The sequence below is a fragment of the Microtus oregoni genome, unplaced genomic scaffold (assembly GCF_018167655.1).
Source record: "Microtus oregoni isolate MIOR12 unplaced genomic scaffold, Mior012 000061F_ref0000440, whole genome shotgun sequence".
Lineage (NCBI taxonomy): Eukaryota > Metazoa > Chordata > Mammalia > Rodentia > Cricetidae > Microtus > Microtus oregoni.
Window position 1 is genome coordinate 3,093,388 of NW_024543871.1, and position 288,358 is coordinate 3,381,745.

Genomic DNA, 288,358 nt, shown 5'->3' on the forward strand with positions numbered 1-288,358 from the left:
ATATATTCAGAGAAATTTTAAATACATTTATGCAAGTTACTATTGCTTTGCTGATGCTATTTGCTTATTTGATGTTAAATAATGCTATTGTAAATAAAGAATCTGTTGTTACCACATCATTTAAAAAAAAGAATATATTGTATCATTACATCCACTCTCCCCATTCCTTCCTTCCAACTCCACCCATGCTCCCCTTCAATGTGTTTCTCTCCCAACTTCACATTTTTTTTTATTTCTTTTAACCATTGAGTAAAATTTGTACTATTATATGTACATGGACATGGGGTGTCCCCTGGGACATATGTAGCCTGAGCTTGACCTACTTCTAACTAATTATGGAAGTCACAAAATAATCCCACAACAGTTCAGAATTATGAATAATAAAAAGGGTTATTTATTTCGGAAAAAAAAAACTTACAGATCACTCTCCTAAATAACAGTCCTCTGCATGAACAGGAACAGAGACTTGCAGCTGCAAGCAAAAGAGTGAGCACAGGCTTTACAGCTGCTTTTAAAGTATCAGGACCACACCAAAGTGGGCTGATATCTTAAAGGCTATTGACTGAAGGAGAGGAATGTGCTCCCACAGCACCTCCCCCTTTTGTTTAAATAAGAGAGTTCCAAACCCAATACAAAACTATATACACTAGGAACAGACATCAAGTATAATTAGAATTACAACCAGCATAAACAATATTAAGCAGGGAACATATGCTAAATGTTTTGATAAATATTCTAGCCTAAGGAGTCTAAGTCTTATATAGGAAATGGCTTGGCTAGATCATAAGAGCATAGTAACTATGGTTATCTAACCTTCAAGCCTTTGAAGACCTGAGAAGGGAAATATATTACTTGAGGATGCAGGAAGTACAATCAAACAGCTTCCAAAGTGAGCAACATATGATGGATACAATTAGTTACCTAAGCAATCACCCAGGAGATCTCATTTTGCAATGTTGAAGCAATCAACTTTGGATAAAGCTTAGCATAACTGACAGACCATTTTCAGAAGCAGGAAATTTTTTAGAATCATCTTATGCTGTCTTGACAAGATTTGACAGCCTTTTTTCTCATGTCCTGTCTATCCATCCAGATACCATGTACCTTGTAGGTGGTTAAGGTTTGGGCAGTTCAGCCGGGCGGTGGTGGCAGCACTTGTGAGGCAGAGGCAGGCGGATCTCTGTGAGTTCGAGACCAGCCTGGTCTACAAGAGCTAGTTCCAGGACAGGCTCCAAAACCACAGAGAAACCCTGTCTCAAAAAACCAAAAAAAAAAAAAAAAAAAAAAAAAAGGTATGAGCAGTTCTTTGTCCAAAGGCCAATGGTGCCAAGAAGAAAACAAACTCTGAGTGGAGCATCTCAGTGCTCAACATTCTCTCTGGAATAGATTGGTGCTGTTAGGTTCAATCATGTCTCATGTCTACAGAACCTTAAGTTATTTAAATGCCATGTTTTACAGGTCCTTGAAGTGATTAAAGATTATGTATCTGTACAGAATACAATCTCCATGTATTTAAAGAACCTAGTTAATCTGACTGTGTGTACAACAAACATGAACAACTATTAACCTATAATATTTAATATCCGTATAACTTAAAGACTAAAAACTTCATGTCAGAATATCAAATAATCCAGAAACAAATGTGCAACAAATGAGGAAATTTACCTCAAAATGTAAACAATCGATAAGTATTTTGATCAGACGTAGGAATAATATCTAATGCAATATTAAAATATATCCTAAAAGTTGTATCAATATAGAAAAATGTACTTAACAGAGGTAGAAACATGCATCTATACAATCTGAGAGAATAACTTTGCATAGATGTACAAATAATATAAATAAAAATAACAAATATAATTCAAACTTGAATCAATATACAAAACCTATACTAATATAAATTATCCATAAATGATAGTTGAATAATAGTATTCACTCTATCACCCACTATTATTATCCCTTTTTTGGAAGAAACAGTTTTTACCCCAACTCTCTATCTAGGACAAGTAATAATCAACCCATAAACAGTTCCCAACCCCATGGAGAAACTTTTTTGGGATAGGGGGCTTGTTCTCTAAAACTGCTCCCTGTTGTCATGGGGGCAATGTTCTCTTAATGCAATCCTGCAAAATTAAAGTGATGGTTAAGTTTCAAAATTCCTGTCTAGTATATTTTCAAATGATTTTTGAGCAGTCGATAGGGTTTTTTTCCCCAGTTTTCGTTAGGTGTTCTGGCCAGAATGTCATGAGAAGGTGTACGATTTTAGCAGCTGGTACCCAAAAAACTGGTCTTACAATGGCGCTGTCAGCACCACAATGTCATCTCAACTAGAAGGAGTTGTTGCTGTTGGGCCTCATCTTCTTCATGGAAACTTCAAAGATTACTGCAGGAATAGGATCTGTAGGAAAATCTTTTGTTCATCATGGAAAGCTTAAACATCAGTCATATAAACATAAATTCAATGAATAATATGATATAGACAAAATAGAGATGGAGAAAGTAAAATTATTCCTCAAGTCTTCCTTCTATTCCATACCAGATGCCTCCCAATATGAGATTGAAACTGAATGTACCTTTTAACAACAAGCTTAGATTTAAAGAAGTACAGAGCCATTGTTTAAATCCAAAACCAGCTGAATATATTAATAAATAATTTTATATATATAATATATATGTATATATATATATATATATATATATGTGTGTGTGTGTGTGTGTGTGTGTGTGTGTGTGTGTGTGTGTAAGTGTATGTGTAACCAGTACCTGGCCTCATTATCCATATTTTGCTTTATAGATGACCCTTGGTGGATAGTTATTTTTCCTTATGTCAGCATTTAAACATCCAGGGTCTCTTGAATTTTTGATGATGTGTATTTTCCTGTAAAGATAAGAGCAGAACTCTGCCCCAAAACTCATAAGGTTTTCTTACCACCTGTATGATTGTCACCATTATGGATGAGCTATCATTTTTTGGAAGAGGTTTTCTTTTTAAAAGCAAATCTTTATTAATTTTGATGGCATCTATAATTTTTCTTCTCCTGTGGAAACAAGAGAGAAACCCCTTCCCCAGCGTAGAACATTTCCTGGTCTTCATTATTAATTGTTGATCTTACTGTGTGCAGAATTGGTATTCTCTTCAAAAGTTGTCTCCTGTGACAATACATTCAAGGCTATCTCTGACCTTCTCTTCTATCAGGATCATTGTTTCTGGTATTACATTGTGGTTTTTTTTAAATTTATTTATTTATTAAGGATTTCTGCCTCGTCCCCACAACCGCTTCCCATTTCCCTCCCCCTCCCCCGATCAAGTCCCCCCCCCCCCCTCATCTGCTCGAAGAGCAATCAGGGTTCCCTGACCTGTGGGAAGCCCAAGGACTGCCCACCTCTATCCAGGTCTCGTAAGGTGAGCATTCAAACTGCCTAGGCTCCCACAAAGCCAGTACGTGCAGTAGGATCAAAAACCCACTGCAATTGTTCTTGAATTCTCAGTATTCCTCATTGTCCGCTATGTTCAGCTAGTCCTGATTTATCCCATGCTTTTTCAGACCTAGGCCAGCTGGCCTTGGTGAGATCCCAATAGAACATCCCCATTGTCTTAGTGTGTGGGTGCACCCCTCATGGTCCTGAGTTCCTTGCTCGTGCTCCGTCTCCTTCTGCTCCTGATTTGGACCTTGAGATTTCTGTCCGGTGCTCCCGTGTGGGTCTCTGTCTCTGTCTCCTTTCATTGCCTGATGAAGGTTAATATTCCTGAGGATGCCTATGTGTTTGTCTTTGGATTCACCTTATTTAGCTTCTCTAGGAACATGAATTATAGGCTCAATGTCCTTTATTTATGGCTAGAAACCAAATATGAGTGAGTACATCCCATGTTCCTCTTTTTGGGTCTGGCTTACCTCACTCAGGATAGTGTTTTCTATTTCCATCCATTTGGCTGAGAAGCTTCTGTAAAGCAAAAGACACTGTCACTAAGACAAAAAGACAACCCACTGACTGGGAGAAGATCTTCACCAACCCTGCAACTGACAAAGGTTTGATCTCCAAAATATATAAAGAACTCAAGAAACTAGACCGTAAAAGGCTAATCAACCCAATTATAAAATGGGGCACTGATCTGAACAGAGAATTCTCAACAGAAGAACTTCAAATGGCCAAAAGACACTTAAGGTCATGCTCAACTTCCTTAGCGATCAGGGAAATGCAAATCAAGACAACTTTAAGATACCACCTTACACCTGTCAGAATGGCTAAATTAAAAAAAACACCAATGATAGCCTTTGCTGGAGAGGTTGTGGAGAAAGGGGTACACTCACCCATTGCTGGTGGGAATGCAAACTTGTGCAACCACTCTGGAAAGCAGTGTTTCGGTTTCTCAGGAAATTCGGGATCAACCTACCCCTGGATCCAGCAATACCACTCTTGGGAATATACCCAAGAGAGGCCCTATCATACAACAAAAGTATATGCTCAACTATGTTCATGGCAGCATTGTTTGTAATAGCCAGAACCTGGAAACAACCTAGATGCCCTTCAACGGAAGAATGGATGAAGAAAGTATGGAATATATACATATTAGAGTATTACTCAGCAGTAAAAAACAAGGACTTCTTGAATTTTGCATACAAATGGATGGAAATTACATTGAGTTTTTTGCAGGGTAATGAATATAAATCTACTTGCATTCTCCTATGCAGATATCCAGTTTGACCATCAACATACTTTGAGACCCATGCAATGAGAAGGAGCCAATGCCTATACTGTCTGGAGTTCCAGAAACCAGAGACTAGATAGTTCACAGACCTAGGCTAAAACCAAACATGGCAGGCAAAAATGAATTGATTATTCCAAGTGATATTCTGCTAGATTGTTATCTTGTCCAGTCATCATAAGAAAGGCTTCCTCTGGCAACATTGGGAGCATTTGCAGAGACCCACAGCCAGTTATTAAGTAGAGAGGGATTCTAAATTGGGAGTCTCCATCGAGTCCTTTCTCTCAGAGATCTGAACAATCCATGAAAGAGGGGGAGGAAAGGGGGAGGATTTATTGGGGATGGAGGACACCAGGAGAACATGGCCCACCAAATGAACTAAGCAGAGCTCACAGAGATTTCATGGGTCTTCATAATGTCCTCTGAGCATATGTTAAAGCTGTTAGCTTGGTGTGTTTGTGGGATTCTAACAGTGGGAACATGTGCATCTCTGACATCTGCCTACTCTAGGAACTATTTTCCTCCTGTTGGGTTGCCTTGACAAGTCTCCATATAAGGTATTGTTTTATTGTTATCTTGTTTTGTCCTGTTTGGCTGTTGTCTCTTGGAGGCCTGCTCTTTTCTGAAGAGAAAATGGAGGCAAAATGAATATGGGGTTGAAGGTATGTTTGGGGAGCTGGAAGGAGTTAAAGGAGGGAAAATTGTGGTTAGATGTATTTCATGAGAGATGAATCTATTTTCAATGAAAAGAACTTGGCAGGTTATTTAATCTATCTTTAAACTTCTTTTGCTGTGTTTATAGGCATCAATACTCTGTAATATCTCCTATTCTGTGGGCTACCCTTTTGCTTGGTTGACAGATTCCTTTGTTGCATGCAAACTTTCATTTTATAATCCCATTTGGTCTTATTTACTATGCTACCAAAGTTACAGGAAGAAAGCAATTACACATGCCTATAAGATGACATATGTTTGCTGATAATTCCTGTATCAGTTATTGTTATCTAGTGTTTAGGTCCTTGAACCATTTAGAGTTAAGTTTTGTGCAAGGTGAGACTCATATAATCCTCAACTTGCTATATCTAGCTATATTTTGATTTTTCTTCTATTTGTATCATCTATTTCTCTCTATTTTTTTAGCTAAGACTTCAAATACTATATTGAACAGGTGGTGGGAGCTTAGACAACTGTATTTCATTCCTCATTATACTAGAGACATCGTGGGTTTTTTTTTTCTCTAGTATGATATTGTCTATAAATTTGATATACAAAATATGTATAATGTTAATATATGCTGTATTCATTCCTAGCATCTCCATGACTTTTATCAAGAAGTGATATTGGATCTTGTCAAAAGCCTTTGCAGCATCTAATGGGATAATAAACTAATTTTGTTCTTTAATCTGTCTATGAGTTTCCATACGTTATACCATTCCCGCAACTCTGGAATAAAGCTAACTTGTTTGTCATGGATGATATTATCTTGTATTTGGTTTTCAAGCATTATATTGTAAACTTTTACATCTGTGCTTATGAGAAAGATCAAACTATAATTTCCTTTCTCTGTAGGTTATCTGGTTCTGGTAACAGGCTAATTCTGGCTTCATCAAAAATCATTTTGAAGCATTCCTTCCTTTTCAGTTTTACAGAATAATTTAAGTAGCATTGACAATTCTTCTTTGAAGTTCTGGAAAAATTCTACATTGAATCTTTGATCACACCCCCTCCCATTTTACCACTATGTTCTCATTGAGAATAACTTTTACACTTGTTCATCTTTAAATAATTTTACAAACTACTCAGACTGAATCTCACCCAGGCTCTAATTTAAATTAATCTTTTGTTAGCAACTGGCCATACATTATCATGTAAATATGATGTAAATGAGAGGTCGGATGCATAAGATTTTGTAAAGGATACTGTGAAGTTTTTATGCAATGATGACAACATGATAAATTAAGATGGCTATATTATAAGTAGAGGAAAAATTTTGTTAATAGACTTTGATAATTAATAAGCATTATCTCATTGGTGAATTTTTATAGACCAGTGAGTAAATATATAATGAGAACCTGGTTGAAAATATGCTGAATGATTTCAACAATTGGTGCCTGGAACTAGAACAACTTGATATGTTATACACATAATACCAATGTTTATACTTAATACTTTTTATTAAGTATGGCTCTGTCTTGCACATCAAGATTTTCTGTAATGTGACTTTATTTTTTCTGCCTATCTGTTATTGTTTTCTTTACAATAATATAATTTTGAAATTATTGGAATACATTACACTGATTTTATCCTTAATTATAAATAGTTACCACAAGACAAGAATATTGAAGAATGCCATCACAGAATTTCTGATAGGTTTTGAAGGATATAATATATTTTAAAGAACTCAATCTTGTTCAGTCTATTGTTATAATACTGTTAGATATATTGTCATTTGTGACTAAGAGGACAGGAAAATGAGATAATAATCTCAACCTTAATAGAGTACAGAATAACTTTAACAATAATTATTGATAATATTTACTGACTTATCCGCTTGTTCTAGAGGTGAGGCTCAATACTTTTAATCTCATCTAATTCATATGATTAAAGTTTTATTTCTCTTTTATAGATGTTGAAAAATGAACCTAAGTGGAATAAATAACTTGAGTGCTATTGCACAGCTATTAATTGACAAGAATTAAAATGAAGGAAATTGATGGAGAAGGACAGTTTATACTCATAACAGGAACTCCATCAAGATGTAGTCTCAATCCTGAACATCTATGCCCCTAATATAAGAGCACCCCCATATGTAAAAGAGACATTACTAAAACTTAAATTAAACATCAAACCCCATGCACTAATATTAGCAGACTTCAACACTTCACTTTCTCCAATGGACAGGTCAACCAGACAGAAACTTTACAGAGAAATAAGAGAACTAACTGATGTTATGAAACAAATGGACTTAACAGACATTCCATCCAAACACAAAAGAATATACCTTCTTCTCACACCTCATCAAATGTTTTCTAAAATTGGTCATATACTCAGTAACAAAGCAAATCTCCATAGATACAAAAGAATTGGAGTTCCCCTGTGTCTTATCAGATCACCATGAATTAAAGTGAGAATTTAACAACAATACTACTCTCATAAAGCCTACAAACTCATGGAAATTGAACAGTGAACTACTGAACCACCCCTGGGTCAAGAAAGAAATAAAGAAAGAAATTACAGACTTAAAAGAATTCAATGAAGATGAAGGCACAACATATCCAAATCTATGGGATACTATAAAGCAGTGCTAAGAGGAATGTTTGGAAATCATTATGACAGTTTTTCAGAAAATTGGGAATCAACCTACTTCAGGATCCAGCAATATCACTCTTGGGCATATACCAAGAAATGCTCAATCTTGCTACAAAAGTATTTGTTCAACTATGTACATAGCAGCATTATTTGTAATAGACAGAGTCTAGAAACAACCTAGATGCCCTTCAACCAAAGAACAGATAAAGAAAAGTTGGAACATTTACACATTGAAGTGCCACTCAGCTATAAAAGACAATGACATCTTGAATTTTGCATGCAAATTATGGAAGTAGAAAACACTGTCTTGAGTAAGGTAACCCAGACCCCAAAAGATGAATATGGTATGTACTCACTCATAAGTGGATACTAGCTGTAAGCAAAGGATATTGAGCTTATAATTTATGATCCTAGAGAAGCTAAGTAACAAGGTGAACCCTAAGAAAAACATACATAAATCCACCTGGAAAGTGGAAACAGACAAGATTGCCTGACAAAATTGGGAGCATGGGGGTGGGGGAGATGGGAGGGTGGAAGTGGAAGAGGAGGGGAGAAGGGGAGGGGTAAAGAGAACTTGAGGTAATGTGAAGGAGGAAGGACAGAGATGAGAGCAAGGAAAGAGATATCTTAATTGAGGGAGCCATTATGGGGTCAGCAAGAAACCTGTCCCTAGAGAAACTCCCAGGAATCCGCAAAGATGACCCCATCTAAGTCCCTAAGCAATAGAGGAGAGGGGGTCCAATCTTGACTTGCCCTGTGGTCAGACTGTTGAATTTCTTAAATATCACCATAGAACTTTCATCCGGCAACTGACGGGAGCAGAAGTAGAGACCCACATTGGAGCACAGGACTCCCATACTGGAGCTTCTGAAGTCCAGTTGAAGAGTGGGAGGAATGAGAATATGAGAAAAGAGCTGTAGATGATGGGTAACACCCCCCCCCCCGAAACAGTCTACCTCAGCTAATGGGAGCTTACAAACTCCATCCGGACTGAGAAGGAACAAGTGTAGGACCAAACTAGTCCCTCTGAATGTGGCTGACAGTAGCATGGCTGGAGCAGACTGAGGGGCCATGGGCAGTGGCACTAGCATTTATTCTTACTACATGTACTGGCTTTTGGGTAACCTATTATCTTTGGATGGATACCTTGCTCAGTCTAGATATTAGGGAGGGTCTTGGACCTTCCCCAAAGTAATGTGCCTTACCCTCTCTGAGGATTGGATGAGGGTGGGGGGGGGAGGGTATGTGAAAGGAATGGGAAGAAGGGAGGGATTGGGAACTTGGACTGGTATGTATGATGAAAAAAGATAGTCTGTTTTCTTTTTAAACAAATAAATAAAGGAAATAAATAAATATATAATTGAATAAAAATGAAAGAAGTTTAACTTTATAAAATATAGTTGATGTGTGTTGAGGAGAAAATCCTTTTTTGACTTAATTTTCACTGTAAAGACTTGTGAAGTCACATGTATTTGTACTTTGAAAAATGAGAAAGTATTTCCATTTTTCAAAACTCTCCAAAATGTTTTATAAAGAAAGAAAGTCCCTACTTTAGTTTCAGGCTTACATACATCCTAACATGGTGTATGACAGGCATATTATTTTTAATTTCAAATTTACAAATTTTCAGCTACTGATTACAATTTTTAAAAATCTGTTGATGGCGTTAGACAAGTGCTCAAAATGTATCCTACATGTTTACACTTAATAAATGTGTTGGTTTTCAACTCTGCCTTCCTACTCTTAAAATGTCTTAAATTATAATATATTTGTCTGTAGTAACTGCTTGTGGTAACTATAAAAATTAATAAAAATATGAATTGCAAGGAGAGAAAGGAAGGGTATGTGAGAGGATTTGGAGACAGGAAAGGAAGTAGGAAATAGTGTAGTTACATTATTATATCAAAAGCAAAGAAATGATTAACAATTGTTCTTTTAAATATTTAACTACTTTTTAAATGCTTTTGGGGGTCAAGTGTTCAGGGGCATCATTATAAGAGGATTATTTTTACAGAGGTATATATGATGCAGCTCACTTCTTTTTGGAGGACAATAAGGTAAACAATTTTAAACTTTGTCTATCATCAAGAATTTCAAAGTTATGATAATGTATCTCTGTCTCACTGTTTGCTCAACTGTAAGCTATTTTAAGGCAGAGTCAATGACACTGAAATGTTATGATTTCTGTTGAGCATGAGGTTGTATTTAGTGCACATTGCACGTATTATTTGAGAGAAGACAGTGGGATTTTATAATGGGTTTGCTTCTTTTTCCAACCACTAGCAACCTTGCAAAGGGCCAATTATCACGTGTCTGTTATGGAATATTATTTTAACTACGTAAATATGTGTTACATCTGTTTATCTTACAGAAGATTACCTTAACTATGTAAAGGTATGTTACATTTGCTTATGTTGCATTTGATTAGCTACATAAAAATGTTTTACACTTGATTTTGCTGCATTCGTTTAACCGTATTTAGATGTGTTGCATTTGTTTTACCTTGCCTTCCTAAGGCACCTGGTTAGTCTAATAAAAAGCTGAAAATCCAATAGGTAGGCTAGAGAGGCATAGTTCCAACGAGCAGGCAGGGAGAATAAATGGGAGGAGAAATCTAGGCTTGAGAGAAAGAGAGAAAACGAGAAAGGGAAATCTAGGCTTGTGAGAGAATGAGGAAGAAAAAGAGGGAGATTTCTGGGGCCAGCCAGCTAGCCTCCTACCAAACAGACAGACGTGGAAGAAGCAAGAAAATTAGAACATACAGAATGAAAGAAAGGTAAAGGTTCTGAGGCAAAATATAGATGAATTGAAACAGGTTAAAGAATTTATAAGAGCTAGTGGTGCAAGTCTAAACAAAGGATGAGCACCCATAATTAATAATCAGGCTCCACGTCATGATTTGGGGCCTGGCAATCTGAGAATCTTCATCTTTAAACATGGCATGTTTTTTTTTAAGTTATTAGACTCTGATGGCCACTAGAGGTATTGTTGGCCAGTTATGGGATAACTTCGTTTTAGCTCTATTTTACTGTATGTGTTTCCATTTGTTTTAGGAAGCTTTTGAAGTGATAGCTTCCTGTATGACTTTTTGAAAACTCATTAGTGTTACTTACACTCTCATTTGCTGTCTACTCAGCCATCCTTTTCCCCAGCAGAATGTAATTCTTTCCTGTCCCATTATTCCCTTTTAATCCTTTATACTAGTGAATTCTTTGTCTCCTCTCTTGAAAGTCTCTCTTCATGGACACTTGACAATTTACTGATCATGGTGGGAATTCTAAATGAAACATACATACCTCAAGATTCAAAATCAATATGAACAAATGAAAGAAAACATTTGATGTTTGTCTTTCTGGGTCTAGATTATCTCATTCAGAATGATTGTTTCCTGCTCCAACCATTTCAAAATTTCATTTATCTTAATATTTGAATAATGATCTGCTACATTAGTATGCCATATTTCCATTACACATTCATCAGTTTGTGGGTATTTAGGTTATTTTCATTTCCTGGATAATATGAATGGAGCAGCAGTGCACATGGATATCAAGTATCTCTCTAGTAGTCTACAGAGTCCCTTCAGTACATACCCATGAATGCTATAACCGGTTCATGTGGTAATTCTTTTTTTTTTTGTTTTTTTTATTTTAATTTATTTATTTATTAAGGATTTCTGCCTCGTCCCCACAACCGCTTCCCATTTCCCTCCCCCTCCCCCGATCAAGTCCCCCCCCCCTCATCTGCTCAAAGAGCAATCAGGGTTCCCTGACCTGTGGGAAGCCCAAGGACTGCCCACCTCTATCCAGGTCTCGTAAGGTGAGCAATTCTGTGTAGCCTTTTGAGGACACTCCATGCTGATTTTCCATAGTGGCTGTAGCAATTTGCCTACTTAAGGAATCTCATTTCCCTGAATCATACCAGCATTGTCAATCTTGTTCTCATAGTTGTGGGTATGGATTTTAGGCATTCTGACTGGGGTAGGTTGAAATCTCATTTTAATTTGTACTTCCCTAATTGTGAACACTTTGGGGTACAATAATGACTGCTGTGCAAGACATACCCAACCATGCAATCATGACCCAAATGTTTTGAGAATAACCCACCAATTTCAGACTGGATTTAAGATTCAGCTCGCAAGTTGCTACCCATAACTGACATCAATCTATTAATCCAGTAACCTGTAGACAGAGATATCATATATTCGAGGAAAGAATGTTACTATTCTACTTAATTAACATAATTATTTACAAAGCTCCCAGTGGATTATCATTACACACATGAATTAAGGCATCGTTCAAGCACCATCACAAAAACTTCTGTTTGCAGTATATGACGATCAACACAAACTCACAACTAGCCAAAGTACAGAGAAAAAGAGAGTACAGAATGTTCAGCCCTAAATAAAACAAATATACCACACTCTCTCTTCCAAAAGGTCAGGGTTCACTGTGAAAGAAAGGACAAAGGAACAGAAGATACAGAGGTGGTAGATGAGTAAAAGGCAACAGTGTCTTCAGGAAAGAGCAGGGCAGCTTGCATGAGTAATAACAGTAGTTGTGAGAGTATGCACAAGACTGGTGAATGCTGAAGCTAGACCAAATGTCAGCAAAAAAAAAAAAAAAGAGTTGATCAGAGTCTCACCTTTAGGCGTGGAGCTATTGGCATTTGTTAGATTCTGGGGAGGAATGGTTAGTTTCCCCTTTAAGTTGAACCCGCAATGCTCTAGTATAAAAGTAAACATCTAAGAGTATTTGTGCACACAAGTTGACCATAGAGAAGAAAAAGGACACAAAAGTGGGTGAGGAAGCTAGTGGAGATAGATCTAGAAAGTGCTGATGGAGAAATGGTGAATATGATCAAACATGAACAGAATTCTAAAAGAAATAATAAAAATATTTGAAGAAACAAGATGGTCATAGAGAGTCATTCTCTTGCATTCTCCCTCTAATACAGTCTTGAGTAACATGCTCTTGTTTCCTCCTACATTGTATGTATGCGTTGCCTCTTACTAAAATGAAGCATCAACCACATGATCAATTTTATAAAAGTCTAAGTCTTGCAGAAAATAAATGGAAAAGAAATATAAATCTGTTTTCAAGGAGAAGTTTTGGATTTATATCCAGAAGGACACAGAACAGTTGTTTTGCTCATGTGTATTCTATAGGATCAATTATTTTAGCATAAATTAAGTTGAAGAAAACATTGCTACTTGAAGCCATGTTGTGACTACCTTGCTTGTTAACATAAATGCATTTGTTTCCTGATCTAATGCCTAGGACTGCAATCTGCTGGATGATAAGGGAGAAGACGTGTATAATTTTTGCTAACTTCTGTGATCTTCATTATATTATTATCACTCTGGAGCCTTGTGCCACCAATATAATGATCTAGTTCAGGGCTGAAGTTCAAAATGGCATGGGAAGGAAAGAGTAAAACTTCGAAATAAAAAAGGGTAAGAAGAGTAAGAAGAAAAGGTGAGACAGAGATAGAGAAACAAAATATGAAAGGTAGCCTAGTCAAAGACTAAGTGTGTCCTACTCACAAACACAATGCTCGCTTTAAGTTTACAAGCAACCATCCCATTCCCCCAAGCTCCCCCAATCCTCCCCTTCTCACGTTTCTCACCCCAATTCCCCTTTGCACCATGCCACATCACCCCCAAGTTCCGAGTTTTTGCCCGGTAATCTTGTCTACTTCCCATAGCCAGGCAGATGACTATATGTTTTTCTTTGGGTTCAGCTTCTTATTTAGCTTCTCTAGGATCACAAATTATATGCTCAATGTCCTTTTTTTATGGCTAGAAACCAATTATGAGTGAGTACATCCCATGTTCATCTTTTTGGGTCTGGGATAAGTCACTCAGGAAGGGTGGACACGGGAGCAGAGAAATATATATCCTAATTAAGGGAGCCACCTAAGGTTTGGCAAGAGACTTGACTCTAGAGGCGCTCGCAGGTGTCCAGGGAGATGTCCCCAGATAGTGCCTTGGGCAACTGAGGATAGGGAACCTGAAATGACCCTATCCTATAGCCATACTGATGAATATCTTGCATATCACCTTAGAACCTTCATCTGGCGATGGATCAAGATAGAGACAGAGACCCAAATAGGAGCACCTGTGACTGAGCTCTTAAGATCCAAATGAGGAGCAGAAGGAGGCAGAACATGAGCAAGGAAGTCAGGACCACGAGGGGTGCACCCACCCACTGTGACAGTGGAACTGATCTATTGGGAGCTCACCAAGGCCAGCGGGACTGGGACTGAATAAGAATGGGATAAAACCGAACTTTTTGAACATGGCAGATAATGAAGGCTGATGAGAAGCCAAGGACAATGGCACTAAGTTTCGATCCTAACACATGAACTGGCTTTGTAGGAGCCTAGCCTGTTTGGATGCTCACCCTCCTGGACCTGGATAGAAGTGGGAGGACCTTGGACTTCCCGCAGAGCCGGGAATCTGGACTGCTCTTCATTCTCTAGAGGGAGGGGGAATAGAGTGGGGTGGAGGGGGGAGGAGAAGGGGAGTGGGGGGAGGGGGCAATGTGTGGGAGGAGGGGGAGGGAAATGGGAAATGGGGAGAAGGTGGAAATTTTTTTTCAACAACTAAAAAAAATAAACAAAAAAATAAAGAAAAAAAGTTTACAATCAGTTGATTGGCAGAGCAATTCCAAAAGGAGAAAAAAAAATCAGAGAAACAAAAAAACGTTTTGCTTTGACAGGGGTCTTATGACGTAGCCTAGGTTGACTCAAAACTAAGATCCTTCTGCTTCAGCTTTCTGTATGTTTTGATTTCAATCACATGCTTGATTGTATCTTTAAACCAAAATTCATAATTTTCACAATTTATTGTCACAATGTATACACTACAGATTGTAAATACACCACTATTAGTGCCTTGACCTGATAGCCATGAGTTTTGAAGCCATGGTAAAGTTTTGCTTCTTATTATTCTAGCATTTCAAAATGTTTTCAACTTAGAGTTTATTTGTTATATTTTATAAAAACTCGATTTATTTGATAACTATTCAAAGCTTATGATTTTTATACTCATTCAATTTTATGCTTCTGTACATACTGGAGATTTAAAACTACTTTTGTTTCATCAATTTTTTATATTCTGTTAATGTTTGGACTCTTTCATAATTCCATTTATTTGAAAACACATTACACAGCACTGCAAAAGATATTTTTTGTTTTGTTTTTATTCTATACATGTCCTACTTTTAAGTTTGTGTTTTTTTTAACTTTGTAAACTCTTTTGGTGAAAAACTATGACATAAATACAGAACTGAGCCCTGGGGTATGCCAAGTTGAGACACTCACTACCACTGTCCTGCTTCTCTGAGTTTCCTTACAGTAGTAGGTTACCAGGCATGTGATTCCCATAGTGACATCACTTCCTGTGATGACTAGGTTGACTTCTGAAAGCCCTTTGAAAGCCCTTCCTGATGAAGTGTCACCATGTTCAGAAACACATCCCCCATACCTTGCTTTATTTGGGTGTCATAGATTGACATGTAAGCGCTGTGAAATTTCCTCATTATTAAATGAAAACCATTTGGAGTTGGAAGGGTTTATACTTCAAAACATTTTTTTTTTTGAGACAGGGTGTCTCTGTGTAGCTTTGGTGCCTGTCCTGGAGCTAGCTTTTGTAGGCCAGGCTGACCTTGAACTCACAGAGATCCACCTGCCTCTGACTCTCAAGTGCTGTAATTAAAGGTGTGTGCCACAACAGCCTGGTTCAGACTTTTAAAGGAACTTTTTGAGGTCCACAAAAACGTGTGCTAAGACAATTACCAAGAATTTTTGTGGGATTCCCTCTACTTTCTCTAGAAGTTTCCTATTTTCTTGTTTCATTAGGAGCTGTGTGCTCTGCTCCAACAAGTCTACCTTGGTAACACCAACTTCAGAAGCCAATGCCATCCTCATTTGGCAGAAAGTTGAAAGCTGCTGTTGCCAAAATCTTGCTGATTCCTACAGCTTTTTCCTCATTAGTAAAAAAATATTGAGTATCTTCTATAGGGTGTGATTCACATACTTCTTCCTTTTTTTCTTTTGTTTTGTTTTTCAAGACAGGGTTTATCTATGTGCCATCTCTGGCTGTACTGAAATTCCCTCTGTAGACCAGGCTGACCTAGAACTCAGATCTGCCTGCCTCTGCCTCCTGAGTGCTGGGATTAAAGGCATGTGCCTTTCACATACTTCCTGGCCATTCATATACTTCTTAGTGACATTTACTTTTGAATTATTAGGATTTGAACCACCCTGAGTTGGATGTTATTTTCACATTATACTTGAATCCATTATACATTTTCACCACTTTGTGATGGAAGTTTTAAGTTTAGTCCTTTATTTCTATGTTTCAAAGCAGTTTTTTGTTTTGGCCATGATCACTGAGCTAGCATGTGGTCCTTAATTCAGGTTCTATTCACTGAGTCCCCTGGTTTTCAATGAGGCAGCTCCTTTGAGAGTTTCTATTACCTATTCTTCAAGATCACAACTATGGTGAAAATTGACATTTCTGACTGGTAAGAGATAAATGTCAATGATTTTCCTCCTTTGGACTCCTTAGTTAATTTTATTTCTTTCCATGTCAGTCACTCAACATGGCCTCTTTACAGCACAATAGGACGGGAGTTATATTAGTTGGCACCATGACAAATCACTGGACAGAGATTAAATCAAGAATAAGATAATAACCAAAGGAAATAGGTAAATACATCTTGATGAGGCTGCTGAAGTCCCATGTGTTACGCTGGCCACTATTGACAGAGCTGATAATTTGGAAAACCAGTGTGACACTTTAATAGACCAACTATGAATGCCTATACCATCCTGACTGTGGTTGCACTAATTACACCTGAAGAGTTTAAGACTCATCCTTGACCAAAGGTGAAAGAACACATATACTGTCAAAAACAGGGCATAAAAGCGAAGGCTGCTTGTGTTAGTACATCCCTGTGGGAAGCTCACTCTATGGGGAGCATCTTTTACAGAAGGCAGAGTATAAGAGCCCCACTAAAGAAAATAGCACAACAGGAATAGTTCAGGTAAACAGAGAAAGAAAGATCGTTCTCCCAAATCAACTGTTTTAAATATTAAGTAACTAAGTAATATTAAGATAACTAATCGTTATTTAAATTAAAATCTAGTGATTCTTATTTTGATTAATTCATTTTATTGCCTGTGACATTGTATCATGGATCTCATCCATGATAACATAGGTTGTTTCCAGTTCTTAGTTACTGAATTCGTGTGTCTGTTTTATATCCACGTGGCTTTGGAGAGCAGGCACACCAGGAATTCAAGTAACACCAGGTGGAAGGTGTGGGTGTCTCCTTTAGGTTCTTGTTTTAATCTGATCTACAAAATACATGGACTGGTCACAGTCACCAACTACCAGATGTGCAAGAGGGATACATGTTCACTGGTACAGTAGGAATAAAATAATTCCAGAAGTTCGATCATAGTGTCCTTGTCCAGAAGCTAGGGAAATTACTTAACTACCTTTTGTTTTTTTGTAGTTACTGTTTAAGTTAATTATATTTTCATATTTGAAAAAAACACTGATCCTAATATTGACTTTGGAAATACACTATGAATTCTATCATCATGTGGCAAGTCATCAACTTTTTACAGTGTTTCCTGTGTCCCTAAAAGGAAAGTACATCCTCTTTCAAGATGGATGAAGTTCATGAATGAACATTAGCTCCAATGTAGTTTTCCAATTGAATTTTTAAATTATCCTAACCTTTCTTAACATTTTCATTTCATGATCAATTAACTTCAGTGGAAATATCCGTTAAATGTGTTGGTTTCATCTCAATGTTCTATCTACTCTTACTTTAATGAGGAAAAAAAATTAACATATATTTAAACTTTTCATCCCCTTTGGAAGTCCTAGTGGGTGAACTTAGGACTTTATATATTCTATGGAAGTGCTCTAGTACGAAGCTATACATCAGACATTTTGTTTAATTATTTTATTTCAATACAGGTTTTATCTACATTTCTGAGGCTAGCCTTGAACTCACACTAGACCCTAGACTGTCTTGCATCTGGAATTCTTTCATCTCAGTCTCATGAGGAGCTAAGGTTATAGATCTATAGGACCAGGCTCAGCTGACTTTAATCATTTTAAAGTCTGTAATTCAGTGTAATTTTTCCTGATCACTATTTAATATAACTGTGATAAATATCAGGAACATTTTATCATGCATAGAGAAATCCTGTACCTACATACTATTGGTCTTTTAGTCACACTGCAGTCTTCTGAGTCAACTGAGATAGTATCACAGTGTTTGTATTCCTGTCTTCATTATTTTCCTTAATCTCATATGCAAATAGGGCTATAGAGATTGTTCAATGGTTATTAGCACTTGCTGCTCCTACAGAAGACTTGGGTTCATTTCCCAACATGCAAGACACATGGTGGTTTAGAATCATCAGTATTTCCAGTTCTTGGGCATATGATATTGTCTTTTGATCTCTGTGGACACCAAGCACATACAGTGAACATGCATACATGCAGATAAAGTACACACATACACAAAATAAAAAACAAAATTAACCTATAGTTTAAATATTTCCAAAATAAAAGAATGATCCTTATAATTTTACTATAGTATATGTTTAAAATTATTTTATTTTATTTTATTTTTTTATTTTTTATTTTTATTTTTTTTTTTGGTTTTTCGAGACAGGGTTTCTCTGTGGTTTTGGAGCCTGTCCTGGAGCTAGCTCTTGTAGACCAGGCTGGTCTCGAACTCACAGAGATCTGCCTGCCTCTGCCTCCCAAGTGCTGGGATTAAAGGCGTGTGCCACCACCACCCGGCTTGTTTAAAATTATTTTATCTTCTTATTGGCTATAGATGTTAAATTCTTATTGGACATTATTTATAAGTTATCACTTATTATATATTTGCATACAGAAAATCACATAATACTGCCAGTCCTTTTTATCTACAAGTTTCACATCCATAGATTCAATTAACAGCATATGAAATATTTAAATTTTAAATAATATAGCTATCAATAACTAAAGACTTATGTGGTTATTTGAATAGGAATGCCCAGTAGCATAGGCTCATATATTTAAATACTTGGTCTTAGGGAAGTATACTACTTGACAGGGATTAGGACATATGACCTTGTAGTAGGAGTGGCCTTGTTAGAAGAAGAGTGTCATTGGGAGTGAGCTTTAACTTTTCAAAAGCTCAAGCCAGGTCCTGTATCTCTTTATTCTTGGTGCCTTCCAATTCAGATGTAGGACTCTCAAGCTATTTCTATCTGCTTGTAGATAGAAGTTCCTATCCTCCTGGTCACATAGCTGTTCAGTCCTAAAGAAACCTACAGAGACTTATATTAATTATAAATGGTTTGGCCTATTAGCTCAGGCTTATTATTAATAAGCCCTTACAACTTAAATTAACACCTAATTCTTCTCTATGTTTAGCAATATGGCTTGGTAACATTTCTTAGTGAGATGTTCTCATCTTGCTTCCTTCACATCTGGCTGGTGACTGACTCTCTGCCTTTCCTCTTTCCAGAATTCTCCTAGTCTGGTTGCCCCACTTATACTTCCTGCCTGGCTACTGGCCCATTAGTGTCTTATTAAACCAATATGAGTGACAAATCTTTACAGTGTACAAGCGCATTATGCCACAGCACCTGCTCACTGCCATATTTCCTGCCATGATGATAATGGACTAACCTCTGAAAGTGTAAGCAAGCCCCAATTACAGGCATTCATTTATAAGAGTTCCTTTGGTTATGGGATATCTTCACAGCAACAGAACACTAAGACAACTTATGATTCGTTTCTTAGCAGTGCTCCCTCAATAACACAGTATAAGAACTAAAACTCTATTTGCAGGTCTTTACCAGTATTACAAGAACTCTGAAGATGAAATTAAAGTATGCGATTGTATGTAAACAAAAAGCCTTTTATATAATGGACTCTATCATTATATCTTAGTATCTGTAGGAGATCATCCTGAAAAAAATTTCCCATAATGGCAGAAATATAAATCTATTCATAATAATTATATCCTTTTAATGGGTTACTTTCTTATTATTATATTATGAAACACATCAATTTATCTTTATTTTAGCTGTCTGAACTCTATACAAAGTAGGTATACATACTCTTGTTTCATTTGGTTCAAGTTTTTCTATCCTTTAAACATTTCTTTATACTTAAAATGAAGTTAAAACTTTTGTAGACAGTACATAACGGGGTATGGATTATTTTGCCTCTGAGCTACTTATATTTTCAATTAAGAGAGCTTTCCATTTACATTGAATATAATTACTAATCTAAAGGCTACATTGCTACTATTTCCTACATTTCTTGTGTTTTGTAGATCCTGGATCCATTTTTCATCTCTTTCTATGTTCTTTCCAGAGTATAATTTCCCCTAATGCTTTCTTTCCATTTTTATTCCTTTTGTGTCGTTAACTTAGATTTTTTGTTTTGTGGTTATCAGAAGTTTACCTCTTTAGGATTATAACAAGGTATTTTACGCTAATAAAAATCTTAACATTGAAAATGTAGAACATAGTTTTCATTATGGTACAAAAGCCTATCTCTTAGAGATATCTGGCTTTATACTTTTCATCTTATATGCCCACTCCATTTCTTCTCATGAGAATATTTTTTGCAATATTAAGTAAACCTATGTATTTAAAAATTTTATTTTCCTTGTGTATATGTGTGGCATATGTTGTGGCTGTTATACCATAGCACTTTTATGGAGGTTACAAAGCATATTTTGTGGAGTCAGTCCTCTCCTTCTGTTTGTTGTGGGTTCTGAGAAACAAACTGAGGTCATTGTGCTTTCTTGGCAGGTTGCAAGCACCTTCCTTACTGGCTTAGACATCATGCCAATTCAAAACTGTATTTTTAAAATACCATTTTTGTGATCACTTTATTACATATTTACTGAAACAGATGTATATCAATTATAATATGCATTTTAAAGTTAGAGTTCCTTATTTACTTTTTACCATGTCCTTTTGTGATTTCTGTTATCATTTAACTGATGAATATCCTCATCAAGAGAAATGAGGCCTTTATTTTGATTAAAATAATAAACTTTTTTATTCTTCATCTTCATCCACCTTTCAGTAGGTTTTTAAATGTTTTATCACCCCTTCTTTCTTACAAAATTTTCCTTATTTTCTTCTACATAAACTACTTTTATAAACTCTCTGAGTACATCATTGTCTATATATATATTTATCTCCTCCTTTTCTAAATTATTTATATCATATTGGAATGTCTTAATAAATAATTCTAGGTTTTGGTTTGTTTCCTGCCTACACTGTCTTGATGCTTTCAATAATTTGTACAGCATCAGTTTCTAACTATATGGGGATTTATTTTTAATCTATTTTTTTCTGGATTCAAGATACTTAAATCCAATGTGGTACTATCTTTTTTTTGTTTTACGTATTTTTAAAATTTCATAAATATGTGCTGTATTTTCATCATTTCTCTTCACTTCAATCCTTACACATTTTCCCCTCTCAAATTCATGATCTTTCATTATTATTTTACATAGAGAGAGAGAGAAAGTGAGAGAGAGAGAGAGAGAGAGAGAGAGAGTCTATGAATGCATATGATTTTATGGCTGTGCATTTGGGAGATCATCCCTGGATAAGTCTTCCTTCAGCAATCATTAATTGCCTGTAGCTCTTCATCTATTGGTGGAGTCTTGTGAGATTTCCCTTAACCCCTTTAGCATATCAACTTGTATAGCCATTATCAAAGTTTTGGGTAGGTGACCATTTTGTTGAGAAATCATGAATGCAACTTCTCTGTCATACATAGAAGACAAATCTCATAGCTGATGTCCTGTTTTTCTGTCTCTTTACCATCTTTCTGATCCCTCTTCCATCATGTTCTCTGTATTTTTTAATGTAAGGGTTGTGTTTCAGAACTATCATTTGGGATTCAATGCCCATTGGGTCAGATATTCTCTATATTTTAACCAGGCTTGTTTTTTCTCCAATAATTATAATGGTTTAGCAAAGTGGCAGTAATGAGTACTCTTCTAGCCTTTATGGCCTCGCCATTTATCAATAGATGGTTGAGTTTACAGTACCAGGCATAAATTTCATCCTATTGAGGTGGGCCCTAAATCCAATTACACAACTAATGGTAACTCTCAAGATATATGCACTACTATTATGGCTTTGGGTATATTTTGTCATCCTGGTCTTTGCTGTGGTTCATAGGCATCACAGCTTAGTAAGACTGACAATTGCTTTTCTCCCTTAGCAGTGTGCCTAGTCCCGTTGGTTGTTACTAAAGCTAGTCCTCAGGGAAGAAGCTGCCAAGTCCATCCAGCTTGATTACTCCAAGTGTTGTTTCTGAAGTACATTTTATCTTTATCAATAAGAACTTATATTTTAATTGCAGAAGGAAACAAAGGACGACTGCATTCGCCTGTAGATACCTTAAGTGAGTTGTTATAATTAATCTTTAAACACTTGCTAACTTTCTCTAAGTCTTACTCCTTTGAGAAAAAGCAACTGTAACCATTGAATCAAGGCCAGAAAATATGAAGCAACTTGTGTTACTCTTTGCTTCAGAGTTCCCATGCATATACACAAAAATATGCATACTTCTAATCTATCATTCTGGTATTCTTACTTTGTTTTTCTCTGTATCACATGTAATACTTTATACAGACAGGTTTTTAAAAATTTATCTGGATTTCCATGATATATAGCATAGCAAAATCAATTCTTTTGGCAAGAAAACCAGAGAGACTTTTACATAGCAAAGTAAAAACAACAGTTTGTAAATGGAGAAAGCACTTTTGTTTCCTAGCCACAAAGACCAGAATGATCACACAAAAACTATATTAATTACAACACTGATCAACTCCTCAGCCATATTGCTAGCTAGCTCTTACATCTTAAATTAACACATTTCTATTATAATAATTTATCAAAATGTTCATGGCGTGTTACCTCACATCCCGCTTCTTGGGCAGCTACATGGCTTATTTCGGTCTCCATATTCTTTCTCCCTTCATTCAGTTTAGTTTTCCTGTCCACATATATTCTGCCCTGTAATAAACCAAAGCAGCCTCTTTATTAACTAATGGTAATAAAACATTCATAGCATATAGAGGGGAATACCACATCAACAGTATTTAATGTTTCCTTGTTTAAATCTTTTAAATAATTATTAAATATATTTTAAATAAAATTAAAAAAATCTTTTTCCATCAAACCTTGAGTAAACTTGTCTCCAACTCTTCAGTGTCATTGAGTGTCACTCATTCTCTCATTTATTTTTTATTTACTGTTTGAGAAATTTGTACATTAATATAATGTAATTTGACAAGATCTATACCCCACTCTCTTGCCTCTAAATTCTCTTACACATACCCCCTAAATAACAAATGAGTTTACTCACTGCTATCAATGTATTTAAGGAGTTAGGCCCTTATACTGGGACACTGATAGTTTATCAGGTTTGACATTCAAAGTAAACCAGCTTTCTTATCTCCAGACAACATTAATTCTAATAATTTCCTATAATGGGGAGGCATCATAATCTCTTCTGCTATCCATGCTGAAATTTTGGATGACTTAATATTGTACAAGTCTCTAATTTCCTATATTCTGAATGTCTGGTTTAGTTAATATTATTTACCCACTTCAGGACCTTAGTGCTTCCTCTTTAACCTTATCTGTAAGGGTATTTGCATGATTGCATCATCTTGTCATTCAAACAGCATCTTCTATGAATACCTTCTTGATCATCTTTAAAATGTTCCACAATAATTTGCTCTGAAAATTTCTTTGCTACCTTCCTAGAATGAATTGCATGTTTTATTCTTGGCTTGTTGACTTCAGTTATTAATTAATCATGGTTTCTATCATTAGAACAGCTGACACATGATTTAATTGGACAGAAAATATTAATGGCATAATATTCATAAAATGCAAAGAAATTCAAATTAATGGGCAAACATCAAACAATTCTCTAAATCCACTTTCAGAGAAAAACTATTCCTACTTTTTTGTTGGAGTTGCATTCAGATAAGAGTGCATAATCATTCTTTGTTCTAGGGGCATTGAGGTTGTTCCCAGGTTCTGGCTATGACAAACAATGCTTCTATGAACATAGTTGAGCACGTGTCCTTGTGGCACGATTGAGCATCCTTTGGATATATACCCAAAAGTGGTATTACTGGGTCTTGAGGGAGGTTGTTTCTTAATTTTTTGAGAAATTGCCACACTGACGTCCAAATAGGCTGTTCCAGCTTGCATTTCTACCAGCAATGCAGAAGTGTTCCATTTACCCCACAACCTCTCCAGCATAAATTGTCATCAGTGTTTTTGATCTTGATAATTCTTACAGGTATAGAATGGAATCTCAGAGTTGTTTTGATTTGCATTTTTCTGATGACTAAGGATGTTGAACATTTCCTTAAATGTCTTTCAACTATTTTAAATTCCTCTGTTGAGAGTTTTCTGTTTAGGTCTCTACTCCATTTTTATTAGATTATTTGTTCTTTTGATGACCAATTTCTTGAGTTCTTTGTATATTTTGGAGATCAGACCTTTGTCTGATGTGGGGTTAATGAAGATCTTTTACCATTCTGTAGGCTGTTGTTTTGTCTTGTTGACTGTGTTCTTTAAATTACAGAAGCTTTTGACAAGGAAAATGTCATGTCATACATTTACACAATGGAGTACTACACAGCAGAAAAAATAACAACATTTTGAATTTTGCAGGAAAATTAATGGAGCTAGAAAACATCATTTTTAGTGAGGTAACCCAGACACAGAAAGACAATTATCGCATGTACTCACTCATAAATGGTTTTTAAACATAAAGCAAAAAAAAAAACAGCCTACAAATCACAATCCCAGAGAACTTAGACAACAGTGAGAACAGTAGGAGATATATATATATATATATTCTACATGGGAAGTAGAAAAAGACAAGATCTCCTCAGTAAATTGGGAGCATGGGGACCTTGGGAGAGGGTTAAAGGGGAGGGGAGAAGCAGGGAGGGGAGCAGAGAAAAATGTAGAGCTCAATAAAAATCAATAAAAAAGAGTGCATAACCATTTTACATTCCTATTTTCAAAGACTAAAAAAGAAAAAAAAAACTATAAAGAAAAAACTTCTCAGACCACGAGTGGTGCATCCACTCACTGAGACGGTGGGACTGATCTAATGGGAGCTCACCAAAGCCAGCTGGACTGGAACTGATGGAGCATGTTATCAAACCGGACTCTCTGAATGTGGCTGACAATGAGGGCTGACTGAGAAGCCAAGGACAAAGACACTGTGTTTTGGTCCTACAGCATGGACTGGCTCTGTGGGTCTGTTTAGATGCTCACCGTACTGAACCTGGATGGAGAGGGGAGGACCTTGGACTTCCCACAGGGCAGGGAACCCTGACTCCTCTTAGGACTGAAGAGGGAGGGGAAGGGGAGTTGGGGGATGGGGAGGGAAATGGGAGGAGTGGAAGGAAATGGGAGGAGGGGAGGATGTGGAAATTTTTAATAAAAAAATTTCAAATGATTGAACATTAGTGTCTGTGTTAACAAATGTATCATGCATGATTGCACTCAACACTATCTACTGCACTTTGTTTGGGGAAATGCCCTCTGGACTCAAAGCTCAGTGCTTATGTAACTGCTGCTATTATACATATATTTGACATCCTCACAAACTGAATTCACTTTTCTCTTCTCCTTCTAATGGATTTTCACAAAAATTTAATGGTACTTAACCTCATGCATGACTTCCCAAATATTTGATTACTGTAGTAAAATACCTGGTTATATGGCTTGAAGGTCAGACAGTATCAGCATTTTAAATGTGCAAGGGATATGGGACAGAAATCTACATATGGGCTTTCTGATTTTAATTGTCCTTTGAATAACATTTCACTGGCAATTGAATGGTTGCAGCTGTTTGTAATCAACTTAGTAGCTAGGTCTCTTGAGAACACATGTAACTGCTGCTAAAATTTACATTCAAGTTTGTCTAAATCAAGTTAGTTTCTTTAAAAATTAGTGCATGCCATAAAAGCAAAATATGAATAATAATGTGGATTCACATTCCCTATGATTTGTGAGCAATATTGTTAGTGAATTTCTCCTGTCTTCTCTTCCTGCTCAAAACAAGCTTAGACAAAATTCCATATGGGTAAAAATGACAGTACTAAAATGCTATCTGCAATATAATCTTAGATTTTTAACTGAAGACATACATTTAAGTGTGTCACATGTATTCTATCCACTAACCATTTCTGCAACCAAGAATCTGAATTTGCCATATGGTTTGAGGTTAAGTCTAGGATAAGTAAATATCCATAGGTGAAATACTTGATAGAACATAAGGGTGTGCATGACTTCCTTAGTTCATTGAAAAAAATAAGCCAGTAGTCACTCAATAGAAGTTTCCAAATCAGTTGCTTTCAGAAGGGGGTTTCTTCACATACCCCACATCTGAAACATCTTCATGATTTAAGTACATTTGGAATCTCAGTGGTTATAATTAATCTTTATTAGACATTAAAACTGCAATAAATACTATTGTAATTCTTGTTTAGAATATTAAAAAAAGGAAAAGAGGAGAGATGATGTGGCTAATGGAGTATTTCACAGCTTGAAAATGGTAAACACTAAGCCAAAACCAGTCTATTTGATTACTATGCTGAAGAAATCTTTTTTTGTCTCTCTGTCTTTCTGTCTCTCTCTTTTGAGTAAGTGTTTGTGTGTGTGAGTGTGTGTCTGTGTGTGATATGGAAGATTTTCTGTATATGTGTTGCTTTTATTGGTTTATGAATAAAGATGCTTTGGCCTATGGCAGGGCAGAAGAGAGTAAGGCAGGAACCTTAATTAGACAGAGGAGGAAAGAAGGTGGAGTCAGGGAGACAGCATGTAGCTGCCTAAGGAGAAAGATGCCTGCTGGAGCCTGCCAGAACTTTGCCAGTAAGCCACACACCTTGTGATAAAATATAAAATAATAGGAAAGGGTTAATTTAAGATGTAATAGTTAGTTAATAATAAGCCTAAGCTATTAGCTAAGCAGTGTTGTAAATAATACAGTCTCTGTGTTTTCTGTGTGATTATTTCAGGTCTGAACAGCCAGGAATGATGGGCATCCTCCAACTACATGTCTGTACATGTACACGTGTGTTTTGGGAATGTGCTTGCATGTGGATGTGTGGAGGCAAAAAGTAATGTCAAGTGTCTTCCTCTGTTGTTCTCTAATGCATTATGAGAGTCTTATACAGAATATGGAGTTTGCCATTTTTCTAGACTGACTGGCCAATTTGCCTCCAACATCTACCTATCTCCATATCCCAAAAGGCTGCTAAAGTCACAGATCTACACTGTCTCATTTGGTTTTTGACATGCACATGAGGTTCAAAATTGTTCTGAGTCAGCATTTAAGCCCTCAGATTAAACTACGAGACAACTGATGCATCCTCCTCATAAATATCAGGGTAGCATACACGAGGAGAATTATGAAAATTCACACTAGAATGACAGTAGTGAAAATATCTGATTGAAAATGAAGACCAGTTTCTTAGTTATTTGCTATCCAGGGAAGGAATTGGATGATTTAATTTTGAATGGAGTAATGATAGCACTATAACAAAAAATAGGGAAAAGACCAAAAAATGTGTAAAACCATGTAAAAATGACTCTTAAGTATATTTAAATATGCTTACAACATCTAATTGAAGAAATGCTAATTAAAATCAATCAGGCTCTGTGTCAAGATGAATTTGAATACCTCTTTCTCAACGACACTCATTAAAGTGGATAAGGAACTCAAGTTTGTTACTTTCAATGAGAAGCACATGGCCACAGAAGTAGCTATTGATGCTCTTGGTGAAGAGTAGAAGGGCTATGTGGTCCAAATCATGATAATAACAATGAAAGTTTGCCTTGAGACAAGATGTCTTGACCCACACAGATTGTGCCTGCTGTTCATTATAGACCAAGGAGAATTATCAATAGGAAATATATATCTCTTTGGGAAAGCATTGTGAATGCCAATCTGAGTGGAGAGAGAGAGAGAGAGAGAGAGAGAGAGAGAGAGAGAGAGAGAGATATTCTTAGATGATACTTTGCCTTTGTAGTTGGGGCCCAAAAGAGATAGCAGAATCTGAAAGATTTTCAATCTCTCTAAAGAAAATGATGTTCACAAATAGGTCATCAAAAAGTCCTTAAACAAAGAAGGTGAGAGAAGCCCAAGACTAGAGCACCCAAGATTCAGTACCTTGTTACTCCAGGTGTCCTGCAATACTGATACAAACATAACTCTTTTCCTACAGAAAAGAACAGTTTCTGTAGGAAAACTAAGGACATGATTGCTAGATATGGTAAACTTTTCGCCAAGAGAATGAAAAATGAAAAGAAAAAGTGTCAGGAACAGATGTTAACAGATGTATGCTGGTCCCACTGTCAGTGACCCAGCAGTCGGCCCCAGTTATACAACTGTCACCCACATTCTGAGGACCTAGTTTGGTCTTATGCTGGTTCCTTCCCTGTCTGGCCAGAGCTGGTGAGTTCCCATTAGCTCAGGTAAGCTGTTTCACTGGATATCCCCATTGTGATCTTGATGTCTTTGCTCATATTTTCACTCCCCCCACTCTTCAATTGAACTTTGGGAGCTCAGCCAGTGCTCCATTGTGACTCTCTGCCTCTGCTTCCATCAATTGCTGGATGACAGTTCTATTATCCCTACTGCTTGTACTGGCATTTTGGAACTCATGCTCTTTAGAGGGATACTTTGCTCAGCCTAGATATGGTAGGGAGGGCCTTGGTCCTTCCACAAAGAAATGTGCCTTACCTTCTCTGAGGAGTGGATGGGGATGTGCTGGAGAGGAAGGTTGAGGGAATGGGAGGAAGGGAGGGAGTGGGAACTAGGATTGGTATGTATAATGAAAAAAGACAGTTTTTTTAAATACATAAAAAAGAGATGTATGTTGTCCTTGCTCAGACATTCTACTTTTAATTATAACTTCAATCACAAAGAATTCTTTAAAATTAACAAGTGATCAGACCTTAAAAAAACTCATGTAGGTTATATATATATATATATATATATATATATATATATATATATGTGTGTGTGTGTGTGTGTGTGTGTGTGTGTGTGTGTGTGTTTATATCTTAGTCAAAGTTCTATTGCTACAAAGAGACACTACGACCATGGAAACTCTTATCAATGAAAACATTTAATTGGGATTGGTTTACAGTTCAGAAGATGAGTCCATTACCATCATGGTGGAAAGCATGGTAGGATGCAGGAGACAGAGCTGAGAATTCGACATCCATAGGAGAAGGGAGCAGTAAGAGAAAATGAGCCACTGGGCATGACTTGAATGTGTGAAATCTCAAAGCCCACCTCAATGACACTTCTTCCAACAGTGCCACACCTCCTAATACTGCCACTCGCTATGAACCTATTGTGGGTCATAGTCATTCAAACCATCAGAACATATAGCAATTATAAATTAAGACAAGGTCATGAAATTGTGAGGGAGTAGCAATAGAAACAGAAGCTATTTGGGAAAGAGAAAGGGGTGAAAATTATATCAATCCATATACATTCTAAAAACATAATGTAAAAAAAATCAGGATGCCAACATCAGCTATGAGATGGACAATAATTAAAATATTATAAGGCTTCAAATTTCTGCTTTGACATAGAAATTATTACTTACATAAGAAGAAAATAAAACTGGTAAGCTGAATAACAATTCCTTTATTTTAAATTTTAGCAGAAAGATATAGTAGCAGTGCAAACCATTATCTGGAAGAACACATGGATTAAAGAGGATCTCACAGTTAATCTTTGTATCCTAGTAAATTTTAAATATAAATTTAATATTTTAAAAATATTAAACTGATATTGTATTTATATTCTTTCATCTTGCACTCTCTTTACCTCCAACACCTCCAATGTTTCATTCTAAAACTACATGTTCAACATCACATAAATAGTTGATTACTGTAACACTTTTGATTACTGTAACACTTTTTTGTAAATACATAGTACTCTAATTATCTTGACTGATTCCTGTTAAAAGAATGGCAGAATAACTTATGGTACATTCCTTCTGATGAGATATTAGGTAATAGTTGAAAAGAATGAAGAATAAATAAAGTTACATGGGTATATCCAAGATATATTGTTAAGTGGATTTAATTTTTATATCAATTGATAATGTGAATATCGATATGTATCTGAGTTTATAGATGGGGATTACACATGACAGCATATATGTGAAGGGCAGAAAATAACATGTTCTCTCATTCCACTGTGTGAGTTCAGAGATCAAAATCATACCATCATTCTTGATAGCAAGCATTTCTCCAAGCTACATCATTTTGGCTACCCTGAAATGAAAAACTTAAGTATGGAGAGTATCTGCAGTGTGTTACCTTATGCAATGGAAATGAACAGATAAAATAAAGTGCTTTCTATTATAGTTGGAAAAAATAAACACAGAGAGTATAAACTTCAAACGGAAGAGACTGACCACATAAAGAGAATGGATAAGCAACATGATTAAGATTAAAATGATATTGAATAGCATGATTAATATTGGATTGCACTGTGTGTAAAATAACTGTGAAACTATTTTATAAATAGTTTTAATGCTTTTGAGCCATTTTAATATTTTATTTTCCTTAAGTGCCAACCATTTCTCTTTAGATGTGTACTCTAGAAGCTAGAGCAGCAAGTACTCTTATCAGGAAAAAAATGTTGAAGTACAGCTTTTCTCTAGGCTCACAGATTTAATTCCAACCTAACAGCTGCACTGCAGTCCATGAAATATTTACATTGTTTCTTGCTAAATTATATACATTATTTACCATATCATGTATTAAATATTTACTACCTTTCCAAATATGTCATGTATCATATTCAACAGTACTTGTTTCTTTTTGCAATAAATAGAAAAGGCCAAGCCCTACAGAAACACAGAGAAAGTGGCTGAGGAAGAGAAGAGAGGAGGAGAAAAGCAGGCAATGAAACAGAAGGCAGCTTTGCACAAATGCTATCAGTGTTGCACACTCACTGTTATTTTCTTGTAAGAATATCCTTTATCTAGATGGGACAATCATTTTTCTCACTTAGAAAACAAGACAATTATTTGTGTGTTGAAAATAACTATATTATCTGTGGATGTCATGCTCTTTAGCAGGTAGATGGGTGGGATGATTTGTTAAGAAAGGGTTTAAAGTAGTAAAGCAGTTTTAAAAGGTAAGATATCAGCACATCATGTGTGTGTGTGTGTGTGTGTGTGTGTGTGTGTGTGTGTGTATCTTACAGGGGACAGAATACAATAAAATAGAACACATTCAACTTTCTACAAGTATGGTGATATTTTACATTCTGAGAAATAGTAAAACTAATAGTAAATGCCAATTGAAAATTAAAGATGCTGAACTATGAAAACCATTGGTGTGTCAAGAGTATAAGACAACAAAACAACTAATTTGTTGCTAATTGAGGAAATTTTCTTTTAATGTGTCCCTTGTCCCCCAAAAAGGCATTCTAGATATTACTAGTTACCCGTTAGACATTGTTCTCTTTTATTGAAATTAAAAGAACATTGAGTTCAAATTTAAAGGCCATTTTCCTACATTTCTGGCATTAGAAAGTAGAATACGATGGTAGCCAACATTGAGGAGTGAGTGGAAGAGTCTTAAGACTTTCAGGAATCTCTTAATAAGAGAGAGGTACATTAAACTCTGTTTTTCTCTTTCATCCTACTCTTTAAAACTTAGATATGACTACTGGAACCCTAGAAGCTAATTCAGACCATAAGAATGAATGTTCTGTTACAGGAACCAAGCTACAAGTATATCCAAATAATCTGTCTTTCTGATAATTATAGTGTTGTTAATTGGTCCTTAAAAATGTCCTTCAGCATTTATTTTACACAGGAAAGAAAAACTTCACTATATTTAATATATATATATATATATATATATATACATATACAAATATATAATTATTTATATATGCATATACAACATATTGTATACATCTATATGATATGCTACATATAACTAGACTTAAACAATACTGAACATGAGCCTCACACACTATCTCTGGCTACCACCTTTCCCTATATGCATTCACTGCCTTATGCATGCCCATTTCCTACCAAGTCTTTTACATTCATATATTAATAATATAAATATAATATTTTGGATTATTTACATAATTGCAAAGTTAGGATGAAAGACTATCTTTATTTCTGCATATTTGTAGCTTAGGGGTACATGTATAAAGTAGTTACAAATGTTTTAATATTTTTATTTGTTTTACCTGCATCTTAACTGGAATGGGTTCAAATGGGTTAGTGATCTACCAATATTCAGAAGTGTATTATTGATGCCCATGTGTTTGAAATTCTCAAAAACTTGCCATTAACCCTCATAAGTTGTTTTGAATAGTTATTTGTCACTACTGTGGTACAGGCATGAGTTAATCTCACAAATAGAAGTTTAATCTCTGAAGTAATTATTTGAAAATAGCCTTATACTGCACTTTACGCCAACAAATTTTCTTGAGTGCTTATAACATGCTAGGCAGTAAAGAAACAAACTAATCTGAGACTCAGCAAATGCAAACTTACAATTGCAAGAAGCAGAGCCATGCAGACAGTTTAGAAGGAAGCACTTAAATGGGTAGTATGATTGCATTTCGACGCAAAATGTAGCTGTCTATTGCATCAATACCTCTCTTTAAATCTAGATTTTCTATTTTGTTTTGCTGAAACCCATTGAAAGATTTCATCCTGCAGCTGGAATTTCTGGAAAACTGTACTCTCAAGCATTAAAAGCCCCACAAGTACATTACAGGTTTTTGATGAGTATCTGTTCTTTAAGGTTGTTTTTCTCCCCATCTTTATTTTTTTCCTTGAGAATTTTATACAATCTATTTAGTCATACCCCAGCCCTTCTCCGAACTCCTCCCAGATGAAGCCCCATATCCTTACACACCCAACTTTGTGTCACCTTTTATTAAAATCCATAAAGTCCAATTTGTGCTACCCATATATTCTTGGATATATTATCTTCTCGTAGAACATGATCAGCTTACCAGTGGCAACACTTTAAATAAAATTGATTTTTACCCTGAAACTATAAAAATGTTGGTATGAGTACATTATAAATCACGCAAAAAAACTCATAATTTTTTTAAAGAGTGCTTCTTTAGAGGCCACTTTAGACAATTCAGCTTGCCATTGGTCTTCATGGTTGTGCTATTTATTTTTAAAAATGTCTATATTATGTCATGACCCATTTGGATTATTACCTGAATGTTTCTCTTTATCTTTCAATATTTGACAATTACACTGTGCCAAATGTTACAATACAAAACAGAATGAGTGTCAAGAGTTTTAACATTGGATGGCATTGTTATTAGATCTTCAAAACCAACACAATTGCATTTGGTTTTGTTTAGCTCAGTTTCTCCCTTTCAATTAGATCTCAGTTCTATGCCTTCTTTGATGTGAAGTGGGTCTCTCAATTTTTATTATGCATTTGAAAGATTTACTAATGGATGCTTGATATTGCCTAAGTAGTTTGGAAAATAGCTATTAAACTACTGTATGAGGATTGTGAGAGCCCAAACCTACCACGTAAACACTTCTATTGTGGACCTACTAACTTCAAAACAGTGTGAGCTAATAATGGAAGTATAAACTTTTAATCAAGTTTAAAGCACAACCCAGAAATGAACTATATAATTTTTCATAATCCTACTCTGAGATTTTTTTAAAATTAATTGTGAAATTATAAATTATCTCATGTCTCATGATGGTCATTTTAGCAAATCTGGACGTAATCCAATATAATTTAGTTCAAGGAAAATCTGTACTGCATAGGATTTTGTTTCATCATGAGCTAAGCTGTCATGTCACTTGGTTCAAACTTATAATTGTGAGATACTTTTTATAAGGATCTGGAAAATTATCCCATTTGTAAGACATGGCACAAAACTGCACTGTCCAAAAGGTGATACTCAACAAGATGAATGCCTTTTTGTTTTCTGCCTGAGATTGTTTCTACCCATTTACCTCTTTGAATCAGTATGATTTCACTGTGTACCTATTTACGATGTTTTCTGGGGGAGCTGAAGAGAAAGACCTGAGGTCTAAAGCTTTAATTGACAGTTTGCTCAGACTTACTTTTTATTGATCTTTTAATGTTTATGATTAAAATGCATGGAATAATAAAGGCAACTATTTTTCATACTGCTATTTTTTTCTGTTATTCCATCCCACCTAGAAACTTGCTCACTTCAGTAATTCTGGCAATTTTAAATCTATTTCCGAATTTGGTATTTAGTAGTGATTTAAATACCAAAGAGTAAAAATGGTTATACAGAGTATAAGTGTAAAATTAAATAAGATCCAAGTATGCCAGTTAACCCATTAGAGACAAACATATTAGAAAAGAAATGAAATCAAATGGTATTTAAAAATATGAGAACAGTTCAATTTCACCAGAGAAATAAACCAGCTCTGGCATTTAACCAATTCTATGGGCTTCCTTGGGGGCTAAATTCTGTCTGCACATCAATGAAAAAAATCAGTATTTGAGACACGAAGTAACTTTTGGCAGACATTGAAAAAGGCACCAAATGGTCTCTGTCTTTGCTGTGATCAACTGTGAAATGAAAACCTACCACTTAAATCACTTCTGCTGCAACCTAATTCGTTTTCCCTGAGCACAATACAGAATAAATCTCAGTGCCCTCTGGCCCACGGAATTGCTCTTAAAATAAGGCTAACAATGTAGAAGTTTCTGTGGTTGAAATGTCTTCCCAATATTTACATATATTTGATATTTTGACTGTAGTTTGAAATTCAGTCTACCAGTAAAATTTCTGGTGTACAAAATGTCAAGCTCATTTAAGTGCTTGTTCTAACACAGATCATCAGTATGACCTTGAGTAAGTCATGCTTCTTTTACAGACTTCACTGTCTTTTATGAATGAAAAAAAAATCAAACCACTTTCTGTGGTCCTTTTAAGCTTTAAGAATCTTCAAATGCAGCTAAGTTTCAATATATAAAATATTTAAGGGGTAAAATCCCAGCCCTAGCTGAGGAACTAGCAAGTGATGGCTTCTGAGGGAGATTTTCTTAGAGGTGCAGTCCTGAGAATAGGTAAACTGTTGCCGCACAAAAGAGTTCCACACTGAGAGGTTATCCGAGCTCAAGTAAATAGCCCCAAATTTATACATGCACAGGCAGCAGCACTAAGTAGACTCGGAAGACTTTTAAAAAGTGAGAGATTGCATGAAGTTCAGAGTAAAATAGCTAGCTGTTTGTGGGAGGACTTAGAAGGGAAAAAGTGGAGGTGGACTTGATCAGAATGTATGAAATGCATGTATGAAACTCTCAAATACAAAATATGGTAAAATACATTTGAAAAGTATACCATATTATCAGATGTAACTATGAACTACAGAGAAAAACAATAGTCATTTAAAGTTAGCACTCTTCTAGTTTTGAAGGTGAATTTTGCTCATTGCACTTTAAGAGACAATATGTATGTTTTCACAGTGCCAGAATCTGAAAAGTACATTTGAGGCAAAAAAAAAAAAAACAAAAAAAAAACAGGAATTATTTTAACTTTTGTGGCAGAGAAATGCAACTGAGCATTTATAGGTTGATGACATTCTTTAAAAAAACAAACTTAACTGCTTTCTTCAAATATAATTTATTTTTATTTAATTAGCAGAGAATTCACATACATATGTAAATGTATATTTACTGTCGGCTTAAGATAAACTAATAATTAGTTTCATATAGATATCTGTCAGAAAATAGGATTCAATTAACAGAAATTTATTGCATTCAGCTTTCAGTGCTTCTTTTCTGTCTAGAGTAGATAAATTTATCTCAGAGGGAAAGTCTTAAATGTTCGAACTTATTTTAGGAATAAGTAGTTCTTTTAGAGAAAATTTGTCAGAATTTTCTGTGCCATTTCTTACCAAAGCATTGTTCTCAACATAACATAAAAGTATTTAATATTTACATTTACTTCTTTTGTCTATGTTTTCCCCGTGTTTGATGTGCTAGGTTCCTACACTAAGTGGGAATAAATCCTGACTCCAAGTGACAGATGCTGCCAGAAATTATTAATTCTTCATGAGAAGATGAACTTAAGCAAATATGCACCAATTGTTCTATAGCATTAGAAATTGAAAAGTAGCAGAATAAATTAAAAAATATATAGAGATTTGGGAGCAACATATACCCTCTCAGTGATCCAAAATATGTTTTTTCTTCATCTTTCCTCATTTTCTGTAAGCTTCAGTGACAGATGTTTCATAATTTCAAACATCTTGGCATTCTATACATAACTACATGAATTATTGAGGTGTGTGTGTGTATATATGTATATACATTCTGTCTCTGTATGTATATATATATGCGTGTGTGTATGTCTGTATATGTATGTGTATGTCTGTGTTTGTGTGTGTGTGTGTGTATGTGTATTTTATTTGAAGAAGTTAATCTTTATGTTCCTTGACATTAGGTCTACAAATGTAGCATCACGAACAGAAGAAAGGGCTGTTAATTGAAATCAGAAGAAATTGGGTTTATATTTATTATCAGTCCCCATCTGTGTGAACACAACTAGATTAACAGATATGATACCTCTGTACCCCATCTTTAGATGTCCCAATTTCACAAAGTTGCATGAAAACGTAAATAACCAGCACATGACTTTAGACAAAAAATATTCAGTGCTACAAGTTACCAAAGCCATTGAATGATTGTAAAGATTGATAGATATTCAAAAGTGGAAGAAAATATAATGAAATATTTATGAGACTTCAATCCATATTGAGGTTTACATTAACTGCACACTTTAACAATGAAAGACAGGAAAGTGTTAAAGAACACGATCACTAAGCACAGGTATTAATTTTGTCTTTATTGGCTGACAAATTGGACAATTCAACTCATATCTATGAGCTTTCAGGTGTATATATAGTGTATAAAACAACAGTAATTATCGGTTCCTACCTCACATATGAGCAGTAAATTAATATAAAATGAACAAGTGTGTGATAAATGATGTCCATATTCTCTGTCATTGTATCCTTCAACAAATTAGAGAATGGTAGCCATGGAAACTATAGTCATCATCTGCTCCAGAGATTGAAAATCATCCCATCAATTACAGTGAGTGAATTATACTAAAGAGAAGTGATTAAGTTAGGATCAGTCATTTAATTAGTGACAAGATTATGGAATCTAAAAGTTTGCCTCATATTTAATATTACTTCTAGACTTTTCAATACAGTTACAGAAAACATAGATCCAAAAAGATATGTTGTGGGTTCAGCCACTAAACCAAAATTAGAGGGTTTTAAAATTATCAATATCATCATTTTATATCATCTTTGAAAACATAATTATGTTATATTTTCTATTTCCTTGTTGATAACTGGATAACTTTAAAATAATGATCTGAGGATATCACTACAGCTTTTATATGTATTTATCAATTCATTTTTTCATTTATATTTTAAAGTTCATACTGTAATTCTTTAGACATATACCTGTCTTCATTTACCTTTTGAAGATTATGATTTCAGAATTGTCTTTATTAAATTATCTGTCTTTTATGATTTGTTGAATTTTGGAGGTGGTACTTACTGTCTATCTATTAGAGACCTTTGCTTTGGTGTCATCATGGGGATTATATAAAACATCTGGATTCCCAAAGTTGGAGTTTGGAATTTATTTTTAATTTCTTCTAAGAGAAAAGTGTTGATTCAATAAGGTTATTGGCTCTAAATCTCAATTAAAATCATGGGGGAAAACAAAACTCTTCTAGAATCTGAGACCTGGAAGAACTCTAAGACAGAATTCATTAGCTCATTTTTTTTTTTTTCATTCAGTACACAATCTCTTTTCATCCACATTATAAAATATTTATTGAGTTTAGGTTAAATCATATCAATAAGCATGTTTAAATGTTTTCTAATTTAACATGCTAATCTGCTCGGTGAGAAGACAAGAGGTGTAGAAGGACAAAATACAACCTTTTAAATAATTCTTCTAGATTGAAATGAGAAAGTGGGTCAAGTTGATCATCATATTGGGTTTTTTTGGGGGGGACTCACTGCATAATAAATGACTTTTTTTTTTCATTTTTGTCCACCATTAGAGACTGATTCTTTTGCAGGAATATTTGCTATTCTCCAGTTCTAGGAAATATATCACCAGGGTAGGATTGGGGTAGTCAGGTGTTGATACACTGAGGAAAACAGAAAAGAAGATTAAAGAGATCAGTTTTAAGTATTTATGATATTTTTAAAGGAAAAGAACATTATTATGATATTTTCTTCTTAATATTTTTGTTAAGAATTACCCAAGGCAATACTGTCTAATATCTCTGTGACTGCAACTCTCTATGTTCTTCTATTTTCATATGCAATTATTTTCCATAATTTTATTTTATTATTGAAAATAAATTCCTCCCTCATACATTACACCCCAATCACATTTTCCCCTCCGTCCATTCCTCTGGATCTCCCCTGCTTCCCTCTCTTTCAGATCTATTCCGTCTCTGTTTCCCTTCAGCAAAAAGCAGACTTCCAAGAGGCAACAACCAAACATGTCAAAAGAAGGTACAACAAAGAAAGGCAGAAGCCCCTTATAACAAGACTGGACAACATAACTCAATAGGAGGAGATGAGTTTCAAGTGCAAACAAAAGAATCAGAGACACAGTGGACTGCCACTGTTAGGAATCCTACAAAATCATCAAACAGCCATAACATACATGCAGAGGACCTGGTGCATATCCATACAGGTCCCATCCTCTTCTTGCCACTTCAAATCTTTATGAACCCATGTGAACAAGAACCCTGCTTAGGTTATTCATGGGGCCATGTTCTCCTGGTGTCCTCCATCCCCTCTGACTCCTACTATCTGTCCTCTCCCTCTTCTATGAGGTTCCCTATTTCTGAGGGGAAGAACCTGATGGAGACTTCCAAGTTAGTCTCTCTCTCTCTCTCTCTCTCTCTCTCTCTCTCTCTCTGTCTCTCTCTCTCTCTGTCTCTGTCTCTCTCTCTCTCTCTCTCTCTCTCTCTCTCTTTCTCTCTCGATGTCTGGCTGTAGTGCGCCTATAAGCTGCCAAAGGAAGCCTCCCTGATTGCGATAAGAACCATAGACTGGATAACCTAGAGACCTAGAGTAGAACCAAACACTTCTTCAAGACAAATTAATTAAACATATGGAGTTTAGGATCTTAATTCTATAAGTCCATATTATAAGCACTAATTAAATCTAATCACTTTTTAAAAATACTTGGTTTTCACACACGCTTCCCAATCTTTTTCAATCCCTACCTGAGATCTACTTTCAGATCAAATCAGCTTTAGCTTTGAGAGAGAATCTATGAGAGAGAATGTGGCATCTTTTTTTCTATGACTGGTTTATTTCCCATAATATATTATTCTCCAATTTCACCTATCTTTCTACAAATAACAGAATTTTTATTCCTTTTCACTGAATATTTTCATTTACCCGGATATATACATACAACACTCACACACAAGTTTCCATTTGCATATTATTCTTTTTCCATTCATCTGATGATACGTACTGTATTAGTTACTTGTCTCATTGTTACAACAAAGTATCTGATAATATTAATTTAAGACAAAGCTTATTTTTTATATACTTCCAATGATATTATCCATCGTGTCTGAGAAGGTAGAGCAACAAGATCGGTAATGGCTGATTACACTCTGTACAATTCTAAGCAGCAGTGAATGCCTGTGCTAAGCACATTTTCAACTTTTTATTTGCTTTGGGACACCATCCCTTGAAATGGTTCCACCCATATTGAGAATATGTCTCCCCACCTCAAATAACTTTTCACTGGATTCGCTAGGATTTGTTTTCATGATGATTCCCAATTCCACTTAATTGACAATCAGAATTAAACATCACACCTTGTCAACTTGACACCCAAAGACATAACTTCTAAGTCATAACATTCCACCCCATTTTCATGGACATAGCAATACAAAATATAGTCACTACAACTTCAAAAGTCTTCATGTGTTGAAGGAGCTGCGGGTTGCATTCCTGCCACCCTGCTTCCAGCTGCCTGGCTAGCTTATGCTCCGAAATAACAACACACAAACTGTATTCATTTAAACATTGCCTGGCCCATTTCTATTAATGTGTGTAGCACCGAGGTGCGCTTACTGGGAAGATTCTAGCCTATGTCCATCCTGGGTCCGAGCGTCATCGCGTATGCCCAAGAGAGCAGAGCTGAGGCATCTGAGCTCACTTCCTCTTCCTCCCAGCATTCCGTTCTGTTTACTCCACCCACCTAAAGGCTGGCCTATCAAATGGGCCAAGGTAGTTTTTTTTATTAGCCAATGACCTTCCTCGATCATTCATGGTCATTAAAATTCCCAATAAAGGTTAGAAGGCTGGTACACAAATTTTATCTGAGTCTCAAGGTAATTTATTAACAATGTGTACTGATAAAAATTTCTATATATTTCTAATATATAAGTATACAGAATAAACATTCCTATTCCAAAAGGGAAGAATACAGGCCATAGCAAGGAATAATCAAATCAACTTATGACTGAAACATAACAGAGCTCTATTAGTTTCTTTCCTCAAGGTAATGGTCACTTAAGGAAAACAAGGTTTATTTTTGCTCAAAGTTTAAGTTTCAATACCATGGCAACAGAAGTAGGAGGTGGTTAGACACATGGAATCCATTGCCAGGAAGGAGAGAGTGATGAATGCCTTTGTTCATCTAACTTTATCTTTTTTTATTTAGATTTTTAAAATTTATGCATCGATGTGTTTGCCAATGCATTTATGTGTCAATGTGTATGCCCATGTGTGTTCAGGTGTCCAGGGACTTCAGAAGAGGGCATCAAATCTACTCCATGGGGAATGACATATGCTTACGGGTCTTCTGACATGGGTGCAGGGGAACAAACTCGGGTCCTCTTCAATAGCAAGAAGTGTTATTAGCCCCTAAGTCATTTCTCCATCTCACAAACTTTCTATACTGTTTAGGATCCCAACTCATAAAATAGTGTTGTTGATCGTTAGGTATGGTTTTTCCACCTCAACTAATCTAATTTAATTCCTCACAGACATGCTTAAAGGCTTGATTTTGGCATTATAAATCCCATAAAGATGGCAAGATTACTTTTATAAGAGAAAATATCAAATTACAGGTCCATACCCATGATTTGATGCTCCTGATATCCTCACCTGGGATCAAGAGGCTTGGGTAGGCACATTCATCTAGCTCTGCTGCCAGCAAAACACATGCCTAAAAATATATATAGAGTTTATATTGGGCTAGACCCATATTTACAGCTTCCCTCAACAGATACTCCAGAATCTTGGCATGACCAACATTTTGAGATCTTCATGGAATCTTAAGTTTTGTTGTCACAGCTTGAGAGAGTGGCCTCTCATGGCCAGTTTACAATGATTCTGTCTTTGCCTATCATTATCTAGCCACTATAGTTCTCTGAAGCCATGAAGCAACACCCCACATTTCTCTGAAACCTGTATCATTCATGCCTGTAAAATCAATCCCCTGTGGAAGATGCTGCTGAGTTCTGCTCTCAACCCTGAATGGAACCCCCCTCCTTGGGACTACAGATGCATCAGCCACTGTGGGCCTTCCCTGTTTATCCAAGGGAAACACTATTATTCTCCAGTAATTTGAAGACCCTAGGTAATTTTTTTGCCTGTAATAATTTCTTGAATTTCTCCTATTTCACTCTAGTATTTTCAGGATGTCATATCAAAAATTAATGTCTTTGGTGCACCTTCATTTAACATTTTCATGAAGTAAAGGGAATTGATCAAGTTTGCCTTGATGTGTATACATAGTTTTCTAAGCATCATTTGCTGTTTGTATCTTTACTGAAAACTAGTTGGATAGTATATATAATTTTTAATCTCTATTCTACTCCATTGCTATATGTTTCTTTTTACACACATGGCATAATGTTTTGCTACTATGGGTTTGTAATTATCTTAAAAATCAGTTAATGTGATGCCTCCAGTTTCTTTCTTTTAATTTGAGATTGCTTTAGCTATTCTGGCTTTATGTTCTTCAGTGTGAATTTAGGCCTTCTCTAACTGTGTGAAGAACAATGATGATTGATATGCATTGTTTTTCTGTATACCAATAATTTGATAAAAATATATTAGGAGCTGGACAATGGAGGTGCACACCTTTCATCCTAGAACTTAGGAGGCAAAGGGAGGTGTATCTCTGACTTTGACCACAGACTGGTCTACAGAGAGCTAGTTCCAGGGCAGCCAGAATTACACAAAGAAATCCTGTCTCAAATATATATGTGTGTGTGTGTATAATGTATATGCATATATTAGGAAAATAATCCCATTCACAATAACTATAAAATGATATTTCAGAATAAGTTTCCCAACAATCCTCCACATTGACATCATCTGCAAACTCACATGTCTAGTTCCAGAGCCAACCCTCAGTCTGGGAAATTGAGCCATCTTTCCAGTATAAGTGTTTTCATCATCTTCCCTATGCTTTGCCAATCCACCTGCATTTGCAAATCTGAAATACTTGTTCAAAACCAGTGGCCAGAGTGTCTTCATTTTGGAAACATACTGGTTTAGCCAAACATGTTTTCCTTGTCCAATTAAACATATCATCCACCAGCTTTACCAGTCCAGGTCACGCATGTCCTATACCAGACCAATTTAAGGAAGACCAAATTATCACAACCAAAGAAACACATACTCACATGCTCAGGTCATTAAAAGCAATGTCAGTATATACCATATTTTTCATCAAACTCACTGGCACTATAGAGGTATTCTCTAATGAAAACTAACTAGATGAACACTAAGACAAAATATTTAAGGAGCACTGCACTGAAATCTCAAGGTCCAAATCAGGAGCAGATGGAGAGAGAGCACAAGCAAGGAACTCAGGACCGCGAGGGATACTCCCACACACTGAGACAATGGGGATGTTCTACTGGGAACTCACCAAGGCCAGCTGGCCCGGGTCTGAAAAAGCATGGGATAAAACCGGACTCGCTGAATATAGCAGACAATGAGGACTACTGAGAACTCAAGAACAATGGCAATGGGTTTTTTATCCTACTGCACGTACTGGCTTTGTGGGAGCCTAGGCAGTTTGGCTGCTCGCCATACTAGACCTGGATGGAGGTGGGTGGTCTTTGGACTTTCCACAGGGCAGGGAACCCTGATTGCTCTTTGGGCTGACGAGGGAGGGGGACTTGATCAGGGGAGGGGGAGGGAAATGGGAGGTGTTGTCGGGGAGGAGGCAGAAATCTTTAATAAATAAATAAATAAATGAATAAAAAATAAATAAATAAAAATGCTGACAGAAAAAAGAATAAAGAATCTTTATCAAACAATTTAAGAAATTAAAGAACACATGAGAAAAACACTTCATTGAACTTCATGAATATAAAAAGAAATGCTTGAGTGATGACCAAGAAAATATAAATGTACATCTGGCCCGTTGGTGGTGGTACACACCTTTAACCCCAGCACTCGGGAAGCAGAGGCAGGTGGATCTCTGTGAATTCGAGGCCAGTCTGCTCTATAAGAGCAACCTGGAAACAACCTAAATGACCCTCGACCAAGGAATGGATAAGGAAAATGTGGTACATTTACACAATTACATTTGCACAGCAGAAAAAAATAACAAGAAAATGGATAGAACTAGAAAACATATTTTGAGTGTGGTAACCCAGACACAGAAAGACAATTATCACATGTACTCACTCATAGGTGGTTTTTAAAACAAAGGAAACCAACCTACAAACCACAATCCCAGAGAATTTAGAAAACAATGAGGACACCAAGGGAGTCTTAAATAGATCTAATCTACATGGGAAGTAGAAAAAGAGATCTTATTAAATTGGGAGGGAGCATGGAGACCTTGTGGGAGGGTTGAAGGAGGGAAGGGAGAGGCAGGGAGGGGAGCAGGGAAAATGTAGAGCTCAATAGAAATAAAAAAAGAGCTCATTTCAGGACAGACACCAAAGCTACAGAAAAACCCTGTCTCAAAACAAACAAACAAACAAATAATGTACATCTGAATGAAATGACAATGGGAATTCAGTTTGGTAACTTAATTTAATAAAGAGATAGAAGCATGGAAATGCTGTCTGAAATGAATAGGGAATAAAAAAAAAAAACTCAAGATACCAACTAGAAAATCCAGGGGAAAACCTAATGAATCAAATGAATCAAGAAGAAGGTAGAATATCAGAATTTGAAGTTAATGTATACTATATATTATATATTGTATAGAATCTAGACAAAATATGTAAAGAAAATGACTAAATAATTGAATAAAAATATATAGGAAATGTAAGACACTGTCAAAAAACACAAGTCTCCAGATTATAGGCCTGGAAAAGGAAGAAGAATAATAGGTCAATGACATATAACAGATCTTCAACAAGATCATAGTAGGAAACATCCCCAAACTAAGGAAAATCATATCCATGCATATACAAGGAGCACAAAAAATATTCCCACTAATATAATAATCAAAACACTGAATATTCAGAAAGAAGAAAATTTGTTGAACACTGCATAAGAATAAAGCACCTCACATGCAGAAGATGAGTTGTGAGAACTACACTTATTTGTGGATATAAGGATAAGTATTATGCTGGCTTTGAAAGTGTCAGTGGTGTGTTCTCTAAGATTCATGACCTCACTAGGAACATATTTGGTTAGGTATAAAATATAGAGTATAACTTCTCTCTTTTTAGATGGGTCTTCTGTGTAATTAGGCAGTTGGTTAGTTATCATCAAAATCTAGGTGCCACTTTTATAACGTTAGAGATATTTGCCTTGTCAATAGAATATTTTCTTTAACTTTAATTAACCTAAATTTAAGTCTGTTTATATACTTGGCTGTGACCATGTTAGACTGAATATTTCTAGAGTCTAATAACTATAGCATTCATTTAGGCCAAGTTACCTTCCTTGGTTTTGCTCAAAAATAATGCTTCCCCAAGTACAGCCTGTGGTTTACCTCAATAACGGAAGTAAGATACTTCTTTCATAGTAGTTCACCTATCCTCATGTCAAAGATTTGAATTTTATTTCATTTTGCTGGTAGCTATGTTTAGTTGTAAGTAAATACAAGAGTTAGATGAAACATATAATGTCTTTTCTTTCAATGCCTTCCCTTTATCTAGCCCATCTCATAGAACCATTGCAAACATCTACAAATTTATTAAATGAAACTTATTTAAAATAATATGTGGAAAGATAAAACATAAATTATCCATACTATGTACATTGGAAAACTGATATAAAAGAAATAAAGTAATCAAAACACACTGATCTGGTTTCTTTGGGGGTGAAGAGGGTTGAAACAATATTTCCCTCATAGAATCAATACATTATGCACATTATGGAGTTTGTGTCAGCCAGATTCCCTCCCCATTTCCACCACTACCATTTTGATAACCAACTTTAAACTTTGCAAAGCTTCCAGATGCACTACTCAGTCATTTTCCTTACTCCATAAACTTTGCTAAGTGGTCTGGAACAAACAATTTCAATCCATATGGAATACTTTAGAAGAGAGGGAATGTTTAGTTGGTCTTTTATCTCATAGTGCTTTGTTTTAGCATCAACATAAGGACTACTGACTATCTTAATGGATTTCCTCAAATATATGTATCAGATAATTGTGTTCTGCTGCTTGAAAAGTTATCTTGACCATATAACAAGACTGCAGATATCCTGTCTCTTATATATTTTAACATGCATTCACTAAAATTAATTTTTGTAACTTTTATCACAGTTTAAGTGTATGTAACAGTTCTATATAGATAGTGTGATTTATTACTACACAGTGATGGCAAAATTTCAGAACCATTGTACTAGGCTCAAAATCAGACAGAGTTTCATACACAGAAATTATAAACTTCATAAATTAAACATATATCATCACAAACTCATTATATAGGACATAGCACTGAAATTTTATTTAAAAGCACACAAGTATACCTGTATTAAAATTAGACATCTAAAGGTTCAATTACATGTTAGTAAAAACTTATATCATGCCTTTCTTACCTTTGTTAATGATAAAAATCATAGTATTCACATGAATCATATAAATTTGTCAAATTGTCCTCCTTATCTCATCAGTAAGATATCAAATTGTATGGTAATGTCTCCTAAAAAAGAGATTTCACAGTCCATCATCACCAAAAGCACTGGGGAAATAATTCATGGTGTATAAATTCTTGAATAAAACTCATGCTCAGTAAAGTGTGGAGTCTACCACGAAAGCAAAAATATGATTTTTGCAACAGTTGTCTGGGGTTAGGATAGATGAAGTGTTGCAAGGTGAGGGGGGCCCTTTGTTTGTCCCAGCTGCCCAGCTAGCTTATACCTGAAATAACCACATAGAAACTATATTCATTAAAACACTGCTTGGCCCATTAGCTCTAGTTTCTTAGTGGCTAATTCTTATAATTTAATTAAATCCATTTCTATTAATCTGTGTATCACTACGTCACAGTGGCTGTCACGTCGTCTGTCTCATGCAGGAGATCCATGATGTCTCTCACTCTGCCCTTCTTCCCAGCATTCAGTTCTGTCTTCTCCACATACCTAAGTTCTGCCCTATTAGGCCCAAAGCAGTTTATTCATTAATCAATGAAGGCAACACATGAACAGAAGAACCTCCTACATCAATGAAGGTAACAGCACAGAAATAAAACATAATTCCTATGGTATTTAAAGTTGTAGTAATTTGACCTAAATGGACATATTTTGACATATTTTATGTTCAAATTTAGTAAGTATAGTAGTTATCAAATAAGCAAAAGTGAATCAAAGAAACTGTGGGAAAACAAGCACCATTTTAATAAATAACCATATTTTTATTTATATATATTTCTACATAAAAAGTATGATTTGTCACACAAATGGTCATTAAAATATCTAGTGTTTGATACTAACAGTAGATTATTTTTATAGTCAGCATTGCATTACTAACTTCACAAATCCAAAACACATTATATAAAAATAACCACTTCTGGCACTGCAAATCTAGTCCCAGAGGTATGATGCTTATGGATGTATAGATGAGAGAGATTCATATATTATACTTAATATTTACCACAATGCAAAAATATTAGTAACCTAAATATTTGATAATAAATTTCATAATATATTTTTCAAGAGCTACTATTACAATAGAGCCAGAAAACAGGGAAAGAGTAATGATGAAAGTATGTGTGTATGTTTGATTGTATTTAAATTAACAACTGTTTAAATCTTGATAAGATATTCAATGAATTTTTAAATAACCCTCTATGGGATGTGTACAAATAGTCTGATTTCTGTTCCTACTGAACCAAATAAGCCCAATAATTACAATATCCTATGTGGTTTTGAAGCAATGCATGTAAAATTAATTTACCTCTCATCATTTCAAGTGATCATGAAAAGTGATAATTTTGAAAGAGGGTTGGTTATGCCTACATATATCTGTGATGAATAAAATTATAGTTACTTTCTTAACATTTACTAACTGTGCCTTATAATTCAAATGTTTGATGTTTACTGATATGGGAAAGTTATCACTTTTATTTCTGTACAGAAGAGTAAGCATAGCTTGGACTAAAGAGAATGACTATGCCTATAATGGAAAATGTCCTTGTTTCTGTGTATCTCACCACACCACAATTAATTATCTTACAGCAAGGCAATAGCCAAGGTGAGTGATTTCAAAGAATTATACTTTATTTTACCTATCAGTGAGCATTTGGGTAGGAAGAAAAAAAAAAACATTATTTTTAGCAAAAAAAACCTGAGCCATCTGTGGCGATGAGACAACTATGAACAAGTTTTTATAAATTGCCTACCATACATAAATTGTGTAGAAAGACTTGCTACCACTGCTAATTATCAGGACTAATAAATCTGCAAGACTTTCTGAAATCTCAACAAAAACTTAGTAAGCTCAATAATAATCAATTAGAATACAGAGGCTATTATCAAAGGAGTTACATGTTAAGTACTAAGCTCATGGATTTTAGGGTAGTGGTGAATATAGGAGAAAGGAAAGCAGATGCAAAGTTCTAGCCATAACAAAGAATCTATGTGCAAATGATCCCTGCTGTGAAATGAAAAATCAGTTGTCTCCAATGGAATGACAACTGGTAATATAAATCATGCTCGAGATCACACCTAGTGACTGGAATAATTGGCCAAGACAAAACTAACTCTGTGTATTTTGAGTGCCTCGTATTTTGTTTTGTTTTGGTTATTTAGTCATAGTTGGATTTTTTGTTGAGGTTTGATTGTTCTGATTTTCTTGTTGTTTGGATTTTGTTTTGAGAGAGAGAGAGAGAGAGAGAGAGAGAGAGAGAGAATAATATGATTTTGGGTAATAGGGAGAAATGCAATCCAGGGATTGAATGTAGCCTCTTATTCAGTGACCTAGAATTAACTGCAGATGTCAATATTTTCCCTGTATCCTGTTCCATTATAAAAGGTCATCTATGCTAGAGACATTGGTCTTCAGTGATGCATCAAAAGACTAAATGAAACAATATTTCATATGAATTGAATGCTATAATAATATCTATTTAAATTTAAGCAAGATTTTAACCTGTTTTGAAACCCAAGTTATCACAGGTTCTCTCAGACTGTGAGGAGATATGTTATAATCATACTCTCAATTTAAAAGTTTTCAACTTTGCAGATTGTGGTATAAATGAAGTATTTTTAAATGTAATTAATAAATACCAGTGTCTCAAGATTTTTTCTATGTAAATGAGTGGATCTTCAAAATATGTAGGGCATTATTCAGTAGTTTAAAGCTAGAGATACTCTACAAAAAGCATAAACACTGAGCTAGAAATATTCCTAATTTCTGACTCATGACACCTGACAGAAGACTTTCAGAAGAAGAAACTTTGAGTACTATTTCAGAAGATAAGTCAACATAAAGGTATCTTGACTTTAAAATTTAGACCTAAAGATATGTTGCTTTGGTTTTTCCATATAAAGTTGATTATTGTCCTCTCCAGATCTGTGAAGAATTTTGATGGGATCTTGATGGGGATTGCATTGAATCTATAAATAGCCTTTGGTAGAATTGCCATTTTTACTATGTTGATCCTTCCAATCCAAGAGCAAGGGAGGTCCATCCATTTTTTGGTATCCTCTTCAATTTCTTTCTTCAATGCCTTAATGTTCTTGTCAAATAGATCTTTCACTTCCTTGGTTAGATGTACCCCAAGATATTTTATGCTGTTTTTGGCTATTGTGAATGGTGAAGCTTCTCTGATTTCCCTCTCTGCTTCCATATCCTTTGTGTATAAGAGGGCGACTGATTTTTTGGAGTTGATCTTGTATCCTGCCACATTACTAAAGCTGTTTATCAGCTGTAGGAGTTCTTTGGTGGAGTTTTTGGGGTCGCTTATGTACACTATCAGATCATCTGCAAATCACGAAAGTTTCACTTCTTCCTTTCCAATTCGAATCCCCTTGATTCCATTATGTTTTCTTATTGCTATTGCTAGAACTTCAAGCACTATATTGAAGAGGTATGGGGAGAGTGGACAGCCTTGTCGTGTTCCTGAGTTAAGTGGGATGGCTTTGAGTTTTTCTCCGTTTAATTTGATGTTAGCTGTCGGCTTGCTGTATATAGCTTTTATTATATTTAGGTATGACCCTTGTATCCCTAATCTCTCCAAGACTTTTAACATAAATGGATGTTGAATTTTGTCAAATGCTTTTTCAGCATCTAATGAAATGACCATATGGTTTTTTTCTTTCAGTTTATTTATATGCTGGATTACATTGATAGATTTTCGTATGTTGAACCAGCCCTGCATCTCAGGAATGAAGCCTACTTGATTATAATGGATAATTTTTCGGATGTGTTCTTGGATTCGATTTGCCAGTATTTTGTTGAGGATTTTTGCGTCGATATTCATGAGTGAGATTGGCCTGTAGTTCTCTTTCCTGGTTGAGTCTTTGAGTGGTTTTGGTATCAGAGTAATTGTGGCTTCAAAAAAGGAGTTTGGTAATGACCCTTCTGTTTCTATCTTGTGGAATACATTAAGGAGTACAGGTATTAGATCTTCTTGGAAGATCTGGTAGAATTCCGCATTGAAACCATCTGGTTCTGGGCTTTTTTTGGTAGGGAGGTTTTTGATAACCTCTTCTAATTCTTCGCGACTAACAGGTCTATTTAGATTGTTCACCAGGTCCTGATTTAACTTTGGTATATGATATTTATCTAAAAAAGTATCCATTTCCTTTACATTTTCCAATTTTGTGGCATATAGGCTTTTGTAGTAAGATCTAATGATTCTCTGAATTTCCTCTGTGTCTGTGGTTATGTCCCCCTTTTCATTTCTGATCTTATTAATTTGCAAATTCTCTCTCTGCCGTTTGATTAGCTTGGATAGTGGTTTGTCAATCTTGTTGATTTTCTCCAGGAACCAGCTTTTTGTTTCATTGATTTTTTGTATTGTTTTCTGTGTTTCAATTTTGTTGATTTCAGCCCTCATTTTGATTATTTCCAGTCTTCTACTCCTCCTAGGTGAGTCTGCTTCTTTTTTTTCTAGAGCTTTCAGGTGGGCTGCTAAGTCTCCAATGTGAGCTTTCTCTGTTTTCTTTAAGTGGGCACTTAGTGCTATGAACTTTCCTCTTAGGACTGCTTTCATAGTGTCCCATATGTTGCTTTGGAAAAGAGGTTCTTCTTTTGTTTCCACAGAGAATGAGAACCTGTGGAATCTTCCAGACTAATGTGGTTTTATGGAACAAGACCACCTGAAAAGTCACTGTGAAAATCCCCAAAAAGAAAATACTTTGCTAAAAAAAAAAAAAAGCAGGAAGCAGTTTGGAGAGAACTACAACCTACAACCAAATTCCCTAAATGATTATATATAAATGTTTGTTTACATTTAAAGGTGGATATGCTATAGTGATTTGCATTGGCATCGATCTTGATTTAATGATATAAATTTAAGGTCAATTTGTTATTGTATATTTCTGCTCTTGATCAAGGTATTATGGTTTATGCAGCTCATTTAAAAATGTACTCCCTCCTTCTGCTCTTCATCTGGGCCTTGGGAGCTCAGTCCAGTGCTCCAATGTGGGTTTCTGTCTGTATCTCGATCCATCACCAGATGAAGGTTCTATGGTGATATGCAAGATTTTCATCAATGTGGCTATGGGAGAAGGCCAGTTCAGGCACCCTCTCCTCTGCTGCCCAAGGACATAGCTGGGGAAATCCCCTTGGACACCTGGGAACCCCTCTAGAGCCAAGTCTCTTGCCAATGCTAAAATGGCTCCCTTAGTTAATATATCTTATTCCCTGCTCCCATATTCACCCTTACTCCATCTCAACCATCCCATTCCCCCAAGCTCTCCCCAATCCTCCCCTTCTCCCTTCTCTCTCCCCATCTCCCCAATCCATGCTCCCAACTTTTGCCTGGCAATCTTGTCTACTTCCAATATCCAGTAGGATAAATACATGGTTTTCTTTGGGTTCACCTTCTTATTTAGTTTCTCTAGGATCATGAATCATAGGCTCAATGTCCTTTGCTTATGGCTAGAATTCACTTATGAGTGAGTACATACCATATTCCTCTTTTTGGGTCTGTGTCATCTCACTCAATAAAGTGTTTTCTATTTCCATCCATTTGCATGAAAAATTCAAGATGTCATTGTTTTTTACCATGGAATAGAACTCTAAAATGTATATGTGCCACACCTTCTTTATCCATTCTTCTATTGAGGGGCACCTAGGTTTTTTTTAAGGTTCTGGCTATTACAAATAGTGCTGCTATGAACATAGTTGAACAAATGCTTTTGTAGTATGATTGGGCATGTCTTGGGTATATTCCCAAGAGTAGAACTGCGGGATCCTGAGGTAGATTGACTCCCAGTTTCCTGAGAAACCATGACACTGATTTCCAAAGTGGTTGCACAAGTTTGCATTCTCACCAATAATGGATGAGTGTTTACCTTACTCCACAACCTCTCCAGCATAGGCTATTACTGGTGTTTTTGATTTTAGCCATTCTGACAGGTGTAAGATGATATCTCAGAGTTGTTTTGATTTGCATTTCCCTGATCCCTAGCTAATGAGGTTGACCATGACCTTCAGTGACTTTTTGGCCATTTGAACTTCTTCTGTTGAGAATTCTCTGTTCAGTTAAGTACCCCACTTTTTAATTGGGTTAATTAGAGTTTTAATGTCTAGTTTCTTGAGTTCTTTATATATTTTGAATATCAGACCTTTGTCTGATGTGGGGTTGGTGAAGATCTTCTCCGCCATTCCATAGGTTGCCTTTTTTTCTTAATGACTGTGTCCTTTGCATTACAGAAGCTTCTCAGTTTCAGGAGGTTGCATTTATTCATTGTTACTCTTACTGTCTGTGCTACTGAGGTCATACGTAGGAAGTGGTCTCTTGTGCCCATGTGTTGCAGAATGAGAAAGGAAGTCAGGACCGTGAGGTGTGCGTCCACCCACGGAGATGGTGGGACTGATATAATGGGAGCTCACCAAGGCCAGCTGGACTGGGACTGAATGAGCATGTGATCAATCCAGACTCTCTGAATGTGGCTAACAATAAGGGCTGACTGAGAAGCCAATGATAATGACACTGGATTTTGATTCCACTGCATGTACTGGCTTTTTGGGAGCCTAGTCTCTTTGGATGCACCCCTTCATAGACCTGAATGGAGGGGGGGGGCTTGGACTTTCCAAAGGACAGGGAACCCTGAGTTCTCTTAGGACTGGAGAAGGAGGGGGAGTGGGGGGAGTGGGAGAGAAATGGGAAGATGGGAGGAAGTGGAAATCTTTAATAAATAAATTTTAAAAAACGATTTAAAAAATGTAATGTAGGAGGCAGAAATCCTTAAATAAATAAATTAATTAAAAAATAAAATAAAAAAGAAACAAAAAAAAGAAATATAAGGCGATAGATAATCATCTATAATTGTCAAGCTTGAGGTCATGCTAGTTAGGTTTTCTAGATATATAGAGATATATTTCAGTTAGATAGGTATTCTTCAAATCTTTCAGAGACCTTAAGAATATGGTATTTAAGACTACAGGATAAGGCATTAAAATGTTTAAGAACTTAGGACTTTCATGACAATGAGACACATCTGCTTCTGGCAGCACCAGTCTACTTCGAGAGGATGATAGGCATTGAAGAGGCTCCTTGGGGAGTTTGCTAGCCATTTTGGGCAAGAAATTACTCTTGCTTGGACTGCTTGATATTATGCTATGTAAATTGGACATGCAGAACCCAGAGAAAAATGACTGCTGAAGTTGCCTAAAAAAAGTGAGACTGTCCCTTGGGGTTCCTGCTTCATGAAGGAGACTGCCAGTCATTCCACAGGACACAGAAGAAAGTGAGTGATAAACTGCTAATATAGGTGGAACTGTCTTTGAAATTTTCTACTTCATGGAAAAGTCTGCCAGATACCATTGTCCAGTAGGCTGAAGATGGTTGCTCCAAAGTTACAGAAGAACTTTGTGTGACTGTCCAGGTAGCAATATGTCTCTGTTAAGTCTAAAGTTTTAGAAGTTGCGTACAATGCACTTCTGGTTAACTTAGGTAATATTATATCCTTTTGGAGTCTTTGATGGTGTTGAAGAATAGATAGTTATAGTTTTCCTTAGTTATGATAAAAGATAAAGTAGATACAAATATTGTCATTGTAATTCTTGCTTGATACCTGTTTTGTTATATGTAATTTTACTATGTTAATGTTAAACCCTTCCTTTTTATTTATACAGAAAAGGGGAGGTGATGTTGTATTCCCCTCTGTATGCTGTGCCTATCTTGGTTAATAAAAAAACTGTCTTGGGGCTGTGCATTGCAGAATAGAGGTATGTGGAGAAATATAAAATGAATGCTGAGAGAAAGAAGATGAATTCAGGGAGAGGCCACATAGCCGCCAGAGGGGATAGATGCTAGTTTCCAGCTGGATCCTTGCTGGTTGGCCAAAAGCCGCATGGTAAAATATAAAATGATAGAAATGGGTTAATTCAATATGTAAGAGCTTTCTAGGAATATGCTATAGTGATTGGCCAAGCAGTAATATAAATAATATAGTTTCTGTGTGATTATTTTGGGAGTCTGGGTGGCCAGGAAATGAACAAGCAGCCTTCTTACAACAGATTTATGTTAGAAAATGATTAATGAATCCATCAAACAATCAAGTCATTTTTCCTTTGTACCTTGATTTAGCCATATATCACAGAACTCCTGTGGTCATTGTCATACCTCAGCTCAAAACACTTTCTAATATTCTTTTACACTAGTACAATTTCAAAATTTAAGACTCATTTAAAAATGCCATTTTCTCTGTGAATCCCTTTGGGTAGACTTAATCATACTGTCTTCTTTGTACTTTTAAAATTTCTTCATGTAGACTGAATTCTTTAAAGGTTGAAATAATTTCTTCCTTTCCTTATTCCTCAATATTTACCATAGTGTTTGGCTCATTAGTATTTATAACTGAAGTACAATAATACAGTCTCTAAGTCATAAATTGTTGTAAAAAACTTTACATTAATTCATTGAATTTCATAAATAACTGTATTATACAGTAACTCAATATAAATAAGGAAAATAAAGCTTAGACAAGTTAGACTTTACTCAGGGTCACACAGCTAATAAATTTCAGTCAAGATTCAAAATCAGGTAGTATAGTTGCAGGATTAATATTCAAATAACATATATATTTTGTAAGAAAAAGAATATAATAATAATATGGAAATATAAAATTATCTTAGAACTTTTCCTTGCATATAGATGGAAAAAACAAGGTGTATAAAGGCACAAAAGTGAAGACTAGCTTGCTTGTTCATGGGTAAAAGGAAATTAGCCATTAGTATTGCCCAAGTTCTAATTGGTCTTATTAATAAAAACACAGAGCCAGATACTGGGGCAAGTGCTGAAAGATCAGAGGAAAAAAGAACAAATCACAGCTACTTCTTACCTCTATGAAATATTCAGACTGTAAAAAAAGGCTGAGCACCTGTCTCCTCCCATCTTATAATCTTCTCTCTGCCCAGCCATATCAAATCCTGTCTGTCTGTACAGTCTTCTAGACCTCTGTAGTTAACTAGTGGCTACCTCTGCCTTCTGATCTTCAGGCCAGCTTTATTTGTTAGAGTACAAACAAGATATTACCACAAGTTGGATTGCATAGTTTTCTGTGTTTTACTGTTCTATGTTGTTCTCTTCAAAACATATCTTTAAGAAAAAAATCATAAAGGGATGTTGGATTTTGTCAAATGCTTTTTCAGCATCTAATGAAATGATCATATGTTTTTTTTTCTTTCAGTTTATTTATATGATGGATTACATTGCAAGATTTTCGTATGTTGAACCAGCCCTGCATCTCTGGGATGAAGCCTACTTGATCATAATGGGTAATTTTCCTAATCTGTTCTTGGATACGATTTGCCAGTATTTTGTTGAGGATTTTTGAGTCGATATTCATGAGAGAGATTGGCCTGTAATTCTCTTTCTTGGTTGAGTCTTTGTGTGGTTTTGGTATCAGAGTGACTATAGCTTCATAAAAGGAATTTGGCAATGACTCTTCTGTTTCTATATTGTGAAATACATTAAGGAGTATAGGTATTAGGTCTTCGTGGAAGTACTGGTAGAATTCCGCATTGAAACCATCTGGTCCTGGGCTTTTTTTGGTAGGCTTTTTTCTAATTTTCGTGACTAACAGATCTATTTAGATTATTCACCTGGTCCTGGTTTAACTTTGGTATATGGTATTTATCTAAAAAAGTGTCCATTTCTTTTACATTTTCCAGTATTGTGGTATACAGGCTTTTGTAGTAAGATCTAATGATTCTCTGAATTTCCTCTGTGTCTGTGGTTATGTCCACCTTTTCATTTCTGATCTTATTAATTTGAATATTCTCTCTCTGCCGTTTGATTAGTTTGGATAGGGGTTTATCAATCTTGTTGATTTTCTCCAGGAACCAACTTTTTGTTTCATTGATTCTTTGGATTCTTTTCTGTGTATCTATTTTGTTGTTTTCAGCCCTCAGTTTGATTATTTCCAGTCTTCTACTCCTCCTTGGTGAGTCTGCTTCTTTTTTTTTCTAGAGCTTTGAGGTGGGCTATTAAGTCTCCAATGTTTGCTTTCTCTGTTTTCTTTACGTGGGCACTTAGTTCTATGAACTTTCCTCTTAGGACTACTTTCATAGTGTCCCATAAGTTTGAGTAGGTTGTTTCTTTATTTTCATTGAATTCAAGGAATTCTTTAATTTCTGTCTTTATTTCTTCCTTGATCGAGGTATAATTCAGTAGTTGACTGTTCAGTTCCCATGAGTTTGTAGGCTTTCTGGGGGTAGCATTGTTGTTGAATTCTAACTTTAATCCATGGTGATCTGATAAGACACAGGAGGATACGAATATTTTTTTGTAACTGTTGAAATTTGCTTTGTTACCAAGTATGTGGTCAATTTTCGAGAAGGTTCCATGAGCTGCAGAGAAGAAGGTATATTTTTTCCTATCTGGGTGGAATGTTCTATATATGTCTGTTAAGTCCTTTTGATTCATTACCTCCATTAACTCTCTAATTTCTCTGTTAGGTTTCTGTCTGATTGACCTGTCCATTGGTGAGAGAGGAGTGTTGAAGTCTCCTACTATTAGTGTGTGCGGTTTGATGGCAGGCTTGAGTTTTAGCAATGTTTCTTTTACGTACGTGAGTGTTTTTATATTAGGGGCATAGGTATTCAGGATTGAGACTTCTTGCTAATTCTTATAAGGATAAAGGGGGGGCAGGAAGGGGAGCAGAGAAAAATGTAGAGCTTAATAAAAATCAATCAAAATATACAGAAAAAATTAACCCATTTCTATTAATCTGTGTATCACTGTGTGGCATGAAGTTCTAGCAATAGCAATAAGACAACATAATGGGATCAAGAGGATTCGAATTGGAAAGGAAGAAGTTAAACTTTCGTTATTTGCAGATGATATGATAGTCTACATAGGCGACCCCCAAAACTCCACCAAAGAACTTTTACAGCTGATAAAGAGCTTTAGTAATATGGCAGGATACAAGATAAACTCCAAAAATCAGTCACCCTCTTGTACACAAAGGATATGGAAGCAGAGAGGGGAATCAGAGAAGCTTCACTTTTCACTATAACCACAAACAGCATAAAATATCTTGGGGTACCTCTAACCAAGGAAGTAAAAGATCCATTTGACAAGAACTTTAAGGCATTGAAGAAAGAAATTGAAGAGGATACCAGAAAATGGAAGGACCTCTGAAACTGAGAAGCTTTTGTAAATCAAAGGACACTGTCACTAAGACAAAAAGGCAACCCACTGACTGAGAGAAGATCTTTACCAATCCCACAATAGACAATGGTCTGATCTCCAAAATATATAAAGAGCACAAGAAACTAGACTTTAAAATGCTAATTAACCCAATTAAAAAATGGCGCACTGAACTGAACAGAGAATTCTCAGCAGAGGAAGTTCAAATGGCCAAAGGACACTTAAGGTCATGCTCAACCTCCTTAGTGATCAGGGAAATGAAAATCAAAACAACTTTGAGATATCATCTTACATCTGTCAGAATGGCTAAAATAAAAAACTCCAGTGATAGCCTTTGCTGGAGAGGCTGTGGAGGAAGGGGTACTCTCATCCATTGCTGGTGGGAATGCAATCTTGTGCAACCACTTTGGAAATCAGTGTTTTGGTTTCTCAGAATATTCGGGATCAACCTACCCCTGGACCCAGACATACCACTCTTGGGAATATACCCAAGAGATGCCCGATTATATGACAAAGCATTTGTTAAACTATGTTCATAGCAGTATTATTTGTAATAGCCAGAACCTGGAAACAACCTAGATGGCCTTCAATGGAAGAATGGATGAAGAAAGTGTGGAATATATACAGAGTAGAGTACTACGTTGCGGTAAAAACAATGACTTCTCAAAATTGGCATGCAAATGGATGGAAATAGAAAACACTATACTGAGTGAGGTAACCCAGACCCAAAAATGAACATGGGACGTACTCACTCATAATTGGTTTCTAGCCATAAATAAGGGTCACGGAGTCTACAATTGGTGAACCTGAAGAAGCTAAGTAAGAAGGTGAACCCAAGGAAAAACATATAGTTATCCTCTTGGCTATGGGAAGTAGACAAAATTGCCGGGGAGAATATTGGGATCTTGGAGGTGGGGTGGGATGGGGGTTAGGGGAGATGGGGAGAGAAAAGTAAGAAGGGGAGGATGGGGGGAACTTGGGGAAACAGGAGGATTGGGATAAAGGAACGCTGGATAGGGGAGCACGGAAGCAGAATTCTTAGTTAACGGAGCCACCTTAGGGTTGGCAAGAGACTTGAACATAGAGTGGCTCCCAGGTTCCCAAGGCGATGTCCCCAGTTAGTTCCTTGGGCAGCTGAGGATAGGGAACCTGAAACAACCCTATCCTATAGCAATACTGACGAATATCTTGCATATCTCCATAGAACCTTCATCTGGTGATGGATGGAGATAGAGACAGAGACCCACACTGGAGCACTGGACTGAGGTCCCAAAGGCCCAATGAGGAGCAGAAGGAGGGAGAAGATGAGCAAGGAATTCAGGACCATTAGGGGTGTACCCACCCACTGAGACAGTGGGGCTGATCTATTGGGAGTTCACCAAGGCCAGCTGGACTATGACTGAAAAAGCATGGGATAAAACCGGACTCTCTGAACATGGGCACGGGGTTTTGATCCTACTTTATGTTCTGGCTTTGTGGGAGCCTAGCCAGTTTGGATGTTCACCTTCCTAGACATGGACGGAGGGGGGAGGACCTTGGACTTTCCACAGGGCAGGGAACCCTGACTGCTCATTGGACTGGAGAGGGAGGGGGAGAGGAGTGGGGGGATGGGTAGAAGTGTGGGAGGAGGGGGAGGGAAATGGGAGGCTGGGATGAGGGGGAAACTTTTTTTTTCTTTTCTCAATAAAAAAGAAAGAAAGAAATCAAAAATACGATTTTCAAGAGCCCATTAAAATGATCTTGCATTTCTTAACAGAATTCAGTTTTCTTTCCTTAAATTGAACTTGTCAGGAAAGGATAAGGAAGAGATCACCTCTACAACAGATAGGATGGAGGTCTTTCTGTCCTTGATCTAGAATTTATTATTCATGTTTTATTCATATGCAAATAAGCTTGCTTTCTAAATCACAAATCCAGTTTTAGTGGATCATTAAACAAATTCCCACGCATCCATTATGATGAATGATGTCCACATCCCTAATTTGCCCCCAAAACAAAAATTGCTCTTTTTTCTGTCCCTTTATTTTCAATGAATTTTTCTTTATTATTTTCATGTATATTCTTCAACTGTTTCTTTTGTGTTTCTTTTTGTCTACATCCTTTTACCAATAGACTGACACATTGCACTAAAATGGTACTAGGGACCTTAATGTTGAAGTCAGTTTCTTCAGAATTTGACATTTGTCACCCAAGGATAACAAGAGTTATTTCTCATGCTGGAGTGATTGGATTGGCAGGAAGTTTTCTCCTATGTGTGCAAAACTGACAAAGTGACTTATTGTTTTTGCAGCTTCAAAAAAATGTTGAGAATAAGTGAACATCCCTGTCTTGAAATACCCAGTAGGTTGTTCTAAAGGTCATCTATTTCTTAAGTTCTGGCCGATGCTCAGGGCCTAAATGTGTTTACGTAGTGATGTTTTCCTTATTTTGAAAGTAGAAGCAAAATAGTAGAAAATTATTGTGTTCTAGGAAAAACTAAAAACCCTACTTCACACTTAATAACATACTACAGCAAAAGAAGCATGCCAGCAGGACATCGCCCCTTCAACATAACAAGGCAAGACACAAAATAAACTTAAACATATGAACAGTGAAAGGAATGGTGATATTTCAAAGTGAATCCCAAACATATATTACTTTAAAAAATTAAGGATTTATCAACTGATTTACTCCTACTCCTTCAGAGTTTCAAATAGAAAGCAAGAGAAAACACAGTGATAAACTCATGTGAACACTGTTCTAATGCAAATATAAGCTCTTTTTATCAGCTACTTAAAAATTGCATGCTTATTTACTTATTTGTATGCTTTTCTCAACTGGGAGGTGTAATTATTTACCCAAGGACTCCAAATCTAGTAGCAGAGAAAGGAAGGAAGTATAGACTTGTTGAAGCAGGTTAAAGGCCATTTTGGAATGATAGAAATTTATCATTGAGTCCTCATAGCCTTTGGCTATCAAAATATATCTATCACACAGAATTTCTTGCCACAATATGTTGAAATAGTCCCTATTCTAGAATAGGAATCACAATAGTGTCACTTCTTGACAATGTATTGAGATGATTTTTAATATGTTTCCCATAGGAGACCTCTTGAAAGAAACTGACATGATGATATAGCTATTACAAATAGGGTGGAGAGAAAGATACTAGGCTAAGTGCAAGAGTCCTTTCAATATTTACTCTCTGGGACAAAAGAAAGAGAGAAGAAAGAAGGAGGGATATAAAAGATGGAGTGAAGGAAGGGGAGAAAAGGAAGGGGAAAGGAAGAAAGAAGGAATAAAAAGGAAGAAATAGAATGGAAGGGAGGGAGGAAGCAAGGAAATATTGACGGAAAGAAAAAAGAAATACAGAAGAAAGAAAAGAAAGACAGAAACAAAGAAAGAAAAAGGAAAGATTCACTAGTGAACCTTTTCATTTTATGTATCTGCTTACTCCATAGAAATTTCATAGATTGTAAGACATTAAAATGCATCCATAGCATCAGTTTTCAAAAGCTAAACTTGCTATTCAACCTCAGGGGGAAGGAACTGTAAGTGGGATGCCCTTGTGTATATGTGTTGCTTTATTAGTTGATGAATAAAGCTATTTTGGCCAATAGCTTAGCAGAGCAAAACCAGCCTGGAAATCCAAACACAGATAAAGAGATATAGTAGATGGAGTCAAAGAGATGACGTGTAACTGCCAAAGGAGAAGTACACACCAGAAACTTACTGGTAGGCTATAGATTAAGAGAAATGGATTAATTTAAGATATAAGGGCTAGCTAGAAATATGCCTAAGCTATTGTGTGAAACAGCTTCGTTTATCAACTAATAAAGCAACACATATGCAGATGGACATCCAAATCAGAACCATGTCAATTATATTTTCTCTATAAAACTGTTTTATAAATCTGTACAAAAATATTACTTAAGATTACCTGATGTATCACTCAACATTTCTCTTCTGTATTCTAATTCATTTTTTACCCTCATTTCATTTCTTAGCCTTATACTTATAATCCATTAAACATGCTAGAATAAAATCTCTTTTTAAAACATCACATTTTATAATATTTTATTATTCTCAGCCTACATAAATGTTGATCAAATGATAATGTGAGCCCATAATTTTCAAAGCTACCTACCTTTTAGAGTTTTTTGGTGAGGGAAAAAAAGTGGTTAATACGTTACAAAGGATGTAGACAGTATAGAAAACTTCAATTTAGACAGTCAGCATTGTATATATGTATAAAAATGTGAGAATATAAGTGAAAAATATTTAAAATGTACTACATCTAACAATGTTTTTCATTAATGCACAGACATAACATTTGAAACAAGTTTTGTTGTATCAGTCCTATAAACTTAAGTATATCTCAAGAACAATATTTAGACTGTGCACCACAAAGAAAATTCATTCAAAAAGATTTTAGAATTCAGAATTATTAAAACTATAAAATTCATAAACAAAAACATGAAAGTATTTATGACCTTGATTTAAACAATGATGCTTAAATATACCACTCAAGAAATTAGCTTTAAAATAGTTGATGAATTGAATTTTATCAAAATAATAAATTATGTTCCCAGAAAAATAAATAACAAGCATTTAATTTGGAGATTTTTTCCATTAATATAATTGTAATGAATTGAACCTAAAATGTAAAAATAATCTTCAATTTTTATTATGAATAATCAAATTAAAACTTAATGGATAAAAAACTTTTAGCAGATACATTGCTCAAGATTTTTTAGTATGTACATGAAAAACTGTTCAATACCTATTTTGTCACTGAGGAAATATGCAATTCTTTTTCATAAGAGATTTGAGTGTACACAAATTGAATAGCATAAAGTTAAATACATGATCTTAAAGTTTGTGGTGGTTAGGAGAACCTAGATATTCCATATACTTATGATTAGAATATGAAAAGATTGTGTTCTGGACAATCACATATCATAGATTCCTGAAAAATTAAACTCAACACCTTCCATCTGATTTAACCTTTCTATTTATGTTTTTACCAAAGAAAAATAAATAATATATATCTACATAAACACTAGACATAAATTTTAAGTACCTTTTTATACAATTGACCAAAATTAAACAGTCATTAATAGGTGATTAGATAACTAGCTTCTGGTAAATTCATAATTGGAATACTACCCATCAGAAAAAAATTAATTATTAGTAAATAATCCTGAGTAGAATCTGAACATAATATTTTTGTGGTTTTGAGACTCAAACTCAAGGCTTTGCACATAGAAGATAAGTGCTAGTCTAGTAACCAACATTCTAAAATTTCAATCCTTCTCAATGTATTTTACTGAGAAAAATCAGAAGCATTTTAGAAGAGGGTATACTTTGAAACCACTCACATAAATCTCTTTGAAACACAAATAATCTACAGTAACAGAAGAAGTCCTTTTTTTTAACATTATAGCTTAGGGAAATTAAATACTCTAGTGGACTTTCATGGGCATGGAAGAAGAAGGAATGAAAAGCATTTCTGTTACTCTGGATGTTACATAATATAAACAAATTTGTTTTAGCTATGTGCAAAAGATGATCTTAGTTTTGCAAATACCTCACACCTAAGAACCTGCTTCTAGGCTTCCCTGCAAACACATAAATGTTCTATTGCAATAAAGTTGAACTCCAATTTCATTACCATTTATTGCTCTTGGATATTAATTACTCTTTTAATTTAATAATATTACATTTAATAAAATAAAGTAAATTTAATAAAGTAAAATTGACATACTAATTATACTCTAAAGAATTGTTTTCCTGAAGCCCAATGTTCACTTTCCTGGCACATACTGGTAATCTAATTGTTAAGAGCTTGTTATTTGCTTTATTTTTAACTTTCTTTAGAGAGTAAATGAAGAAAATAATTTTTCCTACTCACCAGCAAGTTCAGAAGATAATGTAGTATATCCTGAAAGGTTCTAAGGGAATAGCTAGAAAAGACTAAATAAAACAATCCTTAATTACTGTTATAATCACAAAATGTTGTTTTAAGTTGAATGCTTATAAATTAACCACATGTTTATTGAACATTTACTATTTACTATTTTAAGAATGTTACAGGTAGCAATTACACTGTATTCTAGTACTAGAAATTTCTGGATTATGAATTGCTATAATTTCCATCTAAAAGACAAGAAAATAGAAATAAAGGTTCAAAATGTTAAGTCCTGACATGGTGACACAGACCTGCATTCTAGGAAGTCAGATATTTTAGGCAGGAAGATTTTTATAAATTTCAGGTCAGCCTAGAATGCACAGCAAGTTTCAGGCAAGCAAGCCAGAACTACATAGTGATAACTGTCTTAAGATAGAAAATAAAATAAAAATAAAACAAAAGGTGTTAAATTATAATAAATCATATTGCTAGGATGAAGAAGGGCAAGGGAAGGAATTGGACCTTTTAAAAATCTATAACTAAAGATAATCTCTCTCTCTCTGTCTCTCTCTCTGTCTCTCTCTGTCTCTCTCTCTCTCTCTGTGTGTGTGTGTGTGTGAGAGAGAGAGAGAGAGAGAGAGAAAGAGAGAGAGAGAGAGTCTGTCTGTCTGTCTTTCTGTCTCTATGACATGTATGTATGTGTGGAATTCACAGATCAGTGTTGAGCATTATTTCTCTATCATTCTCCATCTTATTATGTTTTTAAAGTAGGGTCTCCTACTAAGCTGGTAAACACTAGATTTCTGTCTGGAATGAATTAATGATTCTCATGTTTCTGTCCCTATCCTAACACTGGGATTATAAGTGTACACCATTACTGTTTTTTTTTTTACTTAAGTGTTGTTAGTCCATGCTCAGCCCTTCATGCTTACACTAAAGGCACTTAAGCCATTGGGCTATCTCTCTAGCTCTGAATGGAAGCTTAAAACTTAAAATTGAATAATATGTATAATTACAGTTAATTATAATTACAGCTATTCCAAAATAAATCTTTAGATCAACATCTCTCTTGATAGAAAAAATGATAACAATGTAAACTTTAAAGTCCTTTTATAAAATCCTTTTATGCAAAATTATAAGAAAATATACCGTTACTCCTATATATTCTCTAGTTTAAAACGGCTTAGTGGTCTCATGATTTTATCTATGAATGGCATAAATAGATATTGAGACTTTGGGAAAAAAAGATAGTGACAGAAATTTAAAACAAACACAATTTTTCTGTTGTTTTTAATCCCTAGGTAATCAAAATACTAAATTCTTTAAATTTCCTTTTATAGGTTTTCTATTGAACGGAGGTTTTCTAGTATATTCACGTTTGTACATATACGAAGTTAGACATCAAGCATGTAACAACTGTCATCATTAGATAGGACTACTATCGTTGTAATGAAACACCATGACCAAAAGCAACTTGAGGAGAAAAGTGTTTATTTCAACTTACACTTCCAGATAAAATCTGTTACTGAGGGAACTCAGGGTAGAAACTCAAACAGCGCAGGGTCTTGGAGGCAGGAGCTAATACAGACGTCATAGCAGAGTGCTGCTTACCTTATGGCTCCCCATAGATTACTCAGTCTGCTTTCTAATATGGTCCAGTACTACCAGACCAGGGTGGTTCCATACACAATGGCCTGTCCTGTGCACCATGAATCACTAACTGAAAAAAAAATTTCCTACAGGCTTTTCTACAGCCCAATCCTATGGAGGCATTTTCATTACTAAGATTCCTTCCTTTCAGTTAACTTTAGCTGTGTCAAGTAGGCATAAAACTAACTAACCAGCACAATTGACCCCCTGTCAGCTTGACACAGAAACACATCACCATTAAGCCAATATCTTTCCTTCTCACTCTTCCGAAGACCTCACTGCACCTTGAAACATAAATAACTTTTAAAAGTCCATATTCTTTACAAATTAAAACTCATTAAAAGTTCACATATTTTAAAATAATCAATCTCTTTAAAAATTCAAAATCTCCCCCTTAAAAGTTTGAAATCTTTCAGCTGTGGACTTCTGTAAAATTCAAATATAAGTTAAAGACTCTCTTACTTCAAGAAGAAAGAACCAGGGCATAGTCACAATCAAATCAAAGCAAAATCAAATTCTCAGCAGTATAAATAATGCAATGTCCAATGCCTGGGAGTCACTCATGACCTTCTAGTCTTCTCCCAAGGGTTTGGGTTACTCTGCCTTCTACAGCATATTCTGTTTGTCTTCTTTGCTCTGGCTGGCTCCACTCCTCTACTGTTGTTGTTCTTAGTGGCCACCCCATGGGTCTGGCATCTCCAAAATTCTGGGGTCTTCTGGTAAAACTGGGCTGCACCTTCACCAACAGTCTCTCCTGTGCTCTCTTCAGGGACTTCAACCCTGCTATACAGCACCAAGCCTCACCTAATTGCCACAGCTCCTTCATGCTTTTAAAACCAGCACTACCTACGGGACCTATATATTACCAAGTTCAGCTGCCAGCACAAGAACAACCTTGGCCATGTCTGGAACACAGCTTCTGTTTGCTGACTCTCAGGAAACACTTTCTAGAAGATTTCACCTGAATGATGGTCTCTTCTTAGTCACCATGAATGTATCAACTCTAGCTGACCAGCATAGAATATCCCAGCAAAGTGAAGGTTTTACTTTAGTAGTTCTGGTATGTTGTCAACCACAGCTGATTACTCGGCTCCAGCTAACCAGAACCATATAATCTTAATTCAAAATAAAAATGACCCCAATACACTCTTTAAACTTTCTTCTGAAGCTTCACAAGCCAGGCCTCCATCATCTACATTACCCCCAAAATTTTTATATTCCAAGTTCCTACAGAACAGCCCACTGAGGTCTTAACTCCCAGTGGGTTTTCTAGTCCAAAGTTCTAAAGTTCTTCCACAATCCTTCCTCAAAACACATGTTCAGGTCTCTCAAAGCAATACCCTGCTCCTGGTACCAATTTATCTGACTTAGGGTTACTCTTACTATCATGAAACACCGTGAAAAAAGCAACTTGGGGAAGAAAGAGAGCTTATTTTGCTTACGCTTCCATGTCACAGTTCATCATCAAAGGAAGTCAGGACAGGATTTCCAACAGGGTAGGAACCTGGAGTCAGGAGGTGATAGAGAGACCATGGACGGATACTGCTTACTGACTTTCTCCCCATGGCTTGCTCAACATGCTTCTTATAAAACCCAGCACTACCTACCCATGGGTGGCCCCACCCACAAGGGACTGGTTCCTCCCTCATGAATCACTAATTTAAAAAATGCCCAACAAGATTATCTACAATCTGATTTTATGTAGGCATTTTTCTTAATTGAGGTTCCCTCCTCTCAGACGACTTTCGCTTGTGCCGAGTTATCATAATACCATCCACAACACTGAGTATTTTATAGTATGTAGCAGCATGAAAAGTACAGAAAATGTTATCCCTTAAAGAATATTATAAAAGTATTGTATACATTATAATGAACTATCCATTTTTGTTCATATGGAAGCAATTTATACATGTGTATAAAAAGAAAAAAGCATATGCACAGATAATTATGTAATGGTCACTACCAAGTAGACTGAAAGTATCTATTACATCCTACCATTTTTGTAATAGTTTCATAAACAGGAAAGAGAAGCTATTGTTTTTCTATACATTCAAATTCTATACCACAAACAAAATTTTAGAAAATTTCAGAAGTTACTATGAGAGAATTACTTGATGTGAAAGCTACTTTAATATAATATTCAATGTATTACTACTGCTGTTGACATTTGGTTACTGAACTGTTCAGAAGCAGCAAAATTGGGTTGTAAAAAGTCAAAAGACTTGATGAGGAGATTCTTCAGGTGCCAGTAGAACTAACGATTGGAGAAAGGTAGCATTATCAACTTGAAATGCATTTCCATGCCACATTTTTTTATATTAAATATTTGAAGTAAATCTAGTTTGGTGACAAAATACCTAGTATGTGATAAAGAAAAGTGATTTGGCAAAGGTTCAGGAAATTTTTTAAATAAAATGCACACATGAACATACACACAGCTAATCTATAAAATAACTACATAAAATAAAAATGCTTCATATAGTAACCATTAAACAAATTTTTATCAGATTAATATGTCATACCTGGGAAATTCCCATAGACATTCAAATCTTCATATAGGTTAGTTTTACTTGTAAAACCAATAGTCACATTTCTCTTTACAGAAATTAAATGATTCGATTGGTCAACTTCTCTGTTTTTATGCCAGTACCACACTGTTTTCATCACTGTAGCTCTGTAATAGAGTTTGAAGTCAGGGATGGTAATGCCTCCAGACAATCCTTTATTGTATAGGATTGTTTTGGCTATCCTGGGTTTTTTGTTTTTCCATATGAAGTTGATTATTGTCCTCTCAAGATCTGTGAAGAATTTTGATGGGACCCTGATGGGGATTGCATTGAATCTCTAAATTGCCTTTGGTAGAATTGCCATTTTTACTATGTTGATCCTCCCAATCCAAGAGCAAGGAAGGTCCTTCCATTTTCTGGTATACTCCTCAATTTCTTTCTTCAATGCCTTAAAGTTCTTGTCAAATAGATCTTTCACTTCCTTGGTTAGAGTTACCCCAAGATATTTTATGCTGTTTGTGGCTATTGTGAAAGGTGAAGCTTCTCTGATTTCCCTCTCTGCTTCCATATCCTTTGTGTATAAGAGGGCCAACAATGAGGGCTGATGAGAACCCAAGGACAATGGCACGGGGTTTTGAACCTACGTAATGTGCTGGCTTTGTGGGAGCCTAGCCAGTTTGGATGTTCACCTTCCTAGAAATGCACGGAGGGGGGAGGACCTAGGACTTACCACAGGGCAGGGAAATCTGACTACTCTTTGGGCTGGAGAGGGAGGGTGAGAGGAGTGGGGGGAGGGGGAGAAGGGTGGGAGGAGGGGGAGGGAAATGGGAGGCTGGGAGGAGGAGGAAATTTGTTTTTTTTTTCTCTTTTCTCAAAAAAAGAAATTAAATGATATGAATTTTTATGATTTTCCTTTTTTAATTTATTTTCCATGCCACGTTTGTTTCACCCAAATAAACTGAGTTGCAAAATAACTTTAGGTAGCAAACCATTCAGTTTCTCATTTCCCAAAACCTGAAAATCACTGAAAGTAGATACAATTCACAACATAAATAGAAATTTGTCTTTTGTACAATCTCTCCCCCCCCTCTGTATTTGTGTATGTAAGGAAGCCACCAATTTACATATATACCCATGATGTAAAAACATCTACTAATTTTGCTAGCAGTTACTTCTCTGTATTCAATTTAGATATATTACTTTCGATGAGACACATTTAAGTGACATAATTTTCAAAAATAACGACAAAAATTAACTTATTCGGTCATAGAAATTTTCACAACTGATGTGGGATTCCCCTCTGTACACTGTGAATACCATTGGTTAATAAAGAATCCAGCTTGGCCTATAGCACGGTAGAACTTAAGTGGGGAAAACTAAACTGAATGCTGGGAGAAAGGAGGCAGAGGAGAGAAAAGCCATAGAGTCGCTACTAGAGACAGACATGCTGAAACTTTGCTGGTAGGCCACGATCTGGTGGTGATGCACAGATTAATGGAGATGGGTTAAATTAAGTTGTAAAAATTAGCAAATAAGAAGCTAGAGCTAATGGGACAAGCGGTGATTTAAATAAGATAGTTTCTGTGCAGTTATATTGGGTCTAAGGTGCCGGGTGGCTGAGAAACAAACAAGTAGCCTCCCACAGCACACAACCTAATTAAATCTAGCAGTAATTGGGATCATACTTTGCATGACCACTAGACAGTTACTTATTTAATACTTCAATAATATTTAACACATTGTAATTTCCTTCAATAATTTCTTTCTCCCTCCATATTGTCTTCTTAATGTCAGCCATGGTTAACTGTCATCTGAATCATTGTGGTAGTCTTGAAGTAATATCATTGGTTCATTCACATCATATCACAGAAGTCACTGTTAATTTTTCAGCTTATGATATTGTACTCATGATTAAAATTATTGGAATACATGTTATTATTAAAATAAATATAGATCCTTATCCTAAAGACTTGTTATAGTCCACACACCTTATATTTTGATCAAATTTAATGTCATACTTATGATGTTTCCATAATCTGCTGCAGCCATCCTGAAACTCTCTCTCCTCTTATAGTAAATACAATATGCTTGATGTTTATCTTAACATGCTGTTTGTAGCACTCACTTTTATTTATCCACATATATGACTTCTCATATATTTCCCCAAATATTTTAACTAACATTTTTTTTACCAGTTGAACAAGGTTTTTTTTTTTGGGGGGGGGCACCAACCAAGTTGTTAAATCATTACATAGGAATTTATTATTAGTTATGAATGCTCAGGCTAGCTTAGGCTCTTTTCTGGTTAGTACTTTTAACTTATATTAATCTATTTTTCTTTATCTACCTTTTACCTCTAATCTTTTTAATTTTTTCCTTCTGTATATCTTATTTTCACTGTTTCTCTCATGTCTGGCTGGCAGGCAGCTGCCTGGCTTTTTTCCCTGGGCATGTCCCTCTCTTTCTCCCTTGTTCTCTTCTCCTTGTTCTCTTTTTATTGTTGTTCTCTCAAGTCTAGTTTTCTACTCCTATTTATTCTCTCGGCCTGCCAACCCCACCTATCCCTTTTCTACCTAGATACTGTCCATTTAGTTCTTTATTAGACCAGTTGGGTACCTTAGACAGGCAAGATGAAACAAATACAACACATTTACATAATTAAACATACATCCTTATATCGTTAAACCAATATAACACACCTTGACCCAAAGTAATATTTTGTAGCATAAACAAATGTGTAAAGTGTGTTACATTTGTTTATACATCTATACATGGTTAAAGCACATTCCACCACAAGCAGTGACAGTTTTTTTTTAAGTGCATGCAACATTTTACTGTCAAAGACAATTGTTTGGAGGCCTGAAGGGATGGCTCAGTAACTATGAGCAGTGATTGCTTTTTGAGAAGGTCTAAGTTTGATTCCTAGAACCATGGTGGCTCACAACCGCCTGTAACATTTGTTCTAAGGGATCAGATGTTTTCTTCTGGCCTCCATGGGCACTAGGCATGCATATGGCACACGCACACACACACACACATAAAATAACAATATACATAAAATAATAAATAAATAATATCAGCTGTTTGCATTTGATTTACTTCTGTTCTCCGCACTTTCATTTTCTCCAAGCAGTAGACTCCAACTCAGTTTGATTACTAGCATTACTATCACTCTGGTTCACCATTTTATCCTCAGGCTTTAGCTAAGAACCTAGAAAAAGTATATCATCAATTCATTTGCTTTTTTCTTGCCTACCACAGGAATAATGTACCATAGGAAAGCTTGGAGAAAGAGAAAGGGGAAGCAGAAGGCCAAGCAAAACAATTTTTGCAAAATCATCTGGCCAAGCTCCCAGAAATTTTTCTCATATAAGAAGACTCAGTCCTATTCATCAGTCTAGTAATTGTCTATGCCTTGTGAATTCTGTTTTATAAGGAATATATACGTAAGTACGTGCAACAAGATCTTCATAAGAAAACATAATCAATATTTACCTTGTTTTGCTTTGTGTGTTTGTGTGGTTCTAGGGATAAACCTGTGGCCTTGTGCACAGCAAGCAAGCTGCTCTACAGCCCTAGCACTTTTATATGTATTTCGTTTTATTTTGAGACAGGGCCACAGTAAGCTGCCCAATTTGATCTTGAACTTGGTTTGTAGACCAAACTGACCTTGAGCTTGAGATACCCTTGGTGCAGGATTTTAACTATACCCATGTTCCAAGTAGCTTCAATTAGAGGTTTTTATATGAGATCCAGATCTAATCTATATTCTCACAATGCTTATTTATCTCTAATTTGTTCTTATTCTTCTTAGGCACTTTAAGTAAAAACAAAATGTAAGAAATAGCAAGGCTAAAGCACAGAAACGACCGAGGGTATAGGCCTGTTTTTGTGAAGCAAAATTTCAAATCCTTAAGAGTTCCTGGCAACGAACCCCTTGGTAGACATTACTGATTCAAGTTCTATCACCATTTATCCAAAGACATAGAATAAGCAAAATTAAGTAATTTGGGATTGAAAGACTATCTGCGTCACTAAAATTATCCAGTTATAGACTACTTTCAAAAATATTTTGCTACTTTAAATATCTATGCCAGATCACAGTGTGCCTTCTTTATCTGCCTCACTCAAAACCTACTTTTATCCTGAAACCTAAAGGGCATTACTGAAGAGTTTAAGCAGAGGAAAGATGAGCCGAATCTTTGGATCATGTTATCATTATAGTTCAGTTTTAGAGTGATGAAATGGTCAGACTACAGAGGGAAGAACAATAGCAAGTAATTTAGAGAGCATTATTACCTTGTTGTTTAGAAATAATACCTGAAACTTTTTTGTAGGGATGGGGTGGGTAGGAGATTTGAGTTGTAATTAGATGGAACAATCAGCTGCATCTTGGAAATGAAGGAATTGGGTACGGACGTGAGAAGATGGACAAATTCACAAGTCCCTTCTCGGTTTCTTGTCTGTGGCAGGAAGGTGAGTAGTTGGGCCACTTTTACACATTTGCAAGCCACAGCAGATGGGCAAAATTTGAGAAGGAAAGTTAGTTTGGAGGGGACAGGTGTGTGTGTTTGTGTATGTGTGTGATATCTGTAAAAATTAAAAGAAAAAAACATTGCAGCTGATACTGCATTGTATTCTATTCTTCCTTCTCACATTCCTCCATGGAATTAGAAGATCATAGAATTCCCATAAAATCGAATACATAGACAGGCACTGAGCAGTGGCTTAAATATAGTTGTTGCTTTGATTTGCATACACCCTACCTCAGACCACCCACAACAGCCACCTGGGGAAGAAGAATAGGAAGGAAGTGTTCATCTAGCATGACAGAGCAGAGCTGTATTCTGCAAATTATCCCTGCTGTCAGCTAAGTTCCTTGAGTGGCTGAGCAGATGCCTGGAGAGAAGGTGGGCCTATGCCATCTACAGAGGCGGCTTGGTTGTCATGGCTGCGAATTGTGCTGCAGCAGAGCAGCCTCTCCCAGACTCACTTGTTTCCTTCTCTGCAGCTATGCTATGGCCAAGACACATCTGAGGCCCTGAAAGAAAAGTAAGTTGAGTAGAGATGAAGGAACTAGCTATTTCTTCCGTGGAAATTTAAATAATAGGCAAAGCAGCTCTTCAATGTTGTACCCAATTACAGCACAGCCCAATCAACTGGCATTTGTTGCAGTAAATGGACTATTTAGGGTGTATTTTAAAATAGGGCTCTCATCTCTTACTAAGATGATTTTTACTGTACAATAGTGCCAGATTGTTGCTGTATTTAAAGTACTCATTTTGAGAGTGCAGAGACTGTGACAGCAACTTAGACAAAACTTTTCCACTTGCCTTTAGAAAGATGCAAATCATTGTGGTCTTTGGAGGTGCAATACGTTCACCCATGCACCATTGAAACTCAACTTTTCATACTTTACAACACACAAAGCCTACTTTGACTAGGTCAGATTCACTACCACAGTTATTTCACAACCGTTAGCATAGAAAGCCATCTCTCTATAAATAATGTGTTAACTTACCAGTTTAAGTAACTAGTAATCAGCTAATTAAGCAAATAGTTAAGGTTTCAACAACTAGAAGATATGCCACAATGAAAAAGTATAAAGAATGAGATAAATAGCAGAAGATGGGTAACATTTATATTGAAATGGACACACAAGTTTTAATTCTCAGGAGGTATATTTTGACCTCAGCAGGACTTAATCCTACAAACAGCTCCCTCAAAAGTCGTATATCAGTATATGAGCCTTGAAAGGTGAGATGCAACACATAATTGCGGTGTTGGGTCTGGTTGTCACCACCTGGACAGTATACCTCTGGATCTTGGTTTTCCCACATGAAAACTGATGAGACAAAGGATGATAGAAGTAAATTCCTAATTCTATACCCAGTCAAATTCTGATATAATGGAAGTCTATCAAAAGCCTAATTTGATATTGGCTAATTTTCACATCAGTTTCCCACTGTCCCTCTAATTACCTTTACTAGAATAAACTCCCCATTGAAAATGGTCTCTATAAGATTTCCAGCTTCACACACACACAGAAGCACACAAATGTGCACGCACGCACACACCACAGTTTACTCATCTATGAGGAAATGAATCTCATGAAAAAAACTAGTGTGCTGATACACATGTCAGGATGACTATGAGTAGCAAGCCAACCTAGTCTCCATAGTGAGATCTTGTCTCCAAATAAAAAACTGTAAAAAATTAATAATGTAGTTATGGTCAGGGAAATTGCTATGCATCAATAGAAAATGCAAACTCTGATGGTTCCTTTTATGTTACTTTCTGGGAGCAGGAGTGGGGTTAAACTTAGGATCAGACGAATGCTAGGCAAGTGTTGAGGTGATTCTTTTTAGAAAGGTAATTATGTCCCTGTGTGTCTGAGGCTCTTCATTTATAAAATAAGTTAATGGTAGTAAACTGCTTCATTTGATTGTTGTGGTCCAAAGAGATAATGTTCACGAAACACTTTCCACTTGGTACAATGCCTTCACATAGGAACCACTTAGCAAATATTATCTTTAAGGGCTTTCAGCATAATTAAGGAATCACATTATGCCCAGGCTTGTATCAGTGTAAAATACATTAGCTTACATTTATAATAATGTCTCTGAAAGCCATGTATGAAATGCTCCATTGGATGCAATATTTATCATTTCAATTTCCAACCTTACAAAAGAGCACATTTTAGTTCTCACCAACTTGGAAGCCCTTTTTATAAAACATACGACAAACTTCATGCATTGACTTTCTCTTTCAGTTAGTAAAGACCCTCTACCTTAGCTATATCTCATTCTATCCTTAAACCCCAGGCTGACTGACAGCTCCACCTCTCCCTTACTGAACATGTTTCTCTATAATCCATGTTCAGCAAAGACTATTGTAGTAAAGCAGAAATATAGTCTCTAATGCTTTCTAATGTCACCCTCTATAAAGGGTAATAAAAGTGCAGTCTATAATTGTAGATAAGAACCCTACTGTATATATTTCATTATTTTTATTGTATGCTTTTTAAGTTTTATTTTTAAAATAGTTTAGTAATTCTTTGAGAATTTCAAACAGCACATTTCAGTCATATTTACCTCTCTACTTTTTCCTCTAACTCCTCCCAGATCCATCAAGTTCATATCCTCTTTGTTTTAATAACCCACCAGAGTACAATTTGTACTGTCCATATTGTCATTGGTTTGGGGTCATCTGCTCTCATGTGGTCGATTTACCAGAAGCTAAACCCTTAAAGAAAACTTACCATATTTACCCTAGAAGCTATCAACTGTCCCTAGAGTTCAAAAACTTCTTCCCACTCCACGCTAGAATGTTGACTGCCTTGATATAGTGTCGGCCATCTGGAAGCAAACACAGTTGGTGTGAGTTCTTGAGACCAATGGTCCTGACATGTCCAGAAAGCACTGGACTCCTATCATCTCAGCTTTCATCTCTTACAACCTGTATGCCTTCTTTTTCATGATGCCACCTGAGTCTTAGGTATGAATGTGATATCTATGTCTCAATTGTGGACAAAAAAATCTACTGATACTGATTCTCTAGATTTTGACCAGTTGTAAATTTCTATACTAACCATTATCCAGTGCACAAAGAAATGTCTCTGATAAGGTCTGAGAATTGCACTGATCAATGGGTTGAGAAATACAAATTTTGAGAGCAGTTTGATGTTATTCCCATTTAACAAAATAATAGTAATAGATTCTTTCATGGGCCTCGAAGTCCCCAATCATATCAAAGATTTTGGGCAAAATTACAGTACCAGGCATGTATTTATTCCTGTGGAATAAGCCTTAAATCCAATCAGTATATGGTTGGTTGTCAAAATAATTTCAGCACTATTTCACCTATGGATATGTATTTCCATGGCAGTCATTATTGTAGCTAACAAGGGACCCAGATGGTGCTGACTTTTTCACTCAGCAGTCTTTACAGTTTGTTCTCATATAATAAAATCTATCCAGCAGGGAGGAAGCTTCCAAATGAGGACTGTTTCATGTCATGTGGCGAATATGTACGGTTTCTACCACAACAGGGTAATACATTGACTCTTGGAGAGCATCCTTGAACAATGGCAATAGCTTTTATTGCTTTAGAAGTCTCTAGGCCACCTCTGTCCAACAATTCACATCTGACATGGATTTTTATTTGTATTTCTCTATCTAACCTATGGCTTCTAAGATGAACATTCCCTATGAACAGTAAGTTCAATTAAACTCATATATGTATACACACACACACATAAACGCAAACACACATACCTATGAATGCTTATAAAATAGTAAAAAATCAACAGGTTCACATAGTTTTAAGATTAGTGGAACAGAATTTGTCTTAAACTTAAGTTCAGGTATTCACAAACTGAAAACAAGAGAATCTTGAGTTCTTAACTAACCCAGTTACATAATGAGAATCTTTTTCATAAAACCTATGTCTGGGAACATTATGGAGTGGTGAAGAACTTACCTGGCATGTACAAGGTCTTGGGTTTGATCACCAGCACTGGAAATTGCATATGAAACATATGTAATAAAATACACATATGTATAACAGAATTCACATTCATTTTGATATTCTAAGACATTAACATATTTACAATATACATTTCAATAATTTACACACTGCTTTGAAATGTATTTTGTTAAAATATGCATTCTTTTAATTTTACATTGTAAATCTTGCACCATTTCAGAAATAATAGATATTTAATCTATTGTAAAGGTGAATTTACAATCTTTTTCATATATTTCAGTTACTGACACAAGAACATTAACTTAGAATGCTCTAGTTGCAGAGATTCTAGCAGCCAATTAACATTTTGTTGCAAGAAAGGTAAGTGTTCTTAACTCACTTCAAAGTCTGTTTCAGGTTTTGTGATGGTGCAATTTAAAGATTTATTTTTTCTTCATGTTAGTTTAGATAATAATTTGATTTAAATAATATTTTATGCTGTGGATTGTTGTATAGATTCTGGCCACCAGTCTGCTAGACTCGGGAATAATTCTCTCATTTTGGGGTAACCCATTTGTTGTCTCTGCAGCTAGCATTTTTAAATATCTTCATTGGACTTTTGTTGAAGAGTAGAAGGGATGAACAACAAGTTCAGAAAAAGAGAGTTTCTTAACAAAGAAAGATTGTTGGAGGTAAGAAGGTAGTGAGAAGATTTAAGCTACAATATGAAATGGAGGTGTTCAGGAAATAAGAAGCAAAGCATTTCAATCTTCTGCTCTATAGAAAATTGAACAAAACATAAAATGATATTATTTGAGTCTGGGCAGGAAGGAAGATTATCAAAAGTACTGCTTGTAAGTGCACATTTATTAGCAAGAAATTGACCTGATAGATTCTGGGAAAATCTTGCAGGTGCTCTGAGGAAGGAAGTTCGAACACATGATAATTGTTTGTCCAAGCTCTTCAAAGAATTCCCAGAATACCTCTTCTTCAGGGTTAGAATTTGTCTACCATACTCTATATTTTGAAACAAGAACCATATTCTTTCCAGTGTGTAAATGCAGTAAGTAGCCAACTGCTTAATTTTAACTTTAGCGCCTGGCTACAAATTGATATCATCTATCTATCTATCTATCTATCTATCTATCTATCTATCTATCTATAGTGTGTGTGTGTGTGTGTGTGTAAAACACAAATACGAAATACTGTTTAGAAGACTGAATATGGAAGCTTCATTAATATAAAAAAATATTAGCTTAGGACCATTGGGAGTAGGAAAGTGATGATAGGACTTCTGGCTGGAGATGTCTGCACTCTAGAAATCAATTGGTTTACATAAATTATTACATTAAAAGATACAACTTTTGTCAACAAAAAGTAGTAAAAATGACAAGATGATTTACAGTAATTTAAAAAACAGAAAGTAGTTAGAGATAAAATCATGAATAAAGATATATGACATATATTAATAAAAGCAATACAAATCATTACCAAGAGAAATTAAAATGCTACATTAAAATAATTATTTTTTTCTTTCATTTCCATCATTCTTTCTTACTGATGAGCATACTCAAAGTACTTAATTAATTTTAAATGTCACATGCATAAATCCCTTATATTATCTTATGTGATAGATAATATTCTATAAGTTTGCCAATATTTCTGAAGGTTCTCTCTGCTTTTCTGTGCCTCTTCCTTAGGTAGTTAATGGCTAATACACTTATATGCAGTGAAATTATTCCTACTAGAGGACATCCCAAGCTTAAACTATAACAGATTGTATGAAATCTGATCCCCCAAGTTATTTATCTTGCCAGCTTCACCTTTGTTGTTTAGATTTTTATAAATGAGATTCTCTGGCATTATCTGCAAAGAAATATCTCTAACCATCTCTTGGTATTTCAAACTAGGAAGCAAGAGAAAGAGCAAATATCTTGGAAGGATAGTGAATGGGTGTGTAATAAAGGAGGACTAAGAGCTAAAGTATCTTCCTGAAAAAAAAATAAACAGAAGTATCTACCACTTCCTTGGTCTATTCTCTCAACAGAAAAATGCCTTTACAGGCTATGGGGAAAGTGCCCTAATACTTGTGATGGAGGAAGGTCATTGGTTAAGTAATAAAGAAACTGCTTGGCCTCATAGGTTAAAACATAGGTGGGAGGAGTAAACAGAACAGAATGCTAGGAAGAAGGGGAAGTGAGCCCAGACTCGACAGCTCTGCTCTCTGGAGCAGAGACGCCATGTTCCCCTCTCCCGGGCAGATGCAATAGCTCTGCTCTCTGAGGCAGACGGCGATGCAGCCAGGCATGCTGAATCTTTCTGGTAAGCGCACCTTGTGGTGCTACATAGATTATTAAAAATGGGTTATAAGGCTGAAAAAAATGGGCCAGGCAGTGTTTAAAAGAATACAGTTCGTGTGTTGTTATTTCAGAGCATAAGCTAGCCAGTATTTCCATCCTTTCTTCTTCTATCAGACTTAACAATATTGAATATGGATTTCTCTAGGTCCAAATTTCTTTTCAACTAAACCTTTGTTTTATGTACAAAAGGGAAACTACCTAGTATCACCAATTATTTAGAAATAATCACATTATTCATAAATTAAAACATAAATCATACATGTACAAATCTCCAAATGTGGCATTTCTCCTTTATGGAAGTACAGATTGGAAAAATTGAGAGGATTACAGGAGAAATGTATTGTCTTACTTTATTTTCTGTTCTCATTCTGTCTAGAAGTGATAGCAACTTTGTTGCAGGCCAAATAACTTCTGAAAATGACAAGTTCACAATAAATTCTACTTGCCAAGTTTAAATATAAACTCTACATTGAAGGTATATGATGGGTCTATGTCTTTGATTGATTTTCCACTATACAGACTATTTCTACTTGATTTCTTTTCCTTAGAATTTATAAAATGGAAAGATCCCAGCTGCCTTTGCTTTTCCTCTATTCAACTGTCTATTTTGGGTTCGGAACAGAAACAAATAGCTCTAGGATATAGGCAGAAAAAGTATTTAATTTGAATCTTCCATGCCCCAAACGGAAAGACCATGATCACAGTATATTAAAACGTATCAAATTTAAGTTTTAAAATGGTTTCTTTGTGATAAAGCACTAGCATACTAAATTCAACACGGTGATAACAATATGCGGCTTTGGTTGGAAGTGAGAGAAAATCCACACGGCTTTCTATTTTTGGTTCTACTACTCAGAAAGAATGTGACAAGATGGAGTAAATTATATTAATGCAAGGAGGAAAGGGCATGATAAAAACATACTTTTGAACCATCAGTTATTTCAGGATTTCAAGTATATAAACAACCATTTTTTTTATTTTACACTTTACAGCATTTTCTCATGTGTACCAAATTGCTGCTTCACATTTGACTCATAGTCTGTCTGTAGGTTCATTTCCCCCATAGAGTTTCAACTGCTACCAAAGATTTGAAATAGGTTTTCCTCTTATCTAAATAGAGTCCATAGTTTAAATCTGGTATTGGCTTAATATTTTTTTCTCCTCTTGGAAATCTGATGCCCTGCCATTGGAAGCAGAATTGTCCAGGTAGGATTTTGTAGCATAGAAGAAATTCAAAATTCTCATATGTTTCTTTGATCTCCAAAATAAATAAAACTGTTTCTACTAAATAATGAAAAATATAACTTTCTGATGTACCTCATTTTAAAAGTACAATTTGAAAACTTTGTGCCATGCTTCTAAGAGAAGTAACATTAAAGGAAATTAGAGGGAGACAGTCTGTGGTTCATTCTTTCCTGGACAATTACGCTGGTGAATCAGAATTTCTGGAGAGAAGCTATTTCTGCAGAGGCTAAATTGACTGATTAGAACTGCAGTCATGTGAAGTTGGAAAGTTACCAGTACAGAGCCTAATTGCACATTACCTTGTGTTAGCTTTAACGTCTAAACAGCCATTCTCTGCCCACCTCTGGGTCAGAACTAATATCCTATGACTAATAAATAAAAAGCTTTTGAACTCTAATAACTTAGAGTTCTAATAACTAAACCTCCATCAACTGAACAGCTAAGAATGTCATCAGTGTGCTTTTGTGGACGATAGGACAAACTGTTCTATCTTGTGGTCCTTGATTCTCTGGTATGTTAAAAAAATAAAAATAAATGGCTTAATTTGTGAATAAGCTCCACGGTCACTCAAATCTGGCTCTCTACTAATATCTCTTATTCTGTTTAAGGTAAAACTTCAGTCGTTTCTTAGGTGATTTCTTGTTTTATGTTCTGGTACGTGAACAGGGCTTGAATTTCTCAGTCAAAAGGGTTCACTGGATTGACACTAACTCCAATAATAGCCCCACAGAGTCTTCCTATAGATAAGGCCAATTGGTATATCTTTTTCTTCTAAAAAGAATAGTTTTGGCTCAGAGATGTGTATGAAAAAATTCATTTATATTTGAAGAAACATTTTCTAAGTGTTTCTAAGAAACATGTATCTTTTGCATTTCAATGGAAGATCCATAAAAAGATGTTCCCTCACACACTAAATATGAAAAAGAAGCTAATAAACCTAAGAGAAACAAGCAAGTCAGATTTAGAATAAAGCTGACTTCATAGTAGAAAAAGAGTCAGAAACAAAAGGGGAAAAGGAAATTAAAAAATTATTTGTCATAGACTTTCTGGATGAATTATTTCATGAAGAAATCCTATTAGAAATAATGTTATTTGACAATAACATATTTTAATTTTATGAATTATACTGTGAAATATTTGTTGTTTCGCTACTGCTACTTCTAAGTATAAAGAAAAGATTAAACTATGCACTAAGATGAATGCAGAAAATCATTTTATCCAAAAACATAGCAACTGTGATCCTTGAATCTATAAAATCACATTAATAGAGATTCACATTAAAACAACAAGAAAAAAAGAGAAAATACAGATAATACTTAATATTCTTCAAGGGAAGCAAAATGGAGGATTGTAGCTTCTATGTGAGCCTATGAATGCAAAGTGATGTAAGTGCAAAGAGCAGCCCATACGCAATGTAGAAGGAAAGCAATTAGTAACATGAGACGTATGGTAAGGCATTTATTAGTCATGGGGAAACAGAAAATGTACAAAACAGCATAAAACTAACTTCAGTTTCCCATTGGTGAGGAAGGGAAATCAAAGCTGAATCCTCAAGTGGTCCTGAAATTGAGCCTTACAGAGAAAGGTGTTCTGGCTACAGTTAGGGTTAGAGTAAGGCTTGAGTTACTTTATAAATTCAATAGATTAGTTCTTACCTTACTCTAACTCTAACTGTAACTTGACACCTAGATGAAAACCTAAGTTTAATTTTAGAATTTCTAAAACACACTACTTTCATAATCATTAAAGTATTATATGTTCCCATAAACATGCCAGTTAAACCATGGTTTAAGCCACAAAACAAGACTACAAATTTGAAAAAGGAAAAACTTATACAATCTACCTTCTCTACCTACAGTGGTATAAAATTAGAAAGCAGCAGCAGAAGTACAACTAGAATTGGACCAGAAAATGGAAATTACCGTACACTTAAAACCAATGAGCAGAGAATGAAATAGAAATGAAGTTAGACATTTTTTGAGATAAACAAAACTCATCATATAAAAACAATGAGATGCAGAAATTCAGTTTTCACTGTGAAATGAATAGTTTTAAAGGCTTACTCTAAAACAAAGAAATAGTGGGAACCATTTCCCCCACTTTATGTTTGAAGAGCCTGTAAAAAGAGGAAAACAAAAGTCAAGATGAAGCCAAAAAGCAAATAATAAAGATCAAAGCAGAGAAAATTGATACACGGAGTAGAGAAACAGCCCAATTAACTTTAAAAAGATGGTGTAATTGACACACGGCTAGAGTTAATAACAAAAGAAAAAAGGGAAATAAGTAGACCCAGAAATGTTTGAAGACATTGCTTCTGATTGAAGAGATTTTCTCAATAAATAAAAGCCTCAGAATAGTTGCCTTCAGTTAATTCTACCAAACTTCAATAAAATTATATGGATTCTTTGGGACAATTATATGAAAACCAGATGAAGACACTAAGCAAACTTTATAATAGCAGAACAGCATCCTTAATAAATCAAATGCAAATTCCCTAACAGTTATTAAATGAAACTCAAGTGAATCTTTAAAAGTTATACAACAGGGAACAATGAAATAGTTTCTATAAATGCATAGGAGTTTCAAAACAAAGAAGTCAATGTAATACACCAAATATACAGAATTAAGAAAAGAACATATCATTTCAACTAATGCAATAAAAAAGCTAGACAAAATTGCACCAAATTTCTTGACAAATATACTCAGAAATCTATCAACAGAAAGGAATATTTTCAAAGGTTTGTGACAAATGTACAACATAAGAACATGCTCAATGGGAAGATGCTAAAATCTTCTCTTCTGCCTTCAAGTATAAAAGAATTCTTGTTACAGAAATGAGACAAAAAATAGGACAAGGTCTCAAGATGGAATGAAAGAAGTAAAACTGGTTTTTGGATGAAATAATATTTATTATATAAAACAAAAACCATCTTCCTAAGAATGATTATTACTATTAATACTTTCAAGTAGTACCAGGGCCTAAAAGCAGTCTGTGACTATCCTATATTCCCACATCTCAGTTCTTCATTTTCTGACGTGATTTTAGAAAGTTGTTCAGTGTGCCCAATCAGACATTCACATACTATCCCCTTGCCTCCACATCCTACATCACTTTATTCTAGGCCTGCTTCACCAGCTCATAACTTCATTTTCTTTAGTTGAAGCTTCCAAAACTATCATTTAAGAATGTGTTTTGTTCCTATGTATTATAAATAACCAATTCAGAAGGGAACTTGGAAAAACAATAGCATCTGTAATGCCAACATATCTAGAAGTAAAAAGAAGAGGTCAGGAAATAACAAACAACTGCAAAACATGCCTGAAATTCAAAAAGACCTAATTAAATATAAAGAGTGTTTGAGTTCATGAATTGGAAAATTCAAGACTTCTAAGATTATTATTCAAAGGTGTCTACAAATAAAATGCATTCCATATCAAAATTCTTAATGATTTGTATATATCTGGAAGAGTATAAAAAGAAACTAATTCTTTTTATAAAATGTGAGGAAATGTAATAAGGAAAGCAATTTATGAAAAGGACAAAGTAGGAGAATTCATATTACCTAATTTTAAATGTAGTATTAGTTGGGCATAATGGTATTTGCATGAGCTTCCAGAACTTGGGAGGTAGAAGCAGGAAGATTATCAAGTTTAAAAGCACCCTAAACTATGTAGCAAGACTCTCAGAGAATCAGGGGTTGGGGTAAAGTTCTGAGGTAGAGTGCCAGTGTAGCATGTACAAGGCTATGGGTTCAAGTGTCAGTTCTGAAAAACATTTTTTAAAAAATTGAAGGCAAAACCCCATTGCTAAAAATACCACACAGTTTGAAAAATGGGCTTGGAAGAGTCAAGCCAAAACCTGGAAGCCTCATTGTGGAGAATAAGATCTCCCAATATCTAAAGTTGCTATACAAGCTGTTGAGGGAGAAAGGCAATTCAGTGGGCCTACTCAGCTGTCAATTACATGAACAACAATTATTGTCACATAAAGATAGCAATGATGGTGCAATAACAGCACTTCTGCCTGCATAAAACCATCAGTTTTCTAGTTTGAATTAAATTCTACTTCATACAAGAGAATCCATTTTCAGTGTTGTAAACCTAGTTGACTACCTGAGGTTAGAAAGATTGTAGACCCCAGAGAAAAACCTACTATTGCCACTTTTCTAAACCAGTATAATTTATAACTTTATTCTTAATACTTATACTCACAGGTAAGTCTAGCTTTTTCCCTTCATTAAAAAGTTTCTTTTATAAGCAGATGGGTACTATTACAGAAATCCACAATTGATCAAAATGCATATAATAAATTATCATGGGGAATCCAACCCCAATTGGTATATTTACAATTCAATACTCATATCTAAGGTACCTAAAACATCACAGAAGAGCAGGCAGAAAGATCATAAAAGGCAGAAGACCAGAATGTGGGCTACTAGATAGTCTTTCTAGACATGTCAAGAAAGCTACATATAAAGACCAGCATAATGACAATACCAGTCAACATGTCAATGTAGATGGGGTGTATTTCACAAGGCTGCGCCCCTAGATGAAGAGTTAAAGGCAAATAATAGCTGCTAAGAGAAAGAGAATCAATTTTCTCCAATAAACAGCCTCATGAGAGATTATGCAATTTCAAATAGTTAACTGAAAACACACAAGCATATGAGCAACACTAAGTGACTGAGTAAGTTGTGTACATATGTATTTGCGTGTGTGTGTGTCTGTCTGTCTGTCTGAATAACAATAATAAGTAAAGAAGAATAGGTCATGAATTTTCAGAGAACATAGGAGGAGTCAGGGTAGGGACATATAGCAACAATATAAATCCAATACTCATTTATGAAATTCCCCAAAATGAAAAAGTTTAAGTAAATAAAAAAGTATATGATTCAGCTTTTCCACTCTAAAGAACGCACTATGAAAAATTGAACACAAAGAAGAAATCTGATATTTATGTGCATTATTCGCAATAGTTGCAAAGTAGGAAAAATAATTCCAGTAATAAGTAAATTAATAAGTAATTATATGATATGTACAGAGAATGGAATACTATTCTACCATAAACAGAAATTAATCCTTAAAATATTATGCTAGTGAAATATGGCATACATAAATATTAAAAATACTGTACAATTTCATTTTGTGAAATATACAGAATCATGAAAACAGGGAGCAGATTAGATAGTACCAGTCTTTTCAAAAACTTCTATTAGAAATATTTAATACATATGGACAAAACTGTGTATCACATATAATTTCATGCCTTAGAGAAATTATCTGAAAATTGACCATAAAAACAAATGAGACATACAAATCTATAAAACTCTTTTAAGTAGCAAAAAATCTTCAAATGTACAAGAATGCAAAGATATATTTCATAACTTCAATCCTGAAACAATAGTTGACTCAGAGACAATGTTTCTATTTAAAAAGATAAAAATATACAAAAACTTAACTGTATAAAAATTGTATGAATTGTACTTCATTAAAATTTAAGACTTTTAGGCCTTAGAAGATTTAGACAAGAGGATAAAAAACAGGCTACAAATTGGAAAAAAATATTTTAATGCAGCCTGTCTAACCACAGATTTGCATCTACAATGTATAAGAACTTCTAAAATTTAGAAGAAATCAATCAATTCAATTAGAGAAAAATCAAACCACAAAACACAAAGAAATGAAGAGATAGTATACAGAAGAATATTTACATGTATAAAATAAGCATATGAATATATGTATTCAACATCGTTAAGCATTAGGAAAATTAAAAAACAATAAATCACAAAGATCTGCCAAAGCAAACCACAAAGTTATGACAATGCTAAATTCTGATAGTAATGGAGAACTGGATAAGTGATACAGTATTAATACAAATGTAAAATATTGCAGACAATCAAAATCTCTTCTGCTATTCTATAAAATGACATTTGAGATACTATCTCACTCAAGTCAGAATGGTTCTTATCAGGAAATAAAATGAAATCAAATGCTGGTGAGGATGTGAAGGGAAAGAGGCCCTTGTTCACTGATGATAAACTAATATAACCACTTTAGAAATCAGTGTGGTGATAGAGATAGAATTACTTTAGGGCCCACCTTTGGCCACAAGCCCAGTTAACTTTATATCACTCTATATAGAGACACATGAACACAGATGCTTGCTCAGTGCCAGTGAAATTGCAAAATCATGCAGCCATTCCAAAAATCAGCGTTGAGAATTCTCAAAAGGCTAAAATTATATCTACCATATGACTCAGCGAGCTATACTCCTTGGCAAATGATCAAAGGATTTAAAATCCAGATGCATGCTCAGTCTTGTTCATTGCTTCTCTGTTCACAATAGAAACAACCTAAATCCTTATCAACTAATAAATGGATAATGAAATCTGATATATATACACATTGGAATACTACTCAACTATAAGGAAAAAGTAAATTGAAGGTAAGTGGAAAGAATCCTGAATTAGACCCAGAACCAGAAGAAAATCTCTGGAGGTTTTCTTTCATATGTAGGTCATAGTGTCAATTTCAAGGTATGGAAAAAATATGAGTTTTTGGTCATGAAAGCTTCAGGGGTCTCCAAAATAAAATTTCTTCTTTTTTTGTCTGCTTGGTTGTACACAAGAAGTAGATTATGAAAAACTTGTCTGTAAAATATATAGAAATAAAGCTGGAGCTGACAATAGAAGCTTCCTGCCTTCTGATTATATTCAAAATCTCAGAAGATGCCCCAGACTGCTGAGGGACAAAAGGAACCTGTACTCTTATCCAGTTATGTGTACTATGAGCTAGGATACCATCCAGACAGACAAGATGTGTCCACTTCTACAATCGTGGCATGACTGTTATGAGGGCATACAGTTGATATCTCCTTGGACTGAGATCTACAAGAAGGACTTGTACTGCAAGCTCAAGTAAAATCCCATAGTTTCAGAGACTACAAAACAGAATGTTACTCAGGCCTCATGAACCATAGGGGGAACATCCTACTGTTATTGAGTTAAATTAATACTTTATCCAACCACCTTCTAAATACTTATATTTATATATACATACATACATTTATATATACATGTATATATATATATGTATATATATGTCAAAGGAAAATGTATATATGTAAATTAAATATTGTGTTGCATTAAAAACTATGGTTCTAAGCCTTAATCACAGAAGTATCTCTTTACAATGAATGGGGGTAAATGCAGACACTCCAGGCTTTTCATGAAGCCAAGATTAAGGGATGGGCAAGTAAAATAGTCAATGCAAAACAGAAAATTCATACCACCCCTTCATAAATGTATAATAAACAGAAAGAGAAGAATTAACTCCAATAATATCAGAACCTTTTCTAGAAAATGAGAGGGTAAAATTCCAAAATCATTTTATAAGGTCAAAATTTTCCTGATATCAAATAGGACAGATATTACAAAGCAAGAAAACTGGAGACATATCCCTCATGAGTACTGACAACCCTGAATACTATATTGTTAAATAAATTTCAGTAATATATATGAAGAATCATAAAGCATAATGATAAAATAGATTAATACTAACACTATCTAGAAGTTTCAATATTAGAAAATTAATCTATATAAATCACAATATTAGAAATCAAAAATTATGTGACCTTAATATGTTAAGAAAAATATTGAACAGTATCTATTCCAAAATTCTCAAGTAAATGGGAATATAAAGAAATATCTTCAACCTGATAAAACACATATTTGAGGTAGGTATGGCTAACATAAATTGAGTTGATACTAAATGTTTACCCATTCTGGATGAAAAAGGATATTGACCCCTGGCAAATGCATTCATCATAATCTATAGGTCCTATGCAGTGTGAGTAAATACAAAATGAATTAAATAATCTAGCTTATAAAGAGAAATATTAAATGGTTTTCATTTTGAAAAGGTAGGATATTTGTTCATAAATTCAACAATACTTCAGATAATATATTTAAGAAATTATTTATAATCAGTATTAAATCACTAGATGAAAGTTGTATATACAAGAGTTGACTGAGCCAGGCATTTGTGATGCATACCTTAAATCCCAGAACTCAGGAAGTAGAAGTAGATGGATCTCTGTAGGTTTAAGGTCAGCCTGATATACAGAGTAAGTTTAGGAGAGCCAGCACTACACTCAGAAACCCTATCATGAACATGCAAAAGAAGAAAACAGATTTACTGAAATTAATTTACCAACACTGAAATACTGAAAATTAAAATAAAGAAAACATTATTTTATTAATAGTGTATATTATTGGTATATATTAATTGTACAGATAAGTATTTATAAACAATTATTATAAGAGTAGTGTATGTATATTCTAAAATTTATAAAACATTTTATAAAGTGCATGTATAAAGAGATATTTAGTCCATAGACTAGAAAATAATACCTGTGAGTATATCAACTCTTCCTAAATGGATCTACAGAAAAATTTATTCTCAATCACAATTCCAGCAGGATATTATAACTATATGAATATTATCAAGAGAATCATGTGTTTTGTTTGTAAAACCAAAGAAAATTTTCAATCTAAAAGAACAATGGAAAAGTGCAAAACTCAATATCTCTTACTACTCAGTTTCTAAATGTCTGCACTAGTCCTATAAGCCAGGTTTTGGTATCATGTTACGCTCATAGAAAATGAAAACGGAAAAGTAGCCAGTAAAAACTGAGGCATGAAGAAGGGAAAAGGAATAGAAAGAGAGATAAATTCATTATTTATTGCACAGTAGGAAAACTGGTTGCAAAATTTATGATTATTTTATCAGTAGAAAGGAACCATAAAAGGTAGTAGAAATTCATAGAATACATTTTAGAAACAAAATGAAAGGGTTTATTACCCTGTTTTAATCATTAAGCACTTGTAGATAGAAGAATCGATGATAGATAGACGATAGTTGCAATGAACATAAACTCAATATATAGTGAGAAGAATAAATAACATAAAAGCAAATTCGCTTTCATATATGTTCATATTTAACAAATTTCCAATTCACTAGAGAAAGAGTAAAAATGTTAGTGGGAAATTCATTTATATGTATGGTTAAAAATGAACATCTGTTTATACATCATAACATGTGAAAATATGTTGTAACTTAAATATAAAATTTATATTCATAAAATTTCTAAATAAAAAATAGACTACCACAAAATTATTGATCACGTTAAAGAATACAACAATGAATAAAAGTTTCACATGTTACACATCATTAATATTAGAAACTGGAATTCTACAAGGTCTTATAAATTATTTGAAAGCACTGCATCACTGATTTATATCACAGATCTTATCATCATAACAACTTATTATCATGATTTATATCTACATCCACATATAAATTTATTAATACAACTTGCTGAATAGAATTGTTCTTGCTTGTCTGTGTATGTCTTTAGGCCTGGCCATTTGGGATTAGATCGCCTATCAGGTGATCTCAAGTAAAAGAAGAAAGCAAATATAACTTTCATGTGTTGCTAGCAAAAATCCAAATTGTACAGACATATTACAAAATATTGCTACAGCCTCTTTGAAATATACAGTTTTTTTATGGCTCAGCCACTTCAATACTGATATTTTAACCAAGAAAGATGAAAATGTGTTCAGACAAAAAATTTTACACATATGTTCATAACAGTATCATTCATAATAATCCCAAATAAAAAAGAACCTAAATGTCTATCAACTGGTGAATGGCTAATGCATGCATGAAATAAACATGTACATATATATATATATATATAGTCAGATAGACTATTCCTATTTCCTCACACAGTTCATCTGAGTCACGCTAGCTTCCTTACTACTCCTCAAAAACTGCACAGTACCATTTTAGGGCTTTTGTACAGCTATTTTATCTGTATGTAACATTGTTTTTCTAGATACCCAATGGTTTTGCCTTGGGAGAAAAGTTCTGAGACTAACACAGTGATGAACACTGACATAGCAAATCATTAATTGATCATTTTAGAAAATTTATCTTCAAAGTTATCTCCTACAAAAGATATCCTTGAGATAGTCTCATCCCATCATGACCATAAAGATTTATGTGTGTGTGTGTGTGTGTGTATTATATTTTATCACTCCCATGTTATTTGATTTTTAACTTTTCTACTTCAATGATTCCCAAACATAGCTCATCAACAAAGTGAATGAAAGGGCTTTTAAAATAAAGATAACTAAACTTTGATAAAGACATACTGGATAATTATCATTACACATATAAATATGGGTGTCTATGCTTTCTAGAGGTGATCCACATTATTCAGATCATTAATTGTCTTTAGCACAAAAGTATCTAAGTAATTCCTTTACATATGTCATACCTCCACAGCTAACTTCTGAGTTCCTGAAGTTGCATTTCAATTCTTAGTAATTTAAAATACTGATCAGATAATAGGAAATTTTATTAGTATATTTTGGTTATGAAAAGAACTAGTTAGTATTGCATATTTCATTTTAGTGGCATAATTAATTTTTCGCAACAGGCATGCATACTTCAGCCCTGAAATTAAATACTCATTCTCTAAACTATTCTGGTCAAACTTTCCTCTTGAAAAAAAATCACATGATTGTGTTAAGTTTTAGTTCAATGTTGAGAAAAGGTACCTGTGATCCAAAAATATAATATTATTGTGGGAAATGCTCTTGTACACTATAAAGATTTGTCACTCATAATGGTTAAATAAAATGCTAATTGGCCGCCGGGCAGTGGTGGTGCATGCCTTTAATCCCAGCACTCGGGAGGCAGAGGAGGGGGATCTCTGTGAGTTCGAGACCAGCCTGGTCTACAGAGCGAGTTCCAGGACAGGCTCCAAAGCCACAGAGAAACACTGTCTATAAAAACCAAATAAATAAATAAATAAATAAAGCTAGGCGCCAGGAGACCCAGCGTTGGGGTGAGTTTCTGACCCTGCTGCGCCAGCCCGGGAAGGGGAGTTCAGAGCTTCCTTGGCCCCCTATCCTTCTTGAGCTCTCGGCAGGGCCCCCACTCCCTGCATACCCCCTCTTTCTTCCTAGCCCACCCAGCTTCCATCCAGAACCCTCCCCAATTTGCCCCACAGCCCTCTTTCTGCACATAACATCACCCAGCCCAGCCTGTCTGGGCACTGGGTCCGAATCCTCGGGGCACCTAAGCAGGCGGGAGTTCCTTTGTTTCTTTGGCCTGCCTGCACCAAGCAGGGTAGGTGCTTTGTTTGCCACCTGCCCATCAGCACGGAGGCCTGATCTCTTGGCGCCAGGAGACCCAGCCTTGGGGAGACCCAGCATTGGGGAGAGACAACATTGGGGAGATCCAGCATTGGGTAGGCAAGGAGACCTGATCCGGTAAAGAAGATCCATAAGGGAGCATTTGGAAGAAGAGATGGGTAGACGCCAAGGCAAGAATTCGCCCAACAAGCTGAAAAGCAACATGAAGCCACCAGAAACCAGTGACCTCACAACGGGAGGACATGGACACCTAAATCAAGAAGAAGTAGAAAAGGTTGACTTCATGAAAGTGATTGACGCCCTTAAACAGCATGTAAAAAATGCCCTTATAGAAATGGATGAGAAATACAACAGAAAGTTTGAAGAACTGAATAAATCAGTGAATGATACCCTAGAAAACCAAGGAAAAACAATCAAACAGATAATGGAAACGGTGCAAGACGTGAAAACTGAAATGGAGGCAAAGAAGAAAACACAAACAGAGGGCCGGCTGGACACGGAAAATTTAAGTAAACAAACAGAGTCTACAGAAACAAGCATAACCAACAGAATACAAGAGATAGAAGAAAGAATCTCAGATTCTGAAGATACCATAGAGAAAATAAACACTCTGATCAAAGAAAACAGCAAGTCCAACAAACTCTCATCACAAAATATTCAGGAAATATGGGACACAATAAAAAGACCAAACCTAAGAATAATAGGAGTAGAAGAAGGAGAAGAAGTGCAGCTCAATGGTCCAGAAAATATACTTAATAAAATTATAGAAGAAAACTTTCCCAACCTAAAGAAAGAAATACATATGAAGGTTCAAGAAGCATACAGAACACCGAATAGGCTGGATCAAAAAAGAACATCCCCTCGCCATATAATTATCAAAACACAAAGCATACAGAATAAGGAAAGAATACTAAGAGCTGCAAAGGAAAAAGGCCAAATTACTTATAAAGGTAAACCTATCAGACTTACACCTGACTTCTCCATGGAAACCATGAAAGCCAGAAGGTCCTGGATAGATGTACTTCAGAAACTAAGAGACCATGGATGCAAGCCCAGATTACTATACCCAGCCAAGCTTTCGTTCACTATAAATGGAGAAAATAAAATTTTCCAGGATAAAAACAAATTTAAACAATACGTAGCCACAAATCCAGCCTTACAGAAAGTAATAGAAGGAAAATCACTAAACAAGGAGTCCAACAATGACCACAATAACTCAGACATCTAGAGACCCTTCACCAGCACAACTCAAAGAAGGGAAACACACAAACTCTACAACTAAAAAAAATGACCAGAGTAAACATCCACTGGTCATTAATATCACTTAATGTCAATGGACTCAACTCACCTATTAAAAGGCACAGGCTAAGAGATTAGATACGAAATCAGGATCCAACATTCTGCTGTTTACAAGAAACCCACCTCAACCACAAAGACAGGCACCTACTCAGAGTAAAGGGCTGGGAAAAGGCTTATCAAGCAAATGGACCTAAGAAACAAGCAGGTGTGGCCATACTAATCTCTAACAAAGTTGACTTCAAACTTAAATCAATCAGAAGAGATGGAGAGGGGCATTTTATACTCATAACAGGAACAGTTCAGCAGGATGAGGTCTCAATTCTGAACATCTATGTCCCTAATTTAAAAGCACCCACTTACGTCAAAGAAACATTGCTAAAACTCAAGGCAGCCATCAAACCGCACACACTAATAGTAGGAGACTTCAACACTCCTCTCTCACCAATGGACAGGTCAAACAGACAGAAACCTAACAGAGAAATAAGAGAATTAATGGAGGTAATGAATCAAATGGACTTAACAGACATATATAGAACATTCCACCAAAATAGGAAAGAATATACCTTCTTCTCTGAGGCTCATGGAACCTCCTCAAAAATCGACCACATAGTCGGTAACAAAGCAAACATCCACAGTTACAAAAAAATATTAGTAACCACCTGTGTCTTATCAGATCACCATGGATTAAAGTTAGAATTCAACAACAATGCTACCCCCAAAAAGCCTACAAACTCATGGAAACTGAACAGTCAACTACTGAACCATACCTGGATTAAGGAAGAAATTAAGAAAGAAATTAAAGTCTTCCTGGAATTCAATGAAAATAAAGAAACAACATACTTAAACTTATGGGACAATATGAAAGCAGTCCTAAGAGGAAAGTTCATAGCACTAAGTGCCCACTTAAAGAAAACAGAGAAAGCTCACATTGAAGACTTAACAGCCCACCTCAAAGCTCTAGAAAAAAAAGAAGCAGACTCACCTAGGAGGAGTAGAATACTGGAAATAATCAAACTGAGGGCTGAAATCAACAAGATAGAAACTCAGAAAACAATCCAAAGAATCAATGAAACAAAAAGCTGGTTTATGGAGAAAATCAACAAGATTGACAAACCCCTATCCAAACTAATCAAACGGCAGAGAGAGAATTTGCAAATTAATAAGATCAGAAATGAAAAGGGGGACATAACCACAGACACAGAGGAAATTCGGAGAATCATTAGATCTTACTACAAAAGCCTATATGCCACAAAATTGGAAAATGTAAAGGAAATGGACACTTTTTTAGATAAATACCATATACCAAAGTTAAACCAGGACCAGGTGAACAATCTAAATAGACCTGTTAGTCGCGAAGAATTAGAAGAGGTTAACAAAAACCTCCATACCAAAAAAAAGCCCAGGACCAGATGGTTTCAATACGGAATTCTACCAGAACTTCCAAGAAGACCTAATACCTATACTCCTTAATGTAATTCACAATATAGAAACAGAAGAGTCATTGCCAAATTCCTTTTATGAAGCTACAGTTACTCTGATACCAAAACCGCACAAAGACTCAACCAAGAAAGAAAATTATAGACCAATCTCACTCATGAACATTGATGCAAAAATCCTCAACAAAATACTGGCAAACCGTATCCAAGAACACATTAGGAAAATTATCCATTATGATCAAGTAGGCTTCATCCCAGGGATGCAGGGCTGGTTCAACATACGAAAATCTATCAATGTAATCCAGCATATAAATAAACTGAAAGAAAAAACCATATGATCACTTCATTAGATGCTGAAAAGGCATTTGAAAAAATTCAACACCCCTTTATGATAAAAGTATTGGAGAGATTAGGGATAAAATGGTCATACCTAAATATAATAAAAGCTATATACAGCAAGCCGACAGCTAACATTAAATTAAATGGAGAGAAACTTAAAGCCATTCCACTAAACTCAGGAAAAGACAAGGCTGTCCACTCTCGCCATACCTCTTCAATATAGTACTTGAAGTTATAGCAATAGCAATGAGACAATATAAGGGGATCAAAGGGATTCGAATTGGAAAGGAACAAATTAAACTTCCGTTATTTGCAGATGATATGATAGTGTACATAAGCGACCCCAAAAACTCCACCAAAGAACTTTTACAGCTGATAAACACCTTTAGTAATGTGGCAGGATACAAGATCAACTCCAAAAAATCAGTCGCCCTCTTATACACAAAGGATATGGAAGCAGAGAGGGAAATCAGAGAAGCTTCACCTTTCACAATAGCCACAAACAGCATAAAATATCTTGGGGTAACTCTAACCAAGGAAGTGATAGATCTATTTGACAAGAACTTTAAGGCATTGAAGAAAGAAATTGAGGAGTATACCAGAAAATGGAAGGACCTTCCTTGCTCTTGGATTGGGAGGATCAACATAGTAAAAATGGCAATTCTACCTAAGGCAATTTAGAGATTCAATGCAATCCCCATCAGGGTCCCATCAAAATTCTTCACAGATCTTGAGAGGACAATAATCAACTTTATATGGAAAAACAAAAAACCCAGGATACCCAAAACAATCTTATACAACAAAGGAGCGTCTGGAGGCATTACCATCCCTGACTTCAAACTCTATTACAGAGCTACAGTGATGAAAACAGTGTGGTACTGGCATAAAAACAGAGAAGTTGACGAATGGAATCGTATAGAAGACCCGAATTTTAACCCACAAACCTATGAACACCTCATTTTTGATAAAGGAGCCAAAAGTATACAACGGAAGAAAGAAAGCATTTTTAACAAATGGTGCTGGCATAACTGCATGTCAACCTGTAGAAGAATGAAAATAGACCCATATCTATCACCATGCACAAAACTCAAGTCCAAATGGATTAAAGACCTCACTATCAGTCAGAACACAGTGAACGTGATAGAAGAGATAGTGGGAAGTACCCTACAGGAGATAGGGACAGGAGATCGCTTCCTATGTGTAACCCCAACAGCACAGACTTTAAGGGCAACATTGAATAAATGGGACCTACTAAAACTGAGAAGCTTCTGTAAAGCAAAGAACACTGTCACCAAGACAAATAGGCAACCTACGGACTGGGAGAAGATCTTCACCAACCCCGCAACAGACAAAGGTCTGATCTCCAAAATATATAGAGAACTCAGGAAACTAGACTTTAAAATGCTAATTAACCCAATTAAAAAATGGGGCACTGAACTGAACAGAGAATTCTCAGCAGAGGAAGTTCAAATGACCAAAAGACACTTAAGGTCATGCTCAACCTCCTTAGCAATCAGGGAAATGCAAATCAAAACAACTGTGAGATATCATCTTACACCTGTCAGAATGGCTAAAATAAAAAACTCCAATGATAGCCTTTGCTGGAGAGGCTGTGGAGGAAGGGGAACACTCATCCATTGCTGGTGTGAATGCAATCTTGTGCAACCACTTTGGAAATCGGTGTTTCGGTTTCTCAGGAAATTCGGGATCAACTTACCCCTGGACCCAGCAATACCACTCCTGGGAATATACCCAAGAGATGCCCTATCACATGACAAGAGCATTTGTTCAACTATGTTCATAGCAGTATTATTTGTAATAGCCAGAACCTGGAAACAACCTAGATGCCCTTCAATGGAAGAATGAATGAAGAAATTGTGGAATATCTACACATTAGAGTACTATGCTGCGGTAAAAAACAATGACTTCTCAAATTTTGCATGCAAATGGATGGAAATAGAAAACACTATCCTGAGTGAGGTATCCCAGAGCCAAAAAGATGAACATGGGATGTACTCACTCATAATTGGTTTCTAGCCATAAACAAGGGTCACGGTGTCTACACTTGGTGATCCCAAAGAAGCTAAGTAAGAAGGTGAACCAAAGGAAAAGCATATAGTTGTCCTCTTGGCTATGGGAAGTACCCAAAATAGCCGGGGAGAAAATTGAGATCTTGGGGGTGGGGTGGGATGGGGGTAAGGGGAGATGGGGAGAGAGGGGGGAGAGGGGGAGAATGGCGGGGGAGCTTGGGATAGGGGGAGGATTGGGATGAAGGAAGGTTGGATGGGGGAGCACAGAAGCACGGTTCTTAGTTAAGGGAGCCACCTTAGGGTTGGCAAGAGACTTGAACCTAGAGTGGCTCCCAGATACCCAAGCCAAGGTCCCCAGTTAGTTCCTTGGGCAGCTGAGGATGGGGAGCCTGAAATGACCCTATCCTATAGCAATACTGACAAATATCTTGCATATCATCATAGAACCTTCATCTGGTGATGGATGGAAATAGAGACAGAGACCCACACTGGAGCACTAGACTGAGCTCCCAAGGTCCCGATGAGGAGCAGAAGGAGGGAGAACATGAGCAAAGAAGTAGGGACCACGAGTGGAGCACCCACCCACTGAGACAGTGGAGCTGATCTATTGGGAGCTCACCAAGGCCAGCTGGACTGTGACTGAAAAAGCATGGGATAAAACTGGACTCTCTGAGCATGGCCAACAATGAGGGCTGATGAGAACCCAAGGACAATGGCACGGGGTTTTGAACCTACGTAATGTGCTGGCTTTGTGGGAGCCTAGCCAGTTTGGATGTTCACCTTCCTAGAAATGCACGGAGGGGGGAGGACCTAGGACTTACCACAGGGCAGGGAAATCTGACTGCTCTTTGGGCTGGAGAGGGAGGGGGAGAGGAGTTTGGGGAGGGGGAGAAGGGTGGGCGGAGGGGGAGGGAAATGGGAGGCTGGGAGGAGGAAATTTGTTTTTTTTTCTCTTTTCTCAATAAAAAAAAGTAAAAAAAAATAAAATCTCATTATGTAAAAATAAATAAATAAATGCTGATTGGCCAGTAGCCAGGTAGGAAGTATAGGCAAGGCAATCAGAGTAGGAGAATTCTGGGAAGAAGAAAAGCAGAAAAGCAGTCACCAGCCAGACACAGAGGAAGCAAGATGAAAATGCCTCACTAAGAAAAGGTGCCAAGCCACATGGCTAAACATAGACAAAAATTATGCGTTACTTTAATTTATAACAGTTAGTTAATAATAAGTCTGACTTAATAGGCCAAGCAGTTTATAATTAATATAAGCCTCTGTGTGTTTCTAAGGGACTGAACAGCTGCAGGACTAGATGGGACAGAAACTTCCTTCTACATATTATCATGATTTGAATGACACTAGAGATTCAAATTTTCCAAACATTCTGAAATTTTCTATAATAACAAAACAATTTAATTTGGCAGACACTGACAAGCTAATAAGAAATTTGATTTCATATTTATAATATGCAATGTACTTTTAAAGTATTTCTTAACCTTAATCAGAATTAGGCAAAGACTTATATTCCAAGATGATTATTATAATGATTTCAAATATGAAAATAATTATATTAATTTTATGGTTAAGTTTATGTTTGTTTACTTATTTATTTTGTGGTACTTGCATTTGAATCCAGGGCTCATACAAGCTTAGCAAGTGTAATAGTACTGAGCTACATCTTCCAGACCATCATTATAAGTTTTTAAACATGTTTAGAAATATTGAAGGTATAAATGAACTATTAAATATACATATATATTTCACATAGAAAACATTTTTTCACCAGAATTATATTTCCTTTGATTTTTATTATTATAAATTTTGGCACAAAATTGTAATCAAATGCATAGTATCTTATTCTCGGTTAATCTCAAGCACCATTGTTAATATTTTCTTAGTACAATACCAAGCACATTGAAATACTGCCTTGAATACACATAACATATCCTATAAAGATTTTTATGCATTTCTATGTTACGCATTTAGGTTAGGCAGAAATATCCCTAAGATTTATCTTAGGATATGTACTTAGAAAAAAACAACTGTTATGTTAGAAGATATGCTTTGATCTGAGACATTTTACAAAAATTGCGCAGTAAGTTCTTAGAGATGTTTGCACAAGTTTATAAATAATAAAATACTAATTATTTTGGGTAATGCATTTGCATATATGTGTTCACATATATGTGTATGCATGTGTGTGAGTGTTTAAGTATGTGCTTGCATGTAGATACCAGAGGTTGATGTGAGCTGTCTCTTTGTTACTTTTTGACATAGAGTTTTCTTACTGAACATAGAGATTATTAAGTTGGCTAGCCTACATTTATGATGAAGTCTGTCATCATTTTCCAAACACTGGATTACTGCCACTGCTCCTGGATTTTCAAATAGGTACTGGCAATGTAAACTCTCATCTTCATGCTTTTTGCATGGCAAGACTTTATTGATGAGCTATCTTTCCAATCCTTGATGTTTCTTTTAATAGTGTTTTTTAGATTGCTGAGGGAACTACATATTTTGCAAAATATGTCTTTTTAAATAGATAATATGGTGCTCCAACATATTACCAGTGGTAATTGCAAACTACTAAAGCATAGAGAGTATAAATTCCTACTTTTTAGGTGTCTTCAGGACATGGAAATAGTCCTTGACTTAATTTCAGCTAAAAAAATTGAATATAAATCGTCTGAAGATGGACCTCAGTGATAAAAACATTTTCTTAGCACACATGAGGCCTTGGGAACAATGTCCTGTACAGATTAAAAACTGAAAATATAAGGACACTCATATAGTAAAGTTCCATTTTAATATAAAATGATAAAATAAATTAACCATAAAATTTACAATTATTATCTATAAATTATTCTAACATGTGTTCTTTTATAAATAGCCCATAGTTCATAAAGCAAAATTCACAAATGCATTTTTATCGTGTTTTATGTATCTTTTAAACTGTCTTTTGTAGTAAAAATCCAAATAAAATAACACGAACATGCTCAATGATGATACGATTTTACAAATTTTAATGTATCATAAGGTTAATATCATTAATCAATGCTGGCTACAGAGAAATCTACATTAACAAAAAATAGAATAATATTCAATTTATGTATATTCATATTACCACACATTTTAATGTCTAGTCAACACCCATTGTATTCCATTTTGTTCTCAGGTCTTTATTTGAAAAGAATTTTGAAAAGCTAGCAAACATCTGTTCCTGATAAACCAAAGATGTCAATCAGAGCATGTCAGAGAAATAAGTTCATCTTCAAATATTTGAAAATTATAGAAGAGATTTTTCAGTGTCCTTCCAAAACATAAAACAAAAATCAGTTAGATAAAGCAGAATAAACTACAACAATTTTGATAGAAATTTCATGATCACATGTCAACACAAATAAAGAAGCATCCTTGTTTTTAGGCAGATTTGTTACTCTAAAATGTTTATTTCGTGTTCTTTGACGCTGAGAGGGACCAACCACCTCACTTAGGAAACACAACTTTGTACCAGTTAAGAGTATACAGATGTGACAGATTTTGGTTTGATTTGCTTCTTCATATAGCTATCCCAGTTTTTAAGCTAAGAATTTTAAGATTCATAGGAACAGAACATGTGTTTATTATTATTAGAATTTTCTAAATAGCAAAAATTAATTTTCTACTTCTTTTATTATTGGTGTTGGGTTGAGACTGGGTCTCACTAATGTAAACTTGGCTGTGTTAAAACTCATTATGTAGATTAAGTTAGCCTCAAACTAATAGATATCTACCTGCTTCTGCTTCCCAAGTTCTGGGATTAAACATGTGTGCCACCATGCCCAACACGTTTCTCTATTTCTTTCTTTTTTTTAACATAGATATGTTTTTATTTTTCTAAAAATTTGAATTTACACTATGTAATGAATTAAATTACAATTTCTGGGATCCAACTCCAGCTGTTCTCATTCGGTTGATATGCATTTGAAGACCCACATATGGATTTGAACATGCATCGTGCCCAATCAGACTTAGGTTTCATCTCAGGGAAAGTGAATTTTCAAACAGTGGTGCCAAAGACTAGCTGGCGAAGCCAATCATTCGGTGTAGGACAAGGGCTTTAAGAAATCTCCAAGCTTAGAGGAATGTGTGACAATGGAAAAGGCAGGTCAATTGGAAGTAATGCCAATCAAGGTTGAAGGAGTGCAGGGTGGATATAGAGATCAAATAAGGTAAGGAAGTGTAAGTCACAGGTTTAGTCAGACAACTTCCCAATTAGGAGAAATCAGTGAGTTCTGTAAATGTTGATGGTTTCAAATACAGTCAGCTATCTCTGCTTTGCTTCCTATTTTCTGCTGTGTGCGGGTGGAGCTGAGCTCATAGGTTATGATTGGCAAAAGGATTTCAAAAGCCTGTAGATGTGCTGTGTCTTTGCAGAAAGGGAGGTTGTCAATGTTAAGTTTTACCTTATCAATTGCTCCAACCGATCAATAGAAGAACCTACATATTGTTGGCTGAGGAAACAGGTAGCAAAGTGATACAATCCGCTTCTATTTCCAACTCAGATGATGGTAATGAGCTTCACTACATTCTAATTACTGATTTCTGCCTAGAGGAACGTCTTGACTTTTCCAATTAACATTAATTGAATATGTTATTGTTTATTCTTTGTTCTTTTTTATTTTTCTATGATTATAATTTTTTTTATTAAGAAAAGAAGAAAAAAAACATAAACAAAAAACAAGTTTCCACCTCCTCCCAGCCTCCCATTTCCCTCCCCCTCCTCCCACCCTTCTCCCCCTCCTCCCACCCTTCTCCCCCTCCCCCCACTCCTCTCCCCCTCCCTCTCCAGTCCACAGAGCAGTCCGGGTTCCCTGCCCTGTGGTAAGTCCTAGGTCCTCCCCCCTCCGTCCATATCTAGGAAGGTGAACATCCAAACTGGCTAGGCTTCCACAAAGCCAGCACATTAAGTAGGATCAAAACCCTGTGCCATTGTCCTTGGCGTCTCATCAGCCCTCATTGTTCGCCATGTTCAGAGAGTCCGGATTTATCCCATGCTTTTTCGGTCACAGTCCAGCTGGCCTTGGTGAGCTCCCAGTAGATCAGCTCCACTGTCTCAGTGGGTGGGTGCATGCCTCGTGGTCCCGACTTCTTTGCTCATGTTCTCCCTCCTTCTGCTCCTCATTGGGACCTTGGGAGTTCAGTCCAGTGCTCATGTGTGGGTCTCTGTCTCTATCTCTATCCATCACCAGATGAAGGTTCTATGATGATATGCAAGATATTCGTCAGTATTGCTCTAGGATAGGGTCATTTCAGGTTCCCAATCCTCAGCTGCCCAAGGAACTAACTGGGAAACTCATGTTGGGCACTTGGGAGCCCCTCTAGGGTCAAATCTCTTGCTCACCCTCTATTTCTTAATGATATGCTTTAGAACATCATCCAGATAAGATAGCAGTATTTCAGTTAGTATATGATATATCTGTTATAATACTATTTATAAGGCTCTCATAATGTAACAAAAATACAAATTATAACCAAAATTCATAGAACCATAGCATCACCAGATATCACAAGCCATCAATAAGATCATAACTAAAAGAGGGAAAATATTATTATAATATTACTATAATTTAAAAGTTAGGTGACATTCATTTTATTATGATGATATATATGTAATTACTTATTTTTCAATTATTTCTTTTACTTTTTACATCTTAATTTAATTACATCATTTATTTCTTACCTTTCCTTCATCTAAACCCTCTCATACATAAAACCTTAATTTTTTTCAATTCTTGGTCTCTTTTCCATTAATTGTTTTAACATACACACACACATAGGTGCTTACAGTGTATTTAGCATTATAATATATTTGTATAGGTAAGTATATAAAGGAACAAGGTAAGAGAACAGTAAAAGAAAACAAATTAATTAAGGTACAATAGAAGTTTAGAGGAAATTTACACTGTTTTGGGATTAGAAGAATACAAAAAAATGGTATTTCAGTTAAATTGTGAAGACATTTTTAGAATGTGGAGTCAAAGAGAAACAGGGATAAGATTGGATGATATTATAATATTGGTACCATGAAAGATATAGTATTTGTGAACTCAGAGAAAGAAAAATACTATCAATATCACACTAATCCAATTATCAGACAAAAGACTCTTCAGCCCAAGTAGAGAAGCTGTTGCATAGTTTTGAGTTCTGTATTTTGTTACATTATTTATACTTCTTTCCCTTCATGAATATAAGTAGTTGACAGCTGCCCATATTTTGATTGAGAAATGAAAGCAAGTCTTGCTCTCACGCATGTAGTCAATTTCTGCTTAAACCAATTTCTTCATTTGACATATGTCAATAATGTTCTTCAACAGAGAGTCTGAAATTGAGATAGTAATATCTAAAGGCTATGACACATTATCCATAGAGATAACGCAGGCAATAACTAATATAATCTCAAGGCAAGAAATAGCTTGATTACATTTAATAAAAACATATCAAGGTCTCAACTTTGTGCCTTGTGTAATACTAGGGGATTGAGCAATAAAAGCGATCTTGATAAACTGACTGTATAACTTACTGATAAACCTGAACGGTTTTTGTGGAAAGAAAAGGAGTCACTGTGAAACTATAAGGGAATATAGAGTGGTAAACGGGAGTCATCTCTGGAATAGTGAGGTGTCTGATCATCGGGTTTTCGAAGTTGTCATCCCCGTCTTGATAGAATTAGCATGTCAAACCTCTATGTATACACAATCATCAGTGTCCAAATTCAAGAATATGAATTGGAAACAACAATAAAAGGTGAGAAGAAAACAATGATTTTCTAAAAAAAAAATGCTTTTAAAATTTAAATAGTAGAAACTACTGACTTCTTAGAGATCAATATAGAGAGACACAACTACTGACTGGATAGAAATCAAAACACAAGCACAACTACTGACTGGATAGAGATCAATATACAGGCACAACTACTAACTGCATAGAGATCAATATACAGGCACAACTACTGACAGCGTAGAGAACAATATACAGGTACAACTACTGACTGCATAGAGATCAAAACACAAGCACTACTGACTGCATAGACATCAATATACAGGCATAACTACTGACTGCATAGAGATCAATATACAGGCACAACTACTAAGTGCATAGAGAGATACAAGTACAAGTAGAAGCTGGAAGAAGACTGAGTAAATATGGGGAAGTTGAAAATAGTGGATATGAACGAAAGCATTGAGAAAAGCAGGACCTGAGTTGGCATTTATTTTCCAGTGGACATCTGGATAGAATAGTAAATAAATGATTCAATTGACTTCCTTCACGTCTCTTTATATACATATATGCATGCAATAACCATTAATGAAAAGTGTCATGAATCTGAAGGATAGTAGGGAGGGGCAGATGGGAAATTTTGAAGAAAGAAAATCGAAGAGATAAAGTTATAATTGTAGCAAAACCTCAAAAACAAAAGAAATAGTCTAACAAGATAGGATCTCTTATTTCCCTTGTAAAAAGTGATAGCCCTCTTTTGGATTTCATGCATGTGGGTCTCAATCGGCAGGGATATGATTACATCAGAAAGTGGTATGCAGTGTGTGCATTTTAAAATTACTTAGAGAATAATAGTTTACAATCTTTATGTAAATCAGGAAGCCTTTCCACCTCTATCACTCCCTACCAGCATGGCAGGAAAAGTGCAAACCTCATCCTTTTGGATAGAAAATGACTGATGAAATATTAATAAAGATTACTGACAAAGTAAGCACTATGAATCAGGTTGTATAAGGCTGTGGGATCTAGAGGATAGGCAAATGTATTCAGCATTAGGGCAGGCTATGCAGATGTTTTAAGACAAATTCCACTCCATAACCTTCAGAAAGTGTTTAGGAGAAGGGAAGCATAGGAACACTGGGATATACATATTTGAAAGAAAGGGATGGTTTTCAAGAATTAAATATCAGTTACATAGGAAAGGAAGGTTGAATAAAATGTCATGGTATTTTCACTAGTAATGTGGAAGTCTTTATTTCTTTCTAAAATTATTCATTCCCTATAATCTTGTCTGTGTGGCTATCAGAAGAATGGATATAAGACAAAACTGTTCTTCAGCACAAAACTACTGTACTTAGATTTTCAAATCAAATTCACATATGACTGCTTGGCTAATATGAATATTTCTAGTTGGTAAAAATCAAACATTGGGCTGGATAGAAGACTCCACAGAACCACTGCTTAGTACTGAAATGTGAAGAATGGCATTATGATGTACACAATCCATGTAAAATACAAGCATGTTGTGTGGTTAGCTATAACCACATCACAGGAGATAGGGTTTCCTTGGGCAAAGTGGCTAACCATCTGGAATTTATGAGTTCCAGGTTTTGGGAGGGTCTCCATTTAAATAAATAAAATTGAGAACAATTGAGGAAAATGTTGGCAGTGGCCACTAGTTCGCTTCCATCCCAACTCAAAATAATTACAGTGAAACTATATTATTTGCAATACTGTTTGACCAATAGCTTAAGCATATTTTTAGCTAGCTCGTATATCTGGAACTAACCCATCTCCATTATTCTGTTTATCACCACATGGCTATGGCTTACTGGTAAAGTTCCATCAAGTGTCCCCTGGGGCTACATGGCTTCTGACTGATTCCATCCTCTTTCTCCCAGCATTCAGTTTAGTTTTTTAGCCTAGCTCTACATTACCATATCACAGGCCAAAGCAGTTTCTTTATTCGTTAACCAATAAAAGCAACACACCTAGAGACGGACTTCCCACGTTAGGAAAATAAGTGACACCCAAACTTTTCTCCTCACACACATATACAAACATGCATGATGTCATAGCACACATATATACTAGGAAAATACGTCAAATGGCATTTCTACTGTGTGGTTGCAGAAAATAGAAAAAAAAAGAAAAGCAAGAGAGCAAGAAGGGAGGAAGGGAAGGGAGAGAAAGAGAGAGGAAGAGAGAGAGAGAGAGAGAGAGAGAGAGAGAGAGAGATTGGAGTGAAGAAGGAGGAAGCAGAAAAGAGGAGAAAAATGAATAATTGGAAAAGAGAGAAAGATAAAATAGCTGAGGGATTTATACTCAATACGATATTTAAAGCAGTCACCACATATCATGCCTGTTCACTCTTTTTTACTTTTTTATTATATTTATTTATTTTTTATTGAGAAAAGGAAAAAAAAAGTTCCCGCCTCATCTCAGCCTCCCATTTTCCTCCACCTCCTCCCACCCTTCTCCCCCTCCTCCCAACCTTCTCCCCATCCCATAAAACCTCTCCCATCCCACTCCAGTCCAATGAGCAGTCAGGGTTCCTTGCCCTGTGGAAAGTCCTAGGTCCTCCCCCCTCAGTCCATATCTAGAAAGGTGAACATCCAAACTGGCTAGGATCCCAGAAAGCCAGAACATGAAGTAGGATCAAAACCCCTTGCCATTGTCCTTGGCTTCTCATAAGCCCTCATTGTTCGCCATGTTCAGAGAGTCCAGTTTTATCCCATGCTTTTTCAGTCACAGTCCAGCTGGCCTTGGTGAGCTCCCAATAGATCAGCTCCACTGTCTCACTGGGTGGGTGCACCCCTCGTGGTCCCGACTTCTTTGCTCATGTTCTCCCTCCTTCTACTGCTCATTGGGACCTTGGGAGCTCAATCCAGTGCTCCAATGTGGGTCTCTGTCTCTATCTCCATCCATCACCAGATGAAGGTTCTATGGAGATATGCAAGATATTCGTCAGTATTGCTATAGGATAGGGTCATTTCAGGTTCCCTATCCTCAGCTGCCCAAGGAACTAACTGGGGACATCGCCTTGGGCTCCTGGGAGCCCCTCTAGGATCAAGTCTCTTGCCAACCCTAAGGTGGCTCCCATAACTAAGAATTGTGCTTCCGTGCTCCCCTATCCAACCTTCCTTTATCCCAATCCTCCTTTTTCCCCAAGTTCCCCCCATCCTCCCCTTCTCACTTTTCTCTCCCCATTTCCCCTTACCCCCATCCCACCCCACCCCCAAGATCCCAATTTTCTCCCCGGCAATTTTGTTTACTTCCCATAGCCAAGAGGATAACTACATGTTTTTCCTTGGGTTCACCTTCTTACTTAGCTTCTTTAGGTTCACCAATTGAAGACTCCATGATCCTTATTTATGGCTAGAAACCAATTATGAGTGAGTACATCCCATGTTCATCTTTTTGGGTCTGTCATACCTCACTCAGGATAGTGTTTTCTATTTCCATCCATTTGCATGAAAAATTCGAGAAGTCATTGTTTTTTACCGCAGAGTAGTACGCTAATGTGTAGATATTCCACACTTTCTTCATCCATTCTTCCATTGAAGGGCATCTAGGTTGTTTCCAGGTTCTGGCTATTACAAATAATACTGCTATGAACATAGTTGAACAAATGCTCTTGTCATTTGATAGGGCATCTCTTGGGTATATTCCCAGGAGTGGTATTGCTGGGTCCAGGGGTAGGTTGATCCCGAATTTCCTGAGAAACTGAAATACTGACTTCCAAAGTGGTTGCACAAGATTGCATTCCCACCAGCAATGGATGAGGGTACCCCTTCCTCCACAGCCTCTCCAGCAAAGACTATCATTGGTGTTTTTGATTTTAGCCATTCTGACAGGTGTAAGATGATATCTCAAAGTTGTTTTGATTTGCATTTCCCTGATTGCTAAGGAGGTTGAGCATGACCTTAAGTGTCTTTTGGCCATTTGAACTTCTTCTGTTGAGAAAGGTAAAGCTTCTCTGATTTTCCTCTCTGCTTCCATATCTTTTGTGTATAAGAGAGCGATTGATTTTTTGGAGGTGAACTTATATCCTGCCACATTACTAAAGGTGTTTATCAGCTGTAAAATTCTTTGTTGGAGTTTTGGGGGTCGCTTATGTACACCATCATATCATCTGCAAATAATGAAAGTTTAACTTCTTCCTTTCCAATTCAAACCCCCTTGATCCCCTTATGTTGTCTTATTGCTATTGCTAGAACTTCAAGCACTATATTGAAGAGGTATGGAGAGAGTGGACAGCCTGTTCACTCTTGAAGCTTTGCAAGCATGGCAAAGCAGTGGAGTGGTCTCTACATGCAGGTGTGTTCTGGTTGCATTCTTTCTCACCCTCCAGATGGTCAACTCATTACCATTTTTCTAAACACAACACACAAGAAGACCATAATCCAAAGTAAAAGAGGTTTACCTAAATACATTTGACCACCACAGCTTTGGTGAAATGAGGCCATAAACATTAATTACTAGATATGCCCATTTTGATAAGTGGGGGAATTTGTAACCTCAAGAGGCCGTCAGTGACTGTTTCAAGGTCAAGTAATGAGTTAATAAGGAAACACAAAGAATAATCGAGGTCTACTGAATCCTAGTAGAGTTCCTCTCTTCAAAAGCATGATGCTCACTTGAAAGCTTGGAGAACTCTTTTGATAGGTATTTCCTATGGGCTAGTGAGGAAACTAAGGTCATTTTTATAACGATAAAGTAATAACAGTGAAAGTAGACTGTAATTCTTTCTCAAAGATTGTAGTTCAGCTGTGCCTGTAACAATAGGTATCTCCCAGAACAAGGAGCACCAGTGAAAGCCCAGAGGGTAAAGCAAGGCCATCCTACCTTCAAAGAAATAAAAAAGTACATTATTCTTATAGAAAAAAAAACGGATCTTTAAATATATGGTTTTACAGTACCAGTAGATTTTAAAGGCAACACAATAACATGTTATTAATGTGCGATTTCAATAAGATAGGAGACCCAGACTATCAAAGTATAGAATTAGACTACAAAACATCTATGCAACTTTGGAATGAATAACTATCTGCAGTTAGTAAATACATGAAATAGATATCTTTAAAATCTGTTACTTTTACAAAATCTTTAATTCACTTGGGATGTCTCTCTAGTACAGAATTCATACAGTGACATAATTTGATTACTATTTTTATTTGTATACTTTAAAAACTAATAAACTAAGATGATTCTCAGTTCAAATTATGTAAAATGTCAACATTATAATTATAAACATGCCCTTAAATAATAATTTCCCTATGGCTTAGGACATAATGTCAAATCTAATATTCTTAAAATAAAGTGAGTACAAATGAAGAAAATACAATCAACACACAAATGTAAATTTAAGTGCACATAAAAATTCCCGATATCTGAAATCCTTAATTTTGAACTGAGAAACAAACAAATAAACAAAAAAGATTACCTCCACACAGAATGACAAGCTTGCCTTTGCTATCTTGAATCAAGTTCATCTAACAGGACACTAAAGATTTCAAAGGTAAATTCAATAGCCTGGACTAGAAAACTGGTTTTTCTTTTCCTTTAACCATTGCTGTCTACCTCTAATTAAACTTATCTTCTTTCTCCTGAGCAGAGGTAAGGAACAGAAAGTCCTTGTGACATTTTTGATAGCTTTATACAGTTATTCCAACTAGAAAGTGAATCATTTTTACTGCTTTTTACATCATACAGTACTTGTTAAACAAAAATTCATGGAATAACTGTGTGTTATCATGTGGAAGTGAGGGAATGGGGGCAAAGAACGAGAGGGTGAAGTCAGAGTCACCCAGTCAGAGTCGACCAATTCACACCCTCAAGATTCTCTCAGTTCATCTTCACTCATAGGCCTCGCTGCTGCGTCTGTAAGTAACCTCATAGCTCCGGCCCTTTTAACTCTCCAGAACACTTCCGAATGTTTCTTTTGAACTTAGAATTTATAAATTTGAATTTAAAATTTTACAGCAAGTCGTCCAAATATTTTTAAAATCCAGATTATAAGAAATCCACATATTTCTCCAGTGGTTTCCATAGGCACAATTTCTAGGCATACACATATGTCTAAGAGAGTGAAGGTAGGCTCTAAGGAAAATTTTGCTTCATCATCATGGTGGTGGATGCAGAACCATTGGGCAGATTATATTCTCTTAACTTTGTTATTAATCCTTGGCTTACATTCATGGTGCACACACTTATTCTCTTCACTGAACCAAAAAGTACAAAATGAGTTAAAAGAAAGCAGCCAGGGTTGACAAGACAAATTCTGTGGATACAGGCACTTGACACCAAACCTAATGACTTGTATTTGTGCCCCAGAAATCACATGGTAGAAGGAGAGAACTAAATCCCACAAATTTTCTTCAGACATGTAGACACATGTTCAGAAAGTTGTATGCATGGCGAGCAAGATGGTTCAGTGGGTAAAACCACTTGCTTCAGTGAGTCCAATCTCCAGAACCCACAGAAAAGAGGGTGAGAACTACCTTCTGAAAGTTATTATTTGGATTCCACTGTGGGATGTAAACATTCAGACAGCAATAATAATGATGGTGATAACAATATTGATCATACAACAATAAAAGTTATATACAAAGTTACCATATGATGCAGCAACTTCACTTCTGAATATCTAGCCCAAAGTATTCAAATCAAGGACATAAACAGATTCTTGTTTACACAGTCTTACAGCAGCACTCACGGTAGCTCAAAAGTATAAGCAGTTCAAGTGTTCATTGGCAGATGAGTAAATAAAATGTGGTGCACAGGTACACACATACACAAAGAAAGAGATGCCCTCCTCCAGATCTATAACACAAACCTACAAAGGATGTAAAGCGATGCTGAGTGTCAAAAGTGAGGAGCATACCAGATAAATGTTCACACGTATAGTTAAACATCAAATAGCTAAGGCAAATGGTTGGCAGAGTCTAGCACTCACCCTGTATCCAACACGAAGGGAACCTCTGATCTGCATGTTAGCATGATACATGTTCTGTGTTTTGCAATCCTGTATAATAATAATAATAATAATAATAATAATAAATAATAATAATAACAATAATGATGATACAGTATAATAATACAGTCATAGAGCTATATGGAAGATGACTCTAATGGTAGAAATTTAGAATATAATCAGGTTTGTTATTTAGTAACCTCTGCATGTAAATAGAAAAACTGATAAAATATTAAGGGGGGAAGTCAAGAGTGAAGGTCCTCTTCAGTTATAGCCTAGATTCAGTACATGGCCCAAATGTTAATAATGTTGGATATGGTTAATACTGGGTACCAGAGAAACATTTTGATAAATATAAAAAGTCCATTTAAATTGACTGAGATTTGTCAATCTTGATGTGTTCAGCCAAAAAGTTTATTTCTTCTTACTTGGACTCATTACTTGAGAATGACATTAAAAGATTAATAAACTTGTTCCAAAATGCTGAGTACCTTGAGGCTTTGGGGTGTGTGGTAGGATCCACTCTAGCATATATCTAAAGGAAGTATTGTATAGAAACATCCAAGGGCCAAATGGGACAGATAAAGTCATTGACAAACATCAAATGGTGAGTATATTTATTTTTACCTTATCTTTTTTATTATTTATATCAATGGAAAAAAGAGACTTCATTTATTAAACATTTATACTCAACTTTTTAGAAGGACATTTTATAAATTTGTGCTCTAATTATGCCAAATCAAGCTGTTCACATTTGAGTTTTTCTTAAATGAGATTTTATCAATCTCCTAAAAGCCTAAGGACGGTGTACTGCAGGATTTTTAGAGTCTTCCTAGAAATTCCACCAGTTCAAACACAAAGTTCTATATGATTTGTTGCTAACTTTATCCATGATCACTCTCTTGAACTCTAGAAATAAACATATAATTTTTCTGTGATTTCTTGTACTTGTTAGTGTCTCAAGAATATATCAAACTAAAATGCTTGACTACCACAAAATTAGTATGTGCTAAAAACCCTGTATCAATAAATTTTTTTAGTATTTATTTAGCTGCTCAAACCAGATATTCAGATGCTGTCCTTCATTGCTTTCCATCATTATCACAAAGAAAATCCATCAAAAAAAATCCTAAAACCCCAACATATATCTAAACACTGACCACTCCTCTGTGTTCTAAGCTCTATAATCCTGACCCAAGTGACAGTCACTTCTCATCCAGAATGCTAAAACTCAGTACACATAATAGTATTCCTACTCTGTTACTCTTTATTCACATTTTCATACCACAGCCCAAGTAATATTCCTGAATCCTGAAGCACATCAAGCAAAGTCATCTTAGTTATTTTTCTTGTTACTCTAATAAGATAAGCCGATTTAAAAAAAATAAGATCACTGATTAAGAGAGAAAAGCACTTATTTTGGCTCACAGTTTGATGTACATTCATCATGGTAAGGAAGTCCTTGTAGAAGAAGCCAGAAGTTGCTCACATTGTATGCACAGTCAGGAAGCAGAAAACCATGGCTGCCAGTGCTCACCTAGTTTTATCCTATGTATTCATGACCCAGTCCCAGGAAATGGTGTCACCTACTTTTTTGTATTGGTCTTCTCACTTCAACTAACCCAATCAAGATAATTCTTTGGAGGCATGACAGGGACCCCAATATAATATAAATAATTCCTCAAAGGAATGCATACACACTTGACTCCTAGGTTATTCTAGACCTCATAAAGTTAATAATATTAACCATCACATAAACCATTGTTGAAAATTTTCTATGGCCTTTCTATGAAATTGGGTTGAAATCTAATTCTAGCTAATTTACAAAAATATTTTTTGTATATTCCCCTTGCCTATATTTCTTCCTATTTTCTTAGACTGTTGTTATACAGTGTACTAATCCATATTTATTGTATCACTATGGGCTCTTTATTCTCTCTATACCATGTTTGTCATTCTACAAGTCCATCACTATAATAATGTTTTTTATGTTCCTGTAAGAATTCACCATGTACAATTAGCTTGCTCATTAAATTGCTTGCCTCTTTATTTTCTTTCATTTTTGCTTGATGAAAAGTACATGAAAACAGGGATTTGTCTATCCTACCCACAATGGTAACAGCATAATTACTTATGCTAGTGGTAAAATTGGGGTGAAAATTCAAATCTGAAGACTCAGGGTAGCTCTTTCTCTGATACTCACTCAGCAGAAGGGGAACTTTGTCAGATACTGGAAATCCAGCCAGCTTTGCAGGAGAGTTTAGGGAATAGACCTTAGATTTTTCTATTAATATCACTTTTATAAACCATCATAACTCCTTATTATGTTCTAAATTTTATCCTTATACCACTAGCAAATGTAGCTACCACCCCTCATCATGGAAGCCTCTCTTTACAGAAAATAAAGGCCATCTATCCTAGTTATGGAATCTATTTCTGTAAATAGACACAATGACCATGGTGATTCTTATAAAGAAAAACATTTAATTGGCTTGGCTTACGATTCAGAGGTTTAGTCCATTATTATGGTGGGACATGGATGCATACAGGTAGACACGGAGCTGGAGAAGGAGCTGAGAATTTTACATCTTGATCCAAAGGCAACAGGAAGTAAACTGAGACACTGGGTCTATCTTGAGCATATATGAAACCTCAAAGCCCACCCCCATAGTGACCCACTTCTTCCAAGAAGGCCTTATTTATTCCAACAAAGCCATACCTCCAAATAGTGCCACTCCCTATGAGTTAATGGGGACAATTGCATTCAAACTATCACACTGTCACAAACAACAACAACAAAATCCAACAACTCAACACAAGGTAGAGATCAAAGGATCATGGTGAACCCAGCTGCAGTTGATACATCTACATTCACACATCTATATCTCCTGCATTGATGGCTGAGGGAGCATCATAAAAAGAGGGGGTTGGAAAGAATCTAAGAATCAATATACCGGGAAGTCTTTGGTAGAACAGTATTGCCTATAAATGGTTGAATAAATAGAACAGAACATTGGTAATATCTATGGACATGTTAACATGGAAAGGGGAAATGCCATGGTTTCCTAGCCCTAGCCAACGAACTACAGATAACTAATGACTACTGGCAGAAGGAAAATGAGCCTCTTCCAGAAATGAGTCCCCTGACCAGTTTTCCAGTGCAGAGTTGTCATCCCTGAAACTATATAAACACAAATAAAAAATGGACTAAAAATTGTGCGTGTGTACACAAACACACACACATATATATATAATCAAAGAAAAAGAGACTATCAACTTAAGAATATGAGGGAGACATGGGAAGTATTCAACAACAGGATACACGAGGAACACTGGTATAAGAAAAGGGAGGAGGGAAGGATATGTGATCCTATTTTATTTAAAAACATATTTCATAAATACTTTGAAATATAAGTATAGCTACGAATATTGTATTTATGAACAAATATATTTTGTTAAAATAATTTATAAAAATTCCTAATTTGATTATTTCCATATACCAAAACTCTTGGGAAGGGTATTTGTTTATTCTTTTCTGGTATTGTTAGCAAAAAGAATCTTTTCCATTCAAGCACTTATGTTCTGAGGTTTTATCAATGTGCAAATAGAATCACTTCAAACATAGATTTTCATGGCATGGTTCTGAGGCTCGGCCAGTTTGTGCTTAGCCACTTCCACAATCTCTGTGCCAGACTTACCCCCCAAGGGGGATCAAAGACATCACAAGAAACCCACAGAAACAACTAACCTGGGCTCATAGGAACTTGAAGTTTGAGCTGACACTGGGTAGCCTGCAAGGGACTAACCTAGACCCTCTTCATATATGTGACAGTTGTGTAGCTTGGTCTGATTGTAGGACTCTTAACGATGAGAGCAAGAGCTGACTTTGACTGTTTTGCTGGCTTTGGGGACTGTATTCCTTTTATTGGGTTGCCTTGTCCAGCCCTAATACAAGGGCAGGTGCTTAGTCCAATTGCAACTTGATATGCCATGCTTTGTTGATACACAGAAGAGGCCAGGCCCTTCCTGAACAGAAACAGAGGAGGAGTGGATGGAGTGTGGGGGGGTGCGTGGAAGGAAGGGAGAAATGAAAGAAGAAAATGGAAGGGAAATTGCAGTGAGGATGTAAAATAAACAAATATATATAATTTTCAAAAGTAGATTTTCTTCTTTGCACAGGGCCCTCAAATGTGAACATGAACTAGAGAATGTTTCTAGAAAACTACAGTTTCTAATATGTTACAATTAAAATGTATTTTTAAATACATTCAAGTTTTTAAGAAAGCCATTCAATTTACAGGGAGAAAAACAGTTTTATCACTAGCATGCAACCCAGTCTTCTTGTGAATTCATGAACAAGACGTATTCTACCATTGCATAGGAGATGAGATATCAGTCGGATTACAAGAGCTGCTTGCAACAGGGTACAGAGAGAAAATATCAGGTAAGAGAACAAATAGAAGCAACTGGATATGTCTTTCTAGAGTTTATGCCTGCAGGAACACAGACAAGAGTTAGAAAGATGAGACGATCCCTAAGCTCAGATTTTGACAGGGGTAGTGATCTTAGAAAAGGCTATATATACTATGATTATAGTAAAAGAAAAGAACATTATGACATTTTCTTGAGATTTCATTCAAAATATATCAAAGTGTCTTATCCCATGCATATTTGTGATAGTAACTTCAAAAGAATTACATGGGTTGAAAATTTCAAATCTTAGGTGATAATGACTGAGTTTGTGGTATTTTAACAAGAGAAGAAACTTTGTCTCCAAACCTTAGGGGAATTACTGTGTTATGAAGTATAGAATGATTTTGTCTACCTTTCCAAACAAAGCAGCATGTGTACTGAGGTGCTTTAAAACAAATATTTTGGAATGATTTGCTTATATATAAAAATAAATTATTAAACATTTATAATTCTACCACTTAGTATTGATATTTTTAGATATATTTTTTTTAATTTCTGGGTACATAAGTTATTGATAACTGCAAATTTTTTGAAAAAAATAAAATTTATTTTTCAATATTCAAGGTGATATATATCTGGATTTCATATAATCCATTTAAACAGCCTCTTCATTCACTTTAATATTGTTTGTTTGCCTCAGTATACCTAAGAATTCTTATGGTGGGGACAGTATACTTCTCAACCCAGAGTGTAGACAATGAAAGGCGGATTATTTTATAAATGGAAACCAATTTGCTTTTAAAAGGGTCAAAAAATAGATTAGAATAGACTAAATGGTTGTAGGACAAGACACTGGCCAGTGAACAAAGCCAATGTCTTCAAGATTTCTATGTGATCCCACATTAAGATAATTCTGAGTTCAGAATATATTTGAGGCATGTGTATTGTAGATACAGTGGATTTCATCTGGAACACTGAACTGCTCAGTAGAAATTTAGAAAATACTTTGTGCATTTTTGTTTAACCCTTGATCTCTTTTAGAATTAAATTCTTTGAAGTATAATTGTACCCAAATTGTAGCTATTTTCTTAAACAACAATTTAAAATAAACTAGAGTTCACACTATTTTGTTTCAGATGCCTTTTCTGAATTGGTAACCATTTGAGTTTGCATTTTGTTTTGACTACTATTTCATTTCCATGGTGATTTGGAAGAACAGTTTAAAGCAGGTAGAAAATGATAACAAGATCTGTTAGCTTCTGTCAAGTGAAGGTCAGGACAGAAAGAATTAAATAGGCGTTATTCAGGATATGTGACCCAGTAAACGAAGGCATTCAGGGCACTTTGGCTGCCACTTCTGATTATGCTAATATTGCCACTTTACTGAAGGGATTGATATGGAAAATTTAGGAATAGTGATAAAGCCTTAATTTTTACAATGCATTGATCATGTGGTGTGTTGACAGGATTTAAAGGTTGTACACATACAGGTGGTGACTTTCTCATACCGTATTAGTAATATGTACCTTAAAATAACAACATGCATAGCAACAAATTTGTAAATTCGGTAAAATGTAAATTCAAAGTGCATCATTTTTGCTTCAGTGTATCCATCTACTCCTGTGGTATACCCATCCGTAATATTTTTTTTTATTGAGAAAAGGAGAAAAAAAAACAAGTTTCCACTTCCTCCCTGCCTCCCATTTCCCTCCCCTTCCTCCCACCCTTCTCCCCCTTCTCCCAACCTTCTCCCCCTCCCATAAAACCTCTCCCCATCCCACTCCAGTCCAATGAGCAGTCAGGGTTCCTTGCCCTGTGGAAAGTCCTAGGTCCTCCCCCCTCAGTCCATATCTAGAAAGGTGAACATCCAAACTGGCTAGGCTCCCAGAAAGCCATAACATGAAGTAGGATCAAAACCCCTTGCCATTGTCCTTGGCTTCTCATAAGCCCTCATTGTTCGCCATGTTCAGAGAGTCCAGTTTTATCCCATGCTTTTTCAGTCACAGTCCAGCTGGCCTTGGTGAGCTCCCAATAGATCAGCTCCACTGTCTCACTGGGTGGGTGACCCCTCATGGTCCGACTTCTTTGCGCATGTTCTCCCTCCTTATGCTCCTCATTGGGACCTTGGGAGCTCAGTCCAGTGCTCCAGTATGGGTCTCTGTCTCTATCTCCATTCATTACCAGATGAAGGTTCTATGATGATATGCAAGATATTTGTCAGTATTGCTATAGGATAGGGTCATTTCAGGTTCCCTATCCTCAGCTGCCCAAGGAACTAACTTGGGACCTCGGCTTGAGCACATGGGAGCCAATCTAGGTTCAAGTCTCTTGCCAACCCTAAGGTGGCTCCCTTAACTAAGAATTGTGCTTCCGTGCTCCCCTATCCAACCTTCCTTTATCCCAATCCTCCTTTTTCCCCAAGTTCCCCCCATCCTCCCCTTCTCACTTTTCTCTCCCCATTTCCCCATACCCTCATCCCACCCCACCCCCAAGATCCCAATTTTCTCCCCGGCAATTTTGTCTACTTCCCATAGCCAAGAGGACAGCTATATGTTTTTTCTTGGGTTCACCTTCTTACTTAGCTTCTTTAGGATCACCAATTGTAGACTCCGTGACCCTTATTTATGGCTAGAAACCAATTATGAGTGAGTACATCCCATATTCATCTTTTTGGGTCTGGGTTACCTCACTCAGGATAGTGTTTTCTATTTTCATCCATTTGCATGCAAAATTTGAGAAGTCATTGTTTTTTACCCCAGAGTAGTACGCTAATGTGTATATATTTCACACTTTCTTCAACCATTCTTCCATTGAAGGGCATCTAGGTTGTTTCCAGGTTCTGGTTATTACAAATAATACTGCTATGAACATAGTTTAACAAATGCTCTTGTCATATGATAGGGCATCTCTTGGGTATATTCCCAGGAGTGGTATTGCTGGGTCCAGGGGTAGGTTGATCCCGAATTTCCTGAGAAACCGAAACACAGATTTCCAAAGTGGTTGCACAAGATTGCAATCCCACCAGCAATGGATGAGGGTACCCCTTCCTCCACAGCCTCTCCAGCAAAGGCTATCATTGGAGTTTTTTATTTTAGCCATTCTGACAGGTGTAAGATGATATCTCAAAGTTGTTTTGATTTGCATTTCCCTGATTGCTAAGGAGGTTGAGCATGACCTTAAGTCCTCAACTTAAGCCATTTGAACTTCCTCTGCTGAGAATTCTCTGTTCAGTTCAGTGCCCCATTTTTTAATTGGGTTAATTAGCATTTTAAAGTCTAGTTTCCTGAGTTCTCTATATATTTTGGAGATCAGACCCATCAAGGTCCCTTCAGAATTCTTCACAGACCTTGAGAGGACAATAATCAACTTTATATGGAAAAACAAAAAACCCAGGATAGCCAAAACAATCCTATACAATAAAGGATTGTTTGGAGGCATTACCATCCCTGACTTCAAACTCTATTACAGAGCTACAGTAATGAAAACAGTGTGGTACTGGCATAAAAACAGAGAAGTCGACCAATGGAATCGTATAGAAGACCCGAATTTTAACCCACAAACCTATGAACACCTCATTTTTGATAAAGGAACCAAAAGTATACAATGGAAGAAAGAAAGCATCTTCAACAAATGGTGCTGGCATAACTGGATGTCAACCTGTAGAAGAATGAAAATAGATCCATATCTGTCACCATGCACAAAACTCAAGTCCAAATGGAGTAAAGACCTCGGTATCAGTCAGAACACATTGAACCTGATAGAAGAGAAATTGGGAAGTACCCTACAACAGATGGGCACAGGAGATAGCTTCCTATGTGTAACCCCAACAGCACAGACATTAAGGGCAACATTGAATAAATGGGACCTACTAAAACTGAGAAGCTTCTGTAAAGCAAAGGACACTGTCACCAAGACGAAAAGGCAACCTACTGACTGGGAGAAGATCTTCACCAACCCATCCGTAATATTAACTAGGACTCCTTATTTTGGCTTGTTGTTGTTCTACTTTTCTGAATTTTCTTCCTTTACCTATATTTCTACTTAGTGATTTTTCCTTAAGATCGTCAAAGAGAAGAAAAGGCTTTTCCAAGTGACTAAAGGGCTTTCAAAAGACTGGTAAAATGTTGCTATGGTAATATTTTGATAGTGATGTTTAATAGCACATGCAAGTATTTGTTAACCTGTGAATACTCTACTCAATGCTTTAAAATTTTCCCATTATTTTAGGATTACAATTCAATAGAAAGAACACAGGCTTTGAAGTCAGAAAGACCTGGGTACAAATGTGGACCAATCATGTATAAATAGGAAATTTAAATTAATTTTTATACACTTGGAAATTTTCCTGGTTCTAATGCTAACACAATCATTATGAAAAAAATTTAAAACTGCTGGGTGGGATGCATAAAATAGACTGAATACAGTAAAGATCATTCATATCCTATTACTTGTATGTAACTATTTCTATCAAATTTGTAAATGTTCATCAGTGTATATAGCTTGTTTGAAGATGACGAAGTTCAAACTTATATGGACACTATGAACAATTAATAATTTAAATAATGGAAGCACGTAACCTGATTCCTAGCACACAGCAAGTCTGCAATAAATGTAAGTGTATCATTTGCATTTTATTTTATGTATATTTATACATGTGCCTGCGTGCCAATGTATCTCTGTGTGTTGTGTTTGCTACAGAGATCGACTTCAGGTTTTCCCCCTCAGGAGCCATTTAACTTGTTTTTAGAGACACTCTCTCAATGGAATCTAAGACTGACTAATTAGTGTAGACAGGCTGGCCAAGAAGCCCCAGATCTGTCTGTCTGAACCTCTTCAGCAGTGGAATCAGAAGAATGCTACACCGTGCCTGGATTTTATGTAGATATTAATAGGCAGAGGCAAGTCTTCTCTGATAAAAAAGGCTTGAAAGTTTTTACTGTGTTTCTTTTAGTCCCAGGCTATGCCTTTGTATACATTCAAATATCTTCTCCCCATAAGTTTTTACCAGTTCATACTCTGTATTAGGAGTTCAGGAGAGTAAACCTTCATTCCTGGTATCTTAACATAGCGTCACTTTATTTGGTAAAATGTGTTACACCAAGCTTCAGATCAATCAATATTATTGATTCACCAAAGGTTGAATTTAAAGCAACTATTCAATGCTGAACTAGCCCTATAGGAATAGCATGTATAATGTAGTTGTTTTCAACAAATTCCTTTTGCCCAGTGCATTCCCCTCTAGGCAAAGTGAGAAATGGCTTCTTCCAATATCTCTGAGTATCTTCCCTCTCCAGACGCTCATAATTGGATTACACAAGTTTTCAGTGCACATTTTTCCTTAATTAATATAGTGAAAACCATTTCAGGAATTCAGAGAAGTATAACTAAAAATTAATATAGTTTCTGCCTAGTACTCCTCTAGCTAACTCCCATACAAAAGTTCTTTTATTATTCTAATCTAGCTATGAAATGATGAAATATCTATTTCTTCCCTTACTTTGCAGTTATTATACTACATTTGTTAGACCTATATTTTCTAAAATCAGACTTCTTAGAGCTGAAACCATGCTGTGAGACTATTTGTCCTTAAAATCACAGTTCTTTCTTTTTCTACAATCTCTTGCCTTATCTGTAAACAAGAATAATGATGTATAATATCAGTATATATCCCAGAGTTTGGTGAAGATTAAATTTCATAAGTCATAAAGAATTTAATACTTTGATTGACATATTTGAAATGTTCTACATGTGTTGGGAAATGGTAATATTATACTTAACACAGACAGATAAATTAAAATTGGTTAATGTCAGAATGACTAGGGCTCATCAAATGTGTTTGTCCTGACAGATATGGGTCAGAACATCTAGTGAATATAGTGAATCTGGGACATGAGCTATCCAAATACTGAAGGGCCAACATGATAAAGAAATGATGTCTGGCTTAGCTATGACTTACATATGTTCAAAAAGTACTGACTGGAGCAACTATAAAAATAATTAAACTGGAAATAAGAAAGCAAGAAGTATGAAGTCTCAGTATTTATCTCTCAAAATGTAGACAATTCTAGATCATTAATATTTACCAGACTAAAATCATAGTACTTGAATTTATGTTTATATACAAAATATGAAAGTGGTACATTATATAGTAAATTAGCTCTCTCCATGTTTGGTAGTAAGAGGAGACCAGGACATTGAAAACCCATAGAGCTTTCTGCAGCTGCAGGAATAGTCAGCTCCACAAGTATTCAGAATTAGCACCACTATGCAGCATTTCTGGTGGCAACAGTTTCAGTTAATACCAAATGTGACACCACTTGGTTGCATCCCAATATTTTCTATAATAAAAATGAACCTTTACTGCGTTACACACCTCCTTGAAAAGCCTTGAAAGCTAGATTGTAGGCACTCAGTGGGACCCTCAGCTTCAGAAACCATCTATCCTTCTGCCTGAACTAGAACCTAATTCTGGGTGACAATTTGAATGGTATATGTTCTCCATTTACACATGAAGAAAACCCATTGAATTCTATTGTAAATTTTGCAAACCACAGTTCTCAAGTTTTTTTTTTTTAATTCACAACTATTTTATGCAATCCTGACTCTCATTATTGTTTAGGCTACAGCACTAAAATTAATTGTGGACCAGGAAGAGTCCTGGCCAACATGCTATTTTACTAGTTAGACTATATTAATCCTTGTCTTTCTTCCTGCCCTAATAATGTGGGTTACATTAGACTGTATTCACATCTCCTCAGGTAAAGTCACTGGAAATCATGCATCTCCATTAATAATTCATGCTCATCCTACTTCTCTCCCACTACTTTCCTCACTGCTGCCAATGTACACTATAAATTCTTTTCTCCGTGATGTTACTCATGCTATTGCCTCCCCCGAAATGCAATCCCTCCTCCTCCTGCCTCTTCAAGTTCTATACATCTTTCAGCACCTAGTATAATTTCTTCCTCACTAATTAAACCTCCAATGTTGAATCCAACACACAAATACTTATTCCCTTTTGACTTGATATTACTGTTGGTTTTCATCTTTTTCTGAGCAGATATAATTATATAAGTCACCACTAACTAAGAGTTTTGACTCAGAAAATGGCTGCTATATGACAATATAAGTATATATGCATTATAAATGTAAATACATGTGTTGAGATAAAGTTTCTGGTGGGTAAGTACACACTGGATACTTCTTTTGTATTTTTTTACAACATCTAGCTGAAATCAGCTCTAAAAATCCACTTGTAATTTGTTGGTTCTGAGATTATTTATTTCTCTTTAATGTCTCTCCAATACCTAATTTGTAACTCAACTTCTTCCTGTAACAAATATCCCATACACATTTTAATTTTTAAGAAGAGAGAAAAATACAACCACAGGTAGAGGAAATATGACATCAAAGATAGTTTAAATTAAAACTAACCAGGCACAGGAAAGAAAAGTCTATTTGTCTACACTTCCTATTATCACTTCTTATGGCAGTAAAATTAACTCTAGCTATTCTTAGTCCTCTGTTGGTTAAAATCAAGTGTACATGCTTCTTTATATTCATTTGTCACAAACGCTAAAATAAAACGATGTTTTTATTTTAATAAATAAATCTCTAAAAGTCACTAAAAATAAATCTCTTAGGCATTTTTCAAATTCCAATTATTATATATATAGATTCATTTCCAAATATCCTGTAGATAGAATTTTGCTCCCATTTTCCTGATAAGGAAACTAAGTCCAAAAAGTTTAAGCCATTTGTTTTTATTTGCAGGAATGACTTTGCAGTGTGCCAGATTGAACCCCATTCTATCTTTTCTCCAATATTTACATCCAATATTTACTACATGATCTTTCCCTCTGGGACTCCTGAGCCCCAAAGTGGTGGGATTTATTTTAACTATTCAATCAGGGGTATAAAGTCAAGACCTTACAGGGTTATATGACATCAATTTATTCAGTACTGTGGGTAAAGTTTACTATAGATGAAACATCACTGTGTAGTATAAAAAATATGGATGTTGAAAGCAAACATGCTGTTTTATAGTTCCTGATTCTGCCTCTAACTAGCTGTGTGACCGTGGGTAACTTGTTTAACCTCTTTTGGCTTCAGTCGTTTTACTCTCTTCTGAAAAACGAAGCATTGAACTAGCAGATCTCTGGGGGTCCTTCTAACACTAATGGTCTATGAATTAAATGTCAAAATTATTACTCTGAAAAAGACATCTGTTTAAGAATCTTCAATTAAATCAACCAAAAGAAAATCTGGCTCAATGAATTTAAATGTAAGTGTTAAGTTAAATTTAGTGTTTTGGCACTCACAAATTTGCCTTGCAAGTTAATGCAAAAATCAGTGTGAATGGTAAGATTTTTCCTAACCCAAGGAGGAAAGTATCTCATTACAATGTCATCAAAACTAATTCAACAGTTGAAAAGGCCAGAAATGTTATAGGAATCGACATTTACACATTGAATAAATGAGGTTATGGTATAGAAAGTAGAATATCTCTACTTGTCTCAGAGGTATGAGCTGAGAACTTTTCATAAATAAACCATTAGAATGTAATGTACATGCTCGACATTTACCCTTCCCTAGATTCCCAATTTAAGGAAAGCATTTCTTCTAAACCTATGTGTTGATTCTGGCTATTTTCTGCACTTATATTGTCTGGGCATTTAAAATCTAAATCTTCTGAGAACAAAAGCTCTTCAGAAAGGCAAAGAAATTACAGCCATATGCCTTAAAATATGATATAACATTACTTCTTTTGTAGTTTGATACCTGTAGTAAACCTAAATCACATTTTCTCATTTGTAAAATGATCATAAAGTTATGCCTTCTTAACCACTGACCAAATATTCAATGGGAATAAAATGAGAATAGAGGCTCCAGGAATGATAAGAATAACTTCATCTGTCTGTATTTGATTCATGATCATGAGAATTTGCTACCACCACTCAATATCTTTCATTTCAAGGGATGTCAATTTGAAATTACACAATGTGAATATTATCTCTTATACAAGGTCACGTGGAAGTGAGCCAGACTCAAAAGAAAAACAGGTTCTTCCACCGAGTTTTTTTTTTTTTCCTTTAAGTCCAAGTTTACAATGTTCTTACTATGCCTTTAAGGCTGTTGAACAAGTGAATATATATAATATGAAGAAAAAAATATAGAGAGTGAGAGACAGGTTTAAAAAAGACATGAAAAAGAACAGAAGGAACAAAAGAATATAATGCATTAGATTTTGCTGCTAAGAATCTGCACATTCACTACTAAGTTCAGATTTGCAGACTGTCTCACAATGTGTTTTGACTAAATCCACAATCATTTAATTCTTTTTATCATATAATATATATATATATATATATATATATATATATAAAACACACACATACATGCTTAAGCATGGGAGATAAGTCATAATAGGAATAAGGCAGTTACAGAAATTCAGTTCCTGTTTTCCAGTGATTGAAATAGTGTGATACATGTGATGCAAATTTTACCAATAAATCTGAAAAGTCTGCTGGGGACTTCTGGAAAAGCTATTATCTGTCCTTGAATCTCCCAGCAAGCTCAGATCTATCATGAGTCATCTCCTGTTATGGAGCATATTTTAGCTTTAACAAAATGCAGACATTTGTTTTGCTGTGTTCCTTCCTGCTTTGCACATTCTCGTATAAGGACATAATGTTTGGAGCTATTTCAGCTACTTAGTGACCGCAAGGGGAAAGCAAAAATAATTCCAGAGAACCCCACTCAGTGTCCTGACATCATTTGTTTGAATTAATCCTAGCATCAACTACCTCCAGATTTCTCTTTTAAAGAACGTTAAATATGATTTAATTTGCTGTCAGTCCTGTTCTCTATTGCTTGTAGATGTAAAGATCATCCAGGATAGAGAAAAACTGCCCCAAAAGGCTTTAACTCCCTTTGAAGTAACTACCGTAGAAGAGTTGATATATATTATGACATACAGCACATCACTTTCCAAATACAAATGATTTAGCTCATTGCTATTGGTGATGTTATCCTTTTGTCTTTTCAAGACACTTTCAATGTAATGATAAATTTGGGCACCAAGATTTAAGTATATTTTATTCCTAAATTATATTTTTTCCTCTTTTAAGGTTTATTTTTCATTATGTGTATTGTGTGCCTGCATGGTAGTATGTACACATGAATGTAGATACCCAAAAAGGCTAAAAGACAGTGTCAAATTCCTTGGAGCTGGAGTTACAGGCAGTAGTAAATCACCTGATATGGGCCTGGGAACCAATCTTAAGTCTTCTATCAGAGTAGTACTTGTTATTAACTCATCAACCATCTCTCCAGCCCCTTACTTGTATATTTTAAATTCTTGTCATAATTTCAAAAATATTGTAACCTCCATGGTGGTAATGTCTGGGTAATAGAACACCAACATGGTACTGAAAAAGGACACCTTCTACTTGCTACATTAAACTATAGTTCTGCATCCTATTAAGTTTATCACTGAGTTTCAAAAATGCATTTTGGCAAACAAGATGGATGCTTCTTATTAGGTTCAAGATGCACTTTTCTATTCTTCATCCCATGTGCAATTCCATTGAATAATTTTTTATTGGTAAATAATTTCCAGAAAGGAAAAAAAAAACTCAGCTTCTTCCAATGAAACTTCATTTTAGGACAGGCCTCATTCTCAGGAATAGCTAGAGTTGTTGGTCAACACAAACAGACTCTGTGATTTTGTTTTTGTTTTTTTTTCTCCTTTATCTGTGTCTCTTTTGTTGTTTTGTTTTGGCTTATATTTTTTTAACGGAGAAAAAGAACATGAAATAGGGTGGATAGGAAATTGTGAGGCTACTGGAGGAGTTGGTAGAGGGAAATAACAGTGAGCAAAGTATACTGTATAAAATTTAGAAAAAAAACTTTAAACTATTTTTATTTGAATAAATTGTAGTAACATATGCTTTATGAGGGATTTCCCTCTGTATGCTGTGAATGCCATTGGATAATAAAGAAGCTGCTTTGGGCCTATAGACAGGGCAGAATAGAACTTGGTGGGAAAATTAAAATGAATGCTAGGAGAAATAAGGCAGAGTCAGAGAGAAAGTAGCCCCACCAGAGACAGACGCCAGCACCAGAAACTTTACCCAGTAAGCCACAGGCACACAGTGATACACAGATTAATAGAAATGGGTTAATTTTTTCTGTATATTTTTATTGATTTATATTAAGCTCTACATTTTTCTCTGCTCCCCTTCCTGCCCCTCCGTTCTCCTTATAAGGGTTAGCAAGAAGTCTCAATCCTGAATATCCATGCCCCTAATATAAAAGCACCCACGTACGTAAAAGAAACATTTCTAAAACTCAAGGCTGCCATCAAACCGCACACACTAATAACAGGAGACTTCAACACTCCTCTCTCTCCAATGGACAGGTCAATCAGACAGACCTAACAGAGAAATTAGAGAGTTAATGGAGGTAATGAATCAAATGGACTTAACAGACATCTATAGAACATTCCACCCAAATAGGAAAAAATATACCTTCTTCTCTGCAGCTCATGGAACCTTCTCGAAAATTGACCACATACTCAGTAACAAAGCAAACTTCAACAGTTACAAAAAAATATTTGTAACCTCCTGTGTCTTATCAGATCACCATGTATTAAAGTTAGAATTCAACAACAATGCTACACCCAGAAAGCCTACAAACTCATGGGAACTGAACAGTCAACTACTGAACCATATCTCGATCAAGGAAGAAATAAAGAAAGAAATTAAAGTCTTCCTTGAATTCAATGAAAATAAACAACCTACTCAAACTTATGGAACACTATGAAAGCAGCCCTAAGAGGAAAGATCATAGAACTAAGTGCCCACTATAAGAAAACAGAGAAAGCACATATTGGAGACTTAACAGCCCACCTCAAAGCCCTAGAAAAAAAAAAAACAGAAGCAGACTCACCTAGGAGGAGTGGAAGACGGGAAATAATCAAACTGACGGCTGAAAACAACAAAATAGAAACACAGAAAAGAATCCAAAGAATCAATGAAACAAAAAGCTGGTTCCTGGAGAAAATCAACAAGATTGATAAACCCCTATCCAAATTAATCAAACGGCACAGAGAGAATATGCAAATTAATAAGATCAGAAATGAAAAGGGGGACATAACCACAGACACAGAGGAAATTCAAAGAATCATTAGATCTTACTACAAAAGCCTGTATGCCACAAAACTGGAAAATGTAAAAGAAATGGACACTTTTTTTAGATAAGTATCATATACCAAAGTTAAACCAGGACCAGGTGAACAATCTAAATAGACCTGTTAGTCACGAAAATTAGAAGATGTTATCAAAAACCTCCATACCAAAAAAATCCCAGGACCAGATGGTTTCAATGCGGAATTCTACCAGAACTTCTAAGAAGACCTAATACCTATACTCCTTAATGAATTTCACAATATAGAAACAGAAGAGTCATTGCCAAATTCCTTTTATGAAGCTACAGTCGCTCTGATACCAAAACCACACAAAGACTCAACCAACAAAGAGAATTACAGGCCAATCTCACTCATGAACATCGACACAAAAATCCTCAACAAAATACTAGCAAACTGCATCCAAGAAAAAATTAGGAAAATTATCCATGATGATCAAGTAGGCTTCATCCCAGAGATGCAGGGCTGGCTCAACATATGAAAATCTATCAATGTAATCCATCATATAAATAAACTGAAAGAAAAAAAAACCATATGATCATTTCATTAGATGCTGAAAAAGCTTTTGACAAAATTTAACATCCCTTTATGATAAAAGTCTTGGAATGATTGGGGACTAGGGGTCATACCTAAATATAATAAAAGCTATTTACAGCAAGCAGACAGCTAACATCAAACTAAACGGAGAGAAACTCAAAGCCATCCCACTAAAATCAGGAACACGACAAGGCTGTCCACTTTCTCGATACCTCTTCAATATAGTGCTTGAAGTTCTAGCAATAGCAATAAGACAACATAAGGGGATCAAAAGGATTCAAATTGGAAAGGAAGAGGTTAAACTTTCATTATTTGCAGATGATATGATAGTGTACATAAGCGACCCCAAAAACTCCACCAAAGAACTCCTACAGCTGATAAACACCTTTAGTAATGTGCCAGGATACAAGATCAACTTCAAAAAATTAGTCTCCCTCCTATACACAAAGGATATGGAAACAGAGAAGGAAATCAGAGAAACATCACCTTTCACGATAGCCACAAACAGCATAAAATATCTTGGGGTAACTCTAACCAAGGAAGTGAAAGATCTATTTGAAAAGAACTTAAAGGTATCAAAGAAAGATATTGAAGAGGACACCAGAAAATGGAAGGACCCCTTTTGCTCTTGGATTGGGAGGATCAACAAAGTAAAAATGACAATTCTACCAAAGGCAATTTATAGATTCAATGCAATCCCCATCAAGGTCCCATCAAAATTCTTCACAGATCTTGAGAGGAGAATAATCAACTTTATATGGAAAAACAAAAAACCCAGGAGAGCCAAAACAATCCTATACAATAAAGGATTTTTGGGAGGCATTACCATACCTGACTTCAAACTCTATTACAGAAGTACAGTAATGAAAACAGTGTGGTATTGGCATAAAAACAGAGAAGTCGACCAATGGAATCGTATAGAAGACCCGGATTTTATCCCACAAACCTATGAACACCTCATTTTCGATCAAGGAGCTAAAAGTATACAGTGGAAGAAAGAAAACATCTTCAACAAATGGTGCTGGCACAACTGGATGTCAGCCTGTAAAAGAATCAAAACAGACCCATATCTATCACCATGCACAAAACTCAAGTCCAAATGGATCAAAGACCTCAATATGAATCTGAACACACTGAACCTGATAGAAGAGAAAGTGGGAAGAACCCTACAACATATCGGCAAAGGCGATCGTTTCCTAGGTATAACCCCAGCAGCACAGTCATTAAGGGTACCATTGAATAAATGGGACCTACTTAAACTGAGAAGCTTCTGTAAAGCAAAGGACACTGTCACTAAGACAAAAAGGCAACCCACTGACAAGTAGAAGATCTTCACCAACCCTGCAACAAAGGTCTGGTCTCCAAAATATATAAAGAACTCAAGAAACTAGACCTTAAAATGCTAATTAACACAATTAAAAAATGGGGCACTTAACTGAACAGAGAATTTTCCGCAGAAGAAGTTCAAGTGGCCAAAAGACACTTAAGGTCATGTTCCTCCTCCTTTGCGATCAGGGAAATGCAAATCAAAACAACTTTGAGATATCATCTTACACCTGTCAGAATGGCTAAAATCAAAAACACCAATGATAGCCTTTGCTGGAGAGGTTGTGGAGGAAGGGGTACCCTCATCCATTGCTGGTGGGAATGCAAACTTGTGCAACCACTTTCGAAATCCGTGTGGTAGTTTATCAGGAAATTCGGGATCAACCTACCCCTGGACTCAGCAATACCACTCCTGGGAATATACCCAAGTGATGCCCTATCATATGAAAAAATCATTTGTTCAACTATGTTCATAGCAGTATTATTTGTAATAGCCTGAACCTGGAAACAACCTAGATGTCCTTCAATGGAAGAATGGATGAAGAGAGTGTGGAATATATACACATTAGAGTACTATGCTGCGGTAAAAAACCATGACTTCTCGAATTTTGCATGCAAATGGATGGATATAAAAAACACTATCCTGAGTGAGGTAACCCAGACCCAAAAAGATGAACATGGGATGCACTCACTCATAATTGGTTTATAGCCATAAATAAAGGTCAGTGAGTCTATAATTTGATATCCAAAAGAAGCTAAATAAGAAGGTGAACCCAAAGAAAAACATACAGCTATCTTCCTGCTTATGGGAAGTAGACAAGATTGCCGGGCAAAAAATTGGGATCTTGGGGGTGGGGTGGGATGGGGGTAAGGGGAGATGGGGAGAGAAAAGTGAGAAGAGGAGGATAAGGGAAATTTGGGGAAACGGGATGATTGGGATAAAGGAAGGTTGGATAGGGGACCAGGGAAGCACATATCTTAATTAAGGGAGCCATCCTAGGGTTGGCAAAAGACTTCGACCTAGAGGGGCTCCCAGATGTCCACGGATATGTCCCCAGTTAGTTCCTGTGGCAGATGAGGATAGAGAACCTGAAATGACCCTATCCTATAGCCATACTGATGTATATCTTGCATATTACCATAGAACCTTCATCTGGTGATGGATAGAGATAGAGACAGAGACCCACACTGGAGCACTGGACTGAGATCCCAATGTCCCAATGAGGAGCAGAAGGAGGGAGAACAGGATCAAAGAAGTCAGGACCACAGGGGTGCACCCATCCACAAAGACAATGGGGCTGCTCTATTGGGAGCTCACCAAGGCCAGCTGGACTGTGACTGAAAAAGCATGGGATACAACCGGACTCTCTGAATATGGCAGACAATGAGGGCTGCTGAGAAGTCAAGGACAATGGCACTAGGTTTTGATCCTACTTCATGTTCTGGCTTTGTGCGAGCCTAGCCAGTTTGGATGTTCACCTTCCTAGACCAGGATGGAGTGGGGAGGACTTTGGACTTTCCACAGGGTAGGGATCCCTGACTGTTCTTCAGACTGGAGAGGGAGGGAGAGAGGAGTGGGGGGAGTGGGAGATTAGTGGGAGGAGGGGGAGGGAAATGGGAGGCTGGGAGAAGGCAGAAATTTTTTTTCAATAAAAAAATAAAAAGAAAAAAGAAAAAAAAGTGGAAAACAAAGAGTTTGCAGGAAATACCCTTAAGGTATTGGCCAAACAGTATTGCAAATAATATGGTTTCTGTGTGATTATTTGTTGGACTGGGCAGCCAGAAATGAATATGTGGCCTCCTGCTACAAATTAACATGACAACATGGTCGACTATATCCATGTAAAACCCGAGAAAGCTTTGAAAATAATTCTAGACACAAAAGAACAGCTTAAGCGTGTCTTTTTGGTAGCAGCATTTTTTTAGGTGGACTCTGTTTGTTAGAAGCAAGCAAAGGCATGATTCCTTTAAGAGAGATCTTCCTTACTCAGCAGTAGCAGAAAAAAATGAAACCATGTGATTTCAAAACTGTAGCTTCCTGGCAGCATCAATCTACTTCAAGAGGAAGATGGGCTTGAAGAGGTTGTTTATGAAGTTTGTTAACCATTTGGGCAAGAAACTGCTCTTGACTGAATTGCTTGATTACTAGACACACAGGACCCACAGAAAAATGACTGCTGAAGTTGCCTAAAAGTGGTGAGACAGTCCTTTGGGCTTTCTGCTTCATGAAAATGTCTGCAAGACATTCTGCATAACACAGAAGAAAGTTACTGACACACTGCCAATATAGATGGATGTGTCTTAGAAATTTCTTGCTTCACGGGAAAGTCTGCCAGATACTATGGGCCAGTAGATTGAAGATGGGTTGCCAGAACAGGACAGAAGAACTTTGGGTAACTGTCTTCTAGGCAGCAAGATGCCTCTGTCAATTCTAGAGTTTTGGAAGTTACTTACAATGCACTTCCTGTTTTCTTAGGTATTATATCCTTCTTGGGTCTTTGATGGAGTAAAAGAATAGATAGCTATAGTTATAGTTTTCCTTAGTTATAATAAACGATAAAATAGTTATAAATATTGTAACTGTGATTCCTGTTTGATACCCTTTTTGATATATATAATTTTACTATGTTAAAGTTAAAACTTTCTTTTTTATTAAACAGAAAAGGAGACGTGATGTGGGATTCCCCTCTGTATGCTGTGAATACCATTGGATAATAAAGAAGCTGTTTTGGGCCTATAGACAGGGAAGAATAGAGCTAGGTGGGAAAACTAAACTGAATGCTGGAAGACAGAAGGCAGAGTTAGAGAGACTGTAGCCCCACCAGAGATATATGCCAGGGACAGAACTTTACCCAGTAAGCCACAGCCACATGGTGATACACAGATTGATAGAAATAGGTTAATTTAACATAAAAGAGTAAGCTTAAGCTATTGGCCAATCAGTATTACAAATACTATAGTTTCTTTGTGATTATTTGTTGGACTGGATAGCTGGCAATGAATGAGTGGCCTCCTTGTACAGATGCTCATCAGCATTGGATAGTCTGAGTTTAAAGTTTTCAGGTTTATTATAGTCTGAGAGTAATATATATTCAGTAGAAATCATAAGTCTCATTTTGAATTTTGACCCTTCTGGTTAGCAACATCTAGTTTGTACTTCTCTATAATTGCTGGACAGAAGCACTCAGCCATAGCTTCCAGTCATTGACCATGGGGGTAAACAGCTAATACTCTGCATTATGTCAGCTAGAATGCTCTGTAGTACATTTTATACTTATTCAACTTTTAATTGATGAAAAGTTTCGTGGATTGTAATACCATCATAATTTGAGAAGTATCCCTACCTTCATGAGTCAATAAAAAAGCTACATCTTGAAAAAGAAATTCTTGGGTGTTTTTAATATACAGTATGTTAACAGAAACTTAGATGTTACAGCATACTATGTGTTAGTGAACATTCACTATGTTACTTTAAAGTGGTCTTGCCCCATCCCATATCTCTTTCTTTCTCTGTTTGTCTGTCCACCCCCCCCACATGAACACTGTTGCATGGCATCTTTATCTCACACTCCATTTTTTCTAAGTTACAACACTATGTACCTAAACAACTTTACCATCTATCACAGTTTTGTTTAATTCTGCAAGCTGATGATAAGTGGCAAATTCTTTGAAGATGCAATTCATAAACTTTTTGATAATACAGTACATGCCCAAGTAATGTTTTAAAAATAGTCACATATGTTTTAATTCTTCCATAATATCAGTATCCCCTTTGATTTTCACAATAAAGGAAACTAAGATTTGCTTTTATTAAGCTATGCATTTTTTTTTGCCCAAGGAAAGAAGGGAAGTGGACAAAAATTAATGTTTTGAATTTTAAAATTATGTATTTGTGTGTGTGTGTGTGTGTGTGTGTGTGTGTGTGTGTGTGTGCATGCACATGTACGCATGCTGGCAGAGGTCAGAAGAGTGTTTTTGAACCCCTAAACTTCAAGGCAGTTGTGAGCTGCTCATCATGAGTGCTGGGACACAAACTCCCGTTTTTGCAAAAGCAACAAGCATTTGTTTCCATTGAGTATCTCTCTAGCTATTGATACATTTAGCTGTGTTTTCAAATTAAACACTTAATGTGGACTCCTACTGGCAATAGTTTGGGTGACTTTAGTGTACATAGAGGCTATGATAAGCCAAACATGAGATTAAACCAAGAACAAAATAATATAATACTATGGAAGGATGAAATGAACATGAATTCTAAGTACTTCAGTATAGTATATTGTTTATGTGAAACATGTTTAATCTGAAATGTACATGGAATACATGAAGTAATCATAAAATTTTAGTACAGGAAAAGTATATACCAATAACTGTCATTTATTATTATTATTATGAAGTCTTGCATACTATACATAATTGTATGTGCTCTACCTTTAAGTGATTCCTAGTATGGTAAGTTTGTTTATAAGCCTCATCACAGGTAAGGGAGGAATGCATTTTGAAGTACTATGACATGAAAACAGCTATAGCACCACTAGATGAAGGGAATTGGTCAACTCTATTATGCTTTTATGGCCACTTCATTGTGCATGCAGCCCATTGTCAACTAAAATGTTATTATGCAGCACATAATTACATTTTGATTACCTCAGACCTCTGCTTTGCCCACGTAAATCTGGTAGGTTTATGACCTATGGAGTGTTTTACAAAATAGTCTAAGCAGCTCAAGTATGTAATCAAATAAGTACTCTATTTGTTTATATCTTAATGATCAAAGCAAAGGGATGGATTGTTCAGCAGATCAATTTGAAGCTTTGACTATGCCAATGTTGTTATTATTTTAATTAGCAGTATGATTTAAGGATTTTTGAATACACTCACTTTTTGAGTATTTGCTAGTGCTTTTATCCTTACTCTTTAGTCATATTTTAAGCCTAAATCTATCTTTATATATCTGTCTCTCTGTCCCCTCTCTTTCTCTCTCTCTCTCTTTCTCTTTCTCTCTGACACATACACACACATGTACCCTATATTCTTTAAAAGTCAAATTTATGACATCTTCATTGAGTTATGAAAATTAATTTATTTCCTAAAAAATTCAGTACCAATGGTCCAAAAAATCCTTGTGTTTTAGTCAAAGTAGTAGCTTTTGTATATCACTAAAGTAAATGATATTATATAAATGATAAATGATTTGCTTTACTTCTTCTTACTAACCAGGCATATGTACTCCTAATCGTCACTCCAAATAATCAATAATAAAAGGTAGATTAATTTATAAATGCTATATCATAATAATCCATGGATATCTTGAGTCTGTGATTTCTAAAGCGCATTCATTTTACTTTTCCATTATTCCTGTCCACTCTCTTTCACTCTGATCATTATATTTTATGGGAAGAAGTCAAGGATGATATCTTTCTTTGAGCAACTCTAAGATGAATGTCACAGGCAATTAGAATTTTAACACCTACTCAATTCAATTCCAAAGTACTTTAAACAACAGCACTAAATTTACTAGAGAAATACTAGAGAAAAGCAAATGTTTTTGGTAAATATGGTTTAATCCTTTTTCCGCAAAGTTTATATAACAAAAAATAAAGATGGAGGCTATAGTTCCCCATTTATACCCATACTTGGGTTTGTTACCAGGAAACCTATCAAAATCAGTTTAGATTGTTTTAATGGCTTGTTCTACCTCTCTGTCATTCTTTTTTTTTAAATATTTTTTTATTGAGAAAATGAGAAAAAAAAACAAGTTTCCACCTCCTCCCAGCCTCCCATTTCCCTCCCCCTCCTCCCACCCTTCTCCCCCTCCTCCCACCCTTCTCCCCCTCCCCCCACTCCTTTCCCCCTCCCTCTCCAATCCAAAGAGCAGTCAGGGTTCCCTGCCCTGTGGTAAGTCCCAGGTCCTCCCTCCTCCGACCATATCTAGGAAGGTGAATATACAAACTGGCTAGGCTCCCGCAAAGCCAGCACATTACATAGGATCAAAACCCCTTGCCATTGTCCTTGGCGTCTCATCAGCTCTCATTGTTCGCCATGTTCAGAGAGTCCAGTTTTATCCCATGCATTTTCAGTGGAGTTAGAGACAGAGATCCACACTGGAGCACTGGACTGAGCTCCCAAGGTCCTAATGAGGAGCAGAAGGAGGGAGAACATGAGCAAAGAAGTCGGGACCACGAGGGGGTGCACCCACCCAATGAGACAGTGGAGCTGATCTATTGGGAGCTCACCAAGGCCAGCTGGACTGTGACTGAAAAAGCATCGGATAAAACTCTCTGTCATTCTTCTCATTTGATTTTAGAAGTTCAAACTGGGTTAATGATACCAGAGAGGGGAAAGAGTTTTCTTTCAGTTTGCCAACTGGGCAGAACTGGAATAAATGGAAAAGTAGGCTTACCATATGGTATCATTTATGACGGGGCTCTTTATTTATCTCCATTTCTTCCAAGTTTTCTCGTTATTGTGACTGCTTTGGATTTCCTCCTCAGAGTCATTACCTTGGAACAAAACACAACCTGCAGCAAGCTATATATGGCATGTAAATATATCTCCCTCTTGGGAAATAAGTCAATATGTTAGACTGATTATGCTTCACTGCAGGAAGTAATAAAAGGTAAGTTATTGTGAGAGACTCAAATATTAGCACTTAACCAAATTTTAAGCAGTCATATTTTCTTTTGTATGTCTCATACAAATCATATGCTTTTGTCAGATGAGGCACACATCTAAAAGCGAGGGGTCACTTATGTTGTAGGCAGAACTCAGTTCCATCTGAATGTAGGACGACATCTTTCACTTTGAATTTTATTAGACAGTGTAACAACACTTTCTTGGCCTTTTTATATCAGCCCTTCTATCTTTAAAACCAGCAGAATATATTTGTAAACTCTTTGATTTTCCTTTCTCCTACTAGTTTAGAAAAAACTCAGCTTTTAAAGATATCATATTACTAAACTCAGCCTTTTGATAAATCTTTTCTTTCTTCTATAATATTATGTAACCATGGGGTTAACATCAGGAAACTAAAATATAGGGTCTGGAACATTATGCTTGCAGCATCTTAACTTCTCTCTTAAATTTTCTTTTGTATTTCTTCTGGCTAAAGTTTTTTACTTAATTGTAACCCATCTGTATATTGAAAGGGGGTATACTCCTTTCTCTTTGTTACCAAAAGCATGATACTACCAAAAGATGAATACTTCTTTGCTATTCACAGTCATATGCTGTGAGTTGCAATACACAAAACCCACAATGAAAAAGAATATTGACAGACATAAAGTAAGACATGCTTCATGTAGGATTGGTTCTCAGCTTTTTTTTTTCCAAGTCTTGTTTCAGGTACTGATATGGTAATATATTTGGGATATGAACCAAAAGGACACTAAAAACTGTTCTGTTACAGTTTTTTTTTTTAAATTTATGAAAGCTTTGAATTGTATGAACTCCTGTTAGTCTGATAATAGGGCTTTACTGGAGTCTGGAGTAACATGATTAGTTCAGTATATTTCCCTGAGATCCTGAAAACCAAATGAGACGTGTGACTAGTACAATCTAGTTTTGGACATTCCCCAAGAGACAGAGGCCACCGGAGTTTTCAAGTCAACCTGAGAACCTGCATGTTCACCAGTAAATTCAGTCTTAGTTGCTCAAGGAGGTCATTTAAGTGATAGTACAAGGAAGTAAAAACAGGATCCTATGTTGCTAAATTATAAAGAATTGCTTTTATCTTAACTTTTATCACTACTAAAAGAGGCAAAAAAAAGTCTGCTACTGTGGTGAGAAGATGCCAACACTATGTACATACTGGGGTCATGAGTACAAAGTCAATGGAAAAAGTTCTGAATAGGTGATAAAACAGATTGATGGGAATTCTGGTGAATAGGAAATCACATGCTACATTTTTTTTTGTTTTTATTTATTTTATTTATTTATTTATTAAAGATTTCTGCTTCCTCCCCGCCACCACCTCCCATTTCCCTCCCCCTCCCCCGATCAAGTCCCCCTCCCTCATCCACTGGAAGAGCAATCAGGGTTCCCTGCCCAGTGGGAAGTCCAAGGACCACCCACCTTTGTCCAGGTTTAGTAAGGTGAGCATCCAAACTGCCTAGGCTCCCACAAAGCCAGTATGTGCAGTAGGATCAAAAACCCATTGCCATTGTTCTTGAGTTCTCAGTAGTCCTCATTGTCCGCTATGTTCAGCAAGTCAGGTTTCATCCCAGGCTTTTTCAGACCCAGGCCAGCTGGCCTTAGTGGGTTACCGGATAGAACATCACATGCTACATTTAAAACCACTACACATCTCCAGCCAATTATTGGCTCATGGAAATTCAGAACAGATACGGAAAGCTAAAAGAATGGCAGTCAAGATAAACACAAATGAACAAAAAATAAATAAATTGAGGATAATATCCAAACTATAGAAAACAAAGGATATGACTTACCTGACTTGCAGAACCTCTCTATATGAGCAACTCAAAACTACCATAGTAGGATGACACTCTGGTAGGAGATCTTCATCTTCCTTTCTGTTCTCCATCCTGGTTTCTCCAAATTTATCCTTAGTCCTGATACATTCTACCAGCAGGAGCCCCACTTTCCCTCCCATCTTTATTCCCTAGGAACCCTGTCTCTTGATGTGCACCCAGAATCACCCTAGTCCATCACCACCATTTTTCTTGATCTTTCCTTTGAGGCCCACTCCAGTCCTCTGTGACTCACCACCAACCTGCAGATACCAGGATCTCCACACCAGGACACTTCACTGCGAATCAGGCACTGACAGCTGACGCACTTAACTAGGACTCAGATTGGACAACAGTAACCAAAGAACACATCAATTTAGTCAAAGTATCTTCATTTGCAGATATTATGATTTTATAACACAAAAGGCCCTAAGACTCCACTAGGAAACTTCTACAGCTAACACACACCTCCAGCAAAGTAACAGAGAATATAAAACTAACATCCAAAACTCAATAGCTTTCATAATCCAAATTATAAATATGAGAAAGAAGTCAGAAAAACTATAACTTTCACACTTTCACAACTGCCTCAAAAATATATTGGGATAACTTTAACCAATCATTTGTAAAACTTGTATAGTAAAAACTTTATGATATTGAAGAATGAAATGTAGATACCTAAAGGTAGAAATATCTCCCATGCTTTATTCAGTATTCAATATTATTCAGTAGGAATAATATTTTGAAAGTTGCTATCCAAGCAAAAGCTATCTACAGATTCAATGCAATCACCATCAAAATCCCAACACAATTCTTTACAGAAATTCAACAACAATAACCACAACAAAATCAGTCTTGAATTTCATACAGAAACAACAAAAACTGGTTAACTAAAACACTGAATAGTGAAAGAACTACTGGCGGTATAATTGTCTCAAATTTCACGTTGTCTTAAAGAACAGTAGGAAGAAAACCACTGCTCTTGGTTACCCTCCAGAACTTGAGAGTAATGCCATATGTCTAAACACACTACATATTTGAATCATGGAACATGTGAAATGAAGCTTTCATGGACCTGAGACTTTAACCCTACTGTCTAGCTGCCATAGTGCTGTAAGGTGCTAAACAAATTACAGGAGAAAATCAGTCATAAATTAGACTCAGCTATAAACCCTGATAGCTACGCATGCCTGCCAAGACATAAGCACTGGCATAGTAATGCCAGGTACATCATGTAAGTAATCAACCAATTTCTGACTGAATTTTAAGTCTCACTCCACAAGATGAAGCCCACGCCATGGACAGACAGATTGCACACCCTAGAGAAGAACCCACTACTATGACTAAGAGGCTGTGATCTAGTAGTAATAGATTCCAGGTGGAAATGTATGAATCGCTGTCGTTTAGGGTAATACAAATATATAGAACTGTATAAAGTAATACTTAGACTTCTGTGTATATTCATGGGGTAGTATACACACATTTATTTTCTAATTCAGTTCACTAAAAAAATCTACAAATGATTAACATTAGTAGCAAAGAGCATATCTACCAAGCATCATCCCAATCTCAGTTTTCCAATCTACCACTTAAATGAGAAGTAAATGCTATTTGTTTAAAGACACTTGCTTTAGAAAGATATTTAGTCCCTATTACTTGTATTTTTGGCAGAGACCCAAAGGAACTGGAACGATTCACAGAGGACTAAAGAAAGGAATCAGACATGTCTTTTGTTATTGGAAGATCTTGCTGTAGGGGAACAAACATTTGATTAGTTAAAAGTGAATGCGTGTTTCTCCAGTGACCTTACATTGTAGTGTGAATGGCCACAGTCAAGATGATCATAAAATGAATCAAAACAACTATCAAATGTAAAGTAGACTCTTAGATTGGATCCTGTAATGGAGAAACAAAGATTACATAAAAGCTGAACATTTTTTTAATAAAATAAGTGTGATAATAAGTAAAAAACTTTCCAGTTTTGGTTGATTAGCCATATTGCCATACTAATGTAAGATAGAAACAGTGAAGATTGGGTATAGTAATATGTAATTCTATACGATTTTCATAAGATTTTTATGTTTAAAACTGTCCTAAAATTAATTAACCATGAAATGTTAAACTATATCATAGACTCTAAGAATAAACAAAGCCTCTTTCTAGACTCAAGATTTCTACCTTGAACATGACCAGACAACAAAAAGGAGAAAATCTCTACTTTATAAAAGGACTTACATGAACTTAGCCATAATGTATTCCCTGTTGAGTGTCTGACACAGAAGAAAGAAGTGAAATCTTTTCAGAATGGTATTTCCTCTTCTAGTTACATCAATCAGTATGCAATGACCATAAGGTGGATTTGATGATACAAAGTATGTTTTGGTATAATGGTACGTATAACTTCAACAAAATACTACAGTATCTCAGATGTGAGATGTTCTCCCAAATACCTATGGAAGAAACAGATACAGTAAGTAGAAGGAGAGTCTTCGCACAGAATAATTAATCACCCTCAACTTCGGGGGATTAAGGTATCCTCTGAGAAATCAATCTGGTCTTTTTGTAACTGTTCTGAGATGATAGCAGATTATTTTAAATAATATGACTATGGATTCAAGGGGAATTGTGTTTGTGGGTAGTTTCAGACTGATAGAAAGTACTTTATTAAATTGTAATTTAAGGTACATGTACATGGAGCTGAGTCTATACTTTGTCACCATAAAAGATTCTATTTCATGTATTTCAATTCACTTTCCATTTGATTTGTACAACTCATAAGAGGTAAAGCAAAGTTGAATTTGATGATGTTCACTTCAACAAAACTCAGAAGAGGAATCAGTAATTAGTTATGAACATTGACATCAACATCACTATGTTGACTTTAATCCTTGTGTTATTTTACTTCTGCAAATACTGCCTCCTACACATGGCCTAAATCTTAAGCCTGACTAGCGTGGCATAGGGCCCAAGATGTCCTAATGTTCTAGAGAAAAGAACTCATCTGAACAAACAGTAAAGTCAGCAGTGATCCTTTATGTAATTGGAACCAAAATAGGGGAGAAATCATCTGTGTTATAGGCATGCAATGGCACCTGATTGTTTCCTTTTCTCTGAACTACCTGTTATGTAAAATAGCTCATGGACTGTTGAAATTGCTATGGAAACAATTAGCTGATGATTTGTCATAAGAACCTGTAGAGGATGTACTTTGAACTAAATTGTCAGTAACACAAGTTAATTTTTGTTCTATCATTTTCATGACTGATACGAGTGCAGATCAGTTTAAAACTAAACTGTTTATCAGAATCTTAATAAAAAGGTATCTGCTTCTGGAAGATGGAATCAAACCAAGATATCTGGTTCAACATTTTGTTTGCTAATCAATTTATAACACACCAATGATATGTTTCTCAGAATATTAGAGGGAGATGTTTAATTTATTCCTACATTTGTAATGGACATTTGCTATCACAGGGTCAAAAAAGGAAAGACTCTATAACTAGGGGCTGAATATTTTAATAATCACATGACTCCAAACTTTTTCTTTCCTGTTCTGAAGAAGAAAAGCAACCCAAACAACCAAGTTAGTAATCCCATGGGAAGAGTTGCTGAATACAGTATAAAGGAGAAATAAATCTTGCTGATTTATTTACAATGTTGAAAAAAAGCCCTGGGCAACTCCAGTCTCAAATCTTACATCATTGGGAATCCACTGCCCATAGAAAGACAGAGGGATCAAAATTCATTTTTCTACTGTAGATATCCCAGAACTGTGTATTGAAAAGACTATGTTCATTTCAATGTATCTTTTTAACTCTTTTGAAAAAAAAAGATGGTGCTAACCATGTAAGTTTATGTCTAGAACATATATTCTCTCTGACTGACTTACATATTTTTTGTTTTTGTGCCAATATTAAGTAGTTTTGATTATTGTCACTCTATGGTACAAGTTGAAACCAAGCATTGTGATATCTCCAGGATTGTTGTTTTTGCTCAGAATCACTGCATCAGTTACTTTTCAGATGTTGTGATTCTTTTTTTAAAAAAAAGAAAACATGAAATATGGAATAAAGTTTATTTTGGCTTACAGAGTGATGAAAGTTCATCATTGGCTGGTCAGGATTTCACATGCTTTTAATTCTAGCATTCAGGAGGCAGAGACAGGTGGATCTCTGTGAATTCAAGACCAGCCTGGTCTGCAGAGTAACTTACAGAACAACCTGGGTGTTACACAAAGAAACCCTATCAAAACTAACAACAACAACAAAAAAAACAAAACAAAAACCTATTGCTAAAAGCTCACCATGGAGGGAAGTATAGCAGGACTGAGAACTCCTTTCTTCAAATGCAAGCACAAAACAAAGTGAATGAACTGGAAGAAGGACTCAGCTATATACTCTCAAAGCCTCCTCCCAGTGATGTACTTCATCTAACAAGGATGTACCATGTAAACCTTCATAATCAGTAGTGTAGTAAGGAGGCCACTTGTTAGTTCCTGGCCACTCAGACCAAAAATAAACACGTAGAAGCTGTATTCTTTAAATCACTGATTGGCCCATTAGTTTTAGCTTCTTATTGGCTAAGTCTTAGATTAATTTAACCTGTTTATATTAATCTGTATATCACCACGTGGCTGTGGCTTATAGGGTAAAGTTCCTAGCATCTGTCTCAGACAGCTCCATGTCTTCTCTCTGACTCCGCCCTCTTTCTCCCAGCATACAGCCTAGTTTTTCCTGCCTAGTTTTGTTCTGCCCTTGCCATAGGCTCAAAGCAGTTCTTTATTCATTAACCAATAAAAGTCACACATAGATATATAGACCTCCCATATCATAGCAATACCAACTGGGATCCAAGTGTTCAAATGCTATAGCCTATGGAGGACCTTTCTCATTTAAACTACCATAATTGCCTAAACTATTAGGGGCCGCTTTCATATGAAACACAGAATGTTTTGTTTCCTGTTTGTCTGCCTTTTCTATGTAACTCTGTAAAATCTTTGAAATTTTGTGTGTATGGGATTGCATTTGTATCATACTTGAAAACAGCTATTTCTACCTAACTGCTAGAAAAAAAACAAGGGGAACACTTCAAGACACAGGCATAGGCAAAGGCTTTCTGGAAAGTTCTCCAGCAGTTCAAGAATTAATTCCAAAAACAAACAAGCAGGATTTCATGAAAAAAGTCTCTTTGCAGCAAAGAAAATGATAGTGAATGAAGAGACAATTGAAAGAATAGGAGAAAAATTTCTGCCAAATATACATATATAGAATACAAAATAAAATTTAAAATTCAAGTGAAATGAAATGTGTCAATCAGTGTATTCATTTTCTGGCCACCCAGACTCAAATAATCACATAGAAACTATATTAATTACAACACTGTTCAGCATACCAATGTAGGTTCTTATTAACTAACTCTTACATCTTAAATTGACCCATTTCTATTAATCTGTGTATTGCCATGAACCTGGGGCTTACTGGCAAGGTCTCAGGTCTTTCTCCTTTGGCAGCTACATGACATCCCTGATTCTACCTTTCTCCCTGCATTCAGTTTAGTTTTTCCTCTTAGCTTTATTCTGCCCTGCCATAGGCCAAAGCAGCTTTTTTTATTTATCCATGTTAATAAAACATATTCACAGCATACAGAAGGGAATCCCACATCAGAAATGAACAGATTATTTCCTGAAAGATTAAGTAAAAATGACTAATGAATACAAGAAATAATGTTCAACATCCTTAGGCATCTGAAAGATGCAATTAAAACTTCACTGAGATTCTGTAGGAATGGCTATCATTAGGAATAGAAGAAGGAAGAAAAATCTGTGCTCACCATCCCTGCTCCCCTCAATTTAGGTAGCCCAAGCACTAAGTCTGCTTGTCCAAGAACTCGCGCCCTCCTAGACCCTTTTCGTCTCTTCCCTTTGAGACTCATATCCCAGTCCAATACCTACCAGAGACTTTCTAGCCATCATATGTGGCCCAGAGATTCAGATAGGGTACCCACATTTCCTTTCATTATCATCCCCATTCAACCCATCTAAGCACCACAGCTGCTCGCCAAGGATTGCCAACTCCAAATCAGAAAAAGATAAAGATATTCATTCTCCCTGTTCCTATTCAGTATGGTACTTGCAGTCTTAGTTACAGCAATTAGGTAAGTGAAGGGGATAAAGGGCATTCAACTAGGAAAAGAATTCAAATATCCTTGTTTGAAGATTGCATACACATGAAACTAAAGACTGTACCAGGAAATTCCTAGAACTAATAAACATATTCAAGACATAAAAGTAATATACAAATCAGTAGTTTTTTTTATACTCAAGTGATAAACATACTAAATAGGAAATCAAGGAAACATTCTTTCACAATATCATAAAAGAAAAAAAGAAAATCTTTAAATGAATCTATCCAAGGAAGTGAAAATGTTGTATGATAAATACTTTAAGACAATAACAAAATGAAATTGAAGAAAATACCGGAAGATTGGAAGACCATCCAAACTCATGGATTTTTAGGACAGATATTGTGAAAATAACCATAATGCAAATGCAATGTACAGATTCAATATGATGACCATAAAATACAACATAGTTATTCACAAAAACATGTGCAAAACAATTTTAAATTTCACAAAAAACACAAAAATGATATCTAAAATAACTTAGACTAATAAAGGACCTGCTGGGAGTATTAGTAGTCTAGATTTGAGATTATACAAAAGAGCTATAGTACCAAAACATCATGGTAGTGCTATAAAACAAGATACACTATTCATTGGAAGATAAATGGTGCCATTCAATAAGCTGACACTCCTATCTGATTTTTTTTTTAAAAAATGAGGCTAATAGCATATTGGAAAAAATACAACATTTTCAACAATTAATGTTTGTTAAACTGGACAGCTACATGTAAAAGACGGATAATCTATAACCCTACACAAAAATCAACTCCAAATGGATTAAAGACCTCAGTATAAGATCTGATACCTTAAATTTTATAAGCAATAAAATAAGATTGGTCAGTAGCAAATCCTCATGCACACAGGACTTTGGAATATACTCGCTCTGGTTTTCTGAGCAGGAACTATCACAATATTCAGGAGCAACTAAGAACTAGTGATCACTCTCAACAATATATCTTCTTTCCCTATTATTATTATTAACTTACTTGAAATTGGATAGTAAGAAAATGGGTCCTCTTACATGAGTAGTAGCAAACATATACACTGTGACAATGACCATAAAGTTTTAAATTAAAAAAGAATTTATTCCAAATGTCAGGATTGGTGCAGGACAAATCTATATTCTGTTAATTATATTTTAAATAAATGCTGATTGGCCGGTAGCCAGTCAGGAAGTATAGGCAGGAAAACCAGACAGGAAGTAGAGGTGGGAGAACAGGAGTATTCTCGGAAGAAGGAAGCTCTTTCTCCAGTCCTGCCCAGACCACGAAGAAGCAGGATGTGACCTACCCCACTGAAAAAAGTACTGAGCTATGTGGCTATCATAGATAAGGATAATGGGTTAATAAAAGTTATAAGAGCTAATATGAATCTTGAACTAATGGGCCAATCAGTTTATAACTTATGTAGACCTCTGTGTGATTTCCTTTGGGATTTACTGGCTGTGAGAACAGGAACCCCAATGAGCAGGCCCACATGTTACACAGCATATCTCTGCATTACAATTCACTCTGCCCCCCTCAGCTAAATTTTTAGTTGAAGATAGGATTAATTACCTAGAAAGTCAGATACTTTTAGCAAATAGGGTAATAATCTCTTATATAGACAGCTTAACTTTTTCCAAGGAGACAAAGTGGAGCCTTTTTAGACATGAAATCATCAAAATGTATTTATATTGCAAATTTTATAACTAATTAACAATTTGCAGAGTAGAACCAACTCAAGAACCTTTACTAGTTTCCTCTCAGCCATCGATACAGCCTTTTGGAAGCAGTCATGTTGCACACAATGTCAACTGTATCAATATTTAATTAATTTTTGCTTCTGGAAGAACTTTAAAAAGTGCTGAGTGTTAGTAAGTATGAGGAAGAAGAAAAGCACTAGACTGTTAAATACAGTAAAGGTGCCCCTCACTTGAAAGAAATGATCCAGGAAGACGGGACCATACAGTGGAATAATTTTAGGGAAGATGTTTTCTACTTTCATTAACTAGCAAAGGCTACAACATAATCACAACGTCTTATGACATTGTTGTGGCATGGTGCTGCTCATTCATGTGTAATGCATTTAAGGAAAAGATATCCAACTTCTAACACCATACTTTAAAAATCCAACAAATGGCAACTGAGTACTAGACAGTTGCTACAAAAAAATTCCCATATTGTTTTAAGTGTCGTGGAACAAATGGTCCCAAACAATCTTTGTTTAGTAATTTACTAGGTGACCTTGGGAATGCTCTTTAGAATCTCACCAATCTTGTATTCCTTTGATTATTAAAGGCTTGAAATTATTTTAAAAAGTGAGTTTATAAATACTCTAATGTATATATATATATATATATATATATATATATATATAGTGTTGATGAGGGTCTGGAAGTGAATGAATCATTGAATGAATCATGGAATTTTATATCTGGAAAGAGCTTAATATTCATCAACTCAACCCACTCTTTTTACAGGTGAGAAATATGAAACTATAGAGAAAGAACTTGCCCAATTTTAACTTTCTACTGAAAAGTATCTCCCACTCAATTTAACTCCTACTCCCACTAACCAGTTTCCTCCATGTTGATGGGTTTAGAAAATGTATAAGTCAAAGTCCCTTCCTATTTATTCATATTGATCTGTTTGTTTATGTATGTATTTATTTATTTATTCATTTATTTCTATGCATTTAGCCTTTTGAAGATAACCAAATGACTTCTTTTGCATAAATGTAACCAGTTGACATTGGTATCTTGGGAAACCTTAAAGGAAAGAATGCTGTGCAATGTTTTCTCCAAGACTAAAACCTTCCATCTGATGTGGAAGGGCTTTAAGAGAGAAGGTGAATAACTCAAGATAACATCAGGTCCCTGAAACTGACCAGAGTCAGTAGACCTCTTCCTCTCAAAAAAAAAAAACAATAAATGTAGCTGAAAGTCACTTTTTAGACAAGACAAGCTACAAAGAGGACTCTCAGACAATCTAAGCTGCAAAAAAGACTCTGAGACAAAAACATCTGTCTAGAAGAAACAGAAATCAGCATAGCTGTTTGATAGAGATTTAGATGAACTGAGTCACTTGAAAGGGACTTTCTCAAAGCTGTTGAACTTTTTGCAGGCCTTCCAATGTGCTTCAGCTTTTCAGCTTTTGTGAGATGTCACCTATGTTGTGATGGGTTTTTGTGGTACGGATGTTCTTGATCCATTTCTTCTCCTTTAAGTAACCTCTCCCTCATATTCCTGTAAATAATCCAATAAAATTCACTGGTTCACTAAGTTTCACAAAGATTAACTTTGGTGTTATCTTTGGTCTGCCAATAGGCTTCTCATCTTGGTTAATTAGATGTGTGTTGTGTTACTGTACTCAACTGATTGACACAGAAGCACCATTTCTCTGTGAAGAGGAGGCAAAGGCCACAGTTCTCTGCTGTTAGTAGGTCTATTAATCACCGATTTTCCCTAATGGTTTTCAAGTGGTTTGCATAGAAACAAGGCTTTTTTTCTTAAAGGTTGCACAATAACCCCCTTGTCCTACATAAAGTGTATCAAATGCCACATCATGTTGTAGAACCATTTTAACTAATGAACATACCTATTGACAGATTTGTATATATTTAATTTTAGTAGGTACAATTCCTTGTCCCCTATGCCAGGAAGATTCCTTTTGACTAAAAATTCTAGTATTATGTAAATGATAAAAGGCAATGTAATTTCTTCTGTAAATTACTTCATGCTATTATTAGGACATTGTCATCACGGCCTAGGAAGACTGGAATGCTGGTCAGAAATGTTTGGGTCACTGACCCAGATGAAGAGACAGGGAACAATCACATTGCTGGACTGGTCCCCATAAGCTTTCAGCAAGTCCTTTTGGAGAAGATTGTAGTCCTCAGCTGATTCCTGGATAGTGCCTGTCTGCCAAGGAAATCTCATGAAACAGATAAAGACTAGGGACAGAAGTTAAAGTTTAGGAACTTAAAGGAAAATCATGTATTTGGAAATTTCAGGTCCATAGTCCTGGAAGTTGGGAGAAAAGAATCCCAGTACCAGTGGAGAGAGAGATCAGACCCTTAGGAATAAGATAGGTGAAACTTAGTTGTACTTATCTAAAGTCCATTTGAGCTGTGAAAGATGGACTCAACTATTATGACTCTTATGATAGAGACTTTGGAGGAAACATTTAAACATGCTTAGTTCTAGAAAAGGTGGAGCTATAACTCAACTCTGGAATCAGCTTTCCAATAAGGTAGACTAGCATAAAACAACTTCAATATTATCTACACTCAAAAGACATTTGAATTCCTGCTAAAGTGAATCTGGTGACCAGAAATTCTAAAGATGAATGCAATGTCCTGTCCATCAAAGCAGCTATGGTAAATGGCATTAGCAGTGGTGACTGACAGCTGGCAGTGGCAGAGAAAGAAAAAAAAACCAATAAACACAGAATACAGAATGCTCACATGCTTATAAAAGACAGTCTGAAATAACATACAGAGGCAACCACCATTCATAAATACAACTGAGCCTGACCCACTTCTGTCATTTCTGTCATGGCTCCACGTTTGCCATAAGACTTCTGGACACAACAGAAAATGGAGAATCATTGGTACATACAGACAAAACTTTTCAAACAACCAGAACCAGGTGGGTGGGTCACAGTTCTCTTTTTGTGCTGGGCATGAGTTAAAGGGTTTTGTAGTTGGATTATGGGAGGGGGATAATATTTGGCTATAGAGGAGTTTTGGATATTCCATACTCAGATTTGTATGTGGGAGACTGGCAATTGAAAGGAAAGTCAGTATCTTAGGGTTTTATTGCTGTGAAGAGTCGCCATGATCACTGAACGTTTATAATGAAAATCATTTTATAGGCACAATGTCCTTTATTTATGGCTAGAATCCACTTATGAGTAAGTACATACCATATTCATCTTTTTGGGTCTGGGTTACCTCACTCAGTATAGTGTTTTCAATTTCCATCCATTTGCATGCAAAATTCAAGATGTCAATGTTTTTTTACCACTGAGTAGTACTCTAATGCATTCATATTCCACACTTTCTTTATCCACTCTTCCGTTGAGGGGCATCTATGTTGTTTCCAGGTTCTGGCTATTACAACTAATGCTGCTACGAATATAGTTGAACAAATGCTGTTGTAGTATGATAAAGCATCTCTTGGGTATATTCCCAACTAGCCATAAATAAAGGACATTGAGCCTATAATATGAGATTTTAGAGAAGCTAAATAAGAAGGTGATCCCAAAGAAAAACATATAGTTATCCTCCTGATATTGGAAGGAGACAAGATTGCCAGGCAAAAATTGGGAACTTGGGGGTGGGGTGGGATGTGGGTAAGGGGAGATGGGGAGAGAAAAGTGATAAGGGGAGAATGGGGAGAGCTTGGGGGAATGGGATGGTTGGGATGGAGGCAGGGTGGATATGGGTGTAGGGAAGTATATATCTTAATTAAGGGAGTCATTTTAGGGTTGGCAAGAGACTTGACTCTAGAGGTATTCCCAGGTGTCCATGGAGATGTCCCCAGCTAGATCCTTGGGCAGCTGAGGAGAGGGAGCCTGAAATGATCCTATCCTATAGCCATACTGATGAATATCTTGCATATCACCATAGAACCTTCATCTGGCGATGGATGAAGCTAGATACAGAGATCCACATTGGAACACTGGACTGAGCTCCTAAGGTCCAAATGAGGAGCAGAAGGAGGGAGAACATGAGCATGGAAGTTAGGACCACGAGGGATATGCCTACCCACTGAGATGGTGGGGCTGATCTAATGGGAGCTCACCAAGGCCAGCTGGATGATGGAGCATATGATCAAACCGGACTCCCTGAACGTGGCTGACAAGGAGGGCTGACTGAGAATCCAAGGACAATGGCACTGGGTTTTGATCCTACTGCACGTAATGACTTTGTGGGAGCCTAGTCTGTTTGGATGTTCACTTTCCTAGTCCTGGATGGAGGGGGGAGGACCTTGGACTTCCCACAGGGCAGGGAATCCTGACTGCTCTTTGGACTGGAGAGGGAGGGGAAGAGGAGTTGGGGGAGTGGGAGATTAGTGGGAGGAGGTGGAAATTTTTAATTAAATAATAAAAATAAATAAAAAAGAAAAAAGAAAATCATTTAATTCGGACTGGCCTACTGTTTCAGAGATTTAATCCATTATTATCATGTCAAGAAACATGGCAGCATGAAGGTATGCATGGTGATACATCTTGATATGCAGGCAAAAAAGAAGACTGGCTTGAGACTCTCAGACCTCAAAGCCCACCCCCACACTGACACACTTCTCCCAACAAGGCCACACCTACTCTAACAAGGCCATTCCTCCTACTAGTGCTGATCTCTATGTGCCAATCATTGAAACACGTGAGTCTATGGTGGGTCATTCCTACTTAAACCATCACAGTCAGATTGTATGTCTTGGAGGAGTAGAGAGAGGGGGAATGGTCAACAATTTCAGAATGAGACTGTGGTTTGAGAGCTGTTTTCTCCCATTTTATAATCCTCTCTAGGGATGGGATTAAAGTTGTGCACCATCGTGATTAAAGGCACGCATCATCCTATTTCTATGGCAAGTAGTTTAGCTACTGGGATTAAAAGTGCATGTCATTGTGGTTACTGGGATCAAAGGTGTGTGTTACCATAACATGGTCTGTAATGCTGACCAGTGGGACTGTTCTACTCTCAGATCTAAAGGCTGTCTTTATTTATTGAAATACAATTGAAATGCCGCTACATTTCCCCATTTTGTCTGAAATAAAAAGAAGACTATAAATAATATAAGAAAGCTATATACAATAAGTACAATGACTATACGCAATATATACAGGCAAAAAAATACATCAACAGTGTCTAGTCCATTTGCATTTGACAAATTCAGAAAAAATATTTCATACCTATCTTATCTTAGTGAGTCCAAAGTCTTATACCTAATTTACTTTCTACCATATGTTGCTTTCTTTATTTGGTAAACTATAGCTATCTAGTCTTCAAACCCCTCAGAGATCCAAGAAGGAAATAATATTAACTGAGTAAGCAGGAAGGGCAAGTAAGCAACTTCCAAAAATGAGTAATGACAGAAACAGCTAGCAGCCTGGACAGTCACCCAAAGTTCCGCTGCAACTTTGGGGCATCCATTTTCAGCCTACAGGCCTAGCTTATTCTATAAACTTTTCTGTAAAGCAGGATATTGTGTGTCCTGCTTGTCTAATTAGGACAACATAATGTCAGCAGTCAAGGCAGGAGCATTTTCTTGCCCAGTGGCTTAATTTTCCCAAAGAGAAAGTAAACTCCATGTGGAATTTCTTCAACTCCCATTATCTTCTCTGAAGTCCAACAGGAGCAGACATGAATCATTGTCACAAAAAAAAAAGAACCAGCTAACATTAAATTAAATGGAGAAAAAACTCAAAGCCACCCCACTAAAATCAGGAACATGACAAGGATGTCCCTTCTCTCCATACCTCTTCAATATAGTGCTTGAAGTTCTAGCAATAGCAATAAGACAACATAGGGGATCAAGGGGATTCGTATTGGAAAGGAAGAAGTTAAGCTTTCTTTATTTGCAGATGATATGATAGTATACAGAAGTGATCCCAAACCCTCTACCAAAGAACTCCTACAGCTGCTAAACACCTTTAGTAATGTGCCAGGATACAAGATCAACTCCAAAAAATTAGTCTCCCTCCTATACACAAAGGATATGGAAGCAGAGAGGGAAATCAGAGAAGCATCACCTTTCACAATAGCCTCAAATAGCATAAAATATCATGGGGTAACTCTGACAAAGGAAGTGAAAGATCTATTTGACAAGAATTTAAGTCTTTGAAGAAAGAAATTGAAGAGGACACCAGAAAATGGAAGGACCTCCCTTGCTCTTGGATTGGAAGGATCAACATAGTAAAAATGGCAATTCTACCAAAAGCAATCTATAGATTCAATGCAATCCCCATCAAAATTCTTCACAGATCTGGAGAAGAAAATAATCAACTTTATATGGAAAAACAAAAAACCCAGGATAGCCAAAACAATCTTATACAATAAAGGATTGTTGGAGGCATTACCATCCCTGACTTCAAACTCTACTACAGAGCTACAGTATTGAAAACAGCTTGGTATTGGCATCAAAACAGAGAAGTTGACCAATGGAATCGAATAGAAGACCCTGACTTTAACCCACAAACCTATGAACACCTGATTTTCGATAAAGGAGCTAAAAGTATACAATGGAAAAAAGAGAGCATCTTCAACAAATTGTGCTGGCAAAACTGGATGTCAATCTGTAGAAGAATGAAAATAGATCCATATCTATCACCATGCACAAAACTCAAATCCAAATGGATCAAAGACCTCAATATCAGTCCGAACACACTGAACCTGATAGAAGAGAAATTGGGAAGTACTCTACAACACATGGGCACAGGAGACCACTTCCTACGTATAACCCCAGCAGCACAGACATTAAGGGCCTCATTGAATAAATGGGACCTCCTGAGACTGAGAAGCTTCTGTAAAGCAAAGGACACTGTCACTAAGACAAAATGGCAACCCACTTACTGGGAGAAGGTCTTCACCAACCCCGCAACTAACAAAGTTCTGATCTCCAAAATATATAAAGAACTCAAGAAACTAGACCATAAAAGGCTAATCAACCCAATTATAAAATGGGGCACTGAGCTGAACAGAGAATATTCAACAGAAGAACGTCAAATGGCCAAAAGACACTTAAGGTCATGCTCAACTTCCTTAGCGATCAAGGAAATGCAAATCAAGACAACTTTAAGATACCATCTTACACCTGTCAGAATGCCTAAAATAAAAAACACCAATGATAGCCTTTGCTGGAGAGGTTGTGGAGAAAGGGGTATACTCATCCATTGCTGTTGGGAATGCAAACTTGTGCCACCATTCTGGCAAGCAATGTGACGGTTTCTCAGGAAATTCGGGATCAACCTACCCTTGGACCCAGCAATGCCACTCTTGGGAATATACCCAAGAGATGCCTGATCATATGACAAGTAAATTTGTTCAACTATGTTCATAGAAGCATTATTTATAATAGCCAGAACCTGGAAACAACCTAGATGTCCTTCAATGGAAGAATGGATGAAGAAAGTATGGAATATATACATATTAGACTATTACTCAGCAGTAAAATACAAGGACTTCTTGAATTTTGCATACAAATAATGGAAATAGAAAACACTATCATGAGTGAGGTAAGCCAGACCCAAAAAGAGGAACATGGGATATACTCACTCATATTTGGTTTCTAGCCATAAAAAAAGGACATTGAGCTTATAATTCGCGATCTTAGAGTAGCTAAATAAGAAGGTGAATCCAAAGACAAACTTATAGGCATCCTCCTGATTATTAACCTTCATCAGGCGATGAAAGGACACAGAGACAGAGACCCACATTGGAGCACCGGACTGAAATCTCAAGGTCCATATCAGGAGCAGAAGGAGAGGGAGCAGGAGCAAGAAACTTAGAACCACGAGGGGCATACCCACACACTGAGACAATGGGGATGTTCTATTGGGAACTCACCAAGGCCAGCTGGCCTGGGTCTGAAAAAGCATGGGATAAAACCAGACTCGCTGAACATAGTGAACAATGAGGACTACTGAGAACTCAAGAACAATGGCAATGGGTTTTTGATCCTACTGCACATACTGGCTTTGTGGGAGCCTAGGCAGTTTGGATGCTCACCTTACTAGACCTGGATGGAGGTGTGTGGTCCTTGGACTTCCCACAGGGCAGGGAACCCTGATTGCTCTGTGGGCTGACAAGGGAGGGGAACTTGATTGGGGGAGGGGGAGGGAAATGGGAGGAGGTGTCGGGGAAGAGGCAGAAATCTTCAATAAATAAATAAACGGAAAAAAAGAAAAAAAAAGAAAACTGCTTTAACAAAAAAAATAAATAAAATAAAAAAGGAAGATCCTAGGTAATAAAGCATCTTACATGCCATATTCTGTATATCTCTGAAGTGTTTGAAGATGACATATATAGCTAAATTATATCTTTATTTGACCTTGAAAACATACCTAATGTGACACAAATTTGATTATACTAGGTGATTAACTACTATCTTATATTTCTTTACTATCCTAAACAGTTGATAATTTTCGAGGACTAGAAATTTGCATTACATTGTTACATGAGCTGTATAGATACAATATCTTGAACAAGATTAGAAATTTGTGTATATGTTTTAACAAGATGCCATCCTCTAGAGTTCTCTACCATAGTTTTTTAGACAGGTCCTGAAAGTTGCCATTTCAGCTAGATCTGATGACCCTCAATACACCCAAGGCCACCTTGTCTCCATGTCCTGATGCTAAGATTAAAGATGACACCATCCTTAACTTCTTTTCTTGGCATTAATTACACAAATTCAGCTCACTATAATTGTGTGGCAAGCATTTTACCACTGAGTGATCTCCCTGCCCACTCAAGAGACGTTTTGGTCATCTTCAACCTAGTGAATAAAATTTGAGTAACCGCTTGCGGATAGTAGGGTTGATTTGAGTATTTGAGTCTACTCTCTGAGTCACTTTAGGCATGTATAAGTGAAATATATCAAAGAAAATTCATTGACTTATTGTGTCAAAATGTAAAATATTTATACATACTCTTGTATGCATGTCCATATGGAGGCCAAATACAGAGGTCAGGTACATCCTCTACAACTTTCCACCCACACTGCTATTTGAAACAGGATTTCTCAATGCACCTGAACTTGCAATTTTACTTAGATGAATAGTTGACTTGATGAATGCCAACCTTCCAGGGACATTCCCATCTCCTTATTCCCGTGCTAGAATTACAGATACCAGACACATACTTTTGTTTGGATATTTTGTCATTCTTATAGGCTAATATAAACAGGCTTCTGGGCCTAATCATACTTATTGTAGCCCAAGCAAACAATTTATAACGTTCATGTCAATGTTCTGTCTCCACTATCTTCTCCTATAAATATTAATTAAGAACTCTGTAGCTTGCCACATTTCTTCTTCTGGCATTAGATGTTTTTCTTTCATTATTGAATTTTTGGTAGAATTTCAAAGCAATTAATCTAGTATTCTCTCTTCTGTAGTGTTCCCATTTTTCAGATTGAGAAAAAAACAAGGATAGAGATCATCACACTGACAACCCCGATCCAAGTCCGTATCAGGATTTCTAATGTCCTATAATTCTTATTTGCCACTAAAACTATTACTGAGGAAAGAAAATGATTTATATAATTTATTTTCTACCTATTCATTCCCAACTAACCTACTTCTTTAATTTCTTCCACATACTGTCTTGTCAAATGATGCTCAATCTATAAGTCGAATCTATTTTCGCTAAATAGTACTTTCCCAATCTCCCTTTCTGTTAATCGTCAAATTATTCCTAAAAGAGTATTAATATTTTTATTTTTGGTAACACTTTCAGGAAAAATTTTCAGTACATTATATACACAGTGTCTTATCATGATATATTTTCTTATCAGTCTAAGTGTAGTTAGCATGAAGAAATTAAGTCTCCTTTTCAATAACCACTTGAAATGACCTGTTTTGTCCTTGATGGACTCCTTATAAGCATCCTGAAAATACACAAAGCCAAGTATCCTGACTTCAAACACATATTACTGCTATGTACCATATTAAATGTTTCATATGCTACATACTTTTCTGGGGGGCAACAATATTATATATAATTTTAGCATCTTGGAATGCTAATAAAATTAATACTTTATTATTTGTGCTTATCGGTCAATAATTTATTTCCAAGCCCCTTAAAATAAACCATATAGTAAAAAGTTCTCATTGGACCCTGCACTATTAGGAGTCAATGAGTGTTTGAACTTGTTCATCCAAAGAGGCATTGAATTAAGTTCCCTTTCTTTAAGGTAAATATTCATATATTTCACAACCAGGTTGATTATTCGGGGCCTTTCTTTTCCCCAAGAGACAATGCCTTCATAGCCAAAGCTGAGGAATATTCTGAGAGCACACTGTTTCCAGACTATTGGGAAAAATTAAAACCCAATCTTCAAACTATTTCTCTATAAGTAAAATATATACATTCAGAATGTTAAAGAAAAGTGATGATTTAAAATGTCTTACAATTATTGAAAAACTGCTGCTGTTCTATCTTTGTTTTTTTTTTTTAATTAACAAAAGGCGTGTTGAAATAGGCACTACCAAGCAGATTTCAAGGCTAGTGTGAGAGATGTTTTATAGTTTACAAATAGCTAATGTGGAAGTTCTTTTAAACTATTCTTTTTATAAAGTCAGTTAATTCAACTTGAGTTTTTCAATATTTTTTAATTGCACTGAAATTTATAGGAAATAACTATGACCAGGAATGAAGGGAATTTTTATATTTACTGTGTCCACTTGAGATACTTAAGTATCACTATTGATTATATTATAGAGCATCTCTATTCTTTGGACTTTAATTGTATCACAAAGGCACATACATTGCCAGGCTATGGCATAACTTTGAGGGTATTTAATCTTTAAAGGTGGTACCTATTGGGAGAAATACAAGTCACTTGTATATGTTCTTGATGGGCGTATTGACACTGAGCAATGTCCTTTTCCTCACTTAATGAGAGTGAATAAGCTTCCTCTACTATTTCCAACTCCAATAATGAACGATTGTTCCACAGATTAAAATCAGCAGAGACAAATAATCATTGATTGTGATCACGGAACCTGTGAGCCAAAATAACTCTTCTTCATGATAAGTTGAAAATCTTAAGCATTTTGCTGGAGTAACAGAAAATGAATAGGCATAATCTTTAAAAAGTGATGCTATTCTTGGCTGAATAGAAACCTTGGCCTAAAAATTAGAGCTCCTATATTAAAATCCTTTCATTTATTGGTGATCATATTTATCATTTCTTGGTTACATATAATTTCAGCTCTCGGGAATTGAATATCTGAATAAATAAGAAAAGGTATTATTCAATGTTGCTCTTAAACATATTTTTTATTTTTCAGTTGAACTCAGATTTATAGAATTAGTTTAATAATTAACTTTGGTTCAAGTCATACCCATAAATATGAAGATGAGATGGAACTTTTATGATTTACAATCAGATGGTTTTCTTGAGCTATTTTAAGAATATATTCATCGTTGTCAGAAGGTAACCTATAATCTGGAAATCTTTTATATATTCCTAAGCCATTATGGCAGTAGTATTAATTCAGATTTGAAAGTCTGAATGGGTACAATGTTGTCTATTTAAAGCTAAGAAAAGTACATATATAATTTTATCTGCAAGGCTCTGGAATATATTTTCTATGGTAAATCTATTTATAAGAAATTTCAGAAGGCAAGCAGGCTTGCTTAGTTGAAAATGCTAATGAAATTCAGGAAATAAATGTTCAAATATACTATCTTCAATGCCCAACTTTGGAATGATCTATTTCTATTGGACTTATCTCTCTGCTCTTGAATAGATTCCTAGTTGCTTATGCCTTGCCAGATCCACTGGCTAATGGCGATGGATCATTGTACTTAATCCATCACTCTCTCTTTCAGATTCAGCTACTACATTTCCCTGTTTCACTGTCCAGTCACCTTCTGTGCTTAGGCAATTTCTCCTTGGGCAGAAAGTAGTCAAATATTTGGCTACAAACAAAGAAAAACCCTGTTTTCTTAGGAAGTTTGGTAGTATACACCTGTAAAGATTGAAGAGGCAAAGTCAGGAGGATCACAAATTCAAGGTCAACCTAAGCTACATATTTCAAAAGGAAAAGGGAGAGAAAGATAATAGGAGAGAGAGGGAGAGAGAGAGAGAAATAGGTATACATATAAGTAATATTACACCTACTGAGAAAGTTGTGTTTATGTGGATAAGAATATTTGTACATATATGTATGTAAATGTAATAAAAAAGCAGGACATGCATTTGAAATATAGCAAGGGGTTATATCGGACAACTTAGTTGGAAGAAAGGGACAGAGAAAATTATGTGATTATATTCTCAAAAATAAAAAAAAAATAAAAACACTTTCCTTGGCATATAGTTTGTCCACATTTCCCAGGGTGTCCTGCAACTTATTGCAGGCAATGAATTTTAATTGAAAATATTAGTAACATGTAGTAATTTGGAAATTCATCAGTAAAATATGTCCACTCATAATCCTTCAAAATAATTTTTTCTACCAGCATGATATGATATGATGAATATTAATGCTGTGATCCATCAAGCCACATATTATGGACTAGAGAGACATAAATCTTAAGCAAAAAATCTTGCCTAATCAGAAACACTAATTTTAGAACTTAAATAAGCAAGGCATAAATATTTTGTTTCTAAAATATATTAAACATTTGCTCATTAGGGAAACTAATGTTTACCTAATGTGTAATATAGGATTCCCCTCTGTATTCTGTGAATATCATTGGTTAATAAAGGAACTGCTTTGGGCCCATAGCAGAGCTAAAAGGGAACAGAGCTAGGCAGGGAAAATTTAACTGAATGCTGGGAGGAGGTAGAGTCATGTAGAAACCATGGAGCCCCACTGGAGACAGATGCCAGAACTTTAGCTAGTAAGCCACAGCCATGTGGTGATACACAGATGAATAGAAATGGGTTAAATTAATAGGTAACAGTTAGCCAATAAGAAGCTAGAGCTAATGGGCCAAGCAGTGTTTTAAATAATATAGTTTCTGTGTGATTATTAAGTGAGTCTTGGTTGCCAAGAAACCAACAAGCTGCCTCCCTGCAACAAATTGGTGCCAATGTGATTGACTAATATCCACTTAAAACCTGAGAAGACTTGAAAAGCAATTCTAGACAAAAAATACAGAATTTAACACAGTTCTTGCTGTTTGCTGGGAGTGTGCTGCAGCTCCTATAAGAGAGGTTTTCCTGACTCATCAATAGCAGAGAAATAGCCACATCATTTTGAAATGCTGACTTTCTGGGCCATACTGCCAGAGCAACCTCTGTCTCTTTCAAAAGACCAAGCATTTAAATGTGGTTTTGTGAGCAGAGTGCTATGACTTACTTAGTGACAACATAGACTGGCTGTGTGCCTAACAATGGGTCTGTGAGCATGGCTCTCAGAGGCATAAAACAGCTCCCCCATCATGGACTGTGTGGGTCAAGCAAGCACGTCCATGTATGTCCTAGTAATGTCGAAGTTTAGGTTTTTAAGAAGTGCTTAGTTCGGCAAGCTTGTCCACTTCCCATAACAAGGAGGATAGCTATATGTTTTTCTTTGGGTTCACTTTCTCATTTAGCTTATTTAGGATATCAAATTATAGACTCAATGACCTTTATTTATGGCTAGAAACCAAATATGAGTGAGTACATCCCATGTTCCTCTTTTTGGGTCTGGCTTACCTCACTCATGATAGTGTTTTCTTTTTTTCATCCATTTGTATGCAAAATTCAAGAAGTCCTTGTTTTTTACTGCTGAATAATACTCTAATATGTATTACTTATTAATATTAATAAGAGTATACTTTCTTCATCCATTCTTCCATTGAAGGACATCTAGGTTGTTTCCAGTTTCTGGCTATTACAAATAATGCTGCTATGAACATAGTTAAACAAATTCCCTTTTCATATGATCGGGCATCTCTTGGGTATATTCCCAAGAGTGGCATTGCTGGGTCCAGGGGTAGGGTGGGAGGGGGGTAAGGGGACATGGGGAGAGAAAAGTGAGAAGGGGAGGATGGGGGGAACTTGGGGAAACGGGATGATTGGGATAAAGGAAGGTTAGATAGGGGAGCAGGGACGCACATATCTTAATTAAGGGAGCCATCTTAGGGTTGGCAAGAGACTTGACTCTAGAGGGGCTCCCAGGTGTCCAGGGAGATGTCCCCAGTTAGTTCCTTGGGCAGCTGGGGAGAGGGAACCTGAAATGGCCCTATACTATAGCCATACTGATGAATATCTTGCATATCACCATAGAACCTTCATCTGGCAATGGATGGAGATAGAGACAGAGACCCACACTGGAGCACCGAACTGAGCTCCCAATGTCCCAATGAGGAGCAGAAGGAGGGAGAACATGAGCAAAGAAGTCACGACCACAAGGGGTGCACCCACTCACGGAGACAATGGAGCTAATCTATTGGGAGCTCACCAAGGCCAGCTGGACTGGGACTGAAAAAGCATGGGATAAAACTGGCCTTTAAATATGGCAGACAATGAGGGCTGCTGAGAAGCCATGGACAATGGCACTGGGTTTTGATCCTACTTCATGTTCTGGCTTTGTGGGAGCCTAGGCAGTTTGGATGTTCACCTTCCTAGACCAGGATGGAGTGGGGGTGACTTTGGACTTTCCACAGGGCAGGGAACCCTGACTGCTCTTCAGACTGGAGAGGGAGGGGGAGAGGAGTGGGAGGAGGGGGAGGGAAATGGGAGGCTGGGAGGAGGCGGAAATTTTTTTTCAATAAAATAAAAAATAATAAAAAGAGAAGTGCTTAGTTTTTTAAGATGTCCTAGTCAGAAAAGGCTTACAGATCCAAGGACAAATACAGATGTAAAAGACCTCTAAACGGGTCACAATAGTGGATAAATATACTTAGGCTTGAGAGAGAGAAGAAAAAGAATATGGAGAGTTGGAAAAGAAGCAAATGGTTTTAAAAAAATGAAACAAAGTCTTTAAAGAGACAGAGTATAGTCAATCATAGATTAAAGGAGTAAAGATAAAAAATATTAAACTTGTATAAAAAGTAATAGAGTAAGAAAAATAAGCCATGAAAAGATGGACTATACACAGAGAGTCTGGATTATGTATATCAATATAGTTTCTTTGAAGTTTTTGACTGTGAAGGAGATAAGTAACTAACATATATACTTTAAAGGTATCTTGTCTTCAAAATATGGATCTAAGGATATGTTGCTTTGGAAAGAGGTTCTTTTGGGCCTACAAAAGAAGAGAACTTGTGGATTGCTGCCAGACTAATGTAGTTTGTTGGGCTAAGACCCGCTGAAAGGTCGCTATAAACACCCCCAAAATATTTCGCCCAACAAAAATCAGGAAGCAGTTTGGAGGAAAACTATGCTCATATTCCCAAATATTGTTTATAAATGTTTGTTTACACTTAAAGGGGGACATTCTATAGAGATTTACATTGGTATGAATCTTGGTTTATTGAGAAAAATTTAAGGTTAATTCTATTATATGTGTATTTCTGCTCTTGATTAAGGTATTGTGTTTGGGCAGCTCATTTAAAATTGTAATGTATAATTAAGAAATATGGCTTAATAGAGAGTCATCTATAATAGTCATGTTTCTAGTCATGCTAGTTAAATTTTCTAGATGTACAGAGATGTATTTCAGATGGATAGGCATTCTTCAAACCTTTCAAAGACTACAGGATAAGGCATTAAAATGTTTAAGAACTTAGGACCTTTCATGACAATGAGATACATCTGCTCCTGGCAGCACCAATTTACTTCAAGAGGATGAAAGACATTGAAGAGTATTCTTATGGAGTTGGTTAGCCATTTGGGCAAGAAACTGCTCTTGATGATTGATGTACTGGACAAACAGGAACCACAAAAACTGACTGGTGAACTTGCTTAAAGGTGAGACAATCCTTCAGGGTTACTGTCTCATAACGTTTTGCAGGACAAAGAAAAAAATGACTGACAAACTGTTAATATAGGCAAACTATTCTTGAAATATTTTGCTTCATGGAAAAATCTGCTGTATATACTATGAGCCAATAGGCTGAAGATAGATGCCCCAATGGTACAGAAGAACTTTGTGTGACTGTCCAGGCAGTGAGATGTCTCTGTCAATTCTAGAGTTTTGGACTTAGGTAATATTGTATGTTTCTGGAGTCTTTAATGGAGTTAAAGGATAGTTATGATTATATTTTTCCTTAGTTTTGATAAAAGATAAAGTATATTTAAGAATTGTAACTACAATTCTTATTGATACCTGTTTTGTTATATGTAATTTGACTATGTTAAAGTTAAAACCTTCCTTTTTATTTAAACAGAAAAGGGGAGGTGATATGGGAGTACCCTCTGTATGCTGTAAATATCATTGGTTAATAAAGGAACTGCTTTGGACCTATAGCAAAACTATAGCGGAACAAAGATAAGTAGGGAAAACTAAACTGAACACTAGAAGAAAGAAGGCAGAGTCAGAGGGGAGCCATGTAGCCCCGCCAGAGACAGATGCCAGAAATTTAGCCAGTAACCCACAGTCAAGTGGCAATATGCAGATTAATAAAAATGGATTAAATTAAGATGTAAGAGTTAGCCAATAAGAAGCTAGAGCTAATGGGCTAATAGAACTAATAGTTAAATTAATATGTAAGAGTTAGCCAATAAGAAGCTAGAGCTAATGGGCTAATAGAACTAATAGTTTCTGTGTGATTATTTCTGGGCTAAGCAGCTGTTAATGAAACAAGTGACATCCTCCAACAAATGTGTGCTGTACCAAATCTTAAATGTGACAACTCCTTAAATATTTACTCATGTGTTCCTAATTTTTTTAGAAATATACACATGAATATATACAAAATATACACACATACATATATACATACATAAAAAGCAACTTTCTCAATATCATGCATATGATAAACTGATGACTCTCAAATGCATTTCTAACTTCAATGTCCAACTGAAAATCAAAATGATGTAATTAAATATTTACCTGGTTTCTCTATTTGAATTAAAACCTACTATATCTAACACTGATTTTCTAACTATCCCCATAAATATCCCTGACACTACTTTTACCAACTCATTTATTGCTAAACATCTTATAAGAAGTCCAAAGCATTTCCTGTTTTAGTATTCTATTCAATGTTTGTACATGTATACAATGTATTTGAATAAAATGCACCACCATTTCTTCCTCTCCAATTCAACACTTTCTATTTTTAATGTCCTCATATTAAACTTATTGTTAAACCTTAGTGTCTTTTCTTTCAAATAATGTACAAAATTTAACCACTTCCCACTTTGATCATTGCTGTCTTAGTGTCCTAATCATTAGCTACTATCTGGATTACTTCAGTAGCATTTGAATTTCATATACAACTTCCTTGTTTGAAACCATTAAGTATATTCATCTTAAAGCAATGCTATTCTTTTCAAATGTGAAATAAATATCGATATTTTGCATAGAAACATCTAGAATCCACAATATCATGTATATTTAAGGAAGCAGTTTCTATTAATAGCATATGAGACTACATAGCCTGAATGTGAATCGCTCCCTTACTTGCTTGCTTTTTTAAATTTTTACAACTGTATTGACTTCAGTTTTTAAAATGCATTTTGTGTCATACAGTTTTTTTTCAAGCAGAGCCAAGCAGAAGTTTCCTCCACTATCCACAGGATCATGGGCAAATGCTAGGGCAAGAAGGCATCCTAGTCAGTGCCAGGTTCCTGTTTCCATGGCATAGCTAAATCACCCAGCAATTCACAAAGATGATTGTAACCAGATAATTCCTACACCACTAGAGATTATATTCATTACACGGATATAGGCAATACATGTGATGACTGAGGTCTGTCAGCAGGTCCCTTGGCCTGGCAGAATCTATCACCCCTAACTTCTATTCAATATTCTCCCATTCGATATGTAATAGAGGCCAATGAATAACAACTATCTTCACAGCACTTATAGGCCACTTTCCATTCCTTTCTGGGATACGCCTGATCAGTTTTTACAGCAAACACTTAAGAAGCAAAAGCTTCTGTTTTGCTTGGTGGTTTTGCTTGTTCATTTGCTTGTTCTTGGATGTATTACTTCTACCCCTTTGGGCTTCAATACAGAAGTCAATTGTTTTCATCTTCTTCACCTTTTCTTTTTTTTCAAATATGATTAAACATTCCTACTCCTGATCTACTTTCCCCTAAAGCATTAGACCACCATCTCATATTATCACTTTCCTGTATACTCCATTTTGAGGCAAAATAGTTTCAGTGTATCTTTTTTATAGAAAAAATAGCCATATGATATTTAGGATGATTTCATTTTGAGTTCTATTTTCAGAAATCATATTTTCCAATATATTTATTTTCCAGATCAAGAAACTGTTTCACAGCTGCTTTCAGAAATATCACCATATTTGAATAACCCCAGAGTGCAATACCCATTATTCTGTTTTATATATAAAGACACTGGAAATTGTGGCTCCATAAGGCGAGTGGCTTACGAGTATCACACTGAGAAAAAGCAGGACTGGATGTGACACTTTTTCTATCATACTTTGCCACTTCCTACATATGAATCAGAAAAAGACAAGTGTTAAGCTCTTCAGTTTATGTGATGTAAAGGAGGAGGAAAAGGGGAAGTGCAGGGAACAAGCTGAATTGATGATTTCTCCTGAACAGCTTACTTCTATATCTTTGTCATGGCTCTTCTGCCATCTGGTACAGTGCTGATAATTTGCCTAGGACAGAGACACAAAGATTAGATTCAACATAGAGCAGCATGGGTAATTATACTGGTCTTAAAGGAGACCTTGTCCCTATGCAGGCTTAAACATGGCTAGAAAAAAAGTAGTGGGTATAAACCATTCTTTGCAACTTTTTCCTGATAAGTAAGAAATCAAGTGGTCTTCTGTGCTATATGGGAGTGCTTACTCTGAATTCTAAGTTTGGTCAATGTACATTATACACATTCATGAGCTCCTTCTTTTGTTCAGATGTATTACAGTAAAAAATGCAGCATGTTTTAATTATAAAGTGTGCATAACTATATATACCAAAATATTCCATTAATGATAAACTCTGGGCTTAGACATCTATCAACTGATTAACAGATTAATATATTAGAATATTACTCTCCTATAATGACAATTGAAATTATTAAATTTCCAGGTAAGTGAATGGAGCTGGAAATAACCACCCCATGTGAGGTAATTGAGACCCAGAAAGACAATCCATGCAGTTTCTTTCTCATATGTAGATAAGATTTGAAACTTTGTATGTGAGTATCTAAATTGGGGCACCCATAGAAATCAGAAAAGTAGTAAGAGACCATTGGGTGGGGCATTTCAAAGGTAAAAGGCTATAACATAGGAAATAGGAAAAGGGAGTGAGAATAATGGAACAAGAGGTTTAAATTGAATGAGAGAAAGAGTGGGAGGGAAGCATAGAGAAATTATGGGGAAGGTTTATTTGCAGTAAAGACCTTTAAAAATGCCATTTGGAAACCAAAAAAGAAAAGAAAGGCCAGGTGGTGGTGGTGCATGCCTTTAATCCCAGCACTTGAGAGGCAGAGGCAGGTGGAACTCTGTGGGTTCAAGGACAGTCAGGTCTACAAGAGCTAGTTCCAGGATAGCCAGGTCTGTTTCACAGAGAAATCTTGTCTCCAAAAACCAGAAAATGCCATTTGGAAGCCTATTACTATAGATACTTCCTAAAATATATAACGCAGAGTCATCTCTCCAGCTCCATGATTCCATTCTTCACATTATTGCTAGAACAATCATCTACAAATGTAAACACAGGAAAGTGTTTATAGCCTCTAGCTTATATTAGCCCACTCAGTGCATTCGTATGATGATTTGGATCAAGTAAAAATTACTTGATATGGCATCAAGCACATTGCATGCTCTAAAACCTGACTAACTCTGTATCCTCACCCAACATAATCTACCCCAAATCTCAATATGCAAGTCATAAGAAATTACTTTCAGTTGGCATTTGTTGTTCTTATTACTTGAGGCACCCTCCCTGATATGTCTCTTAGCCCTCCCTACCCATACACTCCCTCTATTATCCCTTTTCTTGATACCATATTAATCCTTCTGGTCTCTGATTATATGTCTACTTTGGAAGTACTACGTATGATAGCCCTATGATTACAGATATTAATCATAGAACATAAATCATTTCAACATCTCCTTGACTTAAATTCATAGTCTAATTTTACTACATTATGAGCTCACTAAAGATTGGAACTGTTTATTTTCACTTTCCTTAGCAGGGTCATTCAATAGCTAATACTGCCAGCTCTGAAAATGTCCATTTGGCTTCAAAAGCCTCTCTATCACCTTATATTAGTGCCACTATTGCACCCTTTGAGATACCTTGCAGTGCCTATTTTTGTTGTAGTTGATAGGTATCACAACTGGGAAGACTTTTGATTATGTTCCTCCTTTGGTGCCATGAATAGCACCTTCCAGCTTTATGAAAGGAAGACAAATGGTGGATGTTCTCTGCGGTTCTTATATTCAAATATTGGTGATGTGAGTGCACAACATGTGAAATTTAAGAAACCAAGAAAATAAATGGGGTACATGAGGAAGGGGGTAAAATTGCTAGGAATGAGGTTATATGAAGGGAGAAATGGGAAAAAGTTGGAAGGGGCTTTAATTGAGGAAGCATGAAGCAAGTCAATACAGAGTGAGAAGAAGGGAAGATATGGATAAATAGCAGTAAGGGTGTTCAAAAAAATCTATAAGTAATCCTATTTTATATGTACCTAAAATTTCATATAATACACATAACTGCATCTTATAAACAGTATGCAATTTAAATGAAGTTATGCCACTTGGTGTGATAACACTTCCTAAAGAGTCATAGACTAGCTAACAATAATCCCAGTACCAGGCATGAAAAACCTCCTTTATTGTTGTTTGTCACGGGGTTCAAGAATCACTCAAAACAATATAGAATATGGCCATTGAACTTGTTTGCCTCCCAGAGGTTGATGTAAATTTCCTATTATTAACATCACCACACACTTTGGTCACAAGACTTGGAGGAATCAATCTGGATCTAAATTAAAAGTGTCTATCATGAAGACTATTTCTCTAATTTTTATCTCAGCAAGTTTGTTATTGGTAAATAGAAAAGCTGCTCATCTTGTATTTTGACTTTATATCTCAGAACTTTGTTGAAAATCCTTAACAGATATTTAAAAAATAAACCTCTAGCGTAGTCTGTAGCAACTTCTAAGCATAGATTCATGCCATATGAAATTAGAGAGGATTTGATTTTCCCCCTTCCAACAAAGGTTTTATGTCTCCTTCTTGTCTATTGCTCTTCCTGAGGCTTTGAGTACAAGTGGAATACATGGCTTCTCTTATACCATTTCACATTATAGAGAAAATGTTCAGTTTTTCCTCGTTCCTCATTTCCGCATGTATGTTATATGGACTTTATTATGTTGAAATGTGGCTCATCCATTCCTAAGTTCTTCAGGATTTTATGAAGGCAGGTACAATGTTGTCAAATGTGCTCTACATATCAATATGAAGTTACTTCTGTTCTCAAATCTATTTAAATTATGTATTACTTTTATTGATCCAGATGTCAAGTTATACCTCAGAGCTAAAGTAACAAAATGAAAATGATACAGGCACATTAAACTACCCTTGCATGCCTTGGATGAAACCATTTTATCCATAATGTAGAATATTCTAAATACATCATTTAGTAGATTTTTCAAGTATTTTGTTGAGAATTTTTGAAATATTTATCCAACATATCAGTTTGGTTTATATTTATGTTTATTATGAGTTTAATCAGTTGGATATCAGAGTAATAGTGGTTTCATAGAATGAGTTCAGTATATTCCTTCACTTTATATTTTGTGGAACAGTTTATGAAACATTGGTATTAAATTTTTCCTGAAAGTATGGTTAACTTAAGCAGTGATCCCATATATCTCTAGTCTGGCATTTCTTTCTGAAGTAAATTTTAATCACTGCTTCTATCTCATTTCTTTTTCTGGTTCTTTCAAATTCCCTTTATCTTCTTGATTTAATTCTAGTAGCTCATAAGCATTTAGAAATTTATCCATCTCCTCTGTGGCTTTTATCTTTTCACAATATTCCTTAATGATCTTCTGAATTTTTTGGAGTGTCTTATAACATCCCTCTTTTAATTTTATTATGTGATCTCTCTTCCCTTGGTCATTATCTAGCAATATGTCAATCATGTTAAGCTTTTACAGAAAGCTAAATAATTTTATGTGTTGTCTTCTAGTTTGTGTTTCACTATTTTTTCAGCCAAATTTTATTATTATAGATATCTTTTTCAATTGAATTTAGTATCAATTTGCTTCTCTAGAACATAAAAGTTTTTTTTTTATTTGAGAATTTTCTAATTTTTTAAATGTGAGAATTTATAGCTATAACTTTTCCTCTTAGGATAGCTTTGACCATGTTCCAAACGTTCTGATAAGTATTGTCACTCAAGGTCCAAATCAGGAGCAGAAGGAGAGAGAGCACGAGCAAGGAACTTAGGACTGCAAGGGGTGCACCCACACACTGAGACAATGGGGATGTTCTATCGGGAACTCACCAAGGCCAGCTGGCCTGGGTCTCAAAAAGCATGGGATAAAACCAGACTCGCTGAACATAGTGGACAATGAGGACTACTGAGAATTCAAGAATAATGGCAATGGGTTTTTGATCCTACTACACGTACTGGCTTTGTGGGAGCCTAGGCAGTTTGGATGCTCACCATACTAGACCTGGATGGAGGTGGGTGGTCCTTGGACTTCCCACAGGGAAGGGAACCCTGATTGCTCTTTGGGCTGACGAGGGAGGGGGACTTGATCGGGGGAGGGGGAGGGAAATGGGAGGCGTTGGCGGGGAGGAGGCAGAAATCATAAATAATCTCCAGCTATAAAGCAAAAAAAAATAGTATTGTCGCTTTCATTCATTTTGGAGTATTTGTTCATTTCTTCTTGGATTAGTTAATTATCTACTTCATTTAAGTATGTTTTTTTCAGTATCGTTGAATAATTTTGGGTTTTTTTTTCTTGAGGTTGTTTTATAATTTTATTCACTGATTTGCTCATCTATTTATTTAAGTCCTCCATATGCCATTTGTTCTTTTTCGAAAATAATTTCTTCCCTTTTCTGACTCAACCTGAAGGACTACCATTACAATGTATTATCCTTCTTGCTTCTATGTGGTGGGTAGATGGCTGCAATTATCCCTAATCATTTACCAGAAGTCCCACTAATGAGTGGCAATAAGGATGCATATACACTTCACTTCTGTGCTCAAGAAGTCCAGTGACCACTGCCTTGGAAAACTGGTTGGTGGGAAATGCAGTTTGTAGATATTTTTAGATCTAGTGAAATCAATATATAAGTAGTGGAATGAGGAAGGAATGAAGAAAGGGGAAAGGAGAGGGAAAGTATTAGGTAGGAGCCAAAATATATAGACTAGAGGCATGAGAGAGAGTAAAAATACTACTGTAGTTGTGAATATGTTAAAAGAAGATTTTTGTTAAGTGCAGGAAAACAAGGGACAGCGATAGAGAAATTTTCTTGTGATATAGAAACTAAAATACACTCATAACAGGTTTCTAGCCATAAATAAAGGTCAGTGACTCTATAATTAGATATCCTAAAGAAGCTAAATAAGAAGGTGAACCCAAAGAAAAGCATATTGCTATCCTCCTGGTGAACGGAAGTAGACAAGATTGCCGGGCAAAAAATTGGGATCTTGGGGGTGGAATGGGAGGGGGGTAAGGGGACATGGGGAGAGAAAAGTGAGAAGGGGAGGATGGGGGGAACTTGGGGAAACGGGATGATTGGGATAAAGGAAGGTTGGATAGGGGAGGTGGGAAGCACAAATCTTAGTTAAGGGAGCCATCTTAGGGTTGGCCAAAGACTTGGACCTAGAGTGGCTCCTAGGTGCCCAGGGCGATGTCCCCAGTTAGTTCCTGGGGCAGCTGAATATAGGGAACCTGAAATGACCCTATCCTATAGCCATACTGATGAATATCTTGCATATCACCATAGAACCTTCATCTGGCGATGGATAGAGATAGAGACAGAGACCCACACTGGAGCACCGGACTGAGCTCCCAATGTCCCAATGAGGAGCAGAAGGAGGGAGAACATGGGCAAAGAAGTCAGGACCACAAGGGGTTGCACCCACCCACGGAGACAGTGGGACTGATCTATTGGGAGCTCACCAAGGCCAGCTGGACTGGGACTGAAAAGGCATGGGATAAAATTGGACTCTCTGAATATGGCCGACAATGAGGGCTGCTGAGAAGACAAGGACAATGGCACTGGGTTTTGATCCTACTTCATGTTCTGGCTTTGTGGGAGCCTAGCCAGTTTGGGTGTTCACCTTACTAGGCCAGGATGGAGGGGGGAGGACTTTGGACTTTCCACAGGGCAGGGAACCCTGACTGCTCTGCAGACTGGCGAGGGAGGGGAAGAGGAGTGGGGGGAGGGGAAGAGGAGTGGGAGGAGGGGGGGGAAATGGGAGGCTGGGAGGAGGCAGAAATATTTTTTTTCAACAAAAAAAGAAACTAAAATACAGTAGAAACTTAACAACTAAAGTTCAAAGTTATAAATTTAATCAAAATAAATATGAAAAAAAGAAAACACCAAAAATATTAAAAATGAAGATAAGAAATATCATGAAAAGGAAGATGTTGTGTACTTATTATTCCTTCTTCACCATGATGTAATAATTTGTGCCCTGGATTGTCATTGGCACCAGTCTCCATAGGTGACTAAGAAGACTCTTGTGTCAGTTTATCTCAGAAAAGGAACATGAAGGGAACAATCCAGATAAGATTTGTCCTCAGGAATATTAACCTTCATCAGGCGATGAAAGGAGACAGAGACAGAGACCCACACGGGAGCACCGGACAGAAATCTCAAGGTCCAAATCAGGAGCAGAAGGAGACGGAGCACGAGCAAGGAACTCAGGACCACGAGGGGTGCACCCACACACTAAGACAATGGGGATGTTCTATTGGGATCTCACCAAGGCCAGCTGGCCTAGGTCTGAAAAAGCATGGGATAAATCCGGACTAGCTGAACATAGCGGACAATGAGGAATACTGAGAATTCAAGAACAATTGCAGTGGGTTTTTGATCCTACTGCACGTACTGGCTTTGTGGGAGCCTAGGCAGTTTGGATGCTCACCTTTCGAGACCTGGATAGAGGTGGGCAGTCCTTGGGCTTCCCACAGGTCAGGGAACCCTGATTGCTCTTCGAGCAGATGAGGGAGGGGGACTTGATCGGGGGAGGGGGAGGGAAATGGGAAGCGGTTGTGGGGACGAGGCAGAAATCCTTAATAAATAAATAAATTTAAAAAAAAAAGATTTGTCTTCCACAGAATTCTTTATCCTAAATACCCTACCTCCCAGCCAGTTAAATTTTTCTCCTAGTGAAAGAGAGATTGACATTCAGGAAGGTTGTGGAAGATCTATCCACCTGATAACTTTGTGTACTGTTGGAATACTCAGTAAAGTTGCAGTACACAATTCTCATTATTCCAGGTAGAATTACCCAGCAATGGCAAGTGAGATAGAGTCATTTTCCACAGCTGGTTATCTCAGGAGCAATTTTCATGGCCACAGTTCTACCATACAATACCATGTTTATCTTTTTCCAGTGTTCTCTCTTTGTTTTTCAACAGTTCAGATTTTCCTCTGACTCTTCCAGTTCTAGTACTAAGCATCTTATTGGTGGCAGCAGTTAACACAGGTTAATAGCCATAGTAACTTTGGTGGCAGCAGTGACTTCCTAAGTTGGCACTGTCATCTGGCAGCCTGGTTTATCAGTGGAAGGCATTTACTGACATGTACACCTAGTTCTAGTTGGTGTGTAGGAAAGTCCACAGGACAATCCTGACACAGTGGTGGACACTCCAACTCTTCTTTCCGTAACTTTATCCCTCCACTGACTCAGATGCTGCTTTGAATTAAAGATCTTAGACAAAATTCTCTACTTTCTCTTGAATACATACTATTATTCTCCTTTAAGCCCCTTGACCCCCTTCCCCCGAAACCTTAAATCTATATTAAACTCTTGTCTTAATGAAATATGCTATTGCTTCATAAAATCAAATAAATATCTTATGAGTAAATTAGTTAATGCAGAGTAGAATTACTGTTAACGTGCAATATCTGTGAGAGTGTAAATGTAACATATACTCATCATTCCTGACTTTAACATATGATGCTTTCAGACCTTGGGTCATTCTTTAATCCTTATTCATCACAAGAGCTCATTAAAGAAAGAGTTGTGATTGAGTTTATTACAGAGAATTTTAGTCAATACTTCAATAAGAAAACTACTAAATCATTTAAAATTGTAGAGCCCAAGTAGTTCTATGTAACCCATTCTACAATTAGGTATTTTCAGATCCCCAAGGGTAGTGTCATAGGATACTTGATTTTCAGTGAAACTAAAAGACAAAAGGAAAATAAGTCATCACAAAATTCCTATTGACTTTTTGGTGAGATTTTTTTTAATTATTTATTAAAGATTTCTGTCTCCTCCCCGCCACCGCCTCTCATTTCCCTCCTCCTCCCCTCTTTGATGAGGTTTTCATTTAATTATTTCTCTTATTTTTTGAGAGTATAGTATAATTACATCATTTCCTCCTTCCCTTTCCTCTCTGCCATACTACTATAAGAGGTAATACTTCCAAAGCGCTACTTTCAAATGAGCACCTTCAATGAATAGTGCAAGTTAACAATGTAAAATGGTTTTCAGAGTTGGATTTTGGCTTCTCAATTATGCAAATATTCTTTCCTTTGCACAGGTATGCATGGTAAATATACCTAATCATTGGCATGACATGACTAAGGGCTTACATCCTAGTACTGCACCTTTTTAATCTTGTAATGCTGAGTAAGCTTCTGTGTTTTCATTTGTAAAATGTAGATGAAATCAACTGAATGCTGAAGAATTTTTGTAAGAATTATAGTTCCACACATAGAATTCATGACATATTGTCTGACACATGTCACTAAAAAAAATAGGTACCTGTTTTAGTTATTGTGAGTTATAACACTTGGCATCTTAAATTGTTAACATATCCATATGTGAGTATATCTGCACTTGATGAATATATCCCTTAGCACATTGGCGACTTTTTTGTAGGAGAGTGATTTTTCATAAGTAGTTTTGAAAGGCTTTTACATGATCCTATTTAGTAACAAGAGCCTTGATTACTCAACTTTATAGCTCTGTGGCCCAGACTCTTTGTGATTTAGCTTCAAATTTGATAAAATGCTATCACCATCTCATCATCATCTCATAGGGTTGATATAAGGTTAAATGAAACTGTTCATTATAGGTCTTAATCTGAACCTGAAACAATGTATAAACTTATAAAAAGGCAACAGTAACAGGGGCACAACGGACTTGGATCTTGAGATCTTCATGATACTCCCTATGTGTAATGAATTGAAAACTGATACAAAATGAATGAGAACATACAAAGAATGAACAAAAAAACTTTATCCATCAAGCACTTTCCTAGATGCTTTAAAGACTTAAATAATCATAGCATTGTGGCATAGGGAATATCATTATCCTTTTTTCAAAAGCATACAAAATATGCTATTTCAAAACAGCTACCCAGCACATTACACAATGTAGAAATTAACTAAATAAAAGCCAGAATTGAACCTAAGCCGGAGATCATATGACACTAAAATCTGTCTTCTTTTTATGACCTATTTCCTCCATAAGTGTTAACTTGTTTACTGAATTAGCTAGTTGATATTGGCTATAGGGAAGTGTCCTAAGGATGCTGTAGAAGACAAGTGAATTCAAGAAGGAAACAAAATAAATCAAACACACTTAGCCCTTAAATCAGTCCTGTTTCAAAACCTCTAGTGGAGCACTTTCATGACTTGCTTCTTGTAGATTGCCTTGTACAGTTAACTGAGGTGTGTATTACTTTCAGGATCTATGACTATAGTTTAAAAATGTTAACATTTTTGTTTCTTTAACAGTATATGGAATTCTATAACTTCTTTTGTTTCTTTATTTGTTTAATTCATGTGCCTTCCTTTCTAAGTTTTCACTACTCTATCAACCAGACCTGCTTACTTCAATCTATTTTAATGCATGCACTTCTAGTGTTAACAACATATCACTTATGAGGCACATAGTAGGGAACAAAAACAGCAGCATATAAGGCCAGAACTTACAATTTAAACGCAACATATAAGCAATCTGCTTTTGGATATTTTTTTCGGTCTTTCAAGGCAGGTTTTCTCTATAGCTTTGGGGTCTATCCTGGACCAGGCTGGCCTCAAACTCACAGAGATCTGCCTGCCTCTGCCTCCTGAGTGATGTGGGATTTTCCTCTGTATGCTATGATTACCATTAATGAATAAAGAAACTGCTTTGGACTATAGCAGGGCAGAGCTTAGCTAGGTGGGGAAAACTAAACTGAATGGTGGGAGAGAGAAGGCAAGTCAGAAAGAAGCCATGGAGCCCCACCAGAGACAGATGCTGGGAACTTTACCCGGTAAGCCACAGCCATGTGATGTTACACAGATACTAGAAATGAATTAAATTAAGATATAAGAGTTACCCAATAAGAAGCTAGAGCTAATAGACTAAGCAGTGTTTTAAATAATATATTTTCTGTGTGATTATTTTGGAGCTGAGCAGCTGGGAACCAACAAGTGGCCTCTTCACTACACTTGGGTGCTGGGATTAAAAGCCTGTGGTATCACTGACCGGCTTGTTTACTTTTTTCCAGCATAATATTTTTATTTATTGCTTGAAAATTACATACATGTTTATGAAGTATGTAGATCATAAATACCCCCTTTTCTCCCCAACATTTGCCACCAGGAAACCCTATGACATTCCCCTCTCAACTTCTTGTCCTTTTGGGTTTTTTTTTTTCAGCCCACTGAGTCCAGTTGTTACTGCCCATGTTTGCATGGGTTATACACTTTGGTATACGCAACCCACAAATGGTCAACTGCAAAAGCAAAGTTATTCTCCCAACTCTTCCTTTTTCACTATTTTGTTGTTTTTTCCATCAATTTCCTTACAAAGGAGGAAGATATTTTGTTTGCATTTTTTATTGTTCATTAGATTTCAAGGTCCATTTGTCCCTTCTTACATTCTAGTCATGTAAGCTAATACATTACACCATGCAAATAGTGAGACACAAAATAGCAATGTTATTCATTCTAAGTAAATCTAAAATGAACAAAGTGCCCGAACAAGGAAGTGACTCAGGAATGTAATTTTGATCAAATGAAAACATTTAGGAACATTCTTGAATTCCAGAGATTGGAAAGAGGACTTTTGGGTGTACTTTTAAAGCACATTTCTAGCACACCTATAAATACCTGAAAATTCAAAATAAACAATGATATGTTGTCAATATCCCTTTTCAGGACAAAAGCTAACAAGGCAGTTCAATATTGCATGGTTCAATTGAAGCTCTTATTGTATAACTCAATTTCCTGAGTTGAACTACCTATGCAACTGTCCCTGTAGACCCAATACACTTGTATTTAAGGTACAATTTAAGGAAATAATGAATAAACATTTCTTTCTGCCTAGAAGAAAGGAATTTGTCAAACTTCTTCCTCCATTATCAGTGGGTCACATTTGTTTAAACTGAATAACAAGTAGAGAGGCCAAGTGACAAGGTGGGGAAACAAGCTTCAAATCACCAGGGAAATAACAGATGAAATTGAACATTTGCGATCTGCTGTTTATGGATGCATAGTTATCTGAGATCAAGGGAAGACCAGATAAGATCAATAAAAGAACTATTAAGAGATGTATTCATGTGTCTGGGAAGGTATCTCAACAGTTAAGAGCACTGATTCCTATGCTCTTCTAGACATCCTGAGTTCAATTCCCAGCAACATGGTGGCTTATAACCATCTATAATGCTATCTGATGCCCTATTTTGGTGTGCATGTATCTAAGAAGACAGAACAATCATATCTAAAAATACATGAACAAATAAACCTAAATAAAATTAAAAGGATACATTAAGAGAGAGAAAGATCTGATTTATTGGAGTTCTGTTTACATTTTTATTCCTTAGCTTAATGATGTGTTTGAATTTATGACCTTTCACAATTTATGACCATTATATAGCCCATCATTTTCAAAAGCCTTGATTAAACTAAATAAAGGCTATTGCGTACTTCCATTTCTTCAGGAACATCTAGCCTTAGTATATTCATAGAATTATAGGTCTTAAGAAGTAAGAATATATGCTAGGCAGTGGTGGTTCTTGCCTTTAATCACAGAACTAGGAGGCAGAGATAAGCAGATCTTTGTAAATTTGAGCCAGCAGCCTGGCCTACAGAGAGAGTTCCAGGAAAGCCAAGACTACAACTACTCTGTCTCAAAAACCAAACGAGAAGGTAGGAGTATAGTTTCTGAGTCACTTTAGAAAAATAGTGATCTTTCCTTAAAAGAACTACATATATAAAATATTAACAGATCATAAATTTATTAATACTAATCCTCTATTCTTAGACAATATTCAAGTTCATCCTGTAGATAGAACATTTTTTCAATGAAAGCAATGGATCACAAATAATACAATAGATCTTTCTTGTTAACTTAGCAGAAAAATTTCTTATCCTGGACACAGCCTATAAATCCCTCTCCTCGTACAAGTTGGAAATTCAGTGTCTGTGTTCCTTCATCACCCTTCCATCTTTATAACCTGAGTTTCTCTTTCTTTTCCATTCCCCATGCTCAAGTCAAAAACCACCTCTTCACCAGAATCTCATTCTTGCTATGATTGTGAGGATGAGAAGAAAGTCTGTCTCTGAGAGAGCAGAACTAACTCCCTCTTACTTCTGCCTGCAAGGAAGGTATCAGAGGCAGTAGTGCCATTCTTTAGGTTAAAAATGACCAGGATAATTGCTGTTATTAAAGCATCTAAAGGTAGTCTGCTTTTCTGCATTCTATTTTAGCATCTCTCCATCTCAACAAATGGAATTTCATGGATTTCAGTGTGCGCAGATGATAGAACCTCATATATTATGAATGGCAGTTTGAAAATAATTACAGAAACAAAGACTTCTTTCCATCCACTTAAGAGAGTTAAATCTGTGTGCTTAGGTGTCTTATCTGCTTTTCCTTTTTAATTTACATTTTAAGCAACCTGAGGTTGCTTTGTTTTCCCTTCCTAATCTTGTCTTTAATGCTCTGTTGCACGGGATAACAGTGTGCAAGTGAGGGTAATTCTGTTAGTGCTGTGGAAACAGCTTACAGAAGTGAAATAGCATACCCTTCTGTTCATCCACTCTAGGTCAGCTAATGGTTTATTAGTAGCAGGAGTCAGTTGATTTTGTGATCTGAGTCCAACTGATCAGCTGACACTTAAATGCTTAATCAGTCTTCAAAATCCATTTCTAAATGATTCACTAATGATACCATCTTTATAGCTTTTCTAAAAAGTCTAAAGATATTTCAGGATAAAATTCTTAAATTAAAAACAAAACTGAGATAATACTTTTTAAAAATAAATTCTGAGCTTTTCTTTAAATATCATGGAGAAGTAATTTTATTTGTTGTATACTAAGCTAATGGTCATAAAGAGAGACTGGGAACAGATGTGGTAATGAATGTAATACATTTACATCATCTACTACATCATGAGAAAGTGGTGCAGCTAGGTAAGAAGTATCCATATAAAAAAATACCAAGTATGATGGAGAAGCAGAAACCCAGATTCATTGCATAAGTTTACCCTTATCAGAAAAAGCCTTAGGGGGGTAGACCCTCTGGCTTATTACTGATAACAAGTCTATATGGAACTAATGTCAATATGGTCTTTCAAAATTTTGCTTTCATGGATGTAACAAATAGCAGTTACGTTTTTATAGATTAAATTTCCATGACCATTTCAAAGATGCACATAATACATAATGACCGCAGATAATGTACATAATATATACTCACAAAGAGGTAATTTAATATATAGAATATAGCAGTTAGGCTCTTTTTAAATACAGAGAAGTAAAACAGGCATTATTAGACATTTAGAAAGGGACAAATTAAGGAGAACGGAGCAGGGTAATGGAGGAGATGAATATGAAAACAATATATTAGATGTGTACATAGATATGTCATAATGAAACCTCTTACTTTGTTCAACTAACAGCTACAGCCAAGTCTATGTTGTCTAGTTGTGAAAGGTATGAGTATAAGTTACAAACAACAGTTCTAGGAATTGAGGAAAATCTTGGAAGCAAGAGTTCTGCCTACAGTAAGCTTTCAATTTAGATGCATCCTAACACCATGCATTGGGCAGCCTCTACCAGGGTATCTGCTGCCCTTTGTTCTTACTGCTTTCTTATATGCTTGAAGATCTTAATGCATGAGAAGGGAAAGTAAACAGGACCTTGTAAGTCTCCATTTCCCATAATGGAACTCAACATAGGAAGCAAATACTGAATGCCAATTAAGTATCAAATTATCCTAAAATACTCAAATTATTAAAGAGTATTAGTGCTAAACTGTAAATGACTATGCTAATACTTTCTTATTTCATTCAATTCCGGTAACAGTGTTTGGTTAGGCATGTGATAATTTCATCTTCCAGCAATGGTGCTGTAGAAGTCCTCAGAATGGTTCAGCATTTGATATACTGTCATAGGCATTCCTACAGTTCAGCCTCTAACAAAATTAGGCTGTCTTAAACCCCTGGCGACAGGATTGTTTACCTTTATATCAAGAATGTTGGGAAAGCATCTAAATTGGCATGTAGTGCATGCCCTGGCAGACTTTAGGAGTTCATGTTATAGGACAGAAAGTCTTTATGAGATTATCTAAGACAAAGAAGCATGACAGCAGGGCATATGGTGGTTCCATGTGTGCCAAGTGTGTCCATGGCAGGATCAAAAGGGCTAACCTTATTGAGGAACATAAAATTGTTGTGAAAGTGTTGAAGGCACAAGTACAGAGTCAGAAAGCAAAATAAATATGCAACTTTTTTAAATAAAAAGAGAAAAGGGACAATGTCAAATAAATCCTGTGATTCTCCTTGAGCTCAACACACTAGTAAGACAAGTAACTGTTGTAAGCTGAACACCTGTGCCACTGAAGGTGAGTGGAAAAGAGATATTTATGTTTAACATTTCCTGTAATCCTGACCACAAGTGATCACCTCCTTTAATAACAAATTCACATGCCAGGTCCTGCTGTGGAAGAGGGTAGTGAGGGCACTATAGAGCTCTTTGTAAGGCCATCTGTTAATGAAGAAACTACTTAAAAGCTCCAATTTATCTCTTTTGATATACCTCTATAATTTATTTATTTTCTACATTTTTATGAACTGCCTACAGAACATAAATATGAAGCTAGTCTGCTCACAGACTAACAAATCTCATATAGCATACACAAAACATAGGAACTTACTATCTCCTCCGGAGACATTCCAAAGCACTAATCTTGCAGCTATCTGATCCAAGTAGCTCAGCCGTATAATTTCTACATTTTAAAGGTAAGTGGATTTGCTGAATCACTTAAATTTACTTTATCTGATTAGTATTAATACTGCAATAAAAGGATTAAGAATATGAAAAATTTATATTCCTTTAACTCTGTCAGAACAGCAATGTGTCAACTTGCAAAGCTTTGTCTATCAACAGCTTCAATTGGCCTGACTATCGTATTTGTAGGAATCTTTTACTTCATGATAAAATGACAGGATTTGCCACGGAAGGGGGCTTCATTGCTGTCACAAATCACCCACTTGCAAAGAACCATCCACCCTTCCATTAGCATAGTTGCTTGTTTCATACACTTACACATTAATAATGTGTGCATCAGCAGGCATATTTACTGAACTCAAGAGAAGCTTTGTTTTCAAGAAATATGGAGTGTTTTGTGTCTTTCATTGAAATGCTATGCATTTTTTTCTGACTGTGTTATTTTCTGTTTCCCTCTCATGTTGCCATCCTCAATACTGAATTTAGACATACCTCTTTATATGTCAAATTCCATTGTACTCTGTGAATATTTTATCTTCCTCTAATGCTTTCTAAACCTTCGCATTTAAAGACAATAAATTTGCAATGCTCATACTCTATAAATAGAGATGGTAAATCTTAATTATACTTTCAGATTGCAGTATCTGTTTCCAGCTGTGCATATGAATGTTTCTGTTCTGGATGTATGTTCCAGTATGTTTATTTTTAATCCAAAATTACATCCTTCACAAGCCAAGCCCAAATGTGAAATGCTCAACGTTTATTTACAGACATGTGGCAATTGCTTGTTAATAATTCCATTCTTGGAAAGGAAAAATGACTCAAGAATATAAAGGTGCTTGCTGTTAAGCCTGACAACCTGAGTTCAATCCCTAAAACTCATGCGGTGAAAGAGATTAGTAACTGTTCTTTGACTTCTACATACCCCTCCGTGCATTCACACGCATGCTCATGAATGCATGTATGCTTGAACATACACACATATACACATAAACACACATTAAAATAATATTGTGAACTTTTGCACCATAATAAAATTGCATATAATCAAAGAGATGAATATTTTCAAGCTATTTAAATATAATAAAATAGACATATACATTGAAATATCCTAGAGTAGTCTATAAGAATGTATTATTTTTATATTTATGTATTAAATAAAACTAGTGTAATTTAATATTTTAAACATCATATTAGTTTCACTCCATAAATAGAATAAATAGACTTAAAATGAAGTTGAGGAGATTATTTAGTTTTTATTCATTTAATCACCCAAATGAGAAATGAATATGGCTTGGATTAGACAGTGGAGATCAAGATAAACAGTCAGACTGAATGTATATTACTGACTTTTGATGGAGGAGGGTCATCTGTCTATGTGTTACTTTCATTGTTTAATAAAGAAACTGCCTCAGCCCTTTGATAGGACAGGAAATTAGGTAGGCAGAGTAAACAGAACAGGATTCTGGGTAGAAGGCAGTGAGGTCAGATGCCGTGGAGCCAGCCACCAGGTCAGACATGCTGAATCTTTCCTGGTAAGTCACCACCTTGTGGTGCTATACAAATTATTAGAAATGGGTTAATCAAGATGTGAGAATTAGCCAATAAGAGGCTAGAACTAATGGGCCAAGCAGTATTTAAAAGAACACAATTTGTGTGTTGTTATTTCGGGTGTAAAGCTAACCATGTGGGAGCCAGCGGGTGGGACGAAAAGCAGGCCTGCTCGCTGCTCCATCTACATCTTGGATAAAAAGGACCTGTTGGTAGATTATGTATTAAGGGACTTCTCATCTAGGGTTTATTTAATTAAGAAGTGTTTTATTCTTTTTGTACTATGTGTGTGCATGAGTATGTGCATGCATGTGTTTGTACATGTGTGTGTGTATGTATGTGTGTAATGTTTGCCACAGAATGAATGCAAAGGTCAAAGAAAAAGTTTGTAAAAATGTTTCTCTCTATTACCCTTTACACATGATTGGGGGATGGAACTCAGGCTGTTAAACCTTGACAACAAGAATTTATACTCACTTAGCCATCTCACTAGACTCAATATTCAGGATTTTAATGACATAATGATGGTGTTTTCTTACATGGGGAAGTATAGGGAGGAGATCTTGCTTCAAAGAACAGGAAAATATTCAATTATCTTGCATTTCTTTGTGTTCAGTTAAAGATAGGTGCCAATTACAAAACTATATAGTTGGATTTAAGCATGAAACCTTGTCTAAATTTTTCTTTTACCCAGATACACTGAAACACAGTTACAGTGAAATGTTTTACTTTCCAAAGCATTCATCTTATATATTCAAAGGTTAAGTGAAAAGTTAGCATGCTTCCTGATAATATAACCTTGAATTGATAAAGTTAAATTCTCATATCATGGAAGACCAGAGTTTATTATATGGAGCAGAGACTTGTCATTATAAACATAAGAACTACTATATACTTCACTTTGGCTTCTGACAATGGTACCATATACTTTCCTTTAACTTCTGGGAATGGTTAGTTGTCTTTGTACATGAAATGGTATCATAAAATAATATCAATTTACAGCTAGCACTATTTTATTAATATTGCCTTAGCAAACAAACAACAAAACCCTTAGTATCTTAGTATACCTCATAAACATTCATTATAGCCACAAATTAGGTGTAGTAGATTTAGATAAATTAGGTAGTCATTAAGTTCATATACTGTATTGATATAAATACATCTATTATTTCCTTGCTAGTTATAACTCAAACCTTCTTCATTTCATTTTCCCATTCGACAAATCAATTGATGTGTTCTCCAATTACCACATTATTTACTTAACCTAAAAGAATATATAAAGCTTTGAATTAACATATTATCCCAATACTATTTATTCATACAACAGTATATAATGTGAAGAAAAAAATCAGAGTTAACTTTTGCACCTGACTAATGAGAGTATAAGAATGAGATAATAGGTTCAAGGAAGTTTTAAGCACTATCTTCAGTTGGACATATTTTCTAATCTCTACCTCTCCCTCACTCCTTTCACTGTTTAACTTTAAGTCACATTAGAAACTGGTTGAAACCCACATTGTTTTATCAATCTTTTGAGTAACAAAAGGGAGTCCATTTACTTTAGCATTTGGATTTGAATTCTTCATGCAGTAGGATCAAAACTCAGTGCCATTGTTCTTGAGTTCTCAGTAGTCCTCATTGTCCTCCATGTTCAGAGTCCAGTTTTTTCCCATGCTTTCTTAGACCCAGTCCAGCTGGCCTTGGTGAGTTCCCAATAGATCAGTCCCATTGTCTCAGTGTGTGGGTGCACACCTCGCGGTCCTGACTTTTTGTTCATGTTTTCCCTCCTTCTGTTCCTCATTTGGATGGAGGAAGAGTAGATATGGTAGCAGGGAAGTATATATCTTAATTAAGGGAGCCAATTTTAGAGTTGGCAAGAGAATTGACCCTAGAGGTGTTCCCAGGTGTCCAGGGAGATGTCCCCAGCTAGTTCCTTGGGCAGTTGAGGAGAAGGAGCGTGAAATGGCCCTACCCTATAGTCATACTGATGAATATGTTGCAGATCATCATAGAACCTTCATCTGTCGATCGAAAATCTATCGTGAATAGTTAGAAAGATCACACAAAAGCATTGGAAATACCAATACCAACCTAGCCTAAGATGCCTCTCTTTAAAAGTATTGAAAGTATTGCAGACACATGCACCTTTTGGGGAGAAACCTTTCAGGCTTACCTCCCCTCATATTTAAGCAAAGAAAACTATATCATGGAAAGTACAAGAATGGAACTATTCTTAAATTTTTATAACATCCATTTGGGGTGTGTGCGTGTGTGTGTGTGTGTGTGTGTGTGTGTGTGTGTTAGGAGGGATATTCATTTGTTTTGTAGGTGTTTGTACTTGGTGTGTGTGAATCTGTATCAGTTTGTGTGGAAGTCACAGGTAGATATCATGAGATATCATGTGGTCTTCCTAAATAGATCTCCACATTATTTATTTGAGGAAGGGTCTCTCCATAAACATGGAGCATATATTCAACTAGACTTGTGGGCTAATGATCTCTAGGAGTCTTGTCTCCACCTTTTCCACACACTGGAGTGATAGATGCATGCTCTTACACATAACTTTTGTGGGTACTAGGGATCCAAACTCAAGTCCTCAAACTTATATATGCATAGGGCACTGTACCAGGTATTTTCTTTCAGGTCACAACCCAGCTCTCAAATGATGAGGTGAAGACTTCTTATTAGTTATGAATGCTAGGCCTAGCATAGGCTCATGTCTGGCTATTTCTTTTAACTTAAATTAACCTATTTATCTTTATCTACTTTTCGCCTCGAGTAGTTTTACCTTTTATTTTTGTATAACTTTCTTTAACTACTTCTCATGTCTGGCTGGCTTCTTGCTTGGCTTCTTGTTCTTGGTGAATCACTCATTCTCTCATTCTTCTATAGGGTCCTAGATTTCTCCTCTTAGTTATTCTCTCTCCCTGATAGCCCCACCTACCCTTTCTCTACCTAGCTGTTGGCCATTCAGATTTTTATTAGAACAATCAGATGCCTTAGGCAGGAAAGATGAAACAAATGCAATGCACAGCTTACATCATTAAACAAATGCAGTATTAATAAACATAACACATCTTTATACAGTTAAAGAAATACTCCACAACATAAACAAATGTAACATATCTTTGCCCAGTTAAAACAATAGTCTACAAGAGGGTACTTCACCATTTATACTATCTCTATCTCTGTTTGATTTCTATTGTTATAACAAATATCAAAACCAAAGACAAGTTGGGGATAAAGGGGATTTATTTGGCTTACACATCCCTTGAGGGAACTCAAGGCAAAAATATCAAGCAGGTACCTGGAGGCAGGAACTGATAAGAAGACATGAAAAAAAACTTCTTACATGACTTGATCAACATGCTTTATTATATATACAATTTGGAATTACCTCTCCAGGGTTAGAACCTTTCACAGTGGGCTGGATCATGTGATATCAATTGTTAATCAAGAAAATGCTCTACAGAGTTGTCTATAGGCCAATCTGATGGAGGCACTTTTTCAGTGGAGATTTCTTGGTTCAGATGGCTCTAACTTGCATCAAGTTGACATACAACTAAGCATCTCCATAGTCATTATCGGCTTGTTTTTCAATTAATGGTACAATATAGTCATCACTAGTCAATCACATTAATCTGCAATAGCGTACCAGAGTTTATTGCCTAATCTAACTAACTTGGTATCCATTAATAAATTTTCTCTGTTCCATACTGTTCTGTCTCTAGTAATCACCATTCTACTCTCAAGTTTTATTAAAGAAATCTTTTTATAGCCCATATAAAAGTAAGATTATGTAATACTTTCTGTGCTTGTATACATGTCTATTAGGACTTAATATGATGGCCTACATCTTGCTTCCCTCTATATTTTAAGTCAAAAGGGGGTACAAAGTAGGAATAACCTCTATTATGGAAATACAGATTAAACGACTCAGAATGTTCACTGTGACCTAATTAGAATTGCTAAGATCAGAAAAACAATTAACAATATATGTTTCTTGGGAAGGTTGTGAGACAAAGGGAACTTTAATTCATTGTTGGTAGGATTGCAAGCTGATGCTTGTATTAAAATTAGAATTGGGATTTGTCAAAAACCTAAAAGTAAATCTACCATATGGCCCAACTATATGATTGTTTGGCATTTGCTCAAAGAACTCAACATTTTACTTTATACGTATTTGTTCATCCATGTTCATTACTGCTCTATTCACAATCGTTTGGAAATGTAAACAACTTAAATGCTCACCCAGTGATTTATGGATAATGAAAATATGATGCCTATACACAGTGGTAATTTTGTGCATCTGTAAAAAAAGAAAAGAAAAATGAAATGACCAAATTTGAAGGTAAATGAATGGATCTAGAACATATTGTCTGAAGTACAATAACATAGACTCAGAAAGACAAATGCTCCATGTTCTATTCTGTTGTGGTTCTCAATTCCAAATCTTTAGGTGGAAGTATATTGCCTGGAGAACCATAGAAAGCAGGAGAGTAAAAAGGGACAAAGGATAGAGGAGTTCAAAGGTAGCTAACAGAAGGACACAGGTGCTATGAAGTAGGAAATGGGAAACATGGATGCAAGTATTATCTGTTGAAAGGAAATAGAGGGTAACACTGAGAGATAAGGAATGAGGAATAAATAATAATACTGGAAAGTTTGAAAATATATAAGGAGTCATGTTATTTTATGCTTAAAATTCCATATAATATGTATTGTTTGTTTGTTTATTTATTTATTTGTATAGAAAGACACATGTATAGCGTATAGAAGTTAAATCACTTTGGATAATAATTTTCCCTACAAGAGTAAAAACCCTGATATCATGCATAAAAAGCCTACTCTTGAGTGTTTGGAAAAGGAAGTTCATAGCTTTTGCCTGCTAGAATGAATGTAAAGCTCTGTCATTGACAACACCATATAGTGATCTCATTTTCATTCTCAGTCTCATTCTGAAGATTCTTGGAAGCAAGATCACCCATTTTAATTCTCAGGTAGAGCTAAGATCCAGGGACTGGCTGCTTTACTTTCTGATATTTAGGTTGAAACCCAATATCTATGTCTAAGTTTTTATTGTTCATTCTATATTTGGTGCCCAACATTTGAGGTACAAATTCACACACACAAAAAAAGACATTTGCCTGTAGCTTTACAGGAACTGCCAAATGATAGAGTAAGAGCTGAATGGACCCCTGTGCCAATGTTAGATTTAAGAATATTCAAGAAATCAATAGTCTCATATGGCATGCATTCATCTTTTGTGAAGCAAATGTTAAACTCATGGTCAGTTTGTAATAGAGTTATTCCCAATAAATAGATAGAGTTGGTTAAAGTTTTTTTAAAGTTTGGTCCACAGTTACAGTGGAGTACCTGTTTTAGAGAAGAGGGAAAGACTATTGAACAATGAAGTAAAGCTTGATGTAGGGAAAAATCCCAAGATCAAATTCTTGAAAAGGAAACTATGCTACTGCAGAAAGGCAGTCTCTAAATGATGGTCACATCCTGGCTTTATTGCCATGCCACAGCAATGAATGCTTAAGACAGAACTGAAGAAGTAGAAAAGAAGATTGATTCATTTACAAAAGTCATAAAGGGCCCAAAAGAAACCTGCATGGATTTCTTACAGAGATTGATAATCAGCAGTAAAAGAATGATAACAAATTCAGAAGTGAGACAAACAGTAATTGAATCTCTGACTTTTGAAAATGAGAAATCTCTATGGAAAAGGATAATCAGAACATTAAAGGCAAGATCAGCACCTTTGGAGGAATGGATTTGAGATACAATTAATATTGAATCTCAAGACCATGATGGTGCCTGGATAGGAGATTTGATTTCCAGAGGTTTGAAGAAAAATTGAAATATCAAGTGTTTCAATTGTGGCAAACAAGGTCACCTTCAAGGGATTGTAATGTAAACAGAGCGTTCCTAGAAATAGTTTTTCCTAAATATAATCCATTCAGAATGCTCCTCCCTTCTGGATTATGCAGAAGGTGTAACAAAATCAGGCGTTGGTGTAAAGAATGTAGGTCAACAGGGTTATTCAATGCAATCTTTTGCTGTCAAGAAACTCTGTGAAGGTCTTCTTGCAGGCCCTTATGTCAAATCTAGTTCAATCATTTCCTGACATCGTTGAGGAAACTCCTTCCCAGAGTAATTAAAGAGCCTAATGCTTATTATGAGAAGCCATACTACTCTGGATAATAGAACATTTACAAGAGAGAACAAAAAATTTAGGAGAAATCATTGATCAAGTATTTTGGCAAACTTCTATAAATGAACAAAAACCAAAATTAAAAACACAAATAAATGACACTGTCATTGAAGTTCTGGTAGACACAGGTGTGAATATAACAATAATTTTGTCATAATCTTGGCATCCAAATTAGTCTCTTCAGGATGTAAATGTTCAGTTTTCAGGGATTATAACTTTACCTCAGGTAAAGCAGACTGTGAGATGGGTCAAATGTATGGAGCCAGAAGGACAGAGTGGAATATTAAAACTATATGTGGATAACATAGCAATGAATGTGTGGGGATATGATTTGTTACAGCAATGGAATACTCAAATTAACAATCTTCCAATCTTAGAAGCAAACCATAAATTAACATACATTTCTGAGAAAAATATTACAAGATATTATAAAGAACAGTCACCGACCATTTAGGTTGTACAAGAGCAGGGCACAATGGCTACTGATCTTACAAAGGCACCAACATCCCTAACTTTAATATGGTTGAATGACAAACCTGTATGGGTTGTACAATGGCTTCTAACAACAGAGAAATGGCGAGCTTTAGAACAGCTGGTACAGAAGCAACTAAATTCTTATCATATTGATGAATTAAGCACCTCTTGGAATTCTCCTGTATTTGTTGTTTAAAAGAAATATGGGAAGTTCAGAATGGTAAAAGATCTGAGCTGTTAACAAGGTTAATTCAGCCAATGGACTTTCTACAGTCTGACATTCTGTTTCCTGCTCTATTGCCTAAAGGATAGCCTCTTATAGGTAGGAGAGATGGATTACAGACTCTTAATGACTTCCAAGCATTCCTAGGAAAAGAAACATTTCTCATCTATGTCACACTATTTTGATAGATCCTGATGAGCTGATTAATTTAAAAAAAGCCTTAGATGGTGACAAAGGACTTAAGTAGTACTGGAGAATTATCAATTGAAGCTGAGAGAAAAATTAGAGAAAGCATATGTGGATCATGTGGATCCAAATCTTAACTGCACTCTGGTCATATTATACTCCAAGCATTCTCCTATAGGAATTTTAATGCAGAAAGAAGTCATTAACTTAGAATGCACATTTTAATGACATAAACCAAGTAAAAACTTAAAAACTTATCTGGAAAAGATCTCTGAGTTAATTCTAAAAGGAAAATTGAGACTTTGTAATTTAGCTGGAATAGACCCAGCAGAAATTATAGTACCTTTTTATAACGATAAAATTGACAAATTATGAGAAGAAAGTGAACCCTGACAAAGAGTTTACAGTAATTTTAGAGAAGATATTAACAACAACTATACCAAAAGCTAGAAAATTTAACTTATAAAGAGAACTAACTGGATCCTTACTCGCATTATATGGGACACACCAATAAATGGAGCCCCAACATCCTGTACTGATGCAAACAAATCAGGAAAGGCAAGTTACAAATCAGAAAATTTATGTAAAGTGTATCAAAGCCCTTCTTATGATAAAAATAAATCAGAAAGACAAATTACAAATCAGAAAACTTAGGCAAAGTACATCAAAGCCTTTATGATTCTGTCAAAAAGTCATAATGCTATTCTCATGATACTAAGAAATTTTAAAGAACCTTTCAACATAGTTACCAATTCACAATATGAAGACAGAGTAGTTTTCCATATTGAAACACCAGAATTTATACCAGATGATACTCTGAAGTGAACGAATGTTTTTCATTTGATAAGTTATAACTTGCCAAAGGAGAATCTTCCCAAAATTAGGGTTGAGGAAGGGTTTGTTTCTGTCTTTTCAGAAAGATAAAAATATCCAGCTAAGGAATCGGAAGACCACTAGAAAAATGATACATCTGAAGGAAAAGGACAAATCATCCAGAAAATATGTCTCAAGAAAAATAGTAAATTTGCATATTGATATATCACATTTTCAGCAGGATAATATTTCATAAATCTTTTTTTTATTGAGAAAAGGAGAAAAAAAACAAGTTTCCACCTCCTCCCAGCCTCCCATTTCCCTCCCCCTCCTCCCAACCTTCTCCCCCTCCCCCCACTCCTTTCCCCCTCCCTCTCCAGTCCAAAGAGCAGTCAGGGTTTTCTGCCCTATGGTAAGACCTAGGACCTCCCCCCTCCGTCCATATCTAGGAAGGTGAACATCCAAACTGGCTAGGCTCCCACAAAGCCATCACATAACGTAGGATCAAACCCCCGTGCCATTGTCCTTTGCGTCTCATCAGCCCTCATTGTTCGCCATGTTCAGAGGATCCAGTTTTATCCCATGCTTTTTCAGTCACAGTCCAGCTGGTCTTGGTAACAATTCTTAGTTAAGGGAGCCACTTTAGGGTTGGCAAGAGACCTGACCCTAGAGGGGCTCCCAGGTGCCCAAGCCGAGGTCCCCAGTTAGTTCCTTGGGCAGTTGAGGATAGGGAACCTGAAATGACCCTATCCTAGAGCAATACTGACGAATATCTTGCATATCATCATAGAACCTTCATAAATCTTTCCAAATGTTTGTTTCTTATGTCCTCTATAGATATATAATGCAAGTAGCCTTGTTTTATTTCCAGTCTAATTAAAAATCAAAGCTGGCTTTGAATTTGGAGTATGGCTCTCTCCTTTTCTAAACCCAAGAGTGCTTATTAAAGTAAAATCCGAAATCTTTGTCTCATGTTAGAAGAGCCACCTGATATGAAACAGAAAAGAAGCAAATATTTATGGACTATTTTATTGCCACTAATCTCATAATCTTTTGGTTTTATATTGACTCTTTAACAGCTTTGCTTAAGGAGTAATTTTTATAAGATTAATACAAACACAAAACACACACATATATATATATATATTTAATTTTTTGTTATGATATATGATATTTATGGCCACAAAAAGTACTAACTAATTCTAGAAAAATATTTCATCTTCCTTCATGTACATTATTTCAGGTTTGAGTATTAGTTTTCTGCAGTGAACTATGATGATGCCTACCAGTGACATCTGAGGTCTCCAAAAGGAAGATGGGTTCTCACAAAGATGATTCCTCAACTGCTATAATAATACCACTAAGTTGAAAAACACTATCTAAAGATCAACTTTGAATTACTAACAATTTCAAGGTGGCTAGCTGAGATGATACAGCCTAACAGACCACTCGAGTCAGGACTTGAGGCAAACACTGAACTTTCCCCATACACAGAGACTGGACAACAAATGAAATACCTACTTGTAGCAGGACTTAACAATTAACTCAACTTCTCTTTTCAGGATACCATAAAGATGCCTTCACCCCAGACAATAGGAAGTAATTTAAGAATATAATGCCCACATTTTCAAGACATGAGGTGGGGGTTTTTGGTCTTTCATTAGATTATGGATATTTGTCATTGTTTAGGGATCAAACTGGTTACAAGTTACTATTGGTAATGGTCAGGAAATTAGCTAAACAAAGGAAATAAGATTCAATGTTCTTGCTTTGAAAATAAAAATGGGGGCTACAGATATGATAGGATAAAAGGGAAGACTAATGAATCTACTCTGAAAAGAAATAAGGGAGTATATAGATATGATAAGATAGAAATGTAGATTATTGAACCTACTTTTTAAAAGCAACTGCTAATTTTAAATGTTTTACATTGTATTGGACTTTTGTATACTGTATGAAAATTTTGTATATTGATACAAAATTGAGATTAAGTTTGTTCGAACATTATATATATATATATATATATATATATATATTCTAATCTTATTCAAGATATTATACCTATACAACTCAGTTAACAACATAAATCAAATTTCTAGTCCTTCTGAATTATTATTACCTACTGTTTTGGATAATAAAAAATTGCAGATTAGAAGTTAATTGTGTATTATAATTTAACTTGTAGTCACATTAGTTATGCTTTCAAGGTCAAACAAAGATACAGTTTAAACAGGTCATCTTCCAACACTTCAGAGATCTATAGAACATGGCATTAAAATGTTTTAATAACATAGACCTTTTTGTGACCATGAGACATATTTGCTCCTGAAAGCACCAATATACTTCAGAGAAGATACTGGGCATCAAAGAAACTCCATATAGAGTTTACTTTCTTTATAACAAAAGTAAGCCACTGGGCAAGAAAATGCACTTGCCTTGACTGTTGGCAGTATGCTGTCCTAATACAAGCAGGACACAAAAGAAAGTGATTGCCAAACATTGTCAAGACTAAGAGGAACAGCCATTCAGAACATCCTGCTTCACAGAAAAGTCTTTCAGATATGCTGGGCCTGTGACATAAGATGGATGCTCCAACATTGCAGAGGAACTTTGGGTGACTGTCCAGGCAGCCATCAGTTTTGTCATTTATCACAGTTTTGGAATACTTGTGCTCTCCCTTCCTGCTAACTCAGTTAATAATATTTCCTTCTTGGTTCTCTGATGAAGTTGAAGACTAAACAGTTACAGTTTTACTTGTTTATCAGATATAGAAAACAAGTTATGATAGAAAACAAATTATACACAAGACTTTGGACTCACCAAGATTGGATAGATATGGTGTATTTTCTCTGAATTGGTCAAATAAAAATTTACAAGATATTGTTGATATATTTATTGCCTGTTTATAGTGTGTGTGTATGGTGTGTGTGTGTGTGTGTGTGTGTGTGTGTATTTCTGTATGGTTTTTGCTATGTTAATTATAGCCTTCTTTTTATTTTAGATAAAATGGGGAAATATAGTGGTATATTATTTGTGTCTTTTTTTTTTTTTTTTTTTTTTTTTTTTTTTTTTTTTTGGTTTTTCGAGACAGGGTTTCTCTGTGGTTTTGGAGCCTGTCCTGGAACTAGCTTTTGTAGACCAGGCTGGTCTCGAACTCACAGAGATCCACCTGCCTCTGCCTCCCAAGTGCTGGGATTAAAGGCGTGCGCCACCACCGCCCGGCTTATTTGTGTCTTAATAAAGAAATCTTGCCCAATAATTAGTGCAGGGAGTAGTTATACACACCTTTAATCTTAACACTAGAAAGAAATATAAAACAGGAGGTCTCAGGCTCACTTTCATTCGGAGGATTCATGGAAGCAGAATCACCCATTTTGAGTCTGAAGTAGAGGTAAGAGCCAGTGACTAGTTGCTTTGCTTTCCTGATCTTCAGGTTGAGCCCCACTATCAGTCTGTGTGTTTTTTTTTATTTGTGTTACAACACCATACTCTTGTAGGGAGGCTGTTTGCTCATTTCCCAGTGGACTAGACTCCCAAAATAATCACAGAGAAGCTATATTATTTAAATCACTGCTTGTACAATCACTTAAACATATTGCTAGATATCTCTTACATCTAGAATTAACCCATCTCTATTAATCTGTGTATTGCCACATGTCTATGGCTTACCAGCAAGGTTACTTCTGGCAGCAAGGTTCCATCCAGTGTCTGTCTCTGTTGGGGCTACATGGCATCCCTTGAGTCTGCCTTCTTCCTCCCATCATTCAGTTTAGTTTTCCTGCCTACCTCTGTTCTGCCCTGCTATAGTTCCAAAGCAGTTTCTTTATTAATCATTGATAATCACAGCATACAGAGGGGAATCCCACATTACCTTCCCTTCTCTGTTTAAATAAACAGGAAGGTTTTTAATTTAACATAGTAAAATTACATATAACAAGACAGGTGTCCAGCAAGAATTACAGTTACAATATTTATATCTACTTAATCATTTAACATGACTAAGGAAATATATAATTATAACTATCTTGTCTTTAACTCTATCAAAGACCCTAGAAGGATATAATATTACCTAAGTAAACAGGAAGTGCATTGTAGGCAACTTCCAAACTCTAGAATTGACAGAGACATCTCATTTCCTGGACAGTCACCTAAAGTTCTTCTGTATCGTTGGAGCATCCATCTTCAGCCTACTGACCCATAATATCCAACAAACTTTTCTACAAAGCAGGAAATTTCAAAGACAGTTCAACCTATATTGGCAGTTTTTCAATCATTTTCTTCTGTGTCCTGCAGAATGTCTTTCAGACTCTTTCATGAAGCAGGAACCATAAAGGACTGTCTCATCTTCTTTAAGAAACTTCAGCAATAATTTTTTCATGGGTCCTGCAAGTCCAGTTTATACAGTATAACATCAAGCAGTCCAGGAAAAAGCAGTTTCTTACCCAAATGGCTAACCAATGCCATAAGAAGCCTCTTCAGTGCCCATCTTCCTCTTGAAGTAATTGGTGCTGCCAGAAGCAGATATATCTCATTATCATGAAAAGTCATAAGTTATTAAAATGTTTTAAATGCCATATTCTGAAGGTCTCTGTAAGATTTGAAGAATGCCTACCTAACTGAAATATATCTTTGTATATCTAGAAAATCTTAACTAACATGACTAAAAGCTTGACTATTATGACTATTAACCTGTATTTCTTAATTCTACATTACATTTTCAAATGAGCTACACATATACAATACCTTAATAAAGAGCATAAGTATATATATAACAAAATTCACCTAAAATTTGTATGAAAAAACCAAGATCCATACCAATGCAAATCTCTATAGCATATCCCCGTTTATGCAAACACACATTTATAGACAATATTTGGGAATATGGGCATAGCTCTCTCCAAACTGCTTCCTGCTTTTTGTTGGACAAAGTATTTTGAGGGTTATTCATGGTGACCTTTCAGTGGGTCTTGGTCCATAAAACCACATTAGTCTGAAAGAGATCCACAGGTTATCATCCTCTGTGAAAACAAAAGAATCTTTTTTCCAAAGCAACATATCCGTAAACCCACATTTTGAAGTCAAGATATCTTTTTTGTTGTTTTAGATTAGGAGCTCCCAGAATCAAATATTTCTCTGCAGTCAAAAAAATTAAAAAAAAAACATTATATATATTATATATATATATATATATAATATAATGCCATTATATGCCATTATATATATAATATATATATATATATATATATATATATATATATATATATATATTCCAAACTCTCTGTGTATATTCCATCTTTACATGACTTATTTGGTTTTACTCTATTACTTTTTAATATTTATTTTATTGTCTTTACTCCTTTCATTTGACTGTCTTACTCTGTATTTAAATACTTTGTTTTATTTTTTAAACGATTTACTTCTTTTTATAATTCTCTATATTATTTCTCTCTCTCTTTCTAGCCTTGAATGCAGTGTGACTTATTTAGAGTTCTTTTATGTCTGAATCTGTCCTATTGTGTATCTGAAATACTTTTCTTTCCAAGATTACTTCTTAAAATGTTAAGCAGGTAAGCATCCTTGCTGAGACTAAGGCTGCTTTCCTTTATCAGCTCTTCCCAGTCTAAAATGGCAGGGAGGAGGTCTGTTTAGTGTGAGCCATGCTCACAGCCCCATTTTCTGGCACACAGCAGATCTATGTTGCCATTAAGAAAGTCGCAGCACTCTGCTCACAAAACTCATTTAAATGCTCTGTAGCTGAACCTCTCAAAAGAGTCAGAGCCCTTTGTGGTGGTGAACAAGGAAACTGCTGTTCTGTATCTGCTTCAGCATTTTTTTTTCTGTTTTTGCTATCACTGAATCAGGAAGACTGCTCTTAAAGGAGCTGCAACATACCACCAGCAGCCAGCAAAATGCTGGCTACCAAGAAGCTGTGCCTAACTCTGTTCTTTTGTGTCTAGAATTCCTTTTTAAGCTTTCTAAAGTTTTGTATGGATATAGGCAGCCACCTTGGCCCACCAATTTGTTGTAGGATGCTGCTTATTCATTTCCCCCTGCCCAGACTACCAAAATAGTTACTCAGAAACTATATTATTTAAATCACTACTTGGCCAATAACTTAAGCATATTGCTAGCTAGCTTTTACATCTAGAATTAACCCATCTCTCTTAATCTGTGTATTGCCACATAGCTATGGCTTACTGGCAAGGTTCTATCTGGTGTCTGTCTCTGGCAGGGCTACATGGCATCCACTGACTCTGCCTTCTTCCTCCCAGCATTCAGTTTAGCTTTCTCACCTACCTCTGTTCTGCCCTGCTATAGGTCCAAAGCAGTTTATTTATTAATCATTGATAATCACAGCATACAGAGGGGAATCCCACATCACCATACTCTTTAGACATACGACTTCCAGGTGGCAAGCTCAAACTGATCTGAAAGTCTCTTTCCTAAGCAATTATTTTCATAGTGTCAGAAAATATGATACAAAAATCGGTCATCAATTGTCCTATCTAGCTGTAAAGCCTACAAACCAAAATGAGCAGCACGCCAAGATAGTTCCAAGTGTGGAACAGGGGTTCTTATATTGTGGGTAAATAACATCCCTCTAATGAGACTTACAGCTCATTCAGTTGAAAGGAATTTATATGTATCACTGTAAATCCAGACAACTGCTGTGGCTGATGAGGTCACTGAGAAGAGAATCTACTACTGCTACTTTTTAAAGCAATGTAATTTCTTTTCTAAATATTTATCCTCATACTCACAGATAAATATACCTCTCACCCCTCATCAGAGAAGCTTCTTTTTCAACAGATTGAGGTTACTAAAGAGATACACAGGTAGTCAAAATGCAAAGAGCTTGTAACTGTGTGGTGTTGACCTCCATCTATAATGTAATCCCAAAATCAAATGCCCTGAGAAAATCATGAAAGATGAGGTGTAAAGATTCTAAAATCCATGCCAGGCAGTGATGTTGCATGCCTTTAATCCCAACACTTGGGAAGCAGAGGAAGGAGGATCTCTGTGATTTGAGGCCAGCCTGGTTTAAAAGAGCTAGCTAGTTCCAGGACAGCTAGGGCTATTATACAGAGAAACCTTGTCTTCAAAACAAAACAAAACAAAAACAAACAAACAAAAAAGAAATCTAAAATCCAGAGGGCCATGGCACTTGTAGATAAATCATGTTCCCTAAACTTAACAGAGAACATGCACCCATAAACTCTCAGCAATATGAACAAGACCAGCACAACCAGCACAATGGTAACTAACACAGAGACTCAAAATTGGCCAAAGTGCAGAGAATAGGGACCACAGAATGCTTAGCCATAAAGAGAACATATATAGCACACACAGACACACACCTTTCCCATGGCGCGGTGATCGATCATTGCAGGACAGAGGCCAGAAAGAGTGTTAAGAGGCAGACTTGCTGATTACAAGGAAACATTTTCCGGACACAACAGGGCAGCTGCACATATAAACTCACAGCAATTCTTAAAGCATGCACTAAAGCTGTGTAAGTCTGAGCCTGACCAAATCCTAGCATAGAGAGGGGAACTAAGCACAAAAATCTTACCCTAGCTGTGAAGTTACCAACAATTGTTACCTACTGAGAGAAGAAGGGACAGTTTCCTCCAAGAATCTCCCTTGATAAGTTAGCAGTGTGCCAAAGGAAGCCTGTGCATCCAACAATATTTGGGCAGCACGAAATGAGTCTTGAAGGGCTTGGAGGTAATGGTCAGAAATTTGGGTAAGGAGGGAATAGGAGTAAACTGGGGAAGATTTGGGAAAGTGGAGATTGTTATTAAAAGATTTCAAAAGAAAGAAAAGGACATAAAAATGTGGGTGTGTAAGAAAGGTGGACGGATCTGGGAAGACTTTGTGGAAATGGTAAATATGATCGAACTGCATTGCCCAAAACTCTCAAAGAACTAATGAAAAGGAATTCAAATAAACTAATAAATAATAAAGCAACAAAGAAATCATTTTATGAGAGATCAAAAGATTTGACATAAAAGAAGAGGTTGGAAATGCGCATGCTGCTTAGAAAGGAAATGCAAGAAACAATAGCAGCACTTGCCACTTTAGGGAACTGTTACAGTGAGCTGAGATCTGTCTAAATCCTCTGCACAGTAGGCAGGAAAACAACTCACAATACTAATCACAGCCTTTTTACTGCTTCCCCAAGCTTCTCCAACAGTTCCTATACATTCTTCGATCATTGCCTTTGTTGTAGTGGAACAACAATGATCCCTTCTTTCCCCTCCCTATTACCAGCTACATAAGCAAGATATTGTTCTCATAAATATGCTTCAAAATATTTCAGAGATTAAATGTATTTTAACCTTCCAGACATGATACAAAAGACCTGGAATGTACTATTTCTAAATCTACAAAATATTAGCCCTTCCCTTACATTATTCTTTCATCTGCAAATAGAAAATTATTTTCTTTTTCTATTTAAATATTATACCCTTCTCGTGTGTCAAACCAGATCTATTGCATTCTGCCATTAGCTATAAAAATGGGTCATTTCCCAATAGACAATCATAATAAAAAAATAGTCCATCCTTAAATAGTAAGTGCCTTGAGAAACCCAGATAATATTGGCTTTTAAGAGAAATCCATTAAATCCTTTATGATTATAAAATTTGTGACTGTTTTATATTTTTCTGTAGTTATGGTTGTTTAAACTGCCACAGTAAACATTGTTAATAATATAAACCTGCTACTGTTGCCTTGTCGCTGACTTAGTTTGAAAACATGCATCATTCCCTAGACTTCAAGGAAGATGTTTAATAAGATATGAACCACAATGGCTTTACCCTGGTGAAAGGATGGGCTGTTTGTTTATCAGCAAGATTCATGTGCAGTTGGCGTCCTGGTTATCCATTAGCAGCAGCTTGGATTTTATTCACAGCCTCCGTATGAACACGAAGGATATTATTCATTAATTCAGACGTAATTGTAAAGTTCCTTTAGTTACTAACAAATGTGCTAATTAGGCCCGCTCTAAATTACAGGGATTACATTTACTCCACTGGTGACTTGTTCTTGAGATGTAAATGAACTCTGACACCCATGTTTGGCTCCCTTTGTGAAAAGAATGCAAATCCAGCTCCTCTGGCATTTTGCCTCAGTTCATTGGACACAGACCTTCTCAGTATGGGGCCGGGATTTGGTGGAAGTACAAACTGACAGAAAGAACTCTTCTTGCTTTAGTGCCCATAAAATATTGCCTATCAGTCAGTTCAACTTGGGTGATTACCATCCGGGGGCTGTCCACTTTTTGTGAACATACTCCCTAAAAGATTCTCTGCCAAGCTACTCAATGACCCAAGACGATATGGACAGATGAACACAGGAAGAAGCTTTGTTTTAAGTATGTGTGATGTGTGTAAGCATATTTAAATATGTATGGGCTCACCTGTGGGCATGGGTATGTGTTCAGGTGTGTATATCTAATTGTGTGCATACATAGAATGCCCAAAGCTGATGTCAGGTACCCTTTTCCATTGTTTTCCACCATGTTATTTGACTGGGCATCTCTGACTTTAATCCAAATTTCTCTATTATGTAAAAAGTACTTGGCTGTCTTTCTCTAGGGATCACTTCTCTCCACATTCTAAACAATGGAAACTACTGGCAGGCAGCTACATGCATCCAGCATTTACATGGGTGCTGTGGATTCAAAATTTGATCTTGACAGTTATATGATAAGGTCTTTGAGTACTGAGCCATTGCTTAAGCTCAAAAGGTTATTTTTATTAAGGCTACCTCCCTGGTTGTGCTTGCTTACTTGAACCAAACCTACTCGCAATAAAATGTGACTGACTTCACAAGTCTTCCCTTCCTAATAACCTCATATTCTAGATAATATATTCTCTTTTCATTCTCTTCTTTCTGTTATTGAGCTCATCGTATGAGCAATGCCAATGACCCTTTCCTTGTTTCCAGATATATTTCTATTTTCCTAAGGTCCTCTGTGTCTAACGAAATGATGAAATGTGGTTATCAGATTAGAAACACCTTACATAAGAAGCAGTGTACTAGTCATGTACGAAGGCTGTACAATACTACTGATGAAACTGAACTCAGACTTGCTTCCTGGCATGCGTAGAGGCTAAGATTGTAACCAGCATCTTTGGCTGGACTTGTGGACAAGTTGCTACCAGAATTTTAGGTCATAGTCCACACTCTTGGCACCCTTACAGCATCTCTACACCACATTCTACTACCTGCCACCTTGTGAGTTCTGTCAGATAGATAGTTCATGGTAAAGTAAGAAAAGACTGTATTCATTGTGACTATACTGCAGAACAGGTTGACCAGCATTTTACATTCTGTTCTAGAGCCACTTATGGCAGCTTCTGTATTATACAGGGGAAAGATAATAGCAAGGATGGAGAAGGATGAAGGGGGAACAAAGAGTCTTTAGAATACTGTTTCAGTTGATCATTATCATAGTCTGGTACTATAAGGGTACCCCAATGGCATCCAGGAAATTTTTATTACTTTAAGGGAGCCATTTAGTTTCCATCATGGAGACCTACTTACAAGGTTCTCTGTTCCTAGCAGCTAAGATAGCTGGAAAAATGTGACTCATAGACTGAGTAGGCCTGAAGAGCACAATGACGTCATTTGGGCAGTGATTGGGTTACTCCTTTAAGTCTCAATTTTAAAAGTACCATTTCTTACATGATGAGCCAGATTTTATAGGAAGAAAGAGCTTTATTTTATTATGCTCAGCATCGAAGCCAGAGTCTAATTGAAGAAAAACTGCTATGATACCGACTAGTTTGTTTTATAAAAAATTTATAGGAAGAAAAGGGGAAAGCTGCTTGTTGATTGAATAACGGAAGGCAGAACTTTGGGGTTCATTTTTGAACATATAGATAGATGGTCCTTTGGAGAAGAGAAATTCAGCATATACACTGCAATAGATCCTGACTTTTTGGTACCATAAGATTAGAAGCTGTTTTTAGAAGGTCTTTTACTAGGTTCTATGGGCTTTTCCTGAAAAATAAGTGTTTTCATGTACAAAATTTATGTGTAAGTGCATTCATGGCTTAGCTGATTTTACTGGCTCTCTCTCTCTCATTCATTTTATCTTTATTCTGGAACAGGGCTTTCCTCTTTTTCAGATCTTTTCCTTCTGTACTTGTAAAAAGACATTTATGTAAACTACCATTAGGAAGAACTAAAAGAGTTTTCAGATACATTGCATACAAATAGTTGGTTTTGATTTGCATTTACCTCATAGCTAAGGACATCGAATACTTTTTCAGTGTTTCCTCTACCGAGAAAACTCTGTTTGGATCTTTATTCCATTTTTAAATGAATTATTTGTGGGATTTTTGATATCTAGCTTTTTGAGTTCTTTAGATATTTGTATTAGTACTCTATCAGGTGTACACTTGGTAAAAATTCTTTTCCTATACTGTTGGCTGCTGATCTGTCCTAACAACATTGTATTTTGACTTGCAGAAGCTTTTGAGTTTCATGTGGTTCCATTTATTAATTGTTTATCTAAGTGCCTGAACTAATGGAATTCTGTTCAGGGAGTATTCTTCTGTGCCAAATTTATACCTGTCAGAATGACTAAGGTCAATAAAACATGTGACAGCTCATGCTAGCCAGGTTGTGGAGCAAGGGGAACACTCCTTCACTGCTGGTGGGAGTACAAACTTGTACAACCAGTTTGGAAATCTTTGGCAGTTCCTCAGAAAGATGTGACTGGACCTACCTCAAGACCCATCCATACCACTCTTGGGCATATACCCAAAGGACACTTCTCCTCACTACAAGGACACTTGATTAACATGTTCATTGCTGCTCTATTCAAAGAAGCCAGAAACTAAAAACAACCTAGATGTTCCTAAACAGAAACAGAGAGAATGAGGTACATTTACACAATGAAGGATGGCACAGTTGTTGAAAAAAAAGGACATTATGAAATTTTCAGGCTAATGGACAGAACTGGAAAAAAAATCACCCTGAGTGAGCTAACCCATAAACTGAAAGATAGATATGGTATGTATTCACTTATTTGTGGATACTATCTGTGAAGGCAATGATAACTATTTAGCTATAACCCATAGACCCTAAAAGGTTAGTTAAAAAAAAACAGGCTGGATATCCATGGAGGGATAAACAGAATAGTACGTTCACCCCTATGTTCTATTGTCTTTTCTATGAGAAGATACTCTGCAGGCTCCCATAAAAGAAACATAAACATCAACTCAGCCACAAAACCTTTGAACCACAATTTATCCTGCCTGCAAAATATGGTAGGATGGTGGTGGCACAAAGCCCGTGAGAGTAACCAGCCAAAGTCTGATTTAACTTAAAGACCACTCTATGAGATAGAATCCATACCTAACATTACTTGGGTAACCAAGAACCTGAGACTAGATACCCAGAGACCTGGTGTAAAACCAAACACAACTGCATTTTTAAAAATGAAAATAGTGATAAAATGATTCTTAATGACACCCTCTGCTCTACTCATATTTCAGTGTCTTATTCAGACATCATCATAGATGCTTCCTCCTGAAGCAGATGGGGACAAATACCAATATCCACATCTAGATTTTACACACACACAGAGAGAGAGAGAGAGAGAGAGAGAGAGAGAGAGAGAGAGAGAGAGAGAGAAGAGAGAGAGAGAGAGGCAGAGACAGAGATAGAGAGACAGAAACAGGGAGACAGAGAGACAGGGAGATAGATAGACAAAGACAGCCACAGAGACAGAGATCTATCTCGGAACTCAGTTTTAAACGGGATGTTTCCATCAAATCCCTCCTCTCAGAGTTCAGAGAACCCTGTGGAAGTGGAGGCTGAGGGAATGAAAGAGCCAGAGAGGATGGAGGACACCGAGAAACAAGGCCCTCTGAATCACCTAAGCAATATGAACTCACAGTGACTGAAGCAGCAAGAATGGGACTGACATGTGTCAGCACCAGGTCCTCTGTGTGTGTATTATTGGTTCCAGTTTAGTATTTCTATAGGACTCCTGAATATGTGACTGAAGCAGATCTCTGATTCTTCTGACTTCTCCTAGAACTCTCTTCCGTTGTGTTGTCTTGTCCAAATTTGATGTAATTTTTTGATTTATATTATTATATTTTACTTTATAACATTTTATTATCTTATTAAAACCTTTTTCTTTTTTAATTAGAGACAAAAAAAATAAAGTGAATCCAGATGGGAGGGGAGGAACTATGATGAGCAGAGGGAGGGGGAACTGTAATCAGGATATAGTACAGGAGAAAAGAGTCTATTTTCGATGAAAGAAGAAAAAAGAATATTTGGTCTTATCTCAAGGGTCAATTTTGTTCTATTGATACTTATTGCCTGGCTTGGGGTGCTAAACAGAATTCTGTGACCTTGTCTTCCTCAGTAAAAAAGGACATCTTGATTGTTAAGTATTGTCCACAAACGGTGTAAAAACAGGATGTGGCAGCTAGGATGACAATAATATTTTGTGACTTTCCATTTCTACCAGAGATCTCTCAATTAACCTTCCATCTATGTGACAAAGCACAGCCATGACTGGGTACTCTGTATTGAATGATGGTACCAGCAATCGAGTAATATGTTCTACCTCTCTCTTCTTAAAAATGATATGATCACATACTTTGCATGCTTTCTGCTTAGTTATGCAAAATTTCAGGCAGTGATGGAGGTGGTTTTATTTATAAGCAAGTAGTTTGCACTCAGGAGGCAGAGGCAGGCAGATCTCTGTGAGTTCAAGCCAGACTGGTCTACAAGAGCTAGTTCCAAGGACAGCCTCCAAAGCTACAGAGAAGCCTTGTCAAAAAACATAAAAACAAAAACAAAAAAAAATAAGCAAGTAAGTAAAATCCCTATTCATGTGCCTGATGCTACTAAAGACTCTTATTTCAAGTCAGGACAGTATGTATACTGATATGTAGTTAAGTTTCCAGAGCAACAGAATGGGGGATAGTCTCATTCCCTCATTCTATTAACAATGATGATGGTGTCAATTAGCTTTCATCATCTAGTGGTAGATAAGTACAGATCAGCATAATTTTCTATATAATTACAATTTGGGGTAGTCCAGGAAATTCTTTTCCTAATATATAAGAGAGAGATCGAGATTTGCATGCACCAGAGATATTGGAGCAGTACGATTTAATGTGAGATATCCCCATGTCAAAAACTCTTCATTTGAAAGCCTAATAGTTGGGGAAAGTTAACATTGCAGTTAGTTTAAATGTCAGTTCTATGTGTAAGTGTTTCTTTAAAAAAAAACTGTGTGTCAAGATAAAAGTGATTTATGATGCCCCACAAAACAGTCCAAGCTTATATTCTACCAGATCTACACAAAGCTAAAGACAGGTGCCTAGAAATAAGAAGATCAATAAGAATTCAGAGATGACAGGCAATCCTAACAGCCAAGATAGCAAAACCTGAAAGAGAAAAATGAAGTTATTAAGAAGAAACCAAAAGTCAATTCCATATAGAGCAAGACCAAAAGCATTGGAATGAAGTCGGAGGGTCCCAAGGGCCTGAAGATAATGACAGCATCCTAAACTATTTGCCCACTGAAAACACAAACAGAAAATACTTAAACATGACTCTGAAGAAAGTAACATTTAGGGAATGATCAGGTGACAACTGATGACCCAGTTCATTTAAGGAGAATGTCCCCAGGGACAAATCACTTCACTGAAGAAGGGTCTGTTTAAGATTTTCTCTCCTTCCTACTTCTTTGTAAAAGTGAAGTTAGTCTTTGACATACCTGAGCACTGAAAAACCATTGTTGTTTTATCCATGATTGAATTTAAATTCAAAACAACACTAGATCATTAAGTATAAAATCAATACTTTTTATTATTTTATGGTTACAACAAAATAAAACTTTGATATGTCTTGATAATGTATAAAATATTAAAACTATTTTTATAAGATTTTTAATTAATTAATTAATTTATTAAAGATTTCTGCCTCCTCCCTGCCACCACCTCCCATTTCCCTCCCCAATCAAGTCCCCCTCCCTCATCAGCCCAAGGAGCAGTGAGGGTTCCCTGCCCTGTGGGAAGTCCAAGGACCTCCCACCTCCTTCCAGGTCTAGTAAGGTGAGCATCCAAACTGCCTAGGCTCCCACAAAGCCAGTACGTGCAGTAGGATCAAAACCCAGTGCCATTGTTCTTGACTTCTCAGCAGTCCTAAATGAACTACACAATCACAATATCTTCAGAAATACATATACATATAGCAAAATTGACCTTAAAATCCATACCAATGCAAATTATTCATATCTATATCATATCCCCCTTTAAATGTAAAAGAACATTTATAAACAATATTTGGGAATATGGGCGCAGTTTTTTCTCTCTAAACTGCTTCCTGCTGAATGGGGGCGCTGTTATTTAGGTCTTTCATGGTATAACCTGTGTGCTAGTCTCATCTCAGTTGGCAGTTGAGTGAAGCAATTTTTTGAAGGTGTTCACAGCAACCTTTCAGGAGGGCTTGGTCTATCATACCATATTGGGATAGAAGCAATCCATAGAGTCTCATCCTCTGTGAAAACAAAAGAAGACCCTCTCCAAAGCATCATATACTTAGACCTAAATTCTGAAGTCATAATACCCTTATGATATCCACTCTGGTTCCATTTAATGAAATGTCTCTCTGTACTTAGCTCCTTCACAGTCAAAAATTTTAAAGAAAGCACAATAATACCAAGAATCCAGACTCTGTGAATTTTCCATTTTTACGTGGCTTATTTTTACTCTATCACTTCACTTTATTCTCGTTAAAGACTTTACCCTTTTTTGTAAAGGCATAAACTTTATTCTTTATATTTTTTTCTTCTCTCTCCCATGCCTATGTCTGAATCTGTCCTATTGTGAATCTGTAATTTTTTTTACTATCCAGGAGCAGTTCTTAAAATGCTAAGCACTTCTTAAAAACTTAGTTGCACAATGTAGGGGTAATATGGTACTCCCTGTTTACTGCCAGTCTAAACCTTAACTGTGCTGTTATTATGGTAATTGTGGTAGTTACTGCCTGAGGTCAGCACAGTTCAGCAAGGAGCAGCAGCTCCTGCCTCAGATCCATTTGGTGCCCCTGAGCAACACACAGTTCCAGGAACATAGCAAGTCCACATTGGAGCCACACTCAGCAGTTTAACTCTGAGACTGAGTGTGCAGCACAGAAACTCTTTTCATCCAAATTACAGCCAAATCTGACACGCAGATGTACTCGTTTGCCTTACTGCGTAATTCAGGGATCTTTTATTTCATCTCAATTATTTTCCTCTCATTCTTGCTCTTTACCATTGCGGGGCAGGAGGGAGAAATGAGGGAAGGAGGAAGGGAAAGAAGGCGAGAGAATGCAGAAAACAGGTTAAATAATTTAACATTGGTTAGTTACAATATGCTAAATCTTAAGCAATGAGAAGGCAGATCCCTAGTTCTTCTATGGAAAACAGTCAAGTTTGCTTCTGAGATATGTGTCTGAAGCCAGGAAAGTCCTGGTTCCATTTTTTTTTAGTGCAGTAATAATAAAGGATGTGGTATTTATTTATCCAGATTTTCTTTTTTTTTAATTTTTTTCCTTTCATAATTTTTTTTATTTTTCTTTCCAACCATGGTTCTTCCTTCTGTCCCTCCTCCCACTCTTCCCTGCCTCCCCTCCAGCTCAACCCTATCTATTCCTCCAAATGGGTAATGGCTCCCATGGGGAGTCAACAAAGTCTGGCACATTAAGTTGGGTCAAGACCAAGCCCCTCTCCCCTGCATTAAGGCTGAGCATGGCATCCCACCATAGGGAATGGGTTACAATAGGCCAGCTCATGCACCAGGGATAAACCCTCGTCCTATGGCCAGGAGTCCCTCAATTAGTACAAGCTTCACCACTGTCTCCTACATATAGAGGACCTAGTTGGATCCCATGAAGATTTCATAGCTGTAGGTCTAGAGTTCATAAATTGTTACAAGCTTTGTTCAATTGTCTTTGTAGATTTCTTCATCACGATCTTGAACTCCTTTGCTCATTATATTCCCTTCTCCCTCTCTTTGATTGGATTCCTAGAGGTTGGCCTGGCGCTTGGTTGTGAATCTCTGCATCTAGTTCCATCAGTTACTGGATGAAGACTCTGTGATGGGGTATTCATCAGTCTGGTTACAGGAAAAGGCCAATTCAGCCACCATCTCCACCATTGCTAGGAGTCTTAGCTAGGGTTTTTCTTGTGGATTATTGGGAATTTCCTTAATATCAGATTTCTTTCTAATCCCACAGTGGCTCTCTCTATCACGATCTCTCTTTCATTGTTCTCCCACTCTGCCCTTCCACATTACTTTTCTTTTACATTATATGATTAAACTGGGCACTTGCCCTTGAAAATGCAAATCATTATTTCACTCAAAGGCCTACAATAGTCTCATTTTCTTTCTTTACTATTACCCTGTCCTAAAATGCCAATTAATAATTTAGGGTTCAGAATCATCCAGATGTCAGTTTGTGAACACTTATGAGTGATTGTAAAGTTTTCTCAATTTCTTCATCTTTTGCTATGAACCTGGAACTTTTTCTGATATGTTTATTCTTCACTGCTGCCACCATCATAGCTAACCAGTTGTTCAAACATGAAATCTCAGAATGTGTACTAGCTTCAGTGATGACAAGAAAATACTACAGAAAGGGTGACTTAAGTCATTAGAAATTTATTTTTCTCAGTTATGAATGTCTGGATGCCTCAGATTAAGTTGTCTTAAACATGACCTTTTTCTAAAAATAAAACAAAATAAAAATCTCAGCATGCCTAATTCATCTTCTTTGTTTTTATCTGTGTGTGATACATATCACATGCATATGTCTGTACACTCATGTACATATTTCTGAACATGGACACATGCATGATACGTCCAGAGGACAACTTCAGGTATAGTCCTTACCGACTTGGCTTGAGACAGGAATTCTGGTTCACAACTTCATTCACCAGACTAGGTAGCCAAGAAAGTTCTGGGAACTCACTTGCCTCAACATGCCCTCCTGTTGTAAGAGTACTAGAACCACAGATGCAACTACAACTAGCTTTAGTTAGGCATGAAAACTCATGCCCTCCTGCTTACAAGATAAACAATGTATCCACTGAGCCAAATCACCTACCTTTTGCTTTTTCTCTGAAGCACATTGTACCTATTGTATTAGAGCCTCAGGATATGACCTTATTAAAACTTAATTATCTCTTTAAAAATTAAATGAAATCAAACTAGGAGTTAGTGTATCAGTCTATGAATTTTGACAGATAAAATTAACAACAAGGACTATTAGTAGCATAGTCCCAGAGTAGCATATATCACCAAGACTGATTCCATACAGACATCTAAAAGCTTCATCAGCCTTCCCTCTTCAGGGCGCTGGGGCCAAATCCTGAGAGCAACCTAGCAGGTGGGAGTTCCTTGGTTTCAAAAGCCTGCCTGCAGCAAGCAAGGTAGGGGCTTTGTTTACGAGCTACCCAACCAGCACAGAGATCTGATCTCGGCACCAGGAGAGCCATCACTGGGGAGTGGATCACTGGGAAGGTACATAAGTAGGCAAGGAGACCTGATCCTGTAAAAGAAGATCCATAGGGAAGCATTCGGAGGAAGAGATGGGCAAGCGCCAATGCAAGAATTCACCCAAATATCTGAAAAACAACATGAAACCACCAGAACCCAGCGACCTCACAACAGGAGGACATGAACACCTTAATCAAGAAGAAGTAGAAAAAACTGACTTCATGAAAGTGATTGACGCCCTTAAACAGCATGTAAAAAATGCCTTTATAGAAATGGATGAGAAGTATAACAGAAAGTTTGAAGAATTGAATAAATCAGTGAATGATAACCTAGGAAACCAAGGAAAAACAATCAAACAGATAATGGAAACAGTTCAAAACTTGAAAACTAAAATGGAGGCAAAGAAGAAAACACAAACAGAGGGGTGGCTAGACATGGAAAATCTAGGAAAATGAATAGAGACTACAGAAACAAGCATAACCAGCAGAATACAAGAGATAGAAGATGGAATCTCAGATTCTGAAAATAACATAGAGAAAATAAAGGCACTGATCAAAGAAAACAGCAAGTCCAACAAAATCTCATCACAAAACATTCAGGAAATATGGGACACAATAAAAAGACCAAACCTAAGAATAATAGGAGTAGAAGAAGGAGAAGTGCAGCTCAACAATCCAGAAAACATATTTAATAAAATTATAGAAGAAAACTTTCCCAACCTAAAGAAAGTTGTACCTATGAGGGTTCAAGAAGCATACAGAACAACGAATAGGCTGGATCAAACAAAAACATCCCCTTATCATATAATAATCAAAACACAAAGCATATAGAATAAAGAAAGAATATTAAGAGCTGCAAAGGAAAAGGGCCAAGTTGCTTATAAAGGTAAAGCTATCAGACTTACACCTGACTTCTCTATGGAAATGATGAAAACCAGAAGGTCCTGGATAGATGTACTGCAGAAACTAAGAAACCATGGATACAAGCCCAGACTACTATACTCAGTCAAGCTTCTGTTCACTATAGATGGAGAAAACAAAATTTTCCAGGATAAAAACAAATTTAAACAATACGTAGCCACAAACCAGCCTTACAGAAAGTAATAGAAGGAAAATCACAAACAATGACCACAATAACTCAAACATCTAGAGACCCTTCACCAGCACAAATCAAAGAAGGGAAACACACAAACTCTACTACTAAAAAAGTGACCGGAGTTAACAACAACTGGTCATTAATATCACTTAATGTCAATGGACTCAACTCACCTATAAAAAGGCACAGGCTAAGAGATTGGATATGAAAACAGGATCAAACATTCTGCTGTTTACAAGAAACACACCTTAACCACAAAGACAGGGACCTACTCAGAGTAAAGGGATGGGAAAAGGTTTATCAAGCAAATGGACCTAAGAAACAAGCAGGTGTGGCCATACTAATTTCTAACAAAGTTGTCATCAAACTTAAATCAATCAGAAGAGATGGAACAGGACATTTTATACTCATAACAGGAACAATTCATCAGGATGAAGTCTCAATCCTGAATATCTATGCCCCTAATATAAAAGCATCCATGTATGTAAAAGAAACATTACTAAATGTCAAGGCAGCCATCAAACCGCACACACTAATAGTAGGAGACTTCAACACTCCTCTCTCACCAATGAACAGGTCAATCAGACAGAAACCTAACAGAGAAATTAGAGAATTAATGGAGGTAATGAATCAATTGAACTTACCAGACATCTATAGAATATTCCATCCAAGTAGGAAAGAATATACCTTCTTCTCTGCAGCTCATGGAACCTTTTCGAAAACTGACCACATACTCAGTAACAAAGGAAACGTCCACAGTTACAAAAAAATATTAGTAACCACCTGTGTCTTATCAGATCACCATGGATTAAAGTTAGAATTCAACAACAATGCTACCCCCAAAAAGCCTACAAACTCATGGAAACTGAACAGTCAACTACTGAACCATACCTGGATTAAGGAAGAAATGAAAAACAAAATTAAATTCTTCCTTGAATTCAATGAAAATAAAGAAACAACATACTCAAACTTATGGGTCACTATGAAAGCAGTCCTAAGAGGAAATTTCATAGCACTAAATGCCCACTTAAAGAAAACAGAGAAAGCACATGTTGGAGACTTAACAGCCCACCTCAAAGCTCTAGAAAAAATGAAGCAGACTCACCTAGGAGGAGTAGAAGACAGGAAATAATCAAACTGAGGGCAGAAATCAACAAAATAGATACACAGAAAAGAATCCAAAGAATCAATGAAACAAGATGCTGGTTCCTGAAGAAAATCAACAAGATTGATAAACCCCTATCCAAACTAATCAAATGGCAGAGAGAGAATATTCAAATTAATAAGATCAGAAATGAAAAGGGGGACATAAGCACAGACACAGAGGAAATTCAAAGAATCATTAGATCTTACTACAAAAGCCTGTATGCCACAAAACTGGAAAATGTAAAAGAAATGGACACTTTTTTAGATAAATACCATATACCAAAGTTAAACCAGGACCAGGTGAACAATCTAAATAGATCTGTTAATCACAAAGAATTAGAAGATGTTATCAAAAACCTCCCTACATAAAAAAGCCCAGGACCAGATGATTTCAATGCGGAATTCTACCAGAACTTCCAAAAAGACCTAATACCTATACTCCTTAATGTATTTCACAATATAGAAACAGAAGACTCATTACCAAATTCCTTTTATCCAGCTACAGTTACTCTGATACAAAAACCACACAAAGACTCAACCAAGAAAGAGAATTACAGGCCAATCTCACTCATGAACATCGAAGCAAAAATTCTCAACATAATACTGGCAAACCAAATAAAAGAAGACATTAGAAAAATTATCCATTATGATCAAGTAAGTTTCATCCTAGAGATGCAGGGCTGGTTCAACATACGAAAATCTATCAATGTAATCCATCATATAAATAAACTGAAAGAAAAAAAACATATGATTATTTCATTAGATGCTGAAAAAGCATTTGACTAAATTCAACATCCCTTTATGATAAAAGTCTTGGAGAGATTAGGGATACAAGGGTCATTCCTAAATATAATAAAAGCTATTTACATCAAGCTGACAGTTAACACCAAATTAAAAGGAGAGAAAATCAAACCATCCCACTAAAATCAGGAACACGACAAGGCTGTCCACTCTCTCCAAACCTCTTCAATATAGAGCTTGAAGTTCTAGTTATAGTAATAAGACAAGATAAGGGAATCATGGGGATTCGAATTGGAATGGAAGAAGTTAAACTTTCGTTATTTTCAGATGATATGATAGTGTACATAAGCGACCCCAAAACTCCACCAAAGAACTATTAAAGCAAATAAACACCTTTAGTAATGTGGCGGGATAAAAGATCAACTCCAAAAAATCAGTCGCCCTCCTATACACAAAGGATATGGAAGCAGAGAGGGAAATCAGAGAAGCTTCTCCTTTCACGATAGCCACAAACAGCATAAAATATCTTGGGGTAACTCTAACCAAGGAAGTGAAAGATCTATTTGACAAGAACTTTAAGGCATTGAAGAAAGAAAGGATACCAGAAAATGAAAGGACCTCCCTTGCTCTTGGATTGGGAGGATCAACATAGTAAAAATGGCAATTCAATCAAAGGCAATTTATAGATTCAATGCAATCCAAATCATGATCCCATGAAAATTATTCACAGATCTTGAGAGGACAATGAACAACTTTATATGGAAAAACAAAAAATCCAGGATAGCCAAAGCAATCTTATACAATAAAGGATTGTCTGGAGGCATTACCATCCCTGACTTCAAACTCTTTTACAGAGCTACAGTAATGAAAACAGTGTGGTACTGGCATAAAAACAGATAAAGTAGCTAAAAGTATACAATGGAAGAAAGACAGAATCTTCAACAAATGGTGCTGGCACAACTGGATGTCAACCTGTAGAAGAATGAAGTAGACCCATATCTATCACACAAAACTCAAGTTCAAATGGATCAAAGACCTCAATATCAGTCCTATATTGCCCTTAATGTCTGTGCTGCTGGGGTTATACATTGGAAGCGATCTCCTGTGCCCATCTGTATCGAAAATGAGATATTCATAGGTTTGTGGGTTAAAATCTGGGTCTTCTATACGATTCCATTGGTCGACTTCTCTGTTTTTATGCCAGTACCACACTGTTATCTTTACTGTAGCTCTGTAAAAGAGTTTGAAGTCAGACCCTGATAGAAGAGAAAGTGGGAAGTACTCTACAACAGATGGGCACAGGAGATCGCTTCCTATGTATAACCCCAGCAGCAGAGACATTAAGGGCAACATTTAATAAATGGGACCTACTAAAACTGAGAAGCTTCTGTAAAGCAAAGGACACTGTCACTAAAACAAAAAGGCAATCTACTGACTGGGAGAAGATCTTCACCAACACCGCAACAGACAAAGGTCTGATCTCCAAAATATATGGAGAACTCAAGAAACTAGACTTTAAAATGCTAATTAACCCAATTAAAAAATGGGGCACTGAACTGAACAGAGAATTCTCAACAGAAGCAGTTCAAATGGCTAAAAGACACTTAAGGTCATGTTCAACCTCCTTAGCGATCAGGGAAATGCAAATCAAAACAACTTTGAGATATCATCTTACACCTGTCAGAATGGCTAAAATCAAAAACACCAATGATAGCCTTTGCTGGAAAGGTTGTGGAGGAAGGGATACACTCATCCATTGCTGGTGGGAATGCAAACTTCTGTAACCACTTTGGAAATCAGTGTGGCGGTTTCTTAGAAAATTTGGGATCAACCTACCACTGGACCAGCAATACCACTATTGGGAATATACCCAAGAGATGCCCTATCATATGACAAAAGCATTTGTTCAACTATGTTCATAGCAGTATAATTTGTAATAGCCAGAACCTGGAAACAACCTAGATGTCCTTCAATGGAAGAATGGATGAAGAAAGTATGGAATATATAAACATTAGAGTACTACTCAGCGGTAAAAAACAATGACTTCTCAAATTTTGCATGCAAATGGATGGAAATAGAAAACACTATCCTGTGTGAGGTAACCCAGACCCAAAAAGATGAACATTGGATGTACTCACTAATAATTGGTTTTAGCCATAAATAAAGGTCACGGAGTCTATAATTTGTGATTCTAAAAAGCCAAATAAGAAGGTGAACCCAAGGGAAAACATATAGGTATCCTACTGGCTATGGGAAGTAGACAAAATTGCCAGGCAAAAAATTGGGATCTTGAGGGTGGGGTGGGATGGGGGTAAGGGGAGATGGGGAGAGAAAAGTGAGAAGGGGAGGATGGGGGGAACTTGGGGAAACAGGATGATTGGGATAAAGGAAGGTTGGATAGGGGAGCAGGGAAGCACAATTCTTAGTTAAGAGAGCCACCTTAGGGTTGGAAAGAGACTTGAACCTAGAGTGGCTACCAGGTGCCCCAGGTAATGTCCCGAGTTAGTTCCTTGGGCAGCTGAGGATATGGAACCTGAAATGACCCTATCCTATAGCAATACTGACGAATATCTTGCATATCACCATAGAACCTTCATCTGGCGATGGATGGAGATAGAGTTAGAGACCCACGCTGGAGCACCAGACTGAGCTCCCAATGTCCCAATGAGGAGCAGAAGGACGGAGAACATGAGCAAGGAATTCAGGACCACGCGGGGTGCACCCACCCACTGAGACAGTGGGGCTGATCTATTGGGAACTCACCAAGGCCATCTGGACTGCGACTGAAAAAGCATGGCATAGAACCGGACTCTCTGAACATGGCGTACAATGAGGGCTGATGAGAAGCCAAGGACAATGGCAAGGGGTTTTGATCCTACTTAATGTGCTGGCTTTGTGGGAGCCTAGCCAGTTTGGATGTTCACCTTCCAAGACATGGATGGATGGGGAAGGACCTTGAACTTTCCACAGGGCAGGGAACCCTGAGTGCTCCTCACTGCTCTTTGGACTGGAGAAGGAGAGAGAGAGAAGTGGTGGTAGGAGGAGAAGGGCGGGAGGAGGGGAGGGAAATGGGAGGCTGGGAGGAGGCAGAAACTTTTTTTTTCTTTTTCTCAATAAAAAATTTAAAAAAAAAGCTTCTTCAAGTTCATTCCAGTTCTATCACAGGTACCTGGTTCAAGATATTGTCACCTTCTCTCTGAATAAATATAACTATTGCCTAACTTGTATCTTTTCATCTATTCTCTCCTAATGTTCTTTTTATTTATAATTTTGTTTTTGAAAATTTCATAGATGTATACATTGGCATAGGAACATATCTCATATGTTTTTTGATCAACCAGAGTAACCACTTTGATACTCCTACCCCCTTGATATAACATCATTTCCTCTTATAGCTTGATAGCCTTCTGTACTTACCACAGGATCCTACTTTTTCTTAGCTCTCCATCCTTCACATACTCCAGGCTCATGCTTATTATGCTTTCCCTTTCACACTGGCCTGGATTCCAAAAGCCCTATTCTTCCTCCCCTTTTACCTTTTACACAGGCATTTCCCTACTCCTACTCCTCCCTAGAGGGAACCTTTCTTGATCTTCATGACTAAAGCAATCCCCTTAATTATACATTCATATAGCAACTCTTAAAACTTATCACAGTTGCAATTTTAATTTATTTATGAAACTATTTGATTATTTTCTGCTTTCTTCCCTAGACTTTAGCTGGAAGGGTTGAATGAGATGATGATTGTAAAATACTTTATCCAGAGCATAGCCCTTAGTAAGTGTTAAACTGATTTTAGATTTTATCCTTGTTAGGGTGCAAGAATTTTCAGCCATTATTTATATTCTATTAGTTGAGTTGAGTTTTCAATCAAAAGTACATCATTTTTTTAAAAAAAAAACATTTCTTTTGAAATGTTGCTTATATCTATTATGGTGAACTCTTAATAATTGTTGGCTACTACAATAGTGTTATTATGCAGTCTTAGATTCTCTTAAATGGGTGCCCAACATTTTGTCAATACAACATAACATTATTTTCTACAGACCACATTCACAGCTATCTTTGGACAGATGTGGGCCACAGGACACAGGGTGAACATGTCTGATAGTTTTCCATTGTCAGTTAGAGTCATCTATGACCTAAGGCAATTTGCATGCCTTCTCCCACAATAATGAGATTGATGTTAACCACTTGCTTCCAAAAGCTGGCCTCGATCTGAAAAAGCCTGGGATAAAACCGGACTAACTGAACATAGTAGACAACGAGGACTACCGAGAACTCAAGAACAACGGCAATGGGTTTTTGATCCTACTGCACGTACTGGCTTTGTGGGAGCCTAGGCAGTTTAGATGCTCACCTTACTAGACCTGGATGGAGGTGGGTGGTCCTTGGACTTCCCACAGGGCAGGGAACCCTGATTGCTTTTTGGGCTAACAAGGGAGGGGGACTTGATCGGGGGAGGGAAATAGGAGGCGGTGGCGAGGAAGAGACAGAAATCTTTAATAAATAAATAAATTAAAAAAAAAACAAAATTGGTTAAATACATTGCTATGGCTAGCATAGTGGTGGTAAATACTATTTCCCTTCATGTTCTATGCAGAATATTCATGATTACCTGCTTTACAAATCCAGGAAGCAAGTGGCATCTTAGAAAAAGGTATTTTATACTCTAAACTCAAATCTTGCCTTTACTAGAGGGAGCTGATTTCACATTCACTTTGGGAGTCAACACTATGCTCTCTCCTCAGTTGTCTCCTAAACAAACTTATCCTTCAGTGATGTTACTGAATACCTTTATCCTGCTGGCAATGTTGAAACCTGATGCACTCACCTCCATTTCTGGCTTGCCTTTGTCTTTCCTATGCTTGGCAGATGGGTCTCAATACTAACTCCAGATGGAGCAGCTTTAGGACAACGATATAAGAAACATCCAAATTTCAAAAACATCAATTTGGGAGTGATTATTCTCATTACTGGATTCTATCTTGACAAAAATGGTAAAGCACGGGATTACTTTAAACTGTGATCTCCCCCTAGTGAATTCAATGTTCTTAAGTAAAAGAAAGGATGTGGGGAAGAGGAGTGCCAGCTGAAAAACAGAAGCAAAATCACTGAAGCTGCAGCTTGAGAAACCCTGTCCTGATAAAACAATGGTAAGTTAACAGTAAGCAACTTTGAAATGATGAGTCTGTGGAGCAATAGGAAACCGACAAAACCTCCATTCATGTACATCTTTGCAGAGGCTGCTTGGCTTCCTAAAGTCAGAGGATGCCGACAACAAACACCACAGGAACACTGGACATTCCCCTGACTGTCACAACAAACACCACAGGAACACTGGACATTCCCCTGACTGTCACACCGAAAGGGCCGGAAAAGTGAATGAATTTAGCCCCCAAAGAAGGGAAAGATAGATTATGGAGTCTATCACCAATCAGTTACAAGCCTGTTCTTTGATTTTTTTTTGTTTGTTTCTTTGCTTTTAGGCAGTATCTGACACTGGAAAATAGTTAACACCAGAAATTTCTTATATCTCAATCCTTATTCTTACACTTTACTTAGTGGCTCTGTGACTTGAGAAAATTATTTAATTTTATGATTTCTGTTTCCTCGTAAGTAAAGAAATAAGTATATTTTGGAAGGTAGCAAGAATAAATTCTTACGTACTACTTAGTTTTCTACCTAGCACATAATAGGTACCTAAGTAGCAATTCTATTATTTTTAAATGTTCTATTACCTTTAAATATTATATATTTGCTTCAGAAGACTAGCCATAAACAGTCTAATCTTTTAAGTCCATAAAATTTATTTTGTCTACATACAGTATCTCTATTTCCAATAGCTGATATTAAAAAAAGGACATGGTTGCATGTATGTGGTGATATTTTGTTTGTGCTTTAACAAATAAAGCTTACTGAGAATGATAGTGTAGAGTGAGCCACTAGGCCAGGCAATAGGGGCACGCACCATTAATCTCAGCAATCAGGAGACAGAGGCAGATGGATCTCTGTGAGTTCAACGGTACCCTGGGCTACACAAGATTGATTCAGTCTAAAAGAAAATCAAAGCCAGGCAGTGGTAGCTCACACCTTTATTCCTGGTACTTGGGAGTCACACATTTTTAATCCCAGCACTACAGAGATTGAGACAGGAAAGGATATGGCGGGCAAAGAGAGGAATATAAGGTGGGAGAAGACAGGAGCTTATTGCATTCAGTCTGAGATTTCAGAGAGACGACCTTCAATCTGAGCATTCATAGAGACAGAATCTTACCTACTTTGGTCTGAGGATTTGGTAGAGGTAAAAAATCCCTCTAGGGATTGGCTTCTCTGTTTCTCTGACCTTTCTGCTTTGACCCCCAGATATCTGACTCTAGGTTTTTATTATTAAAACCAATTAGAAATAGGATTACATGGTTGCAATAGAGTATACTTTCTTAAACACACACATACACAAAAACAGTTTTTAGAAACAATAGCAAAGTAATTGCAGTTTACATGAAGATTATGTTAAAAATGAAAAACATAACTATAAATTTCACTGACATTTTTCTATTGTGAAGATTAAAGACAATATCTTAGCATTATTTAGAACAAATTATTTGGCCTCAGTCTCCCAGAAACAAACAACCACATCTTCTTAGATGTGTGTAAAATTAAAATCACTTCTTAGTATTTACATAGTGATTTTTTGACAGCTCCAATTCATACTATGAAGGCAGACTGTGATTGTCAATTTGGCTAAATCATTGTCAAAATGCAAATCCTTTTAATACAATAAATGATCTCTCTGTGGTTGTGGTATCATGAACCATCTTTTTAAACAGAATTGATCATAATAAATCCAGTAAAGCAGATGGACATTTCACTCTTCCAGCCAGAAAAATAAAAAAAAAATCTAGATCTCCCACATAGTTTGCCATAGATAGAATCAAATCTACTACCTAGGGAGTCATGACTCTGAAATATAATTTTCCCACATAAAAGCCTGACCATGATTCTCCCAGCAGCCAACCAATATGGGTATCCATTCATTCAGACTACTCTGCTTGGGCATATGAAGTAAGAAAAATACAGTTTTTCTGCTTTGGGGGAACATTCTTAGTAACAGATTTTAATGTTAGCATTTGCTGTTATCTGTGAAAGTCAAACTCTTTACAATGCTTCTCTGTATTTGAATCTTGTCCCCTTTTCACAGTCCTAAGAATGCCATAACATTTAAATATACCTCACTGTATATGTAGCTTATCATGTTCATGTCTTATACATTTTTTCTTCCCAGACAAAGTTTCTCTTTCTCTGTAGCTTTGGAGGCTGTCCCGGAACTAGCTCTTGTAGACCAGGCTAGCCTCGAACTCATAGAGATCCGCCTGCCTCTGCCTCCCGAGTGCTGAGATTAAAGGCATGAGCACCACCACCCAGATCATGTCTTATACTCTTTTGGGAAGCAAGTGTAAGTATAATTTCCTCATTTCCTTTTAAATTATGAAAATGTAAATTTAGATTATAGAAGATAATGGAACAAATGCTCATGAACACAAAGTCAGGCAAATATTTTCTCATTAATGTTTAAGTTCCTTTATATCATTTCTCACATGACAGAAACAATCATTTATGCAAATTCTAGGTTTATTACTTATCCAAATATTTATATATGTATTTTATATTCTTATACCCAAAAAATTAGTTCTAGAATTATTTTATGTGCTTGAAAGACATATGCAGTGATAGTAATTTATAAAACCAAGCAACAAACTTCATTGGTTTAGTAAGTATATTTTTTTACTTCTATTCCTGAGACATTATACTTGGTTCCCGAGCATTCCATGATTCATCTAATTCTCTGTCAAAGGACATTTTAAACAATTTCTAATTTCCATCTGTGTTATTCTAAGCATCATTCTACTAATATCCATATGTATATATATATATATATATATATATATATATATTCAAGAGATTTATATTAGTATGCGTAATTGTTCCCCCTTTTGTGTCCTCTCTCTCACATTATATATTTCCAGATATATCTTTTATTTATCAAATAAAATTTAGCCAATAGTTGTAATGCACACCTAGATCCAAGAAATAAAATAACAGAGAAGAGAGGAATGCAATATCAAGGCCTGTCCAGACTATATAGCAAGACTCTCTCTCAAAAAGTTTTGAATAAAATAAATATATCAGTATTTATTTATTACTTCACAAATTGATGTGTATTTGGAGTTTTATCTTTTATGAATAGAGCATTATACCATCCAGTAGGGGATATAACAGCCTATCAAGGATGGAAGCATGTCCATTTCTGCTACATTTTTTTTTTCTTGTGAGCATCTGTTTTCCAAACCTATTTAATTTTCGATGGTGATATGCTTCACTCAACATTTCTATTTTTAGAGACGAATATGGAAAAGACTTCCATCATATCATAAGCATTTCTGGTTCCCTTCTCCTTCTACTTGGGTGTTAACCTACCTGTTGTTGTTCAAATTTGTATGGTCCAGAGAGCCTTCACTGTACTTCAAGGATGAGTGTAATGCCTCTCTATTGGACTACTAGGTATCATTATGCCAGCCTTGGTCAGAACACTTGTTCCATTGTTTCACCTCCTGCCTAAATTAAAGAGAAATAGAAAAATTAAGTAAAGTTCTGTTTCCTGGTATACATAAAGAATCAGCACACATTCTTTCTGATTACAGTTACAAACTATAAAGAATGGTGACAATTCAAAGCTTAAAGATAATATAGAAAAAGTAAACTTTATTTTAAAACCAAGTGACAGAAAGAAATGATTTTGTCCTTTTCAGTATCCTATAATCACCATCTATGCTGGTTTACTCTAATTACATTACATTTTTTGTTTGAAAAATTAGTTACCAAAGCAGAATGACAAAATTACTCTTCAAAAACTTTCAACTGGATAACACAATGAACAAGTATATTTAACATGAATAGATGTAATTTTCTGTAATTAGACTTAAAAATGAGCATGATACAGAAGACCTGGAATAATATCAGTGCACATGAAAAGACCTCAGTGCTTTCTTTGAATATAATACTCAACACAAATCAATAATGATGCATGACCATCAAAATTCAAATGCTTTTTCGGGGTTACACACTAACGTTTCAATTACAATTGAATGGGATTATGAAACACTGACTTCATTTCAAGGCACTGCATTTCAAGAAGACCATATAAAAGTTACATTAAAAACTATGTTCCAATGTAGTATAGGAGGACAAGGAGGATTGGAATGTTGTGTTAAAATTAGGACAGTGGAAGGAACTAATATTTTTACATACAAATATGGAATACATAAAAAGGTAAATTTTAATAATACAGGAAAATCTCAGATAGTAGCTTCTTTATCCATAAGTGATCTTCGAGAAATGTTTGTCTGAAGAGTATATCTGATCCATTTATATATCTAGCTTTAGCTTCCAACAACAACCCACTAATTACTGTATGGAGGCCTTGACTGTCTATGCTGCTGGTGTAACAGTTCTCTCAAGCAACTCCTAAGAGGTCCGTTAAGTGACAGTTATAAAGACAATTCTGATCTTTTATTATTATTCACTAATACTTCACTCATCTTCTCATTAGCAAAAATATTTTATTTTGTCCTGGCATTCAACTATATTCTTTATTTATGTAAAGTATTATCTTTCCATTAAAATATAAGTACTATTACTAATAAACATTAAAATAAAAAAAGGTAAATTTTAAAGTATTCAATTTTTCAGGATTAGAAAACACAGGTTTGTTTTCATTTGAAAGTAAAAATGGACTCACAATTTTCACAAGAGTCAGCCTGTTGGGACCAAATTTTCAAAAACTTGCTAAGCTATAATTGAGAACAGCTATCATGGATCCTAGCAATCCACCTGCCAAATCAATAAGGCATGAAATCCTCTGTTTCAATGGCAAAAAGAAAGATTTCTTAGTGTAGGATTTGGACTATAACATAGTCTGGCCCCCACTTTTACATAACATAATTTAATTGATAATACCATTCAATTTAAGAAACAGGGAGTTGTAAAACTCTGTACATAATTTGAATAAACAATAAAGTTTAAAAACCATTGTTTTGTGGTATTATGTTCATATAAACCCTCCAGTCCTAATAATAATGAATGAAAGTGAAACCACTTAACTCACACTAAGATGACTTTCCCAAGGTCATAGCCTCAGTAAGTAATATTAGATTTAGTATATGGAATCAAGTAGATTTAATATGGTAGTGCACTGTACATAACACTTTACCCACTATATTATGTAGTAACAACCTCAGTAGGCAGCTATTACAAACTTGTCGTGAAATCATCTCTTAGTACATCGGCTGATATTTTAAATGCACCTGGGAAATGGTTATTTATTCCAAACATGTAGCAAATAGACATTCATCTTCTCCATTGCTCTCAGGAATAAAGCTGGCCACTGTAGCTCTTATAAAGGAGCTTTCAGAATTCAAGAGTAAGCTCTGATTCAGTAATTTTATTACAAGCAACCAGTCAATGTGATTAATCTGAGGTTGCAGAAATGAAACTATGATAATTATAATGAAAGAAGTAATTAGACAACCTTAGTGTTTTAGTCAGAACATACAAAATTGTTATGTACCTCTTTTAGTTCTACTACTCAATTTAATCCTACAGTGAAATACTGTTTTCCATGCGATTTATTTTGATCATGCTTTTTCCCTCCCCCAACTCTTCCTAGATTCTCCCTACCTTCCTACCCACCCAACTTTATGTTCTCTCTCTGTTTCAAAAAAAAAAAAGAAATGAATAAAAACAATAAAACTACAAAACCAAAAACCAACAAGCAAGTAAAAGACCAGTAAGACAAAAACAATGCCAAAATGAAACAAAAGAGTACACGCGCGTGAGTGTGTGCAAGCAAGCGCAAGCATACACACACACACACACACACGCACAATACAAATAAATAAAAAAAAAACTTCAGAGCTCCCTTTGTGCTCACCAACTCTACTCCTGGACACGGGGACTACTCTGCAATGTGGTTGAGACATCTGCTGACATTCCATTGGTCAACACTGATTTTCCCCTAGCCAGCAGGTAGCAATTCCAAATAGTTTCTTTGTTAGGGGTGAGATCCCATAGTGAAGCATTGCAAGCACACAATAAAATCTCTAAAGCTCTTAAGGGCAGTCATCTTTCAAAACTTTGGCACTTGAGAGATGATTCAGTAGTTATAAATAATGACTTTTGTTACATAGAACCCAGGTTTCATTCCTAGCTCCCATATTGTGGCTCCTAACTATCTGTTAATCCCAGTTCCAGGGGATCAAATGCCCTCTTCTGACCTTAAAGGCCAAAAGACATGAAGGTTGTTCACAAATATATATGCAGGAAAAATACTCATACACACAAAATAATAAAATAAATGAATCAAAAATTACACACTTAAAAAAATAAAAATTAAATTTTTAATTATTTTTTTAAAATTTAGTCCAGTGCACACAACACCTACTGAGGTTCAAGCCAGATGTGGTCCCACCTCTAGGCAAGAAGTTATTTACAATTGATCCCTTCCAGGAAAGAGAAAATTGATTTTACCAGTAGAATGTCACTGGATATATCAACACTACTCCAAGCCAGGCTCCATGATCATGAGCTCAACCAAAAAATGGACTCCATGTTCTCGTGGTTTCGTTTGCTTGTTTTTGTTTGTTGTTTTTTTTTCTTTCTGTATGCGTGTGTGTGTGTGTGTGTGTGTGTGTGTGTGTGTGTTTAGACTTTTTATTTCATTTTCGTTTGTTTGGGCATTTATTTTGTCTCACTGATCTATTTTAGTTTGTTTTGATTTTCACTTTTGTGTTTTTATGAGAGAAAGAAGACAATGTTGGATGGGTAGGGAGCTGGGGAAAAATCTGCGAGGAGATGGGAAGAAAAGAAACAAGATTAAACTTTATTGATACACTGTGTGAAGTTATTTAATTAAAAGAACCGTTTTTATAAGAATTTAGAAAACTAATACAGTGCTGTACACCGTATATTACAGAGTACACTCGGTGGGATGTAGGACAGCATGTCATAATCAAGCAATAACAGCTTTTTAAAAATATAGCTATATATACTACATTGCAATAATAAAATTAATTCAATTTCCCATAAATATTCATAAGTATACATGTATTATTTAGTACTTTTCATCATTTAGCTTTTACTGCCAAATAATTCAGGTTAAGTCAAATTTAATAGCCAATTGATATAAGAAAATAGTTCTATGTTTTACAGATTTTGAAGTGTTTCTGAGTTGGATGTAAGACATTTTTGAACTGTAAATGCTCACAGTAATAAAGACTGACTCCATAGAGCCCTCAGCTCTCCCAGCAGGCCCATATTCATAACTGATAATACTCTTAAACATTTCTTCATGGGATTTGTGTGTTCATGTGTATCTTTTCTTATCTAGGCATTTTTTTTATTTTAGCCATTCTACTTTTATTGTCTTTTAAAAAACAGAATCTTTATTTTTTCTGTGACCTTCTTTTTTATTGATATTATTGAGCTATACATTTTTCTCTGCTCCCCTCCCTTCCTCTCTCCTGAACTTCAACTCTCTCCCATGATCCCCATGCTCCCAATTTACTTAGGAGATCTTGTTTTTTCTGCTTTCCATGTAGATTAGATCCACGTATGTATCTCTTAGGGTCCTCATTATTGTCTAGTTTCCCTGGGATTGTGAGTTGTAGGCTGGTTTTCTTTGTTTTATGTTTAAAAACCACTTATGAAAAAATACATATAATAATTATCTTTCTGAGTCTGGGTTAAGTCACTCAATATGATATTTTCTAGCTCCATCCATTTGCATGCAAAATTTAAGATGTCACTATTTTTTTCTCCTGTGTAGTACTCTATTGTGTAAATGTACCTATAGTCTTTATTCATTCTACGGTCAAGGGGCATTTAGGTTGTCTACAGGTTCTGACTATGACAAACAAAGCTGCTATGAACATAGTTGACCACATGTTTTTGTGGAATGATTGAGCATCCTTTGGATATATACCCAAAAGTGTTATTGCTGGGTCTTGAGAAAGGTTGTTTCCTAATTTTCTAAGAAATTGCCATACTGATATCCAAAGGATCTGTACCCATTTTCACTCCTACCAGCAATGCAGGAGTGTTCTTTTTACCCCACAACCTCTCCAGCATAAGTTGTCATCAGGTTTTTTTCTTTTTTTATCTTGGCAGCTCTTACAGGTATAAAATGGGATCCTAGAGTTGTTTTGATTTGTATTTCTCTGATGGCAAAGGATATTGATCATTTCCTTAAGTGACTTTCATCTGTTTTAAATTCCTCTGTTGAGAGTTCTCTGTTTAGGTTTGTACTCCATTTTTATTGGATTATTTGTTCTTTTGATGGCCAACTTCTGAATCGAAGTCCTGAATATTAATCCACACACTTACAAACACGTAATTTTTGACAAAGAAGCAAAAAATATAAAATGGATAAAAGAAAGCATATTTAACAAATGGTGCTGGTATAACTGAATGTCAACATGTAGAAGAATGAAAATAGATGCCTATCTATTGCCATACACAAAACTCAAGTCCAAATGGATCAAAGACCTAAACATAAAACCAACCATACTGAACCTCATAAAAGAAAAAGTGGGACGTGCACTTGAATGCATTGGTACAGGGACCACTTCTTAAATATAACCCCAGTAGCACACACACTGAGAGAAAAAATAAATAAATGGGACTCCCTGAAACTGAAAAACTTCTGTAAAGCAAAGGACATGGTCAACAAGACAAAATGACAGTCTACAGAATGGGAAAAGATCTTCACTAACCCCACATCAGACAGAGGTCTGATCTCCAAAATATACAAAGAACCCAAGAAATAGTTTAGGAACTTTTCAGATGTCATATCAACTTTTTGCCAATATACATTCTGTTTCCTTATTTCTCCCTCCACTCCCACACCACATAAATTATTCTAACCATGTTCTATTTTTAGGTAAAGCTGCACACAATGTACTTCAGCATTGTTTCTTAAACTTTTAATTTTAGATGGCAAAATTTCCTTTAAGTTGAGACATTAAAGGACAAAACCAACTTTATTTTGTGCTAGGCTTCAAGGCGGCTATCAGCAGAGAGGGAAGTTCCCTAGACTGGAGCCCAGTGGCTGAAGGTGGATATCAGCAGAGCAGGAAGTTCCCTAGACTGGAGTCCAGCTCCTCGAGGCTGATATCAGCAGAGTGGAAAATCCCCTACACTGGAGCCAATCAGAGAGTCACCCATATACCTTATGCCCATAACAATAGATTTGTGATTTTTTTTTGCCCTTATAAACCCTGCCTAAGAATGCTAGGTCACATCTTCTGGCCCCCGCTGTGCCAGTGTACAAGACGAGGTCTGTATAGCGATTTGCAGAATTAAAACTTGATTTTGCATTTCAGTGAATCTGTGCCTGTGGTGGTCTTCTTGGGGTCCCCACACTTGGACACTACAACAGCATCTCACATTATAGTCCTGGCTGGCCTGGAACTTACTCTGTAACCTCAGCTGCAATCTTGATTCAGCATGGCAAATGCCGGGATGGGCATGGGCCACCATATTCAACTAAAATATTATTTTTTCCTATCTTTCTTTCTTTGAAGTACTGGGGATTGAACTCAAAACACTATACATGATAGATGAACACTCTGCCACTGAAAAAAAGTTATATATAGATATAGATACGGACCACGAGGGGGCACCCACCCACTGAGACAGTGAGCTGATCTATTGGGAGTTCACTAAGGCCAGATGGACTGGGACTGAAAAAGCATGGGATAAAAATGGGCTCTCTGAATATGGTGGACAATGAGGGCTGCTGAGAAGCCAAGGACAATGGCACTGAGTTTTGACCCTACTGCATGTACTGGCTTTGTGGGAGCCTAGCCGGTTTGGATGCTCACCTTCATAGACCTGGATGGAGACGGGAGGACCTTGGACTGCCCACAGGGCAGGGAACCCTGACTGCTCTTTGGACTGGAGAGGGAGGGGAGGGGAGGGAAAAAGCGAAGCGGGGAGGAGGCAGAAATTTTCAATAAAAAGATTAATAAAAAAAGTAACAATTTTCTTTACATCCTCAAGAGTATACTGGAAATTACACGGGACCTACAGAACCAATTTTGATCATTATAAGCAGAATTCTCCAAGGTGAAGCAAGGGATATCCACAAAAGGTATAGACATGTTTAAGCGGTAGTATGTTTCCTATAAGTAAAAAATTATTAAACCAGAGCTTAACTACCCTTTGAGTGGGAAATTATAAGGAAATTCAAACATTGATCCTTTGGGATAGACTAGATTACATTTATAGCATTTATACTTCTATGCCACAGCAAAGGTCTGTGACAGGTGTTTTTTGTTCGTTTGTTGTTCTAGTATCATTTATATTTAAGAAAAAATATGAACTCTCTAATATTAGCTTCAGTAGCATTCTGGATAAAATTTCAACAACTTTTTTTTTTAAAGTCTGACACATACGGAATCTGGATCTTAAATTAGAATTCTGGGTTATTCTACTAGGAAGTTTGCACCTAGATTCTTCCTGAAATGGTTTTAGCCCCAAACAAAACTTTCTTTGGACTATCAAAAAACTAAAATGTGTTTGTTGATAAACACTTCTTTTATACACTGTAATAATGGAAAATAGAACAGGAAGTAAAAGAAAGACAACCAAGTCAATAAAGAGAGATAAGTATGTCTGAAAGTTAGAGTCTTAGGTAGAAAGAAGGGTAAACTGTCAAGGGCACCTGATGGTGGTGGGTCTTGTATCTTATCTGTTGCTTTCATTGGTTAACTAATAAAGAAAACTGCTTGGCCTGATAGGAGAGAAAATTAGGTAGGCTGAGTAGACAGAACAGAATGCTGGGAGAAAGAAGCTGAGTCAGGCAGTTGCCATAATTCTCCCACTCCAGACAGACACAGGTTAAGATCTTCTCTGGTAAGCCACCTTGTGGTGCTACACAGATTATTAGAAATGGGTTAGATCAATATGTAAGAGCTAGCCAATAAGAGGCTAGAGCTAATGGGCCAAGCAGTGTTTAAAAGAATACAGTTTCCGTGTAATTATTTCGGGGCATAAGCTAGCCAGGCAGTGGTGAGCTAAGGTGACAGGAATGCAGCCTGCCACTCCGCTCCTTTCAACAAGCACCAAAGAAATCCTATTTGAAGCATCACTTTCAAATTTAACATCCCTACCCTAAAAGATTTAAACCTCAGGTCTTCAACTTATTCATTGCATACTTGGTATGAACGGAATATTCAAGGAATCTCTTATCTCTTACATATTCATATATGAAAACCATTGAAGTGGATGGGATTATCTCTGGAATGCTTTTCAAGTAAGGGAAATCACAGGACAACTGAAAACTAGGGAAAAAAACCTGACTACCACCACCATAAGTTAATTACTCTTTTCATTTCTTTCTTTTACATTTTCTTGAAAACATTTTAAACAAAGTCCACTCAAATCCCAACAAAATCACACAAAAATGATTGCCTTGTGCTATATTTTGCAGGAAAGTGTATGGTAAAATTCAAAAGTACTCTTTTGCATATTCTTGCTTCATCTCCTAAGCATTGACTATTATAGAAACACAGGAGGAAATGCATCCCACTAAATGATTGGCACACCCAAGTAACATGTATATATTTCTGAATTAGCAATTAATGTGACTATATACACATTCACAAATATGAATGAAAATCAAATTTACAAACTGAAAACTTTTTAAGTGTTTGGATAATTCCAATAAAATAATGCATTTTCCAGCAAATTAGCAATAAACTAAAATCATTTCCCTTGTCACATTTTTTTTCTATTTTCTAAAGGAATTAGCATAGTTTCTAACATGCTGGCAACTAAAAGAAGTCCCTATAACATCATAATCAATGCACACATGTATATATGTACAGAACAAATGCAAAGTCATTCTCATATTCAGAAAAATTCCTGCACTAACATTTGAGGCAAGGAGTATATGTATCCATTTATTTATGGATGCTGGTATTACCATAAATTGTTTAGAGTAAATCTAGAGAAATACATCTAAGTTGACTGAGAAAAAAACCCTACTTTAATCTACACAAGCAAGACTGAGAAAGAAGATATGACTTGTCAGAAATTCACCACACTGTATGATACAAAATTTTTGCAGAGATGCACAAATATAAAATAAGAAGATGTTTGAAGAAATTTGAAAAATGCGTTATTATCAAGCAAAAGATTTTTGGAGAATACAGCTATGAAAGGAGAAAGGTAGTAAGATTTTCTACTTTTAAGAGCCTATATCTTCCCATTTCAAAAAATTATTTCAGCTATATAATAATAGTTACAATGACATGTAAGCCACTCATATATTGTGTAAGTGAAATTTTCATTGAATAACTTTATCTTAGTCTATTTTGTGCTAAGAGATAGATCCCGAGGCTAGATAATGTATAAAGCACAAAATTGATTTCTTATATTTATAGAGGCCAGAAAGTATAAGAACATGTCATCAACATAATTGATGTCCTTTTAAGAACATAATGTAGGCTTCCAAGATGGAACCTTAAACACTGCATCATTCAAATGGTATAAATGGTGTTCTTCACATGGCAGAAGAATGGAGGAGTTAAGAAAAGGTGACAGGGTGATTTACTCATGCTCTTTCACCAGCAGTAATAACTCATGACCTAATATCATCTCCTAATACTATTCCAATGATACTTAAATTTCAGCATGAGTTTTGTGTGGATAAGTATTTAAACAAAAGCAATAGTCAATTTTCAAAATTTCAACTCTCAGGATATTTCTCACATCTTATTTATATGTTCTATCTACTGCTATCTTCTTAGGAATGAAGAACATATGATGACTCAAAGATATATGATATGTAGTGACTAGTGTGAATAAACTTTAAACAATTATTTATATACCAATATTATGATGTCCTCTATAAAATAAATGTGTCCATATGTTCCTTGCCAGATATGATGGGGAAATAAGACAGTCAGAGACTATGTATTAAATAAATGTGCTTAACACAACAGCCAAAATCAATCCAGGGCTGGGAGAGCCTGAGTGAAAGGCACATGTAAGCTTTCTGCACTATTTTTACAAATTCTTGTGAATCTAGAATTAGCTTAAAATTTAAAAACTTTCAGTTTGATAAATGTTCTTATTCTCTCGCCCAGGCTAGCTCAAGCTTTGGCTGTAATTTTTTAAAGTCTACCTATAATGATAAAACCTAGAGAAAATAATAAGAAACAAAATAATAAGAATATTTCTTGGTGGCTAACAGAATTTATATATAACTAAAATGGAATTCTCTTGATCTCTTCATGACTTAGTAGTAGAGGAATGGCTAAATATCCCTTTTTTTCTCAAACATTAAAAGAGGGTTTCACTATGCTGCTTTGGCTGGATTGGAACTCCTTATACAGATCAGGCTAGTCTTAAACACTCATATAGCTACCCCCATTGTGCAAAAACTGAAGGCATGAACCACCACACCTATATCACTTATCAAATTCTTAAGGAACAAGAAAGTATAGAAATAATTTTTATCGTCATAGAGATAATTCATAGACTGAATGTTCCTTAATCTTTATTTCTACGAAGATGGGCTCTTCTATGGAGATCATGATATAAATAGAACAACAACAGTAATAATAATAATAATAATAATAATAATAATAATAATAATAATAATAATAATTTGTCCTCACTGAAGAGCTCATCTTCTATCAGTCACCAAAACTCAGGAAAGTGCTTTGCTCTAGTGCATAGTAATGACATGCCCTTTCAGTATAGCCAGGGTATATGTGAGGAGAGAATTTCTTTTTTTTTTAATTGAGAAAAGGAGAAAAAAAAAAACAAGTTTCCACCTCCTCCCAGCCTCCCATTTCCCTCCCCCTCCTAAGGGTGAGAGAATTTCTTATAACCACCTTCTTTCAGGTAAAATTAATCTAGAAAACTTTTCCCAAATTCTTCGTGTATTATATATAATTGCATCAGACCACCTAAAACCTCCTTCTGAAATATATTATCTTCTCTAAAATAGGAAGACACTGTATATTTTTTTTTCTCCAAGTCAGCAGGTCTTGCATTGGTTAGATCTAAGAAGGATAATTCATTGCCAGTCCTCATGGCATCTTTTTGAATGCCAGTTCTTTGAACCCATACTGCTCTTTCTTGCAAACACAAATGCCTAATTGTATGTAGGCCACAAAGACGCTGATTGACCAGGCAGAAAGTATAGGCGGGTCAACCAGAGAGGAAGTAGAGGCAGAGCGAGGAGAAAAGGAGAATTCTGGGAAGAAGGAAGCCCATTCCTCCAACTCCTACCCAGATCATGGAAAAAGCAGGATGTGACCTGCCTGGCTGAAAAAGGTACTGAGCCATGTGGCTAACAAAGATAGGAGCAATGGGTTAATATAAGCTATAAGTGCTAACAAGAAGCCTGAGCTAATGGGCCAGTTTATAATTTTATTGAGACCTCTGTGTGATTTTCTTTAGGGCTTTCTGGCTGTGAGATATTGGGCAGGACAGAAACCCCAACAAGCTGGCTTCACATGTTACAATGTCTGTATATGTAAATCCTCAACATGAGCCTTGTCACTAATATGCTTTTATACTAAATGTTTCTAGTAGGTGTTTTGTACTAATTTTTGTTTGCTAAGGAAAATAACAGCTGTCAGAGAGTAAGAGTAGGGGTAAAGAAATGGAGCTAGAAGAGGGACAAAGTCCTCACTGTATCGTTTTGGACTATATTGGAATTCAGATTGGGGAATGACAAAAAGTTCTATGCAGGCACCAGTGATTCAGCTGACAAACTGGCAGCCATTCCCACAACCTTTTAAAGGTTATTTTAAATAAAATATTCTTTAAACCCCACATCCCTTTATTCTGTGCCAACTGCAGTAGATAAACTTTAGGTTAGATCTAATTATGTCCTTTTGATTAAACAGGATTGGGAGGATATTGGCATAATTTGAATGTGGGCATTTTATTTTTAAAAAATTGATGAAACTGTACAACTTAATTCTATGGTGTCTAATGAAGAGACTGAGTCATTAACCAGGTAAATAGAGAGGGTATCAATGGGCCCCATCCCCTCCATTCTTTTTTTATTTCAGTTGGTCTTATTGCAGGGAATAATTCTGCCACTGACAGCACATTTCCCATTCATCCTGCCTGAGTCACCAACCTAGAAGGCTAACGTTTGCCAAGTCACAGTGAATATTTATACAAATTACTTGTCGTGGGTCTAGAATTTGGCTATCTATGACATCAAAAGAAGGTTGCAGAAAGGTCAATTATAAAAGGAAATTGGATTCCAAAAACGAGCCAAGGAGATAGAAAATTTAATGAACAATATCCACATGGTGTTGGGTTTTCAGAGTGTATGGCTTGAAAGGGCAGGAAGCAATGATGCATTTACCCAAGCATTAGAATAGAATGTTCTTTCATGGAAGCAACAGACAGATTCTGAGATGAAATTTTTAAAGCATGCATTTTAAAATGCCTACTGCTTTCTCTTCCATAGGCACCAATCATAAAATATCCTTTTCTCCTACGGAAGATACCAAACTTGGGGAACTCCAAGTGATGCAGCACATTACTGTAAATTATTAAGATATGTTTACAATGTCTTAGTAATTCTTAATTGAGAATCTTCCTACAAATAATGTAATGATGGCCAAAAGCAGGTTGTATATAGCTGACTTGCTAAGGGTTTAAGAGATATATTTCTTAGTTTATTCTAGACATTAATCATCTGTCAAGTACAGAGCTGATATAGATTTTCTCCAGTTCACTGCATGGACATTTCGTTTTCTGTATAGATCCCTCTTGCCAATTTATTGTGTTACTAGAGTTCTATTTGGAAAGTTCTTACCCATGTCTATAAGTTAAAGCATGCTTTCTATCTTTTAATCTAACAATTTCAGGGTATCAGATCTTCTATTTGAAATCTTTGATACATTTGGAGTTGAGTATTTTGCAAGGTGAGAAGTAGGGATCTAGTCTTGCTTTTTCAAATGTTGATGTCTAGGTTTCCCAGCATCATTTGTTGAAGATGGTATTGTTTTCCCATGATAGACCCACAATGAATAAAACATACTTAAACATTAATAAAATCCCATCTGGCTATATCCCAAACCCAAATGGATCACAGTAAAATTCTATCAGACTTTCAAATGATATCTTCAACCAATACTTACTAGATAATTTTTAAAGAATGCAATAGAAATGGAAAAATAGAATCGGAAGGAACTCTTCTAAACCACGTTTATGGAGTAAGTGTTATTCTAATATGAAATCCAAATAAAGGCACAATGACAACAACAAACTATAGGCTAATATCCCTGATAAACATAGGCATAAATACATGTAATAAAGTATTAGCAAACCAAATACTGACACATATCAAGAAGATCACCTTACCATGATCAAATTGGCTTTACAACAGACAAATGGATAGTCCAAGATACACAAGTCAATAAATGTAGTGAATCATATAAATTAAATTAAAGACAAAAAAAATACTGATCATCTCAGTAGATGAAGAAAAAGCCTTTGACAAAATCTTGCATGCTTTCTTTCATCATAAGCAAAAAAAGTCTTAGAGAATGTAGGATTAATACATGAGAAACCCACAAACAATGAATGTTGTCCTAAATTGAGAAAAAAATGTCAAAGTAATCTCATTAAAATCAGGAATGACAAGATTGTCAACTATCTACATTCTTTTTAAAATATATTTGTGGAAAGCATGGTCTGTGGCCTGTGAGGCACTCGACAGTTAGAATGTTCACACATTATTTGTCTTTCAAAAATGTTCAGTTTCTTCACACTAATGTTCCTTATAATATGCTAGTATAAAAGTTAAACATCTCACCAAGCAGGAAACAGTCTATTGGGCAGAAAACACTGCTACAGGATTCCACCAGGGAATCATCTCCATTTCTGAAGCTTGCAGGTTCACCACATGACTGCTGTAAAGTCCTTGAGTTGTGGCAAGCTGGGAAGATGGTACTAACGGAGGTTCAGACAGTCTCTGAGAGACTTGGCCAGTGCATAGCACTGATGGCACGTGGGAGGGCAGCAACCATGGTAGAGGTTCAACAGACACCAAAGCCAGAGCTACACATAGTGCTCAATCTCAAATCTTCTCCCTGATGAGTATCAAAGCAGAAGCTAGAGAAGCCATGTCTTTGGGAGCAAGGCAGCATGCTCCAACAGACCATTGCCAATATTCAATTGTTTTTATCAGTTCATTGGGCAGGAGTTTTGTGCTACCAGAGTTCACAGCTTGGGGCTGATTCACGATCACATCATGACCATCTTGGGATTAGTTTACTGTGTATCAAGGCCTGCCTTGGGCTTCTATGTGGGCTACACAGTAGCCTGCCTGTGACCAGGCCATCAGACCTTGTTTCTAAGACTTAGCTTTTATCAGAGCTTCCTTGTAGCAAACTCTTGTTTCATAGGCATTGAATCATTCCAAGTCACACAAAAGTGATATTAAAGATACACAAAACCGTTTCACTTATGTTCCTAACAATAGTTCTTGAAGCACTAGTTGGAGCCACCAGGCAAGAGAAGAGAAATAAAGTGATACAAATAGGAAATTAAGTCAAATTATCTTTATTGGCAGATAATACATTATACACAGAACTCTCCTCCAAACTCCACCAGAAAACTTCTAGAAACAATGAACAATTTCAGTCAAGTAGGTGGATACAGAAGCAAGTTATAAAAATCAATAGCCATTTTGTAAACCAACAGCAAACCTATAGAGAAAGATCATGGTAACAGTTCCATTTGTAAAACCTCAGAGAAAATAAATCAACAGCACAGTCTCCAAAAAACGATATAAAGACATTGAAACACTGGCAAGTTGACAAACAAGGTAAAGTAATTTAGGAAGAGAGAACTACATTAAGAAAGTGACCTCTGTTGGAGCAGATATTAAGAGATCACAGATGCTATCCCAGACGACTATACCCAGCAAAACTTTCAATGACCATAGACAGAAAAAGCGAGATATTCCATGACAGAACCAGATTTAAACAATACCTAGCCACAAGTCCAACCTACATAATACAACAGAAACAAAACTCCAACCCAAGGAAGTTAGTTACACCCACAAAAACACAGGCAATAGATGATCTCATAGTATCAAATCCCAAAGAAGGGAAAAGCATAGACAATAACATCACTAACAACAAAAACTAAAATAATAGGAACTATCAATCACTGATTAATAATATCCCTTAATATAAATGGACTCAACAGACACAGGCTAACAGATTGAATATGAAAACAGAATCTATCCTTCTGCTGCATACAAGAAACACACTGCAACCTCAAAGACAGATATCTCCTCAGAATGTCTGAGGCTGGGAAAAAGTTTTCCAATCAAAAGACCCTAAGGAACAAGTTGGTGTAGTTGTCCTACTCTCTAACAAAATAGACTTCACACTAAAATTAATCAAAAAAGATGAGAAAGGTCATTTAATATTTGTCGCAGGAAAAAAATCTACTAAGAGGAAATCCCAATCCTGAATATTTTTGCCCCAAATACCAGGATACCCTCATAGGTAAAATAAACATTACTAAAGCTTAAACCACACATTAAGACCCACCACTAATAGTGGGAGACTTCAACATCCCACTCTCACCACAGGACAGGTCTGCCAGACCAAAACTTAACAGAGAAATAAAGAAACCAAAAGATGATATGACTAAAAGGGACTTAACAGACATTTATAGACATTCCATTAAAACATAAAAGAATATATCTTTTCTCAGCACTTGATGGAACCTTCTCAAAAATTGACCACATACTCCGTAACAAAGCGAACAGATACAAAAAAATGGAATAGCCACTTGTACCTTATTGGGGCATAATGGGTTAGAATTCAACAGGAACATTAATTTCAGAAAGCAGACAAACACATGGGAATTGACCATGTTCACCTAAATCACAGCAGGGTCAATGAAGATATAAAGAAAGAAATTAAAGACTTATTAAAATCCAACAAAAATGAACAAAAAACATACCGAAAGTTATGAGACACAATGAAAGCAGTGTTAAGAGGAAAGTTCATAGCACTAAATGCCTACAAAAAGAAGCTGCAAAAATCTCACACTAGTGAGTTAACAGAACACCTGAAAGTTCTAGAACAAAAGGAAGCAAACTCAACCAGGAGGACTAGATGACAGGAAATAATCAAATTGAGAGCTAAAATCAACCAAATAGAAACAAAGAAAACAGTAAAAAGAATCAATGAGACAGAGTTGGTTCTTCAAGAAAATCACCAAAATAGACAAACCTTTATCCAAATAGCCAAAAGGCAGAGAGAGAGAATATCCAAATTAACAAAATTAGAAATGGAAGGGGGAAATAACAACAGACACAAAGGAAATCCAGAGAATCATCAGATCATACTTCAAAAACCTGTACTCTACAAAAATGGAAAACAAAGGAAATGGATAATTTTCTGGATAAATATCACTTACCAAAATTAAATCAAGACCAGTTAAGCAAATTAAATAGACCTGTAACTACTAAGGAAACAAAAATAGTCATCATAAATCTCTCAACCAAAAACAGCCAAGGACCAGATGGTTCCAGCACAGAATTTTACAAAATTCTCAAAGAAAAACTAATACCAATACTCCTCAAATTGTTACACATTATAGAAACAGAGGGAACATTGCCAAACTTTTTTATGAGGCTACATTTACCCTTATACAAAACCACACAAAGACACTACTAAGAGAGATAATTACAGGCCAATCTCACTCATGATTATCGATGCAAAAACACTCAGTAAAATACAGGTAAACTGAATCCAAGAACACATCAGAAAATTCATTCAACATGACCAACAAGGTTTTGTCCCAGAGATAAATCTGTCAATGCAATACACCATATAAACAAATTGAAAGAAAAAAAATCACATGATCATCTCATTAGATGCTGAAAAAGTCTTTTTACACAGGTGATGAACGGGCTGATAAATAAATCAGAGAAACATCACCCTTTATGATAGACATAAATAACATAAAATATGTTGGGGTAACTCTAACCAAACAAATGAAAGACCTATATGGCAAGAACTTCAAATCTTTCAAAAATTTAAAAAGGCACCAGAAAAATGGAAAGATTTCCCATGCTTTTTAGTAAGTAGAATTAACATAGTAAAAAAACAGAAATCTAATCAAGAGCAATATACAGTTTCAATGCAATGCCCAGCAAAATTCTTCACAGACTGCAAAAGAATGGTACTCAACTTCATATGGAAAAAGGATAGCCAAAAGAATCAAGTACAATGAAGGAACTTTTGGAGGAACCACAATCCCAGACTTCAAACTTCCATCATAGAGCTACAGTACTAAAAACAGATAGGAGGACTAATGGGATAGAATAGAAGACCCGGGTATCAAACCACACACCTACAAACACCTGATTTTTGACAAAGAAGCAAAATATAAAGCAAAAAAAAAACTAAATAAAACAAAATAAAATGTCAAAAGAAAGCACATTTAACAAATGGTACTAGCATAACTGGATATCAACATGTAGAAGAATGCAAATATCATTATTTATCAATATCTATCACCATGCACAAAACTCAAGTCCAAATGGATCAAAGGCCTCAACATAAAACCACCCTATGGATCCAAACAGAGTTCTCAAAAGAAGAAATAAAAATAACTAAGAAATACCGAAAAAAGTATTCAGTTCATTTATCAATCAGGAAAATGCAAGTTAAAACAACTTTGAGATTCTATCTCATTGGTATCACAACTAACATCAAATTCTGGTGAAGATTTGGGTAAAACGGAAACCTAGTTTACTACTGGTGGATTTTCAAACTGGAAGAGCCACTTTGGAAATCAGCATGCAAAATTCTCCAAAAACTAATAATGAATTCACAATATGGCCTAGCTATACCACTCCTGGCTTATATCCAAAGGACTTGACATACTACCACAGAGACACTTACCTAGCCATGTTTACTACCACTCTGTTGACAATAGATAGGAAATTCAAACAAACTAAATGCCCTTCAAATGATGAATGTATAGTAAAAATGTGGTGTATATATACAACAGAATAAGGAAAATGCAATTATGAAATTTGCAAATAAATCAATGGAACTGGAAAAGATGATATCTTGCATGAGATAACCTAGACCCAAAGAGACAAATGTTGCATGTTCTATCTCTCTCATTTGTGGCTCTTAACTAAAAATCTTCAGATATAAGTGTATAATCTCAAGTATCCCCAGAACTTCAGAATCCAGTGAAAGTACAAGGAGACCGTGGCAGGGCACTGGAAAAGGGAACAGCAAGATACAATGATGTAAAGGAGGAAATGGAAAAATGAGGTCTCTAATCGGGCAAGGAGTTGGGAATCAAAACAGTAAGAGAGAAAGGGAGGAGGGACAAATAATACAAACAATGTTTGATATAGCATCAAGGAATAATATTGCCTCATAGTTACCTAGAATTATGCACAATTCATATAAGTATATGAATGTAATATGTATTGTAGATTGTACATATACATACCACATATGTATATATAATATATTACATATATTGTATAAATTTGTATATGTCCTATAAATATATATTTTATACACACACACATGGACTAACAATGTTCTCCAGAGGAGCTATAGATTTTCTAACAAAAATCCCATTGTAAGGTTTGAAACTTTTCCCTTTACTATAGAAATTATTCAAGTATCATAGCACAGCAGCTCAAATAGAAAATGCAGAATTCATCTAGTTGTCTAACTATGACCCTACCAACAGCAAAGTTCCACTTGCTAAAAATTGTATTGAATGCATTTCTTCAAGTTACTTATACAGGCGTTTTTTTTTGTTTTTTTTTTGCCTTGAATATTTTTAAAGGGTGATCTATTACTCTGGTTGGGAGTGAGAAATCAATTATTGCTAGATAATACAATCAGGCATACAGTTTGAATGTCCAATTGCACAATTAAAATGTGTAGCTCTTATTAAAATTTTGAAGATGTCTATTCAGTAGTAGGAGAAACTTAAGTCCCAAAGAAGACACTTCTGTGAATCCCCATAGAAAAAAAAAATATTTAGTTTCTGAGAATATATCTCTAAATAGTAAATGTATCAGCTCTCTATTCTGTGATAGAAAATCTGCTTCCAAGGAATATGCAAGGGGGAAAAATAGTAAGGAAGTAAAATAAAATGAAATTTATGTTGTCATTGTTTGATTTTTTATTGTTGCTGTTGTTTTCTTTGAGAAAGGGCCTTGCTGGATCAGCACTTACTACATGTAGGTGACCTCTAACTTTTAATAGTCCTCCAACTTTTACCAGAGCCCCTAAGTGCTGGGATTAATAATGTGTACCACAACTGGCTTGTCACTTGGGTTTTAAAATTTGGTTAAGTTGTTCTTGTTGTCTGTTTGTGAAATGATTGTTCTGAAAAGAATAGAAATAAGATGAAAAAGTTTTGAGAAGGGTAATTTTGAACTTAGTACATGGATCAGAAGCCCTCTCGACAGCAAGGGACAAACCTCCAATTTATGCACCAGTAGGCTTATTCACTGTTTTGCTTTAGTAATTCTAGATTCAGCTATAGGTAAACTATACAATGTTCAAATAATTTATGGTCTTCTTGTGACACACTGAATAATTCATACCATTATTTCTTCCAGGAAAATCAATGGCCTTAAGGTACTGAGCTTTCTTCTGTTTCCTGTGAATACTTAGTAGAAACAATACTTGATCATCTTTTTTAGAGGAGGATGCCTAGCCCAAACAGAATCCTATAAGAACATGAAGTGTTCTAGAATTGATATAAAGATAGTTGATTCTGTATTACTAAGAGAAAGAAGCTGTTACTTAAAAGGAGGGTACAAATACAACCCTAGCTGTGGTACATAGCTTTGTTTTTATACAATTACAGAATAATGAAAACATTAACTTGGTTTCAGAATAGACTAAAATTTGGTGAGATATTATATAGCTCTACCACATGGAGTGTAGATTGCTCAGTAGAATGTGCCCCACTGTTTCTACAAGCTAGACATCTTTCCTGCTTGAGACTCATCTACTTGCTGCAGAATCCTCAAACACAGCATTTCCAGCATGAAAATTCTCTCCTATTCCCATAGTCACCCAATATCTCCACCAGCTTTAAACCTTTTGTTGCTTTACTAGCATCTAGTTAAATAAGCAAGTCCTTAGAAATGTCCTTGATTCTTTTATTTAATTGTCAGTTGTTCAAGGCTGAGGTAAGAATAGAAAGAGAATTTAGCACAACTGAAATTATATCATTTCTCAAAGTGTCACCAGCAGCAGGAAAAGCAGCTCAATGTTGACAGCAGTGCAACCTGAAGAATCTCGTGCAGAGTCTCTGGGGATCTCTGCTTAAGTCTATTCAAGTCTCTGGTGTCTAGCACAGCAGAGAATTTTCAGCAAAATCACAATAAAGCAAGGTCAGTATTTGTTGATTAAGCAGAAAGACAAGACACACATGAACAGAATCAAGCTGAAAGAGCAGAGAGATGCCCATGTAAGTAGTAGCCAAACATGTTATTTAGAGACTTGAACATTGTTTAGGCTGAAACTACTTGTAGATTGTATGGGATGCATGTTCTTATTTTTGTTCTCCACTTATTTCTACCTTTGAAGAGGAAACTTATTCAGGCACATTGTTCAGGCTTAAAGTAGAAAATAAAGTGCTACTAGCAACAAAATATTCACCAAATGGACGCCTACTTATACATAGGCCACAATGAAATTGTACTGAAGGTATACTTTATTGAATATTTTTATGATCTCAATTGAGATGTTTCTCAAAAGGGGGTTGTAACTATTTGCAAGTATGAAATAATAAAAAAGATATTAATTTAAAAATTTACACCTGTATTTCTCAGCTCACTGTTTCACATAATGTCTTTTACTAATATTATTTTAAATCTTCCACTGTATTTTCTGATCTTGACTTTAGCTTTAATTATACAAATTTAAACCAAACCTCAAAAAGGGAAGACCTGAAGATATCCATGTCAAGACACATTCCAATTAGTGTTCTGAAGAATATTAAGAGAGCATTGATTTCAAATGGCAAGTGATATTCTGTGTGGACCATATAAAAGGGCAAAATCTGTTACTCAGTGTGTGTCATATATATATATATATATATATATATATATATATATATATATATGAAAGAGTTCAGATAAGATTTATTTGTATTCAAGGTCTAATATTTAATGTAAGCAACTAAGCCTTTGCCTGCCAAGTCAGACTGTGAACTTATAAACTCTGTTTTTTTTTTTTTTACAATAAACAGTGCATGAAAAATTGACTGGATTTGGATCCTTGCTTTATCAAATCATAGTGGGAAAATGTATAATTACTGGTAGACAAGCACTCTCACCTCTAAAATTTTATGATACTTTCTGACTCTGTTCCAAACATGTGTATGTGCATGTCTTTATGGCACATGTATGTATGTGTGCATAAGTGCTAATTAGAATTAACTGTCAACTTGACACAATCTGTAATCATCTGGTCAGGGAGCATTAATGAGAAATTATCTAGATTATGGTCACATCTCTAGGGACTGACTTCACTGTTAATTTATATATGAAGACCCAGTCCATTATGGGTAGTATCATTCCCAAGACAGGGATTTTAAAACTATAAAAGGAGAAAACTAGCTGAAAGCAAGCAAGTGTGAAAATAGTCCAGTGCACATTTATTATTCAGTACTGTTGACTGTTGGTATGGTGTGGCTTGCTGCTTGATTTTCTGCTTTGACTCCCCCACAATGATGGAGAGTAACCTAGAACGATAATCTAAAAATAACTTTCTCCCTCAAGTTGTTGTGTTTTTTACTATCTTAGTAGCAGAAATGAAACTAGGATAGTATGTTTGCACGTATGTGGAAACATGTACATGGATTTCAGGGGTTGTCATTGTGTGTCTTTCATACATGTGTGCAGAGTTCATAGTTTGGCTTTGTGTGTCTTCCTTAATCACTTTCTATTTTATTTATTAAGGCAGGATATTTCAGTGAACTTGATGCTTTGATAAAGGATTTGTTGAACTAGGAGCTTGTTACAAAGAGCTTTCATCACTGTCTCTCAATCACCACCATTACAAGTGTCTCACTTATGCTAGCCTTTATATGGGTTCTGAGGATGCCAGTTTTGGTCCTTATGCTGGGGCGGCAAAGACTTTCTGCACTGAGCCATCTTCCCATAATTTTTTTCCTTCTGGTTGTTATTTTTCACAGCCACAGATAATTTGTTACTGAGATATAACTGTCCAGTCATGATTATCTGTTGAAAGTATTTCCTTTCTTGGAGACGTCCCTCTAGTTTCTTTCCTCCATTTTTAACTTTTGTAATTATAGATTTTCAACTGATCAGCATAGGAGTTTTGACCTGATGCATTTCCAGCCTGGAATGGTTCACCCCTCCTTAGGCAACCTAGTGGTCCTCTGCTTCCAGGTGGTCACCTTATTGATGCAGAACTTAGTGTCAAAGTGCATTACAGCCCAGAATTCTTGGACTCAAGAGATTCTCCTGTTTCAGCCTCCCAAGTAGCTGGGACTACAAGGCTGGTGTCAAACACAGAGATCCACCTGCCTCTGCCTTCTAAGTGATGGGATTAAATGTGTTTACACCAATGCCTGGCAAATATTTTTTATTAGTGCTCAAGATCTGCTGTGGGAATGCCTTCAGCCAATAACCTTTAAGATACCAGCTCACTTTTGACGTGGTCTCATGTACTATAAATGCAGATGTAAAGCATGGACAAGTGATGTGGGATTCCCGTCTGTATGTTGTAAATACCAATGGTTAATAAAGAAACTGCTTTGAGCATATAGAAGAGCAAGGTAGAGTAGAGCTAAATGGGAAAACTAAACTGAATACTGGGAGAAAGGAGGCAAAGTCAGGAGAAGCCTTGGAGCTGCTGGACACAGATGCAAGCTGCCAGCCAGAACCTTGCCAGTAGGCCACAAACCTCATGGTAAAATTTAAAATAATGGAGATGGGTTAATTCTAGATTTAAGAGCTAGCTAGCAACATGCTCAATCTATTGGTCAAACAGTATTGAAATAATATACTTTCTGAGTGATTATTTTGGTTCTGGGAGGTATGGAAAAGCAAGCAGACTCCTACAACAAATTGGCACTCTAACGTGTGCTAGCTAAATCCACTTAAAACCTGAGAGAGCTTGAAAAGGAATTCTAGACACAAAATAACAGACTTATGCACCACTTAATGCCGTGGCTCCTTTAAGAGAGTTTTCCTGAATCAGCAGTAGCAGAAAAAGCCACATGGTTTTGAATAGGCAGCTTCCTCTGCCATGCTGCCAGCATGAACTCTTTTGAAAGATCTGGCTAAGGAGCATTTAAATGTGGTTTGTGGGGGCTGGAGAGATGGCTCAGTGGTTAAGAGCACTGGCTGCTCTTCCAGAGGTCCTGAGTTTAATTCCCAGCAACCACATGGTGACTCAACCACCTGTTATGAGATCTGATGCCCTCTTCTGGCCTGAGGGCATACATGCAGGCTGAACACTGTATACATAATAAAAAAATCTTTTAAAAAAATAAATAAATGTGGTTTGTGAACAGAGTGCTACAACTTGTGTAATGGCAACACAGACATGCTGCTCCCAACCATGGATCTGGGGCTGAGAGAATGGCTCTCAGAGGCAATGAACAGACCTCTTACATGTTGTACTAGGTGGAGCCCAAAGGCAAAGCAGTCTTAGTCATACTATTGTTGCTTAGCTTTTTAAAATGTGATTCTGGTCAGAAAAGGATTAAAGATATGCAATAAGGAGAAATGCAGAAGATAAAGACCTTTAAATGGGTCACAGTGTTGGAAAAATGTATGTAGGCTTGGGAGAGAGAAGAAAAGGAATATAGAGAATTAGAAAAAGAAATAAATCATTTAAAAAATAAAAAAGTCTTTAAAGAGACAGGTTATAGACAGTCATAGATTAAAGGAGTAAAGATAATAAAATAAATATTAAAAAGTAAATGAGTAAAAGAGCCATGTAAAGATGGAAAATACACAGAAAGTCTGGATTATTGTGCTTTCTTTGAATTTTTTCACTGTGAAGGAGCTAAGTAACATATGTTTTAAAGGTCTCTTGACTTTAGAATTTGAGTTCAAGGATTTGTTGCTTTGGAAAAGAGGTTCTTCTTGTTTCCACAGAGGATGAGAACCTGTGGAATCCTTCCAGACTAATGTGGTTTAATGGAACAAGAGCCCCTGAAAGGTCATGATGAACACCCCTAAAATTACATTGCCCAACAAAAGCAGGAATCAGTTTGGTGAGAATTATACCCATATTCCCAAATATTGTTTATACATGTTTCTTTACATTTAAAGGGGGATAGGCTATAGAGATCTACATTGGTATGTATCTTGGTTTATTGATACAAATTTCAGGTCAATTTAGTTTTATATGTATTATTCTGCTCTTGATTATGATACTGTGTTTGGACAGCTCATTTAAAAATGTAATGTATAATTAAGAAATAAAGGTTAATAGATAATCATCTATAATTGACAAGTTTGTTGTCATGTTAGTTAGGTTTTATAGATATATAGAGATATATTTCATTTAGATAGGTATTCTCCAAATGTTTCAGAGACCTTCAGAATATGGCATTTAAAATATTTTATGAGCTTAAAACTTTTTATAACAATGAGACACATCTGCTCCTGGCACCATTAATCTACTTCAAGAGGATGATGGGCATTGTAGAGGCACCTAATGGAGTTTGTTAGCCATTTGGACAAGAAACTGCTCTTGCCTAGACTGCTTGATGCAATGGACATGCAGGACCCACAGAAAAATGACTGTTCAACTTGCCTAAAGGTGAGATGATCCTTCAGAGTTCCTGCTTCATGAAGGAGACTGCCAGACATTCTGCAGGATACAGAAGTACATGACTGACAAACTGCCAATATAGGCATAACTGTCTTTGAAATTTCCTACTTCGTGGAAAATCCTTCTGGATACAATGGGACTGTAGGCTGAAGGTGGATGCCCCAACAATACAGAAGAACTTTGGGTGACTCTCCAGGAAGCAAGATGTCTCTGTCATTTCTAGAGTTTTGGAAGTTGTTTACAATGTACTTCCTGTTTACTTAGGTAATATTATATCCTTCTTGAGTCTTTGATGGAGTTGAAGAATAGATAGTTATAGTTTTCCTTAGTTAAGATAAAAGATAAAATAGATATAAATAGTATAACTATATTTTTTGCTTGATACCTGTTTTGTTATATGTAATTTTAGTATGTTAAAGTTTAAAAAAAAAAAAAAACCTTCCTTTTTATTCTAGCCAGAACCTTGTCAGTAGGCCACGAGCCTCATGGTAAAATACAAAATAATGGAGATGGGTTAATTCTAGGTATAAGAGCTAGCTAGCAACATGATTAAGCTATTGGCCAAAGAGTATTTACAAATAATATAGTTTCTGAGTGATTATTTCGGTTCTGGGTGGCCAGGCGAACAAAAGCTTCCTACAACAGATGAGCATCTTGGCTGCTGGATTTGGTTCCAGTTCCCAGAAATGCAGAGGACTGTGGATTGCTACTATTTCTTTGAGTTTATCTTATAATAAAGAAACCTTTGCTATATTCCATTCCAGTCTATTTTGGAAGTCTTTTGCGTGTCAATAAAGATCAGAAAATCTGATTAGAAAGCAAATGACACCTTTCTTTATTTAGTAGTGGATAAATAAACTTGAACGTTTTGTCTAAATGTGAGCATTATCCTCCAACCATAGCAAAAATTCTAAACTAGTCTTCTTTCACCTCTCTTTCAAACTATTTTCACACCAGCTAAGCAAGCCTGTCCGGCTATTCTCAGAAACCTTTATTATACAACTAATAAAGATTTTCATAATCTCTTAGTGTGTGTGTGTGTGTGTGTGTGTATGTGTGTGCTATGTATGTGATAAGTAACCTCTATGCCTAGAAAAAATGTGATAAGGGTTTACCATGAGTCTATAGAGTGATGAAACAAATAGGCATTATTACATTTATTCCATGAATTTTTATGAGGAATAAATAAGATCTGAAAGATCCTCTGAACATAGTAACTACTTAACAAGTAGCAATTATTATGGGAGTGAGTACTAGTAATTAGAACTTTCCACAAGACCTCTTTTCCCTTTCCAAAAATATGTTCTTTCCTTTCTTACAAGGACAAATGCATGTTTCAGTAAGTTCCCAAACTTTTGCAATGAACAGAGAAGCAAAACCATCTACTGGGGATTAGAACTAGCATGGCTTGCTTCCAGTTCTTCTGATGTGTTCCTAACTCGTGCCCTCAAAATGGCTATGGCTTACTCACTCAGCGTGTCTAAGAAAAACTTGAAACCAAACTGACCCACAGATGGTTTCTATTGGGCCCACACAATGTTTTAAAAATATTGTTGTATCAGTTGCCAATATTTTTAAATCAGAAGCTATCATACAAAATACTGTTTCTAGTTGCCTTGAAATTTTAAATCTAGCATCAACTGCACTCATACTCTTTCTTAACAGAATAGTAGCTGCCACCTTTAGATGGAATGTGAGCTTACTGTTCCTCATCATTTACATCCTATATCAAATGACATTTGTAACATTATTGATGATTTTTTCTAATAATTGTGAAAAATATTTTTATACTAGCATAAACCATCTGAAGCTGGAGACTTTGTAAAGAGAGATGTTTATTAAGTCACATTTTTGGAGACTGAAATTTCACAATAGATTCCCCTACCTGCTCAGCCTATGGATAGCATCACAATGATAAAAGCATTCATGGACGATATCACATATTGAGGCAGGAAGCCAGAGAGAGATTAAGGCATAGGTCTCTATCTTCAGGAACTAGTCAGTCTCATGAAAGATAAATTAATCCTTTTCAAGATGACACAGCTAAAGACCTAACCAACTCTTCCTAGTCCCCAGATCTTAATAGTGTCACCATCTCAACACTGCAGCTCTGAGTTTTACAGGAATATATTTTTCTGGTAAAATGGGCAATTACAACTAACCATGACACTCATTGGCAGGCTTTTCCCAGCCCTCACAGTCATTATGAAGAAAGTCTTTTGTACATAAAAGATTCAATGGAAAACTGCAAAATAAGGATATTAGACATGGCAAAACTGAACTGAAAAAAATAACCAAAATGAAGAATTTGTCACTATGACACTTGCTTTAGAAGTAGTGTTAAAAACAGTGCTTTAAGTTTAATCAAAAGATACTCAATAATAATAGAAAAGTATATTGAAGAATAAAAGTCACTGAGAAAACTAAAAAAAAACACAAAACCTTATACAATATGGCAAAGCGCTAATGGTATCACAGAAGTCACTTCAAAACCTAGTGTAGAAGTCAAAAAACTAAAAATAAACATATCTATAAAATCATTATTACATATTTTAAATGTTATTAAAATAATTAAAATATATTATACAGTATAATACATGATTAATAGTACTATATTGTATTATTGAAATTTATTGACAAATTATGTCTTATGTTAGACAGTCTGATCATAAGATAATAAAGGGACAAAAAGGTGATAAATGTGTTTATAAACTTGCTTTTGATAATACAATTTCTTTTTTTTTCACAGTCTATAAAGGCTCTTTATTTATGTTTTACATCTCTAGAAAAAGAATCCCAGGATTTTCCCTCCTGTGTGCTTTCGTCTTGCCTCTTCATGGTCCATGATGCCAGCTGAGGTGGTCAGTACAATGAAGCCAAACTGACGGGATGGGAGCAGATTGTTCTGCCATTTTTCTAGGTCTTTGAGTTGCACATCAAATCTAGGGCTTATTACTCCACACTTGTTCGACCTGCCGGTGAGGTTCACGACGATCTTCCCAGCTCTGTGGTCGTCAATGATTTCAAATTCACAGATATAACCATGCTTCATCATCACGGTTAGGAACCGAACGATGACTTTGGAGCAGGGCCTGATGAGGACCTGGCGTTTGCCTCTCTTCTCTGCATTGTTGATGCTCTTGAGAGCATCGACCAGGACGTTCATGCGCACCATGGTGGCTTAGAAACAGCGGGACTTATCGGCTGACCAAACGGAAGGTACGGAGAGGCTGTCAATACAGCCCAAGTTTGAAAGTTCTGGCAAACATCTGCCAAGGTTCTCCAAGTCAGCAGTGTTGGCGGTTAGCGCGACTCGATAATACAATTTCTAATTACAATTTATGCATATAACTCAGTACATCAAAATATTTCAATAAAATGAGCTCTTCTAACATGGATACTCAACACCATCTTATGGCCTTCTGACATGGGCATAGGCGCACAAACCTGCAAACACAGGTGCCCATACACTTGCTGGTATAATTATAACAATTTGCCCATCCATGTTCCAGTAAATAACCACCCACCAGCGCCCACAGAAGCAGTCCTATGTAAGTGCAGTGGGCCAGATACATAGAAAAGATCACAAAAGTAGGAGGAAAACTTGTAGGAAAGAAAAAGTAACTCAGTGGGAAAGGGAGTAGAAAAGAGAATGGAGGCTGAAAACGACTCAAATTCTTTATATGCATGTATGAAACTGGAAGAGACAAAAATGAATAGGTAGATTTCTAAAGTTTAAAAATATTAGCCTATCCCTTTGTTGTCAGCTCGAATCATCAGATTTTTAAAAATTCTCTATTGAATCAAACTACATCTCTCTCTCTCTCTCTCTCTCTCTCTCTCTCTCTCTCAATTCTATTTCAAGTCTTTGGAGCAACAAAACACAAACTTCATTTTCAAAATCATATGATAAATTATTCCCATTTTTATATGATTTTTAACTAAACATTGCAACAACCCAACTACAAATAGCAGACAAAAACCACTGCAATAAACTGATTAGGAATTTACAGACCAGAGCAACGAGGTGGAGGCGGGAGTGATCTGCAAGCGAAACATTCACCATGAGTCTTCTCAATAAACCCAAGAGTGAGATGACCCCAGGGGAGCTGCAGAGGCGGGAGGAAGAGGAATTCAACACATGCCCCCTCTCGGTGCTAACACAGTCAGTCAAGAACAGCACACACATGCTCATTAATTGTTGCAACAACAAGAAGCTCCTGGGACTGGTGAAGGCCTTTAACAGGCACTGCAACATGGTGCTGGAGAAGGAGATGTGGACTGAGGTCCCCAAGAGAGGCCTGGGCAAGAAGAAATCCAAGCCTGTCAACAAGGACCTCTACATCTCCAATATATTCCTGCGCAAGGACTCAGTCATCTTAGTGCTATGGAACCTGAACCATTCATTGCCTGCAAGTAGAGTAGTGGCCTCTTCCCTCTATAAGAGTCTGCTCCCTGCCGAGCACTGCCCAGTGGGATGGAAATAAAACCCTATGATTTTGTTTAAAAAAAAGTCACACTTTAGGAGAGAATACTCTCCTCCAATCTTGACTTTCTCTGTGATGAATCTGCAAACTATAAAAGGCTATCTTTTCTCAATGAGCTTCTTAAAGAAATGAATGAGTGCTACTCAAGTGAAAATCAAACAATCAGGCAATCAAAGGAAGGAAATACCCAATAGTTTGAAATACAAAACTATTCTGTGGTTTCTGATTCTTCAGTGGCTTGTGAGTGGTGATAATTTTTCCTTCATGGACAAATCTGAGGAATGAGCAATTCTGCTAAGATTCAAAAACGGGAAGTTGCTTATAGCAATCATTATTTCATCACAATTAACCAAAAACTAATGGGTTTGGATTTTTAAATATTACCTCTCTTTTTTCTATCATAATTTCCAACTTAATTATAAAAAATCACTATGGAAGCCTACCTGTAAGTTGTGGTTTCAATCTCTTGGAAATGCTTAGCCACATCAGTATTATAAGAAACTTAAACTTCTCAGCCGGGCGGTGGTGGCGCACGCCTTTAATCCCAGCACTCGGGAGGCAGAGGCAGGCGGATTTCTGTGAGTTCGAGACCAGCCTGGTCTACAAGAGCTAGTTCCAGGACAGGCTCCAAAACCACAGAGAAACCCTGTCTCGAAAAACCAAAAAAAAAAAAAAAAAAAAAAAAAGAAACTTAAACTTCTCATAAAGTATCCTGTTAACTGCTGCTAACAGGATTTTCCAAAAAACCTCTGTGGGAACTTCCACTGCATAAATATCACATTGCTTAAACTTTCCAGATAGCAAAATAAAATAACAAATCTATTTCCATTTCATTAAATGTTCCTAAAATCTGCATTAGGAGTGCATTATGCATTTTCTCTTTCTCTTGCACAATGTGCAACAAGGTAACGATATTAAAGGGAGGAGATTAAGATGTGATTATGAATTTCCCCACTGAGTGATTTTAAATAAATCAATCTTAGAATCTCTTTTCATTTAATTCTAGAACAGGTTATTATTGGCAAAAGGAGATAAATGACAATCACAGCCACACCTCCAGCCTACATTCAGTGATTAAATTTTCAAAATTTGTCAATGAGTATTATAAATAATTTCTATTCCTATCTATGCAACAGTTGGTGAAAACATTAATGTCTGATTTCTCTAGAAAGATTTATTAAGAATGACTCATTAGTGAGAAATAACCAAAGCAATCAGGATTCAATGAGAAAGATAGTTTATTGCCAAACATGAAATTTAAAATATTTTGTCATTTATGAGAAAACTTCAACATTGGTAAAATCTCTTCAGTTCTGATATTATTTGTAGAGAGAAGTTTTTGTCTTGTCTAGTTCCACAACTGTTCAGTCCCAAAGAAACACACAGAGGTTTATATTAATTATAAACTGTTTGACTTATTAGCTCATGTTTATTATTAACTATCTCTTACAACTTAAATTAACTCATAATTCTTGTCTATGATCGGCCATATGACTTTGTACCTTTTCTCAGTGAGGCATTCTCATCTTGTTTCCTCTGCATCTGGCTAATGACTGACTCTTTCTGCTTTTCCTCTTCCCAGAATTCTCTTAGTCTGGTTACCCCACCTATACTTTTCCCATGTGGTTACTGGACAATCAGCATTTTATTAAACCAGTATGAGTGACAAATCTTTACAGTGTACAAATAAATTATTCCTCAGTATTTTTCAGATAAAAGCTTTTTTTGTGGACTTAGGAACCTAAGCTTATGAAATGAATATATTCTGACTTTCTATCCTTTCCCTAAAATATCTCATATGTATGTGTGTATGTATATATGTGTGTCTGTGTGTATGTATGTGTATATATATATATATATATATATATATATATATATATATTTACATTAGTTCAGGAAAAGCTACATGTTATTTGTGACCAAATGGTTACCAGGCAGAGAGCTATTAGTTTCTAGATATAGCTGGTGAGTGATATCGAGCAGATCAATCAGTTTCTCTAGAATTCTGTTTCTCCAATTCACCATCTGAAACGTAAGTGTAGTTTTTAAGGGCCCTTTCAAGGTCAATAGTCATCAAAACTTTTCCCGTGTGTATTGATTATGTGATAGTCACTATTTAATGTCTATTCCATCGAGATTAGAAAATCAGCTTTGATTGCATGACTTATCTTGCATGTAAAGTGCTTTCCATTACTGTTATAAGTAGCCAAGATAAATCAACTGATGAAATAAAAAATGATTTTCCCTTCTAGTTTTTATGCTATAATCCATCACTGATTGTATATTATCAAAAGCAGCACATGTTAAAAAAAAAAACTGTGTACCCCATGCCCAGAAAGTAAAAAGATAGAAAGTCATCAGTATCATACACTTACTTGGGAGTATCATATCTCCCAATGAATGGCAATGACTGGAAGGTCTCATAATGGACTCTGCTTTATAATATTGTTGCAACCTCCCAATAGTTTCAAGCAATGGAATAATACTTTAATATATGATACTTTGGGAGACAATCCAGATGCAAATTATAGTGTTCTCTTCTTAGGTAGAAAAGGCCTGAGCCCATTTCATGATACAAAGTATATCGATTTTACAGTCATCAAAGTCTAAACTGTTTCATCATTGCAAAAAAAAAAAGCCCATATCCAAAATCTTCTCTGAGAATCAACCTGTCATAAATTCCAGTAAAAGTTAGAAAAAGAATCACATACCTGCAAGATAAAGTGGTGTAGGGGAAACTGCCTGCTTTCCTAAGGAAAGAAATTAGGAAGTAATGAAGGAGCAGAATAAAGGACCACTAAAATTCATCAAGGCATATATTAAATCCAAGATCTATACATTTGGCGTTTGCAACACATTTTCGTGGGATGTGTGCTTCAAAATGATCAGGCCGTCAGTTCAACTCCCATTTCTTTGCTAACTGGAGCCAACGTGCTTTCTTTTCTTGGACATTTTTTCACACTATTCAGAGCTATTCTTTGCAGGTGTTGCACATCCCTGCATCTCTGACTTTCTAGAATCTCCACTGCAGTTTCAGCTTCATTTTCACAGCTCCATCTATTGCTCTGTCAGGTGTTGTTTGTTAGAATTATGACCCTAGATCTCATTGCCTGGTCTCCCAAACTTTCCTTTGCAAACTCGGTAGATATCTTCATGACCTTGTCATTCTTGTAGTGTGCATGTATTCATAACTGTTAACAGTGATTCAAATAAGTGGGGTGTCCTTGAAGACAATAAAGACTGTCTAGCCTCCAATAGGCTGTAGTACATAGGTCTAGATTCCTGGAAAATTAGTAGACACTGAGGCCACCCCTTGACAATGACTTCCAAGTTCTTATTCTAAAAATTTGAAAAGTGGAATGGGATTAACAGACAATGGAAAGACATATTTCTACTTTTCCTTAGAGGCTTTTTATAAGACTCATGTCAGAAATTATTTTAATAGGTAGCCCATCCACAAGGAGTCCAGGTGCCTCTAAGTTTTGATCATATCCTTGTGTGTAGTTTCCAGGCAGGGTACTAATTTAAGGAAAGAGAATTAGGACAAAATCAAGGACATGTCCAGTTTCCAGCCAAGAGCAACAGTCAAAACTCTTCTCTTTTAGGGTCCTCAACCTTAAAGCTTCACAATCAGTTGCTATTTCCTGTGCTCATCAGTAGTATTAGGTAGGCAATCCTAATGTATAGTAATAGTATGTGCTGGACCTGGACCTTCTTGAACGATAGATAAAGGGGTCTCAATCCCTAGCTAGCAACAGATCATCAGCTTTACATACACAGAGAATTTCAAATCATTCCAGATGACTGCAACTTGTAAATGTCTTTTCTAAACTTTCCTCTTATGTACCTTTGAGCCTATCATAAGTAAAGCAACATCAACTCCTAAGATGCCTTCAATTGCCATAGTATAAAGCAGTTGGCATTCATTTTCTAAGACAGAGTCTCAATACAGAGGGGATAATAGTGTCAGACTTGCCATGTAATCCAGACTGGTTTAGAATTTATGAACCCCCTTGCTCAGTGTACACTACCATGCCCAACTTACACTTTACTATGAAAGAAATTCTCCTCGGCAAATGTGCCTTTCTTGTCTGCCTCATTGGTCCCATTTCCTTTTTAGTCAAACAATAAAAGGTTAGCTGCTCTGTTTTTAACTCCTCACTTGCATTTGAAATTTGGCTAATAGCAGCCCATAATACCTTTTCAGCTTCCTGAATGCTGTGTTGGGCTGAAGCTTCCTGTACCAGATTTACTTGTTTGCCATCTTGAAGTTCAACCTCAAATCTTGGGGCTTGGACAAAGTACTTGCATATTCTGTGCCATGGTGTAAAAGCCATGACCTCAAGTCTAATTTCTCATGCAGCTCTCTTTTCTGAGAGAGCTTTTATTAATAGCACTTGTTGTATCCATTCCTATCACAGTTCTTAATAACAGGGGCCTTGCCATACTTGCCTGTTAACTATCTTCCAATATTCTAGGCTTTCTTGATCTTCTCCTTTAACTTTAATGTATTCCTTCCTATAAGGCAACTTTACATTATTGCAACAAATACTAAAGATAAATAGATTTACAAAGACACAAGTTTATTTTAGTCTGTCAGTGGTGGTGCATGCCTTTGAACCCAAAACTATGGAGGCAAAAGCAGGCAGATCTCTGTGAGTTTGAGGCCATCCTAGTCTACAGAGGGAGTTCCAAGATGGCTAGGGCTGTTCCACAGAGAAAGCCTGCCTCAAAAACAAACAAACAAAAGGACAGGTTTTAGCTTAAAGTTTTAGAAATTTCAGCCATTTTAAATCAACCCCATTGCTTTGGTGACCATGGTAAAGAAGAAAGCCATGGTAAAAACCATTGATGGACCACAAATGCTCACACCTTATAGCTGGGAGACAACCAGAGAAAGAAAAAGACATTTATCCAGAACTCAAAAATCTCTTTTGGTTACAATTACTAGAAGGCATTTCACTATTTCCTACCTTACCTCTCAATATTTTCAAAAAAATTGAACAAGACCAAACTGGAACTATTTCTACAACACAGTGATAACTGAAGACATTGTTGAGTCAAACTACAACACCTTTAAAATGCCTAACCAAGTGATCAAGTTTTTGAACTCAGAAAGAAGTCTCTACAAGGCACTGAGTTGATTTTATTATTTTTCTTTTTTAATTTTTATTGCTTTATAAATAATACCATTCAAAATTTCCACTTCCTCCCCTCCTCCTATTTCTCTCCCACTCCCCCTTCCCCCTCCTCCCTCCTCCCTCCAGTCATACGAGATCAGAGCACTGGACTGAGCTCCCAAGGTCCAGTTGAAGAGCAGAAGGAGGGAGAAGATGACCAAGGAAGTCAGGACCGTTAGGGGTTGGTTCAACCACTGAGACAGTGTGACTGATCTAATGGGAGCTCACCAAAGCCAGCTGGACTGGGAATGAATGGGCATGTGATCAGACCGGACTCTCTGAATGTGGCTGACAATGGGGCTGACTGGCTTTATTATTTTTAAATATTATTGGTTTCAAGGCTCTTAGAAAAAGTCATGTGTGGAGTTTCTTCTATAAAACAAAACTAAATCCACATGAATGGTAAACTAAAAAAAGACAAATTTCTTTAAAGATTACTATTTGAAAATTATCTCAAGGGCTAATACAGTCTACTTCATCCACAAATCTACTTAGAGTTGGGTTCCTGAATTTGCCATCCCTTTGGCTAGTGGCTAGAACTGACTGATAGGTATGGCAATTCCCACAGTGGGGAGCTTTTATGAAAGGAATTACTAGCTTTGAAAACATAGCTATTAACCTTGAGCATCTTTAATCGCCCACCAATTAAGCATAAGCACCCTTAAGCTCCCAGTGATTAACCTTTATTACCCCTTGTTGCTCCCACAGGCTCTCATACTTACTTAAAAACAAAACAGCAGAATGACAAACTGTAATACTGTTAACCTTTTCATAGTGTTATTTTGGTTGCACTGATATAAAAATAAATACTTTGTTGACTTTGAAAACATGTTGGTTGTCACAATGAAAAAAAAAACTATCCTAAATTGTCTAAAGTATTTAAGTCAAAGACTCTGAACAAAACTAGATTTAGGTAAATCAGTCACCTGGCTGAAGTATTGGAAAAGTAATATTCTAAGAATGAGAACATCTGGATCTTATATCCAATTCAACACAAATAGAACAACTTAAAAAGTCATCAGAATTCTCTGATCCTTAATCTCCTCAGTTAGAAACTGAAGATAGTTGGTTTTATTCTGGTTTTGTTTTTTTTTTCTTTCTTAACTTTTCATTTATTTTGTTCTCTGTTTTTGTTTGTTTTGTTTAGTTTTAGCTGGTTCCCACTATATAGCTCATGCTTGATCCCTATTCAGGGCTCTCTTTTTTGAGTTCTCAAAATCACTGATTAATAATGTTAAATGGATTAAGAAGGAAGACCAAAGACCATTTTATTAGACTTTGAGAGAAAAGCAATAGAGCAAATAAGCTATAAGCCTTTCCAGCTGCTAGAAGTAGGTTAGATGGATAATAGGATGGGAGCAAGTCGTGTCTTTTGAGTTAGTGCTGTGGGGTAATGCTCTTATATACTGGAAAGATTTGTCACTTGCATGCTTTAATAAAACACTGATTGGCCCGTGGGGCAACAAGACTAGGAGAATTTTGGGAAGAGAAAAGGCAAAGTCACAACCCAGACACAGAAGAAAGGTATCAAGCCACATGGCTAAACATAGACAAGAATTATGGTTTAATTTAAGTTATAAGAACTAGTTAATAATAAGCCTGAGCTAATAGGTCCAACAGTTTATATAATTAGTATAAGCCTCTGTGTGTTCCTTTGGGACTGAATGGCTGCAGGACTCGGCAGGACAAAAACTTTGTCTGCAAATTTAGGTGGGACAGAAACTTCTGTCTATAAGTCAGGGTTCAAATAATAGGCTCGTTCAACAAAGGAGGTCAGCAAACAACTGCCTAGTGCTGGGGGTGGGGCTGAGACAATTCTTCAGAGATAAAGTGATAATGCCCAATATCAGGGCAAGAATACTTAAGATTTGTGCCTGTATCCAAAAGAGAGATAGAGAAATAGAAAGGGGAGTGGTTTCTTGGTGGGAAGGTGTAAATTTTTTATCTCAGCAAGGAGTACATATTCCTTCCATATCCTTAGCATGTCTTAAGGTGAACCAGCAGATCTAAGGGGTGTTCTTCTGGCCAAATTACTGAAAAACATCTTGAAATTAACTCTTAAGGGAAGGGGCAATAGCATAGAATGTTTGGAGCAGTTCAGAATTGCATGTCTATATCTACAGCCGGACAAAGGACTCAGAATCTATTCTTTTCATCAAGAGAAAGTAGCTTTCTCTTGCTAGACTCAGATGCATCTACCTCTTTATGCAGTATTGAAATACTAAGAAAGGACAATTATGTTGTTCCCCTTTCTAATGCTACTGGAGAAGGAGCAGGTGGGGTTCAAAGCTGTTTATAAGAGATCTGTCCATCCTCAGTGGCTTTGAAGCCTGGTAATGACTTTCTGGTTTCTTAAGAGGTTGATTTGAAACTCACCCAGACTAGCACTGAAATCCCAATCATCCATCCTCAGCCTCCTTGATATATGTTATAGTAATGTGACATCATGCCTAGCAATTGACAGCAACTGTGGTAGATAATCATAACATTCATTATAACTGTAATACTCTATGAGTGCAAACTATTATTTTCTATAGTGAACTAATAGAAAATAATTCAAACAAGCCATTTTATTTCATAACAGAATTTGAAGTCAGGTATGCCTAATTACCCTCCTGATTACATTTGGACTTTAGCTATTTACCAGCAAAAAAAAAACTGGTAAATAAATCCCAAGAAGCTAAAGCACACATATTATGAAAACATAGTAGTAGCTGAGATTGTGAGCCGTTTAGACGCACTCGTGAGATTTTTAATAGACGTTATGCTTTTGCAGATTTTGGTTCACATATTTAGAACTTTTGAGGTAATTTTCAATTACTCAGACATTTGGGAAAGTGCTACTAATAGTAAAAATTAGTAACAGAAAAGACGGTTGTAAACCTAAAATTGAGATGTCTTATGGCTTTGGTAAAGACAAATGCTACATGAAAAATACAATTTTTATCGAATAATCCTTGTTTACAAATAATAGACAAGATGTATTTCATACTAAGGAACAGTGTTTACCATATTGTTAAGAATAACAGATTTTTAAACTATTGAAAGCTATAGGCAAAATCATGGAAAGGCCATATGTGAATGAAAGAATAAGTCTAAGATAAAATTTGCATCTCTTAATAGCTCTTAACAATATAAAGAGAATGAGAAATTATTCTAAAAAAAGAAGTGTTGCTTTCTATAATCAATCTTGAAATAAAATCATAAATAGTATGTAGAAAGAAAAGCACTGGTACAATGAGAGACAGATAAACCAATAAAGGAACCTTAAATAAACACTTGCATGTATATTCAGTTTATCTTCAATAAAGCTTCCAAGTTTACTGAGTACAGAAAGAGCATCCTCATGTACAAGAATGAAGTTGGGCATTTATATTATACAGAAAAAAAAACTCAAAATGTAATCAAGACTAAAACATACGACAAAAATTATAAAACTATTGGAAGAGAATTGAGCAGTTTTAATGAGCTTGAACTTGGTAATGATTGCATGGACCTAACAGCAAACACATAGGCAACAAAAGCAAAAACTAAAATAAAATTTAAAAAATAAATAGGATTAAATCAAACTAAAACATTTATATAAAGGAAGGAAAGCAATCTACAGAGTGAAAATGCATTCTATAGAATGAGGTAAACTATATTTAAAATATAAATTTGATAAAATGTTTATATTCAGCATATATAAAAAATCATTACAACTCAAACAAACACAACACAATTGAGATGATGAAGTACTTGAATGAAGTACATTCTTTAAAGAAATATCCACAAATATTGAAAATATAACATTGTGATCCAACAAATGCAAATCAAATCAATAATAAGAGTATCTCATTTAGTATAAGGAAATTAAAGATGTTTACCACATTTACTAACTAGAATTACTTTCTTTAGAAACATTACTGCCCCTTTCTTTCTTATACCTCAATACAAAATAGTAAATTGAATTTGTGAATTGTGTTTTTATTTATAAAGTGCTTCTCTTACCCTAACACAGAAAGAGAGACCGATAGACAGATAAGCTTCACTATACACAGGTATAGGAGGCAATTTTTAGTCAAACATTATTTCAATGGCATTTCTCATAAATTACATTTTGTAAGTCTATCATTTTTTAAAAAAAAAAAAATTCTTTTGGGCCGGGCGGTGGTGGCGCACGCCTTTAATCCCAGCACTCAGGAGGCAGAGGCAGGCGGATCTCTGTGAGTTCGAAGCCAGCCTGGTCTACAAAAGCTAGTTCCAGGACAGGAACCAAAAGAAAGCTACAGAGAAACCCTGTCTCAAAAAAAATAAAAAATAATAAATAAAAAAAATTCTTTTGGGGAAGAGTTAAAATTAACTTTCATTGAATGGCATGAAATGTGTCAGAAAAATTTTATTTTCTATGAAAATTAGAGATAAAAGTAAACTAATTACAGAGTAAAAAGAGCAATTGACCTAGATATTAGCTCTAGTTACACTAGTAACTAGGCATATAGCCTTAAGTTATTCAGTTATTCTCTGGGGTCTAACTTATCACTGTTATATAAAGAGTTTTTAATTTATTTTTAATTAGCATACAAAGTAATGTGTTTCATTACAGCATTTTCGGATCTACTTTGTTCTTACTCATTTCTTCTCTGTTCCTGTCACCCTTTCATGTATTGTATTAACCCTCTCTCTGTCTGCCTCTATTTATCTGTCTCTCTGTCTTTGTATGTCTCTGTCTCTCTTTCATTCACAATCTATGTGGGCTTTAGAACAAGAAAAAGTTTATGGGGCAGTGATAATTGAGAAAAATGAATGAGTAGAGCTGCTTCTATAGGAGCCATCATTTTTGTCCAGGTTCTCTTATCAAGCACTGGATCAAGCACCATATTTATGTGAATACAAAGACATTTCCTTTTACCTGTTTCTAGACATTGACTATACACAGTAGGAACCCTCAGTGTGGCATCATTCTGATAAAAGATGAAACTTTTGTGATGACAGGCAGTGTTGCTTCAAGATCTTCCTAAAACCCTACCAAACACTTCTTAGAAGTTTGTGATACCCTAACTCTTTTCTCTCCTTTCCCTCTCATTCCGCAGTTGTCACTCATGAAAATAAAATAATATAAATGTTCATTCCATTTCTTCCAACTCATCTTCTGTCAAAAATGCATGACAAATTCTTTCTGAATATGTATTTCTAGGTAGATCCAACATATATTTGAAAAGAAGTAAGACAACATTTTTTTTTGCAGTTTTATGATTTGGCAGTTTCTCTGCCTAAAACCATCTAATTACTTTAGTGTGACAAAATGTTTCAATGAATTAAGTTATTTGGAATGTGGAAAAACATCATGTCTTGAAAGATATGTTTTATTAGATTGGTTTTGTTTTAATGAATTGATTTACAGAAAGACCCCATAGATCAAACATTATCTGTCTAGGTTCACTCCATTTCCTAACTCTTGTGAATGGCACAGCAATGAGTATGAATGTGTAAGTTTCTCTGTGGTGCCGTATCGGGTACTTTGAGTATATACCAAGGACTGTTATACATAGGGCATGTGTTAATTCTATTTCTAGTGTTGAGGAACCTTAAGACTGACTTTTCAAAGTGGCTATACTAGTATACATTCCGCCCATACTATAAAGGTTCCCCTTCTACCAAACACATACCAGCCTTTTTTCATTTGTATTCCTGATTATGAACATTATGATTGATATAAAATAGAATCTTAAAACAGTTTTGACCTGAATTTACCTGATGACCTAAACTACGTTTCAAAATTTTAATATATTGTACTTTTTTGTGAATATGTGTGTTCATGGTTTATAGTAAAAGCATGTGAGTATGAGTGTGTGTGTGTGTGTGTGTGTGTGTGTGTGTGCGTGTGTGTGTGTGTGTGTGCATCTGTCTGTCTCTCTGTCTGTCTGTCAGTGTACACATGTATGCATGTGGAGGAGGCCAAAGAAAAACCTGAGATGTTTTGCTTCTGGTACTTTCCACCATTTACTTTTTGAGACAGAATCTCCCATTTATCTAGACTAATTCACAAAATAGTCCAGTCTGACTGACGCCTGAGTCCCAGTAATCCCCGTGTCTGATTACTCAGCACTAGGGTTAAAAGTATGCCTCACAGCTGGGCATCAGTGATGCACACCTTTAACTCCAGCTCTCTGGAGACAGAGAGACAAGGATGGCTGTGAGTTCTAGGCCACCCTGGTCTACAGATTGTTAGAGGACAGGCTCAAAAGCTATATAGAAAAACCCTGTCTCAAAACAAACAACCAAAAATAAGGTGTGCCTCACCATATCTGGAACTCTCTTTTTCTCCCAGGGTCACACAAATCAAATTCAGCTCTTCATGCTTGCAAGGCAAACATTTTACTGGCTAAACTCTATCCAGCCCAAATATTACTTTAAAATTTGTTTAATTTTCTTGTGATTTTCTCAAACATATGCTTTAGGAATACAATTTTCTTAAATTTAAACTTATTTTGAATTCATCAAAAATCTATTATGATTTCTACTTTCATTACATTTTTATAGAAAAGCACACTTTTTATTATTCCCATCCATTTAAATACATTGAGACTTATTGTATGGCTTAACTTTTATCAACATTTAAGAATGTTCTATATGCACTTAAGAAAATGTGTTATTCATGTTGGGCACAGAAGCTGAGAGGTTCCTTGGGTGCTGGGGGTTACAGTTTTGACTGTGCTTTTCAATTGTATTTGTTTCACCTTTGGTTTATTTCTTCTGTCCAATATTAAAGGTAGGTTTATGATGTCCCAACTATTACCATTGATGTGTTTATTTTGTCCTGTAGTTTTATATACTTTTGTTTCATGCTATTGTTTCAAACACAACAAATTCCATCTTTTACCATGCAGTGCAATCCTTTGTCTTAGTAGCATTTTACTTTTCTAATTTTATTTATTTATTTATTTATTTATTTTTTGGCTTTTCAATTTCAACATTCCCTCCTTTCCTTTCTAATTAGAGGGCTCCCTCTCTCAACAGTCCTGAATTTCCTATTTATCTTTGCATAAGAATGAGGCTCTGTGAGGTTTCCTGCTTCCCATTAGGATATATATATATATATATATATATATATATATATATATATATATATACAGGGCTGGATGCTTTCAGTGCAGAATTCTACCAGAACTTTATAGAAGAGCTAATACCTATACTCATCAAAGTTTCCTACATAATGGAAACAAACTCTTTTTATGAGTCTGCAGTTACCCTGACACCAAAACCACATGAAGACTCAACCAAGAAAGAGAATTACAGATCAGTCTCACTCATGAACATAGATGCAAAAATACTCAATAAAATACTGGCAAACTGAATCCAAGAACACATCAAAAAAAAAAATCATCCACCATGATTAAGTCAACTTTATCCCAGATATGCAATGATGATTCAACATATGGAAAACTACCATGTAATACACCATATAAGTAAACTGAAAGAAAAAAATAATATGATCATCTCATTAGATTCCAAAAAAGCTTTGACAAAATCTATCACCCCTTCATGATAAAGAACTTGGAGAAATCAGGGATACAAAGAACATATCTAAGCATAATAAACAATATATAGTGAGTAAATAGCCAACATCAAATTAAATGGAGAGAAACTCAAAGTGATTCCACTAAAATCAGGAACAAGACAAGGCTGTCCACTCTCTCCATATCTCTTCAACATAGTTCTTAAAGTTCTGGCTAGAGCAATAATACCAAAAAAAAGAGATCAGGAGATATAAAACTCTTAACTCTTAACTTGCTGCCTACTTAGAAAGAGTAGTAGGAAGGGAACAAAAAAAATAATGCATTTTAATAATCAGAATTTAAGTATGTCTGCATATAGAGATTCTACAGGCTTAATATATATAACAGGAAATAATTGATAGTTTCATTCCAGATTGTCCTTAGTAGAAAGAGTAGTTTTAACAATCATTTGTGTGTGTTACATAAAATATCAGTAATTATCCATACCCTTTGAAAACATGAATAAGTGATAATGCCATATATCAACACATACCAAAAATAATTTTACTTACTCGAATAAAATACATTATCCTCTTATATATAGAACAAAGAGAATTTATACTCAAGTATTTTCCAATTGATTTTTCTTTACTGGGAAATACTGCATGATGTTCAGTTTATTATTAACTTAAATAGTAAACCCACTACTTTTCAGTGTGCTTAATTTGTGGGGTGCAGAAACAGGAAAGAGAATGGTAGCAACTTAAGAGAGTCATTGATTTAATAAACACCAGGATCACCCTATAGGAAAACTATCGGGAAATGTACTTGAGATGTCCTTATAGAAACCCTCTGTTTTGAATAGCTCTTCATTTTCTCTTTAAACAAGAAACAATTCAAGAAAGAGCTCTAGGAGCTTGAAAGAAAAATGGGTGTTGACAGATGGGTGAGCCTTCCAGTGCTCGCCTGCCAGGTAAAATGAGTCCACTAGAGTTGCAATCCATTTCTTCCACAGCTGTGAGGCGGCTGGAGGCACATTTCAGTACTTGTTAGTCTAGAAACAGTCCATTTGGAAACTGTCACAGGAAAGAACAATTTGACATTTAATAATTCATTTGTTGCTAAAGCCAATATTTGGGAATGGTATGTGAGGCATCCTACATTTAATAGCAAGAACTTGAGCTGCAGTTGGCAAGGTCATGACATTTTACTGTTTTTTTTTAATAGTACAGAAAAGAATAGCTCTTTATATACACATGAAACTCATAGAAGTTTTTGTTGTTTTAGTTCTTTAAAAAGGATACGTATTCATTTTAAAATTAATAATGTGTAAGAATAAACATACAGGTTCTATGTATTATTCCTTTCCAGTTATGTATATATAATATATATCACACACATGTATATGTGATATATACATGTCTATATATACACATGTGTATGTGATATATATTATATATACATAACCGGATATATATTATATATACATAATATGTATATATACACACATATTATACACACATATGTTTTTCAAGGCAGGATTTCTCTGTATAGCTTTGGAGTCTGCCCTGGAACTTGCTCTGTATACCAGGCTGATCTCAGATTCACGGAGATCCACTTGCCTCTGCCTCCTGAGTACTGGGATAAAAAGGCATGAGCCACCACTGTCTGACTAGAGTAAATAAATAAACATATATGCTAATCTTACTGAGAAATAAAGTGGAATGTTAGAAAGAAAGTGTATCAAAGTATTATATACATTGTCTGATAGAATTTTCAAAATAAACCTGTGACATTTGCATTACCTCCCTTTTAAAATCAAAGAAAATGAAATCATAATAGTATTAATTCAGTTGTAAAACAATAATAAAATAATGCAACTAATAAAAGGATTTAAAGACATGTCTTTTCAACTCTAAAATCTATATGCCTTTTAGTAGCTATTGCTAGCTCCTAAACATTGTGGACTTACAAAAATCCAGAGTAAGTTCGCTGGGAAATTAACAATAGTTCAAAAAGAAGAAAGGGTGTAAAGAAAGAAAGAAAACAACATTTGAAAGCCTAAATGAGTGATGAATTTCTGCCTTTATAATATATACCTTTATTTCATGCTTTATGCCAGTCCAAAAGTGCAACAAACTGAAGAAGGACATGTCCTCGGGACAAAGCTCTTTGAAAGTTGTTTCATAGAGCATTAACCTGGAACTGTTTTTAAAATGTTGCCCGCTTACTGAAGGGATGAGTTACCTTAGAAACATACTAGGTTAAACAAAGTTAAAGACACTTCAGTGTTGTTTTTTTCCAAGCTTTTATTATAATAACATGCACTACAAATTTTCAAGCGATATTACTGAAACACGATCTCTTAATTGCATATTTTTACAAGAAACTGCTTTATCAAATTTGGTTCACAGAACATCAGCTTGAAAACTTGTTTTCTGTGCTGTTTCACTGACTGACATGTACCACAAAGAAAAGAAAGAAAATCTTGCTTGCTAAGGAAGAGTAGGAATTAAGAGTCTGAAAATCAAGGAGTTATCTCCAAAGATGGGAAGTTGGCTGGAACTCCATGTTCCCAAAGCTGGCCTTGCAATCTTGCCTTCTATTGACTCATCTTCAAGAAAAAAAAGAAAGAAAAGCAACACTTTTGAGGACTGATCACAGTAAATACTACTTTCCTATGATAAGAAATGGTGGCATATTGCAAATTGAATAACATTGTGGAATATTAGTTTAAGATGTATTACATTTGTTTATGCTGTAGAATATTTAAGGATGCAAAGATATGTTGTATTTTTTATGTTGCATTTAACTCTGTAAAGCTGTATGTATTACATTGCCTGTCTAAAACATCTGACTGGTCTAATAAAGAGCTGAACGGTCAATAGCTGGATAGGGGAGAAAAATAGACAGGACAAATGGACAAAGAGAAAAATAGAATTCTTGAGAAGATCACAGAACAGAAAAAGTAGAAGGAGAGTAGAGTGCCAGTAACCAGTCACCTAACCACACAGCCAGTCGTGGAGTAACAAAGAAAGAGATGGAGAATGAGAGAGAGAGAGAGAGAGAGAGAGAGAGAGAGAGAGAAAAGAAAGTTAAAATGTCCATAGGCAAAACATACTTAAAGAGATAGTCAGAAAAGCTGGCTAGAAACAAGCCAAGCTAAGAACCGGTATTCATAAGAAACAGTCTCAATGTATTTATTTGGAATCCGGGTGATGGGCCCCCAAAAAGTAAAAACCACCTAAACCAACAGCATTTTGGCATACCAATATGAGGCTCAATTTCCACCTAGGGACTGAGAAAGCTAAAATTAAAAGAAAAAAAAAGTAAATGGCTCCTTTAAGAAGCTCCTCCATACCATTGTGAACAGCCTTTTTCATGCCAAATAGAAATAAAACACTAAGTAAAAATGTCTGCCACAGTTTCGGGCACCAGAATTCTTGACCTGGGGATTGAATGCAATTTCTTTCACATACCTCCTACCAGTTCTGCAATCTTTAGGCTTGGCTCTGAAAGACCCAAGCAGTGGGTGGAGCCAGTTGCCAAAGCCACAGAGACAGCCCAACTATGCACTGCTGCACAGCTTAGCAGTTTAAAGGCTCAAGCAGTGAAAAGAAAAAAGATTAGATAAAAACAGTAAATCAGGTTCAGACAGAAAATGCTCTAAAAAGTGCCATTGTGCTTAAAAATGTGTGTAGGCTTAAAAAATAGAGAAGGTGTTGGGCCAAAATTATCTCAGGGCTTGTACCTCTAGGCCTATAAGACAGAAAAAATATCTGGCTCGAGTTCAGGCCCTAGACTTCGGGGCCTGTAAGAAAGAGAAAACCATGGATTGAGTTTGAGTGAGGATGAGACAGCAAAAACTAGGTAGACGCCCCTCCAGCCAGAGGGAGGGTTTGGCTGCCTCTCATTGCCTGGAGGTACCCTTACATCAGAGGGTATCACTTAACCTTTATAAGCGGATGCTCACAGTGATAAACTGAGTTTCTGCTGTTGACTTGATTCCCTAGTGCATCTGTCCTGCATTGTGAGGTTGGATTGTCCTGCATTGGGAATGGGTGGATAGGGGCACTCACCTTTCCCTGGGGAATAAGAAGGCTCAAGGAAGTCTAGCAAGAAGGGATATAGACAATCATAGAAAGAAATATTTTAAAAACAAAGTCTTTAAACAAAGAATAAAAGTAAAATAAAAAAGAATAAGCCACATAGATCCTATATAGTATTGTGTTGATTTTGAATATTTTGATTGCTTATAAGCAAATGACAGCTGCTAAGAGACATGGTATTGAAGAAGGGACTTCTGAAATAAACCAGCTTATATACTTAGGAATGCCTTAACTTTAAAATGGAAGTAAAAAATGTATTTGTCAAATAGAAGACAAAAATGCTTTGGGGAAGAGGCTATGCTTTTTTTCGCACAGGAAATGAAAGGCTATGGTTTTCTTCAATATTACTATGGATCAGGTTTGATGGGGGAGACCCCCTGAATCTTGACAGGCGATACATATGAATAAAGTTTACAGCTGGTCTTCCCAGGACTTAGCTATTATCTCCATTTTCTCAGGGACCCCTAAAAATGCCTTTCCTTTCAGACAACAAGATGCAGTCTAGGGAAGATGATGCCCACTTTTTAAGAGATGGAGTGGGTGGTTGTTGGTTATTTGGCAGGTTATAGATGGTTGTTATCATTTAGGGGAATATAAGATAAAAAAACAACTATCAACTTCAGATATTTTTACAGTGGCATGGATTTGGTATATTGATACAAATTTAAAGTTACTTTTGTTACACTGTATATATGTTTCTACTCTTGTTTGGGGTATTATACTTACTTATAAAGCTTATTTAAAAATGTAATATATAATTAATAAATGAGGCAATAGTTAATCTAAAATAATCAAACTTGTAGTCACATTAGTTATATTTTCAAGGTTAAAGAGGTATACATTAAATAGACAGATGATTTTTTTCAAATTCTTCAATGATGTACATAATATGACATTTAAGATGTTTAATAACCTAAACTTTTCATGACAATGAGACACATATGCTCCTTACAGCCCCAATTTGCTTCACAAAAGGATGATGGACATCAAAGAAACTCCATACAGAGCTTACTTTCAATGTGGCAAGGCTAGCCAGTTAGGCAAAAATCTGTTCTTGCCTTGACTTCTGACAGCATGTTGTGCAGACTGGATGAGGCAGGATAGTCCTCTAAGATTCCTGCTTTGCAGAAGATTCTGCCTGATATTGTGCAGTACACAGAGTGCCTGAAAAACTGCTAATACAATGTGGGACAATCCTGCAAATTTCCTGATTCACTGAAAAGTTTGCCAGATATTCTAGGCCTGTAAACTGAAGATGGATGTCCCAATGTTGCTGAGGAACTTTGAGTGACTGCTCAGGCAGCCACACGATGTGGGAGTGTCATATATCAATCTGTTGATTTCATTGGTTAAGCAATAAAGAAACTGCTTGGCCCTCATAGGTTAAAACATAGGTGGGAGGAGTAAACAGAACAGAATGCTGGGAGGAAGAGGAAGTGAGCTCAGACTCGACAGCTCTGCGCTCTGGAGAGAGACGCCATGCTCCCCTCGCCCGGCCAGACACACGCGATGAAGCGCTGACCCAGGATGAACGTAGGCTAGAATCTCCCTGGTAAGCCACCTCGTGGGCTATACAGATGATAAGAAATGGGCTAGTCCAGGTGGGAGAATTAGCCTAGAAGAGGCTAGATAGAAATGGGCCAAGCAGTGTTTAAATGAATACAGTTTGTGTGTTGTTATTTCGGGCATAAGCTAGCAGGTGGCCAGGGTGCTGGGTACTCAGCCCCGCCGCTCATGTGGCTGTCTCTTTTGTTAGGTAATATTACGTCTTTCTGTGGTCTTTAATGGAGTTGAATACTAAATAGTATTTATTTAATGCCAGGTGCTAGTGGCACAAACCTTTAATTCCAGCACTTGGGAGGCAGAGGAAGGCAGATCTCTAGGAGTTCGAGGCCAGTCTGGTTTACAGAGCAAGTTCCAAGGAAGAATAAAAAGCTACAGAGAAACCCTGTCTCAATAAACAACAAAAAATGTAGAGTTATAGTTTTCCTTTGTTATGATAGAAATGAAATTAGGCAAAAAAAAAACTTTGAAATCACCAAGAAAAGATATATAATGGAATATTTTCTCTAAATTTGCTAAATACAAATGGTCTGAATATTTTAAATGTAACTTTTATATGATAATTGTTTTGTTTTATATAGTGTTACTATGTTAAAGTCAAACTCATTTTTATGTAGACAAAAGGGAAACATGGACTATTTGTTTAAGATGTGTTACATTTGAATATTTCTTTAAGGATGCAAAAATGTGTGGCATTCTTTTATATTGCATTTGTTTAACTTTGTAAAGCAGTGTTACTTTGCCTGCCCCAAACATCTGATTGGGCCAATAAAGAGTCAAATGGCCAATAGCTAGGCTGGAGAGAGAAATAGTCAAGACTGGCAGACAGAGAGAATAAATAGTAGGAGAAATCTAGAGAAGAGCAAGGAGCAAGAAAAGGAAAAGAAAGGAGAATGTCAGGCCAGCCACTAAATCACATAGCCAGCCATGGAACAGGAAAGAAAGAAAAATGTAAAAAATAAAGAAAGTTAAAACGTCCAGAGGCAAAAAGTAGTTTAAGAGAAACAGAATTATTTAGTTAGAAGAGCTAGCTAGAAACAAGCCATGCTATGGCTGTGCATTCAAAAGTAAGAGTAAGTTTCATGTATTATTTTGGAAGTTGAGTAGCAGACACCCAAAGAATTTAAACAACAACTGGGTAATATATTTGTTTCTCCTACTTCTATTTCTAAGAGAAACTTTTCACATTAGTTCAAGATATGACATCAATATTTAATTACCAAAAAAGATAAACAAAAGTGTAATGGCACAATAGCATTATGTAGAGATGGTCTGAATGAAAAAGGACAGCTGTGGTTCCATTATCACTGTCAGCCTTCTCTTACTTTTATATTAGGTGATTGCTTATATGTGTCTTCTTCTTGTCTTTATATATAGCACCCCAATAAATCATCGAACCTAAAATTCTTCCAGTGAAAATATATTGAGTAATAAATAACCTTTTCTAGCCTTCCATTGAGATATGCAAACATAACTACAGAAAAACAATTTGAAATATGTTGCCACAAGTTACTTATCATGTTTTCTTTTATCTCTAGTAAAGAAGTAGAAATCTCTGTGTAAGAGTAAGATAATGGGTTTCTTATGTAGAATATCAAAGAAAACCTCTCAGTGATTCTCAGTTTGGCTAAGTATAACAAGTCAATAAAACACTGTAAAGCAAATACAATGTCTTACTAGATTTTGTCAAAATGCTTTGTGTACCTAATGAGATAACCATGTGTTTTTGCCTTGAGTCTTTTTATGTAGCAGATTACATTTGTTAATTTACATAAACTGATTTATGTTTACAATTCTTGGATAAAGCAGTCTTGATCACAGTGGATTATCTTAACGATATCTTCTCAAATGCAGCTTGTAAATATCCTTTATTTCTTTTTTTTGCAGTATCCAACAGTTATTTTTTTATTGATTTTTATTGAGCTCCACATTTTTCTCTGCTCCCCTCACTGCCTCTCTCCTCCCCTTAAACCCTCTCTCAAGGTCCCCATGCTTCCAATTCACTCAGATCTTGCCTTTTTCTACTTCCCATGTAGATTAGATCTATGTATGTATGTCTCTCTTAGGTTCCTCATTGTTGTCTAGGTCCTCTGGGCTTGTGATTTTTGGCCTGGTTTTCTTTGCTTTATGTCTAAAAACCACTTATGAGTGAGTACATGTGTTAATTATCTTTCTGGGTCTGGGTTATCTTACTCAAAATGATGTTTTCTAGCTCCATCAATTTGCCTGCAAAATTCGAGATGTTGTTATTTTTTCTTCTGTGTAGTACTCCATTGTGTAAATGTACCACATATACCTTATCCACTCTGGTTGAGGAGCATCTAGGTTGTTTCCAGATTCTGGCTATGACAAACAGAGCTGCTATGAACATAGTTGAGCATATCTCCTGTGGCACGATTAAGCATCCTTTGGACATATACCCAAAAGTGGTATTGCTGGGTCTTGAGGAAGGTTGTTTCCTAATTTTCTGAGAAATTGCCACACTGACATCCAAAGGGGTTGTACCAGCTTGCACTCCCACCAGCAATGCAGGAGTGTTCCCTTTATGCCACAACCTCTCCATCATAATTTGTCATCAGTGTTTTTGATCGTGGCCATTCTTACAGGTATAAGATGGAATCTCAGAGCTGTTTTAATTTGCATTTCTATGATGACTAAAGATATTGAGCATTTCCTTAAGTGTCTTTCAACCAGTTTAGATTCCTTTGTTGAGAGTTCTCTGTTAATATTTTATTGAGAAAATGTGCATCTATTTTCATAAAATATTGGCCTATACTTTTTTGCTGTTGTTATGGAGTCTTTTTCTGGTTTGGATAGCATATAAATAATGGCTTCTGAAAAATGATTTGGAAATATTATTTCACTTTTTTTATTTTTTGTAGTAATTTGAGAAATATAGGTGTTAGTTCTTCTTGAAGGTCTGACAGAATTCATTGCTGATTCCATTTATCCCTGGACTTAAAAAAAACTTTTAATTACTGCTCTTATCTCATCAGTTGTTATAGATCTATTTGAATTATTTATTTAAATTTGACTTAGTTTTGATGAGGCATAAATATCTGGAAATTCATCAATTTCTTTCAGACTTTCCATTTTCTGAAATATAATTAATATGTCTATATAGTTATCTGAATCTCCTCAGTGTATGCTATATTTCTCCTTTCAACTTCAATTTTATTCACTTTAATCTTTACTTTCCTTTTGTCATTTTCACCAAAGATTTGTCAATCTTGTGAATCTTTTCAAAGAGCTCTTTGTTTCATTGTTTTCTTGTATTTATCTTTTTTGTATTTATTTAATTTTAGCCCTGATTTCTATTCTTTTTCTCCTACTCCCTTTATGGGGGAGGATTGTTTGTATTTTTCCAAGATGTTCAAATGCATCATTAAGTTATTAATCAGGGACGAATTCTAGTGTCCTTTCTTTTAATGTGCTGGAGACTCTGGGGGTTGAGAAGATTTATCTCAATATGGTATATAATATACAACAGGTCCAAAGAAACATCTTGCTAAACAGAGGAAAACTTAAAGCATTTGAAATACATTCAGAAAAAAATGGAAGAATGTCTATTCTTCCCCCTTATAGTTCAGTACTAGCTGAAGCAATAGAGCAAAAAGAGGAGTTTATATAAACAAGAAAGGTAGGAGTCAAAGTAAATATACTTGCAGATGACATGATTTTATACATAAAAGACACTAAAGTCCCAGAAAAGTTCTACAACTAATAAACACACTCAGCTTGCTGATGAAAAATGAACATAAAACACTGTATATTTTCTATACATAAATGATCAATAGCTCAAAAAATTCAGGAAAACAAGTCCATTCACAATAGCTTCAAAAATATCTTAGAAAAAATCTTACCAAGGAAGAAAAAGATTTGTACAATAAGCTGAAAAAATAACCTGAAGAAAATGCAAGAATATGAAAAGACCTCCCATGCTTTACCTTATTACATATATATGTATATATATATATGTAATAATAATCAAAATAAAAGAGGCTATTAATATGAAAGTGGGGGGGCACAAGAAGGAGTTGGAAGAAGGGGACTTAGGAGAGACTGATTGAAGAGAGGCAGTAGAAAATAATGTAATCATATTTTAATTAAAATTAATTAATTCTCTAAAATCAAAAATTAAAATTAAAAATGTCTCCCTGCATTCTTTTTGCCAATCCTCTGAAATCCAGGAACCACTACATCTTGAGAGAGATATCCCATGACTTACCTGAGGACCATGTGTCCTGCATGTGCTTTTCTACCTTCCTTTCACCCCCTCTCTTATCAGGACCCTTCCCACTCTGGTGCAATGACCAGCTTGAAAAAGGTGTACCTTATTGATGGAGGAAGGTCATTGGCTAATAAAGGCACTGCCCTTGCCCATTTTATTGGTTAGAGGATAGGTGGGAGGAGTAGGCAGAACAGGACGCTGGGAGGAAGAGGAAGTGAGCTCAGAGACTCCACAGCTCTCTCGGGAGCAGACGCCTCAGAGAGAGACGCCATGCCCCGCTCCCGGGATGAAGCTCCGACCCAGGATGGACTAGGCTAGAATATTCCCGGTAAGACCGGTTCTCACAGATTATTAGAGATGGGTTGATCGGGATGTGAGAATTAGCCTGTAAGGGCTAGGGCTAAAGGGCCAAGTAGTGCTTAAAAGAATACAGTGTCTGTGTAATTATTTCAGGTAAAGCTAGCTGTGGGGGCGGCTGGGTGCTGGGGACGCAGCCCGTTGCCCTTATTACTTCACCTTATAGTCCTGTAACTGTCTTTTGGCATGCCTCTCTAAACAATACGTTTGGGGGAGAGAATTAAGACTCATGAGACAACTAAGAACAAAAATGTGTGACATTGCATATAAAGAAAATAAGTTTTGCCTGAAAAAAGACATGAGAATAAATTATACCATTGAGGAGAGTTCGGTTTCCTTTTTGAGCTCTCAAACCCAGGAAATACAGTGGTGGTAGCTGATTCTACAACATCATGCAGAATTACCAGGTTGTTTTCTTTTCTTGGGCCACTTCCAAGCAATATATTGTGTTTGCCGACTGCATACAAAAGCACCATGTTGAGAGGGATGGTAAAAAGTCTTCCAGGTTCCACATAAAAGAATGCCATAATAAAGTACTCATACCTTCCACCGGCTACAAACATCTTTCTTCAGTCTTGAAGCAGGAACTTCCCAGTAGGAAATCTGAAGATGATACCAATAAAATCAAACATCTGAGTGCCACCTGGTCTCAGAGAAATCAATAGAATGTCTTCTTTCAACAACTTGGAAATTCTTTTTCATACACGCATAAACTATGAAGTAATAAATTCCATATCAGGTCTCAGCATTGCCATCTTTAAGATATGGCAAGTGTCACCTTGGAGGATGGAAATTTTAAGTTTTTAGTTGAGTTCAAGCCACATTTAGTGTTTAAAAAAATACCATGGGCTCAGTTTGAAAAATTATATACGCAGTGAGAATGTTAAAACACACCCAGTTCAATAGTCTAAGAAATAAAAGGATCTTTGTATATTGGTACCAGATTTTGGCTCTACACCAGATGGGTCTAGTAATGGCTATGTCCTCTGTTATAATTTCCTTTTCAATGTTTCCTTTATATGAATCTTAGATTATATCCAAATGCATTATGTTTAGTGAACATCATTTTTTCTTTTTATTTATTTATTTATTTATATTTTTTATTTTTTTATTGAGAAAAGGAAAAAAAATGTTTCAGCCTCCTCCCAGCCTTCCATTTCCCTCCCCCTCCTCCCACCCTTCTTCCCCTCTCCCCACTCCACTCCCCCTCCTTCTCCAGTCCAAAGAGCAGTCAGGGTTCCCTGCCCTGTGGAAAGTCCAAGGTCCTCCCCCCTCCGTCCATGTCTAGGAAGGTGAACATCCAAACTGGATAGGCTCCCACAAAGCCAGAACATGAAGTAGGATCAAAACCCCGTGCCATTGTCCTTGGCTTCTCATCAGCCCTCATTGCTCACCATGTTCAGAGTCTGGTTTTATCCCATGCTTTTTCAGTCATAGGCCAGGTGGCCTTGGTGAGCTCCCAATAGATCAGCCCCACTGTCTCAGAGGGTGGGTGCACCCCGCGTGGTCCTGACTTCCTTGCTCATGTTCTCCCTCCTTCTGCTCCTCATTGGGACCTTGGCAGCTCAGTCCAGTGCTCCAGTGTGGGTCTCTGTCTCTATATCCATCCATCACCAGATGAAGGTTCAATGGTGATATGCAAGATATTCGTCAGTATTGCTATAGGATAGGGTCATTTCAGGTTCCATATCCTCAGCTGCCCAAGGAACTAACTGGGGATATCGCCTTGGGCTTCTGGGAGCCACTCTAGGTTCAAGTCTTTTGCCAACCCTAAGGTGGATCCCTTAACTAAGAATTGTGCTTCCGTAATCCCCTATCCAACCTTCCTTTATCCCAATCATCCTGTTTCCCCAAGTTCCCCCCATCCTCCCCTTCTCACTTTTCTCTCCCCATCTCCCCTTACCCCCATCCCACCCCACCCCCAAGATCCCCATTTTCTCCCCTGCAATTTTGTCTACTTCCCATAGCCAAGAGGATAACGATATGTTTTCCCTTGGGTTCACGTTCTTATTTAGCTTCTTTAGGTTCACCAATTGTAGACTCCGTGACCGTTATTTATGGCTAGAAACCAATTATGAGTGAGTACATCCCATGTTCATCTTTTTGGGTCTGGGTTACCTCACTCAGGATAGTGTTTTCTATTTCCATCCATTTGCATGTAAAATTCGAGAAGTCATTGTTTTTTACTGCAGCCTAGTACACTAATGTGTATATATTCCACACTTTCTTCATCCATTCTTCCATTGAAGGGCATCTAGGTTGTTTCCAGGTTCTGGCTATTACAAATAATACTGCTATGAACATAGTTGAACAAATGCTTTTGTCATATGATAGGGCATCTCTTGGGTATATTCCCAATAGCGGTATTGCTGGGTCCAGAGGTAGGTTGATCCCGAATTTTCTAAGAAACCGCCACACTGATTTCCAAAGTGGTTACAGAAGTTTGCATTCCCACCAGGAATGGATGAGTGTATCCCTTCCTCCACAACCTCTCCAGCAAAGGCTATCATTGGTGTTTTTGATTTTAGCCAATCTGACAGGTGTAAGATGATATCTCAAAGTTGTTTTGATTTGCATTTCCCTGATTGCTAAGGAGGTTGAGCATGACCTTAAGTGTCTTTTTGGCCATTTGAACTTATTCTGTTGAGAATTCTCTGTTCAGTTCAGTGCCCCATTTTTTAATTGGGTTAATTAGCATTTTAAAGTCTAGTTTCTTGAGTTTTCTATATATTTTGGAGATCAGACCTTTGTCTATTGCGGGGTTGATGAAGATCTTCTCCCAGTCAGTAGGTTGCCTTTTTGTCTTAGTGACAGTGTTCCTTGCTTTACAGAAGCTTCCCAGTTTTAGTAGGTCCCATTTATTCAATGTTGCCCTTAATGTCTGTGCTGCTGGGGTTATACCTAGGAAGCGATCTCCTGTGCCCATCTGTTGTAGGGTACTTCCCACTTTCTTTTCTATCAGGTTCAGTGTGTTCGGACTGATATTGAGGTCTTTAATCCATTTGGACTTGAGTTTTGTGCATGGTGATAGATATGGGTCTATTTTCATTCTTCTACAGGTTGACATCCAGTTGTGCCAGCACCATTTGTTGAAGATGCTTTCTTTCTTCCATTGTATACTTTTAGCTCCTTTATCAAAAATCAGGTGTTCATACGTTTGTGGGTTAAAATCAGGGTCTTCTATACGATTCCATTGGTTGACTTCTCTGTTTTTATGCCAGTACCACACTGTTTTCATTACTGTAGCTCTGTAATAGAGTTTGAAGTCAGGGATGGTAATGCCTCCAGCAGATCCTTGATTGTATAGGACTGTTTTGGCTATCCTGGGTTTGTTGTTTTCCCATATAAAGTTGATTATTTTCCTCTCCAGAGCTGTGAAGAATTTTGATGGGACCTTGATGGGGATTGCATTGAATCTATAAATAGCCTTTGGTAGAATTGCCATTTTTACTTTGTTGATCCTCCCAATCCAAGAGCAACGAAGGTCCTTCCATTTTCTGGTATACTCCTCAATTTCTTTCTTTAATGCCTTAAAGTTCTTGTCAAATAGATCTTTCACTTCCTTGGTTAGAGTTACCCCAAGATATTTTATGCTGTTTGTGGCTATCGTGAAAGGTGAAGCTTCTCTGTTTTCCCTCTCTGCTTCCATACCCTTTGTGTATAAGAGGGCGACTGTTTTTTTTTTTGGAGTTGATCTTGTATCCTGCCACATTACTAAAGCTGTTTATCAGCTGTAAAAGTTCTTTGGTGGAGTTTTGGGGGTGGCTTATGTACACTATTATATCATCTGCAAATAACGAAAGTTTCACTTCTTCCATTCCAATTCGAATCCCCTTGGTCCCATTATGTTGTCTTATTGCTAGAACTTCAAGCACTATATTGAAGTGGTATGGCAAGAGTGGGCAGCTTTGTCGTGTTCCTGAGTTTCCTGGGATGGCTTTGAGTTTCTCTCCGTTTAATTTGATGTTAGCTGTCGGGCTTGCTGTATATAGCTTTTATTATATTTAGGTATGCTCCTTGTATCCCTAATCTCTCCAATACTTTTATCATAATGGGATGTTGAATTTTGTCAAAGGCTTTTTCAGCATCTAATGAAATGATCATATGTTTTTTTTTTCTTTCAGCTTATTTATATGATGGATTACATTGATAGATTTTCGTATGTTGAACCAGCCCTGCATCTCTGGGATGAAGCCTACTTGATTATAATTGATAATTTTTCTAATGTGTTCTTGGATTCCTTTTGCCAGTATTTTGTTGAGGATTTTTGCGTCGATGTTCATGAGTGAGATTGGCCTGTAATTCTCTTTCCTGGTTGAGTCTTTGTGTGGTTTTGGTATCAGAGTAACTGTAGCTTCATAAAAGGAATTTGGTAATGACTCTTCTGTTTCTATATTGTGAAATATATTAAGGAGTATAGGTATTAGGTCTTCTTGGAAGTTCTGGTAGAATTCCGCATTGAAGCCATCTGGTCCTGGGATTTTTTTGGTAGGGAGGTTTATGATAACCGCTTCTAATTCTTCATGACTAACAGGTCTATTTAGATTGTTCACCTGGTCCTGGTTTAACTTTGGTATATGATATTTATCTAAAAAAGTGTCCATTTCTTTTACATTTTCCAGTTTTGTGGCATACAGGCTTTTGTAGTAAGATCTAATGATTCTTTGAATTTGCTCTGTGCCTGTGGTTATGTCCCCCTTTTCATTTCTGATCTTATTAATTTGCATATTCTCTCTGCCATTTGATTAGTTTGGATGGGGGTTTATCAATCTTGTTTATTTTCTCCAGGAACCAGCTTTTTGTATCATTGATTCTTTGGATTATTTTATGTGTTTTTATTTTGTTGACTTCAGCCCTCAGTTTGATTATTTCCAGTCTTCTACTCCTCCTAGGTGAGTCTGCTTCTTTTTTTTTTTTCTAGAGCTTTCAGGTGGGCTGTTAAGTCTCCAATATGTGCTTTCTCTGTTTTCTTTAAGTGGGCAATTAGTGCTATGAACTTTCCTCTTTGGACTGCTTTCATAGTGTCCCATTAGTTTGAGTATGTTGTTTCTTTATTTTCGTTGAACTCAAGGAAGATTTAATTTAGTTTTTTATTTCTTCCTTAATCCAGGCATGGTTCAGTAGTTGACTGTTCTGTTTCCATGAGTTTTTAGGCTTTCTGGTGGTAGCATTGTTGTTGAATTCTAACATTAATCCATGGTGATCTGATAAGAGACAGGTGGTTACTAATATCTTTTTTTAACTGTGGAAGTTTGGTTTGTTATCGAGTATGTGGTCAATTTTCGAGAAGGTTTCAATGAGCTGCAGAGAAGAAAGTATTTTCTTTCCTATTTGGGTGGAATATTCTATAGATGTCTGCTAAGTCCAATTGATTTATTACCTCCGTTAATTCCCTTATTTCTCTGTTAGGTTTCTGTCTGATTGACCTGTCCATTGGTGAGAGAGGAGTGCTGAAGTCTCCTACTATTAGTGTGTGCGGTTTGATGGCTGCCTTGAGTTTTAGAAATGTTTCTTTTACGTACGTGGGTGCTTTTATATTAGGGGCATAGATATTCAGGATTGAGACTTCATCCTGATGAATTGTTCCTGTTATGAGTATAAAATGTGCCTCTCCATCTCTTCTGATTGATTTGAGTTTGAAGTCAACTTTGTTAGAAATTAGAAAGGCCACACCTGCTTGTTTCTTAGGTCCATTTGCTTAATAAACCATTTCCCATCCCTTTACTCTGAGTAGGTGCCTGTCTTTGTGGTTAAGGTGTGTTTCTTGTAAACATCAGAATTTTGGATCCTGTTTTCTTATCCAATCTCTTAGCCTGTGCCTTTTTATAGGTGAGTTGAGCCCATTGATATTAAGTGATATTAATGACCAGTGGTTGTTAACTCCGGTCACTTTTTAAGTAGTAGGGTTTGTATGTTTTCCTTCTTTGATTTGCGCTGGTGAAGAGTCTCTAGATGTCTGAGTTATTGTGGTCATTGTTGGACTCCTTGGTTAGTGATTTTCCTTCTATTATTTTCTGTAAGGCTGGATTTGTGGCTACGTATTGTTTAAATTTGTTTTTATCCTGGAAAATTTTGTTTTCTCCATTTATAGTGAATGAAAGCTTGGCTGGGTATAGTAGTCTGGGCTTGCATCCATGGTCTCTTAGTTTTTGGAGTACATCTATCCATGACCTTCTGGCTTTCATTGTTTCCATAGAGAAATCAGGTGTAAGTCTGATAGGTTTACCTTTATAAGTAATTTGGCCTTTTTCCTTTGCAGCTCTTAATATTCTTTCTTTATTCGGTATGTTTTGTGTTTTGATTATTATATGGCGAGGAGATTTTTTTTTTTTTTTGGTTCAGTCTATTCGGTGTTCTGTATGCTTCTTGAACCTTCAAAGGAATGTCTTTCTTTAGGTTGGGAAAGTTCTCTTCTATAATTTTATTAAGTATGTTTTCTGGATCATTGAACTTTACTTCCTCTCCTTCTTCTATCCCAATTATTCTTAGGTTTGGTCTTTTTATTGTGTCCCAGATTTCCTGAATGTTTTGTGATGAGAATTTGTTTGTTTTGCTGTTTTCTTTGATCAGTGTGTTTATTTTCTCTATGGTATCTTCAGTTTCTGAAATTCTTTCTTCTATCTCTTGTAATCTGTTGGTAGTACTTGTCTCTGTAGTTCCTGTTCGTTTACCCAGATTTTCCATCTCCATCCTTCCCTCGGTTTGTGTTTTCTTCATTACTTCCATTTCATTCTTCAAGTCTTGAACTGCTTCCCTTTCCTGTTTGATTGCTTTTTCTTGTTTCTCTTGGTTTTCTTGGGTATCTTTGAGAGATTTATTCATTTCCTCTACCTTTTTGTTTGTGATCTCTAATTGTTTATGGCAGTTTTTCACCTCCTGTTTAAGGTCTCCTATTATTTTCATATAATTCACTTTTGAGTCGATTTCTTCTAATTCTTCTAGAGTAGGGTGTACAATTCTTCTTGTTTCGGGATCCCTGGATTCTGGTGATGTCATGTTGCCTTTCAGGTTGTTGGAGGACTTCTTGCATTGGCGCCTTCCCATCTCTTCCTTCAAATGGATCCAGGAGAGGCCTGGTGTCTTGGTCCAGTCTTTGCTGTGACTGACTCTCTGGGTGTATCTCTTCAGTGTAGAAGCAGGAACCGTACTGTCCAGATGGAACTCCACAGTACCTAAACAGGGCCGCCTGGTAGCCCGATGATCCGGGGACAAAAGGAAAAACCGGGCAGGTGGTACGAGAGCCAGGGGAGCATAGGCACCCCTGGAGCACAAGCTGAAGGTGCCCGGGCTCCCTTTCGGGGGTCCTTGAGGCCTGCCCGGTAGGCAGGCACTCACCGCTCTGGGTGGGTAGCCCCAGTGTAGGAGCAGAAAACTGTTCCTGAGCAAAGGACCCAGCAGAAAACACAGGCTTGGGAGGGGGGTCGTGTGCAAGAAAGACAGCCCTAAAGAAGAAGCTGGGGGAGGGGGGACTGTGCTCTCTTCTGGCACAATCCTCCCCTGGATAGCACACACTCACCAGTCCAGATGGATCTCCACAGCACCTAAGCAGGGCGCGGGTAGCCCATTTATCTCGGGACAAAAAGAAAAATGGGACAGGCAGGGGGAGATCCAGGAGAGCACAGGCACCCCTGGAGCACAAGCTGAAGGTGCCCAGGCTCCCTTACAGGGGACCCTGAGGCCTGCCCGGTAGGCAGGCACTCACCGCTCTGGGTGGGTACCCTTAGTGTAGGAGCTTAAAACTGTTTTTGAGCACTGGTCTTAGCATACAACTGGGCAGGGTTGGGGTGGAGGTGCTGGGGGGCTGGGTTGTGCTTAAAAAAGACAGCCCTGAAGAAGTAGCTGGGGGAGGGGGGTTTGTGCTCTCTTCTGGGACAGTCAGCTTCAGGATAGCACACACTCACCCGTCCAGATGGAAGTCCTCAGCACCTAAACATGGATGCCCGTCCAGATGGATCTCCACAGCACCTAAGCAGGGGTGCCGGGTAGCCCAATGATCTGGGGACAAAAGGAAAAAACGGGACAGGCAGGGGGAGATCCAGGAGAGCACAGTCACCCCTGGAGCACAAGCTGAAGGTGCCCAGGCTCCCTTACAGGGGTCCTTGAGGCCTGCCCGGTAGGCAGGCACTCACCGCTCTCGTGAACATCATTTTTATCTCCAGAAAATTGTCATGTTTTCCTTTAAGAAATCACTTTGCATTTTGTTGGCATAGCAACAAAATATGCTAGTAGGTTTACAAAAATGACATTTCCCCTGATGTTTATTATTCATGATGCAGATACCGTTTTCCCCATCACCTCCATCAACACTAAAGGGTTCCTCCATTTAAATGTAAATTGAAAATAAAAAGATAAAAGTTTCTGCCTTTACTAGCCATAAGAGACAAAATTCTGTCTTGGCCAATCTTTGCTTTATTCTGTGCTTCTAACTAAAAACCCTCAGAAAGAGGAATGGAATTTAAAAGTTTCAGGAATGTTTACCATTCCACCAAGTCTTAGACTATCCTCATGCATGCACGTCAAAGGAGAACCCTCTTGTTCTTATCAGCAATCATAACAGCTCTCAGCAATATTTATATAAGGAAATTTGTACTTTCAAAGAATTGTACAAACATCTCAACCAGCTATCTCTGCTGGACTTTAGACAGTCTCAAATTCAAAGTTTTTATCATAACCATTAAACCAAAAGCATAAACAATCATCCTACTTCCAACCTAATAAGAAAGATATCCACACTTCCTTCAGGAGTAATTTGTTTAAAAAGTTGTTCCTACATTGCCCAAGCCCTGTGTGAGCCCATACAGAAGATCTGTTTCACAAGAACCTCATTTATCCACTGTTTCCTCAGACTACTGGTTCAGCATACATTTTCTTCTTCCTGGAGTATGAAATTCAAGGAATAGTATCAACCTATTGAACATCTATCTATATGATATGAAATAATGGATGTATATGTTTGTATACATACACCATTGAACTCATCTTTGTTTAAATATATAGATATAGACATTGAATATATTTCTAACTAAAAAGATTTGTTCAATTGTTGTTATGTGTATGAGTGCTTGACTGCATATATGCATGTACACCACATGTGTACCTGTACTGAAGGAAGCCAGAAAGGGAAATCAGATTCGCTGGAAGTGGAATCTCAGAAATTTGTTAGCCATTATGTGGGTGCTGAGAACGGAATTCACATCCGCCACAATAGCAGCAAATGCTCTTTCCCATCAAGTCATCTCTGCACCCTCTAAATAATATAGTCTTGAAGCCGGGCGGTGGTGGCGCACGCCTGTAATCCCAGCACTCAGGAGGCAGAGGCAGGCGGATCTCTGTGAGTTCGAGACCAGCCTGGTCTACAGAGCTAGTTCCAGGACAGGCTCCAAAACCACAGAGAAACCTTTTCTCGAAAAAACCAAAAAAAAAAAAAAATAGTCTTGAAATACGCAAAGAATGATCTCTTTTTTCTAAATAATTTAGATCAAATGAGTAAGTAAGGTTGACATTTTGATCTAATACAGAAAATATTTTATGAACTTAAAACAATGAAGGCTTTGAAAAACCTGTCAATGATTACTGAAACTTTATCATAGTTGTATAGTATATTCACATAAATGGAATAATTTTACAGTTATTCAGAAGGCTATGTGTAGGGGACATAAGTCCTATTCATTTCTATTAGTTCTTGTAATGACTAACATAAATTCTTGGTTGTCTTTCCTGGATTAATAATTAAAATTCACAAACAAAAATTTGTTTTTCCCATTTCTTCTTTTATTATTTTTGTTGTTGAGATTCCTGTAGTACTTCAGAGTGCAGCATCAATTATTATTCAACAGAGGCAATACAGTGAAGAAATAAAATTAGATACTTAAGCAATGAAATCAAGCACATATTGTTTTGAGTCCTTACTATGCCAATGAATAGGTACATGATCTTGGGAATGTAAACTTATTATGTCTGGGCTTTAATTTCCTCACTATCAAAATATACTTTGCAACATTACTTACATCAGTTATCTTGGGGAACATTAAATAAAATCATTCATTTTATGTTTTTATGCCAATGTCTGGCACATAGTGTTTATTCTGTGTGTGCTAAATTTTATTAATATTTGCCATAGTTAAACACTGATAGACCCCGAAAGGTCATCATTTTAAGCAAGTCTTTGGTCCAAATTGATTAACTTATATTTTTCTTTTGTTTCATTAAAAGAGAGTATATAAGACCAGGTATCTGCTCTTTTCTAAAGGGAAATGGGGGAGGTGAGGTAGTGGAGGGATGGAAATCTGTGGTAATATATGAGAGAAGAATGAAGAAAGAAATGAAAAGGAAGGAAGGAAGGAAGGAAGGAAGGAAAATAACCAATCAATCAACAAACAAACAAAAATGGGTAATTATATGGCCAACTAATTTTGCAGTGAATAAGTCTCCCCATACTCATGCAAGTACATAGAATCAAATCAGTAGAGCATTCTGGTCACCCCATAAGAAGTTATTTAAGATACATGTAACAATAATGTTCATCTTTAAAATGATCAAAAATAATTCAACTTCAGAATATTTTTTGCATCTAATTGAAAACCTTTTGACTAATATTAATAAAACATTCTTTCTTGATGACAAAGACCTATTAATTTCCAATATTATTTTAAGACTGCTCACCAGAACCAATATACAATCACAAAATTGGAGGCATTTCATCTTGAAATAGTGCTAGAGATTTGGTAGTCTAAAGAACTCATTTTAAAGATTAACAAAAAAAAAAATGAGACCCTTGCAATAACTGTCATGCCCAATGACTGGCAAAGGCCTGATACAATAACTTCCTTCTTTCCAATACATTGCATCTACAATGAAATCACACTATAAAAGAAAGGTCTGTGATACACATCACTAGCTGTCTTAAATTATATTATCCTGATAGAAGATCTTGGGACAAAAATTTGTTGAGCAATAGTACACATGGGAAGTGTGCTGGCCATTTTTGGTCAACTTAACATAAACTAGAATCATCTGGGAAGAGGAAACCTCAGTTGAGAAAATATCTCTACAAAACTTACCTTTAGGCAAGTCTATAGTGCAATTTCCTTATTAAAGATCTATGTGGATGTGCCCAGACCACTGTATGTGGTGGCATTGCCAGACAGGTGGTCCTGGGTTGTATGTACAAAAACAAACTGAGCAATCCATGGAGAAACAGTCAGTAAGTAGCATTCCTCCATGGTATCTGCTTCAGATCCTGCCTTGACTACCCTTAATTTCCTTTGTCCCAGGCTATACAAGCAAAACAAACCCTTTCTACCCCATGTTGTTTTGTATTCTGCTCTTTATCCTTGAAACAAAAGCAAACTAGGAGAGGAAGGAATTCTAAAAAGCCCAGGTGAAGCCGGGCGATGGTGGCGCACGCCTTTAATCCCAGCACTCGGGAGGCAGAGGCAGGCGGATCTTTGTGAGTTCGAGGCCAGCCTGGTCTACAGAGCTAGTTCCAGGACAGGCTCCAAAGCCACAGAGAAACCCTGTCTCGAAAAACCAAAAAAAAAAAAAAAACAAAAAAAAACAAAAAGCCCAGGTGAATAATTGTAGTACAAGCCAGCAAAATATGCACTATTTAGTAAGGTACCCAATAACAAATTGAAACTATGTCCTGCTGGAGATATTTACAAATTCATATATTAAAAACACATCCAAATTAGTCATTGCCAACATCAATTGTGGAAAGGGTACTTATTGACATCATTATCTTCCTTGGTTGTATTTTGCTGGATTGGCCAATCTTGCAATGCGTTGGAGATAATGTGGAGGGACAGAAGCAGAGATCTTATAGTGAATAGGATGAGATGAACTTTTCACCACAGTTGGTCCAAAGTCAGAAGGGTAGGGGACTGACTTTGTGTGAGACGATACAAATGTCTGTTATACTATGGTTTACCATTATCTAGATCTTTCTCCTTGGAACAATCCACAGATACTGTGAAGCAAAATGGAACCATGTGAATGAAAATGTAAGTAGTGATGCATAGCTCTTCTGGATGGGAACTATTAAAAACACATGCAAAAGTTTCCTATTTCTCCTCCATGACATAGCTATCTTGAAGGAGGCCTAGAAATGGTACTGTCAGAGATCAAGCCATCATAAATCACAATCATTTTATGGAGAAAACCTCCTGTTTGGAATGATTTTGGGACACAAAATAAACTCTGTTTAAATAAAAGATAATCTTTATTTTGTTGAGACGTTGGTACTTGCCATTATGTTTTTTACTGACCTATACACAGCTAATCTTAACTGATAATTCTCTTCTGGAAGTCATTTCTCAAAATAGTTGTAAATTTGCATCAGAGTAAAATATCCCACAAAATTTTAACCATTCTGAAAATTATCAATACATGTGTACAGAGTGTGAAATATGTGAGCATAGTAAAAAAAATCAAGGTTAATGAGAAAACTGGCAATATTTTCTGGCATTACAATACTCTAAAATTAAAATAACAAGCCTCAATCAAACTATAGATTAATTGATAAAACATTCATCCTTGCTAGCACTTAAATAAAGTGATAAATTGAATTATTCTAACATTGATAATTTCTCTGTAGAAATCCTTGGGGTTTGTTGTTGTTGTTGTTGTTGTTGCTATTATTTTGGTTATTTTGCGAATCAGCATAAGTTATAAAATTTTGATTTCACTTTTTAGTTAAAATATTTAGCACATCTGTGTCAATGAATAGTCATGTAGGTCAAAGGGAAAATTCATGTCCATGGTCTGAGAGTCATGTTTATAAGGTTTTAAAGACACATATCAACAGAGATGCTCAGTTCTTATTATTTTACACTCATGCCATGGTTTCTGGTGGTGTCATGGTATACAATTGGCCAAAGCACTTGATCTCTATTTTTTTTCACTAATCAAGTTTTGTTTCCATGTTTCTGTTCTCTCTCTCTGGTCTGCTTTTTATTGTTTTATTTCTATTCAGCACTGGCATCAATGAAGTAGATATATTATATTCATAAGATACTAATAGGATATGTATTGAGTATTTAATTCCATTAAACATGAAGAGGTTTTCCAGGTAGCTACATATTAAACATTTCCCCAGAAGCTTTGGGGAAAAATTCTAATGCATATTTACAGATGTCAAGTAATATCATCTCAGACTCCCATACTAAAAGATGAATTGCTAGTGAGAATTGAGGAAAACACAGCTAGCTGTATGAAAGTTGAAGTCTAAGTGATGTGGGAAGTCCTTCTTTATAGGTGTTGCTTTTATTGGTTAATGAATAAAACTGCTTTTGGCCAATGCTTTTGACCATTTCATTGTCAAAAGTAAATTGGCCCATTTATTTCAGTCCTTTAGTTACATGAGAATGACCATTCTCATCAGGCACAATAAAGGGATGATGTTCAGTTCACACACTTCTGTCAAAATGATTCAGTAACATTTAAGTCATGTTCCTTCTTATGCTATAATTAAATTAACATTAATTAGTTTCTCTCCCACCTCAACCCTACCCCCAACACTTGATGAAATTTCTGCACTTTTAATTTCCATTTATCTTCTAAAAATCTGAGTCATCTCAGAAAGGAACTACTAGCATCGTTTTTAAAGTAACACTACAAGAGACAGTATAATAATTAGGATTATTATACAAGGATTAGCAATAGGGAGGAAGAAGAATCATGAAATCATTTTCATTTAATTATAATTCTTTAACCTTATTCACAGAATTCATATTAATTGTGATACAGCTTCCTACAGACCATAGGAAGAAGATATATTCATATTTTTTGGGAAAATGACAACCCAGTATGGGATAATATGGCTGCCTAATTCATAATAGCTAGGAAATCAAATCAATCTAGATCGCCGTCGGCTGATGAAAGGGTCACAAACTGCTGCATTTACACAGTGGAATTCTATTCATCATTAAGTAAAGATAAATCTTGCAGAAAAATGAGTTGAATTAGAAAACATTGTACTGAGTGAAGTAAGTCCGACCTAGAGAGGTAAACACTGTATGTTCTCTCCCATTTGAAGAGCTTAGATGTTGGGGGAGGCTGCTCGTTTGTTTCCCGTTGGCCCAAACTCCAAATAATCACACTGAAACTATATTCATTGCAATACTATTTGGCCAATAGCTTAAGCAAATTTCTAGCTAGCTCTACATCTTAAATTAACCTATTTCTATTATTTTATATTTTATCACTGGGCTTGTGGTCTACCGGCAAGGTTCCAACTGATGTTTCATGTCTTTCCCCTCTGACAGCTCCATGGCGTCTCCCCTTCTCTGCCTCTCTCCATATATATCTCTTCCAGCCTGGCTATATTCTGTTAAAGCATTGGCCAAAAGCAGTTTTATTCATTAACCAATAAAAGCAACACATATAAAGAAGGACTTCCCACATCACTTAGACTTCAACTTTCATACAGCTAGCTGTGTTTTCCTCAATTCTCACTAGAAAGAAATAGTAAGACCCTATTCCCGACATACCACATATTACAAATACAGGACAAAGAAAGACCAAGCTGTAACTGAGTTAGCAGATTCCTCCATGATGCCTAGCTTTCACAGAGGTAGAAAGCAATATGTAGGCTGCGAGGGACAAAATTTAGCAGCAACCACATTTACCTATAGACCCTTTCACTGCCTTAAAAAGATACTCCCACTGCTAGAATAGTGACATTAACATGTTGATATAACCAATCGTTTTTTGATTAGATCTGAGGCCTCCTCCATGGGAAGGAGCAAATATCTGGCAACGAAGAACTGGTCAAAATCCTATGGATAGGGAACTCACATGCCCTATGGGGTAGCTTACTACTCATGTTTTGCCAAATGGACATTTAAGTAAACTGCTTTCTAAATATTTAAGTTTATAATCATAGATTACTGCAGCTGTCAACCTTAATGAAAGAAGCCCCATTTGGCACCGGATGACAGTGAAAACTTGGTTCATAATTATTCAAAAAACTGAGAAAAAGTGACTTCTGTATGTTTGGCCTCAAGCAGGAGATATTCTCTAGGCCTTGGGGTGGCCTAGAGAAGATTGTGGAATATTGGTTTGAAGGACTATAGGAGCTAAATGATAGGGAGGAGAGTTAAAAGGTGTTCTCCTATGGATATGAAAAGGATATTGCACTCGTAAGCACAGAGTAGCTATGACTGTCTGCACAATGCACAGTACCTGCAAAAGAAAAAGGCCGAAAGGAGGCTATGAGAGAGAGGAGAGAGAGAGAGAGAGAGAGAGAGAGAGAGAGAGAGAGAGAGAAGTAGGAACATGAGGACTGGAGTGTATAGTAGTTCAAACCAGAATGGTCCCCATAGGCTCATATATTGGAATGCTTGGTATTCAGTTGGTAGAGCTGTTTGGAAAGAATTAGAAGGTAGAAGGTATGGCTTTGTTGGAGGAGGTGGGATTTGACATTTAAAAAGTTCATACCATTGCCAGTTACCCCCTCCCCGCTCTTTATCTTCCTTGCAGCTGTTGTCATCTTAACTTGTAAGCTCTCTAGTTACTACTCCAGTACCACCACTGTCTTTCTACTGCCGTGGTCCCCACCAGGATGATCATGGAATCTAATCTTCTGGAACCATGATCCCCAAATTAAATGCCTTCTTTAATAAGTTGCTATGGTCATGGTGTTTTGTCACAAAGAGAGTGACTAGTTAGAAAGAAGGAAGTAGGCAGTGGGCATGGAAAAAGAATAAGAGAAAAAAATTAATGTGGCATAAATGGGATCACATTGTACTGTGTACTAGTGTGATATCAATTTTTAGATAAATAGAAATAAAGATAAACAATTTCTATTAAGAATATAATAGGTACATGTGTATGTTAGGTTGTATATACAGATAAATAGATGATAGATGACTGGATAAGTAATATAAATATGCATAGACATGTTTGATTGATTGATAGATGATGAATGAATAAATTAATGAGACAGATGATAGATAGATAGATAGATAGATAGATGAGATAGATAGATGATAGATAGATAGATGAGATAGATAGATGATAGATAGATAGATAGATAGATAGATAGATAGATAATAGGTAGAAAAAGAACCACTCATCCAAGATACCGAATTATCTAGATTTTGTCTCACAGAACCAAGAAGCTACTCACCATTTAAGTTTGGGCTTGTGTGACTAGGTAGCATGAATGCATAAAATAATTATAAATATTGATGAAATATAAATATTTTGCTTATGACCCTAGATTAGAAGACACTATTATTAAATGTCCTTCTACTCAAAGTAGTGAAAAGATTTACTAAAATCTCTATCAACTTATAAGCACTTCTTTATAGAAATTGAAAAAAACTGAGATTAGTATGAAGCCACAATAAACTATGAATACCCAAAGTGTTTTTGAAAAAGTAGAACAAAATTAGTACCACACTTCACAATTTCAAAATACATTACAAATCTTTAGTAATTTTTAAGGTATGGTATTTACATAAAGGCAACTATACAAAATAATAAACCAGCATACAGAACACATGAATGAATCCATGCATATATGGTCAACCGATCTCTGACAATAATGTCAAGAATGCAATGTAAAAATAATAGGTTCTTCTTCAATGCTCTTAAGGAAACTAGGGTGTCATCTACATAAAAAGAGCACTAGATCCTTATCTTATACTATATATGAAGTTAACTCAAAATGTATTATTGACTGAAATAAAAAATTATCTAAATAAATCTAAAATAACTCCTAAAAGAAAACCTAGTGGGAGAAGAGTTGCACACTGTATTCAGAAATTATGCCACAGATAAAATACTAAACTAATTTGCTGAAATGATATAACCATCACAGTAAAATGGAAACCTAAAATATAGGAGAAATTATTTTAAAATTTTATAATACTTTCCAGTATATATAAATAACTTAAAAAAATCAATAGCAAATGTTAACAATTCTATTTGAAAAAAAACATCATATAAAGAACCAATCCCACTTCTAAATATTTATCCAAAAGGACTAAGTTTAGGATCTTAGAAAATCTTTGTATTTTTATATTCATAGCCGAGCTCACAACGACAATAATATAGAGATAAATCAAATACCCATCTATGGATAAGTAATTTTAAAGTTCTATACCTATACCATGGAATATTACTTAACCATTAAAAAGATTGATATTGTGGTCTGTACTATAACTTAGATGCACCATGCCAACATTAAGCTAACTGAAATAAACCAACCAGGAAAGGACAATTATTGCATAATCCTACTTGATTGAAATAGTCAAATTCCTATAATCAGAAGGAAAAAGTAGTTGCCAGAGTTTGGAGGAGGGGGAAATGGGAAATTACTTATCAAACAGTATGAGGATTAATAATTGTCATCTAAACAGGACTTTTCTAATAACAATATCAACTGGCATGCCAGTGTCGATAGTGTAGATAGAGAACTACAGGCAATTAGTGGCTGCTGGGAAAGGCGAATTGTTCTTCTTCATGGACAAGCTTCCTGATAGATTTGTCAGTCCTAAGAAGTCAGCTCTAAGCACATAGGAGCAACATTGCATCATCTCAGAATTTATATTTATAAACTAATATACATACATCTCTATACAAGAATACTAGAAGGGCATGAATTTGAGAAGAAATAAGAGGCATACAAGAGGAACTGAAGGGAGGAGCGGAAAGGGAGCATGACATAAATACACAACCCATATATGAAATTCTCAAAATATTAATAAAATTAAAAAACATAAGTGGACTGATGAGATGACTCAGCAAGGAAAAGAGCTTGCCACAGAAGTCTGAAAACCTTTGTATGACTAACAGAAAAAACAATTGGGTAATAGAATATTCAGTGTGTGTGTGTGTGTGTGTGTGTGTGTGTGTGTGTGTGTGACTTACCTCTCTGTCTCTCTGTCTCTCTGTCTCCCTCTGTGTCCCTTTCTCTCTCCATCTCCTCCCTTTCTCATGAATAATAATTAATAATAACAAAAAAATTACAAAACTTTAAGGTTTCAGTAGCACAGAATGTCTGTCACTGCTAAGTATTGTGCCTATAATTAACAGTATTTAATTATACAGTTAAGTCTGCTAAGAGTATAGAACTGAAGTAAAATGTTATCATAGTAAAATTAAAAGTACACAGAGCACCAGCTTTTCTCTACCATTATATTTGTTTGTTTTTCCATAAGACTTTCAAATCAAGTGAATTCTAGCTAAGGAAGAAATGCAGAATCTCCCTTTCACAGGTCGGCTCAGAAGAAAACTAGTAATACAGTCAGGTCCAACTCTTAAAGAAGACACTGGAGGAGGATGTGAACTAACTTTTTAGTGAGTAATTCACAGTCATTAATAATGCATCAGTGTTACATTTCGGAAAGAAATAAAATCATTTTTAAGAACTAGTATAGATTTGAATTCTTGACTTCATGCTCCCTGTGTCTTCCGTCCTCTGTCTGTCTCTTATAAGTCTATATCTGTGTCTGCTTGAAGGTTGTCTTATGAATCTTTCCTTGTCTGTCTTTTCCTGTCCCTGTGTGTCTGATGTTTGGTTGTTTGTCTGTCCCTAACAAAGAGCTTTGACCTGTCTTATGTGACATCAAGGTGTGTTGTATTATTAAATCTAGCTGTGAGGTCTGGTAAATATTCTAGTCTCATAGAATAGCAGGTATGTTTTTTTTATCATATTGCACTGCCACAAAAGAGAAACAAGTTTAGTCTGTAGAGAGTGTAAATATCTATGCTGAATTAGGTCACCAATCATTCCTCCCAGATGAAACTAAAAACTCCTCTCTGAATAAACACAGTTACGAGTGTTTAATTCAGAATCTGATTTTGCTTTTCATTTGATTTACATAAACGAGTTGGCTTAGTAATAAATATGTCAAATCTTTTGAAAACATATTTTAAAATCAACAAAACAAAGAGGTAGTAATGAAGTTAAACTGGCTTTCAACATGGGAGCTTTACTGTAATCTCCAGTAGCTACGTTTTTCCAGCTTCAAAATTAGTTTATTGCAGGGACTGGAGAGATTGTCCAGTGGTTAAGAGAATTTACTGCTCTTCCAGGTTATCTGAGTTCAATTTCTAGCAACCAGTGGAGGCAATTCATTCCTTTAACTTTTATAGCAGTGCTTTTCAACCTTCCT

General features: G+C 36.1%; 2 protein-coding genes and 1 pseudogene across 2 annotated transcripts; 1 reads left to right on the forward strand and 2 right to left on the reverse strand.

The window, feature by feature from the left end:
- Positions 1–16,864: 16,864 nt before the first annotated feature.
- On the reverse strand, positions 16,865–136,696 carry LOC121439435 (annotated as a pseudogene).
- A 107,891-nt stretch (positions 136,697–244,587) lies between these two features.
- Positions 244,588–245,004, reverse strand: LOC121439506 (40S ribosomal protein S15a-like). Its single transcript, XM_041640007.1, has one exon. It carries the CDS (start codon positions 245,002–245,004, stop codon positions 244,612–244,614), a length of 393 nt encoding a protein of 130 aa, XP_041495941.1. The 3' UTR covers positions 244,588–244,611.
- Positions 245,005–245,893: 889 nt separating this feature from the next.
- Positions 245,894–246,316, forward strand: LOC121439436 (small nuclear ribonucleoprotein Sm D2-like). Its single transcript, XM_041639937.1, has one exon. The coding sequence runs from the start codon at positions 245,894–245,896 to the stop codon at positions 246,314–246,316; it is 423 nt and encodes a 140-aa protein (XP_041495871.1).
- Positions 246,317–288,358: the final 42,042 nt, after the last annotated feature.

Bases quoted from the DNA above. Each gene is read 5' to 3' on its own strand.
- LOC121439436 (XM_041639937.1), top strand. From the start codon at position 245,894: ATGAGTCTTCTCAATAAACCCAAGAGTGAGATGACCCCAGGGGAGCTG.
- LOC121439506 (XM_041640007.1), bottom strand. From the start codon at position 245,004: ATGGTGCGCATGAACGTCCTGGTCGATGCTCTCAAGAGCATCAACAAT.